Here is a 256,167-nt window from a genome sequence, read left to right on the forward strand (position 1 = left end):
TTTAAAAATGGAATTGAGTTTGAGGAAAGTGAGAGAAGGGGACTGGAAAACCATTAGCCATCTCCTGTAGTAAGTAACTCAAGAGCTATTGGAGCTTCCTTAAAGTGAATGATCCTGGGATGTTAGCCCCCGCTTAGGAAATTTCTTTTTATATCTGGACTCTATAGGATGATGAGATTGTAATGGGGCTGTTTGATAGCTGAGATACAGGTCACTCAAGAGCAGGACTAGCTGGCTTGGAACGAATGGGGGTTAAAGTGAGGCTAGAGAGCTGTCCCACATTCTCAGGTCCCTATTAGCTGTCTCAGTTGGTGGCTTGCTGCCCAGCCTGATTTACTGGACCTTTCGTGATTATTGGAAGTATTCTCTATTCCAAATACTCCTGCAGTTCCTTTATATTGCCATCGCCAAGAATGGTATCAGTGGCAAAGCACAAAGAACTTAAGTACAAGATATTGTGGAACCTCTCTAAGAAGCTTGTTTAAAACTAGACCATTTATACTGCACTGTAAGTTATTAGGTTGGTTACATATTTATTAGGATCATGAACATCCTCAGATCTGCATTACTTTTCTCACTTGCCCAAACCCTCAGTCTCCATCCTTTCCAGGAGAGTCATATCAAACTAATTGTCAGACGGGTTGCAAGGGTATTGCAGCCTATTAAAAGATAGGAGAGGTAGCCCCTTTCATGAGATATCAGTGTAGCTACTCAGGTATCTGGCATTACCTCACCTGATCTTAAAAGTATAAAGTATAGCCATATTGATCCACCCTACCTCTGTAATCACACTGGAAATCAAAATGATTCTCTATGCTCATTTTGCATGAAACTGACTTGTAGAGTGTGATCTGTCCCCCAAATTCATGGATTGAAATTCAGCAAGGCATAAGGCAGTTTCTATATTTTTGATGTTGTTAAGAAGTAATGGCTATCTTTGTGATATTCTATGTATTTTCAACATCTTGGGTTGGTAAGTTTAGATTTAAAATTGTGTTTTTAATTATAAATCAGAGCATAGATTTATATTAAACATTAGCAACCCTCATATCAAAATGACAGTCTGGATCTAAAAGGAAAGCTCTAAAAGAAAACTATACCAGATGGCCATGAAAAATTATGCCACCTCTAATATGGCATCCTAGTATGAAGCAATGAACATAAGTCCATTGCTAGAGGAAAAGGAGGAGGAGATGGAGAAAGGGAGGGGAGAAGAAAGAAGGCAGAAGGAACACAGAGAAAGCATAGACAATATTGAAGAAAAATATTTAGGAGTACCTCCAAATTTAGGAGAATCTGCAACCACAGGTAGTTCCACATCACTTTCTGGTTTAATATTTTTAAAGATGGATTATTTACTTATTTATTCACTTTACATCATGGCCTTAGCCCTTCTGAGTGAGCTTAAAAATACTATTTTGGGTCCTCCTTGTTATCTTCTTTGGGTCTGTGCATTGTAGTATGTGTATCCTGTACTACATGGTTAAAATCCATTTATAAATGAGTACATACCATCTGGTCATATTTTTATAGACACTCAGACAGTGCCAAGCGATTTCCTATGAATTTTACTAAAAACTCAACTCAAGAACTTCTACATATCCTCCTAACAAATAAAATAAGAAATCAAAGAACTAACATTAATTTTAACACTGTTGTCCAAATAATATATTAACATCATACTGGGCACAGTCTGCCAACTTAAAATATCACCAATAACTTTTGAATTTAAGACAACTATTGTGTTCCTATGCATCAGTAAGTTCATTTGAAATTTGTAGTAAAAATATCACTTAAAGGAATATATATTCATCTATAGTATATTTGTTGGTAAGATATTGTAGGAAAAAAGAGTGTTTACAAGCAGCTAATGGCATCTAAAAATATAAGTGATTTAAAAACCCAGAATAAATGAAATGAAATGAAATTAGCTCACCATGAATTAAAAAAAAACTGTCATGTTGTTGGTACAGAGAGTAAAAATTCAATTTGGAGCAAGGTTATACATTACTTACAAGTCAGCTTACAAAAATAGAATTCAAAGGTGAGGCACCAGAGTATGTGAGAAAATAATATCCCACTCTCCACTCTACTGTGGAGAGTGTTCTGTCCATTGTCTAGATCTGGGTAGAGGTTTAAGGTTTATCGCCTGTATTGTCCTTGGCTGGTGCCTTAGTTTGAGCGGGACCCCTGTGCCCAAATCTGCCTATCATAATGTTCTACTTGTAGGCTTCTAGGACCCTCTGGATCCTTCTACTTTGCCATTCTCCCATGATTCTCCTCAGAGGAAGGACAGCAGGTTACCAAGAAGAGACTTGATACCCTATGAACATATACGGGGGAGGTAATCCCCCTCAGGAACAGTCATAGGGGAGGGGAATAAGGGGAAAGTGGGAGGGAGGGAAGAATGGGAGGATACAAGGGATGGGATAACCATTGAGATGTAACAAGAATAAATTAATAAAGGAGAAAAAAAACAAAAATAGACTTCATTCTCTTATCTATGCTGAATTAATGAAATAAAACAAAGTTAAATTTAATGAGACAGGGAGTCCATGTTAATTGCATAGGCCAAATCTTTAACAATATCATAGAAGAAAATTTCCCTAAATTATGAAAAGACGTACCTATACAGATACAATAGCACAGAACTCCAAATAGACAAGATCAGAAAATAAGACAACCTAAGTCACATAAGTAGTTAAATCACTGAGTACCTCAGACAAAGAGTATTGAACGCTGCAAGAGAACAAACATAAGTCACATATTCAAGACCCATCAGAATAACTTTAAACCCCTATCTAGATCTAGGCAATGGTCAGAACATTCTCCACAGTAGAGTGGAGAGTGGGATATTACTTTCTCACATACTTTGGTGCCTCACCTTTGACCATGTCCCTTGGATGGAGATGCCTGGTGGACTCAAAGGAAGGATAATAGGTCACATGAGCATATACAGGGGGAGGTAATCCCCCTCAGTTACAGTCATAGGGGAGGGGAATAAGGGGAAAATGGGAGGGAGGGAGGAATGGGAGGATACAAGGGATGGGATAACCATTGAGATGTAACAAGAATAAATTAATAAAAAAAAGAAAAAAAGAAGAAGAAGATGCATAAAAAAAAGAATAACAATAATAAAAACTTTGAAAACAGGAAGAGCCTGGAGCAATGCCTTCTAATTTCTAAAAGACCAAGCCACTGTAACCTAATTTATACATAGTTGAAGGGGAAAGAAATATTCTAAAATAATACACACACGCACACACACACACACATTCTCATATATGTATATATATATATATATATGTATATATATATATATATATTATATTAGACCCAACAGAAAGGAAATAAAGGAAGTATCATTCATGTTAAAGAGAGAAATGAGCATAGTCAAAGACTGTAAAAATGAAATAGGAGCTACTACAATTATTAAAATGCAAAGTACCACTGAGTACCCAAAGAACAGCAAAATAACACAATGACTTCAATAAAGGTACAACTTTCAATAATAACTTTCAATATTAGTGGCCTCATTAGATCCGATAGAAAGACATAGACTAGATGAATAGATCAGAAAACAAAATCTGTCTTTTGTCTACAGGAAAGACACACTAGTTTTAAGCACAGGCATCACCTTAGGATAAAAAGATAAAAAAAAAATATTCCATTCAAACTAGGAACAGGAAGCAAGCAGACACTGCTCCTATAATACCTTACAAAATAAACACCAAACTAAAACTGATATGAAAATATAAATTACAATTTAATCTAATGAAGAGATGAAATAATCAAGAAATATTACAATTCTAAAGATATATAATTAAAAATTCAGGTGGACCTAACTTTATATGAAAATTATTTATTGGAAATAAAGACATAGATAACATCAACCCAGTACTAGTCAGAGATTATTTAAAGACCCGACCTTTTCCAATAGACACAATTGTCCTGTTCAAAACCTGGGAATCCTGAGAAATACAGTAATACTTTACACCTGGAAGTGGGCCTCTCAGGGCTGCTTTTAAAAGGCAGGCTAAAATTAGTTTTCAGTAGAATCTAACCAGTTGTATAAGCTGCATTTAATGGCAAGTTTCATGACCATGGCAGATGGCCAACAAAAAATGAAAGCAATTGTATTTTGTGGAGGATGTATGTCACACAATTTTTTTTCTTTTTTCTTTCTTTTCTTTTTTCCTGTTATTTCTCTTTGTTCTTTTTAAAAATCTTACAAATCTTTTACTTATATATGATGGTTTCTGACATTGGTTTTACTGATTATCTCTGTGTAAATATGTATGTTTGTGTCTGTGTGTGTGTCTGCAGGTTGTTTATGCTTTAGGTGGTCTTTTTCTTTGACACTTTATTTTTTCCTGTTTGATTTGTCCTATCCTGATTTGTTTGTGTTCCTTTATTTCATAATTTTCAGATGCTTGTTTGTACTCTAATTTGAAAGAGAGTAGATTATGTAGGTGGGGAACATCAGTAGATTCTTGGTGGCATTTGGAGGATGGCAAAGCATAATCAATATATTGTATGAAAAACATTTTTTCAATAACAAAAAGTTAACCAGACGACAGCTAACAGCCCAAGAGGTTATTTGGTGTCTAGCCTGTCCTTCAGTGACCTGGAGACCCCACACAAGAGAGTTTCTGTCTAGGTCCTCACTACTTGTCCTACAGTTTACACCTGACATTTAAATTGTACTCTCAATTTTTTTCTTTTACCTTTTGTGGAAACTTAAATAGTTATGTCCCCCATTGACTCATGTTTGAGAATGCTTGAACTATAGGGAGTAGCACTATTAGGAAGTGAGGTCTTCTTGGAGTAGAAGTGGGCATTTTGGAAGAGGTGTGTGACTGTGTAGCCATGTTTTGAGGTTTTCTATGCTCAAGCTAAGCCCAGTGTGGGCACACAGTCCCCTTCTGCTACCTGAGGATGAAGATGTTGAACTCTCAGCTCATCCAGCACCATGTCTGCCTGCCTGCTGTCATGCTTTCTGCTATAATGACAGTCTATTAAACCTCTGAAACTGTATTGCAGCCCCAAATAAAATGTTTTCCATTACAAGAGTTGCCCTGGTTAAAATGCTTCTTCACAGCAATGGAACTCCTAATTAAGATAGTTTACAAGTGTGCTTGTGTTTGGAAGTTTTGATCATCTGACAAATGTGAATTCGCTTTAGTCCAAGTACTCTTACATTGGTTAGAATTAACCACAACCTGCACAGGTTGGTCCTGGAGACCTGACTCGGACAACAAGGAAGGGAATGGAAATGGAAAAAGAACAGATAAAAAGAAACATGTATAGAAGGGTACAGAATGGGTTGGCTGTGCTCAGTCCAGTACATTTATTATACACAGAGAAGCAAGAAGACTTGGCCAGTTTCAGTAGGTCTCTGTAGGCCAGCAGTCAAACATTCTATTTATTTGGGAGTAGGAAATTGAAACTGCTAGTTGTTTTTAAGACTGGTGAATCATTCATAAACATTAGACCAGAAGAAGGCTTTTACATCCCTCTGAACCTCACCAGAAGAAAGCTTTGCCACTCACATTGAGGCATTGAATTCCTGACATGGCCATACTCATGTAAACAAAACACATCAGCCACTCCGGAGCCAATGTAAAGAAAATATTTTATGTATCTAAGCAGAGAGTTCTCAAAAAAAGAGGTATAAAGGGTTAAGAAACACCTCTAAAAGTGTTCATCATTCTTAACGATTAGAGAAATTCAAGTTAAAACAATACAAATTTCATCCCATCCCCTTCAGAATGGCTTACAACCATAAAACAATTGACAAAAAATAATGAAGAAAATGTGGGAAAAAGTACCATTACAAACTGGTCCAGCAATTCTTCAAATCATTCTGGAGAACCTCCATAAATCAAAAAAATATATAATCTCTAGGCACATTCTAAATATTAATCCTCCTACCCATAGACAAGCAGAATTTTCAACCCTTATCAAAGAAATGTCTCTTCAGAGTAAAAGGAGTACATTACAGGAAACCAGAGCAAATAACCTAGCAAGAACAGGAAACATAGTGCCTCGTCCCAGCTGATATATCCACAACAGGATCGTTCATCTAAGGCTCAGAGGTCACTATCAAAGAACTAGAAGCACAGAAAGTTAGCTGTGAAATTGTGTCTCCTTGAAATTTCAGAGAAATTACACCATGAAATCTCATCACTATGCTACAGCAATCAGTTGTGGACAATGACAGCTATTCAACTGCTAACTTGGAAGAGGGAAAGCTGAGGAGACCTCCACTCCAGACAAACTAGAGGTATTTAAGGAATTTGGAGACCAAGATAAAAAAGGTCTTCCTCAGTCAGTACTCTGCATGGCTTCAAGGGTTGACCTATCTGGCTTAGAAGTGGATGAAGAAAGGACAGACATACAGAATAACTTGGGTGGTTGGGTCATGTGCATGAAGACACTCCAACCATAGCAACAAGAACCCCAAAGACTCCTTGTGCTGACTATATATATCTGAATCAAGGAGGTAGGCTTATTGTATGCTGAAAATTGAGGAGATAGCTTAATGCTTTACAGCAGAACAATAAGACTGGTAGGAGGTCTCTGAAAGGAAGTAATCTCAGGCTGCAGTTGTCTTCAATGAAGAAGCTGTGATTGATAGTTTCGGCAGGTACAGTCATGAATAAACACCAGTACTTAGAGGCAAATGAAGGCTTTGCCATGACTCTTAACTCACTAAGTCATAGGTTTGCTACTCCCATTGTTCTGAGATACTGGGGTCCTTAACATGGCTGTGCTCATATGAAAATAAATGTATCTTCACACTGGACATCACCCATTCCTTACACATTCACTTAAGGCTTCTGCTCCCCACAGATCCTAAATTGATTATTCGGTCCTAAAATTATAAATACTTATGTAGTATTATATGGACGGAGCAGGTTTTGCATGGGTATATTTGTTTATGTTTATGTGTAGTGATAAAAAATGAGACTATGAATTTTAGAGTAAGTAGGATGGGGATAAATAGGAGAGGATAGTGAGAGGAAGGGAAAGCAAGGGTAATGTAATTATTTTATAATTTTAAAAATTGCATTTTAAACAAATTTTGTAGAGCATATTCTTATGAATATACACAGTCAGGGAGATCACAGAGACGGAAAGATAATCTAAGAATATCTTTATCATTTTAACTTCAAATTAATAGACATTAAAACTTTCCTAAAATTACTTTTGTAGTCCATAACCATTTATGCAATGTTGTTCTTAGAATATGTATCATGACAGTATTTTGCTTTAGCATATTTATTATTATTGTAGCCTATAAACGTCCACATACATCTTCTTAACATGGCAATCACCACTACAGAAATTCTCTGCATGTCTTATTAATATTGCAATAACCATTAAAGCAATGCAACATATATCTGAGTAATATGGCAATAAACATTAACTTCTTTTAATGGTGATAAAATATATAAACATGTCAGGATAATATATATGGCTGTTCATGTACATTCATTGGTTGATGAGCTTAATTCTGTAGTGGACGAGATAACTTGCATAGCAAAAAGCTATGGCCTTTGCAGTCAAGCAGGCCTTAGCTTAATTCCTTGTTGTTCGTTTTCTAATTAGAAACCTCAGTAAGTTGTTTTTCTTGTTTAGTATTTAGTTTTCATGTCTTTGTAAGTACTGATAGCACTGCCAATCAAGAGAATGTGTTTGGCTGGTTAAAACTAGTGGTTTGTTTGATATTCTTAACTCGTTCTTAACATACTTCTCGTCCCAAGTAATGCAAGATAACATTTTGGTTCTCTTGCTAAGCTAAAACATAGTAAGAGGGTGAAATGTATGTCAAAATGCCTTTTCTCCTGTGTATTGGCTGAAGGGTAAGTTCTGCAGTCTGAGTAATGAAAAATATTAAAATGAGAACTGAAAAATCAATTATTTATGCCCAATATGTTCAAATAATTGAAAGAGCATCAATGATTGACTAAAGGTTTTAGCAGTTATTATAAATCATCTGTAATATCATATGAAATTCCTAAATATTAAATTCAAATGAAATCTCTAAAAATAAAACATTAGAAATTGCATATTGAAAAAATATAATATTGTATACAAATATTGTGTAATAATTTGTAATTTTAAAAGAATAAATCCAGCTTTACATTGTATTTTAATGGCAAATATAATATTTGTATTTAAGATTGTTACCATTTTCCCTCAATGTTATTATACAGGCATATGTGTCTATTGACTCTTAAAAGTGTGTGTTTTGAGTTTATGTTAGCATAGATTTCTATCCATGATGCATAAAATGAATTGGCCAAGAGGTGTGTATGTGTGTGTGCATGTTTGTTTTCCTTTTTAAAAATTAAAGAAAATGAAGAATGCAGTTAGAAGATAAAACTATCAGTTGACAAAATATGACAATAGCATGTAGCAGACATAGTTACAATAATTGTAGCTAACTTAAAGTGAGAGTGATCTAGCAGAGGACTTCTGGGAGAGGACTCATAGAAAACTAAAATGCCATGTCCTTTTTCACCAAGCTCAATCCATCCTACAGTATCTGTGTCAGCATAGAGCAGTTTCAGTTCCCACAGACAAAATACTTGCTTGCTGCATATTGTAGTGATGTTCCTACAACTGCATGCCAGGAATTATTTTAAGAGACCCTACTCAGTTTCACAAAACAGGTACAAGTCATGGCATATTAGTTAGTGTTCATGGAGAATACTCCACAGGGGGACGTCACATGCATGGGATTTGTTGTAGGGTGGACAGAGAAATACAGATAACCATCAAGGAAGACATCAGAGATGACTTAGCATTCCCCTATATGTCAAATGAGTGTAACAAATTTCCACCCTTATATGGACACTTCCAGCCATGACAGAATTCTCATGGCCTAACCACAATAGTCTCTCTCTTGCTTTGCTACAGAGCATTTATTTCAGAAAACACAATCAGTAATTGTCATTTCTTCTTCTGTCCCTTTGAGATCCAAGCCTGCTGATTAGATTTTTTAGCAATGCTGCAATTATAGGTTTTCTAAAGGGATCTGAACCCATCCCCTTAAAATGTAATTATGAAAGAAGAAACCATTCCTGTCCACATGTCTCTGTGGCACAGTAGAAAGGTAACTTCTGGGTTCAAGTTATCAAGTGGTAATAAGTAGATTGTGCTGTAGGCATAGGAGAAATTTTATTTTCTATTGGATCACATCAATTTCTAAACATAGACAGCCTATAATCCTCTGGCAAAGGTGTTTAGAGGACAAATACTACTTAGTACTCTTGTAATTCTTTATCACAGACAGCATAGAAGAGTATAGCTGTGGATACAGCAGCAGTCGTCAAGAACTCTAGAAAGGAACATTTAAACAGAAGAGTTCTTTGATTGCTTGAGACCATCCTACTTATTCCTCTATTCAAGTTCAAGGAACCACTGCTTCCTGGTGCTTGTCGACCTTTAATTTGGGGAGGAAATCTGGGACATGGTTCTAATTATATAGAACCTTTACTCTTTCTACATTTGATCTTAGCTATAACATCCATATAGTCCTTTTCTCTGTCCACTATTCATTGAAGTGCTCCCAACATGCTGCTTTTGGTCTCCTAGTCTTGAGAATGTAGCTCAAGACTTTACTTCTGAGTGATATGATCCTGAGCTGTGACACATGCCTGAGACCAGGATAAATGAATACATCTGTTAACCATTACAATGACATGTACATGTTCTGATTAAGTGAGGGAAGAAAACAATGTCTGTTCCTGCTACTCATACATAATTCATTTCTCATTGTTCTCTATTATCCCTTCTCTCTTCTCACTGGTAGCTTCTTCTTCACAGAGAGTTCCTGTTCTACTTTCATGTGTCTCTTCAAATAGAGAAAACATGATACTTGACTGTCTGTGTTGGGTTTTTAATTAACAGGATAATCTCCTAGTAATTTCTCTACAAATTATATAATTTCTTTGCTTATGGGTGAACAAAATTACACACACACACACACACACACACACACACACACACACACACACACACGGTATGTATTTTTCTTTTATTTATTTATTTATTTTTTTGGAGTTCAATATCACCACTTTTATTGATCTCAAATTACAGACCCACTCTCACCCCCTTCTCTCCCAGATGCTCTGTCACTGTAGGCAGTGGCTGAGCAGGAAGGGGCAGCTGGGTGAAGCTCTGCAGGATGTATTTACTAGGGGCAGATGTCTCCTGTCCACTAACTTCATGCCTCCAAACTTGCCCAGCTTTTGAAAATTTTTATTAATTTATTCATATTACATCTCAGTTGTTAGCCCATCCCTTGTATCCTCCCATTTCTCCCTTCCTCCCGCTTCCTCCCTACTCCCCACCCCTATGTCTGTGACTGAGGGGGACCTCCTCCCCCTGTATATGTTCATAGGGTATCAAGTCTCTTCTTGGTGACCTATTATCCTTCCTCTGAGTGCCACCAGGCATCTCCATCCAAGGGACATGATCAAATATGGGGCACCAGAGTTTGTGTGAAAGTCAGATCTCCCTCTCCACTTAACGGTGGAGAATGTCCTGTCCATCGGCTAGTCTGGGTAGGGGTTCGAAGTTTACCGCCTATATTTTCCTTGGCTGGTGCCATAGTTTGCGGAGGATCCCAGGGCCCAGACCCACCTGTAGTTTTCCAGGACCCACTGGATCCTTCTATTTCCTCATTCTCCCAGGCTTCTCACACCTAAAGTCTCAATAGGGTGTCCTCCCCTCACACGGTATATATTTCTTAGACAGAATTGTCTATTCTTACCATAATGATGACTACTTTTATGACATATGGCTCATAATCAATCCATAACATACTTTCATTGTGTGCATTTTAATTTGTCATGGTGTCAAAGGCTTCTATTTATTGTTTCTTAGCTCCACTGTTTTTTGCTGTAATAAGCAAGCATCATTGTATATGTTGGTCACATGACAGAATCTAGGAAGCAAGGAGTAAAACCAAAGACATAAAATAAAGGTAGGGATAAGATATGCCCTTGAAAAACTTTCCATTTGTAATCTGTCTTCTAATAATGCCAAATTGATTAGTTTCTGTCATCTCACAAGGATATCTATCAATTTGTTTATTAATCTGCTGATAGGGGCAGATACTTTAGATCACATAAAGGTCTAATTATCTTTCTAAAAAGAACCAACATTTGGAAGTCAAGCCTTGAACATGGCTTAGTTCTTTTAACAAAACAACACATATCCCAACTACATCCACTCTTATATAACAAGCTATATTTGCTATTTACAGAGTACTGGTGCTCTTTCTCTGTTCTTGGCTAACATTAGGTTACCTGGGGAGAATCTCCAGTAGTGTAGGTGCCACAACTGCAGATAAATAAAATGGAAAATGAACTATTCACATTCATGGTAAATAGACCTACACTGAGTTCTGTATTGGCCATGTTTTCCTCTTTAACTTGCATCAGAACTCTATTAATTTCAATCTTACTTTGATGACTTTTACTAATCTTTAAGGATAATGTTGCATCTTTACACAGTGTGGCACTTCAAATGTGACTGTGGAAGGTATCACCAAGACAGGATTCTGACAGTGCAATGAAGACTGAGCCCTGTCAAAACAGGTTCATGGCCAGCACTGATCAGAAGTAGGATGTCATCAACTTTTCATCTCATGCCTGGGGATACTTAACAGCACTATGACAAGGTCTCACTGTGTGTTATGCTGGCTTTGTAGACAGATCACATTCATATTTGTAGAGTTTATTTATTTCTTCCTGCTAACATGAGCATCCTAAAATTACTATTTCACTCAGTTAAGATTTTATCATGCTCATTTCCAATCTGCTACAAAGTATCATAAACTGTTGAGGTAGGTTCTCAAATTAACAATGCCAGATTAGTAAAACCCTCCAAATGAGGATTTTAACTCTGTGTAGTCATCATTTTGTCTTTCACTCACTGTTTGATCTAAAACACACTCTATCTACTACACATGTTTTACTCCATGGAGATTTCACAAATGGTTGTCTAATGAAGAACTGAATTCTACCTATGTGATAATGGTAGTAATTTTGTAATCATGTCCGTTAAGTATTCTCTATCATTTGATTCTAAAGTCAATATATCTAATTCACGAACATACACAGGCATGTTTACACATTGTTGCATAGCAAATTTCTACATTCCTTAATGTTATATGATCCACAGTATGATACATACAAAAATGTGTTTTAGTAAGGAAAACAAAAGTGCTTGTGATTATCTGTTCCCTGTTTAAGGAACATATTAATTAATACAACATTACACAGCAGTACCTGTCATATTATTTTAGCTTTTCAAAAAGGAATAGGCTACTGAAACCAGCATTCAGACCAGGAGGCAACCTCACCAGATTCTCAAATAGTAACCCCAAGACTGCCTACAGTTACATGTCTTCGTCAAATAGTGCAAAGATCATCATTATTCTGCTTCTGACAAGATAAATTAGTTTGGCATGTTTTTTGGACTTCACAAAATAGGATAGTTTACTAGGTGTGGCTTAGTTGCTCAATACTCATCCTAAAGAGTAGTCCAAGTTCTTTTTAAACTTGTACGTTATTATTCCATTTTATAAGACATTGTCAATGCCACAAGCCTATAACTGATTTAGATTATAGTCAACGGATGATTATTATTCATTCTAGCAGAGAGAATGAGAATCTGCTGAAAGCATTTCCTCTAAAGCCTGCTTACAGGTGAAAATATGTTCATTTTAGGCAGAAGGCATAGAAAAATGTAGAATGGAAAATTTTGAATTGTCATGTTCATCATCAAAAATGTTTTTCAAACCTATTTATTCAGCATATTTATATTTCAGAAAATTATTTTTAGTGTTGATGTCTTTCTTCTGTGTATATGTTTTCTATTATTAAGCAATAACACATAATCTTCAATTTTGTATTCAGAGTTTGAGGTTATATTTTCTTTACATATTTTAATGGAAAATATCATGAGTTCCTTGGTTTTAATCCAGTTTTATTTGTAAAAGATATTCATTAATAATTTAGAATCTTGGAGATACTGAGATCCACCAGGACTTAGGAGTCCTTACTGCTCTTGTAGAGAATCAGGATTCAGTTCCCAGCCCCTCCATGGTTCACAGCCTCCTGTAAGTCCAGCCATGGGCATGATGTACAGGCTTATAAACATCTAAGAATGAAGGCTTTATTTAAACAGTTTTTATTAAATCCAGTTTCTTTCTTTTTTTCCCTTTTTCTTAAACACAGATTATTTTCTTATTTAACATAATCTGAATACAGTTTACCTTCCCTCCACTTCTTCCAGTTTCTGTACACCTCTTGTCCTATCTGGATCCACCCTCTTTCTGTTTCTCATTGTAAAAGAACAGCTTTCTAAAAGACAACAAAACACAACAAGTTAAAATAGGATAAGGCAAAACGAAAACCATCCTATCAAACCTGGACAAGACAAGCCAACGGAAAAATAAAAGATCCAAAAGAGCAGGCACAAGAATCCCTACCCATCGTGTACATGCTGAGGACTTCTGTAAAGGTTCTAAACTGAAAGCTATAATGTTTGTGCAGAAGACCCATGTTCTGTTGTTGTGTGACTTCACGTTTAGACGCAATACGTGTCTTTGATTGACCTACTTAGCATTGTTCTGCAGTAAAAATGATTTATTTTATTCAAATATAATAAAATGTTAATAATGTGTTCTTTCTTAAATAAGATGATAGTTTTTTTCTGTTTTTCATTTTTTAATTTTTATTAATTTATTCTTGTTACATCTTAATGGTTATCCCATCCCTTGTCTCCTCCCATTATTCCCTCCCTCCCATTTCTCCCTTACTCCCCTCCCCTATGACTGTTCCTGAGGGGGATTACCTCCCCCTGTATATGTTCATAGGGTATCAAGTCTCTTCTTGGTAGCCTGCTGTCCTTCCTCTGAGTGCCACCAGGTCTCCCCCTCCAGGGGACATGGTCAAAGGTGAGGCACCAGAGTACGTGTGAAAGTCATACCCCACTCTCCACTCTACTGTGGAGAATGTTCTGCCAATTGGCTAGATCTGGGAAGGATAGTACTTTTGTAAAAAAAAATTTAAAATATCTAGTCTTACTGCAATTTGATATGCCATGTTTGATTGATATACCTTGGAGTCCTGCCCTTTTCTATAGGAAATGGAGGAGGATAAATAGATAAGAAGGTGAGAAATTTAGTGAAGGAGCCTTGGAGGAGAGGAGGAAGGGAAAATTGCAGTAGATATATAGTATATGAGAGAATAAATTAATAAAAACATATACAATAATAATTATTGTTGTGTAAATGATATCTGAATCAGTATATTGCTAGGGCATTTAATAGCATAAAATTTTGGGGGATACTTTGCTTGAAATGTATGAGGCCCTCCTTGGCTTCACATAAAAGTAAAAAATCATTCACTAGGACATATTTATAATTTTAGAAAAATAAATTACAAAACAAATATACTAGATACTGTATATCCAGTATATATATATATATATATATATATATATATATATATTTATATATCCAAATATACTGGATACCTGAAAAATACTGTGTATTGTCAATACACAGCTAACAAAAACACTAATTACTATTCCACTGAGAAAATGAAATGTGTTCTGACTATATGTGATATCTCATTTTCATAACTGTTCACTTGGATTTATATAAACACATATCAGAATCTTAGGTACAGTTCTATGGAATTGTTGTACAGCATAAAAGTTGAATTATGTCTTATATCAATAGAAATATTGGCATATATAGGCAATATACAACATATGGTCTGAAAATACTTTGGTAATTGATCATGTTTTTGCAATGGCTCAACATGTAACACAGCAGTAAATGACACTTTGCTTGGATAGGTTTCCAGAAAGATATGGTGTTGTATATTTATACTGAATACAGTGTTGTGAAAATAACTTAAGGAAAGGATTTGTGAGAGTAAATTTGGCAAATATTAAAATTAATTAATATTTGGCAACTTTAATATATGTGACGATAGTAACATTTTATAATCATAACAACATTTTGTGTATTTTAAAAGTTGAGCCAACATATTATGCATAGTATTTAATGAAGAAAAAACTTGATGAATTTTGAGCCTTGAAGAACATCATGCTGAACCATGAGGCACTGATTTTCATAGTATGTTCACTGGCTAACGGCATCAGTACTCCTTGAAATGTATTAAACATGCAAATTCTAGTCCACATACACTGGTTCAGAAACTGTGATTCAAGCAGCCTTACAACTACTTGCAGAGTTACTTAACTTAGAAATTACTGTGTTCTATTACAAGAACTGGGATTAACTGACTAGAACTGATGGATCCGGGAACCTATAGGTGGTGTGACCTGTGTCCTTTACATATATATTATGTCAGAGTAGCTTGGTGTTATTAAGGTAATCCTAACAGTGAGAGCGGAGGCTGTCTCTGACTCTTTTGCCTACTTGTGGAGCCCTTTTCCCCCTATTAGGTTGCCTTGTCCAGCCTTGATGTGATTGATGGATGTGCCTGGTCTTATTATGTGCCTGGCTTATTATGCCTTGTATGTTTGATGTCTCTAAGAGGCCTGCTCTTTTCTGAGAAGAGTGTGGATGGATCTGGGGCAGGGGGTTCTGAGGGGAGGGGAAGCTAGGGGAGGGGAGTGATGGGAAACTGCATTTGGGATATAATATATGAGCGAAGAATAAAATAATAAAAATAATTAATAAAGATGAACAGACAAGTAAGTTCAAATATTATCAATTTCTTTTATTTCTTTTCTGAATAGGAACTGGAATTCTTTTAATGAGATTCTGATTTAATGTCCCTGCATAGTAAAAACTAAAGGTTTGCTTAAATAGGATTACCTTGAATAGAAGCACTTCTAGAAATCTTGGAAAATATTAATTCCTAGTAGTGTTTAAGTGAATTTTTTTATATCCATAGCAATATTTCATGTATTAAAATGCTGGTTTTGATAATATTTATTATTGTGCATTTGTTTTCTCTATCCTATATTTTAATGTAAAATATTAAATACATATTGTTTTCAACCCTCTGTACAATATAGGAGTGATAATTAATAGACAAAAGAAAATATTTGAATGTCAGCAAAAACAAACTCTTCTAATACTTTTTCTTCTTGAGTGAACATTGTTTTTCTTTTAACAAAATGAACTCATTAGTTCCTTACTTCAACAGAAGTCTTAAATTTTTGACCATACGCCATAATTTTTGATCCAATCTTGAGGGGCAAAGACAGCAAGGTTAGGCTAATAAATTGATCCAAGACTAATGCCAAGTACATGTCTTATGAGACTTATATTTTGCATTGAGGAAATTTAAAAGCACGGAGCATGGTGATATACACAACTGTGGCACTGAAGACCTACAGATGGATGTAGATATATTGACCTATGTACTTAAAGCAATTGCCTCCAGTCAGGTCTGAGGTAAGAAGCATATATGTGCACTTTAAATGAAAGAGCTTCCTGTAAATTCAAATCAAATCTAACATCTGACATTTAACTCATGTTGGTGGGGCAAAAAGGATATATTAAGATTGAGCAACAAATTTAAATATTCATGAAAAACTTTAAAAGCTTTAGCAGTTCTCATGCTGGCATGAAATAGTGGTGGAGACTATAAGGGACATTAGAATGAGGTGAGCTAGAGTGGATTTAATATATTATTTTTGTATAAATATCACAAAAATAACTTTTGTAAGACTTGGGAATTCTGTAACAATTCCTGTTGGTTTCAATGTAAAAAAAAAAACGAGTCAATAATTTTATGCATTAGGATTTAATTATTTACTTATAAATGCTTAACATTATGATAGGCAGATTTGGGCACAGGGGTCCCGCTCAAACTAAGGCACCAGCCAAGGACAAAACAGGCGGTAAACTTTAAACCCCTACCCAGATCTAGCCAATGGACAGAACATTCTCCACAGTAGAGTGGAGAGTGGGATATTACTTTCTCACATACTCTGGTGCCTCACCTTTGACCATGTCGCCTGGAGGGGGAGACCTGGTGGCACTCAGAGGAAGGACAGCAAGTTACCAAGAAGAGACGTGATACCCTATGAGCAGATACAGGGGGAGGAAATCCCCCTCAGGAACAGTCATAGGGGAGGAGAATAAGGGGAAAAGAGGAGGGAGGGAAGAATGGGAGGATACAAGGGATGGGATAACCATTGAGATGTAACAAGAATAAATTTAAAAAGGAAAAAATCAAATTAAAAAATACATCCGATTAAAAAAATCTATAATGGAAACCTTTAAAAAATAAATAAATAAATAAATGCTTAACCCAAACTAGCCTTGAGCTCATGATACTGACACTACTTCTGCATCTCCTGCTAGCATGAGCCAACACAACTAGTGGCAGAGACTTGATACCCTATGAACATATACAGGGGGAGGTAATCCCCCTCAGGAACAGTCATAGGGGAGGGGAATAAGGGGAAAAGAGGAGGGATGGAAGAATGGGAGGATACAAGGGATGGGATAACCATTGAGATGTAACAAGAATAAATTAATAAAGGAGAAAAAAAAGAAATAAGAGATCCTATTCAGCATAAAATTACACCAAAGATAAATTAGAGGTCAATCAGTTGTTTCTTTAATTATGAAATCAAGAAACTAGATAATGATAATTACAAAATGCACTTCTAAAATAATTGTGCCCATTGTGCATCAAAATACAGAGCCAAAGGCACAGAAATGACAGAAAAGGGTGACACTCTGGAAATAAAAATCCCTCAGGCCCACTGAGTATAAAGTGCAAGTTGTAAACTACTTGCTTTCTTCTTTCTAGGGCTCCATCCTTTGTATGGAGAGCTATTGCCTTTAAGTTTTAAAATATACCCAGTATTTTAGAACAGGGAAATCAGAATGAAGATTGGAAATGAGACAAACAATATAAATTGTGATGAGTTGTTAAGGTGGCCTCTGGCTACTTCTGAGCCTTTGAAAATGCTGACTGGTAAGTGGTGACAGAAAAATGGAATCCCAGCACCCAGCGGGGGCGCTGATGCAAAGATTGTGAGATTATGAATCCAAAGCAATTGTGAGCTAGGAATTAAAACAGCTCAAAAAACTAAGCAAGACGGATGCTTCTGAATGTCAGAATACTTTGCTAGCATGTAAGCTAGAAGAGATATATTTCTGATGCCTTTATCTATCAAATACAATGTCATATGTGTAGTCTGTTTATATTTTCATCTTGTGATGAATGATCAGAAAGTCACTATCACATAGGGGGATCATGAAAAGCTAATATCAACAGTTTCAGAGATTGTGGAAGATAGCTGAGATTGTAGGCCTGAGATAGAGACTTATTACTCAGAGAAAAACAGGTAGCCCATGGGAGCAACTGGAAAATCATGCTTAAACTTACACATAATGTTTACCTCTACATTAATGGAGCTCCAAACCTGGGATAAACATTGCCAGATATCTGTAAGAATTTGTCCATACTTTGGGCCAGAATGAGACATTAATTATATCACTAGGTAGGTGATTCATTAGGTAGCATGTGTGATTTCCCCCAAACCCCAAGACACTAATCCCATCTTCCAAAATTCTTTGCTTTACAACACTATCACAAAGTAATAAAAAAAAGTTGGTGTTATAAATTGAAATATAGTGTCATTTGCAAGTCAAACTTGGAAAGAGTGTTGTTAAAGCATTTCTGACATGTTATTATAATTGTGTGTGATGAAAGCAGGAAAAGCTCTGTTTAGGAAGAGGAACAGGCTTAGGAAAGATAAGGGAGGTGAAAAAAATTAATAGGAATGTAAATATGCTGGAAACACAGAGCATACATATATGAAACTCATGATTTTACATATTAAATATGCAATTAGAAAATGGAAAATAAAATTATAGAATCATGGAAAAGCACTTTCTGACAGCAAGCATAACAGAATATGTTTGAAAAACAACATAAATGCAAAAGAAAAGGTCATATACTGAACAAATAAGTGACATTAAATAGAATAAGAAAGTCGTCCCAGTTTTACTAACAATTCAACGAGCAAAGTGGTAATTAACAGTTTCTGCCTAGCATGACTCTACCTCATCTCTCCTTTCCTTAACCGTGGTCTTGCCCTCTGCATTAGTAGGAAATCTTAAAGATTTACTTGTACTGTGGCCTTTTATTCAACTCATTAATCACAGCTTCTACAAACAACTGTTACCATCATTTGAAATATTTTGTTATAACTTGATGCAGATTAGTGGCACACCTAGGATATTATAAAATTATATAAATTGCCTCTCAGAACGTTTTTGTTTTCTTTGAAGAAGCATAATTCAGTTTATAGGTAAACACAAATATTGAAGAATATGCACAGAAAAGAAGATGAGATAAAATTAAAGCTACAGAAAAAAGTTTTCATTCATCCCAAGTATCGTCACTGTGCAAAATCACTTTACCCCTGCAAACTCCAAACAGCCTTCTGTTTGTTTTACAATCGCAGACATTACCCACTTTTGCTACTATAGATTTGTAGCTTTGCCCCAAATACATGTTATTTAACCTTCTGCAATTTACAGCTATTCTGCTCTTGGTTTTTTGGAAGTGTACAATATCTCAAGTAGTAATTCCTATCAACTAACAGTAAAGATATAAGGTAAAGAAAATCCATTGTTGTGATCAAGCAAGAGTTTTCAGACACCTCATGAACAACCAAATATTCTTCTTAATGCTTCTACCATCATTGCCAATATTTTATAAAAACGAGTTTGCTTGCTTTTTAAACTGAGGTTAAAATCAGGAAAAAGTAAAATATTTCCTTGTATTAGTTATTTGATTCTAATGGAAGAGTGAGTTTAACATTTAACCCAAATATTTTTGACCTCTAATAAAAGTTTATCATGTTAATACATTTTACTGGATATTTGTGTTCATTAGCATCTGTGACTGGTAAATTGATACTTACTCTGCCTTGTTATATTGCTCTGTTGACTCACTTGGAAAGTTGAAGACATATTTTGTTTTCCAATTTCTCAAAATAACTAACAACATAATTAACTTTAGGTTGCATGACTTATTTATTAGTGAAATAACCAATTATGGCATCTACTTGGTATGAGTGTATGTGATATTAATTGTTCAAATTTATGCTCCATCAAGTTGATTATCAGTATTTTTATTAAATATATTTGAGAAGTTGTGATAGACCTTTACATACCCACAGCTACATAGAGAAATAAAGCAAAGACTTTTTAAACAAAACAAAGGTAAAATAGGAATTGTAATAGCTCTACTCTTTAATTTAGAAATCCTGTTCTAAAATCATTCCACCAATACTGCTTTTGTTCTTTATCTTCTCCCTCAGACATTTTTTCTTGAGTGATTATTTCTTGCTCAATAATTAGTTAAAACTGTCTCATGAATTTTTCCAATATGCCAGACATTGCACAACATAATGAGTATACGATCTTCTCCAGTGAGACAAGATTGTTGCCTGTTTTAGCTAAAGCCCAGTATAATTTTGTGAATTTGTATAGTTCTCCTGGAAACCATATTTCTTTGATAAAGCTTCCTCCCCAGCTAATCCACCTGAAAAGTGTGTCATCTTTGCTCTACCAGCATTACACATGCCCACAGCTACTACAGCATGAATTATACTCTGTACTGGGAACTTTTTTCTTTCTTTTTATATTTTTTATTATTTTTTTCGGATTACATCTCAGTTTTTATCCACTACTTGTGTCTACCCGTTCTTCCCTCCTCACTCTTACACCCTGTTACCATCTTGCTCTGAAGCCTTGTTTCCTATGCTACCTACAGGGGACACGTTCCTTCAAAAAAATTTTTTTTTTTACTTTTACTTTGTTTACTTTACATCCCGATTGTAGTTTCCTTGCTCGCTAGTCACCTCACAATCCCACCTTCCCTCCCTCATGCCATCTTCTTCCCTCCCATAGTCCTCAGAAATGGGAGCACAGCTCAATTACTTTATTATTCAATTATTTTTTACTTAATTACTCTATAGTTAGTATGAAATTAATTGATAGCCAGGACACATCATATTTGACTTTTACTCAAGTACTTACCTGAATGTATGATACATAAATGAGTATTTTATTGAAGAATGCAGGAAACAATTAATGGGCAGCAAATGCTATAAATGAGTTATTTTGATGCTTGCAAAAATTGTGATTAAAATATAATTTTAGTGTATTATTTTTAATGATATAGTTTAAGAATACGTATAATAAGAACTAGGTTAAGAAAAATGACATTTATTGTAATATCTTAATTTTATTGATTATAGTACCTAAGGGCTTTATATTTTCTAAATGAGAATAAAAGCCTGTTGCATATAATAAATTCAATGGATAATTTAGAGCCTTTGAAATCCAGTGCATAATTATCCAAATTTCTACTTAGCTTTATAGCTTTGACCCAAGAATCATAAAAGAAGAAAAATAAAAAATTCTAACTCCAAGCAAAAAATGTATCCTACTAATTACCATGAGTCAATTATATTCTATAAGCACAAAATCTTATACTAATAAAGAATATTGCAGTCTAATTATTCAAAAACAAGGAATATAGATCTGTGAAAAAATAAGTACTCTATAGCAGTCATTAAAAAATAAAATACTGGTTGTTCGCAAGCAAAATATCAACATGTAGAATTTCATAATTTTTAAAAGATGGATTATTTTTATTTTTTTTATGTGCGTGTCTGCATGTGGCTACGTAGGACAACCATAACTGTAAATGTAGCTACATGCATTTAGGATACTTCAAATAAATCTGCATATCATTATCATCATTAAAAACAAAGCAAAACAAAACTTCTAGAAAAAATCTTAAATTATTTCTATTACTATTTTTAAACCAAATATTTTGATGAGAATTTCAGAACTGCACTATTTAAGTTGGATATACATTTACATCTGAAATCAAATATCACGCTAAACTCTTGATTAGAGAGCACAGCCATTTTCTTGCTCATGTTTTGTTGGCATTTGCGAGTACTTTATAATGGGATATTATGCCATGCAACCATCACGATAAATGTAGAAAAATATTAGTAAGAACAGAAATTTTAGTTCGCTCAAAATATTTAGTGTGTCTCACCATGGCAAAAACTATATGGGATTTATTTTCTTTTTATAACTCAGTTTTCCTGTATGATATTCCTTCCTTTCCTTCTCCTTTTTATCTGTATCCTTCCTTTCAAAGGAAGACATCCAGGCACCTTCATTGTTTTGAAAGGTGAACCAAAGAATTAACCATGGTAAGGCTTTCAAGTTGACAAATAAAATTAACTCCTGTGGCAGGGTGATTGGGACCAAGCTATTTTGTGAATTGGGTAAAACCATGTGCAATGGTCCTGACTCAGTAGGAAGATGAGCAGCTATTGAAGCACCTAACTCCATGCTGTGAACTTGGTCCCACATGTGCTTCCAGTAGATAAGGAAACCAAAGGTCTCCTGAGAGGAGTACCCATGCATTAAAAAATTCTGAAATCAGAAGGAATATATATTTTATGTTACCGTTAATTTTGAAGACATAGTATCTGGTAGAAGGATTCTGAAGAGGGTGGTGTCAAAGTACAAAGTATATTTTGAGTAGATTTGGCTTTAATCCTACAAGACTTTAAGCAAAGACCAACATGCACACTCTTTAAGTAAAACTCTTTGATGGAAAAAAAAAATCAGTTTCTAGCTTCCTTCCTTTTCAAGTGTCATCTCTGCTACTTAAAATATCTTTCCTCATATATCTATTCATAACACTCAACTTTTCTTTCAAGTTTTAGACATAGTGTATCTTCTTTGTGAAGCAGGATTCTGTGTTTTCCACATAATACGTCCTTGATTGTATAATATGAACTATGTTAATATTGTCACATCCCTCAGTGAGCCACATATGACATAGGCTTGTGCACTTAATAGCAATAAAGTTTCTGGTTATAAAAGCTGAAAATGAATGTATTATTCTAAATGAAGTGTAGATATCTCATTTTATTAATGTATAGAAAAGCATTCAGTCAGGATCATAAAAAGGCAGGTGCATGATCTCTTTAAATATTAGATTGATAATGAAATAATGAGATAGCCTTCTTTCAGGGATTTCCCTATTAAATATAATGCTGTTATTAGACTCAATCATATTCCTTTCTGTTCAATGTATTTCAATATTGACTTTAAAATGGGTATAATTTTTATATCTTTTTCTGATTAGTTTTTTCTGAAAAACATCAATACATGTCAATATTGATTATGAGCTATATGAAAGCAAATTTAAAATAAATAATTGAAGGAGAGTAGAAGTGTTATTTATTACAATAGCCAAACAATCTTTTTCTTAAAAATCCAATTTCTCTTTTTACAAAAGATAGACAGTATAATTTCATTTTTCTTGGCATGTAATCCATGTGTTCCTTCCATCTGTTTCTTTTATACAAGAAAATCAAGTGGCTATCTAATTTTATTTTTATATGATGATCTGACATTTTGCAAAAATTTAAACATTGTAACTGTGAAAGTGGTATGAATTCTAATCATTAAAATTTAATGATGTTAACTCTGGAAGCAGATACTTTTACTAAACCATAAAGCACAAGAAATTTGTATCTTAATGTCGGGAGTAATCAATTCTCCATAAAGTCTGATTTATATGTTTATTTGTAACACTCTACAATTTCATCGGACTGACATGGAATAACATATCAGGAAGTTCATCAAAAGCACACAAACACATACTCCACTCATATTAGAGTCCTATTATTACTTGTGTTTGCATCTGAGTATGTTTTCAGGTCTATGAAGAATGAATGGCCAGTTATATTTATTGATCCATCTTCTACTGAGTACTGTAGTTTGAATAATGTTGACACAGAAAATTAAAGAAAGAAATTGAATGCCCGATAAATATTATTAAAAAGCCAGTCTGTGCTTGGACCAAATCAGACATTACAAACACAAACCCCAAAAGTCTGGTGAACACTGATAAAGAAGAAACGAAAAGGTTCTAAGAGCCAGAGGTTCAGGAAGAGTACTGCAAAACTACCTTCGGAATATGGCTTATCTGCTCCACTCATGAACTCCACTTCTTCCTCAAGACATTCAAAAGTCTCAGATACAGAAAACGATGGATGAAAATAGCTCAGGAGCCCCCACCCCTCGCTAAGGAGTTTCTGGCAGTTCTGGCTGCTAGGTAAAAGAGTTTTCTTTAGCAGTGTGTCTCCCAATAGATTGTCCATGCTTCAGTAAAAGCCTTTGCACTGTGCATATAAAGGCAAGATTAATTGTACTCACTGAGTAATTATAGGAAAAGGAGAGGGAATGCATAGGTAGGATGGAGATAGGGTTAGTGAGTTCAAGAAAAATTACAGGCAGAGCTGAGGAGGATATGTTCATAATACAATATATGCATGTAGGAAATTCTGAAGATTACTGTAAATAGCAGTACATTAAAAGCAAGATGGAGACAGGTTTGGTGGTGCATGCTATATTCCCAGCACTCTGGGAGGCAGAGGCAAATGGATTTCTGTGAGTTCGAGTCCAGCCTTGTCTACAAAGTGAGCCTAGGACAGAGAAACACTATCTCGTACCAACACCCCTCCAAAATATCCAAAAACAAAAATAGAAAACCTCAAACAAAAAAGAAAAAATGAAGATGGTCTAGAAAACCTTCAGAAGCAGGACTTATCCAGTGGTATAATTAACTTTTATGTGAAATTACATAGCTAGATATCAATTATTGTGACAGCATGACTTTTAAGGCTCCTCCAGCGAGATAGCAGAGACTGTTTTTAATTTTCTTTAATGTACTGTAAACAGTAAAAATTAACAAATTCATTGACAAGGATAATGTTCTAATAGGTTTTGAAGTGAAGTGCACGTCAATTGTAAACTATTTACATTTAAAACAACATGCAGCATATTCTAAAGTTAAAACTTGTATTGATCTCGTTACACTCTAAGCTGTTCTTGGTGAATCATCCATTTTTTATATGTATCTCCCCTGGAATTGCCTATCCAGAGGATAGTCCTTTTAATTTTCCCTCCTTAAAAAAGTAAGGATATTTTTAACATCTCTTAGATATAAAAATAACTTCCACTTATATCAAAACCTCCAATTTTATGATTCCTATTGTCACTAGGTTGTGTGCAATTAATTTGCTTGTTTGTTAAGTCATAACTCCTAGTATCATTTATTAAATAACCTCATTCTTAAAATACTTGTACATGTTTGTAATAAAATATTTTCTGTCTGAACACTCTTCTGGATTAATCTCTACAGACGTGTTTCCTGTGTTTTCCTTGTAAGCTACTAAATATCAGCCTGTTCCTTCCACCTAAGAGACAGCTTAAGATGTTTGCATATGCATGGAAGTTGCTTACTTCTTCCCTTTCTCCCTATTCTCTAGTAGCATAACTTAGGAAGTGTTTAGTGAGTGCCCACTAGATGTCAGACAATCTCTAAATAATATTCAAAGAGCAGTCTCCTGAAATCTGCATAGGCTGGGAAGCAACTGACAAGAAAGACTACATACAGGATGTGAAAGAGATAATTTTCTACTCTGTCTTCCAAAAATGTTGAAGGAGCTAATTTCTACACACTCTCTAATTTGAGTTAGTTTATGATTGCTTTGACTATAATGTCCCATTTTTTTTTAATATTTTCACACAATAAATTAGTTCAGTGAGGCACTGCTGGACCCATAGCCTCTTTATGCCTTAAAATTACTCTTCCACTGAGTGACCTCCCAGGCTCAAGTATTTGATATTTTAAAATTCCATGTCTAAGATATTGTATTACTCACACAAAACAACGTATTTTACACAAGTCTTAAAGCATGGAGTGTCTGTCATGTAAGCGGTCCTGTTAGCTATTATGTAGGTAAAAATGGTGCTTATTCCAAGAATGTTACACTTGGGACTAGAAATTTAGTGTCAGAAATGAGCACTGAAAAGTGAAGGCTATATATGCAATCAGCACAGTCAAAACTTAAACTTTAACATAAATATTAGCTACCTTGCTATGTAGTTGGAAAGCTTCACATAAAAATGACCTCTAAGACTGTGCTTGTTTTAAGTTTGTTCTCTGGTGGGTATGTTTATATGGCTATGATTACAAAGAATAATGTAAGTTTTAAAAATAAGTAGCTACTTTTCCTCCCACTGAGATAAATGCTCATTTATTGGAAAGGTTTTTCTGTTGGTTAGACCATGTACTGCTTTTGCAGAGACACATGTTGAGATCTTAACCCCCACATTAGGTGACTCATAGATCTGTAAATCCAGCTCCCAGGAATCCAAAAGGAAACTAAAGATGCATTCAGTGGTGGAAGAAAGAGTGTGTGGTTAACTAGGTAGCATCCTTAGAACTTAAGGCCAGAAAAGAGGCTGAAGATAAGATTAGGAGGCGAAAGAGAAGGAACAGAAGAAGGAAGAACACAAGAATGACGAAGAGGTTGAAGACAATCACAAAAAGGATATATCACGCTTTCTCCGCTAAAACAGAGGCAATTATTTCAAAGTTATGGAACATATAAATGTAATAAAATATATACAAATCTTAAAATTATTGGATTTTCAAAATATGGCTTTAGTTTTTAAGTTCCATATGAGTATTTTATTTTTGATATGAAAGATTATTTTGGGAAATTTTGTTGTATTTGAAATTCCTGTGTTTTCTATGTACATTCTATTTAATTTTGTTAGTTTGTTGGCATTGCTTTCACACACACACACACACACACACACACACACACATAATTGTTGTTGTTGTTAGTCGTGGTGGCGGTGGTGTTGACCAGTCACATTTCAGATTGCTGTGGTCACTCCCTTGATCATATTTGAAAAAGACAATCTGTGGTGCTGAAATTTATTTGCCAGGGTCTTTTGTTAGAATGTAAGATATCCCTAGCCTCCTGAGAATAATTACTTACCAAGAACAATCTCTTCTGTCTTTGTTCCCAGCTCTGACACTCACTACTCAAGCTAAGATCAAGTGCCACTGTATGTGGCTCTGAGCAGGAAGGAAAAAGCACTAATGGCCTTGCTGTTCCAGTTTATTTCCTCTATTAGTCACCTTGACAACAAATATTTCCAACTTATTGCGGTGTCTTTTATCCCTTGATTCTCTCAGTGTAGAGCGCTGGTGATCGTCATATTTCGTAATAAAGATCCTTCATGTGCTCTCTGAACAAAGTTTCCTTGTGTAGTGATTTTGAGAACCATTCTCTCTGAGCTCTAGGGTTACCCTTAATGTTTCTGAATATTTCCATTCAGGGATCTGGTTTTATTCACTTGTCAGGCTATCTGTGTATTTATTCTCACTTTTCCAATATTTTTGCCACAGTCAGAGATTGTTTTCAGAAGTAGAATGTATGTACTTCTCAATTAATTAGGTTATTCTAATAGTTTCTTTATCAGTGCCATCCAAATGATTGATATTGACTCACATTAATCTGAACACTCTGTATATTGCATTTCAATTTCTTTAGCTCAGTAAAGATAGCTTTTATAATTTACATGTCTGTTTCTCTCCTTGAGTATGATTGTATTCCTCAAATAGTAGTATCAGGATTCCCTCACCCTCTATGTAAAGCTGTAATATTCTTTTTCCTTTTCTGTCTTACCTTCTTTCATTTTAATTGCCATTTTTAAAAAATCCTGTTTAACATTCTCCACAGTTATGTGGAGAGTGGGGACTGACTCTGACATGTACTCTGGTGCTCCATATTTGACCACCTCCCTTTGGTGGGATGGCCTGGTGGCACTCAATGAAAGAATAAGCAGGCTACCAAGATGAGACTTGACAACCTATGACCATGTAGTGAGTGAGGAGGTCCCCCTTGTTCATAGACCTAGGGGAGGAGACTAGAGTGAAAGTGGGAGGGAGGGTGGAATGGGAGGATACAACTGATGGGATAACAATTGAGTTGTAATCTGAATACATTAATAAACTTTTTTTAAAAATGTAAAAGATCCAGTTTAACAATTTGGTGTATTTTGCCTATGTATTTTACTAAATCTCTCCAGTAAGGATTCTAATGCCTATTAATTTTTTGGTTTATCAACTCATGACTTTTCTTTGAAATTCACTTCACTGGTCCTTCCCTTCTTTAAAATGTCCACCTAATAAAATTACACATAGAACAAGGTTACTTGTAAAGTACAAATTACTCTTCATTTTCCATGAACATTTAATGATTCTTGAGAATATTTATTTTGTCTAGATGATATATAAGGCTTTATGTTTTCAGTTTATCTGTTTCTGAGTCTTGGGAATTACCGAATTTACAGATCTTCCATCTAGTTTTTCCTACTCTGCAAAAGTGACTGTAACCTCAGTGGAACATAAAAGCATTCTCTGGAACATTTTTCTGTAGGAATAGCTCAAAGTGGAATGATGAGCAACCAAATGTTGGGATGCAATACCAGAAACAGAAAGCCAAACCTTTTGTTTTGTAGTGGACAAACATCACTTGTTCTCTCACAGGTCTTTCTGGTGGACAAAAACTGCACTCCCTCACACAAATGTGTTTCACATCCCACACATGGTATCAAAACTAAAACATGTTTACACCCACTACACTTTCCTTTCTCATGACCAGAGATTGTGTCAAGTTGACATAAAACCAGCCAGTAAATACGTAAAGACAAAACCCAGTTCTGAGATGGAGACTTATAGTACAATATTTAATTTCTCCTTTTTTTTTTGTTTTGTTGGACATATCCTCATTTGAATCATTTTATTTACCAATGCTCAGTGAAAATTACATTTATTCTTCCCACACCCTTGTAGGAAAATGAGACTCTGAATACAAAAATTAGGTTGAGACACAACAATTTTACAGCAGTTTCTTTGTTAAGATTTGGTGTTTTGTATATGTAGCCAATGTGTAGCTTGGTCATCATGTAGCTCCCATGACAAAAGAAGTAGGTGCTATCTCTGACTCTGTTGCCTGCCTTTGGATCCCTTTCCCCTAGCTGGATTGTCTTGTCGGGCCTCAGTGGGAGAGGATGTGCTTGAGGTGCTCAGGTGGGTTGATACCTACAGTGCATGTGGAGGAATGGGATTACCTCTTTCCAGAAAAGGAGGGGGGAGAGTTAGGGGAGGGGTGTGAGATGGAAATAGGAGGAGAGGAGGGAGGGGGCTACAGTCAAAAGTAATAAATAAAATTTTAATAACTTTAAAATAATAAATTTAAAAATGGGATTAGGAAATTTTGTGCTTTTCAACCCAATATATGTAATGTAGTATTCAATTCTTAAAATATATGCCAAAAATGATTTTCTCTACTTTATAGAATTCTCATTAATCACATAACTTTTTATAGTTTGACACAGAGGCATTTGACATAATGATCCACTCTTAAATTACATTTGTTTCTGAAGTGTTCTTTTATGTAAATATTTTACTACATTTGTATAATGGAAAATAGCTCATAACAATTTTTTATGTTCACAGCAGAATTAAGGGCACAGCCCAAATAATTTGCATTTAGTCCATGCCACATGAAAAGAGGCCACCAACATTCTCAATATCCTTAAATGCCACATTTGCAAAAGTGTATGACACAATAATAATATGCAATTGCCACCATAATTTACCTTGTGTTAGGACAAAGTTTTAATGACAGATATTCACTGTTACAATAGGGAGAAGAAGCTTTCATTGATTTTAAAGATATTGATAAGTTCCACTTACCCATCTCTCTTGTCCCACATATACAATCTATATTTTTGTTTGTTCTCACTCTTTTCTTTCTAGAATTTCACATACTTGAAATAGTATAGTGTGGGGTATTTCATATAAGCCCCTTTCACATAATTATACACATTAAAAGACTGTATTTTCATAACCTTGTGGTTTATATAAGTCACTGAATCCCTCACTCCATTATTTGTTTATATTTATCCATCTACTGTAGACCAAATTGCCACAAATATCTCTGTGAAGGCTTTTGCATAGTGTGTCTTTCAACAATTTGGTTCCTATTAGTAAATGATGACTCATATGAGAGATGCTTTTATTATATGAGAAACTCCCAGATTTGTTTGAATAGAGGTTACAATGATTTGTGTTCCTATAATACCACAAATGAAGGTAAACTTGACCTTGTCCTTGGAGTAATTTTTTCCTTTGAGAGCACTAGCAATGGGTTAAGCACAGGATAGTATTTACCATATAGTATATTAAGGTTACATTGGGCTTTGACAAACATTTAATGTCTTGTCTTCTTTTATAAGGGATGCAGCTGTCAATTATGATGATAGCAAGCAGCTATGTGCCACAGTTAACCGTGGTTAACAACCATGCACACAGGCACAAGAAAAACTCCCCCAGGTTAGGCAGAGTCACATAGTCTCAGTTCAGATCAAGAGGTCATTGCTGTTACTCTCACAGGTCTCAAATCCTATCTGAACAACATTCTTCCACTTCTGGAATCCCATCAAGTGCTGCTACAAATTACATTTTTTAGTCTAGCTGCTTTTGTGGAGAATATGGATGTTGTCAATCAAACTCCTTTTTACTTTTTCAGTGCATTTCTTGATGACAGCGAAGGCTCCTTTAACTCTCACTCTTAGGATCTATTCCACTGTGAAAGCCATCATACTGTCACTTAAGCCATAGCTTCTAGCCACAACATAAGAGCAACTGGAGCTTTGAGAGACAACGCCTTATGAATAGCCATAGCAGACACCAGATGAAGGCTCTAGGAGAGTCTGGTTCAGCTAGTGGATTATCTGTCGGCCTCGCCATATGGCTATTCATATGCTTTCACTGGACCTCACCCATGTGCCCACTTAACACTGGCAATAAAATCTCTCTTACTCAGGACAGGCTGGGCAAGGAGTCTATGATGAAAGTCACTGGTTCTCCTTCTCTCTCCAAAGAGGTTGCTTCCTATTGTGAATGTAAAAAATAGTTATATATATATATATTATCAAAGGCTAATGGGGTGGTGGGATATACGTGTAATCTGCACACATGGTGAAGGTGAGATGGTAGGATTGCAAGTTCCAGATCTGCATTGTTAGGCAGTAAGATCTTGTTTGGTAAAAATAAATAAATAAATAAATGTAACAGCTAGTCAACATTTATTTATTTATTTATTTATTTGGTCAAACAACATCTCACTCTGTACTTAAGGATAGCATGAAAGCTTCTTATGTTGTCCTGACAGTCCTCACACATGGCCTCTTCATCCCGTGTCTCCTGAGCATAGGGATGAAAAGCTTGTGTAAGCATGGCCATATCCAGGTTTTTCCTATTGGTTTCTATAGCAGCTTTAGTTTGAGGCACAGCAAAGTAGACATATACTCTCATTTGATCTTATTCTTCAGAACCAGATGCCTAGAGGCATCAAGACTTGGAAGAAATCAGTTGACTTGTGTATAATATTTAAGCGTTGATTTTTTAAAAATCAGATTTCCAAGCATGGGATTCAGGAGAAGACAAAACACGACAGAGAATCAGAAGGTATGAGTCAGTGAAAAAAGACAAAAATGTGTGAAACAGATTTTATCAACTACAAAATTATTTTAGTTGATTAATCTATATATTTTTCTGTTGATATGACTATGGACTTATGTATGCCAGGAAAGTATTATTGAACATTATATTTTGATCCAATACAATGCTTGGAAACCAGTTAAAGTATATTAAAGTACATTAAAATGTTACAATAGTTAACAAAATAATTGTTTATCATTGAGATAAACATCTTCTAGCTATATTTTATAATCCATGTTGCTACATTTTAATTGAGCTTATTTAATGGCTAAGTAATCATAATATAGAAAAATTCCTCAGTAATAATTTTTATTTAGTATGCAAATTCAAATATGGTTTTAAATTCAATTTTAAATGTAAATGTAATAATATTCTATTTTTTACAGTGTTACTTGAGATAAAATACATATTCATAGATTTCTGTTGACAACTGGCCTAAAGAAAAGAAGAATTCAACAAATATAGGATAGGGGTGTAGGGTGAAAGTAGGGGGGAGAGAGGAATGGGAGAATACAAGGGATGGCATAACAATTGAGATGTAATATGAATAAATTAATAAAATAAAATAAAAAAGAACACTGGACTTTTAAATTTTCTAACTTTATACATTAGAAAACAGTACATACATATATTTAAGTGCTTGACAATTCCACAATGAGATTTTAAGCATTATGGTATTCTTCTTATAATAAAGTCAATAAAATTGTTGCAAATAAGACTCTATGCCAAGAAGTATCATCTTTCTTTTCTGTTATAGATGGTAATAGAACAATCACAACCCAGGTAGTGAAAGTTAGAAGACAGCTTGACAGATTGCCTTTATTGATTTTTTTTGTATACCTTTAGAGTTGTGAAATCTTTACACAGCTTCAAATATAAGGTAGGTTACTTTGCATTTATTTTTTTATTTTAATAATTGTATCTATGTACTAATATTCAAAGTTTATTATTAGAGTATTAGGACACAAATTTAAGTGTCAGTTTTTTTTAATTAATTAATTTATTTATTTATTTTTTCTCCTTTATTAATTTATTATTGTTACATCTCAATGATTATTCCATCCATTGTATCCTCCCATTCTTCCCTCCCTCCCATTTTCCCCTTATTTCCCTCCTCTATGACAGTTCTTGAAGGGGACTTCCTCCCCCTGTATATGTTCATAGGGTATCAAGTCTCTTCTTGGTAACCTGCTGTCCTTCCTCTGAGTGCCACCAGGTCTCCCCCTCCAGGGGACATGGTCAAAGGTGAGGCACCAGAGTATGTGAGAAAGTAATATCCCACTCTCCACTCTACTGTGGAGAGTGTTCTGTCCATTGGCTAGATCTGGGTAGTAAGTGTCAGTTTTTATTTTGATAAATTTTTATATACATTACTTCAGATAAATTGATTCCATCTCTTTCTTTGTAATATATGATAACTATGTGAGCTCACATCTGAAATTTGATTACAGTAAATCAACTTCTTTTTATATTTAATTTTATCTATCTATCTATCTATCTATCTATCTATCTATCTATCTATCTATCTAACTACCTATCTTTCTATGTATCTAATCCATCTACATATCTATTTTATGTGCATTGGCTTCTTGCCTGCACATTTGTCTGTATGAAGGTATCAGATCCCAGGAACTGGAGTTTGAGATACCTGTGAGCTGCTGTGTGGATGCTGGGACTTGAAACTAGGTCCTATGAGGAAGCAGACAATGTCTCTTACCCCTGAGTCTCCCCTCCGGCCCTAGTTAACTTTTAAAACTCAGTCAGTATAAATCATTACTTCATCAGAATATGTGATGTAGTTCATATGATAATTTTAATGAATATGGAAATATCATTCTTATATAATTTAAACCCCAGTTATGCATTAGGTATGGAAAGTAATATCACCAATACTATGAAGTGTATCCATAAAAATATTCATATCTAACATTATGGTTAGTAGATCATCCATCATCCTTAGATCACAGAATAATTATACTCAAGTATATTAATTTCTATTCTCAGAAAAAAGCATGTCCCTTTATACAAGAAGAGCAAATAAAAGAATAAAGTAGGCAGATGGAACTCTGTTTTAAAATCAGCTGATTTAAGCATACAGAATCAATGGTGATGTGTTTGGGGAAAGAATGAGGACAGAGAAGGGTTAATGGGGTGGAAATGGGTTGGTGGTTGGGAGGAACAGATGCTGGAATAGGTTAACCAAACTAAAACACATTAAAATACCAAGAAAATCTACTAAATTGTAACATAATTTAAAAAATAAAGTTTAAAAGAATAATAGGTTGGTGCTGCCACTCACAGAACTACGTCACTAAATTATAATCATAGAGGTAGTTATGGACCATCACTATATGATGTGTGGGTCACAGTGGCCTTAAAGATACCCAGAACAAAACAGGCTATTATCTCCAATCTTGTATACCCACGATAATTAGACAATAAGAACCTTTTCCTGAATATATTATGCTTTGATTACAGGACATGGAGAAAGCAAGCTGAAAGTTAATTGGAAATTTCTTTCCCACCTGCTATCTTTAATAGTTGTTGGAGGTGCTCTGCCAGTATATAGGGGAGTAAAAGTATCCATGCTGTAGCTGAGCTATTGCTGTTGTGAATTATAAACACCAACCTGCCAAAAAAGATGTACCGAACAGTATGAGAGTTGCATGAATACTGTAAGGTAACCACCTGCTATCTGATTATATTTTAGGCATACTTTACAGTGGGAATTCATAGATGGCATTGTAAACTTGATCAAAGGTCCATAATTTGGAGGGACAAAAGCCATAAGGACAATTTTTTTTTACTATAGTTTTGCTAAATACTGGTGTTTTCACGTTACTTTCTTAACATTTATGTTCATTCAAATATATAATCACTGCTTACCATGTACAGTTGTTCCTATAGAATCCTATAATTTATCCAAGTGCTTAGAATAAATTACTGATAACCATCATCAGAGAGGCTTCACCTAGAAACTTATGGAAACAAATGCAAACACAGCCAAACATCAGACAGAGTTTGGGAAATCCTGCAGAAAAGGGAGAGGATGAATTGTAGGAACCAACGGGGTCATGCATACCACAAGAAGACCTACAGACTCAAGTAACCTGGCCTCAGAGTAGCCCATAAAGCCTGAACTGCCAATCAGGGAGTGCACATGTCACTGACCTAAGACATCTGCACATAAGTAACAACTGTACAGCTTGGTCTTCATGTGAGACTCCAAACAGAGGGAGCAGAGGCTGTTTCTATATGTGTTGTATGCTTTTGTGACCCTTTCTTCCTGCTGAGTTGCCTCATCCAGCCTCAATGGCAGAAGCAGAAGCAGAAGCAGAAGCAGAAGCAGAAGCAGAAGCAGAAGCGGAAGCCGAGTCTAATTCTACCTTGATATGCCAAGGCTGGTTGATATCTATGGGAGGCTTCTCTTTTTCTAAAGAGAAAAGGAGGAGTGGATTGGAGGGAAGAGGGGAGACAGAGGTGGAAAGACTGGGAGGATAGCAGAAGGAGAAACTACAGTCTTGGTGTTAGTTAATTAACATTAATTAATAAAAAATGAATAAGTTACTGTTGAATGTTTAGCCCTAAGCATGACACATTTCTGAGTGCATGGTATAAAAGAAGGAAGAGAGATTGGCAAGTGCTTTGAGATTCTTTTTCTGAACATGGTATGACTGTTATATCCATGTAAGGTTATGCTTATCTGCCCAATATCTGCACAAGATAGAACTTACCAAAATTACATCACAGATTGGAGCGGGCCTCATTAGGCCCCAGAGTTCTGTGAGGAGCTATAAGTGCTTTTTTTTTTTTTAACTAGGTTATAGACAGTCATATTACTCAGTAGTGTAGATGCTGGATAGATTACCATTGTTGAAATAGACATTGAGCCATGCAGATACAAGGAATCCTAACTAAATGTAGTCTATAACATAAACAAAAAGACAAAGAAGGGGAGTTGTTTGGAAGAAGTTGTTGGGAAAAGAATAAGAAAAAATTATGGAGATGGATTAATTAAATTTATACTGGGGATTGTAAGATGGCAGCACCATCTTCCCCCTGGTGGGGAGGCCTGATGGCACTCTTGGAAAGGATAAGCAGGCCACCAGGATGAACCCTGATAGTCTGACCATATGGAGGAGAAGGAGGTCCCCTTCTGTCACAGACCTAGGGATGGGAATAGGGTAAAAGAGGAAGGGGGAGGAATGGTAGGATACACGCGGGGTGATAACAATGGAGATGTGATCCAGATAAATTAATTTTAAAAAGTTTATATTTTATTGACCAAAAAAGATGATCAAAAAGAACTTTGGGTGGAATAGATTTATTTCATCCCACATTTCTAGGTCAGTGTCCATCACTGTAAGGGAAAACTCAAGCAGGACCATAACATGGAGCAAGAACTGAAGCAGAGCCATGGATAACACAGTTAACTGGTTTACTCAGCAAAGCTTGCTCAGACTGCAGCCTATGAAACAGAAGGATCACATGCCTGGGGCAGTTGTAGTGCCCTGCCCCTACCCCAGTGGGATGGGCTCCCATATCAGTCATTATAAAGAAAATACCATACAGACAACCACACAGGCAATCTGATGGTAGTAATTTCTCAGCTGATGTACCTCTTCCCAAACAACTCTAGTTTTTATCAAGTTGACAGAAAATTCACTAGCACAAATGACATCTTGTAAGCATGGAATACAATTATATCACTTACTATGCCACGACTTCTTTCTTTTGTTGATCCCTTGTATTTCATATCATTGTGAACAGTCTCTTGTGTCAAAAATAGAAAAATTTTTAAAAACTCAAAATTATTTTCTATTTTAATGTTTAACAAATTATATTGTTTGAAGAATATTTGCATATTAAGACACAGAAAATTTTAGTATGTTTGGAAAAAATATGTATGGAAAATTTTCAGCAACATGATCTAAGACAAGCAATCAGATTTAGAAGTAAGAGAATAAAACCAAAGCTCAGACATGAGCTAAACACAGTATGTACTTTAGTGCAGATTCATTAAAGTAGTAAAAAGTGCATATTATGCATGGACATGTGTCTATGTGTACATATGGGAGCCACAGAGATAAGACAACAATTTAATGCAGTGATTTACTTATGCAGTTAGATAGGCAGGGAATTTTCACAGTCTATTTTCAACAAGCTGCAGATGTAGGTGTGTTCATATTATCATTTAGTTTTTATCTAAAGGCTCAGTGAACAGAGAACTAATGTCTAAGATGGGTAACCAAACTCAAACTCAAGCATATTTCCCCTTCCTCTGAACTGTGCAGGCTGTCACTGGTGTGGATGAGACCTACCCTCAGTGGGAAGGAACTTCATTGATCCTACTGACTCAAGTGCTCTTGTCCTCCAAACATTTACTCCTGGATAGATCCATAGACCATAATTTCCAGATTTTGGTACAACCTTTAAACCAGACAAACTGATACATGAACTTAATCATTATGATATGCACACATTCTTATGTACCATATAATATATATAAGATTCTGCTGACACTTGGAATTTTAGAAAGAAAGAGGAAGTGAATGACTTTTATGTTTGTAAAGGGTAACCATCAAGTGATAGGTCATAGTCTGTGAGAATAGGACCAAGTACAGATTCTCCACTTAAACAAGCTACATACCATGAATTCAATTATTATTATTATTTGAAAATGGAGATAAGCAGAAACATCTTCCTGAAAAGCAAATTCTTAACAATGGTGACAAAATATTGTCTATTTTTACTTAAGAAATTCCAAGCATTGGCCACAAGTCATTATCTTTGAAAACAGATACATCAACATTTCAAGCCAGTTACTACTAACTTATTCTATTTAATTATGTATTATGCTATTTAATTCTGAACATAAAATAACTAAAGTAAATTAGTTACATAACAATCTGTCTAAATTATAACATTCATCTGGTACTTCAAAATCAAATGTTACACAAATTTTTAAATGTATCTTTAAAACACTTTTAATATAAAAATTAAATATTTTACAAATTCCAGTGTTATCCTATAAAATTTAAATATTTAATATATTAGGGATTAACAAAATTATATCTAAAAATAGGAAGCAATTTTTCAAATTAATTCAAAAATTATAGAGCTCAGGGAAATTTTTAATTATTATATATATGATAAAATATATTTCAATCTAATTTTAAATATTTCACTCTTTCAAATCCAGTCATATTTGCTGAAGAAAGCTCCAGATGCCTTTATATGCTTAGTCCTCAATTAGATTTTCTCAAGTTCATCATGTTAGCAGGCAATACTACATTTGATCTAAAAAAATAAGCCTACATAATTTTTTCCACTTATAATACCCAAATTGTAAGATTGATAAGTATGTGGAAAATATAATCTCATTAAAATCCTATTTTCTATATGTAACTAAATATTGTGAAAATAAAATTGTCAGTAAAAATTTGATGTCAATTTATGAAATATGAGTTCAAAAATCAAACAACATCTACATTTCCCCTAACTAATCAGTAAACAGTGTAGAATTTAAAAGAAATGAAATCTACATATTGATAAGCTACACACGAAATGTACTTTTATTTTCAATTTTTCAGAATATTGTTATTGATTATTTTGAAATTTTACATCATGAACTCTGAACAGACTCATTTCCAGCACTTCCACATCCGTCTTCCCTCCTGTGACCTCATCTTAGGAAAAAGAAGAAAAAGAAAAGAAAGAAAACAAAAACTAAAAAAAAAAATCCAATTTGTGTTTTCCATATATTCATTGGAGCATAGTCAAATTCCCAGTGACCAACCTCTTAAAACTGACCTACATCACAGCCAGAAGCCAACAGTTACAGAGAGCAACACTTCATTTTTATCATAATTTTTAAGAGTTCGAAGAAAGAGGAACCCTCCTTCCCTCATATCTGACCTTAGCCTATCAAGTCTAATTTGTGCAACCTGTATCCTCTTCCTTTGTGACCTGACAAGGCTGCCCTGCAAGGGGGAAGTGATCAACACTGAGGGTCCAGAGTCCATGACAGAAGTAGTCTCTACTCTCCATATTCTGTAACCCATAAGACTTTGCTGCCTCTCTACTGCATCTGAGCAGAGGGTCTAGGTCCTCGGGATGCATGGTCTTGGTTGCCACATCTGCCGCACCCACTTCCTTCGCCCCAATGTTTTAAATGTATATTTTGTTATAGTTTATTCACATAACATCCTGATTGCTGTCCCCTCCCTCTTATCTTCCTTTTCTCTCTTCTTCCTATACAACCTAGGTTTAACAGTTAGATATGATTCTATACACAGATCAGGTAATATGGATAAGGTCTTCCAAAACCTCAGAGATATACAGAATATGGCATTTAATGATTTTTTTTTTTTTTACTATTTTAGAGAGTCATTGACAATAGGGCAGGTTAACTCCTGGAGAAACCCAGCCTACCTCCAAGATGATGAGCACCAAGGAACCTCTTCATGGAGACGGCTTCAAATATGGCAAACAAGCCACTGGGTTAAATGTCCACGTTCTGGCTACAGACAAAAAAGTCTTTCTAAAACTGGGCAAGCTTGGATGCAGGCAGAGTCAACCGCCAAACTCTGCCAAACAGGGCAAGCAAGTCTTCAATAGTTACTGTCAAATATATCGGGCCTGAAGGTTGAAGATGATGTTTCAATATTATAAAGAATTTTGGGTGACAGTTCAGGCAGCAAACTATCATTATTTTTTTCCACTTTGGAAGCTGCTAACCTGCACTTCCTGTATACTTGGATGATTCCTTCTCAAGTCTTTGATGGAATTGAAGACCAGATAATTCAGTTCTACAATTAAACTTAGTTGTTTAGGGGTTAAAAAGATTTTAGGTCTAGCCAGATGTTTTAAGTTGATAGAGATGAAAGATAATAAATACTGATTTTCATTCAGAATTTTAAACTCACCAAGACAGAGAAGTTTTTTTCTTCAAGGCTGCCATATAAATAGCCAAAAGACTATGGATAGCTCAGTGGTGAGGGGAGCTGCCCGCTCTTTCAGAGGTCCTGAGTTCAATTCCCAGCAACCACATAGTGGCTCACAACCATCTATAATGTAATCTGATACCCTCTTCTGCAGATAAAGTACTCATATGCAATAAATAAAATAATAATAAAAAAGACTATGAATGTACCATTCATATAATTCCTTATTGTTTCTTGATTCTTCATGCTGTATGTTGTTTATTTTATATATGTGTAATATAGTATATATATATATATATAAATTATATGTATATTTTATATATGTTTAATATATATAATATTAAAACAAAGTTCACATCATTGTCTTTCTCCTTAGGTTGTTACTTTCTTTGGTGGGGTGGGGTGGGGTACGTTGAGGGTAAGTATTGTCACAATGTGGTCAGAATGAAGTATATTTTTAAATGGTAAAAGTGAACTGAAATTGCTAATTCCATGTTGAATGACTCCCACATCAAGCTCACTCTTTTAATTATGCGGTTGTCTTGGGGCCTAGGAAACCATCATCTCACTAATATTAGCCTTTTAGCTCTTTTTTTAATCTAGGAAAGAATAAGGCTGAGACTCAGCCTGTTGTATTTGCATGCTCAACATATTTCTTCCATAAATAAATCTTATCGTTTCAGCAATCTCTTTTCTTCCCGGTCATGATCCTCCAATCTGGCATCAAAGCTTGGTCTTCTCCTCAATAACTATTTTCCCTAAAGAATTAATTTAAATTCTGATTTAATTTTCACAGATAAAATAGGATTAAAAGTCTAGTTTGTAGAGACAGATGGCAGGCTAATGCTGAAATCCAACTCTATTTTTTATGGCAATTATGGTACAGGAAAAGCCATTTAAGCTCTTAATATTTTAATTTCTTCATTTGTTTCTTGTTCCTGGCACTGGTATTCCATGGTGTGAGAAAGAGATGAGAGAGAGAGAGAGAGAGAGAGAGAGAGAGAGAGAGAAAGAGAGAGAGAGAGAGAGAGAGAGAGAGAGAAAAGAAGAAGAAGAAGAAGAAGAAGAAGAAGAAGAAGAAGAAGAAGAAGAGGAAGAAGAAGAAGGAGGGGGAAGTGGGGTTTGGGGGAAAATGACTCAAGCCTAGAGGAAAACGCTGCATTAAGATTTTTGTTACATGTCCATTCTAATGTACTAGAGTTTCCCCCTTCTGTTCTTTCATCCTTCCATCCTTCCTTTCTCCTTCCTTCCTTCCTTTCTTTTCTTTCTTTCTTATCTTTTCTTTCTTTGGAAACTCACTTGACAATGCAAGAGATAAAACTAAGACCTACCTAGTACTCAGACTCATTGTATTATGTAAAATTATATCTGATAAAGTGAACTTAGGAGCCAACAAAAATGTACAGTTGTGTTTGGGGAGACACAGTTCGAAGGCAAACTAATATGAATTTACATGTATGTGTTATTTCATCTGGGTAACTGAAGTTTCAAATCCCTAAGTTCAGCAGCTCATTATTTGATGACACAAGAAGTAGATGGAAATGTGTATTATTTCCTACATCCAGTTTTCAAGTTCAATAACAAAATACATGTGAAACAAACCTATGTATTCTGTAGCATTATATTATGTTCATTATAAAGATACTACGTATGTACATCATCATAGAAAACACACCTATAATACCTCTTATCCTAGACACACTTGTAAAAGGTAGCAAGAAGTATTCAGGACAGAGTTTGAGAAACATAACAGTTAAAAAATTGCTTAAGTAAATAAAACAAATGATAAAACAGATCATTACTTCCTATAACCCAAATTTTAAATTTGGTATATAGGACTACTTATATTCTTATTATGGTTATTTTTATGTTAAAAAGTAATTCTTTGTACTTGAGGTCAATCTTGTTTTATATAGCTTCATCATACTTCCTTATGTATCATATTCCTTCATTTTTCATACCAATTAAGTTAGGAGTTGCAAAAAAAATGATTTATCTTTACATCTTTTTAAATTCCTTGCTCTCCATATCAACAGACACAACAAGTGCTATTTTGAAATATTGTAGATCTAAGACACACAGCAGTACATTTATGCATACTTGAGTTGGGTGTTAACTGCTTAAAGGAAATAAAATTCATTTAATTTAGATTACTTTTGACTAGTTTTGGTGTATTTGTGGAGGACTGATATTTTTGAATATCTGTACACATATCTGCAAGCAAGTGAAAACCAGAAGACAATGGTGAATGTATTCCTAAATCCCATTCCACATTACTTTTTAAGATAAGAGGCATCACTGAAGCTGGGACTAACCAATTCACTTGACTGATTGGATAACAGTAGCCCAGGATCCTCTTGTCTTGGCCAATAATAGAATTTTTATTGTCTATATTTTTTCTTAATTGGTACTATTACTCCTAACTCATTAGCTATCAAAGGTTTGTTTGAGTCCAATATGATGTTTTAGAAATCCAAATGTGAGATAACCTAAAGATATATTTGAAAAAGAGCTTTAGTATTATAACTGAATTAGTAAATGTAAATTTACTAATATTGATTTTGATTTAGACATTAATACACTATAGAACTTGGGTGATTCCTAGGGCAATATACTACCATTTTAAATAAAAGTTCATTCTTCATTTTAACATAATAAAGAATAATCTGTTCATGGTCATTAATGCCCTGAGAGATGAAGTCTGATATATAAAAATTCTCCCAGTAGTTTGTGGGTCTAAGAGCGTCAGACTTAGAATTAAGTAAGTTTGGCTTCTGATTCCATTTAGTAGTTGCTGGACTTGCACTTAACTTTCAGCTATTACAGTTTCCTATCTATAAAATGAACATAATAATATTGCATCATTGTGACAATAAAAATTATGAATTTATAAAAGAAAATGCAAATTCTGGAACAGAAAATGTAAATCAATGCCAGCTATCACAACCACCAGCACCACAGTCATCATCGTCATCTTCATCTTCATCACCATCACCAGCTCTACCACCTACACCACCATGGTTAAATATTTTCAATTGCTTCCAGTAAAACAACACAGTTACCAATTCTATGTGCATGTTTTCTAAATACACATGTTGGTGATATTGTGTCATGTTTATCTGATCACTAACACACTGTATTATATTTTAAATCATTTGGTGTGTACCCTTTGTGTTGGTTTCATTTCTCATTCCATTTGAATATGAAGAAATATAGAATTGTATTTAATATTTTATATTATAAATAAATATATGAACATTTCTGTTAAAAACATACATTTAAGTATTTGTAGCCATTCGGTTTTTTTTTTCTTACCTTAAACAACTTAAAATTAAATTCTACCTTTCTATCCGTATATTAAAAATAAAATTTTAAAGAGTGTATGAAATTTTTGCTTCTTTCCACCCAGTCCTTACATGCTGTCTTCTCAGGCTATCACTTTTGGTAAAAGGATGTAAGGAAATTTTGATATATAGCTGGCATAATTGTGCATAGTTGCTGTCAAGAATTCCTAGGCAGAGACACTCATCTTTAAAGGTTGCTGTGACATTTCTAGAATATGCTTTTTCAAATATGAATGAAACATGTTGCCTTTTTGGTTGAGGGTGGGGAAGGTATGGGAACGTGACATTTTCCACACTGCCAAAATTAGGAAACAAAGTATTGGAATGCCAAGATTAATCAGTCACTCAACAAGTATTTATGTAGCAGCTATTTAGATGCCCAGTGTGTGATGGGGACTAGCATTTTACTGTGTTTTAGTGTTTAACGAAATGGAAAAGAAAATTCAGAGCTCCTTTTATCTAAATTATATAGGCATGTCAGCATATTGTAACGCTCATGAACTGGAATTATAAACGTACCTACAACCTTGGAGATGCTCACAGCAATCACAAATGCAGCCACATTCTGATGATAAAAATTTTTACCCATTGAAATTAAAGAAATTTGAAATGTAATCGTGTATTCAGTAAAAATTTCACGAAGTGATTTGTAAAGCTGAAGTCTTACTCTGAAAAAAATATATATATAATACCAGCAGAAATTATCACTAGATTGTCCAGCGTTTTTATACAATTCATATCTACTCATGTTAGCATAGTCTTTTAGAAGAGATCACTTGGGAAAAGGATGTAAGAAAATTTCAATATATTAGTAGTGAATGCAAAGAAAATGAAGCTTTGCTGAAATAGTTATGCGGGCTGTACACGCTGAGAAGAAAACTCAACTCCAATTTTTTTGATTGTAAAAAGAGAGGCAAAACTCATGCTAATCTCAGGCCTGCTTCTAAATATTTCACAATGTGTAGGAGGTTTGTTCAGATAAATCTGGGGATGAAGTTGCTGTGCTACCTTCCTGTGGAGTGGTAAATGTCACGTTCCCACTTCAGGATAATTCCACAGCTGGAAAAACTGCACAAATAGTCTAGCAGGTTTCCATTAAGTGTTCCGTAATCTTTAATCCTTTCCCATCGACTTAATAATGATCATCCATTTTGCTCATTTGCAATTGCTCTAAGTAAAACCATTTACAACAAGAATGAAAGCTCATATCTGGAAAAAGACTATTTCTTTTTACTTTTTTGTTTCATTAATCAGAGTTGTAAAAAATGACTTATCCCTTCTTCTTTTTCTATTAATAGCTCATTCAGCAAGGTGGTAAGCATTATATACATATTTTTGAGCAATTAATGAGATTTGAAAGCAAATTTCATGCAAATTAGAATTCCTATGTTAAATGAATTAATTGAAAATAACGCAATGTTGATATTTACATATTTATATGTGGTGTTAATGACTAAAAGGGATATTTTTTAAAATATGTTATGTATTCCTCAAAATAATTTCATTATTTTTATAATTAACAGTGTCTCTATAGCTTCAAGCATATTTATTCTCCACTGCCTATATTGTCATGTCTGGACCTCTGTTTTACTTTGGATTTATAACCCAAGATAGTCTCTAAAGTAAAATGCCTATATTTCTTTGAAGGTTTTGTTGAATGTCAATATTTCAGTAGATCTTGGAGAAATTATCAAGTAAAACTTATACAAAGTAATATTTAAAATCCAAATATATCCAGATATTATAATTTTAAGGAAATACTTAATTGTGGAAATTACTTCAAAACTAGACTTGATAGGCTGTGACCATATAATGGGGGAGGAGATCCCCTTCAGTCACAGACATAGGGGAGGGGAATAGGTTGAAAGCAGGAGGGAGGGAGGAATGAGAGGATACAAGTGATGGAATAACAATTGAAATATAATCAGAGATAATTAGTTAAATAAAAAACCCTGTTTAAAATTAAAAAAAAAAAAAACCTTGTCCTGTTGAAAAGGAGCTTTTGTTGACGTCTCTTGACCTTCAGTCCATTTTAACTTCTCTTTTCACCATTTTGTCCTTTTACTTTCCTTAACCATGCTTTCCTAGATGCAGCCTTTTTATTGTTTTAGACTAAATTCTCTCAATCAGTAACACAGACTCCAAGACACCAACACTCTATCTGAAATGATAACCATCTTCTAATGTTAGCACTTATTTTATTGGAGTTCCCACTAATATTATCTTTGTTAGTCTGCATAGAGGTTAAAGACTTTTACAATATTTATAGAAAATAATTTGACTTGTGTATCCTGTAAGATCATTGTATGCTATTTCATTTCACAGAAAATAAATTCTTAGGTTTGTGAGTTATATAACATTTTACATTCTTTTTTAACTTTAGAAAGATCAAGGATCTTGTATCAGAATAGACAAGGTAGTAGTGGATAGTATATTTTAAGAGACAGAGGGCTTTTGAGGCAACTACCTTAGTATCTGTCAGCTATGAGGAGGGTACATTCATATAAGGCAGAATATAGTGACTCCTCTGATAATGCATTCCTTGGAGATATTAAAATGTAGAGTAATTTAATGTAGTGGTTAGAGATAATCTCTTTGTGTAACAAAAAAAAAACTGATGGGGTGTTATTTAATACTGGTCAGTAGGTCAATTGGAAGAATGGCAGCAGACACTGGTAAAAAATGGTGACAGAATTAAATAAGACCCAATTCTATTTTTGACAAATGTATTTTATAATGAGATAATTCATAAAGATAAAGAAATATGTGAATAAGAACCATGAAGTAGGTAGGTGCTGTATACTGTAGGAGTACTAGACAGATTGGACTACTCTTTGATTGATGTAGTATGCCATGTTTTAATAATTGTAACCCTCTGTGCAAATATTATATACCATTTTAACATATTTAGTACATACATGTAAAATTTTTTTATATGACTACCCAGGAGAAAAACTAATACTTACTCCATCTTTTTAGGATTCGTTGAAAGTTCATGATTTTTATTTCATGTTATTCTTAAAACACACTTGAATTATAACTATTGATTCACAACTAGGAAATGACTTGTGATTGTAGAGACTCATGGTTTAAGACAGACTATGGGAAGTGCCTCAGTCCCTATGTATATTTACATGAAATTATTTAATGAATAAATTTACATAAAAATGTACACATATTAGTTTTTATCTACTCTTAAACTATAAAACATCATTCCTTGGATATTTTATTGAATCAGCCTATCACAATCATAATTAACATACATATTAATAAATACATAGTGCAGAAATATATCTAAAATTATGTAAATAAATGGATACATTAAGATATGAAAATACTAATGTTAGCATCTTCTACTTTGAAAGATCCTAGATATTAACCTGCAAGTACATGTCCACTATTTTTCAAGTAACATTTTATGTGTGTGTATATGTGTATTTCTGTGAATCTGTGAGAGAGAAAATAAATAAATTCAATTCAACACTATAGTTTGTAATTACGTGGCCTTTGATACTTTGCTACAATTTGCAAAAATATAGTGTTAGCCTTTCTAATGATGCAGAATTTGAAAGTCAATTTAAAATATGATTATATAAGTCATGGGAAAAAAGAACAGAAAGATTCTGTTCCTAGAAAAGTTAATTTTAAGAGCTAGATTATTTATTATGAACTCAATAGTTTTCATTATAACATAGCTTTTTCCTTGTTTTAACTTTATATGTAAAAGAAATACACACTTCTGAATAGAAGAATTATATATAATTTATTATATTTCTGGGTTTCAGAACATTTCTTGGATTTTTTAAAATAAATGCTTGGTAAACAATTAAAGATATATATGGGTGAAGAAATGAAAAATGCACTTGTTCAGTTACATCAATATTTTGAGAGACAGGAGCCCCATTGATACAGAACACTCATGATAGGATAAGCTATATACTTGACATTCCAATGGGCAAACACAATACCAGAAGTTAACTGAGAGAATATATTTTGAACTTATTGGCTACCAAAAAATAACTTTAACATGCCATCGACATTAATAACAGTTTTCAGTTGTCTGCTACTGACCAGTTTATCCAAAACTGATAAATAAGCCTGCCCATCCATTGTAATGAAGGACATTCTGGAGCTAGTTTGGGTTATGCTCCAGATACTTTCACAATTCCTGATTTTTAAAATAATGAATGTCTAAGTAAATGCCAGAACAATTTAATGTCACTTGACATTTCTGAAAGAAGATAATTAAAAGTCTCCATATAAGACTTACGTTATAGACATAAGAATTACATTATTGACATCTAATATTGACTCAAGGAGCTACTTGTATGAAGTAGAAATAATTCTAACAAAAATTGTATTTTAAATTATCACCAATTTGAACTGTTCAGAAGCCTCTGTTTTTCTTTTCTTTTGCCAACTTATTCTATTTTTAATGACTGATTTCTCCAGGAAATAGCATTGTCTTCATTTTGATCCAGTACAAAGGAGAAAAGTTCCATTTCTTAAACTTAGTCTCCTTTGAAAGCCAGTGCATGATATACATTAGTGGGCCCTGTCATATTAAGTGTTAATATCCAGCCTGATGTTTTCTTGGCACTACATGGCTGTGATTTTAATTGGGCCTCATGGGTTGTCTCTCTTTCATAATCAGACTGTTTTACAAACTGAAGTGTCTCTTGGAAGGGTGGTGTGCGCCCTTTCAGCCTGGAAGTTAGGAAAAAAAAAAAACACCATTCAAAAAGATTAAAATTCTGCTTGAAGGCTATATTAACATAGCACACAGACCTACTCAAATCATACAGCATTTCCATTAATGAGCACATGAATCTTTGGTATTGTTTATAATATATTCATCAGGGATTGTGACTTCTGTATATACTGATAAAGAATTCCATTTACAAATAAATCACGGTTGGAACTTGAGCAACAAGTAACAGTACTGCACTCACCTCTAGGACTGTTAGCAATGTTTTGAGGAACGACTGCTAGTGCTTTAAAGTTTGTTTTTAACCTTTTTTTTTTAAAGCTTTCTATTGTCACTCTTTTTTACACAAAAGACTTTGTTACAATAATGTGTGATGCATCTCTGAAAGCCTACATAATAGTGAAGCTGCATCTTAATGGAATATTCACTGTTATTACTGTCATTACTAGGCATTTTCAAAGTCACCCTGGGAGGTAAATATAATTTCATTCAATGCTTATTCCAGGCTGGGAACTGTCTGAACTTGTGTTGCTGATAAACTTCAGTAGCAGAAATGCCATTCAAAAGAATGAGAAAATGTTTTATCCTTCCAGATATTGTCTTAGTAAATATGAACAAGATGAAAAAGTGACACCATCAGCGTATTTGTCACAAGAACCAAGAACGGCAATGATATAAAGCTTAGTGTGGTTGATTCTGCAACTGAGGGGTTAGAGCACCATTCTTGTTTTTTTTTAATGATAAATTGTATGCAGCTTATAAATGGTTGAAGATTTCAATATGAAGAAGTTTGCACATAGTACAATGTAATCATTATTGCAGAAGAGCAGTGCTTACCTGTGATATCATTTTGGTCAAGGCTTTCAGGATTGCTCATAATGTGATTTTCTTCTCATGTGCATTAAATTTTGATTTGGTAAGAAGATAACTTGTGGAGAATTTTCTCCTAAGGAAAAGACAAGCTAGAGACAAAGTAGTTGTAAAAACTGGTTTATTTTTTTTAAAAAATAAATACAAAAATATAAATATAAAACATTAGCAGATAGAATTTGATGAAATGAAATTGCACAAATGCTTGTATACCAGGCTGCATATCACACCTACTAACACCACATGTACATTTTTAACTGAATGTACAGAACAGGATATATCTTAAATGTATTCTTCGTCTTTTCAAAGCTTCATTTGCATGGGCAAGACGTGTATCTAGGAGAAGCGGCTTGTTCGTGAGGTTGCTTAAGGGAGCACTATCCTGTTCAGGTTTTTTTTTTTTTTTAATTTACTAAGATGGACAACATTGAATTTCCATAGCTTTGGCTCTTGGAAGTGATTAAATAAAATTTCGTATATACTTCATGAGACATCCTACAGGAAAGAATTAATATAATTAATGAACAAATTAAGAAATAAGTGGGAAACTTGTGCTGAGTGGCAGGAAACAAATTCTCCTGAATATCAAATATTGTGAAGTGGAGACAATGTCCGTTAAGTTACTTTCTCTCGTTGAACATAACTCAGGTGGCAGACTAAGCGTCTTTGTCGCTCTCACCACCACCATACATTTCTGCTAGTTTATTAAACCGAGGTCCCCATTCTCGGAGGTAATCGTAGTTTTGGTCTCCTTCAGTGGTACCTGATTCTAATGAGCTCAGAGATTCAGCAATGGAGTCGTTTCCTTCATAGGCATAGGTAGCCAGGGAGTCGTAAGGAGGTGCGGTGGGGTCCAGGTCATGCTCTTTGAGCCGCTCGTTAATGAAATCCCGAACATCCGTGTTATCCGGGGCTGTAGGAGTCCTCCGTGGTATAAATAAGGTTTCAGGAATTATATCTCGGCGGAGCTTTTTCTCCTCGATAGCTGCAGGGTTCCTCAGGGTACCAATATCAAAGGCCTGCGTGTCTTCCTCTCCGCCACCTTCGTCGTTATAGCTCACAATGTTGTCTCTGATGTCTTCTTTGGATAAAATCAGAGGCTCTTTCTTCCGTTGCCTTTTCAGGGCTGCAAAGAGGACAACTATGACTTGAACAAAGACAAGAAGATGTGTTAGAACTTCATTCGCAAACTGCCAACCCAGGTCACAAGTGCTTCACAGGCGGGAAAACTTATATCTTGCATGAGAGCCCAAATTTGAGATAAATTTTGTATTTTTATTCAGATGCTAAAGAAGGGTTTAGCTGGGTTGACCAGTGTGGTGCTTTTGACATTTTGGAAACAATGTAGATTATCTCTTAACTAGAAATCACTACTCTTTAGTTCTTTTTCTAAGAACTATTTACAGTAAGTTCCTGACAGTAATAAAAATATTAATCTTTTGCAGCTTACATAAAGGGAATATATTCCAGTGTCTCTGTGGTTGAACAAGTCTAAAGCCCTAGGTTCAATCCCCAGCAGCAAAATTAACCAAATTGAATTCAGCTTTAAACTAAAAGCCTATTAAAAGCTCACACTTTCTACCACATCCTTACTTAATAATCAAAAGTGATGTTCACCACAAATGTTAGACTAATATTTTCAGCTCCATGGCTTTGATGATGGATTTACACAGCTCTCTACTTTCTTTACTGAAAGGCCTTCACGATTGGGGAAAAGGTGACTCAGTTGTTTAAAAACAGAAAAAAATGTACTTATATTTCCTTGGAAATATATACATGCTTTGTAAGAGAACGCCACACAACATTGTTAGATCAAATGAGTTCAGAACAGAAAGTAAATTCACAGCTCATTGAATTAACTCCAAAACAAAAGTGTGATCTTTAGAGAAACTCATTTCAAACACGGAAAGATATGCGAGGAGAGACACACATAACAAAAACTAACACTGGCACACCTGTAGGAGAAAGTTAATGAAAATGCCACTTATGGTGGTGAGGTTTTCTATTTACTCCCCTTAACCATTTTGTTATTTATCACTTATGATACTTGGAGAGACAGATGTGAATTCATTGGAATGGAAAAGTGGAAGGAAAAACCTTAGTTTCACAAACATCAATGTTTAGAAAATGTGTTTAATGTGTTTAATGTAAGAAGGAATCAAGGTTACACAAAATGTACTTTGTTTTCTGTTAATTTGTATTCATGTATATTAAATGCTGTGATTGTGTTTATGTTTGTAATTCAGGCTTTTGAGCTTCCTTAGCTTATGTATGCTCACATATACGTGTGTGATGAAAAAATTTTCAACCTGTAAAAAATATTGTTAGAAAAATCAATTTTCTCAGTAAAATTTCCAATACAAAAGATAATGGAAACTCTATGACTAGGTCCTTACCCAAGCTCATTTCTCTGCTTCCTGAAATACAGCTGTAGTGTCTCTTAATTATGGCCAACAGGGTAGAATTCAACAGAGAGTAATATGCTATTTTCACTTCAAGAATAGTTAGAACACACAACTCTCTGTAGAAACACTCTTGAGCACAAACAAACAAACAATAACTCTCTTCTTCCTCCCTGACTGTGAGGGTTAGAGGTATCCTAACTCTGACTCATTCTGCACCTCTATTAGATGTCACTTTCAAACATGGCTGCTTCCTTCTATAAACTAACGTTACCTTCATTGTTTGGGATTAAGGTTGTGTATTCCAGCCAGATCAAATTTTAGTTCAGAATGTGTCTGCATTCCAATCAGATCAGATAGACACAGAGGGCCTTTGGATGTGATCACTTGCCAGAACAGCCATGTTGCTAAATTAAAATAGCAAACCAAAAAACAAACAAACAAACCAAAAAACCCAAAACAAAACAAAAAACAAGAAAAAAAAAAACTCAACCCAAACCAAACCAAAACAAAACAAAGCAAAACAAAAAGCTATTAAATCATTATGAGACAAAAACTTAAAAATTTCTATTTTTTTGTATGTGTGTTGGCTCTAAATGGGCAGGGTCTTGCTCTTAAGTGATTTGTATCCCGAGGGAGACTGTTGGATAAAATATAATATTAGCTTTCCTTTGTCAGTATTTATAAAGCTCAGGAGTTAGTTATGGGAATGTGTGTTAACATTATTTCTTTTACTTCATTAATATACTGTCAGGAAAGATACATTTTAGTGTATATTTTCACTTAATTCCCACAGATAGAGTCCTGCTACTTCTATTACCATAAGTGGAGAAGGAGATCTGACTTTTACACAAACTCTGGTACCCCATATTGGACCATGTCCCTTGGATGGGGAGGCCTGGTGGCACTCAGAGGAAGGATAATAGGTCACCAAGTAGAGACTCGACACCCTATGAGCATATACAGGGGGAGGAAGTCCCCCTCAATCACAGACATAGGGGAAGGGAGTAGGAGGGAGAAGCGGGAGGGAGGGAGGAATGGGAGGATACAAGGGATGGGCTAACAATTGAGATGTAATATGAATAAATTAATAAAAACTAAAAAAAAGACTACTTCATGCAGCATATATTGTGACAAGATAAGATGTTTCTATGCTAGTAATATTTCCCATGTGCATGAATCTTTAAACTTTCACATTAGTTGAGGGGTGGTGTGTTTTGGTGGTAAGACTTCCCATACAGCAACAGACTGAAGTAGTCGTCTTTGAAAACCATCCCCCATTTTTCAACGCTTACCCAGCAGAATTATGATGCAGAGGAGAATGGCTATCAAAGCGCCGGTGCTGAGGCCAGCAGGGAGGAGCAGGGCTTCCGCACTGCAGGACTGCATGTTGCCTTGGCTGTCGCAGGCACACACACGGATGGTCAGGGTGCCAGTGCTGCTCTGAATTGGGTAGTCATTATCAGATATCACCACCGGCAGCAGGTAGGTGCTTATCTCGTGACGGTTGAAGCCATTTTTTCTGGTTAAAATTCTGGCAGTGTTATCTAAAATAAATTAGAGAGCATGGCAGATAATTGGGAGCAGTCAGTTTGTTTCAGTGTTAACTGTGGTTTTACACTTTATACAAACTAATATGCTTTCCCATTAGACATGAATGGTGAATGGAAATCAAACTCAGCAAGGTGTACTATATAATACAAAGAATCTAGAACTATGTATTGTTATTTATTTATTTATTTATTTTGTGAAATGATGTGTTGTGTAACACTGTCTGGACTCTGCTAAGATCAGTTACCTTCCTCAAGCTCCCATATACAGTATTTACAGAAATTCAGCTCCATGCTCAGATTCCACTGATGCTTAGATTTCAAGTGACTATTCCATAATGATAGATATAAAAAATTCACTTATGAAGTCTGAACAGATGATAAATATTCAAGAAGTTTTAAAAATAAGTTTTTATCAAGGAAATAATCACTTAATTTGTTTAAATTTACACATATCTAAGTATGTACTTTCACATGACAAAAATGCTTTAATCCAGTAATTATAAAGAAAATATTATTCAGTGCAGTTAAAGCACATAAATCGTGTTATCAAAATCCACAGGATTCTACTATATAATCAAAGGTTGGCAAATAGTGACTATTTCTGAACACTGCCTACATCTGTTAAAACAAATGTATATACAACTTTCCCTAATCAAACCAGTAACACAGTTCTCCTTAGTATGGGTTATGGGTGAAGGTGGAGGTCATTTTTTCTAGTCTCAATCAAACAACCTTTAAAAACCACTGAGTATGTTAGTATCTTGTTCTATTATAAGATGAATTTAATCTTGATTCTCAAAGGGCTATCTATAAGGCCAATATAGAAACAGGAGTCATGATTTGTTAAGTCTAATAATTAGGATAAAAGAAGAAAGTTACAGTTGCTTACTTGTTCAGTACTCGAATAAAAAACAAGTGCTTTCAACATTATTAGTGAGATGGTAACTACGTTAGGAAAGAAGATCTTTGAAATATTAGAAAGCAATGAGAAAATTTGAAAACATACCTCTGAAGCATTAATATCTCAGGTAAAAATCTGCATACATATGGGTACTTTTTTGTACCTTATCTAGGTGCCTTTTAACTTTTTGAATCTTTTGAATATTCATTTGTAACAACTTTGTGATATTTAAGAACAAATTAAATTTTTATTTTAAATTAATTCATGTAGGTTTTGTACATTATTCTGCCTGAATGTGAGGGAGAAAGCCAGAAGAAAGCACCAGGCATCATTATAGATGGTTATGAGCCACCATGTAGATGCTGGGAATTGAACTCAGGGACTTTGGAAGAACAGCAAATATCTTAATCTCTGAGCCATCTCTCCAGCTCCTAAATTTTTATTTTAGAATAGCTCTTATGCTTTTAATTTTTATGAAACAATTAATATATTTAAATGATGGTATCTAATATTTGACATACCAAATTAATATAAAAATGATTGGTATTTTATATCTAAAATATCTAAGATGAACATGTGGATAAACATGAGGAAATATTCCCCAAAAATTGTATCCTTTAGTTGATATCTGTATTATTACAACTCTTTTGAACCTTGACACAATAACAAAAAACAGTAACACATGTAAAATGTAGCTCACATATTCCACCAAAATAGATGGACAGCTACTCAATGAGATCTTCAGGTTGATATTTGTATAAGTTTATTGTGGCTTTGAGTAATTTATACAGAATTAAGAACTCTTTCTAACACAACAAAATGATAATCTAAGTAAAACATTAACAAAGGGAAAACTTAAGTTGTTTCTCCAGGGTCTTTGAAAGGCTATGCCATGACAGCATCAATACTAACCTACATTGGTTTTTAATATCTAGTCCTCTGGTTTACAGGGGAAAAAATCAGAATTAAATACACTCAGAGACAGGTATTGTCAGTTCAGTACTAAGGATTCAGTTGAGATACCTGTAATCTCAAAGTTATGTTTAGGTTGCAGGGCTCAGCAAATTGAAATTATACTTGATGTTGTTCATCTGAAATTTAGAAACAGTTCAGCATTGTGTATATTAACTGCCAAGCCTATGTTACTCCTTTCTAATCCAATTACTTCATATGTCTGGAGTGAGAGAAAACATGGGCATTTCAAGTCTTAAGGCTTAGTGAAAAAACATGTCTCAAATGGATAATTTCTCTTCAACTCCCTTATGTCAACACTCTACTAGATGAAATCTCTTGGTGAGGAGATAGCAAGATGTAAAATGATCCAATAGCTTAAGCTGTTTTACAGTGCCAGAAAACCATCTTGAGGAGATATAGCCAATTGGCTTTGTTAATACTTCTCAAACATTGTGAGGGATATGCTGTATATTTGCCAATGTGGTTATAAGATTTATTTGAAATACATCTGCAGCTGCAGTAAGGCAAATATGTCTTCTGCCAATGGAAGATTAGGTCATTATTTGCCACGAGCTATATTGAATATAGATGAGGGCTAATAACACACATACCCACATATCCATGTGTGTGTGGGAGGTGTATATAATGTACAGTTGCCCAGTTATCATGGCATATTTATCCACATTATAAAAATCACAGCCATTTTCACAATGCTTATCCAAAATGCTTTCTGCTTTTATGAGAACAAAAAAGAAATAATTTCAGATATATAAATTTGTATTTCACAAAGAACTATAACATGCTCGTCACTGCAACAAGGAATATTCAAATTCTTTCCCAGAGTTCTGTAGCTGTTCTTCCGACCTCAATCTTTTTTGCCTAACTGTCTCCAGTAAATCTGATACTATTATTTACCATCAAAGTTTGTACAATAGATGCACAAAATCTTTCTGCCTAGATCCACTCATGTCTTATTATACTTATAGTAATAACTAATTATTTGCAGCCTTTCTAATTGCTTCAATATTTCACCTTTCCCTGAACACTTATAGTTTTTATATTATATTTGTTATTTCCAAATTGATAAAATAAATAACTTCAAACAAGATATTATTGTAATGCATTATTAAATATGGATATGAACAGATTTTTTTTTTTGTTTTTCGATATGGGGTTTCTATGTGTATCCTTAGCTGTCCTGGACTCACTTTGTAGGCCAGGCTGGCCTTGAACTCACAGAGATCCACCTGCCTCTACCTCTGCCACCACGTCCAGCTGATATGATTTTTAAGCTTACATCAGTGAGTTGATATATAGCATAAAAATGAATTGATATGTTGTAATAATTGATACGGAGAAATTCTCACTTTTTTATATTACAGATTTAAAGAGTTCTAAATATGACCTTCATTTTCTTTTTAAAAATCTGGGCAGGAGTATTTTCTTTTTTAATGTTTTTTTTATTTTTGTTACTGTACATATGTATTATTACACATATATACAATAAATCACATACAACAAGGGGTATGAAACAATCAGGAATTATATGTATGTTACATTTATAGTGTTTTGGCTATTTGTATTTGGCAACCTTGAAGACAACATCTTTTTTATCTTGCTGAGTCTAAAATTCTGAATGTAAATAATATCTCTCATATCTCTACCTTCATTATCTTGTACTGTGAAGTTAGGATTGACAGCAGCCAAACTGAAGAAAAACTTCTGTCCACCTAAGGGGTCATCTTTGTCAACTGCACTTATGGTCTGTATTAGCTGCAAGAGGAAGAAGGAAAAAAAACCATTACAGTCATCACATGTTTACAAGTAGATAAGGGATCATTTATACCATTGTGAAAGCATACATACAAGTAACACGATATAGTCAGGACAGGTTAAATTTAAGAATACACACACACACACACACACACACACACACGTGCCCACACGTACATATATATTTTAAAATGAACAAATAGATTATTTAAAAAAGAAACTCTCTGTTTCTGAAGTTGAAAACATAATACACTATAATGGACATTTCCTGTTACCTTCATTACATGTTTTCATTACACGTGTGACAATAGATCAGGCACAGGCATGTAAATACTCCAGATAGATGTTCTCTTGATTCTTTTCCTTTTAAAAGTATTATGTTTTAAGTAATTAATTTTAGGAAACATTAAAGGCTACATTTATTAATGCTTGGATAATCATTCAAACTTACTCTTAGTTAAAAATATACTTTAAATCATTAGTTCATCATCATGTACATATTTGGTTAAAATATATTTCCTGAGTTTCTGTTGATTTAACAAGGATTTTTGAGCTTAAAAGATTATGTAAAATAATTAGGACCATGAACAAATTATTATCACATTATATTAAATTACTTTTCTTTCAAAACATGCTATAGTAGTAGTAACAGTAAAAATAGCCTACTTATTATAATTCAAATTATTTCAAAGCAATTCAAGAAACTTAATTAAACCACACAAAGCAATATACTATTTTCCAGAAATGATGAACAAGAATAATCATTTAAATGTTGAAATTATTTTAAAACAGTATTAAATCATGGTTGGCTAAATATTTGTTATAATAATAATAAAAAGAAATTATAATAGAATGAAATATACAGATACGTGAATACATTCAAAGCAAAAATGTACAAATAATGGTATTAGGAAGGCACTCTTTAAAAGTTGTTAATTTATCTGTTTCTTTTTGCCTAATCTTATTTTTTCAATCATGCTTTGAAAATTCTTTATAAATTGTGTGATTCATTAGGGTACTGAAGAAGAAATAAATGCCAAAAATGAAATAACAGAACAAAAAGACCAGTAGAAACTCTCAGTCACTAAGATTAATATTAATACATTGAGATGCTAACAAATATTTAGGAGCAATATAAAAGAAGAACTAATGATCCTTTAAAGAAAAATTCCAAGGTTTCAAAATAACATTTGTAACTGTGATTCCAAATTACAATTCTAGTCTATTGTTATACATCAAAATAATGTCTTCTTGAGGATCAATTTACACTTTTTTAAATATGTGTATAGGAAGTTCCTAAACTTACCTGACATCTGCTAATGAAATATGTATATTGATTAAAGACTGTAGCACCAAAGAATTAATGATTAGTGATTAATTGAATCTTTTTTTTTTTTTTTTTAAACTCAGTGATACAGAAAAAACAGTATGCTGGTACTGAACGGATGATCAATGAAATGGCACATGACTGAGTCTAAGACGTGCTCGTGACCAAAATAAAACTAAGATTTCCTTTGGGTCACCAAGAACTCACTGTTCTATTTTAAATTAATGCTATGAAAAGAAAGAAGCAAACAAAATCCAGTGTGCTCTTGTACATTTCTTCCAAGTATGTGAAGGAAATTTTATGGTTAATTCCTTAGCAGTAACAAAACTGATTGGTATCTTCACATTCTATAGCAGCTTCAAGGCCATTTTAATGACTCTAATACAAGGAAGCATTGGTAGAGCGTTGCATAGATTCTTAGATGCACAGAGAAAACAAGGAAGTTATAGATTTGAAATATTAAAATTTTTAATGAGAACATTAGCATTTCTGTTCAAACACACCATTCCTCTTTGTTAGAGATGGAACTGAACACCGTTCTTTGGGAAACATTAATTGGATATTTTGGGTCTGATAAACCTTGGCTGCCACTTGACTTGATTTGTAATATCAGTTGATAACTTGATTTGATTCCATCCTTAGATATTGAAGAATAAATATAAGCATCAACCACCCTGGGAGTGCCTTCAAAAATATTATTTGAGCTTTCAATGTAAGTTTATTCTTTTGGTCATGAAAATATAATCATCAGCTGAAGGAGTGGACATGAACGAGGGACATGAATGCAGAAGGAGCCAGCTTCACCTTCCCATTTCAATCCTTGTTGTTTTTTTTTTTAAAGATGGGAGTAATGATTTTAATAGATAGCCCAACTTAAGCAAATAAGAAGCCAGTTAACTTCATACCAGTTGCAAGCTACATCCTTTCTAAGTGAAGTGATCCTTCCTTAAAGTAAGGAACTGACAAGACCGAGGGAAAAGGATGCAAAGAAAAATGTGGTGGTGCAGTTTTATTTCCAGCTTATGCATTTGTCCACACGTCAAATGAGTGGGATTGTCCCTCATGCTATGGATCTAAGTCTTCCCTACAGAACACTCTCTAGGGCGACTTTTTGAATTAAAGTACTCTATAAATAAGTCGAGCACACACAGAAAACCTAACACTCAATTTTCCTAGGAGTTGGGGAGACCTAGCTAGCAAATGGAATTCACCCAGGTCTTTGAGTGGAAGTTCAGTGTATCAGTACTTTGTCTTTGCTTATTTAAAAGTCATAATCTCCAATACTGAGTCCACTCCCCTCCCAATTCCTTCATGGTTTTGCTTTTTTTTATAAATAATATGCAACCCAGTCTGTCCTTTAGCAAACTATGTAGGAAGGAAAACCTTGATGTCTCTTTCTCAGTCTCCCAACTACTGAGAATACTGACACATAACAACTATCAATTTCACATGTAAAAGCTTTGTTTAAACAAAAACATTTCTTACGGATATGTGCACATGTAGCCAGATAGAAAAGCATTTATCATATGCTTCATACTAAGGTTGTCAAGACTGGGTAAATACTTCTTAAAGCAAATCTTGGATTTTTTTTTCATTAACTATTTTTGAAATATTAAGGAAGTCTTCAAACAGTGGGTTAGCTACAATGAACTAGAGAGAAAGCACAAGGGTATATACAGCACTCTTTTCTTTGACTATTTTGAATACATCCATGTATTATTATTTATGACTCAACTGGCCTGAAAGATATCTATTTAAAAATCCAATTAAATAATCATGGAGGAAGATTGTAGCAGTAGGAACGTGGATAATTTATCACTTACAGAAAAGATTTTTAACTTAAATCATGCTTAGCCTGCAAGTACTGGAGTGAAAGTTTTAGAGTAGACATTGTTTCATTGGAAGGAAAGTTAAGAGCACCTAAGTTACTTAAATATTCAGAAATAAACATTTCAATAACATTTCAAGTAAAAAAATGCAATTGCGGAATTTTGTCCTTTCAAACAATAGACAAGCTATTGAATTCCCATTAGAAAATTTACAAGAACAACTTGAATTATTCTACAATGCAATTTGCATAAAATATAGCAATGACATTGATGTTTATAAAAGCATTAAGTGATGTCAAAACACCACACAGTTTCTCAATGCCTTCTCTATTGCTAATAGAATGCTTTTGATTCCCAATTATTATTTATAATATGCAGTTTCCTTCTGAGAAGATAGCACTCAAGCCAATTAAGAGCGTTTCTTTCAGCCATATATGCCGGAGCTTTTCAAGTAACAGAATGAGTCCATTGAGGAAATGATTTAAATAATTCCAAACAAAGCTGATATAGGAAGAATTGTTCAAAGGATTAAAATGAAGTCATTAAGCATTTTATGTGCTACCACACTGAGGAAGAACACAGTCAATCCATAACAGCATTACTTCGAAATGTGTTCACATACAGCCCAATACTGATTGAGTGTTCAGTGACCCTGTGCCTTTGTCTCTGTGTTTCCCTCAGTCTCCCTGCAGCAGGAGTTATTCATACTGCGTGTTTAGGCTATCAGACGATGAAAACAGTAGTTGTTCAGTTTGACATCTGGCTGGAACGGTCAGGGTCCATAATCTGACCATAAAAATTGTACTAACGCCATTTTCTATTTCATTAAACAGTTACTACTAAATATTGGGCCAGTGGCACAGAGCAGCTTCTGATGTTTGATATTGATTCTAAAAGTTTTAAAATTTAAAGCTATTTCCCATACTCCAACTTTTATGGGAAGACATCATCATCCTCATCTTCCTCCTCCTCATAATTATTATTATTATTATTATTATTATTATTATTATTATTACTATTATTTTTTACTATTAAGTAAGATCTCATTTTATTTTATTGCATAGAGCTTTGCAAAGGAATTGGGTAACTTCACTGTTAAAATACTTTCTACTTTAAAAATATTAGCCACTTTCTACATTTCTAATGAGAATATATAAATAAATGTTTCTAACTCTGTTCCATCCTTTCCAATAATTTGACAAAAACACACACAGCTAAAGACTCATGAATTAGAGTTGTATAGTTGCTCACCTGTCCTGGTCTGGCATTTTCACATACAAATGTGTCATAAAACACAGCGAATTGGGGAGCATTGTCATTAACATCCAAAATCCTTACAAAAACAGACACACGAGTTGTCTCTTTAGGATTATCTAGAAAGAGGAAATAAAAAACAATATTTAGGAAAATGCATTTGTGTGCAGGACTCAATCTAGATAGGCATCATATGTACATTAAGTGCTCACATACAATAAACATGATATATATTCTTCTGACATAATGACATAATGAACAAATGAGTTCCCTTATTGTTGGACAAAAGGAGTACTATTATTATTCTAAAAATTCCTTTTAAAAATGCAATACAGTGTAACTGAATTCATATTATATGTCTGTCTCTACTGTCCAATTATGTGATGGGGTTATATAATTATTTATTAAATCCTTGCTGCATTTGTCAATGCTGCTTAACTTTTTGTTTTTAACCACCTTCTAGAAGGAGAAGCACACTGAAATAGATTATGTACTTTTCCAAGATCAAAAACATTCTAATGGCTACTTTAAGCTCTCCATTTGTAACCTCGACTACGTGAATACTGATTTAATGAACTGATTAGAAAATTTAGAGTGAAATACCATTGTTCAATTATTTTATTGGCATGTTAATTATTGATACTTTTAACCACCACTTTATTTTTACTTTACTTCATTTTTATTCATGATTTTGTGTGCATATATGTTTATATGTGTGGGCACACAGGGTGTGTGGTAGACAGGACATAATCTGTATTAGTCAGTTCTTTCTTTCCACTGCATGGGACCCTGAGATTGAACCATGGCCATAGACTTGGCATTAAATGTCCCGCCCCTTTATAACTGAGCCACAACACTAGCTCCAAGAATGATTTTGCATATCTATTTATTCTATGAAAACCGGCTTCAAAACAACAGCATATTCATCATGTGTGTTTTGTTGAAGATGGTGAAGTTAAGAATATCAAATTTGTCATAAAGATTAATTTTATTTATTTTGATTGATGAGTGAAAATTTTTAAAAAGTCCATTTAGCTTAGCTTTAGTTCTATCCTTGTAGTTTTTTATAATGACATTATGTCTGTCATGTGTATTCTAGGCTGTCTTACTGAGAGACGAGTGTTTTGCATTGTGGATTTAAGTTAAAGTCACTTAGAATTCATAACATCACTTGTATGCAAGTGTGGCCGAATTCACGTGGCACAAAAAAAAAACATATAAAAGATATGTTTAAAAATATCAGTACATATAGCCACGCATGGTGGCAAATACCTCTAATGTCAACACTTAGGGAAGTGGAGGCAGATGGATCTTTGTGAGTCTGAGGTCACTCTGGTCTACAAAGTAAATCAAGGACAATCAAGGCTACACACAGAACCCTGTCTCAAAATATAAAACAACATCAACAAAATATAAAAAATGTGAGGGTGGTTTTAAAAATGTCATTACTTCATGTTGAAGACAGTACTATTCACAAGAGTCAAAAATGTAAAGTGTCCATCAAATTTTATATATCTATATCTATATCTATCTATCTATCTATCTATCTATCTATCTATATGTATATATATATATATATATGTACAGAGAGAGAGAGGGAGAGAGAGAGAGAGAGAGAGAGAGAGAGAGAGAGAGAGAGAGAGAGAGAGAATGAGGTATACGAGCAAACCAGAATGATGTACAACATAAATAGAATGAATACTAGACATTAGAAGACAATATGGGGTCTACAGTGACGGCTCAGAGGTTAGAGCACTGGCTGCTTTTCCAAAGGTTCTGAATTTAATTCCCAGAAATCACATGGCAGCTCACAACAGTCTATAATGGGATCTGATGCCCTCTTCTGGCAAGCGGGCATACACGCAGATAGAGCACTTTACATCCTGGTCATAGCCCCGTCCATTCTCTCCAGTCCCCACCCTTCCTTTCTACCCCCATGTACCCTCTCCTATTACTCAGAAAAATGGAGTCACCCTCGCATTCATCCCAGCTCATCAAGTCACATCAGTTCCGAGTGTGTCCTCCTTCCCTGTGCAATGGCAAGGCTGTCCCGCCAGGAGGAAGCAGTAAAAAAGAGTCCACATCATAGACAAACCTCTCTTCCTTTACTAGAGGACCCGCAGGAAGCCTGAGTAGATAGAGCAGAGATTGATGGAATGTCCAAGCAATGCCTGGCCCAACCTAAGACATACCCACTGAGAGAAAGCCAATCCCTGACACTATTAAAAATACTCTGCTGTGTTTGCAGAAAGGAGCCTTAGCAGAGTTGCCCTCTGAGAGGCTACACCTAGGAAAGGTTCAAAACAGATGCTGAGACTCACAGCCAAACATTGGGACATGCATAGTGAGACTTGTGGGAAAATGGGGTTTGGGGAAGGAAAGGACCTGAAGGTGATAAGAGCTCCACAAGAAGACCAACAGAGCCAACAATCAGGGGCCCCAAGGGGCTTGATGAAAGTGAATTGACTGGTCCTAGCCCTCCTACACAGATGTAGCTAAAAAAAAAGTTTTTAAAGAAGAAAACAATATAGATGGAAGTGGAAATCTTTGTAAGTAAGGCAAACATCTAGACATGTACCATATGGTTGAAGTAGCATGTTGTGTGAAAACGCTGATGTTATGGAAACTGAAAGAAGCATGGTGGGTTTCAGAGGTTTTGGAGCATAGAAGTAATTTAGGAAACTGATTGAAATATGTCACATAAAACAGTATGGAGTATATTAATATGTAAAATTCATGTTCTAATGTATTAATCAAATAGAAAATTTAAAGGAAAGTTGAGACAGATTAAAAATAAAACAAAGACATAAGGTCTAGCCCTTTGTTAAATATTTGGGCAAAGTAAGTGTGATTATTACTATCCTATAAATTTTTCTCTCTTTTTTCTACTATTTTTTGTATTTATACAAATACATATGTAAAAATGTCATTCAGTGGAAATTCAGCCTGTATTACAATTTGAGAGAGCCTACTATTGTTTCTGTACAGTTTTATTTTTCCTAAATTAATGATCCTGTACAGGTAAAACTGGTTTCTGATCAGGTTGACTCACAAGGCTAAAACCTTATAAAAGAAATGCCACATGGTTCTGAATAATTTGAAATATAATTATCTTCTCTTCTTGACACGAAAAAAGTATGACTTTAAATTCAACATCAGTTTTAGTCTTGCCTGAATCTTCTTTATGTACTCAGACAAGCAGGGCTTATTTTACAGGTGTTTAAAGTTTTACTGCGTGTGATACACCTTAGTAAATACATCATTTGGCTGAGAGTTTTTGCTCCAGAGTCAAGTTGAGCTATGTTGTCTCTCAAGTTCACCCACCACTCACGAATGTTAACTTTTTCAATATATTCCAGTTCTCCTCTGCCTCAGTTTATGAAATACATATCAAAGCAAAATTTCCTGTCTCATTCCTGGACAATTTGATAACAAAGTTTTTAATAAAGCATCAATTTCCAGATTAGGCCTCAATATATGTTAATTAGCACTGAAATCATCTTTACAACCATTAAATGCCTTCTTCATTTCCTAGGAGTTTGGGCTAATTTTCATCACAACAAACATATACGTAAAGCAAAAATGTATAAATGGTGCTAACAGTTTTCCTCCATTTACATGGATCTGATGAGTATGTGGACAGGAGGTAGGAAGAAAAGAGAAACTAAAACAAGTGAACATCAAACACACACACACACACACACACACACACACACACACACACACACACACATACACACACATAAAACTTGCTGTTCTTCTGGGTTCCTACTGCCCTTATTTTCAGATTGTTTGCTAATACTTACAGGTATCTACAGCTAAAAGTAGACCTTTCTCTCCTTCTTTCCTTGTTGCTATGGAGAAGAGTGGAAAGGTATGTTCCTAGAATGTGCTCTCTTGCCTATTGATGGTGTGAATTGTAAGCAAAATTTTGTTTTTATTATTTCTAACTTATTAAACTTAAATCATGTTGAGAACTCCACCTTCTAATTATGCTAATGGCATTGTAAGAGACAAAGTTTTATATGTAAGAAATTGCTTTGCGAGACCCTTTTCTAACACAATAGGAAGTCTCTTCAGCCTCCTTCGAAATAACTTGAAGTTCTTTGAATCCAAAGCTAAATCCACAAGGGATGGATGTGCTTCATAAAACATAAGGCCTGGAGTCATCTATTCAGAATACAGTGCTTACACTAATCTTTTTGCTGGCAGATGCTACAGCTTATGTATAAATAAAAATATAAAGCATTCCAAGGAATGCTGAATAGCAGCTGGCTTATATTTACCACCTGAATCTCCCTCAGAATCCTTCAGGGAAACTGTACTATAACAAGAAGGCATGAGCTATAAAGACTTTCAGGATGCATGTCCTCAAGTGAAGCCTGTCTTGTGCATTCATAAGCTTTTCCTATCATCCAAAACGAGATAAGCTTGAACCATTCTCTTGAAACATGGGGCTTTCAAAAAGAAAAGAAAGAACAGGAACTTTTATGCATGCATTGAACATTTTTAATATAAATTATATATATATATATGCATTATCATGTGTAATGATAGGAATGCCATGGTTTCCTATGTGTTCTAAAATCCCAGATTGATTGTGACCTTGGTTTCAGAGTTTTGTATTTTCCACCTGGAATTTTAAATAATTTTTTTTAAAGAAGGAAAAGAATTATGCCATGGAGTAATGCACTGCATAATTACCTGAGTCAGACCGTACTTGTCACATGATGTGAATTTTGCTGTGCAATATACAATTAAACTGTTAGAGGCGGGACTTGGGAACACATTGGTGAAAGGTTCATTTACACAGCCTCTGTCCTGCTCAAGGTTTGGTGTGGGACACACTTACCATCAAACCAGTGTTTAAAGTCGAGTGAAACAATTCTTGTATGTTTTTTTTTCATCCATTCTCATGGCACTGAATGCCCAGAACAGCATAATGGGACCCTGGCTACATGTGCTTGGCAGGTGGGCATTTCCAGCACTTATTCCACAGATTGATTTCACTTAAGGGCAAGAATAGGCTTAGCTCTTAAGAAGTAATTGGCTTAGCTTTTTACAGAATCATAATTACTTCAACTAGCTTTAGAAGTTAAATTTCTCAAAGTATCTGAAATAGAAAATGCAATTCCAAGCTCAGTGAGCTTGAATAAAGGATCTTGAGCTGAGCAGACAGCACAAACAATCAGGATCCAGAAGCTCCAAATTGGATCTCATTAGATATGGGGGAAGACAGAGAAATAGAAGTTTTTCTTATAGGAAAAAGTATGGTTTTAAATGTGTAGCCTTAAAAGACACTGACGTTTATAACTCCCCAAACAAAGCATGGTCTTTGATGAAGGCATGAGTGAATCTTTATTTCAGATCCTAGCTAGAATGATGAAGCTAAACTCACTAGTTTGAGGCTTTTAATGGTGATCTAACTAGAATCTACGCACAATAACTGAGTCTCTAGGTGACTCAGACCTGGTCTTGGTCTGTTATAACTGCTTCTAATAGCTCTGTCTTCATGGCTGTGTGTAGATTAAATATTACCTGTATGTAATTTATAGGCAGTTTCTCGGTATGGCTCAGGTAAAAATTGAAGCTTCTTGTTAAAAGTGTACAGAGCTGTTCTAACTTACAATTGATACAAGGAGTTGGGGACTATGAGAAAGTTTTTATGAGCTGGAGGATATGACGTTTCCACCTCCATTATGATAAAATGGACTATAAATTTAAGTTATAGCTTTGCTGCTACCATCTCAAATTTCATAATGATGTTTGTTTGACTTTTGTTTCTGTAGGGTTTGGCAATACTTTTGTAGTTTGAGGACCTCCCCAACATCACTCTCATCCTGACTCTGGCTTTCTGTGGCTATGAGTAGTCACATCTGGATCCATAATGATTTTCAGCAGTCTACTGAACAGTGACAATGACTTGCACAAACAATGGTGCGTTCCTCTCTGGGGCAAAATCTGCTGCTATTTTAGAAATGTATGCATCTCAGACTTTAACTTGCTATTTTCTTATTGGATGAACTATTGATTGTTTTTTAAAGCATGCACAGAATTAATTGTTAGATCTAGAAATCAAATAATCAATTTGATTCCCAGTTTATGGCTTCAGGCATTGTGACTGCAAAATTACAAAAATCTCCACGGACTAAGCTCTTCAATAATCAGGTTAATAAAAATATCATCAAGAGAAATTCTAATTTAAAGTCCTTAAGAGCGATCTTTGCCCCCATCCTGGCCTGCTGTGGGCATGAGAACTTGGAGCTGGCTACTTTCTACGTTTAGCTCTGCTATATCAAGGTGCATGAGTGCAAAAAATGTTGGAAGATTAATCTCGGACTTTATAGCATTAGTGAGACACACCCAGCATTGGATTTCACCTGGCAGATATAAAGTGCCCAACTTATACATATCTCAAGGCTTTACACTTGCTTTTTCCTCTACCTTGCCTTATCTTTCCATAAGTATGGTGAATCCAACACAGGACTGGTAGCTCCTTATTAAAGGGAGTTATTATAAAGAGTTAAGGAGGCCATCATATAGCAGCCAAAATGATGCGCATTTCAAGACGTGAACGATTCTTACCATAAAAAACAAGAAAAATAAACAAAGCCGCAAACAATTAAATGAATTTTTAAAAAGGCAACAGATCTGAAATAGAACTGGACAGACATCACAGAGGAAATAACATACTCTAAAAGGTCAGAATGAAAAATTAGTTGACAGCTTCAGTAAGAGATTAGATTAAGCAAAAGAAAAAAAATAGAGCCTGAAGACACATTTTTTGAATTGTTAGTGTTGGACAGAGAGAACAAAACAGTATGAAAGCATTAAGAGAAAATGTAAGAGCTGGGGGGTACTCTTAAATAAACAAAATTTTCACTTACTGGCGTATGTGAGAGATAAGGGCATAGAAAACATTTTTAGTAAAATAAAAGCAATAAACTCAGCAAATCTTGGGGAACACATGGGCATTCCAGTTCAAGAAACATTTAGAGCCTAAATTTTAGACCCCCTAACATACATGATCATAAATGCACTTCACCACAACATAGTAAATTGTCAAAAGTCAAAAACAAAGAAACAATATTACAGTCTGCAACAGAGAGCAATGTCAAGCACATTTAAAGGCAAACACACTAGCTCAGATAGAAGATAGCTCAGAAGAATTCTAAATGCAGAGATGTGTTCCCATGTGATAGAAAACAGCTTCCAACCAAGATAATTATACCCAGCAAGTTTCCTTCACCATCAAAGAAGGAAAAAAACTTCCAGAAAATGTGTAAAGGGAACTCCTGACCACTAGACCAGAATTTCAAAATGATTACAGGGACCCTATACCCAAAAGAGAAATAATGTGATAAATACTGTTAATAAAAAAATGAATAAATTTAAGATTAAAGAAGCAAGACAAAATTATAAATACAAAGAACTTTCAAGTTTACAAATGGAAGAAATCACCAAAATATATTCAAAACAACTTAAAAACATCAAAATAATATATTAAATTTATATATCCTAAATGTTTCAACACCTAACATTATTTTAAGTAAACCAAATATCTACTGGGCATAAAAGAGATATTTAGACAATTCAATACTCAAGACAGGTCAAAATTCCCAAAAAAGAAAAAATAACATTTTAATATAACTGCAATATGTTTAGCTATTCCTCAGTTCAGAAATAACGGAAATGATGAAAAATTAATATTAAAAAACTATTTAAATGCACAGTGAAATTTAGTTTGTATAAAGAGAATTATTTCAACATAAAATGAACATACAAATATGTTAAAATGCAGGAAGCAAAATATTCACAATATAAAATATTCATTTAATATAATTCCTTACTGATCTCGGCAGCTATAACAGTAAGATTGTGCCATTGAGATAGTTCACGATCAAGTGGCTTTGACGTGTAAAGTGATCCATTCCCAGAGTGAATGTTAAAGATCCTGTCAAGGTCGGTATGGCGATCCAAAGTAAATCTAAAAATATGATAAAAATAGATGATAAAGAAAATACATAGTTAGATCTGGGTAGGAGTTTAAAGTTTACCGCTTGTATTGTCCTTGGCTGGTGCCTTAGTTTGAGCGGGACCCCTGGGCCCAAATCTGCCTATCATAATGATCTACTTGTGGAGAGTGGGATATGACTTTCTCACATACTCTGGTGCCTCACATTTGACCATGTCCCCTGGAGGGGGAGACCTGGTGGCACTCAGAGGAAGGACAGCAGGTTACCAAGAAGAGACTTGATACCCTATGAACATATAAGGGGGAGGTAATCCTCCTCAGGAACAGTCACAGGGGAGAGGAATAAGGGGAAAATGGGAGGGAGGAAGAATGGGAGGATACAAGGGATGGGATAACCATTGAGTTGTAACAAGAATAAATTTTAAAAAATTATTAAAAAGAAAATACATGGAAATAATTTTATGGTTTGTAGAAGCAAATGATAAAACACAAAGATACACATTTTACTCATGGTTATAGGAAACCGCAGAGCTGATGTAGAATATAAACTATTCCAGTTTTGCCCACTGGAATAGATACACACGCATCACTCAAGGCATGAACCAGCACCTTGTTTTGCATAGACACACAAATTCTACAAATGTGCAATGCTTAAACTAATTCCTGTTGCCATATAAAGTCAACTGATTATGATGTAATTTGGGACACAGAATAGTGTGTATCACATGTAGTTTTATTATCAACTGACTACACAGTAATCAAACCTTCCAATCATAAGTTACTACAATTGTCCATTATAAATGGTCAATGATAGAAACTCAGTCTTTTTTATTAATAATAAAATTGGAGGCAACACTGTTTTCATCAAATCAGTAAGTACATTGTCAACTTGTGATTTCTAGCTTTGTGTGTGATATCAACCCAGCTTCATGCTTTTAAATTACATGTATCAGTATAAAAAATGTCTTAAAATCTTTTAAAACACTACAGTTCAGTATAAAAATGCTTGTATGTTTGTAAAGAATATAATCTTTATAAATAAATACAGACAATGCTTCTGGAAGCTGATATCAGGCATCTTGCTATATGTTGTTTGAAAGCATAATGCCAGCATATGTCACCAGGGTGGCATAATCAAGGTAAGAACCATTATCTTTATCAAACCACATATCTTGCCATAATCAAATAAAGTAAATCATTATATGCCTGCCACTGGAATAATTTGCAAATAAAAAATTAACTCACGGCTAAAAAAACGAAGTTAAATTTTTACCTCCTTCTGACAGACTTCCATGATTGTCCATGGCAGCAGAAACAGTTTGCAACCTTCTAATTTAAACTATCCTGTACTAATTCTCACCATTTGTGAGTTGTTTCAACACAAATTTGAAACAGGCAATAAGGATATTATCAATCCTACTGCTAGTGTTATCAGGACTCAGCACCAGATTCTAAATGACACTCACTGAATACTACTTAACTCTCACAGGCAAGCTTCTCTTAGTGGACAATACTTTAAAGTATGAGAAAAATATGCAAATAATTATGAAATTAGGGAAAATACTTCATTATTTGACATGTTGGAAAACCTCAAAATCCCTTACTTGTGGAGGAATAAGATGAAGTTGCAATGTGTTGATTAATACATAAAACACAATAAATATAGTGCATCAGTGGCCACTCACAATTCTTTTTTGGAGGGCAGATTTTATTATTATTATTATTATTATTATTATTATTAGTAGTAGTAGTAGTAGTAGTAGTAGTAGTAGTAGTAGTAGTATTTATTAATTTATTTATTCACATTACAACCTGATTGTAATTGCATGGCACTTATCTTCCTGGTTCCAACCTCCCTACCTCTTCTGCCCTATTCACCTCCCCTAGACCTCTGACTGGTGAGGTCCTCTTCCCCCACCTCCTGACCACAGCCTATGAGGTCTCATCAGGATAGCCTGTATCCCCTTCCTCCATGTGCCCACAGGGCTCAGCCAAGGAGCAGTGATAAAACCACTGGCATCAGAGTTCCTGTCAGAGACATCTCCCACTCCCGCCCCTCATCACGTGGAGAATGAGCTGTCCATTGGCTACATCTGAACTGGGGGTTTAGGTTCTCTGCTTGCAATGTCCTTGAATGGTGAAACAGTTTGTGCAGGCCCCCTTGGGCCCAGATGCTAACTTTAATAGCCTCCTTGTGGAGCGTCTGACAAGCCCCACAATCCTGGTCCTTCCATCCCCCAACTCCTCCTAAACAATTCACAGTTCTTCACCCAGAGTCTGGCTCCTATTGCCAGCATCTGTCCTGATCCCCCAGTAGATGGAGTCTCTCAGAGGACATCTATGTTCTTTTTATGTGTGTTCTTCCTTGTTACTGTACTTTAATTTAAACAGTAAGAGAATACTATTGAGCATTATTCGACAGTATCTATAAGGCAGACATAAGAAATCTGCATTAAACTTAATTTTTATATTGTGTGTGTGTGTGTGTGTGTGTGTGTGTGTGTGTGTATGTGTGTGTGTGTGTGTGTGTGTGTGTGTGTACACATGCCACAGTGTATACATGGAGACCAGAGAAGAAACTACTCCATGATAATTTCTTTTGATCCATCATGTGGCTCCTAAGACTTTAAAGCCAGTCATCAATCTGGCAGGAACAGTGTCTATCCTCTGAGCCATCTTGCCAGGCAGGATCTGCCTTTTGAAATGTGATTCACAGCATAATTTTATTGCTATCTGTTTATTTGCAAATAATGTGGTAATTTTCACTTTGCATCTTAAAAATTATTTCCAGAGTATGCTTAAACAAAATTCTTTGATTTATGTATAAACAAGTTACCCTAAGTAAAACACTTTTACCATATATAATGTGAACCATCCCACAAATGTATGACAATAGTAACCATATTATCTCCGAGTGTCTATAATATTTCCTTGATATAACTGGAGATTAGTTCCAGTTGAATCCAAATTTCTCAGATGCTGATGCTCAGATACAAGCTGGCATAAAATTCACACAGACATATAGAATTCCTGCCAGCCTTACATTACCTGTAGATGTTTTAAAATCTTACATGATCTAAATGTGTGATAGTAGGTTTTAAAAAAATCTTTATTTGTTCAGCCTAAGCCCAGTCTTATTTTCCAACTATTGTCTTTTTCTATCCCTTACATCACCTAGGGATTTTTTTCAACTCCTAATGTAATGCAAATATATGGTGATACATATGAAAAGCCTATGTCTGCTTAGTACAGGCAGAATTTTAAAAAATATTTTCTATTTTTGTCACAAGAATGAACGTATGGGTATATAAAGCATTATCTATAATATATAAGTGTGTGTTCAGGCCAGGTGTGGTGGCACACATCTTTAATCACAGAACTCTGGAGGCAGGTGCAGGTGATCACCATGAGTTGGAGCCCACTTTGGTCTACAAAGGGAGTCCAGGACAGCCGAGACTACATAGAGAAACCTTGTCTAGAAAAACAAAAACAAAAACAACAACAACAAAAGATACATCTAGGTTCTAAGTAAACCATAATATCTAAGACTATTTATTTTCATCTTATATATCTAAGGTAGAAGGAAGTCAAAATATATTACAATCAGCATGGAATAAACTCATTGTCATGTAGATCATAATATCTGACATATGTAAATATATTTTTTCTCTAGTACATAGATAAGCGTAGTCATTAAACATATTAATTTGTATGTAAATGCCAAAAGATAGATTTTATGTATGAAATTTACCACTCTATATTACTGTGTTGAGAAACACCTTGTTATTATAACAATACCACTTGGATGAATTCATCCCTCATGACAGTAATATATTGTTTATGCATAAGTAAAATAATTTTGTTTAAGCAGATTCTGGAAAAAATTTAAGAAATAAAGTGAAAAATACAACACACTTTTTAAACAAACAGACAGAAATAGAACAAATAGAAACAGTATGTTTTGGTCATGTGGCATGTTTGTGCAGGGTTCTTGCCCAGCATTCTGAAGCTCCGGCTTTGGCTCCTCAAAACTGCACAGCTTGGCTCTAGTGGCATAGGCCAGAAATGCTAGAACTTGGAAGGTAAAAACCGGAAGACCAGAACTTTAAGGTTACCTTTGAATACATGATAACAGCTCTGATCAGTATGAGTTACCTGAGCTGACTTAAAACCAATAGGCAAAACCAACGTATCATAATTTAAAAGCTGTTTTGGAAACAATAATCAAGAGCAGGACCTACTTTTGGTGCATCTCTGGCTTGAAATGTTATGTATTTAATGGGGAAAATCGATTGTTTATATTAGTTATTTTTTTAAAAAATTCAAAGAAAATGAGAACCTATGCAATATAGAAACTTTAATAAACATCTAGAAGAGAAGCCTTTCTGGCAATGGTCAGTTGGCAGGTAGGATAACTTTGTGATTATCACGTATACTTCTCTTTTTCTTCTGCCAGTACATAACTTGGTGTGGAATGCATGAATATAAGATGATTTGCATAACATGTGTGAATAAATTACAGAGAGAGCTATATTACTTTCTGCCTAGTACTATTTGAAGACTGTCAGAAAAAACAGAATTGTTCACTTGAGTACACTCAGAGTCCCATGAAACATGAAACTGAAGGTTCTTCACATTTTAAAGCTGAACAATTCACACAGGTTCATTCAGAAACTGCAGAACAAACATTTGAACTCATACTCAAGTGGGTCGCATCCCACTTAATTCATCTTCCTGAGAATTAGATTAAAGAAGAAAATCCAAAACCCACAAAAAAACTAACAGATAAGGGGAAATGTACAATTTTATGCTGAACAGTGAACACAGATAGTTATATTTCTCTAATGTACCAGCAAAAATGTCAATGAAAACTTTGAATCTTGTTTATTATATGTCCATCACATATCATGTCCCTTTGAAATTGCATAGGAAGGAAAGCAAACAAGTACAGAAATGATTCTGGTGCTACTGAATAATCAAACCTTAAAAAAAGCTGTAAAAGAAAAAAAGAAAAAAAACCCACAACATCAAAATCTTCCCTTTTGCAACAGATGGAGTATGCCTTTCTACCCATATATATCAACTATGTATCATTAATGTGTATCAGTGATCAAAATAGTCAAATTTTAATGATTCAAACACACGACATAAACCATTAATATAATGGAAAAGGAAAGAACCAGAATACTATAACGCTGATGTATACACTGCCCATGAAATTCATTCAAAACATCTCTTAAACTCTGTGTACAGCAACTTTATAGAGATTTACAGAGATTCTTATAAGCAGTGATAATTTCATGCTCTCTTTGAGCCTTTGAAACCTGTTTCTTTTAATCTTACAAGTCAACAAAAATACCTGATAGGACTGGAAGCAGAGTCTGGGTCTCTTGCCATTACAGTGCCAATGATTGTGCCCACTTCAATATCCTCATGAACCTCAAACAGATAGGAGGATCTACTGAAAACAGGAGGCTCGTCCACATCTTCTATGGAGATTTTCACAATTGTAGTGTCTTTGAATGGCCCTAGGTAATAAAAACGTGGATCCACATGGGTATTTTCTGCCTCAACCTTCAGAGTGTAAAGTCTTCGGCTCTCATAGTCAAGTGGCTGTATAAACACAAAAGTCTTGACATTAGTATTTGAATAATGAGATGTTTGTTCTCCTCAACTCACAGCAGGATTTTAAAATACTACAAACTGTTCATTAGTAAAACAGTAAAAAAATTAGACACCATCTTCTGTAGTGCCAACAATTTATAATTGTAGTTGTCCTATATGCAGTGTTTTGGGGACATAGAAAAATATTTTGATTTTTGTATGTAGAAATTTGGATGAACTTTATAGTTTATCTCATAAGGATGGTAATTCCATATAAATCATGGTTTGATATGTTATGCACTTCTGTATGTACATGTACTTGATGGCGTACAGGATATGATTCAACTTTATGAGAAAAAAATTATAATTTAAACATCTGAGACATTAAAAAAATCTATGTGAAAGTATTTCCATCAATGTAAGAAAAATATATACCAAGCTTATGAGTATACAAATTTGTGATGTATAATAAAATAAAAGGAACATTTGTTATTGAGATAATTTAAGTGTTACAGAATTAAACCTTAACCCATAAGTATTGTGCAAAAATGTTGCTTGCTTAATGTTTGTATATCGTCTTATTCAGAAAGCAAAGGATTCCTTTGGAATTACTGCTACTTTATGCTTGTTTATTGCTCCTTTCTAGCTATGAGAAAAAGTGGCTCTTTAGCACTGTTAGTCACTCAAAGTAACAGCTAGTTATGTGTCCTTTGCCTTCAATAGCATCTCGGGATAGCTATATTGGTTTCCAGTACCTCAATAGTTACTCTTTTCATGGCATTTCATTTGAATATAAATAAAAAATTTCCTTACTTTTTCTTATAATAATAGAGCCAACTACAATAAAACCTGGCTACCTCTAAATTCTATCATTGAGCATATGTTAGCATAAAAAATTAATTTATATGGCAGAAGGGAAAATGTGAACAATTAAATTAAGTTCCAATCCATTCTGTCTCTTTTTATTAGCAACTCTAATTATTGGCTCATACATCTGGATAGCTTGCTATTTTTATGCTTCCAACTGTGATGATATATTGCCATTATTGGTTATTAATTGCTCTTTAAGAAAACATTGTTTTTACAGTGAGTTTTTAATAACATTGTTAAGAAATATAATTACACATATATCTACTTGCGTGTTTTCTGTTCAAATCTCAGGTTTGTCAGAATGTCTAAATGGGTCTGTGGTATCAGGCCTTCTCATTTACAATCCTAAAAAACAACTGAACCAACAGTGCTTTCTTCTTTTCATAGCTAATGAAAAAGCAAATGGGACACAATGCAATCTCTACTCTTTAAACAGATACACTTGCTACGGGGACGCTGAATACCTTTTTCACAGTGATGATGCCTTCCTGTGTGTCCTTCTCAGTTATAATGTCAAACATATCTGTCCCATCTCCATCAATAATACGGTAATCTACTTCAGCATTTTTCCCCGTGTCAGCATCGGTTGCCTTTACACTTCCTACAGCTGTGCCAACTGGGGAAGATTCAAGAACTCGAAGATGAATGGTGTCTGTAAAGAACAAAGAAAATATATAAATACTAATATGTACATCCATATATATGAATATATATACATATTACTTCTTTCTTATATACATACATATATGTAATGTAAAAACAGCTATGTATATACACATACATACATACATACATATCATATACATACATATACACATATATATAAGAGAGAAGTGATTAAGGAGGTTTATCTAGAGAATATTCAAAGCAAAATGAATGTAAAGAACATTGTTTAACTTACGTTCTATGATAGATGTTGATGAATTAGTGCTTTGAGTAAATTATTAAAAACTACAAGAAAAATAAGGAACTTCAAAGTTATTTGTCTCTATATAGCACTCTGAATAGTATAACTGTTAAAAAACCAGGAATTCTGATTTTGAAATATAGTTTATTTTATTTGAATAGATAGTTTTGGCATACAAAAACAACCTGGAGGCATTTATGAAATAACAACAAAACACCTAATACAGAGTGAATATTCATACCCAATGTTTTTCCATGCTATGTGTAGTTATATAATCTCTTACTTTAGTTGCAGATCAAAACAGTTCAGAAGCACACAGAATCAGTAAAATGTATAAAAATCTCATTATTATTTGTGACAACAAAAATAATGAACTGTCTCTATTAGAAATAAAAAGATGCCAATGGGTTGTAACTTGAATAAGTTTTAAAAAAAAAAAAAGAAAAGAAATTTATGAAAAAACTCAGAGAATCAATGTGTTTCTTGGAGCACATTTGAGAAAGTAAAGCTGGAAGTGTATACTTTGTAACTTTGAAGTGAAAGAAATACAGAGAGGCTTAGGGAAAAAAGAAATAAAAAGATGCATTTTACAGAGTATAAACACTGAATTCTGAAGAAGCCTTTTTCATTGTGGAACAAAACACTGATATTTCTAAGCCCTTGCTGCACCAGTACACGCTTCCAGCAGAAGCATCCCCTACTGCTCATGAGATTTATATCTGAACACCTGGTCATAAACTATAATTTTGATAGGTTAATAGGCTGTGAGCACACTCCTGATTATAGCACTCAAGTGCCCATACAGCTTAATTCGCCTTAGTACACATAATAAGATCCAGACCTGTTGACTTGTCCTGGCATTACCTTCATATTTCGTTCTTAGCTTCTTTTATCTTAGCTGCTTCCATTCTCACTAAATTAGACCGTATTTTTTTTTTTGGATAAATATTTCTCTATGTTAATTTCTGCATTTTTCTTATGGTAATGCCTACATTATAAATTCTTTCCACATTATCCTCAGATATCATCATAGAGTTCGCCAAATACAAGAAGATGTCCTTGATATGGGCTCTTTCGGGCACCATGTAATGCTATAAAAGCAGCCTCAGCACAAGTGAGTTTCTTTCAGCATGCTGTTGGAGCTCAACATGGTGTAATCCTATGATTCTCTATGTATCCTTATTTGTGCTTCCAATATGCCAATGTTGACAGCAAGACTCCACTCTACACTAGGCTACTCTCTACTGATGCTACTTGCTCTCAGTCTTTCATTTGTATGGAACCCCTGAGCTCCAAATAGCACAATGGTTCAGTTGGTGAGGTGCCTGTCCAAATGTAAATTTATTATAAAGTCACTGCATAGTAGATGAAAACATCAAAATGAGAACTGTGCAGCACTCTTTCTATCCCATTCTAACAATTAGTGTTTATTTTCAATATAGGCATCACGAAGGTATAAAGTGAATTAGATTCTGGATACTTTTTTCAATATTGTATTCCCAGTGGGTTCTTTTTACTATTTTAAATATAAACATTTATTTGTAGTATGGAATAGTAGTTGCATATCGGATAGAAGCTTCATAATTTGTTTACTAAGTCCTATGTCTTCCTAAACCCAAGCAATAGTTAAAGGCTCACAGTCAGTCCACAATGCAACCCACTTACACAACTTGATGACAGTTTTGAGACAGCTCATTGGTTAAAGCACTTACTGTACAGTATGTAGATCAAGTTAGGAGGATACAGGATATTAAATCAGGTACATGTTCCCAAGTGCTTGTGACGACTCATTGTAACTGCACATACATGCACATCATACACAAACATGAGAAGGAAAGACAACCCCAAAGCATCCTTGAAAGTTTAAAATAATAAAAAATTTAACTTCTAGATGAAGTAAATAAAGCAACAAATTTGAGAATCAAAAACTCAGCGATCATAGTGGCCTTACACTACCTCAGAGAACTTGGAATAAGGCTTCTTCAAGACCCAGCTATTCCACTTCTTGGAATATACCCAGAAGATGCTCCAGCACACAACCAGGACATCTGCTCAACCATGTTCACAGCAGCCTTACTCATAATAGCCAGAACATGGAAACAGCCTAAGTGTCCCTCAGTAGAAGAATGGATAAAGAAACTACGGTACATTTACACTATGGAATACTACATAGCTATTAAAAACATGGAATTCCCGATATTTGTGGACAAATGGATTGAACTAGAAATGATCATAATGAATGAGTCAACCCAGAAGCAGAAAGACTCAAATGGTGCATACTCACTTATATCTGGACACTAGCCCAAGGGGCAGGTACCATGAAAGTCTTCACTTATCATGAAAATGGGATAGAGAGAACGACATCTTATTGGGACTCTCAGTGAGAGAAGCATGGGAGAATGGGCTAATAGATGGAATCAGAGGGTCCTAGAGACCTACAATAACAACATCATGATGGGTGGATTGGGGCCCAAAGGGGTCTGCTCAAACTATTGCACTAACCAAGGGCAATACAACAGTAAACATCGAACCTCTACTCTGATCTACTCAAGGGACAGGACATTCTCCACAGTTATGTGGAGAGCAAGGACTGACTTTGACATGAACTCTGGAGCTCCATATTTGACCACCTCCACTTGGTGGGGAGGCCTGGTGGCACTCAAGGAAAGAATAAGCAAGCTACCAAGATGAGACTTGATAGCCTATGACCATATAGTGGGGAGGATGTCCCCCTCAGTCATAGACCTAAGTGAGGGGAATAGGGTGAAAGCGGAAGGGAGAGAGGAATGGGAGAATACAAGTGATGGGATAACAATTGAGATGTAATATGAATAAATTAATAAAATTTTAAAAAATCATAGCAGCCTTATTCATAATACCCAGAACATGGAAACAACCTAAATGTCCCTCATTGAAGAATGGATAAAAAGAAACTGTGGTACATTTACACTATGGAATACTACTCAGCTATAGAAAACAAGGAAATCCCGAAATTTGTGGACAAATGGAGGGAACTAGAAATGGTCATACTGAGTGAGTTAACCCCGGAGCAGAAAGACACACATGATATTTACTCACTTATAATTGTATACTAGCCCAAAAGCCATGTATCGTGAATGTATTCATTTACCCGGAGATTGGGATACTTGTGCAGACATCCTATCGGGACTCTAGGTAAGAGAAGTGTGGAAGAATGCGGTAAACAGAAGGATCCAGATGGTCCTAGAAAGCTACAAGGAGAATGTAATGACACGCAGATCTGGGCCCAGGGGTTCTGCTCAAACTACTGCACCAACCAAGAACAATACTTGCAGTAAACATCGAACAACTTCTCGGATCTAGCCAATGGACAGGACATTCTCCACAGTTAAGTGAAGAGTGGGGTCTGACTCAGACAAGAACACTGGTGCCCCATATTTGACGACTTTCCCATGGTGTGGAGACCTGTTAGCACTCAGAGAAAAAAATAAGTAAGCTACCGAGATGAGACCTGATAGTCTATGACCATATAGTGAGGGAGAAGGTTCCCCTCACTCTTAGACCTAGGAGGAATGGGAGGACACAAGAGATGGAATAACAATCGAGATGTAATCTGAGTAAATTAATGAAATAAAATAAAGAAAAAAAGAAAGTTGAAATGCCAGGCCTAAAATATATCTATGCTACTAAAAATAGATTGTTAAATTCTTATTTTTAAAAAACCCTCAAAAGTTAGAAGGAAATTTCAAAAGGCTTAAACGAATGCACTAAAAGAAGCTAAACACACTGTGTCCACATAAAATAGGACTACAGAGGAAAGAAATGTATTGCTTTGCATAATTATAAGCAAAGAAGAAAGGAAATGAGTGGCTTGGGTATTAAATGTAACATGATGACATATTAAAGTAACCCAACACCCAAAGAGACAATAGTTGAAAAACAAACACAAAGTATAGTGAGGTCATAAAAAAATACACAAGAAAAACCACAAAAATACCAAACTTAATTTTAAAGACTTCCAAAATAAACAGATATTTAACAACTGTGATCTGACCTACCTTTTCTTTTTTTCTGTTACTTTTTTGTTTTGTTTTGTTTTTGAGATAGGGTTTCTCTGTGTAGCCTTGGCTGTCCTGGACTCACTTTGCAGACCAGGCTGGCCTTGAACTTACAGAGATCCCCCTGCCTCTGCCTCTCAAGTGCTGGGATTAAAGGCGTGCACCACCAAGCTTGGCCCTTCTGTTACTCTTAAAATACCATGAGCATACTTTTTAAACATAAGCAGTTTTAACGGTTTCCCTTTACATGGTGTTTAGCTGCATCGCATGATTTCAGGTTGTCTTATGACTAAGAAAGTGATTGCTGATTAATTGCTTTCTATGTCCCTGCCAGTTTTCACCAAGTTAAATTACTATGAATTTATTTATAATTCATGGAATTGATGGCTTTCTTACGGAGAATGTTTTGAGTTTATACAAATGTCTTTCTTATTTTCTCATCAAAAACCACCCTAGATTTTGCATCAATCAGTAACATAGCCAGTATAATTAATCAGAATTAACGATGGTGATCTTTTTGAGTTTCTATAGCTTCATGTTTGTTATTTGGGATTCTGTAAAAGAAAGCTTTCTTTCCCCCTATTCAGTATTAGGCATTTTATAATTATAGAGATTATTAGTGACCAGTGTGACATCAAGAAGAGTTTCTTCACTTTGTTTTATTTATTTATTTTTTTTTTGACTCAACCCTCTAATAGAATAATTTCCTCCTATGGTTCTTCTAGATTCAACATTGGTAATCTGCCCACTTGTCTTCAGTGTCTACCAACCTCCCTGCAAAATATTTTCCCATTATTACTTAAAAATTAGGATCAAGATATTCTAGATTTTTTATAAGTTTCCCTCTGAAGATATGAAATCCAGAAGGTATTCATATAGTTTTAACTCACAAGAAAAATAATTCAGAAAAAAAAATTTTTTCAGAGCTGAAGACCGAACCCAGAGCCTTGCACTTGCTAGGCAAGCGCTCTACTACTGAGCTAAATCCCCAACCCCACAGAAAAACTTTAATGATGTAAGGTGTTCTATAAACATGGAATATTGAATGCTTTAGTTATAATGTGTAAATATGTTAAAGACAGAAAGAAAATAACTACGTATACTTGAAATTAGAATCTAATACAACTTTGATAGAATAATTTCAATAGCAATAGGTTAATATCTTTATCACATCATCATTTCTTTCAAATAAACAACATGTATATCTCTGAAAAGGGATTTTCAATGCCATAAACAGTAATTTAATATTTAAGAATGTACTAAAACAGGTCATAAAACAGAGTGACAGAATAAGAGTACTGAAATCACAGTATTGCTACCCTGATGGCATACCTTGACCCTCTTTTAAAGTTCGTTTTCCCAATTATTGATTTAAAATTTTTTTCATTTATTATTTCTTCTCACATATATTACAACTCTACTGCACTTTCACTCCCTCACTTCCTCTATCTCTCCTTCTCCCTCCCCTCTCTCCCCATCCACAAATCCACCCCTTCCCCTCCCCTTAGAAAAAATAGTAAGAATTTCAGAGATGCCAACAGAATATGGCATAAAAAATTACAATAAAACTAGGAACATATTCTCATTTCGAGGCTGGACGAGGCAAGCTAGCGGAAAAACAAAGGTCCCAAAGGCACATGTCTTGACTTCTAAGCTCACATGTGAGTTACATCCTCACATTGTTTCTGAATGTTTTTGCTGAAAAGGGTGTATAAATCCATTACATTAATGTACAACTCTGGTTTACTTTGCAAATATTGTTCCCTAATGCTGGTGTTTCTCTACTCATACTATAAACGTTGTCTTGACTGAGTGCTGTATTTTTTTAAATCTGAGAAATTAAAAGAATAATAAGGCAAGAATGTCTTCATGAAACAGGATTAAATGAAATATCAGAGAGTAATTAGATTACAGAAAATCAAATTGAAAACAAAACAAAACAAAAACAAAACTGGCTGGGTGTGGTGGTGCATGACATTAATCCCAGCACTCAGTAGGCAGAGTTACGCTGATCACTATGAGTTAGAGGTCAGCCTGTTCTACAGAGTGAGGCTAAGGCAGCCAGGGTTACACAGAGAAATCCTGCCCCCAAAACCAAAACAAAACAACAAAAAACAAACAACAACAAAACCTAACCCATTTGTAGCTAGAGGCTACAGAATAGATAAATAGGAAGAAAATAAAAGCTTTATCCAATAAAGCAATTAAACTAAGCTTGTTTTCTTATAATGATAGATTAATAATTCAGTCTGATATTTTACCTGAAAATTAACTAATGTTTTTAAGTTATATAATACATATATGTATGTGTCTAAACAGAGATAATAGATAGATAGATGTATATGCACACATACATATGAAGGAAATAAAATAATATAGTACTCAAACTTCAGAGAATTGTTAACTACAAGTGGACAATTGGATTATTTTTGCCTGTGGATATTTATAGTTTTAAATAAAGTTATCCTCATTTTGATGAAGCTATAAAGATAGTGGCCCGTTCCATGAAACCTACAAGACAGTTGCTCAGCCACCATATAGACTTCATAATAAAATAGTAATAGCTAGATATCTTAGCTCATGCCTATAAATCCAACACTTGGGAGGCTAAGGTCAGAAGATTGCCATGAAATCTAGACAAATTAAGGGTAGAGTCCCATGAGAAAAGTCAAAATGCTTCCCTAAATGTAACAGTCTTATGTAGACTGGCCCCTAATGGCAGCACTTCAAATTCACAGCATGGTGTCAGGTAACCTGCCCTGTCAGATTTGTACAGAAATAGGCAGTTTTAATGATAAGGGAAGAGCAAAGTCTGAGTCATATCTACAATAGGTTTGGTGCAGGACTTTAAAGCAGTCTAAAATTACTTCAGACAGAATCTGTGCACTATCAAGAACAGAGAGGTGCTCTTGCTACCTGGGGGTCCCTTCTTGGTGGTTTCTTACACCTCTTTCTTCAAGAACTTTGTTTTTATATAAAAGTAAAAGGCATTTATAAGTTTAGAGAAGTATTTTCACTTTCTGTACATTTAGTTGGATATACTTTACTCTTATAGCCACAAAAGATAAGAATTTTAGCACACACACACACACACACACACACACACACACACACACACTAGATGTAACATCAAAGAAAAAGAGACCAAAGGCCATAAATTTGAGAGAGAGAGAGAGAGAGAGAGAGAGAGAGAGAGAGAGAGAGAGAGAAACAAGGGGGCATAGCATGGGAGGGGTTGGAAAGAGATAAGAATGGAGAAAACACTGTAAATATACTTTAATTTCAAAACATTAAAAATATTTTTAAAAACTGAAACCATCCAACAATAATAAATAAATGTTTAAAAGAAGAATAAAGAACTTTAAGATATAGAAGAACAAGTGAAATAATTTTTGGTATACACGAAAACACACACACACACACACACACACATAAACTCCTATGAGTTTAAACATAAACGTATAAAATAAATTCATATATATGTGTGTATAGATTCAAAATCACTTAGAATATTATAAGCAGATGCATGCACAATTGTAGTTAGCATACTGTGTCTGTCTCTTGTTTGCAATAATTTGGTCTGCAGCAATTCACCAAATGCATACACATGCATCTGCACAATGCTTCCAAATGTATACATTAATTTATAAGTAAATATGAGTCAAAGTTTTTTGTCAGTAATAAAAGATTTCTGATATGAGACAAGCATGTAAGATCTGATAAAATAAATGAGAATAACATGAATGAGTCGGTCCACATTAAAATTTTTCTATAAGTGAGAGATAATGCAAAGAAAATAAAACGTACTGCACATGATGAGAATATAATTTAGTGCCTGTATTAACAAACACGCGTGAAAAGCCCAAAGAACAACAAAGCCCAGATGGTCGAGCAGAAAAATTAAGCTGGATGTGTAAAACAATTTATAGAGGGATAAACCAGAAAAATGGAGACAAGCATGCCACAACAGACCCAGGAAATTACAACTTAAATGTATGATATGAAATGGTTTTTTATACCTACTAAGTCATAAATACCAAGTCTGACAAAACAATATGAACAGCATTGTACAACATAAATTTACACATGGACAAGCAGACGGTAACTACTGTACCATGATTTGGGATGCACAGGCTTCCTGAGCCCTTAAGTTAAATGGGCCCAGCTCTCTTAGCTCCGAGTATGCAAATCATCTGAACTCTGTGCACATCTGTCATAAGGCTATACGTGCTATTTGTAACAAGAGCCTGTAAATTGGGCACATAACTCTAGTGAGCCCATCGTAATGAGTGTCGGACTAGACTACATATTTCAAAGAAAATCCCAGTTTGACATACTAGTAGTAAGAGGCTTGAATTCAACTTGAAAACGGAAAAAAAAAAAAAAATGAGAAAATATATTGTGGAAATAAATACTGCACAACTAGTAAACACTGATATTTGCAAAATGCAAATGCAAAAAATGAAACATAGGATTGTTGTTTTACAAAACAAAATAAAATAAACAAACAAACAAACCCAGAAAATTCAAATACCAAGTCAACTGTGTGAACAGACTAGCATATAAGCACACATACTACTCCTCTCCTAAAAGAAAGAGTTGAGCTATCTTTATGGTGAACAAAAGTGAGTGACTAGTAAGAACTTGATACTAAATGGAAAAGTCAGGTCTCTGAAATATATAAAAAGTATAAACTTTATATACTGCTCAAGTAACTCTCTGAACCACCAATAATCAATTTACCATAAAAACCTGAGTACATGATAATTGAATGTTGTTTAGCCTATTTGATATATATTCAACATATTTCTAAAAATGTTTTATTTATTAAAATTTATTTAGATTATATCCTGATTGTTATCCCTTTGGTCTTATCTTCCATTCCCAAGTTGCCTTGCTTTTCGGCTCTATCTCCTCCCCTGTACCTCTGACAGAAGGAGATCTCCTTCCCTACCACAGACCACAGCCAATCAGGTCTCACCCTGATAGCCTGCTTTCCCTTCCTCTGTTAGCCTGCCTGTCCTCACCACCAAGAGGAAGTGATCAAATCAGGGGCACCAGAGTTCATGTCTGAGGCATTCTCAGCTCTCTGCACAACCGTTTACTTCATGCATTGATCTTGGTTGGTGCAAGTTTGTGCAGGACTCCTTGGGTCCAGATATGCCAGACTTAATGGTCCCCTTGTGTGCCTCCTGAACCCTCTGTGTCTTTCCATGCCCCCATTCTTCCATAGCACTCTCAGTGCTCCAACAGGAGTCCAGTAGCAAGTCCCCTCATCTGTCTGGATTCCCCATCTAGACTCAACGTATTTTCATAAAAACAATGATCATGGCAGTGAAGCTCATGAAGCCTCAATGTTACATAAAGAAATAGAGACTACTGAGGAAATCTTGGACTAAGAGAGATGGTCCTCTCTGGGAAAACACAGCATTGGCGTCCAGTGACAAACAGTCAACCCTAAAAAAAATATACACAGGCAGAAAAATATGGACCCAAGTTGTCATATTTAGAAACAATATATCTATACAAATACATATATACCTGCAATAACTATTATTTAAAAAGTTAAAAAGAGGTCATGAAGTTAAAGAAGAGGCAGGAGGGGGTGTATATAACAGTTTGGAGGAATGTTTTAATATAATTATAATCTTAAAAAATAACTGATGCTGAAAATAGCAGATGGATCAACATAATATTAAAAGCAGCCAAGAAGAGAGTAAGTGAGCTAGAGATTAAATAAAACTAATATATAACTTAGAGATTCACAAGAGGGAACAAACTCAACTGTCACTGGGACTTTTAAAAAGCAAGTTATAAAATTAGCCATGTCATGGAAATTTGATGATAAAATTATTTTGGCCCTTGAATGTTTACTCTAACCACCATATTAATTAAATTTGATTCCTCAAGGAAGACGTTTCATATTTAGACAACGCCTTTTGGTTCTTTTTAAGTAACCTGGTAAAGAATTTATTCCAGGAAACAAACAGCTAAATCAAGATCTAAGGGTCAAGATATTCATAATCATACTGTCTACAAAAAAGAAAGAAAGAAAGAAAGAAAAAGAAAAGAAAAGAAAAAAAGAAAAACTGAGGGAGATAGAAGGCTTTCCAAACTATAGAAATTGATAGAAATTATATATCACATGTTAGTATAGCTGTAGGACTGCTACTGTCGAACTGACCTGCTAAGTGGAAAAAATGAAACAGCAGTGCTCAGGAACTTAGTCTGAGAACAAGTTAAACTACCAGGAAATAAGCATATATGCTTCAGAGACCTATAGATTAACCCTACATTACCTTGAATGTAGAACAGTTTAAAATATTGCCTGTGAGGATTTATGCTATGAAAGATGAAAATTGGAGGGGGCATGAATGTATTTCTTCTCTATGGATTTATGCTTTCTTTTTCAGGGGTTTTGGAGGATGGCTCAGTGCATCAGAGCATTTAATGAGCAAGCTTGAGTAAGTGGATATGTACAGGGCAATAACTCCATGAAGATGAAAAGTGGAGGCATGTAGCCCACTGGGACATTTTGACTGCAATTATAGCTACAAGCTTGAGGAAAATCTATGTCATAGAAAAGGGTAAAGAGTAAGAGCAGGACATCCCAGATTTTGTGATGACCTCCTTGTGAGCATAGCAACATTTGCATCCAAAAATCTGCATGCACCCTTAACACACACACATAAAGTACACACACACACACACACACACACACACACACACACACACACACACACACAAACACACACACTTTTTCATGATGTTAAATTATAGGAACCAAAATAGGATGAGAGAAAAGGAAAGAAAGGACAAGGAGGGAAAGAATGGAAAGAGAATGTATGTTCTTAATTCCATTAATTTTAATTTCATGTGGATTTCACTGGGGTTATGTATCTAAGATTTTTCTACATTTTTATTTTCTGCATGGATTTCTTTGATTGCTTAAATGCTAGTGCTTAGAACTGAAAGTCTGTTCAAGTCTTAAGAATGATCAGTTCATTTAATATCATTCATATTCATTATGGAGTTTGATATTATTGAGGTAGTTTTATTCATGCTAATATCTATCTATCATCTATCTATCTACCTATCTATCTGTCTGTCTGTCCATAATTCTTTCTATCTATCTATCTATCTATCTATCTATCATCTATCTATCTATCTATCTATCTATCTATCTATCTATCTATCTATCTACCTATCTGTCTGTCTGTCTGTCCATAATTCTATCTATCTATCTATCTATCTATCTATCTTTCTATCTATCTATCTATCTAATCCCTTTACAGCCTGAACCTAGCCTCCTCCTTCTTCTCTTTACAGTCCCACCCTCATAATCCCCTCCCTCCATTTCACTCTCTCATCAGAGAAAAGGAGTATTGAAAGGGCTATGGACACATTGGAATCTCAATAAACAGAAGGACTGAATGCATCCTCTCCCACTAAGGCCTAACAAGGCAGCCCAGTCAGGGGGAAACGCTCCAGAGGCAGGCAAAATAGTAAAAGCCAACTCCTACCTCTATTTTTAGGGGACCCACACGAAGAACAAGCTGCACGTAGGGTACATCAGTGTAAGAGGCTTAGGTCCAGCCTATGCATGCTCATTGGTTGATGGTTCAGTCTCTGGGCTCATGGGCCCAGGCTAATTTACTCTGTAGGTCTTTCTGTGGTGTCTTTTACCACTCCAGATCCATCAATCCCTTTCCTCCTACTCTTCTAAAAGACTCCCTGAGCTAGGACTATTGTTTGCTGTGGGTCTCAGCATCTGTTTCCATCAGCTGCTCGATGAAGCCTTTCAGAAGAGAGTTACGCTAGGCTCCTGTTTATAAACATATCAGAGTATCATTCATGGTTTCAGAGGTTGGCTCTCCAATGGCGTGTCTCAAGTTGGGCAAGTCATTGCCTTGCTATTCCCTCAATCTCTATGTCCTCTTAATCCCTACACTTCTATTAGGCAAAAATAATTTTGGGTCAACAATTTTATGGGTTCCTCAATTGGAAGTCCCACCTGGCTACAGGTGGTGGTGACTTCAGCCTCCTTAACTCTCACAGCTTTGTGAAGTCTGGCCTATTAAAAACAAAAACAAAGATGTGATGCAATTTGCAGACTAATGGGTAGAACTCAAAAAGATCATCCTGAGTGAGGTAACCCAGACCCATAAAGACATGCATGGTATGCACTCACTTAAAAGTGGATATTAGCCATAAAATGGAGAATAGCCAGTCTACAATGCACAGACCCAAAAAAGCCAAGGGAGGATGCTTAAATATCACTCAGAAGACGAAATAAAGTAGACATCTGAAGTAGATGCAGAGAGGGAACTGGGTAGGAGATGAGATGCGGAGGATAACAGGGTGGGTTCAGGTGTGGGGAGAGCTGTTGGGGTGGAAGTTAGGACGGGAGAGAAGGCAGAAATCATTGGGGGCCATCTTTGGGACAGGGGAGGCTCCTGGGAGTCTATGAGGATGACCCTAGACGAGATTCGTGCTAATTTTTTGTAGCTTCTGCAACTTAAGCAGAATAGGGAAAATGTTTTATTAGTTTAAAATGAACCCATGGTTATGAATATATTGATATAATTATATTGCTTATCAGTTTCATCCTTTAGAGAATATTTACATAAATGAATATGCAGATATATTAATTTTCCTTTCATATTTAAATTGTCTGCAAACTTTTCTAGAGTTTTCTGAAAAACCGTGACTGAGTTCACTCATCATAACAATATAGGTTTAATTCTGACAAATAAATGAACTGTACAAAAAGACACATATATAGGCATACACACATCATAACTGCCTTATATACCGTATATACTATATGACTGTGTATATACTGTATAACTGTATGACACTAGTTGTTATCTCCTTGGAAGCACTGCATTCAGTGTTCACTAAACATAAATTTAGAATGCTTTCTTTGGCAATACATTTTGCCCAGAACCAATTTTAGGTAAAACTTTATTTGGTATTTCACAATTTAAAAGTTCATTTTTATGTTTTAAATGTAGGAAAAGGTGATTCATGATCATTCTGCTACTTATTCCTAGTTGCTTAGGCTGAATACAAATATCTCAGTTTGCCATGCAAACTGATTCTGCTTTAATTGAGAGCCAGTCTGGTCCCCTTCCTGGTTAATTTCCACGTGAGTCAAGAGACAGAGAACTGGAGAGAAGCAAAGGTTTTTATGTACACACTGACAAAGGCAAAGGAACACAGTCCGGGCACCAGTCTCTTTCCGTTTCTTTTTAAAGACATCTATTTGCATGCTACTTATTTTTTATCTTACAGTTGATAGAGCTTTAATTATGTGGCAAGCTTTCCTATCAATTCCAATTTATAGTTGTTTGAAATTCATTCCCAGGTGTCAGATTGAATCATCTGCTTCACTTTTAATGATTAGGGCACATAAATATTTCTTCCTGGTAAGTATGCACTTCCCCTGGCTGTTCTCTTAAGCACCTGCGCCTGGATGTGAGAAGATGTGCATTGTGCAAGTAAAAATCTAGAGGTGATGCTGCAAAGAGGTCCTCCAAAGAACCGAGCAACCCATGTGGTTCTATAAATGAAAGCACATCTAGATTGATACGGAAAACCTCATATATGACACCCCAATGTCATTATCAAAGATTTCAGACTGGTTTTTCAGTATTTTGCTTGATGAGAGAAATGCACTCCGCCATTCATTTAAGTAACAGGGTTTCTGTATTGCAGCATTATAGTTTCTGCAGATTGCTGTATCAAAATTAGAAATAATTGGCAGTTCAATTTAAGTAAGGGACTTTGGGGAAAGCATAGTCAGACTAACAGATGTGACAGGTGACATCCTTTCGAACAACAACAACAACAAAAAATGCCAGAAATGAACCTGTAGAGGGACAAGGGCAAATTCCTTTTTTCACGTTTTGAGCTTGGGACAAATAGCTGCTGTTTGGTTTTGTTGATAACAAGAACAACAACAACAAATGGTTGAAAAAGATAATTTTTCTTTATCCTTTGTTCTCTGCCCTTGTTGCTATCACATTTACATAAGAACTCTCTACTTTTCCAAGGTGGAGACTTTTCAAAATGCTCCATATATAGGAATCAACAAAATAATTTAACATTAGTTTAATTTTTTATTTGCTTTGTGTGTAATCTTATTGCAACATCTCAGTGCTGTGTAATAATCTCAAACAATACTTGCTTTAAGAAGAATGACACAATTATGCACGTTTATAAACCATTCCATTGTATAATGCTCAAAAGATGTTTTTTAATGAGCTTAACAGGAAGAAATTAAAAACAAGATAAAGCTCCTTGGAGGCAATGCGGAGTAGTTAAGGAAATTATGCAGTGCTAAATGGGCGTTTAGGAGAAAGCAGAGGAGACTTGAAAGTCACACTGGAGACTGACAAACTGCTAAGGCTTCGGAATTGAAGACTCTCACCAGAGGAGACAGAAAACTAAATCTGTGAGCACCGGAGACAGGATCACCAGCTTAGTTTGGGGCATTTAAGTTAAATTAGAGCAAAAAGCCACACTGGATATTTTAGTTTCCTCCCTATGCCCTTGAGGAAGGCATCACGACAAAGCTTTAGATAGACTATCATTGATCTCCGTAGTCTGTAGAGTATATCTTGACATTTCTTTGAAATTGTCTGCCAGTATATTGCATCAATACACAGAACTGCAACACATGGGCACATAAAAGTATGCAGGATTGGGAAGTTAGGATAAACGTTAAGATAGTCAGCCATGAACAGGATTTCATTGTATTTCCTGGGAGGTCCCTTTATGTCTCACCTGAAATTTAACTGTATTAAAACCTCCTTAAGAGCAGCCTAAACATATTTGTACAGCAAATACTTATCCATGTTCCAGTACTAAGAATATTGTGGAAGTTAATTTTGTAAAACAGCACAAAACAGACTCTCTGTTTTCCACTATGACGTGTAAATGCTAAGTAGGTTAGCCTACGGTAATTTCCATGGGAGTCACTAGGGTACTCCATAGAGACTTAGCTTCCATCAGTTCCATTTAAAGAAGTGTATTATTTCATTACAAATGAAAAATGGGATAATCCCACAGGTTCTGTCACCCTAAACATGTCATTTCTCTGACATCTTACATGGTCTTTATTTAAATGACACATATCTCACATTTATATATTTCTCCAGCTATTGTGTATTTACAATCAACAAAAACCTGCACCTTAAAAAAATTCAACTGGAAGTCCATCTCTCTCCCTTCCTCAACCTGCTCCTGCCTGGCTCCCTCCCTTTCTCCCCAAACAAGCTTTTCTGGTAGAAAGCTTCAAAAGCTTCAAAGTACCTATTTTATTGGTACCCATGCCTTTTATCCCTCAAATCTTTTCTTGACCTGGTTACTCACTCCTGTGAATCACACACTTAGAGAAGCTGTGATCTCACTGCCCTCCTCCCTTCAGCATTACCTCAGACACAACTAAAGCTGTGTCGAACCCTGGGGGTCCAACCAAGCCAAATTACATACCTTACACTGAACGCTACCTTTATTTATTCTGTCTTCCCTAACAACAACGGCAGAATCAATCTTTAATAGTCTCTTGCTTTTCTGCTTGGAAAATTTTGGTATATTTTAGAGGGAATTTTAAATAATTTCTTGCCTGATCCATGCATTTAAAATAAATTAGCACTTTGTGCTGTTGGCGTTAGTCAAAGAATGGCACTCATGATTTATTAACCTCCATTATGTACACATGCACATATGGGAGATGCACTTATATTTATCTATATTTTTAATTTAAATGTGTGTGACCCTTCCTGTAGGAGCCCATGGAGGCTCCTCTTGAACTAGCTCACACCTTCTTGAACTAGACTCACTGGCAGTTGTAAGCTACCATATAGTTTTAGGAACTTAAACCTGGGTCCTCTAAAAGACCTGTCAGCTCCTTAATCAGTGAGCTATCTGTCTAGCAAGAAAAGTAGTGAGGGGAATTATCCTAGGAGAAACTACATACTAAGAAAGTAAATAAATATGAGAAAGGGGAAAGACATGGCATCTGTAAGTTTACCAACATGCAAATAATTTAGAGCTGTCCCTGTGTCACATTCCAGGGTTTAGAATTGTTATAATTAATAACATTCTCTGTGTATATCTTGTCAGGCAGCTATGGGCTACACATAGGACTGTACGCCACTTTTAGTAAATCAAATGCTTTATTGGAATTATATCTTTCTAATTCTTGAACCACAAGTACATAGACAATGAGATAAAATAAACAAATATTTGAAAGCATTGTAGTGTGTACTATTCAAATCACATTCAGTGTAGCCAATACAGCTACAGTGCTTTTAGTATAGGTGTTTTTACACCTTCTAGATAATAAAAAAGAGACCTTTTTAACTTCATTTTCTTCAAGTTGGAACATTTTCCTAGGAAACAGCTGACAGTTGCTCTTGTTGAAAACTACTTGATAACTTTAAATATGCAGATCAGCCTGGGGCCAACATTACCTTGGGATTCCCATTAGAGGAGAGATTGACTCTGTTTACACTGTGAAAATCAGCACTTATTAAATCAAATCTCTCTTGTACCAGACAAGGATTATGGAGTTCTCACAGCTCGGTGACGTGCGTGCCTTAAATCCCTAAGCACATTATAGAAAAATTCCTTGAAAGACTTTTTGTCTCCTACACACTTGTGTACCTGCCAGCTCGAAAACTGTGGCAAACCCAGGAATGCTTCCATCCCTTTCGTTCTCTATCATCACAGAAACGCTACCAACAAAAGCATAAAGTTCCTTTTTCTACCAGAACGTATCAATGTTTGAAAAATCCTGAGTGCCATGTATGAAACTGACTATGTTTTTTAATAAATTAGACACAGAGTCAGGGATCGGATTAAAGGCAAAATGAACAAAAGAACTTAAAATATTTCTAATATGTCAATTTTGGTGAGACATTTAGAAGTCCCGAGTTTAATAACAAATTAAGTTTTTTTTCAATATAAATCTTATGATCTAAAAGTAGAGTCATAATTGATGTACAATTGAGTAACATTAGTTTACAAATTTCAGTTTTCAAATCATAAATGGGTGGGTAGTTACAATATCTATCTCATATAGATGTTGTAAAGAATAAATGAGTGCACTTGTAGGATTCAGTATACGCCATAATAATGCTCTCTATAATTATTTTACACTGTCATTCTTTATTAAACAAAATATATAACCCATATTTAAATTAGGAATCAATAATAGAATTAAAGTATACCACACAAGCATGCTTGCTATGAATCATTTTTAGGAGTTGAGTGGATTCAGTTACTACCAATTGCTATTGCTTTTTATAATTTTTAGATTTAGCTAGAATATAAATATAAACACATGGTTTTGAAATATTGGGAATTATTATGTTTTAAATTTATTTGCACTCCTGAAAAATTGTCTCAAAACTTTTCTAAATAAAAAATTCCCTCTTGGATATCTTGCGTAATACTCTTGAACTGACATTAATGAAATACGGGATTTCAAGTTACATTTTTACTATTCCCATTAACTCATAAGAATCTGTGGAGCACAGTGTAATTAATTCAGTCATTTGAATGCATTTATCATGGAACTGGAAGTTCACCTAATAAACATATCATTTCTCTTTAACCTGAGTTTTTTATGCAACAACAAATGTAACAAAGCAGTCTTGCAATTGTGTCATGAGTGGTCTTTGCTCTTCACAGTGCTACTTTCTTACCAAGTTTATCTAGTCTGTATTACATACATTTATATGTTAGTAGTCCCTGATTTATCAGGGCAAACAGCCTTATGCTGTGTTTCTATGTGAACATGAATGACCACAGGGTTTTATGAAGCCAGGGTTCCTAGAGTCTTGTACTCATTGTGAAAAATGTGAAAGCATCTGCTGCCTTTGTCTTCTGTCTGTATACCTGTGAGGAGAAACCTGTGGTCTTTTTAAATTATGTGGAGACATTTGCTGCACATCGAGTGAAGGGTAGTGTTGTCTATCCCAGCCTCTGATGCATTCTACCTAAATCTCATTACTGTCCTGGCATATCTAGTCCCTTCAAAAAACATATCCATGGCATAGATCATATACAACTACAAATCACTTAATAAAACTATAAGTCTCTACTACTGAACCCTCATTTCTGCTTTCAGCCTCCAGAAAATTGATTTGAGAAGATTAAAACACGGTGCTCATTCTCCAGCATTAGAGAAGAATGCTGGCATTGGTCTGACATCTATAGACTCAATAATTCTGCCTACTGACTCTAGGCTGCAAGAAAATCAATATTAAAAGATTTCCACAAAAATGATTTTGTGTTTGCTTGTTTGTTTGTTTGTTTGTTTGTTTAATTATGTTACAACCCACTTGGAGACAAATTCTTTTGTGTATTGCTTTTTTCTAGTTCCTACAATGAATAGATACCAGCAATTTAATCTACAATCTTGTTTCTTCTTAAAATTTTTGGAAAAGAAGAACCAGAGGGGCATTAGATCTGGGAGAGGGGAGAAGTTGAGAGGAACTGAGAGGAGTGGAGGGAGGAGAAATTCTTTTTGGATATATTGTGTGAGAGAAGAGTTTTTTTTTAATTTAAGAGAAAATAAAGGAAACAAGATGAGTAGGCTTGGCACAATCAAATATATACATTAGGTATTATATGTGTAGATATATAGAAATGAAACATAACTTAAGTCAAGGAACATTATTGAGTTTTCCACTAATGGAAGAATAGTTGCCCTTCAATCTTCACTAACAAGAGTGTTAACTGGTAATTATGAGGAAGATGTGTTTTTCTTGGTGTCCTAAAAGACATTGACATCACAGGGTTAATAGGTCTTTATGCATCATTTGGATAAAAGTGAATGACAGCTTTTAATCTGAGCAAGGACACACAAATAGGAGCATAAGGAAAAGTGAATGGGGATGAAAGCATGCGTGAGGAACCTGTGTTATGTTTTCATGACTGCTAAGGACTCTTATGAATTTTTGTCTTTTAGTTGTAAGGCTGTAAGAAGAAGTAATGCATATGGTCCAAAAGAAGGCAGATCATCAAATTCGATGCATTGTCAGATCCCGAAATTATGTGGTGATCGACAGAGAAATATTTTTAGATAAATGAATGTGTAATTTTGCTTGAACATACTTGTACTGTCTAATGTGAAATATTGAATTTGGTTCACAGAATTGAAAGTTTTAATCTCACTTCTATATTTAATTACAGCAACAAGGTATTATTTATATAAGTAAACATTCGTGAACACATGACCGTATCAACTACTACGAATCACTGCTGCATAGACAGTAAATTATTTAATCTTACATCATCACTCTATGAAGAATACACTACAACCCAGTGGTACTGGTACTGATGATATGAAAAATAGCGAGGTCAGTTTAATTTACCACAGTAGAAAGCTACTAAGTGAATTACGTCACTCACTCTCATGTAGGATTTGTACTTGAATTGTCTAGGAAACAAACCACTGCAAAAGTCAAGAACCCTCAAGAAACCATGGGCTGGAAATGCAGTTAGCTTAAGTTTGTTAAACGTAAGTGAAGCAAGGCTGATATGATACTTAGGGGAAAACAGTTTTACATATCTTAGCAAGGGTAATATTGGTTCATACTTTAAAGGGAATATGAGATTAAAGAAAATAACGTATTTAAAACAAACGTCTCAACATTTTAAACATGACAAATAGAAATTTTTGAAAAGGAAGTTGAGAGGGAGTGGATCTGGGGAAGAAGGAAGGTGAGAGAAAGCTGGGAAGAGTGGAGGGAGGGGAAGCTGTGAATGACATATTGTGTATGAGAGAAGAACCTATTTCCAATAAAAATGAACACTAATGTGTAGGTTTCTTGGTTTGCATTACAGTTCTTATTATACAGGGTTTGCTGTTTCCTTTTTCTCATTTTATACAATGGTGAGATAGTACAGTAGTAGTAAAATGTATACAAATATTATATGATATGACAGTCTTGAAGACTCAATGATGTGTTATATGTGGAAGTGTTTGGATACAGAACAGTACTTGCTGACTGGAGGATATCTACACAAATAATATTAGACACTAAAAATCAGTTTTCTACATCCTAGGTGTCCAACAATAACAAATAATATCCAATTTGCTATAATTGAGTGTCCATAATAGATACATTAAGAATATTCATAACATACAAGATAATCAAGGAAAACATAATCAATGAATTATATCTTAATCTATAACTTAAAATAACAAGGCAGGTTAGAAGGTATATTAAAAATCTTCAAAATCTGTTGGGCTTTACATGTAGAATTGGATGCTCAAGTCAACACATCTGCATTGCTACTAACAGTGCGGTGCCAATGTGTATTTAACCTCTGCTAAATTGCTGAATGGGGATTCTAATACTGAGCTACTATGATCCAATAAAGCAGATCAATAAGAAGGATGCTGTGGTGTCAAGAAAACTTTTCTTTAGAGAATTAAGTGTATGTAGCTCTTCCCCATTTTTATTAATATCATGACAATTAGTGTTGCCATTTTACTGTGTTATATTTTGTGTAATAAGCCTAACATGGCAATTGTTAATTTCAAGTGAATTAGGGCAAATAAATATTTATTGACTGAAGGACTTACAAGGACAACACAATGAAATAAATAAGGGTTCATTGATTATTATTAGCTTGAAATTATCTGGGTTTTCATTCAGCTAGAATCTATCAACTACTTTATTCAAAATTATAATTCATAATTACTGAGAACTTTAATACTACTCCAAATTGCCCTATGTTATTAATAAACACATCTTTTTCGGTTGGTTGATCATTTTAAATTATGAAAGATTTTAAAGATGGTTCATTTCCCTCAGTTGCATGTTCAATTTGTTTTGTTTTATATATGTGAGCTTTAGTTTGCTTCTATGCATGTGTAACGCTTACATACCTGGTGTTCTGAGAGGCTTGAAGAGGCCAGATGATGCCGTGAGACTGAAATCCTGAATTGCTGTGAGCCACCATGACAGTGCTACTAAACAAGCCTTTCTAAGAGCAACAAAGGCTCCTACTGGCTGACCCATCTCCTCAGGTCTGCATGCTCATTCTCTTGACAAAAGACTCAAGATAAAAGTTCAATAACACATGAGGAATGTGAAATATAAATTGTATGTTATATTAAACCGTGTGCCTATTGTTAATGTTTACAGAATGTTAAGAATTATTATAGACTTCATCTTCCTTGATGAATAACACACCTTATGGTGAAATATGACTACTTGAAAGTGTGTACATGGATGTCCTTATTCTTTCCATGTTAAGGGATAAAAAAAAACAACAACAAGAAGAAAAACACAATCCTTCCAAAAACTTCACTCTGATTGGCATATAAATAAAATACCTAAAAGTAATAATGTGTATGATATAGATATGCACATAAGCATATATGTATATAATACATATAATCATATGGCAAGCATGTTTATACACTTCTGATTTTATAATCCTTCCATACTCATAATTCTGAATAAATATAATGGTAATCATGCACTACTGACAAGATAATCTAGGTCAATAACACAGAAAGAATCACAATTCTTCTTAGAGAAGAGTAAAATACAGTACAATATAATTATTCTTTCCAAGTAATCATCTTTAATAAGGTTACAAATTGAAGCTGAAGAAAAAATGATCAACTTTGATGCTGATATCCAGGAATTGATGAAAATTAAGAACAGAGATTATTATAGATCATCTACATTATAGCATGTATAGACACTTACACATTCAGGCTATAGTGAATGGATTGAGAAGGTCATATTTTTAAATTGACTACATTTTATGTATATGTGAAAACAATGGTTAAAGATGAGGAGGTCTTGAACCTAAGGGCTGTTAGAAATGGCATGGGTTGGATATAGGAGTGAAATAGGGGGCAATGATGTAATTATATTTGCATTTTAAAAATTAACAACAGTAAGAAAGATTAGAGCTCACAGTAGAATGTGATTCTTTGTCCCTGATTCACTACAACTTTAAATTCTGTTTTGAAGTGGAGGACCAAATGAAAGAGAAACTGGTATGGTCCTGATAGTGCAGTAGCATCATTGTCTTCACATGTGCTGCACACATATAATATACCAGGTTTTTACAAGAAGAGAGAGTAAATAAATGTTCTATATAATCATTATTTAGTCATAAAATGATGGCCCTTAACTGATTCTTTTCAACAGAGCCAGAAATTTGGAAAATTAATTAAAGATGCATTTATCTGTTTGTGAACAATGAATATTAAATATTTTAGGATGTCTACCTCTTTGCACATGATGATAGAAAATGTAATTTCTACTACTTCCCCAAAGTTCTGACTGCATTGATGCTTATACTACGGTCATTATTATTTATGATTTATTAAATTGTACATTCAACTTTGGATGCTCCTTATTAATATGTAAAAAGAGAAAAATATCCATTATAAAATATTAGCTTTATAACATACGCATATTTCTTTTACTGTCTTAGAAATTTATTAGATAACTACTAACATGCTGTGTGTATGTGTGTTTATGAGAGAAAGAGAGAGAGGAGGGGGAAGAGAAGAAGAAGGGAGGGAGGCACAGAGGGAGGGAGAGGAAAGAGGGCTATTGAGATTCAGAGTCGCCATCTCTGTAATAAATATCATAAATTACTTAATTTTACCTTTTACTGGCAGATTGGTAGTTAGGCATCACTGTATTTTTATAAGCAAATTAGTTATTTGTTAAGTCTGTCTATACTCTAGATCTTATGCTCTACAGAATGACCATTAAAGGACACTTACTCTGGGGAAAGCGAGGTGGGTTGTCATTGACATCTGTCAGCGTGATGTTCACTGTGGTGGTTCCGGACAAACCCCCCATCTGGCCACCCATGTCTTTGGCTTGAATGACCACCTGGTATTGTTCCCTGTTCTCTCTGTTCATGTTTGGCAGAGCTGTCCTGATGATACCTTTCAGGAAATACAAATGCCTTGTCACTGTACTGTGTGGTAACTTTAAATTTAATAAAGTATCTCTCACACACACACACACACACACACACGCACCATTATAAAACTATTTTCATGCAAATCTTTAAAGTTTGTTTTCTTTGCTCTCTCCTAGTAGAGCACTGTAAACTATAGTGATCTAAACTCATATATGAACTCCAAACAGTTAAACTGCTATTAGTTTAATCATTTAATTAGTTTGAATTTTAAATATTCAATATCAGGTTCAATGTAATCTCAGTCAATGAAATGCTTCATATATAAACATGAAGAACTAATTTTAATCCTCAGCTCCCAAATCATGGCTGCAAGTTCCTGCCAACCAAGTTCAGGGAGCTGAGGCCACAGCCGGAGGGCTTCTGAGATCTACTGTCCAGGCTGCTTAGAAAAATTGTTGGGGGTTCAGGTTCAGTCAAATACATTATTTCGAAAAACAACATGGATATCTATTAAAAATTACGCTTTATGTTCCACTCTGGCATCTGTATATATCCACACAGATATGTACATGTGTTTTGACACACATGAGCACACATACATAAGAAAAATACAGAGTGGCACTGTCACTCTTCTGAGTGTGTTAATTCTTTTTATTTACTTTTGGTCTTGCATTTATACTTGCAAAAAAATCACAAAAAATGGTAACACCAACACATTGTTCCTGACCTGTTTCTGGCTCCACAGAGAAATAAGGCTGCCCTTGAAGTATGCTGTAAATGACTCTGGCACTGTTTCCGTATGAAGGGTCATCGGCATCTGTTGCTGTGACTTGCACCACAGAAGTACCTGAAGTATCCAAATTCAGCTTAGTTCTGCACAGTACCAGAAGGAGGAGCAAAAGCGCTTGTTTTCATTGAAGACTTGAGTGATTTTTTTTTTTACTTTAAAAATGACCACTTTAAGACACTGTTATGTATAGTTGAAGGACAGATACAGATAAAGATATGCACTGTTGCAAATCCATCCTAATTTCAATATAACAATTGCTATTTCAAGCGAAAGGTGTGTGTTTATGCTTAAAATGCTGCAGTGTTTCAGAACATAACAAACATGGTTCCCTTACAAATGTTGAAGCCTGATATTAAATGAATTAAATTCAAATAATAGACTTGTTTTGTGTAAAGGGCACATCTAAGTCTCAAATGGGAAGGTATATTCTTTCTCCCTCTGCACTAATTAATTCTAAAAATAATTAATATCTGCTATAGAACACAATTTTATGAATAGATTGAATTCTAAATTTAGAAACAATCCAAGATGACCCCATGTTCCCAGAGCTACTATGATCTGTCTAATAGGGTTCACGATACCTATAAGGGATTTATGCTTGGGGCCTACCCAAAGGCCTTGTGGTTTAGCAAAGTGCAATAAAAATTCTAGGAAAAAAATGAGAAATGTATGAGTTTGATAAGTTACTATTAAAATACCAAAAGTTTCTATTAAAATACTTTTATTAGTTTAGACTAATTCATACACATTTGAGAAGTTTGGTTCTCCCTTAAACCCAAATAAATCTTACTCTAAAAATGTTATCAGGCTTTCTTGATGTTTGGATATATTATCACTAACGATTTAATAAAAATAAAGTATTTATATTTTTCTCCTCAAAATATCACACTTATTAACATGAAAAATATATTTCATTTTCTTAAGCATTATAGTTTTACCATAAAAATATGTTTTGCAGTTCAATATTGTATTTTGTACCACTATATGAATATAAGGTTTCAGCGAGGTAATTTAAATATGAAAATTATTAAAGCAGTTTATATGTAAATACTATATAGCATAAGGGTCTTTCAATATTCAAGAAAATTAGAGCTAATCAAGACTTTTATTTGAATATTTCAGTAACTTAAATAAAGTCTTCTGATAGAATGTGACTAGCATACATAAGTGAAACCATGTCTGGCACTCTTGCTCTGCCATCCATGGTCTATATTGTTAATTAACTCTCTAATGTTCTATAGATGCAGTTTTTATATTAGAGAATTCACTGTGTTTTTAAAGTATAGTCCTATTGAACATGTACGAACTTTTTCTTGTTTTCTGTGAACAAAACAGTGTACAAACTATTGGAATAATTTGTTTCATTAAGTTTCATAGATAAGAGGGCATGTGTCAGTCATATGTACAAGTTATGTCACTTAGGGAACCAAATATACAGTATCTGTAAGGGGCCTAGGACCTGATACCTTGTGGACAGGAAAAAAGCAACTTTAATCTTAAGATGTTTGAATTCATAATCTTATGTACTTGCCATAAAAGCGCTTATGGCAAGTGTCATTTTAGTCTTTTCTACTGAAATTTAGAGGTAGTTTCTGGATTACCGTGGAAGTCTCTCAATGTGTTATAAAAATATGAAAATCCACAAGAAAGGTAAAATGCATTAATATCTGATTCATTGCTTCTCTCTCTCTCTCTCTCTCTCTCTATATATATATATATATATGCGCATTTTGGGTGAAAGGTAAAAAGTTAATTTAAATTAATTAAACACAACATTGACAGAATTATTTGAAATTACTTTTATACTTTCATCCATCACAAATATTGTAACTGCACTTACCTACTACAGACATTTCAGGAACACTAGCTGTATAAATTTCTTCTGGGAATGTTGGCTCATTGTCATTGATATCATGGATTTTGATCACAAATTCAGACTCTGGTTCTACTGGCCTCAGAGTTCTTCTGTTAATAGCTTGTGCACGTAGAGTATAAAAGGCCTTTTCTTCCCTATCAATTCTTCTTGTGGCATGAATATCACCTGTTTTTTCATCAATAATGAAAAGAGTACCAGCTCCGTCTCCAGATAAAATATATTTCAGTGATCCATCTCCTTTATCTTGGTCTGAATGGAGCTGGAAGAAATAAAAATGAACATATCCATGACGATGTCTAAAGATGCACAGAGGTAAAAGAATTCAGAGTTGGTCCTTCAAATCGCATAAAAAATAATGGGGTCAGTAATCTCAGTTCTATAAATCAGAGTTGAGTAAATCTATCTCACTCAAGTACCATCAAAAGCTTTTCATGTAGCATTGTGATTTTTTTTTATTCTTAAAAGAAAATACCCTCCAAAGTTAAAAGGAAGGCTCTTTTCCTGCTTGGTACATAACCAGTTTAGGAACAAATAGATCTTGACAGACATCAGCTATGAGAGTGTAAACATCCTACTTTTATTTTTTTTTTAAGATGCAATATTGCTCTCATATTACACTGGAAATTCAGTGCCTATCAACTTATTATTGGTTGTATTTCTCCTTTGTAATTAGTAGCATCTTAGGAATTGAGTCTTTCAAGAATATACTAGATTCCAAATGTAGGAATAATAAACATGTTTGGTTTTATATAAAAGATGCAACTACCCTAAAATATTTGTAGGTTTCAGAACAGAGTATGGATGTCTATGTAACACATGTACATACATACTAAACAATAAAACACATGTTCTAACACTGGATCTTAAACTATCTTTTTTTCTGAACATATTTTTATTATGTGTCTTTTTTAACATACACATTTATATTACACTTGAGTAAAATTAACTACATATAGCAGGAAGAATGAAGAGGCAATCTGGAATTATATAAATGTTATATTTGTAGTGATTTGGCCATTTGTATTTGGCAAACTTGAAGTAAACATTTTTCCTACCTTGTTGGGTCTAAATTTCTGAGTGGAGATTTATATCTATCATATCTCATCTCTGTTAATTTAAAACATCTATCTCAATCTAAAAATATCTTAACCCCTAACCTACTAAACTTAATTGAAAGACTAAACTATCTGGTCTTCAAGCCCATCAGAGACTTGAGAAGGGATAAAACTTAAATACCTGAGTGAACCCACAGTGCAGGTTAGCAGCTTCTAAAATGAAAAAAAAAAATGACTGAGACAGTTTACTGCCTGAACAGTCACCCAACACTCTCTTTAACACTGTCGCATCATCTTCAGCCTTCTGACCCAATATATCTGACAGGCATATTTGCGAGGCAGGGACTATTGAGAGCTTGCTTACACTGTCTTGATAGAGTTTGGCCATCAACTCGGCGTGCATCTAAATGTGCCCATTTTTAGGCAGAATTCTGTCTGTGGCAGAAATGAGGACATTCTGGGCAGTGGTTGGTCTGCCACGTTTTAAGCCAACTGCATACGGAGGTTCTTTGACTCTCGTTTTCTTTGAGGCAGGCTGGGTGCTGCCAGGAGTTAGCGTCTTTTGTTGTGAGAAAATCTTTAGAATAATAAAAACATCTTTAAATGCCATATTCTGTAGGTCTCTGAGGTTTTTGAAGACCCTATTTAGCTAATCTACCTCATATATCTATAGAATCATATCTATGTATTAGACCTAGAGTATATAATCTTGTGATAAAATTAGACTAGTTTTTGCCATGATCTTCAAAGGACATGGCTACAACTACCTTTCCTGTGCCTATAACAGAAGCATGTCAATCCTTGTAGAAATCTGTCATCACAGCTGAATTTGGGATCACGTGCACATATCAGCCTAGCTTGCACATTACTGAAGCTGAATTGTAGACTCAAAATTTCTACTTGAACTATTATTCAAAGGTATCCTTAAAATAAACCAGCCAGGCTTGGATATGCATGGATCAGTAAGTTCAGGCTTTGGGAGACACTGAGCTGGAAATCCTTCTAGGATTAACAACTAAACTAGGTTGCTGACTCCTGTGGAGTAATGAGTCCTAGGCATCTTCCAGATAATGTGGTAGTATCCAGTGGTACCACACTGATACAAGCTCCTTGTCATGGGATTTTTAATTTGTGAAAGAAATGTGTCCATATTAAGAACAGAAATTATGTGGAAATATTGATGATTGTGGGGTCCACTGTTTGGCTGCAGTGACATGCACAATAGGATGCACAGAACCGTCTCAAGTGGAGGAGAGTCATCAGTCTTGCAAAGCAGTGACTCTTGTGAACTGAAATAATGACCAGTCTGGCAAGTTTATGCCCACGGATGAAGTATTGCATGAATCACATGAGGGTAGCGGGCCATTTCTGATTGTATTTAAGACCAGCTAGCTCTCCACAAGGAAACAAATGTTGAGTATTGCAAATCAGGCCAAACACCCAATTATTGGGGTGCTCATAGTCCCAGGCCTGAACCTGTCATGTCATTTGCTTAATGGACACAGTATTAAACTGTCCTCTAAATTCCTGTCTCTCTGCACACAGATTAGTGAAGCTCTCAGACTTCACCTCAAAAAAATCTTTCACAGTGCATGGTGGTTAACATAACTCAACAAACTTCAGAGACTAAGTGATGGTGGAGGGCTCAGCCACAATTAAGATATTATATCACAATGTTTCCCCACAGATGAGTTGCCATCACAGAAGAAGGGTTAGGTTTCAAGATGTCAGGGAGAACCAGAGGAAAATGATGACTCCTGGAAGCAGGAAGTCGGCACTGCCGAACTCACAGCAGCTGTAGTTGACTTTGCAAAACCTGCACAAGGTCAAGCCCTCAAATATTTTACAGGGGAGTTAGAAGTAGTTCAAGAATCCCTGTTATTAACTGAGGAGCTATGAACAACTAAGGGTATGTAGGAAAGGGAGGTTAATTTCTTTAAGGGTGATGGCTTCTGGTAGGTTATGCTTACATTGCAACCATAGGACCAACAAGTTCATCTGCCTTGCCCCCAAGTCATTATAAGAACATAAAATATAATTATTATAAACACAAATAAATATATTATATATGTTATTGTATTGCTACTTATGGCAATATTTTTAAAAATTGTTTTGCTTTGTTGTAAAGGATTGTACACTCTATATATAGCTCTGTTCTCAATTTAGGACAGTCATTGCTGATATAAAGGACACACATATCTGAAATGTATGGTTACTTTAGAGATAGAAGAAGTTGAAGAATAAAACGATTTTTACTGAGTGGGTAGCTATTTAGAAACATTATGAGAGAAGTAAACTCAGGAAGTACGTTATTAAACAAGAAACTCTCAGAAGTCACATATGAGTGTGCAGTCCAAGAATCACTCTCACGAAGTCAAGAGATTGATAGTTATTAGTATCCAAAAATGTACCCGGTTGCTCAGAAACTCTCCAATTACATGCATTTGCAACTTTGTGGTCTTCTTCCCAGTGCAGCTCTCAGCATTACAGATTTCTCATTCAGTCTGAGAAGCATAACAACCCAATGCTGTTGCTGTCATCAATCACTGGGCCAGACAGCATTGCGGTTCACAAAAAATAATCTTAGTGTTATTGGCTATTCATTCAATTATTTTAATTTGAATTTTCAAAATAATCAGGTACTTTCAGAAGCAAATGAAGATTTCTGTCTATGCGCTATTGGAAGACCCAAAGGAGACACACAAAACAGATACACAGAGAAACTTGTAAACAGCTCGCACAAGTGAGTGCAGAAGAATTAACTACGTAATATCCAAGCTACCATACCAAAACTGTGCTGCATACAGTCTTGAAACTGAAGAAATTCTAGCTTTTACAAATTTTTACATTAGAAAAATGGCAGAAAACAGAGAGTAGAAAGGAGGCGCAGATATATTCAAGGCAAGAAGGTTATGATTCAAGGTGGTTCTGTTCAGTTAAGCACGCAAAAGAAAGGCTTTTCAGGTTATACATTTATACAGTGGGATTTGAATTTTTATAAAGCTGAGTTTAGAATAAAGATCACAGCTATATTTATACCTTCACTTAGACTACGAAGGAGAGTGAAAATTAAATCTTGTAATTTGGCCACATACTGTGGGAGTTTCTGTTGGATTAGGAAGTTGAACATGGTAGCAGCAAATCTAAAGGGGGAGGGCTGCAAGTCTGACTGTGGTCTTAAGAATCTGAAAATGAAAAGATGTCTACTTTGTGTGGGAGGAATATATAATTAAGAGAAGCAATTGACAGCTACATGTAGAACTTTACGTGTCTAGAACATACACAGAATACAGTTTTCTTTAGGCATCAGGTGTTACATTAGAGATGGATTGCATTTTTGTAAAGCCCTTTCTTACAGTGGTGAAGGATGAACACATTGACCACTAAAGTTGCAGTGAAGATAAAAATTTAGGTGACTAAGGCCTCGATACTAGCCTATGGTATAAAACATTATGCCAAAATCGACAGGGACTGACTACAGTATGTTGCTCCATCTGGATTTTTACTTCTCCTAAGATGTAGTTAATTAACCCATTTGTATGAAAATTAACGGGTTGCAAAGGCATCTTATATTTGGCCTATCAGTGGCAATGATTTCATTAGATTCAGAAAGAAAGAAACCAACGGAATTTAGTTTTTATCTAGACTTCCCATAATCAAGTCTTCTGTTATTATTTTTCACAGCAGTGATTTCATTATTTGTTTCCTTTGCCGCATTTTTATCAGTTATAATTTGGTGCTGAATAATTTTACATACCTGCATAAAGCATTTTGGCCACTTTCATTTCCCACCTACATTACATTTGAGTCATCCTTTTTCACCACAAATCCTCTGTCACTCTCATTTTCAAGTCTGTGGATTTTGTTTTATGACCAATTGGTTTTTTTTTTTATCCAGGACTGTCTGTTTGATAGTGGGTTTGTGGACATCCTCTGGAGCCAGTAGGCTCAGCATAAGGAACCCAACTTCTCATCACAGAGTCTATCGGTAGCCTGCAGTGTTTCAGCAAAGTGTGGGACCTCTGAGTCCCCTCTCCTTCCATGATTAATTGTTGATTGGGCCAGGCGTGTAAGGGTCCATTGTGAATAACTGATCTGCTGTGAGTTAGGGACTCAGTTGTACTGTGTCTAGAGGGTAGCACTAAGCAGCTGTCTTTATTAGTTTATTTTACTTCATGTGCATAACTTCTCTATATTCTCTCTAGTGTTGTTTCTTTCCCTTAATCTTATACCTGAGATAAAAATCCTGTATCTCACATCAATTTACTGAGATTGTACATGGTTTATTTCTTTTTAACAATTTTTTCATGGTTCTTCCATTTTTGCATATTAGGCATCGATATTTAAATTTATAGTAATAGAATCAAATAATTTATGATGCAAAGGTGTAGGGTCAATAATTTCAAAATTATTTTATGGGTTTGTATTTTTATATTTTATTATGTGAGACATAAAGTTTTCTTTACACACACACACACACACACACACACACACACACACACACACACACACATACACACAAATACACAAAGGAATAGAAAAGGAAAAAAGAAAGGAGATTATTGTGGCTTTAGCTCTGCAGTAACACCTGTTTTCCGGTGTGAAACATTTGGCCACAAATCTTTAAGAAGAATTTTATGTTAATACTGACCTTTCCTTTCCTTGAGGAAAACCTATTAAAAATTCACAACCTGCTGTGTTCCTTGTAAATTCACCAGTAGATAAAGGACATGGCAAGATACATGACAACTAATGAAAATAGGACAACTGCTTCTGTACTGCACATTTAAAAGTCATCTCTCAATTCCTTAACTTTTTAACTCAGAGAAGTTTAATTAAAATCTATTATTGTACTTGTTTATGCTGAACAGTTTTAATATTTTACAAGGCACCTTGAAATGTAGCATATTTCTGATATATTCATATAGTCATTAAGTTTGTATGAAATAAAGTTTGTAAGACAAAGGTGATTTGGTGACAGATCTTATTTCAAAACACCCTTTTCATGTAAGAGCCAGGGAGGTAAATGTTTATTACACAAGAGTTAAATTAAGGCTCATTTCTGGATAGGTAATGTGTTGCTGGAAATTGTTTTAGTTTGTTTGGTCTGCTGTAATCAAGTGTCTTGGATTGGGTTGCTGCTAAACAAAAGAAAGGTATGTGTTTCAGTTCTAAATTTGATGTGGTTGTTTGCACGACTTATAACATTGCTAAGTTTACTTCTTTAAGTATTTGGTCCTCAGCTGGTGGTTATGGAACCCCAAGGAGTGTCCAATTGCTGGAGGACTTACATCACTAGGTGCTGATGCTGTGATTTATAGTTTTACGACCGGTTCCATTTAGCTCCCTGAATTGTCATTATGTTTGAAGATGTGGTTTCTCAGTCTCCCATTCCAACTGCCACGCTTTCTCCCTACCGTGCCTTCCCTCCATTATTAATGCATTATGACCTCCATAAGACAAAATTATCTCATCATACCGATAAGTATTTTTCATCAATGTCTTACAGTAGCAATGGAAAAGTAGCTGATACTCTTGGGAAGCCAAGGACACCTGTGCCAGATTGCTGTCCATGAGGGTTTGTCTCCTTGAGCATATTTGTGTTCCCCCACTGCTTTTCCATGCTGTATGAAAAGAGAGAGGGTTTTCTTTGGGGGAACTGAAAGGGCCCCTTGACTTAATTCATGAGAGTTTGCGCTATCTTTTTAATCACTGCGACAAAGTACTTAAGATTCTTGACACTTCAAGCATTGCTAAAAAGTGCAAGTTTAAAGTTTTCTAACACTCAGGACAGAAATAAACTGTAAGCCTCTAAAAACATTAGAAATCTAGGTACATACCCCCAATGTGCGAATGGTGGGACATATTACACTGAAGAATGGCAAGGAGGTATTGGAACAGGGTAAAACTAAAAATCCAGCACAGACAATGAAATCCTGTGGCTTTGGTGAGATGTCCAGCGTTTGAAGGACACAGTGGCATGGTGTTGGTTAAACCAATCTAGTCACTAGTCCATTACTATTTTGGCCCAGCGTGCCTCTCTTTCGGCTATATTTACTTGTTGTCTTCCATTTTCTTTGGCAGACATTTTATGTACCTCACATTTCCAATGTGCTAGAGCTTCCATTCAGTCTTTGGGCTCATCCCAGCATAATGCATTACCTTCTCAGGGATTCTGAATGTGACATACACTCCCTAGCTTTCTTAGCCTTCCATTAAAGTGTGATTCTAAGGGGCTGCAAAACCACACTTTTTACATTTTGTGTTTTTCCAAGGTGAGCCGCACATTCATAGCTGCTGCCCAGCCCAGTGCAAGTTACACTCTCATGGAAAATAATTCAATCCTTTTCTGAGGTCCTTTAGGAAGAAATCATAGTGAATAGGTGTGTAGGTACAACTTTCTTCATAAACTTGTATTTGCAGTTCACTGTGGATCTCTTTATCTTTTAGATGGGAATATATTCTAATTGAGTATAGATTTTTTTCACACCATTGAGTTGCCATGAGTAGACTTAAGGCTTCACAACATTCTAAAATGGCGCTTTCCCACTTCCCACTGTACTGTTATAATTTACTTTGCTTCTACTAAAGAACCCAAATTTCCTCAGCAGCCCCATTGTTTGTTTGTTTGGTTTTTTTCTTTTTTTTCCAGTCTTGATTTTTCATGTGCTACATTAACTGGTAAGCTACATTTTGAAACTTTTGTGCTCTGCCTTTTCAATGCCATATGTTTTAATAAATGCAAATAATTATAACCATTCCACAGTCTCAGTGATAGATTATAATGAAAATAACTCCTTCTATAAAATCAGCTTCCCACAAAGCCTTAGGACTTGAATACAATGTGAGCAATTTCATTAGCACAGTGTAACCTGAATAGCCTTGGCTACTTTCCTGGAGAATATTTGTTCCATTTGAAACCCCAAGAGTAGTTTACTGTCTAAATTCTATGGTCTTTCCCCCCTAAATTCTATGGAATCACTCATTAAGCATTGTTTATAATTTTCTCAATTTGGTCTTAGCCTGCATTTCAAAAACTTTCCAAATTCATCCCTAATTTCAAAGGCTCTAAGCAGCACAGCCAGATAGTCAAAGGAGAAATTTCATCCAATAACAACACCCTAAATTAGTCAGACCTTGGAAATGTCATGAAAAAAATTCTGGCAGACCAAAAAAAAAAAAATAATAATAATAATAATAAAAGGAAGAATTAATTCTTTGCTCACCATTTTAGGGTTTTCAGTTAATCAAGTTGGCAAGGATATAGTAGAGGTATACTTTTCAACTCAGAGGACCCAATCAATTTATGCCTTCTATAAACTCCTGTAGTGAACAGGTCTCTAACTACTCCTTGCCCTCTGCTTTACACCTTTTCTGCATAAGCTGACCTATGTACATCAGTGGAAGAAACCATTCATCCTTTATGTCCAAACTCCCATGCTCTAAGTGTCTCAGCAAATATCCCAAAAATATATTTCATGTGAAACTCCCTAAGCTTCTAGACACCACTCTAATCAATACAACTGAAAATCATCAGTAAATATCACAGGTCTCTTTCATCTGTATAACCCAGTCACCTCCCCAAAACACTACCTCCTAACAATATCACTTTGGCATTCAGAAGTTAGAAATGTGTACCAGGAGGCAGGCACACACCTTTAGACTTGGGAGGAAAAGGCAGCAGGCAGATCTTTGATTTCAAGGCCAGCCCAGCCCACAGTGTGAGTTCCAGGACAGCCAAGGCTACACAAAGAAGTAATGGCTTGAAAAAACAAAAAACTAAAATTTGTAAAGGTGAATTTGAGAAGAAATACATTTTCAGAGCATAGAAAGTCTCAATTTCAGGTCACTTCTTATTTTCAAGTAACTCAAAACAAGAAAATTTTATATAAAATAACAAAATACTTAACTATACTATAGATAGAGTTTAGTTCAATATTTAAGAGATTAGAAGTAAAAGTTTGTCAAATACTTGTTAAAAATGAGAAGATATATTTAGCAATATTTCCAGTAAAAAGGGAATTCAGAATAACTAATTATACAATTTTTCCTAAAATCTTTACTATCCATAATAGTTGACAGGATTTTAGATGTTGATAATTGTATTTGACTGCAGTTCAAAGACTGAGGAAAGAAAATGAAGATCACAGTTAAATCTGTAACAGACTGACTGTTTTAAAGAATCTTGGTTAAAGAACCAAGAAAACTCTAGTAAATACTATATCAATTACAAATTTCTCTCTGTCTCTCTTTTAATGTGTGTGAATGTGTATGTGTGTACAAACACACACATACATGCATTAACCTAGAATATTAGAGACTCTTGAGCAGCTTCTCCAACATAAACCACTAATTTTATGCTCTATTTCTGTTCAAACAACTGAAATATTTTGTATTTGTTTTAAAAAAATAATCAGGATGGTGACAGATATGCCATGCTGTACAGGTGTCGACAATTTTGGCATAATGCTCTAATTGCTCCAGAAAGCAACATTGCAACATTTAAAAAATGAAAGTCAGAGAAAAGAGACAAATTTACATCCCATGAACAAATACAGATTACCTAACATCAGAACATAGTTAAAATGCATTGGAAAGACACCGAACACCAGCTCAGAGGTAAATACACAGTTAGGATTTTGTTGCTTGCTTGGAAGTAAAAGGAAGAAGGGTAGAAAACCCTGACATGGTTAAGTTAGCAAAATAAGAGGGAAAAATCTACTGTGTGTAGCTGCTCCTTCCCGGGGTGTTGTGGAAGTATTCATAGTACAGGGATGCATAGATCAGTTTCATAAACCTCACTGACAACAATTCTCCTTTCAAATATAGAAATGGGAAGAAGAGAAAAAAAAATCACAAAACCACTACAATGACTTTTAAATATACCATATAAATTTTATTTAGATTGATATGTACATTAATGAACCATTCTTGAGGCTGTATAAGGAATTGAATATAGGATTTAGGTGTTAGAGGGTAAAGAATTATTAATAGACTGCTTCAAAGGTGCTGAGGACCATAGAAAAGGCATAAAAATATGGTTTGTTCATCACTAAAAACATGTCCTAGAGATCTCTTCCAAAACACAAAACAAATAAACAAACAAACAAAGCAAAGCCTCCAAAATCTAGACTATGAGGTCTATGCTGTGGAACTAGGAAATCTTTGCATTTGATTTTCTAAAAATTAAGCCAATTACAATTGTGACTGTGGTACAGCATGAGATGATACAGGAGATTTGAATGCTCCTTTTGAACAACTGCAGATTATTCAAACTCTGTAGTGGTATGGATTGAAGATTGATGAACAGAGTTCAGTATCAGGAGGCCCCAGAAGAAATAGTCCTCTTTTACAGTGAGGAGGTTCTCCCTAAGGCAGGAAAAGAGTTTATCTGTTAAACAATCTAGCAAACTTTCTAACCCGATTGGCTTAATTTACTAGCTTGGCATAGCCTGGCGTCACCAAAAAAGATAATCTCAATAGAGAGACTGCATGTATCACATCAGCCTGTTGACATATGTATGGAAAATTTCCTTAATTATCAATTGATGTAGGAAGACAAAGGCCACTGTGGATGGCACCATATTAGGATGTTCCTGCCTTGTTAAAGAAAGCCAGCTAAACATAGCCTATGAGTGGTCCAGTACGCAGCATTCTTCAGTGGTTTCTAATTCAGGATACTGCTCAGAGTTTCTTCTCTGACTTCAGTGATGGACTGTCACGGGGAAGTGTGAGCTAAATACCACCTTTCCCATCTAAAAAATGAAGAAACAACTAACAAAAAAAGCAGTAACTACAAAACCCAAAAATAAATACCAAACTGGATTTTATAGCGTGGAGTTTGTAAGATTCTTTTAGAATAAAATAACTTGAGAGGCTCATACTGATACCAGATTATATCAAAGTTATTGCTTTAATTTTTTTCTGTACACATAGCTTTCTGTGTAATTAAACTATGGTGAGAGTAAAACATGAAAGGAAATGTTGGGAGCTAGGCTAGGGATCATGCATTCATTGATGAAGTTTATGTAAATATTTCTTTAATTTTATTTCTCTACATTAAATTGAAGAGAGTGCAGTGCTTCAGGGCTCTTAGGGTATTGGAGAGTGAGGTTACAGAGTTTTTATTAAAATCTCTTTGGTTTCTAAAGCTGTTAGAGACACTTTTTGTCTGAAAGCCACAGAGTAGTAATTGTATAACCTTACACCCCATGGACCCAGCCAGAGTCGGCCTTCTCCCTGGGTATTATAAGGGAGAGGAAGTAGAAATGGGATTCAGATACATGCAGACACTGTTTTGTTTTTCTTATGATATCCTACAAGAAACAACAACAAAAAAGAATATTAATGCTATCCTAGGAACAGTATGCACATAAAAACTTATGTAAAGTACTGTATAAAGGAGACCATAGATCTCCTGAAGGGGCTGAAGAGATGACTCAGCTGCTAGGAATACTACCCCCTTTTTTTAGTGGTACTGAATACAATTCAGCAACCACAATCATCTTTAATGTGATCTGATGCCCTCTTCTGGCATGCTGGTATACATGCAGATAGAGCACGGACTTAAATAAATAAGTAAATCTTATTTTTAAAAGATCTCCTGAAATATAGTCTTAAACTACTTAACTAAAATGTATTTTGGTCAATTATCTGTGCTTTCTACAATAAAAAGAATCAGGAATTGCTTCAGGATAGTGATGGCTCCACTTACCAACTGATATCTATAACTTGGAAAAGAAATGTGAAATAAGAATTTTGTTTTCTTTAAAAACCTAGTGATGTTATTAATCCCAGGTATGGGATATGGCATTGTATCAGATTGCCCACAGCCACTAACTGGGGGTGAGTGGGTGATTTTTTTTTTTTTTTTTTTTTTTTTTTTTTGCCAGCTGCAGATAGTTTACACTTGGAATCTGGAAAATCTGTAGAAGGTCTAAATGTGACAGTCACAAGATGGCCTGTAGCAGCTGATCTTGGGCCTGCTGCAGGCCCTGCTGCTCCCTGTCCCTACTACTGCTGGTTCCTGCTGCTGCTTTCACTTTTGATTGCTGGGTTGCTGGTTGCTGGTGGCTGGATTGCTGGGTTGCTGGATTGCTGGTTGTTGGTTAGAGATATTCTGATGATGAATACTGAACGTCCGTCCAAGGAACTCCTAATCAGCAGGAAGTAGTTTAAAGCTGTACACAACCCCCTTTCCCCTCTAACCTTCTTTCTCACCTACATAGCGTTGGGGGGTTGGAAGGGTGGAGAAGGGTGGTAGATGTAAGTCTTATCTCTAACTGCTCTGCTTTCTTCATCTACCTTTTTAATTCTTATTAACTTGTAAAATTAAATACATACATAAATAAAATAAAAATACATACATTCGCTTATGTATGTCTTATTACAGAAATAAGCGAAGTCTTCAATATTCATTGTGTTTCATCTCTTGTACTCTGTATCCAGGATAAAGTTTTTAATGTGTGTATGCACATATACCTATAATTGTCCCTATATTATATGCAATCGAACAAACTATTTTTCTAGGTACACAGATCTGTCTATTTGGGGGCTAATAACAGCATTTCTGGTCTTTATGACTGCTACTATTCATATTATACAGCACATTCTTATTTACTATTAGAAATAAATTGACATCAAAGTCAAATTCTGCAGAGGTGTACTAAAAGGAGGGAAATAGATACATTTTCTGAAATTTTCTGCCAAGGCATGGAAATTTTGAGTTAAATAGAGTCATCAAATTTACACGGTGAAAATCAGGCACAGTGATTATGTTGAAACTATAATTTTGCATTAAGATTACCTTCTTCTCTCCTGGCACAGAGGAGCATGGCAGGAAGATCATGCGTGTGAGGCTAATCTGGGACACATCTCAAGATGCTGTCAGAGGAACAGAGAGAAGCAGAGTGGGAGAGAGGGCGGAAGGCATGGGGAACAGCATTATTCTTCATATCTAACTTCCAACTAAAGTATAGATTGAACTAATTGGAATGTGATATATACATGGTTTGACTGGTGAACGTTGCCATGGCCATATCTAACAGGAAGGGTAAAAGTCATAAGTACGGCCAGCACAGCTGTTTGACAAAGCCCCTACAAGGCTGAGCTGAATGACACAGTCACTGTGGTATGGTCCACCACTGTTTGGCCTTGATCGTCTCTATGTGCCACATGCTTTGAGGACTTTTATTATTTGTATAGCTTGGGTGTATGGGATTGGCAAATTTTGTCTTGTGAATCATTTATGCTCTCTCCCAGAAACACTACTTCTACGCTCCCCAGGGAAATGTCCTGTCCATATTACTTTTCCATCTTTTAGGGAGATACCCTTTATCTGTCCCTACTTGAAGGTCTTCCTTATGCTCTGGAGGCGGTGACACAAATAATTATCCCAGAGACGTCCTTCTGAGGCTCTAACATCAAAGATACCCTTTGACACCTCTGCCCCTGGATGCTTTTTACTCAGGAACAAGATAATGAAAACAAAGTAAACTTATAAAGGTAAACAATATTCAGTAGGCTAGAGAAACTGGCAGCAAATCAAATTAAAAGCATCTTTCTTATACTGATGAACGCAGAGTGGTGTAGATAAATGATATTTCCTTTTTATTTTCTTTCTTTCTTTATTTATTATTAATTTATTCTTGTTACATCTCAATGGTTATCCCATCCCTTGTATCCTCCCATTCTTCCCTCCCTCCCATTTTCCTCTTACTCCCCTCCCCTATGACTGTGCCTGAGGGGGACTTCCTCCCCCTTTATATGCTCATAGGATATCAAGTCTCTTCTTGGTAGCCTGCTATCCTTCCTCTGAATGCCACCAGGTCTCCTGCTCCAGGGGACATGGTCAAATATGAGGCACCAGTGTACGTGTGAAAGTCATACCCCACTCTCCACTAAACTGTGGAGAATGTCCTGTCCATTGGCTAGATCTGGATAGGGGTTTGAAGTTTATGGCCTGTATTGTCCTTGGCTGGTGCCATAGTTTGAGTGGGACCCCTTGGCCCAAATCTGCCTATCATAATGTTCTTCTTGTAGGTTTCTAGGACCCTCTGGATCCTTCTACTTTGCTATTCTCCCATGCTTCTCTCATCTAGAGTCCCAATAGGATGTCCTCCCCTCTGTCCCAGTTTCCTGGTAAGTGAAGACTTTCATGGGACATGCCCCTTGGGCTGGTATGGAGATATAAGTGAGTATGTACCATTTGAGTCTTTCTGCTTCTGGGTTAACTCACGTATTATGATCGTTTCTAGCTCAATCCATTTGTCCACAATTTTCTGGAATTCCTGGTTTTTAATAGCTGAGTAGTATTCCATAGTGTATATGTACCACAGTTTCTTTATAAAGACCTCAACATAAAACCAGAGACACTAAATCATGTGGAAGAAAAAGTGGGGAAGAGCCTGGAACATATTGGCACAGGAGACAACTTCCTGAACAGAACACCAACAGCCCAGGTATTAATGTCAACAATTAATAAATGGGACCTCATGAGGCTGAGAAGCTTCTGTAAGGCAGGAGACACTGTCAAGAGAACAAAGCGACAGCCTACAGACTGGGAAAAGATCTTCACCAACCCTATATCTGACAAAGGTCTAATATCCAAAATATATAAAGAACTCAAGAAATTAAACACCACCAAACCAAATAAACCAATTGAGAAATGGGACTTGGAACTAAACAGAGAATTCTCAACAGAGGAATATCAAATGGCTGAGAAACACTTAAAGAAATGTTCAACCTCCTTAATCATCAGGGAAATGCAAATCAAAACAACTCTGAGATTCCTTCTTACACCTATCAGAATGGCTAAGATCAAAAATTCAAGTGACACCACATGCTGGCAAGGATGTGAGGAGAGAGGAACACTCCTTCATGGCTGGTGGGAATGCAAACTAGTACAGCCACTTTGGAAATCTATCTGGTGCTATCTCAGAAAACTGGGAATAGGGGTTCCTCAAGACCAAGCTATTCCACTCCTTGGAATATAACCAGAAGATGCTCCAGCACACAACAATAAACTTTGCTCAACCATGTTCATAGCAGTCTTATTCATAATAGAAAGAACATGGAAACAGCCTAAGTATCCCTCAGTAGAAGAATGGATAAATGATATTTAATTAATTTATTCAGATTAGAACTCAATTGTTATCCCATCATTTGTATCCTCCCGTTCCTCCGTCCCTCCCATTTTCACCCCATTCCCCTCCCCTAGGTCTATGACCAAGGGGGATCTCCTCCTCCTCTTTGTGGTTATAGGCTATAAAGTCTCAAATATGGGGCACCAGAGTTCATGTCAGAGTCAATCCCTGCTCTCCACACAAGTGTGGTGAATGTCCTGGTGGATAAATGATGAAAGAATACAATATTCAGACCTCCCTTATAAAAAATCAACTCATACAGGCCCACTGTGGTGCTGTATGACCAAGAAACAAAACATGCCAAGATTAGACTTATAAATAAATTCTACAAATATATAAAATATAAACATTGCATTATAGAAGAAATTGAATAACAGCTTCAGCAGCTTTGGCCTGAAAACTTTTCTTGAGCCTAATGACAATTATCACTCTGAATATTAGAAGTTGAAAATACACTGCTTGGGACATAGCAATCTTCCCAGGCTTGCTTGAAGATTTACTTTCTGTCTAGTGTCCTTGTAAATGCAAGAGTTTCGAGCCTGTGAACAGGTTGTCATATTTTGAAAAAATATGCCCTTAAAACTTCAATATTGTTAAAAGTTGGGTTCTGGGCTTGATCAGGAAAAAGGACAGTAAAGGATAATAATATTCTGTTACAGTTTATCAATGATTACAAAACTTATTACCAAGTGGAAGTGGGAACAAAAATGATTATGATATGTTTTGGACCAACATGCATCTATCCCTGCCTACTGAGTTCTGTATCAATAAAGAAGCACTCTGAGTCAGAGTGTAAACTCCTTCAGATCCCCATGCCTGACCCATTTCTCCCTTTTTTCCCCTTTTATCATTTGCACCTACCCCTCTTCAAGCCCTTCCCTCATTCTGGTACAGGACCATAGCAGAAAGTATAAATAATACTTTTAGAAATAGAAATTCAAATTTATATATTTCTTGGCAACAGAAAGGGGGAATGTAAACATCTGCCAGATATGTTAGAAGAAGCATTATTAAATCAATAAATGCTTGATGCCATTCACAGTAGGCACCTGTAGAATATCTAAATAGTGTCAATAAATAAAGAATAGTGTCAGTAAATATAGAAAATAGAGGAAAAGAGAAAAGAAAAATGTAAGGTTTCTGTAAAAGTAATAGGGATTGAAACATGAGGAAGAAATCATGGAAACTGTCTAATCTGTACACTTAGACATGTTTAAGAAGAGATTAAACGGATTCACCCTCTAACCACGGTATAATATCCTAACCAGATAACCACACACTAGCAAATAAAAACCCTAGTACCTGGAATTAGCTACCTCTTTTTGAGTAGTTTGCCTGTTGAACTCAATAGAACCACCAAACATTAGAGGCTATTGTCAATGCTATTGGTTAACCTCCAAAACTTTAAGACATTAAGAGCCTACTTTTAAAAGCATCCATATATATTAGTCATGGAAAATATAGCAATCCCAAGGTGGTGCTCATTTGGAACATTCACCCCTCCTGGCTAAATCCATAGTGCTAGACGGTGCTACGAACATTACTACAGTGGTGAAGGGATAACAAATCATGAGCATTACCCAGCAGCAAAACCTATGGACTATAGTGGTTGCCTTGGAAGTAGATGCTTTCTGATGTTATAGTGGCACAAACACACACACAAACAATCAGGTATAGTTGAAGAATGCAAATATCTCATAAGGCTTGGGGTTGTATTGAATTATGAATCTGCAGGGATGCTAAATGCCAGTCTTACAACTTCTGTAGCAGCATTGTAATTGTCGATTTTGCTACACTTGATGGTTCTTAAGTTCAAAACATAACATAACAAAATAAAACAAGAATGGATTTTGAAAGTTCTCCAAGGAATATTCACTTGAATTGGAGGATGTATACATTTTTTTTTATTTTGGATATTTCATAGGTATCAGAACCTAGCCTAAAAATACAGGCTTGGTCTCTTGACATATGTCCACTGCTAGAGAGAGAAAAGCGGATTTTTTATCCAAAGTTGAGCTCTGAAAGCATACAGCCACCTTTCTACAGGATAATGTTTTCAACTGTTGGAGCAAAGCAAATGGTCAGAAGATAATTAGGAGTTATATAAGTGTTACATTCATAGTGTTTTGGCTATATGTATTTAGCAACCTTGGAGAAAACATCTTTCCTATCTTGGTGAGTCTATAACTCTGAGTGTAAATCAGTATATATCTTATCTTATCTCTTAACCCTAAAAATGTCTATTTAGACCCAAAAACATCTTAACCCCTAAACAATTAAACTTTATTGTAAAACTAAACTATCTGATCTTCAACCCCATCAGCGACTATAGAAGCAATAAAATTAATTATATGAGTAAACAGGAAATATGTCTGCAGTTTTAAAGATTTTTTTATATGTTCTGATTTACCAATGTGTACTTATGTCATTACCAATAATGTAAGCTTGAGATTTTTTACTTTTAGCAATAATAAGCTCTGGTGTCATGGAGAAATATTTGATTTTAATAATCAAATTCAATTGTCATTCACTCCATATTTCTTTCTGGGTGATTACAGGAATAATCTAGCTCACTGTTATACATATAGCATTATACAGTCTCCTCAATTTAAACAGTTTAATAGCTTTATTTTTAAATTTGAGGATATTTACCACCGGCATCTGTTTTGCTACATGCATATAACACAAAAGACATCACAATGTTTTTCTTCTCAGGATTTGCACATAATAGGCATTCCTGAAGTCATTGATTTTAATTGAAATTAAATCATCCACATACTTTTTAAGTAGCCACAGTTGCGGTCTAGAGCTTTGAGTTCATCCCACCTGTCTATTAGGACAGCTATTGTTTGGCTATCTCTAGCAAAAAGCATGTGCTGGGAATTTATACCTCACTGAAACTGTGTCTGGTTGTGAAACCTTAAGAGCAGTGATTAGGCCCCAAGAGTGTGCACTTCATGGAGAGACAGACACTGTCATCACAGAGCCTTCCTCCTCATCCTGGGAATAGTGTATGAATAAAAGGAGATGTTCTGTTCTCTCTTGACCTCCGATCTTCTGGAGCCTCTACCAAGGGACTGGGAATCAAAATGGCTCTTGTCAGATGCCAACACCTTGCCACTGGGCTTCTCACTTTTCAGAAATGTGAGAATTTTTTTTCCTGATAAGTTTCTGTGTTATGTCCACACAAAATAAAGAAAGCTACCATTAACACTTACTAGCATCAGTTTCTAAAGTCTTTCAATAATTATTGAAATATATTCAAACAAGTACCTTTCCTCATTTGTATTCTTAAAAACGACTTGCTGGTTACAGCATGGATTTTCAAATAAGCATGCTACCTTCTGTTCAAAAATTAAAACGATCTATATAACGTGAAAAATTTTGGTAAATTTTTAATCAAAACTGCAATCACTTTACAAATTTAATTTAAAGCATATGATTTTGAATCTATGAGCATTTTTCCTCTTTAAATGCTATTTATATCTTCTTTTATGAATACATTTTATTGGCTTTTTATACATTATTTGGTGAAACTCTATTTACTGGGTATGACATGGTTCTTCTATTTTGAAATCAGAGTAATTAGTAATTATATTTGAGCATAGAGGATGATCCGAAGATGGACTCAAATATCTTTCCTCTTTTAAGAAGCTGAGGACTCATAAGGCTCTTGAACAGCCTTGCCCTAACTCCAGATATAAGTCAGTGACAGTTCCTGGAGGGAGGGAGCAGTTGCTTGGAGATGTAGATTTACCTAGGTCTCTGCAAATTAATCCCAGTTAAAGTATTTGGATCACTGGGCTAGTTTTAGATGGGGCCGTTTTTACGATACACAGCTGGACTCTCTGTGGGTTGAATTAGAAGTAGATTCCTCAGGAAATGCGATGCAATCTCACCTCACTGGCCCAGAGTTGTCTCAGTTTTACTGTCAGAATTTGTGAAACCTTTCGCTGTCTGTAGCTTTGTGAGGTTGCCAATGGGTTTTTGCGGTTACTTTAGCAAGGTTTTATGAAACATAATTCTCTTAGAAATCTGCTTATGACTATAAAGTACCTGATTATTCCTTCAGTAATTCGATTACAATCGATCTGTTAGATTTGACTATTACATAGTTCCTCATCCATAGGTCAAGGGTTGTCAACATGACTAAGGCTGACTATAACACAGAGTTCTGTTCCTCTCTATATACTCAAGGATTAATGTCTTTCTTCACACAACGTTTTGATCACCAATATACATTCCACCTTTTATCATAAATAAGTTAAAAAATATTTTTACATACACATGCAAATTTTTGCTTTTATGATTTAAGGAAACCAGCATTATAGCAAGCCCTAAGGATCAAATAGTCACCATCTTTGTAAGACAAATCTCCCTGAATCTGTGAAGTTTTTAAAGTAATAATTGAGATCCAAACTGTTAAAGGCTGGAATTCTGTGATTTTTCTTTATGATCCATTGTTCTCAGTTGTTCTAGATGTTTAAAAAATTGTGTGTGTGTGTGTGTGTGTGTGTGTGTGTGTGTGTGTGTGTGCGCATAAATATGCTGCTTATACAGCAAGCATGTGATGTACAGAGAAAAACTCCTGTTTCTAATCTGTTGGTTTTGTGGCTCTAGCATGGGTCCTCAGGCTTGGCAGAAAGTACTTACAGGCTTCCCCAATGCAGTGCCTCATGTTCTATTCTTTTTTACTTGTTTGTTTGCTTGGTTACCGGTTGACTTTTATATGGTATCCAAATTGAGCTATAAATACTTCTGTGCTTTCTTAATAGAAATCAATGCTGGATATTATTTTCCTTGACGTTGTGGAATTTAACATTTAATTATCTTCTTAGTTTTCCTATTACCACAAATAAATCTTTAGTCATTCTAATGATTGATTGTTGTATGTGATTTATGCATTTTTCTCTGAATGCTTATAGAAACTTTCATACTCTAGATTTTTATCCATAATTTATGGCACAGTTCTTTGTTGTGTATGCGTTTTCTATCAAAACTGCAGTATGTTTACAAGGCCATTTCACTTTGTAATCTGAGTGTTTCTGCTCAGGGTCATTATTGTAAAATTTCCAGGATATCCTTCAGTTGAATTTCCATATTTGGTTATTCTGGAACATCTATTAAAAAATTAATTTTAGGGGAATTTCCGTTTAATTTATTGTGTCTTGGATCCTGCTTTATCTTTTGCCTTTGGCTTTATTTTCTTGTTTGTTTTTCCTACTGTTAACATACAAGCAATCTTCTTGAGACTTTAACATTAGTTTCAGTTCTCAATAAAGTGTGTGTGTGTGTGTGTGTGTGTGTGTGTGTGTGTGTGTGTACATGTATGTGTGTGTGTGTTCATTCCACTGTCACTTTTATTAAGGCAGTATTCTGGGATTGATAATAGTTCACTGTTCTCTCTATATTATGCATTTAAAAATCTAGTGTTCATTTCCTCCACCTAGAATCTCTTGAGGTAGATAAAACGTCACCACGATGATCCTGTGTGATGAAGCTTCTGCTCTGGAAGCTAGATTTAAACACTGCCCCATGTTCCTATAAAAACAGTTAGTTGAGTTACTCTGATGCCACTAGACTGTTACACAAAGTGGAGCGTACTGAGTCAACATGGGAAAGCAAGACCACATAAGAACAGAATGCTGGAGCAAAAGTTAATGGAAAGAGAGACAGAGACAGGCTAACATGGCCAGCCTTCAAGTGTAGTATTCAGTAGGTATGGCTGCATTGAAAAGCATTACTAAATAATATCATATATATATGCATGTGTTTTAAGTTAGTAGAATATTCTATCTTCTCCAAATTGATTTTTTATCTTTATAAGAGTTTTGATACTTTGATAATCAGTAAGAGCTCCGTTTAGAAAATATCCTAGTTAGTAACTTAACTAATTATATAGTGTTATATTACAATTTTTACCATGTAGAAATTAAATTATGCTATTTTCATCTTATATCAACTTTTACTTTGTAAAACTGTAGCCAAATACGATTTTTATTTAATTACAACATAAATTTGAGAATATGATGACATTATTATCTTTTTGGTTTTAAGATCTGATAATAAAGTAGAAATGAAGCTCTTTAATTTTTTTAACTCCTGTTATTTGGAAAGTAGTGATCTCTTTGGAGCTTTTGAAACTCTATCAGTAATTAGTTATCTCTGCCTTTCATAGTTGTTCCTTTTCCCTCTTCTTATTTCTATACCCCACAACCTTACCTTTACCTACACCATCTGTAAAGATTTACTAGACATCAAATTTTGCTTGCCTCTTTTCATACCTCCTTTTAATAATTCCTTATATTTTCCTCCACTGTAGGAGGACGTGAATTAATCATTCTACATTCTTTGCTCTCTATTTTGTGGTCTCCTCAGATAGACATTTAATTTTCTAAGGAACAAACACCCTGAGCCTTTTGTTTTAAAGTGTCAAAGGCAGAGTCTGCCATGTGACACCGCACCAAGAACCCAGTAAGCATACAGTGGGAAAATGTCACATTAGACAAACATCGAGCCCAGGAAACACCCAGGTGAACTTCTGACATTACATGTTTTCCTAAAATATAATCCGATTCTCTCTGGGAATGGAAGAAGAGTTTTTGTATCTTTGCTGCTCAGATATCACTGGAGAGCATGTTTCATATTTGTATTACTCTGGATGTAGATTAATCTAAGTGAATTGGTTGTTAATATCTAGAAATGAAGAAATGTGAAAGATTTATGAAAACATTGTCTTCTAGCACAGTTGGCATATGTCAGCTGGGATTGGAGAACTTCAACATAAACTACACATAAGGGAAATATAAAAATGAGATTTCATACCTAACACCCGACACAATATTGGGCTCAATTCTAGACACTCCTATCCAATTGGGAAGCCAAATTCACTTCAAGGAAGATATATCCTTGGTTGTTTTCTTTATGTTAATGGTAGAATTGGGAGTTGGGGAGAAGCGAATGGGAATCCAAACAACATAGCTGAATATTGCAGAAAACAAAATGAACAAAAACTGAGTTCAAATCAAAGGTGAAAATACCAATTTCTCCATCAGCGATGTGCAGCATCAGTCTTTTCAGCATGTAGCTCTAACTTGACTTAAATTAGCAGGGCGACCACATCTATGGACTTCCTCATATTTCCCCCCATTGTATATATCATCAATATTTCTTTCTGGTTCTAATTCATACCTATCTTATTGTCTCTTCTCCTTGAGGAAAGGAAATAATCAAGGTAATTGGGTTAGCATGGCAAATGAAATAGTTTTTTGCAAGCAGAATTCAGATATATTGTAGCAAGTTGAACTTTGTCTAATTTTGAAGAAGGCAATCACTGCTTGCTTTATGTTCTTAAATGAGATTTATCAGTTAAAGATGTGTTAATGTATGTACTTCACTGTAGGAAAACCGAATTTTGAAGCTACTGAGAAGATATAAGCTACAGTTATTTTTATTATGCATTTTACCTCAGGAAGATTTCTTTATAAGATTTAATTAAAATCAGGGCTATAGTCTATACATCTCCTTTTATGGAAAAATACTTCAAACATTTCTCACTAATCACTAAACAAAATTTTTGATTGAGTGGTTCATTATAAAGTAATTACTAGGAAATCTTACAAATAATTTAGAGAGCAGAAATTATTAGTAATAAATTAAATGTTAATAAAAATTTATAAGACACTTAATATACCTATTAAGATTAAACCACCCATTTCTTATTGCCTTTAGAAAACAGAAGAATTTATTTCAGCATTAATTGTTTTTCTAATATTACGGCAACTATAATGTTATGTATTTATTTGATCTTTGGAATTGTTCACAAAACATTTTATGTATAGAAGTAATTAATTGAAAGTTTAAACAAAGTAGATTCATATTAATGTGAAACTTACTTTAACATTTTAAAATGTTTAATGAGAACACATAATTGCAAATATTCTCTTCTTCAAGAGTTTCTAGACCATCTCACTGTGTCTGTCAAAATTCTATGAATAATGTCATGTGAATATGTGGTGACAGTGTCGGGGGTGTCTAATCTCTTAGCATTATAGTCTGTAATTTTAAACAAGAGAAAAAAATGGGACTATTAAAATCAATTGCATGGGCTGAGAATGAAGCTCAGTTGGTTCAGTTGCCAGCATGACCCAGAACAACCTGGAGGATTTTGTCATCTACATAATAAATTCAAGGCCATCTTATGCGATATAAGACTAGTTTCAAAGAAATTATGCACTTCCTTTTAATTTTTTCTTATTTTTTATTTTCTTATTTCTGTATGTTTCTTCATTGTCTTGTATATTTCCTAAATTATTTTATTTTGTTGTTTTATATGTTGGATGATTTCCATAGGGAGTTTTATGCATTTCAATTTTGAGACACAATTTTATTATAATTGTTTAGGCTGGCCTTTATCTCACTATGTGGTTCAACTTGACCCCAAACTCACTGATCATCAGCATGGCTTCTTAAAGGCTAGGGCTATAGGAGGGCCCAGCCATCCCTGGCTTTCTGTGCTGCTTTTAGTGGTTAATTATCTACACATTTTTGTATTATTTAATTTACCTGTATTGTAAATTAAATTATGATTTTCCTGTATCTGGTCTTAGTGTCCTTAGTTTAATCTATAATCTTTTACAGTATATAATGTTCCATTGTCATTTGATGAGTTTAGCAAAGCACAACCAATTGCTGACTAAAAAATAAGTTCTCAAAATAATCCACATAATTTCATGCTATATTTCATTTGTGATCCCCAGCACTTTCACATACAAATAAAGACAATACACCATTAAAACTCCATGATTTAATTCTATTTTTTTTTCATATAAACTGTTTGCTTGCCTCCTTCTGTCATTAGTCAAGGGAAAAGGAAATGAGATCAAGTCTAGTGCTAATTTCTACTCAGTTTAGAAAAAAACCAAGAAGCCCGAGGTTACCAATAAGCATCTCAGAGAACAAATAACTACTTCAGCATCTGCAGCTGATTTTGTTCCAATAAATTCCTCCCTGCTGAATTTAACAATTACTTAAAAATTGGCATAGTATCTAAACAAAATAAGATGAATGGGATGGATTAAATATGCACGTAATGATGCTTATCAACCTCTCGGGCAAGAACAAACTTTAATTGTTTTAACCCTCAGAGATCTTTACTGAAATTTCTGCTGCATATAAAACTTTAAACATACTTTAGTATTCAAGTTTTTTGTTTTTTAAATGATACAAACCATGACAAATATGGTCCCTGTATTATGACTCTGTAATGTTAAAGCAAATAGATCTTTGGAAAAAAAAGTGAGGAGAAACAAATGATAGTTTTAAATCATAAGTTGCAAACACAATGTGTGCCAAAGACCACGCACTGAAGGAAATCTTGACAATTATATATATTTCAAGGTAAACTGAGAGGTTGAGTGTGCATAAGAGAATGCTTATATGATTATCATTTCTTGTTTGGTGATAAAGAGGACATTTATACATGTATGCATGTATGTATTTTGTATAGTGATTTTTTAAACACATTATGTCACTTAAATAAGGATTTTTGCTTGGGATCAAGAGGTGATGAACTGTTTATGGTGTTTAAACTTTTATTTTAAAAGTACTGCAGCCAGTGATTTTTCTAATAAATCTTCTACTCAGTATTGGATAACCAATTAGAAGGACCTTTCCTGGAGACCATTTTCTTACTCTCAGCATTTCCTAGTAGCCTTTAGTTCTTTGTAGGGATGATGCCAGGTGTCTCTCCCCTTCCATGTTAGCAAGTGGATTCCTGCCCTTATTGTTCAGGGAGAGGATGGGTGGAAGGAAGGGAAGAGGGAGTTTTGTCATTATGATTTCAAAAGAAATATTTAAAACCGTGCTATTGTTTCCAATGTTAACTTTATTAGTGCACGCAAACAAACATGCTGTTAAAAGGTTTGTGCCACAGGAAATATTTTTACATTGTATTACAGAAATAAATAAGTAAATATAATTAGATGTTAATATTTTACAATTCAAGCAAATCACCTCATATTTTATATTTATTAGGCAAATTTCAGCATATTGTTAGCATTGTTCAGGTGTGTGCTGAAATTTACTCTAGAATCTAGAGTAAGACTGATTAAGCCATGTATGTTATGGTATATACAATAGACATTTTTAGTTATTATGGATGACATGTCTACAAGAACCAAAATTGATATTTGATCAATATATAGTCAACAGCACTTCCTGCAGAAATTCTAGCCTTGTCCTCCAGAACCATGTTTGTTGATAATAACACTAAAGGCATTATTTATTTATTTTTATTTTATTTATTTATTATTTTACTAAAAGCATTTTAGTCAACTGAAGATACTTCATGAAAAAGAAAGAGAAGCATGTTTTGCATGAAAATGAAGCAGAGGAAACCAATAACTAGTGGATTTTATATAAAAGAGATGCTTAGTAAAGGATACAGTGAAAACAAAATCCAATGTTTTATAGGAAAGATATGTGACAGTATAGTTCAAAATTAACATTAAAAATTCAAAATGAATAGTTTTAATTTTTAGTTGCTTAACTAATTGAAATGTTTTCAAAAATATGTTTCTTTTAAGGCTAATTTATATTTGTTTATTTGCTTGTGCTGATGGTTGAAAAACAAATTAAATGAGTGATCACAGTTCCTGTATTTTAACATGTGACTTTTCTATGCTTGATTCTCTTTTATCTTCTCTGAAGTAGCTTGTCAGATTTCAGTATTTACTCTATTAATCTATAAATATTCAATATTCATTTCTTATTTTTAATTTACAACTCCAGATGAATTCTTCCAGTAATATGTGATGACATTTGATTGATTTACTGCAAGATATTATATATTTTCTATTGGTTAATAAAATTAACATACTGATACTTCCTTTGAAATTATTTTCTTTTCTGTGTGTTTTCAATATTCTACAGTTTCATGTTAGTTTACAGAATTCTGGAATATTAAAGAGACAGGAAAGACATGACACTAAAGAAACCATCCAGAATTACAAAATATGGTCAAAGTGTGATTACCACTTAAATTGCCACTTTTATTTCTCTGGACTCTACCTCGTACTATCTAACTCAGGTGTCAACTCCTACATACTCATTGATAAAACTGGTGTATATGTTCATTGATGTATGCCTGAAGTTTTAATAACTTGGAGTAACTAGATGAGGCTTGATAATGATTAAATAATTTTTTCATAATGTTCTACTTGTAGGCTTCTAGGACCCACTGGATCCTTCTACTTTGCCATTCTCCCATGCTTCTCTCATCTAGAGTCCCACTAGAATGTCCTCCCCTCTGTCTCAGTTTCCTGGTAAGTGAAGGCTTTCGTGGGACATGCCCCTTGGGCTAACATGCAGATATAAGTGAGTATATACCATTTGAGTCTTTCTGCTTCTGGGTTAACTCACTCATTATGATCATTTCTAGCTCAATCCATTTATCCACAAATTTTGGGAATCCCTGGTTTTTAATAGCTGAATAGTATTCCATAGTGTATATGTACCACAGTTTCTTTATCCATTCTTCTACTGAGGGACACTTAGGCTGTTTCCATGTTCTGGTTATTATGAATAAGGCTGCTATGAACATCTATTGGGACTCTAGATGAGAGAAGCATGGGAGAATGGCAAAGTAGAAGGATCCAGAGGGTCCTAGAAACCTACAAGTAGAACATTATGATAGGCAGATTTGGGCACAGGGGTCCCGCTCAAACTAAGGCACCAGCTAAGGACAATACAGGTGGTAAACCTTAAACTCCTACCCAGATCTAGACAATGGACAGAACACTCTCCACAGTAGAGTGGAGAGTGGGATATTACTTTCTCACATACTCTGGTGCCTCACATTTGACCATGTCACCTGGAGGGGGAGACCTGGTGGCACTCAGAGGAAGGACAGAAGGTTACCAAAAAGAGACTTGATACCCTATGAGCATATACAGGGGGAGGAAATCCCCCCTCAGGAACAGTCATAGGGGAGGGGAATAAGGGGAAATGGGAAGGAGGGAAAAATGGGAGGATACAAGGGATGGGATAACCATTGAGATGCAACAAGATTAAATTAATTTTAAAAATTATTAAAAAAATAATTAAATAATTTTTTAACTCATCATAATTTTGTTTCCCAAAAGTACAGTTTGCATGAATAGAGGTGATTGTTTCATTTAAAATTACTAATATTAAAACTCAAAGATTAAGAAATTTAAGATTAAGAATCTCATCTACTTATTCATGATGTGGCTAAAAACCAAAGTTTCCCTCTGTAAATGGTTTTCTGTATGCTCTTAGAATAAACAAACTTTAGGCCAAAAGGTAATATGCTAATATTATTTGTCATAAATTGGGATGTTCTCTGTGGAATCCATTTGTTAACTAGCCACATATTATAATAAATTTCCTAAAATTTAATCTCCTTTTTGTATATTTTTTCTTTCAAACCTTTAGTAGAATCAAATACATCATTTTCAAAACTAAGTAATTATTGAAATAAAGTATGCTCCAATGTGTACTAATTGGTTTAGCTTAAATATTTTGGTTTATAAAAGTACACATTTTATTTTTAAAGATAATGTGTTACATGTTGCATATGATAGAAATATAAATGTAACAATATATATATACAAATATATATATATATATATATATATATATATATATATATATATTTGGTTTTTCCAGACAAGGTTTTTCTGTAGCCTTGGTTGTCCTAGATTCACTTTGTAGACCAGGCTAGCCTCGAACTCACAGCCATCATCCTGCCTCTGCCTCCCAAGTGCTGAGATTAAAGGCGTGCTCTACCACCCGGCTCTATGTATAATTTTTAAAGCAGAAATCTTGGAGGAAATTACAATGAAGTTCATGTTTTATATTAGAAGCTAAAAATAAATGTTTGGGATAAAACTTTTTCATAAATATGAAATAATTTTTATGTAATTTTATTAAGGATTTGTGAGCCCAAGCCAATTATAATTGGTGGCTTTTCTTTTTTCCTTTTTGTAATATATTTTATTAATTTATTCATATTACATCTCAATGGTTATCCCATCCCTTTTATCCTCCCATTCCTCCCTCCCTCCCATTTTCCTCTTACTCCTCTCCCATATGACTGTGACTGAGGGGGACCTCCTCCCCGTGTATGTGCTCATAGGGTAGTAAGTCTCTTCTTGGTCGCCTGCTATCCTTCCTCTGAGTGCCACCAGGCCTCCCAATCCAGGGGACGTGGTCAAATATGGGGCACCAGAGTTCATGTGAAAGTCAGACCCCATTCTTCACTCAACCGTGGAGAATGTCATGTCCATTGGCAATATCTAAGTAGAGGTTAGAAGTTTACTGCATGTATTGTCCTTGGCTGGTGCCATAGTTTGAGCAGGACCCCTGGGCCAGATGCACCCATCAAAATGTTCTTCTTGTAGGTTTCTAGGACCCTCTTAGCAGCCTTATTCAGAATAGTCATGGAATTCTGGTCATGGAAACAGCCTAAGTGTCCCTCAGTAGAAGATTGGATAAAGAAACTGTGGTACATTTACACTATGGAATACCACTCAGCTATTAAAAACAAGGAATTCCTGAAATTTGTGGACAAATGGGTTGAACTAGAAATGATCACAATGAGTGAGTTAACAGAGAAGCAAAAAGAGTCAAATGGTACATACTCACTTATATCTGGACACTAGCCCAAGGGGCATGTCCCGTGAAAGTCTTCACTTACCAGGAAAGTGGGATAGAGGGGAAGACTTCCTATTGGGATTCTAGGTGTCACTTTTCTATAGAAATGTCAGTGTTATAAACTCACTTGGAGTTATTTAAACCTAAGTTGCCGAAGTTGAACTCAAAAAGCTTTTTATATTTATCAGTAGTTGGTTCTTCCCTATGCTTATTCTACAGTAGCCATTCTAACCTGTAGTAAACCTGTCTCTTTCAAAATGCCATGAAAGTGAACAGCCTTACAAATGTTTCTACAAACAAAGTCTCAGCCAGGCAGTAGTGGCATGTGCCTTTAATCCCTGCACTCGGAGGCAGAGGCAGGTGGATCGCTGTGAATTTGAGGCCAGCCTGATCTACAAAGCGAGTCCAAGACAGTCAAGGCTACAGAGAGAAACCCTGTCTCAAAACAAAAACAAAAACAAAAACAAACAAACAAATAAAAAACTCAAAGCCTCAATGGCATACGTGAGCAGAAGTTATAGAGTATTAAAATATCCTCATGTTGTAAAATTAACTGCAAATTTTAAGGAATAATATGAGATTAAAGCACAATAAAAATTCAACACAGAACAACAGCTAAAAAGATAAGTTCATCCACCGAACATTCTGAGGAAGCTGAGGAGTAGAGCTTCAGAAACTATAATGTGATTTTAAAAAGGGGGTAGGGAATGAGAAAGAAAGAGAGAGAGAGAGAGAGAGAGAGAGAGAGAGAGAGAGAGAGAGAGAGAGAGAGGTGGGGGGGTAATAGCCACAGTATTTTATTTGAGGCATGATTCACATTAGAGAAGGATCTCTCTCTCTCTCTCTCTCTCTCTCTCTCTCTCTCTCTCTCTCTCTCTCTCTCTCTCTCTCTCTCTCTGTGTGTGTGTGTGTGTGTGTGTGTGTGTGTGCATGTATGTGTGCATTTGTGGGGTGTGTGTGTGTGTTTGTGTGTGTGTGTGTGTGTGTTTGTGTGTGTGTGTCTTGAAAGGAAATGAAAATAAAATAGTCAAAACAACAAACCAACAAAACATCTACCTGATGATGACTAGCAGAGTTTTGTAAGTCTGTAAGATGAGCTACTGTGCAACACAGAATTGGAAGCATTAACAATCTATATGTAATCTGAATGAAAAATCTGTATCACTGGAAAAATAGAAAAAAAATAAGCAAAATACCACTCACTGATGAATTTTTAAACTACTTCCTGATTCCATGACAATTAGAGTTACCCTTTCGAAGGATAGAAAGATAAGAACAGAGGCAGCAACTGGACAGGAAGCTCAAGGCTAGAACCCCAAAAGTATCAATTCCAGAAATGCCCTTTCTCTAGCTGAAATTCCAGAATGGTATTCTGGTTTCTTAGCTCCTGGAAAGTTCACAGCCCCTTCTAGAGGTATATATTAGGGTAGGGATTAACTTCTATACAAGGCATTAATAGCCCCTTCTTGTGAACAGTTTCAAGACTGGGTCTCTACACTTTCGTGGGGGAAGCAGGTTGTATCAGCCTTTCCACTTTAGTTCATATCCTTTATAGCTTTAATATTACCTCTTCAGAGGAGGGCTTGTTAAGAAAGTAATAAAGACTCACTTAGGGGAATAAATGTCAAAGGAATATAACCACTGGCCTTGGGAGAGACTTGGGTTGGTGGGTAAATCACTTGGCGAAGAGGCTGCCACTCAGAACACAGGTTCTTAGCACATGCTATGGAAATAGGTTGAGTAAGTATTCTTTTAATGAACTACTGTAGTTTTCCCTTCTAGTACTCGCAATATTTAATGCAATCCCAGCAAGGCAAAATGAGGTTGCTATGAGTGTAACAGGGTCTCCTCACCATTGAATGGTGAAATTTTTTCTTCTTTTTCCCTTTCTTTTCGATCAGTGGTGCTCATCAGTCTTAGTTGGGGTTTCATTGCTGTGAAGAGACACTATGACTATGGCAATTCTTAAAAAGAAAAACATTTATTTGGGTCTGGCTTACTTTTCAGAGGTTTAGTCTATTACCCTCATGGTGGGAAGCATGGCAGCATGCAGGCAGACATGGTTCTAGAGAAGGAGCTCTACACCTTGATCTGCAGGCAGCACAAGGGGACGGTGTGTCACACTGGGTGTAGCTTGAGCATATATGACATCAATGCCTGCATGTACAGTGACACACTTCCTCCAACAAGGCCACATCTCATAATAGTGTCACACCCCTTGGGCCAAGCATTCAGACGCATGAGTCTATGGGGGTCATTCCTACTTCTAATTAAACCTTCTTATCCACCTTCATAATGCTGCATCCCTTTAGTTCAGTTCTGGTTATGCTGACTTCCAACTATAAAATAATTCCATTGCTAATCCATGACTGTATTTTTTCTACTGTTACAAATCTTATCCTAAATATTTGATATGCAGGATATGTGACCCCAAAGGGGTTGAGACCCATAGGGCAAGAAGCACTATTTTAGATCCTAGCCAGGACCTATCTAAGTATTCCTTGTTGGTGGTGTTGTCTGAAATTTGAGCTTTGTTACCCTTTCTCTAATCTCCACTCTCCTCCATGTGTCTGTCTGCTGTCATTTGAAAGTATTCTTCCTTCCTGAGTTTTCTTTTTCAGACCAGCTGCTGAGATTCTGTTTGCCTGTCCTGGATTGTTTTCTTTTAAATGCTAACAAAATTTTTCCTTTGGGGTAGAAAAAAAAAAACATTTGAGGGAACTAGAGAAACATCTCATTCTGTAAAAGTGCTTATTGTGGAAGCTGTAGGATCTGATTTTAAATCTCCAGTAGCCATAGAAACAGCAAGAACATGGTCACATAAGCTTATACCCTTAACTTCGGGGGAACACATGATCTCACTGGCCATTCATCTTAGCCACAGCGGTGATTTAAAGGGTCAGTGAGTGTGTTGCTAGCTTTATGTCAGTTCAACACAAGTTGGGGTCCTTTGGAAAAATGAACCTACATTGAGAAACGTTCCCAATGCAACAGGCCCATGGTTCCACTTCTAGATTGAGGATGGATATATAAGGGGCCAAATCACTATGGAAGTGTCACTCTTGAGCTATCATTAAAGGGTGAAAAAGCAAGAAAGCAAGCAGTATTCCTCCATGGCCTCTGCATTAGCTCCTGCCTCCAGGTTCCTCCCCTGTTTGAAACATTGCCCTGACTTTTCTTCGTGATGGATTATACTGTGAATCTAGAAGCGGAAATGCACCCTTTCCTCCTCCATGTTGCTTTTTGACAAGGTCTTTTATCACAGTAATAGAAATCATGACTAAAACAGCAATAGACCCTGTCTAAAGAAAATAAGGAAGGGAGCAAGGTGAAAAACATACCCATTTGTTCTCAGTACAATGGCACACACACTCGTATTCTCTCTCTCTCTCTCTCTCTCTCTCTCTCTCCATTCATTTGATCTCTCTCTTTCTCTTCTTCCCTCTCCCTCTTCTTTTTTGACTCCCTCATGCCACCATCTCCCCTCTCCCTATATCCCTCCCTCATACCATTTGACATGTGGCCTTAAGACATGGCTATCCTTGAGTTCGTTCTTCAGTATGTTCCCATGAATAAAGGATTATTTTACACTTTATCAATGTATACATCAAAGCAACTGATGTAATAAATAGAATATTTTTGTATTCCTATTCTCAGATTGCTTTTAAATTCCTAAAACTTCCCAGTAACCTTTGTAGTAAAATTAATGACTTCAAATCGTGGGTTACACATAGTTTCCTTCTCTTTTTTGCATCTTTGTGGCTGTAACTGTATTTCTTGGGCTTAGAAATTTAAGTACCATAAGCGTACCCTAACTGTATGATAGCATCTGCCTCAGTTTGGGTGTGATATTTTCCTGTATTGAAATCTTTCTGTAGACACATAGGATTATCACAGAAACTTCACAGTGTTCTCCTTATGTCATGCCAACAGGCACAAAACATTCTATTTCTATCTTTCCCCAACATAATTACTTTGCTCAGTTCAGCATTTCATACTGGTAGGATCATATTTTTCCATGTGCAGTTAAAACAAGTGACACTGAAAGCATGTACACATTAATTCTTCATGAATTCATAGCCTATTTGTTAATGAATTACAGCTTTGTGAAGAAAGGGTTGCTTGCCTTTTTTCAATGGGTTCTAAGGCATCATCAGTATTATTTATTTTCATGGTCAAATCCTATGTATTGACTTCATAGTACTTAAATTACCCTTGATCTCTAAGAGCCAATTTCTTCCCAGCACATGATGAATTTAATTTGTTTTATATACACCCTGCTTCTTTTGTGGTATTGTTTTTTCAAAAGGTCACTGAATCTCCTTAGTCAAAAAATGTATTTAGATGAAATATCAGAGACTTCAACATTATTGATTACAGCTCAGACTTTATATGTCCCAGCAATCAAAAAAAATGTGTATATGCATATATGTATTAATATTTTATATAGATTTAATAAAATTTAAAATCTCACATCAATATCTCCTGTTGTTATGCAAAATCACAGAAATGGCTTCATTTTTCCTCTTTTCCTTGTTTACTTACAAAAATAATAAATTTGATAATATTGTTTATGCATGTACTTACTTGATAAAACTTCCTATATGTAAAGTGAAGAAAACAAAACAAAACAAAACAACCTCCATATCTCTGCCACCATCTCTGCTACCAAGCGGTGCCATTTTTATGTCTGTTTCATTCTCTCATACTCAGGCCAGTGCATAACACCATCTTCACTTTGCTCCCTACAACTCTCACAGTGAGCTACTACACAGTACAGCACATATGTGATTTCTTTTCTTTACAGCTCCTCTCATTGCTTCTGTAATAGGACTTGCCACCCCATTATCAACCTCTGAAACTCTCCACAACTTTATGTTAGCCAAATTTAGGTCCAAAATCATCTTTGGTAAAAGAATCTTTTTTTTTTTCATCTTCAAAGTGAGAATCTAATTTAACTTTAACAAGTTAAGGACTGAAGTGTTTTAAAAATGCACAGACATGTTAGGAGACAGCTGGGAAAAAGCAAGCAAGGAAGAAAGCTTTTGCTTCAAACCTAACAAATATACTTTGATATGGTATTTGAAGTGCTCCTCCCTGCAAGGAAAAGAAAGAAAAGAAAAATGTTACAATTATGTGGGTGACCTGGTCTACTTTTTAGGTAAGACTAAAAAAGCAAATAGAAGGTGTTAAATAGAGGGAGGCAGCTAGCACAGAAAAAACAGCACCACATCATCATAAGGACAAAAATTGTTGTACGTACTTCAATTCAATTTGACCTCAAATACATAGATAATCAGCTTTTGCCTATCTTGTGACTGTTTGGATGGTTTCAAACCAACAGGACAACATTTTATAAATTTCTGTTCTTGAAATTTTTTTGGTTTTTTTTTTACAAGAAGAATTTTAGTTTAATGTGCTTTTTTCAACAATAAAAGTCCATAGTATTCTTTTTTTATTATTAATTTATTCTTGTTACATTTCAATGGTTATCCCATCCCTTCTATCCTCCCATTCTTCCCTCCCTCCCATTTTCCCCTTATTCCCCTCCCCTATGACTGTTCCTGAGGGGACAATTTTGGTTTTTATTTTTCATTTCATTTTAGGATCTCTCTTTTTTATTATGTTTCTTTTTTAATATATACATTTGTATTACTACACATGAGTAAAATAAACTAATACAGCAAGAAGAACCACAAAACAATCAGGAATTATATAAATGTTACATTCATAGTGATTTGGCTATTTGTATTTGGTAAACTTGAAGTAAATGTATTTCTTATCTTATTGGGTCTAAATTTCTGAATAGAGACCAATATCTATCCTATCTCATCTCTATTAACTTAAAACATCTATCTTGACCTTAAAACATCTTAACCCCTAACCCATTAAACTTAATTGAAAAACTAAACTTTTCTGGTCTTCAAACCCATCAGAGACTTGAGAAGGGATAAAAACTTAAATACCCTTAGTGCAGGTTAGCAGCTTTAAAAATGAAAAAATGGCTGAGATAGTTTACTGCCTGAACAGTTAACCAGCACTCTCTATAATGTTGGAGCATCATTTTCTGCCTTCTGGCCCAATATATCTGACAGACATATTTGCGAGGCAGGACCATTGAGGACTTGCTTACACTATCTTGGCAGAGTTTGGCCGTCAACTCTGCCTACATCTAATATGTCCATTTTTAGGCAGAATTCTGTCTGTAGCAGAAATAAGGACATTTTGCCCAGTGGCTTCTTTGCCACATTTGAAGCTAATTGCATAAGGAGGTTCTTTGATGCTGATCTTCTTTGAGGCAGGGTGGGTGTTGCCAGGAGTTAACTTATCTTGCTGTCAAAAAATCTTTAGAATAATAAAAACATCTTTAGAGCCCATATTCTGTAGGTCTCTGAGGTTTTTGAAGACCTTGTCTAACTATTTTACCTCATATATCAATAAAATCGTACGTGTCTAAAAATGTTTCACTAAAATAGTAAAAATCCACTAAAATAACAACATTTCCATAAAAAAAATAGTACACCATACACAAAAGTTAAATCAGAGTCTATGTGAAAAAGTTGAAACTGTAATTTATAGGAGCTGATTAAGGAGTAATTAGAAACAAATCACAGAAAAGAATAATCTACTGGTACTGAGGTAAGTGAAGATTTGTAGGACATGCCAGAAGGGACCAAACATGAAAGGAATATATATGTATATGCACAAAGTCATATAGCTCTTAAAATTAAAACTTTCTACTACAAAATAAACAAGAGCAACTGAGAGAAGAGCCATATATAATAATTAGACATATAATTCATAATTTAATGGCAGCTGAACCCTCCTCACTCACATAAAGCTCAGCAACCAGAAAAGGTTTCAAGGAAATCTTAGAACTAGGCTACACAGGAGATACACAGACATTGGGCAGTTGTATGGAGCTAACATGTAAAGCTGAACATTCTTACTCATTAAATAAAAGCAAATATAGAGTGTTTTAAACTCTACGATATGCATTTTAGATGAATTAAAAGTCACCGCACACACGCAATCAGGGGCACTGAAATTTTGATGTCCTAATACACAAAGAGTGATAATGTTACTTTCCATAGTCATTTCAGAAAGTGAAAAACCATTAACTTAACCAACTAACTACCTCATGACATAAAATTGGACATTTAGGCATTTAAAAAATATTGCACATTTATAAACCCCAAATGCAGATTAACAGGAGTTGAAAAATAAACAAATTGTGATAAAGCAACACAAGTGAAGAAATTCTATCAATAAACAGAAAGGAAATGCTGACATATAGGATGGCTACACTTCCCTCAAATCTGATGCTTAGAAAATAAGCCACATATAAAAGATCAAGTGCTCTGAGAGCCCATTCCTCTGGTGGAATATTGATTTCACTGGAAGAAATCAGAAAGGTTTTGCCTGGGAAAGACAGATTTCCTGGACAGCATATTTCTGTGTTGTAAGTTTGTGCCATACATAAACATGAGAATAACAGACAACATCTCTGTCAAAATGCATTGAAGCATTTGCAAGATGATTGTACTTAGATGTGTTCAACACAGAAATTGGTAGAAGTATTTCAAATAATATTTCTAGCAGACATTCAAGGCACCCCAAAAAAAAGCAGGCTCATTCTGTAATTGTGTTTTCCCTTTCTCTATGTCATCTGTTGCTGTAGAATGACAGCATGTGATGGTGTTTCGAATGGAACTGGATACCTATTTTAAGTCATAAGCAAACTAGAAATTAGACAAGTTTCTCATATTTATTTAGAGCCGGCTATAATGCAAATAGTTGAATGGGTCTCTTGGTCTACTCTTTGGAAAACTATCTTCAATAATATTTGCTGTAAATAAGTATTTTTACATTTAGCTTTTACCATGAAAATCGTGGAAATGGTTTTTTAGGTAATGTTATTATAAAATAATAAAAAATAAACTAGAAACCAGAGGAAAATGTTAATATAGCAACAATATTACCTCTATTAAGAAATATTAAGCCCAGAGAGCACAGTCTCAACTCGTTAAAAACTTAAAAGCATTCAGAATGAAAGAAATTTAAGCAACCAGCCTATTTAAAACCCCAAAATATATAAATAAATAAACCAACTACAATAGGCATTTCTTCAACATAGACGAATAGGTAACCAGTAAGCAGAAGAAAATACACAAATTAGTAAGCATTTAGAAAATGTAAGTTATATCAGAGAGAAGGCTCATTTAACTCACTTTATATTGGGCAAGGAGATCAGTAGGTTAAGACCTTGCTAGGCAAGAAGGGGCTATGAGTTCAGTCTCCCCAAACAACACAAATTCAGGAGCTGCAAGATGTGCCTATAACCCCAGTACCTTTCTGAACAGGAGATTCAGCCAATTTGGCTAGTGTAGATTCAGTGAGATGGATGGAAAGAAAACAGAATGGATAGAAACTGAGGAAGACGCCTTCAGACAACCTTTGTCCTCTGCTTGCTCATGTGAAACCCTGCAACCCTGCCACACACACATGCACACAGACATGAGTGCACAAATAGTACACACACACACACCACTAAAGTGCTTTAAATAGAAGGAAAGAAACAAAAATAAAGGAAGTGTTGTTGAGACAATGGCAAAATTGGAACCTTTGTACTTGTATACAACTGCTAGGAACACAGAGTGGGACAAACACAGAAATAATGCAATGGATATATAGAAAGCTGAATATAGAAGTTGCATATACTGTAATAATTCCACTTACAGGAATAGAGAACTGAAAGCACAGACATGAACAAATCTTCGTAAAAGTCTTAACCTCAAACTTACTGTTAGTGAAAACCAGAAAACCAAAACTTTCTGCACATATTTAATAGCCCTGCTTTTTCTTGCAGGGCTAAAAATTGCTATAGGTCTGTGGAATCCTTTTAACAATGACCTCTTTGTAACAGCCCTGCTTCACTAAGGGATCTGCGTGGAGAGAGTGATGGAAGTGAAGGTGCAGGGACCTCACCATTTCACTCTCACAGACAACAGTTCTGATGGGATGTTTAAACTGCAGGGAGACCAGGCGGTGGCTGATGCTGTGCATACTGTATTGCTTCCCAACTCCTACTACTTCTAAAATATACTTATATTTCCACAGATTGTTGTTTCAAAGAAATTCCCAAAACTAGTCTAAAAGGTTGGGTTGTGTAAAACAAATTCAACTTCATGCTGTTTTACCACTGCAAAGAATTTTAGAGTTATGAAGTTTGTACTAACCCATTCTCAAAGCAAAAATAAACCTCTAGCCAAATGTGGTCCTTCACATTATTAACTTATGCCAGGACTTAAAAGAGTAGCCATGAGTTCAAGTCTACACATGGCTACACAATAGTTTCAGCCATGTAGTGTGGCAGGTAGACTTAAGCAAGCAAACTTGTGAGGAATATGTGGACTATGCTTTTTTTTTTATTGTAGTAATTTATTCAGATTACATCTCAATTATTATCCCCTCACTTGTATCTTCCTGTTCCCCCACTCCTTCCATCTTTCACCCTTATTCCCCTCCCCTAGGCCATGTTTACAATAGTTTAAAATTTCACATTGCAAGGCAATCAGTTTCCTTTGGTACAGCATAAACCTTTCTACTCACAATTAGGTTCTTTTTGTTAATAATTTGAAATCAAAATCATTTTTTACATTATTTATAATAATTTGTAAAATTGCTCACCTTGTGATCATATGCATGTGGGTAGATTACAGGCTCCAGAAAGGAAGCCCAACACTCTCATGACCTAATGTAATAATAGTTGGATCTGATGTGTTGTTGAAACTTTAACCTTAATGGAAAAGAACACATCTATTAATTGATTCTTTCATTTATGGATATATATTATTCAAAATGGAATTCATTATCAATAGAATTCCCCTCAAAAAAGTTGACAGAGGAGAAACACCATGCCATGTCATTGTGAAAGTCAGTAGTAAGCTTGACTGAACACAGAAGGTAAAGTATTCACTGTTTAAATGTGTCACTGAATCCTCCTGGACAGGCTGATGATGAGCACCGAAGACTTTGGAAAAAAGGGAAAAGAGTGTTAAGGAGTTCAGGAAAATGAACTTCAGGACGTCAGAAATAATAAGAATGGCTTCAATTAAAAAAAGAAGAAATTGATTAATGGTAAAAGCCACAGGGGTCAACAGTAAGAAAATGCCTCAGAGTAAAGAGTAACTGAGGAGTTATGTGACAAGAAAATAAATTAATTTAACTCAGAAGCCAGGAGAGCATCATTATCTAGTATTGAGTCAAGGTCAATATAAGAATGGTGAAATAACTCAGAAGAAATTCCAATTTGGCCTGAAGATCTGCAATGAATAAAACGCTTAGAAGGGCAGAAGCAAGGAGAGAGGTGGAAGAGACTCCGGCACCTCTGAAACCTTACCACACAGTCCCCATATCTTCATGCTCAATTCTAATTTTAATTCTTTGCCAAAACAAAGTACACATTGTTTTATTACTAAAGTAAGTCTTTTCTAGAAGATCTGATTTATAGAGCTCTCCAACTTTTGTGGTATCAACGCTGTGCCACACTCAACTTGAAACTACCCCAAGGCATCTGCTGGCATAGAAAAATAATAATAGTCTCTTTATAAATAGGCATGAGTTGGCATCAGAACAGCACTATTTATATTATACAAAGGAGGCACTGAATCCACAAAGGCATATTCAAATTTATGTAAAATTTTTCTGGCTCACAATTTCATATCTGAACTGGGTGTGATATTACATGCCTGAAATCTTAGCAGTAGAGAAGTTGTCACAGGAGTTCAAGGCCAGCTGCTCTACTTAAGGAGACAGTCTACCAAAGAAGGGGTGGAAAGGAAGGACATGTTTAAAATTCAAATTCATATCCACATCTTTTAAAAAATCAGTCTTCAGAAACAAGACAACCACAATAACAGGAAAATATGTCCAATGGTATGGGAAAGCCAAGATTATGGTGGATCTCATAACTGGCCAGAACTCATAGTTGAAAGAGAAGCTGAGAAACTAATAGGGCAGAAGTAGAAAAATGGACCTAGTTATTCTCTGGGTACCCACAACAATGCTTTAGATAGTAAGAAATAAGGGTAAGAGGAATGAGAGATTTTCTTAACAACAAAAGGTAGAACTACTCTAAAATCTAAGCATCCTTTTTCCGTGTCTATAACCAAAGAAATATAGCCTGGAGATAGAAGAGACCCTTGCACACTCATAATGCTAGGTGTACCATTTAAAATAATCTAAACATTCTCAGTTGAAGAATCAATTAGAAAAGTGATAAATGCATGAAATGTTAATAATTCAGCCATGGGGAAAAAGTAAATCTTGGCATTAAGAGTGAAATGGCTAAAGGTAGTTATGCTAGGTGAATTAAAATAGACAAATAAAGACAAACATTAGATATTTTCTCCCGTATGCGAAACTGAACAAAGTCGATCCGAATGAAGAATAACGACTAATAGAGGATGCAGGGTTTACAGGTGTACATGAACAACAGACCTGTGATTACCACAGACTGCATGCGTCATGAAAGTGTACACCAAAGTTTGTTCATATGTACAGCTAAAACGTATTAATCCGAATTTAAAAAGCATTTAAAATTTTAAAAAGATGATATATGTAAGAATTCTACTTCTCTTTTTTCAAAACACCAGAATGTGATTTGAGAGATAGAGTACAAGAATTAACTCTTTGGGAAAACCAGTGATATTCAAAAGCCACACTCATTCTGTGAATATTTGATCAGGGAGGAAAAAGAAGAAAGGAGATACAGAGCTGAAAAATCATAGAAAAGGCAGGTAGAGTCCAGTTTGACAAATAAAGTTGACTTTGAACAGTATTGCTTTGAACTCTATTGGCTCATGTAAATGTGTATACGTTTTCTTTTGGAGCTAAGTAACCATGAGGGGGGGAGAGAGAGAGAGAGAGAGAGAGAGAGAGAGAGAGAGAGAGAGAGAGAGAGAGAGGGAGGGAGGGAGGGAGGGAGGAGAGAGAGAAAAGAAAAACTATATAGGCTAAAAACAATAAGAAAAAAACCTAAGTATTTCAGGTATCTGTTATCTGTGAAATATAAGCAGAATGCAGGCTAGTCTATCATTTTCTACAATAATGGTTACTCATATTATAAAAAGTTAAATTTCTGACCTGAGACATGGCTAAGTTATTAAGAATGCATATTGTTTTTGCAAAGAATCTGAGCATGGTTCTTATTACCCATGTCAGGTGGCTTACATCCATCCATAATTTCAGCTTCAGGATAGTCTGAGCAGGAATCATATTCTGGCTTTTGCGGGCATCAGTACAGATGTGCATACAATCCCACACAGGCACTGTAATATACATGTGATTCAAGTAAAGATAATTTTAAAGTAATAAAAATTGAATGGTTCTATACTGGCCTATTGAAAATGTCAATTATCCCTTTGTTTTTAAAGGTTATTTATGACCACCTGCCTTGTTATGATGACTATTTTGCAACTGTGTCTTTGTCTCAGGAGGTTGTTATGATCAGCTTTTGTGTTTATGTTCTTTTCTAACCCCGCTTATTTGCCTGCCAAATACCCCATTTGGAAAACTCCTACTCCTGAACCATAAAAATCCTCTTTTCACCCATGTTTAATTTTTACCCTTGTCTAATGTTGACCTTTTGAAACCCACCTTTGGGGAGAGACACTCTGTGTGTATGTATATACGTGTGTGTGTGTGTGTGTGTGTGTGTGTGTGTGTGTGTGTGTAGCTTGCTTTAATTAACTGTTTTCTTCAATTAATTTGGCCATGATTTGGGTGTAATAAAAGTAGTGCTTAGCGTAATCCTTGAGAAACAAACATTTAATCATAAACAGAAAGAACCTTAAGTTGTCTTTACTATAAGATATCTTTTCAGCTTAAGATGGAGGCAGGCTGGTTTATCATTATTCTCTAAATAGCTTTTTTTTTTTTTGTTTTTGTTATTCGAGACAGGGTTTCTCTGTGTAGCCCTGGCTGTCCTGGACTCACTTTGTAGACCAGGCTGACCTCGAACTCACAGCAATTCACCTGCCTCTGCCTCTAATTGTTTTTTTAGGAGAAACAAATAAAGGGTGTGGATTCAGATGGGAGGAGAGGTGGAGAGTATCTTGCAGGAGTTGGGCAAGGGGAAACTATCATCAGATTGTATTTTATGAAGCAAACATTTATTTTAAATCAAAGGAAAGTAGAAAAAGAAAGAAAAATATTTTAAAAAAAGTGTCAAAAAATTATATAAAACCACAAACTTACATGGGTCTGTCAGTAATAGAGAATCTAAAAGTGTATGAGGCCCTGTATTAAATCGTTATCGCATAGCAGTAACTGCAGTTCCAAGGGCATTGATAAAATTACTGTAGAGACACCTGTGCTGCAGTAGTGTGCTCCTGATGCAGGCAGTGCAGGGCATGCCTCCCCTCTATGTTGTATCACAGGAAAAAAAACTTGACTTATTCTTGCCCCTTACATTGAGTTTACTGTACACGAAGCATATAAGTTGCATTACAGTATCAATGAAACTTCCCATCAACAACAAGCTAAATTTGGGGAGAATCAAAGTCTATAATTGAATGTCTGACCGAGTAGATAGCTGCATTTAATTCACAAATTGCATAAGTGTCCAGCATAATTAATATTTTGTTGGAAGAAACAAAAATCAACACCAAAATTAATATTTTCATTGCTCAGAAATAGCAGAGTTTCACTCAAACCATAGAATAAAATGAACCAAAAAGAAAACTGCGTTTTCAGGAAATGATGTAGAAGCTGACAACAGTACAGTAATCCTACAAATAGAGCAGTCCGAGGGAAGCACCCATTATTTTATTTGGCCACAAAGACATAAAAGCCAATATGAACAAATGTAGATCTCAGCGAAAACTCATTTAGAAATGCAGAAAACTGCCAAACCCTGTTTCACATGTTTCCTACCAATTAATAATGAAAGTGAATGAACTTGTTTGACTCAATTATGGGAAAATATATTTGCTCAAAATCTGAAAAACTTACTGAAAGATGTAAGTCAAAGAATATATAATAAAGCAAACCATGCAACTATATACATACATAATATATTTATACATTATAAATATAATATAAATAAACTATGAAATCTATCAGATCATTATGTCTTTCTATGGCTCATCTTTAGAGGCCAATACAAGGCACTATGGAACCCAATTCAAAATTTTGGAAAAATAGAGCCAAGATATTTTATATATTTTTAATATATTATATTAAATATATAGAGAGAGGGAGGCTGGAGAGAGAAAGCAAAAGTGATGGAAAGCCTATTAAAAGAAAGAGAGTTATAAAACTAAGCCATAAGAATTAGAAAAGAAAAGACACACTAGTTGGAAGACCAGCTCTTTTTTCCAGGCAAGGCCTGCAGGGCTAGTGAGACCAGCTATATGAGTGAATTTGAATTCTCGGTTTAAGTTGGAGCTCTTATTGGGGGGCGGGGGCGGAGGGGGAAGACAGAAAGACAAAGACAGAGACTGAGAGGCTGGAAATGGGATGTGTATGATTACTAATACAGAGGTCAGGTTTTCATGCTCATATGTGCATGTACCCAGAACAACATACATTCAAATTAAAAAAAATAAAAGGAAGCAAAAAAGCTATATAACTGGAGTGAAAGAAAAAAAATCATCCTCTTAGTGATGTTTAAGAGGTAAAAGAATGAATAACTGGGTTTTACAAATACCATAAAGATAAGCAACTGATGCAGGACTCCATGACTGCATTCTGGCTGACTGTCCCCAGTTTTGAATAAACCTAAATCTGTGAATAAACCATAAACCATAACACTCAACTTAAAAGCATAAAAGAAATAAAGCAGCTGTTGCAAAAAAAAAAAAAGATATAATCTTCAGTGGAAGGGGAAATCACTAGCTAATTTCTCAAACCTAATAATCCATTGAAAGTATAGAAAAGAGAGGAGAGTGATCATTGAAGTGTAGTGGGGTAAAAACTCAGTAGAGAGACGTAACTATATGTGAGTATGAGAGAACAGGGATCACACAGGGTGCTGGAACTCTTTTCAGATGGGGAGAGAGGAACTAATACTCTCTGTTGCTTCCAGTAGACAATATTACACATGACAACTTCATTTTGATCAATGGTGTGATTCATAATGTGATTTTTAGGATAAACCATAAAAAATAAGCAGGTAGCAAGTAAAACTGTAATAGCTAAATTGAATTCATAAACATTTAGAGCATAAAACTCTGTGATAAAAGCTTCAAACTAAGAGATAATTAAAGCATTTTCAGTGTGTTTCATTATGAATAATTTCCATTGCCTTTTAAAGTTGTTTGTTTCTGAAACATCCAATCAATCATCGATTACATCTTCTCTACCTTTCATTATACACATTGTAGCTTTCAAATGGAAATGTTGGCTAAGTACTTTTCAAGCATTTTCTTTGTCTAGTGAAATGAAACTGCTCTATTTTCACATCTTTGGCTAATTTTTCCATGTTTTGAATGCATTTCCACAGGTTGATTCATATTTTTATTATGAGATCCTTTAGCTCCTCTGCATGACTCATATATTTTTTGGTATTAGATAAATATTATGAATATTTTTGGTCTCTGAGTATTTTTAAATCACCATTGATAACAGTAGGTTTTATTCTATTACTATTACACTTTACATATTTTTAAAATATTAATTCTTCATGGACATTCAGAGTAGTATCTGTTGAGTAACTTCTCTACTGCACAGACTCATGGTATTCTCTTGAAACCAATGACCCAAAAGTCTGCTATTTATTTTTCTGGAAGACATGACTACCACTGTTCCTTTGTGTACATTTGAACCCAGGAAAAGACTTTCCTTCCAGCCTCCTATGCTTTTTACATATGATGATCACAAAAGCCATATTGTTTTTCACACACACACACACACACACACACACACACACACACACACACACAGAGAGAGAGAGAGAGAGAGAGAGAGAGAGAGAGAGAGAGAGAGAGAGAGAGAGAGAGACACTTCTCATTGTGGAATATTCCAGTCTTTGGTAGCTGAGGTTTTTTATTGGGATATTAGAACACAGAATTTCAATTTTATAAAATTTATTTATGTATGTTTTAATTTTACATCCTAATTATAGACGTGTCCCTCCTCTCTTCCTGTTCCTACCCTTCCTCACTCTTCCCCATGTGCCCCTCCAAAAAAGGGAAGGCTCCTCTACCAACCCACCACAGGACATGAAGTCACATCAGGACTGAGCTATCCTCTTCCTTGGAGGCCTGGCAAGGCAGCCCTGCTAAGAGGAAGTTATCTAAAAAGAAGGCAACAGAGTCCATATCTGAGAAAGCCACTGGTCTTCTTACAAGGGGACCCACATGAACACACTGATGTCCAAAAGGTATGTATGTCTAGGGGGCCTAGATCTATTCCCCGCATTGTCCTTAATTTGTGCTTCAGTCTCTGCAAGCCCTCCCACCCCAGCCATTCAGGCTATGGTTAGTAGGCTCTGTTGGTCTTTTTGTGGAGTTCCTGTCCCCTATAGGTCCTTCTATCATTACCCCTGCCCCATTCTTCCACAGTAATTAGCACCAATGTCTCAAGGAAGAACATGGAAAAAACAAAGATTTATTTTCAGTTGTTTGTTTCTTGGAAACACTGACTTTATTCCCAAAATGAAAGAAAGAGAAAATACTTGGCTTTTACTTGTTATACGTGATAAAAGGCAGTGAAAAAAATCAAAATATAAATCTTTAGGTTAAAGATATGGAAGCAAAGTCCTTATTTTGTACACCCTTTTATGAATAGATTTTCATTGCTACAGTTAATTTAAATAACATGCATTGAAGTACATTTAAAATTTTGATTATCACTGCACACAAGCTAGAATGACTGTATGAAACATATCTGTGTTTTTCTCAATACAATACACAAACACTCTATTAAAAAGGTAAACTTTCTTAGTAGTAAATTACTGTACTTAAAAAAAATCTGTTCATGACTAATTAGCATGTGCACACATACAACTCACCACATATGCAGACATTTAAAGTGGATGATAGTTTTCACAGTTCTTTCATAGATACATGACCTACTCTATAATAAATAAGGTGATTGGAAGAGGGTGTCACACAGTAGTGATTAAAATGTACTCAGCAAAAACAAAGACCATGACATCATTAAAAGTAAGCTATGCATCAAAGGAAAGTTCATCTGTATGAGGACTTAGTAACCATGGGAAGAATTGTAGCCCTTCTACCACAGAAGAAACAGTGCAGGAGACTTACTGTCTTGGTGAGGAAGGTGGCTGGGGAGGAAAAAATGAAATGTCACAGAGGAAATGACAGCAGTACAACACACACTGTTAATGGAGGACTTGGAGACATTTCACATTAATGCACTCAGCCAGGAGTGTGATAATTAACACTGGCATGACATAGAGACTCTCACTCTGTGTCATGGTCTACAAGGAGAATGCTATTTGTCTATTTATTATTTGGTAAGAAATAAAGCATTCCAATTTCCGGCTGTTTTCAATGACTGCATGTTTTATAATATTAATTTTCCATTCTTTCCATTTTCATACTTTTCCTTCTACCAAAGACCAATGTTAATCTTTAGCAATAGCAACTTAATGTGGAGGAAATATTGAACACTAAGTTCTTTGCAGGATTTAATTTTGCACAGATATTTTTAGCGGTCTCACAAAATCAGATGAGAAGAATACTTGTAATCCTAGACAACTAGTAAAGTCACCATCACATGAATCCATGTGTACATGTTTTAGTATGAGGGACAGAAAAGAACATTTGCCCTGCGGTTCACCTTGATGTCAGACACAAACCAAAATCTAAAAAAGAAAATGAAGCTACATACACACACACACACACACACACACACACACACACACACACACACACACATATATATATATATATATATATATATATATATATATATAGAGAGAGAGAGAGAGAGAGAGAGAGAGAGAGACAGAGACAGAGACAGAGACAGAGACAGAGACAGAGACAGAGACAGAGAGAAACAGAGAAAAACAGAGACAGAGAGACAGAGACAGATACACACACACACATTCCACACACCAATGGTAACAGAAGGGATTTCTAAACCTGGACGGTATCTAAGTAATCAAAAGAAGAAGTTTGGGAAATTGCTATGTCCCAATGGAACCTAAGAATGTATATTAGCTAAATATAATATGACATATAATTTAATGTGATCATAGAACATATAAATTAAAGGGAAAAAAATGCAAACACACAAAAAACAGGATTTAGTTGATACATAAATACCCATTAATGTATGACTAGTGATAAATGCACTAAGTAATTAAAGCTTAAGGGGAGAAAAAAGTGTGGAATGCAGAGGACTGTTAGATACTATGATTACATTACACAAAAATGACCATACCATTATCAATTTCTCACTGTTTAAATATCTTTGGGATTCTGTCCTGTGTTGTTTCTTTAAAACTGAAATCTCATAATTGTTTTAAAATGTACTGCAATAAACCTACAAGTGAAGAAGGAGTTTAAGAATTCCTCTCTCTGTACAGAGGAGTTAAGTCAAGATCTAAAATATCCATACCACAACATTGGGCTGTGGTGGAGTGTCTTAGTGAATTCTGTCCAACACTCATTAAATCAGTAATTCTTTTTCAGGTACACTTTTTAACACAATAAAGAGGTGTTTATAGACACAAGTAATTCTATGTAACTACCATAAACTGGTATCTAAGATTAAGATAGTTAAGAAGTTAAGAAAGTATATTATGGTAGGTGAAACCTTGTACAAAATGAATGATGGAAACAGATGCAGATCCCCACAGGCAATAGGGCGAGCTCCGAGAATTTTGTGGGAGAGTGGAAGAATAGAGTGAGCTGGAGGTGTCAAGGGTACCACAAGCAAAACTACAGAGTGGACTAACCTGGGCACATGGAGGTTCACAGACACTGAACCACCAACCAAACAGCATACATGGGTTGGATCTAGACCTACTACACATGTGGTAGCAGATGTCGAGCCTGGTCAACACATGGGTCCGCCGACAATGGGAGTAGGGGCTGTCTCTGACTCTGTTGCCTGCCTTTGGATCCCTTTCCACTAGCTGGCTGCCCTGTCAATGGGAGAAGGATATGCTTAGTCCTGCTGTAACTTGCAGTACTAGGGAGGGTTGATACTCCTTGGGGGCTTCCTCTTCTCTGAGAAGGAGGAGAGAGGGAAATAGGGGCAGAAGGGTGTGATTGAGGGAAGAGGAAGAAAGAGCTGGTTTCATGGTCTAATGTGAATAAATAAAAAAAATCACAACTGGAAACATTAAATAATAAAAAATTAAAGCTATATCATTTACTATACAGATATTTTAATGAGGTATCAAATAAACATTATTTAATGAAATTTCAAACTAATTTAATAAAGAAAATAGATACACCACAAGAGATACATCAAAAATACTAGAAACTATATCATACTTCTTTATGATCAAATCATCACAACACACTAAAATTAAGGGTAATTTATTATTCTGAAAAAAAAATCTTAATCTTCTAGCAATGATTGAATTTTTACAATTATCGGACATGTTACTTCATGCCTCCATTGTCTTTGACAGCACTTGGGAGTGTAGTTGGAGGACCTCTACATAGTGAGTTTCCAGGACAGTCAGCATTATATATGGTCTCAGAGTTTAAAATAAAACTTCATAATTAGTGGGAGCATGGTAAATGTTTTCTTTAAGGTGAAGAAAAGTGAGAATTATACCTATCATCTATTCTATTCTTTATTGCACCTCAATCCTCTCAGAAGAAAAGGAAAAAAACCAAAAACCAAAAACCAAAAACACTGTCTCCTTTGTTTGTCCCAGCCAAACTCCTTGGAAAAGGTGCTCTACTGCCTGAGTTTATGGAGTAAAACAAAATAAAATGAACAACAACAAAACAACAACAACAACAACAACAAAAACCTCTTAAGTTAATCCATTCACTTTCCTCTTTTTATGTTCCCTTTCAAGTTTACTGCATTTAGAATTGTAAACACACCATGCCCTTGATATTAGCACCACCAAGGCAGTGTTTGTTGGACTTCTTCAGTCAGCATCAGTGTTTGCCAATGGTGACTCTCTTTATTCCACAATGTGTCCACATTTGTCTTCTAAAACTCCCTAGAGCTTGTGTGGTAGCACAGACCTGTAATGCCAGTACTCAGGAGGCAGGAGGGATGGAAGTTCAAGGCCATCTTTGGGCTACCTACCTGGCTTAACATCAGTGTCACAAAGCAAACAAAAACAAAATCACTGACTTTTGTTGTTCCTGTAGCTAAATGAATAGATATTCTTATTTTCATCCTCTGACACATGCTCTACTACTACTACTATACACTTCCTCTTTTCTTGTTACACTCATTTTATTGTTATCTTATCCCGTGTTTATGACACACTAGCTAAATGGGGTCCAACAAACTCAGCAGAACTCATAGGATACACATGCATACAGATGCTGCCTAATGTAATAGGACAAAATAACAATGGTGGGCTAGAAATGGCAATAATAAAACTCCCTAATGAAAATTCCCACATACAAAATTGCCTTTGCATTTATCTTTAAACTATAAGCCAGGGTTAAATTTTTTTAATGTTAATATTTTCTAGCCTTTCTATTTTTAATTCTATAGTATTTTACCATTTAACATAGAGGGAAAATAAGTCATAATTCACAGAAAAACATAGATATTATTGACCCATTATGAAAGATAATGATTACAATCAGGAGTTGAGATAATACTAATTAAGTTTATTTCTGTATATAAGATATGTAAAATTAAACATTGGCAAGAAGTATCATAGGAAACCATTTACTGGAATTTACCATGATTTATATCACTTGAATTGTGGAAGCTTTGTCAAATTTCAGAGTGTGCCATTCCAACCTCTGGCTCCATAATGATGTCTCTTTTTTCCTGAGGTTGACACCCTAGAGTGCCTCCTATAAAGATCTAGGTAATTATACCAGACTTTACTATGTAATCCAGGATAATCACTTCACATGAAGAGTTTTAATTTAATCACATTTCCGTGATCTCTTTAAGACGTTTAAGCAGTATACTCACAATTTGGGATATAGGACATGGTGTCTTTGAAAGCATTTACTATGCCACTGACCGGTATCAGCAACTGTCCAAAAGCATCTGGACTCACCTTCCATCGCATCTTTGCTTTATTTCTGCTATCTGCACTGCTTCTTTCCAGTACTTTGATCTGGATACACTCCCAGCCTTGCTTTTCTCCAGTGCTTACCAGACACTCTCAGTGTTACCCTTGTCCAGTGAGTGTTTCTGCTTCATGCAAATAATTTCACATTGAAAATGGCACGATAACTCCATTTCTTCCTCCAAGTGCTAAACTCAAACATCAACTTATTTAAGATAGTATTAGCCACTTCCCAATGTTCTGCCCTCATTTGTCATAATATTTTTACCTTACTATGTCTATTATTTTCTAATATCATTTATTATCTATCATAAGAATAATCTTGTGTACATTATAAATTCATAACTATTTCCACTGAAAATGTGAGTTACAGGATGGGTATGGTTTTCCATCTAATGACAATCCTGAAAAAGTTTGTGAAAAGGATATATTCATCATACCTACTATGGATGAAGAATGAATTGGTCCGAAAAAAAGGACTAGATATTCTAAAGATGCAAGTGGTAAAATGGCAAATTTCTTCAGGAAAATGAATATTAATATAAAGAGACATGAATAAAATATAATGGATTAAAAATTCTCTAAAAGTAAGAAGATTGATTGTAGATGTGGGTAAAGAAGGTGTAAACTCATGATTGGAAAATGTATTGGTTAAGATCTAGAAAAGAGGCTAGTGATATGTAGAGAGATTAAAGATGAGTATAGTAGTGGTACTTCAGACTACACACTTTAAAGATACTTGATGTCAGGAGATCCAAGATGCCGGCAAGCAGCGTGGACCATGTTTAGAAGCTCCAGTAAATGACTCAGGGAATTTCACAGAATTCTTAACCAGGAAAACCAAGCTCCCCATCCAACTACACCAGGAGTATGCCACAGTCCTAAAGGATCAAAATACAGAAAACCTGCATACCCCTGCACATGGGAGGACGACGAATGTCTTCAGACCAGGGCAGCAGTGGCAGCAGCTGAGGTTTATAGCTGGGAACCCTCTGACAGAGGCAATTGGCGTGAGGACTGGTGGGAAATGCTGCAGGAGAAGGGACTCAGTGCAAGATTTGAGCTCAGTGACCGTAGTTGAACTCAGCACAAAGTTTGGGTCCAGAATCCCTAGCTGAGCCTGGCGTGTGGTCCCAGCCCTGAGACTCTGGCTGGACTTGATGTGCAGTCCAGACACTGAGTTCCTGGCTGGACTCAGTGTGCGGATTGGGCCCAAAGTCCCTAGCTGAATTTGGTGCGGTTGGGGCCCAGATTCCCTGGCTGAGCTTGTTGTGCAGTTCAGCATCTTAGACTCTAGCTGAGCTGGGTATATGGTTCAGTTCCAGAGTGTCTACTTGAACTTGGCAGTAAATATGGGCCAGGAGTCCCTAGCTGAAGGCGACAAGCGGTTCAGGGCCTTAGACCCTAGCTAAGCTTGATGCGTGGTTTGGGCCCAGAGTCCCTGGCTGAACTTGGCGGTCAGTTTGGACCCAGAGACTCTAGCTGAGCTTGTCGTATGGTCCCAGCCCTGAGATAGACAAATCATTAGCCAAACTAACTAAAAGGCAGAGAGACAGTATCCAAATCAACATAATCAGAAATGAAAAGGGAGATATTACACTAAAGAAATACAAAGAATCATAAGATTCTACTTCAAAGGCATATATGCCACATTTGAAAATATAAGGGAAAATGAACGTTTTCTTGGCCAATTCCACTTGCCAAAATTAAGTGAAGGACATTAAACAAGCTAAATAGTCCCATTTCCCCTATAGAAACAGAAGCAATCATTGATAGTCTCTCAACCAAAAAAAGCCCAGGGCCAGATGGTTTCAGTACAGAATTCTACCAGACCTTCAAGGATGTGATAATAACAACACTCTACAAGCTACTCTGAAAATAGAAATGGAGGATGGAACATTACCAAATTTATTCTATGAGGCCATAGTCACATTGATACCTAAACCGCACAAAGACACAAAAAATAAAGAGAATTTCAGACCAATTTCTCTTACAAACATTGATGCAAAAATATTCAGTAAAATACTCATAAAACGAGTACAAGAACACATCAAAGGTATAATTCACCATGACCAGGCAGGCTTCATTCCAGGCAAGTAAGGATGGTTTAATATAAAGATATCCATCAATATAATCAACCACATAAACAAACTGAAAATAAAAAAAACACATGATCATCTCTTTAGATTCAGAGAAAGCATTTCACAAAATCTAACACCCATTCATGTTTAAAGTTTTTGGAAATCAGGGATCAAAGGCACAAAAAAAATGTACATAATAAAGGCTATATACAGCAAGCCAATAGCCAAATTCAAATTGAACGGTGAGATACTCAAGGTCCTTAATTCCTCTAAAACCGGGAATAAGGCAAGGCTGCCCACTCTCTCCATATCTCTTCAATATAGTACTGGAAGATCTAGCCAGAGCAATAAGACAACAAAAGGAGATCAAGGTGATCCAAATGGGAAAGGAGGAAGTCAAATTATCCCTATTTGCAGATGATATAATAGTGTACATAAATGACCCCCAAAATTCCACCAGAGAATTATGACAACTGAAAACACGTTCAGCAATTTGGCTGAATACAAAGTTAACTCAAAAAAGTCAGTAGCCTTCCTATATACAAATGACAGTCATGTAGAGGAAGAAATTAGGAACTACACCCTTCACGTTAGCCACAAGTAATATAAAATATTTAGGAGTCACTAAGCAAATGAGGACTTTTTTGAAAAAAAATTCAAAACTCTTAAGAAAGAGATTGAAGATGACATGAAAAGGTAGAGTGAACTTCCTTGCTCATAGATCGGGAGAATTAACATAATAAAAATGGCCATCTTACCAAAAGCAATTTACAAATTCAGTGCAATCCATATCCAGGTACCTACACAAATTTTTAAAGACATTGAAAGTTCAATTCTCAATTTTCATATGGAAAAAGAAAAAACTCAGAATAGCTAAAACAAACTTGTACAATAAAAGATCCTCTGAAGGAATCTCCATACCTGATTCCAAGTTGTACTATACAGCAATAGTAATTAAAACAGCATGGTACTGGCAGAGCAATAGGCTGGTTGATCAGTGGAATCAAACTGAAGACCTAGATATGAATCCAAACACATATGGTCACTTGATTTTTGACAAAGAAGACAAATCCATTCAATGGAAAAATGATAGCATCTTCAACAAATGGTGCTGGTCTAACTGGATGTCTATGTGTAAAAAAATTCAATTGGACCCATATTTGTCACCATGCACAAAACTCAAGTCCAAGTGGATCAAAGACCACAACATAAAACCACAGACAATAAATCTGTTAGAAGAAAAAGTGGGGAAGAGCCTGGAACATATTGTCACAGGAGACAATTTCCTGAACAGAACACCCACATCCCAGGCCTTAAGGTCAACAATTAATAAATGGGACCTCATGAGGCTGAGAAGCTTCTGTAAGGCAGGAGACACTGTCAAGGGAACAAAGCGACAGCCTACAGAGAATTCTCAACAGAGGACTATCAAGCTGAGAAACACTTAAAGAAATGCTCAACCTGCTCAGTCATCAGGGAAATGCAAATCAAAACAACTCTGAGATTCCATCTTACACCCATCAGAATGGCTAAGATCAAAAATTCAAGTAACAGTACATGCTGGCAAAGATGTGGAGAGAGGGAAACACTCCTTCATTGCTGATGGGAATATAAATTAAAACAGCCACTTTGAAAATCTATCTGGCACTATCTCAGAAAACTGGGAATAAATCTTCCTCAAGACCCACTATTCCATTCCACTTCTTGGAATATACCCAGAAGATGCTCTAACACACAACAAGAACATTTGCTCAACCATGTTCATAGCAGCCTTTTTCACAAGAACCAGAACATGGAAATAGCCTAAGTGTCCCACAGTAGAAGAATGGATAAAGAAATTGTGGTACATTTACACTATGGAATATTATTCAGCTATTAAAAACAAAGAATTCCTGAAATTTGTGGACAAATGGACTGAACTAGAAATGATCATACTGAGTGAGTTTACCCAGAAGCAGAAAGAGTCAAATGATATATATACTCACTTATATGTGGACACTAGTCCAAGGGGCGTGTCCCATTAAAGTCTTCACTTACAAGGAAAGTGGGACAGAGGGGAGGACATCCTATTGGGACTCTAGATGAGAGAAGCATAAGAGAATGGTGAAATAGAAAGATCCAGAGGATCTTAGAAACCTACAAGAAGAACATTATAATGGGAGGATCTGCTCCCTAGGGTCTTGCTCAAAATATGGCACCAGCCAAGGAAAATACGTGCAGTAAACCTGGAATCCTACCCAAATCTAGCCAATGGACAGGATATTCTCCACAGTTGAGTGGAGAGTGGGGGCTGACTTTCACAAGAACTCTGTTGCCCCATATTTGACCATGTCCTCTGGATGGGGAGGCCCGGTGGCACTCAGAGGAAAGATAGCAGACTACCAAGAAGAGACTTGTTACCCTATGAGCATATACAGGGGGAGGAAATCCCCTTCAGGAACAGTCATAGGGTAGGGGAATAAGGGGAAAATTGGAGGGAGGGAAGAATGGGAGGATACAAGGAATGGGAGAGTCATTGAGATGTAACAAGAATAAATTAATAAAACATATTTTTAAAAGATACTTGATGTACAATTGTATTAGAAAATATTTACAAAACCACTTTTAGTAACAAATCTAGAAGGAGGTATATGACATACACTTAAATGAAAGGATGCATATGTGTATACAAATATGTATGAAGAAATACTATATAAAAAGGTATTAGATGAGAAAAATAGCTGAACTATGGTCACACTAAATATACATGAGAAAAGATACCATTCTACCATTTTATTTAAGAATTGAAACATGTGCCTTTAAGCCCAGCACTCAGGGAGGCAGAGGCAGGTGGGATTTCTGTGTGTTTGAGGCCAGCCTGGTCTACAAAGCAAGTCCAGGGCAGCCAAGGCTACACTTGGAAGCCGTGTCTTAAACAAACAAACAAACAAACAAATATAAATAAATAAATAAAATAAAATAAAGAATTACACACAGTAACCAGAAAATGAACCTGTTAATATCTAGGAAAGAAAAATGCTGTATGATGACAAAATAAATTAACAGTTTAGCATCATTCTGTTTTCAAGATCACTAAGTGAGTACAACTCCATTCCATAATCTCTTCTCTAATAATATAGGCAAGCATGGTGCACTTGCCTGTAATTTCTGTAGGAACCAGGCCCGACTGGGCTGCCTGCCTGTCTTGCTGTTTCATGTCCTGTTTCTAGCATCTTCCATGTCTGTGTTTATCTTGGTTAGCTAGTCATGTTTACTGCTCTGAGAACGCACCCCTCCCTTCCTCCAGACTTTTCCTCCTGTGTGTAATTACGTCTTGAGGGATTTCACCTGGGAGGAGGATTCCTGTTTGGCTGCCTATAAGAAAGCACTTTGGAACTCAGAAGAATAATAAACCGCTGCCTTGGCTGCTGCTGCAGCTGCTGCTCTCTTAGCACGAAGGACCCGCTGTGTTAGTGTGTGTGTGTGTGTGTGTGTGTGTGTGTGTGTGTGTGTGTGTGTGTGCATGTATGTGTGCATGAGTTAAATCTGCAGTCCCTCGCCTTCGACTCGGTACTGCGGTGGTGCGGGCGCCACAATCTCAGTATTATGGAACGTAAAAGCAGGAAGATTCCCATGAGTTCAATATAGACTCAGTTGTATGATGAATCCAAGGTACACTTAACAAGAGGAGCAGGCAGTGGCGCCCAGCTCAGTGATGCTGCGTTAGAGCCCCCTCCTTTGTCACCTCTACGGATTTTCTTCTGGATACAGACTGCATGCACGGTCTTAAACCACAAATTTGTGTGATATTACAACTTTGTTATATGTTCGTTGTTTTGAAATTTTCTATAACAAAATTACATTTGAGAATAAACACAAAATAATTTTTTAAAAAAACCTAAATTAACAAGGTGAATGTGTAAAGCAAAAGGAAAATAAAAACCACCCTACCAATAAAAAAATTAGCAAGGAATAAATACATGCCTAAAAAATCAAAATGGTTGTACAGAAAGTTATTTGATAATACTTACATATAAAATAAAACAGCCACAAACATATCCACTTGTGAAACTGTGGGGAGCCATGCTATCTTCTGCCATGTTAGAAATCCTGTGCTTAGGCTGCAGGCTGTGACCTTCCAGTTGCTTACCCTTGCTGAAGGAGGTCTTGTGTTTTAGGTTATCTTTGGGATATTTACCTTTGAAAGAAATAGGGAAGACCTAACAGCTATTCAGGCTATTGTATTCTTGCCTGGGGGATAGGGACAGTGGGATTATAGTAGATCCTATTGACCTTGCTGTATAAAGTCTTACTCCTATGCATTAAGGAAAGTCTTGATCATAAATTTCAAAACTTGACTCATTATTTCTCACATCTCTGTACCCCACTTTCAATCACCACTCCCTCTTTCAGGTGAACCCTGGTTCGATTTGTCCTGTAGGCAGGGACATTGACAGTAAGCAGTTTTCAAAAAAATTATTTAGAATTAAATCTCTTTTGCTTTTATTATTATTATTTAATTAATGTATTCAGATTACAACTCAATTGTTATCCCATCATTTGTATCCTCCCATTCCTCCCTCCCTCCCACTTTCACCGTATTCCCATTCCCTAGGTCAAAGACCGAGGGGGCCCTCTCCCCCACTATATGGTCATAGGCTATCAAGTCTTATTTTGGTAGCCTGCTTATTATTTCTTTGAGTGCCACCAGGCCTCCCCACCAAGGGAAGGTGGTCAAAGGGGAGTTCATGTCAGTGTCAGTTAATGACCACTTTTGTAATAGCTATGGAGAAATAATATCACTGAACAGTTGCTCATGGCCTCGTTCAGAGATTGTATTCACACTTTGTATACAATCTTAGATGATATATTTAACCTAATATCACAGTGACAACTTACTAGATTTGAGCCAATTATTAAAGGTGCTTGATAAATGAAAATATTCTTTATTATAAGGGTAATAGCTAAAATAATCTCATAATAATATTGAAAGAGTAGGTAAACCCATGAATAGAGTAAAATTTAAACATATATTTTGGGGGACAATTAAAATATTTAAAAACTACTCTTATTTATATAACATTTAAGTGAAAACATTTATTTCATGATTTTGCTTCCAGAAGAAAAGTCAGGTTTAAAAGATTTTATGTTATTGATCATTTATTTTTAAAGGTGCTTATTTTTTAAGGTGTGAAAATATTTCTTTTTTATTATATTTCTTTTTTACATATACATTTATATTGTTACACATATATTCAATAAACTGCCTACAGCAAGAAAAACCATGAGACAATCAAGAATTATAGAAATGTTACATGTATACTGTTTTGTCTATTTGTATTTGGCAATCTTGAAGAAAACATCTTTCCTATCTTGGTGAATTTAAAATTATGAATGTAAATCCTCTCTATAATATTTCATCTTTATCAACTTAAAACATCTACCTAGACCCTAAAACAACTTAACCTGTGAAAAACTAAGCTTAATTGTAAGACTAAACTCTCTGGTCTTCAACCCTATCAGAGACTTGAGAAGGAATAAAATTTAATTACCTGAGTAGACAGGAAATGCAGCTTAGCAGCTTCCAAAATGAGAACATGACAGAGGCACTTTGCTGCCTGAATAGTCACCCAAAATGCTTTATAACATTGGAGCATCATCTTCAGCCAATATATCTGACAGACATATTTGTGAGAGAGGAACTACTGAAGATTTGCTTACATTGTCTTGGCAGAGTTCAGCCACCAACTCTGCCTGCATCCAAGCTTGCACATTTTAAGCAGAATTCTGTCTGTGGCAGAAAGGAGGATATTTTTGCCAGTGTCTGGTTTGCCAGATTTGGAGCCATCACCATAAGGAGGTTCTTTGATGCTCATCATTTTCTTTGAGGTAGGCTGAGTGCTGCTAAAAGCTGACCTATTTTATTGTCAAAGAATCTTTAAAATAATAAAAACATCTTTAAATGCCATATTCTGTAGCTTTCTGAGATTGTTGAAGACTTTATATAACTACTTTACCTTATACAACTCAACTATAATTTTATTGCAGGCTGCTTAGGATAATTAAGTAATGCAAGTTAATTGTTAGTCGATCAAACAGTCATGGTTATGTCAATTACTAGTCCATTTTTATCACAAGAATATACATCCTTGGTTTAACAAATAGATATGATTCTATAGATCGAAAAGGTACTTATTTTTTTAATCAGTCCACATGATTCTCCATGTCCACTAAATGAAGGTATTACTAATGTCTAATGAGAGGAGGCTCCTTTGTTTTTCATTTACATTTTCTCTATCTATTCATATCAAATTGTCATATTTTATAAGTCCTCTCATCATCTTAAAAATCTTCATTTCTTCTCTTATTTACTTTGTCAAGAAGGTGCCTGTGTAAAAAGCAGATGATGCCCTTAGGACGAATCAGCATCCACTCCTACTGGGTGCTCTGTTTTCACAGAATCTACATTTATATGTCTTCCACAATTTGTTTAATCATTGATATTTCAGATTACAGATCTTGCTTTCCTGTTCTCAAAATTACTAATAAGTACATTATTCTTTGTATGTTTTTGTGAATGAAATACATTTTAGTTGGTTTCTTTAATTTAAAAAATGTCTTTTTTGATTTTGTTGTTTTTATTAATATTTCACATATATATTTATATTATTATACATATATAAAATAAACTACATAGAGCAAGAAGAACCATGAAACAATCAGGAATTATATTAATGTTACATTCGCAGTGTTTTGGGTATTTGTATTTGGCAACCTCGAAGAAAACATTTTCCTATCTTGGAGAGTCTAAAGTTCTGATTGTAAATCAATCCTTATCATATCTCATCTCTATCAACCTAAAACATCTGTATAAACCTAAAAACATCTTAACCCCTAAACAACTAATCTTAATTGTGAAACTAACCTACTTGATCTTCAACCCCCTTAACTTCCTATTTGCTCAGGTTTAAAAAAAAAAATGTCCTTTTATATGTATGTTTTGTGTGTGGGAGAGGTATAAATGCCTGAATCTAGGTGACTGTGGAGGCCAAAAGTGAATCACTAATGTATTAGAGCTAGTGTACAGGCAGTTGAGAGCTGCAGGCATAAGTGTTTGATTTTCAAACTCCAGTCCTTTGTCAGAACAGCACTCCTTAATTTCATTTTCAGATACACTACAGCTAACGTAAAGATACTGACTAGTTACTGTCTGAAATTTCGAATGCTACAAATTTATTGCAGTGGTCATCTTTAGAAGTTTTGTTGCTTCTTGTTAGAACTGTTCAGTTCTGCAAGATACTATCATCAGAAAAGAGAGAACAACATTAGTTCTGTATTTCCTATCTACATATCTTTTAGGTTTATTTCTAAATTTATCTACCTACACACATACCTACATTCTCATCTATCATCTATCTATCTATCTATCTATCTATCTATCTATCTATCTATCTACCCATCATCTTTCATCACCTTCCCCTGGCTAATATCCCAGGCTAATTACAGAATTTTCTTACATACTCTTTTGTTTACTAAGACTGCGGCTTCTTTTACTATTTTATTCATTTTTACCACAAAATATACTGATTTTTGTCAAATACATCTCTTTTTTTTTGCACTCACGTGCCTTTTATTGTCTTAATTAATATGCAACATCCCATGTATTGTGTGTGTTGAATCCTTCTTGCATCCCCAGGTATAAATCTCATTTCGTCAAGGTTAAGGAATGGATTTTGAAACTGGAGTTACAGATGGTTATGAGATGCTATCTGAATTCTAGGACGTGAACCTGGGTTCTCTACAGGAGCAACATGTGCTGAGCCATCTCTCATGCCTCCAGAGTCATCTTTTAAAACACAAAGCTTCTGCCTTGCCATTCTCCTTCTGTAAACCTATTCGCTATTAGTCAGGGTCCAGTCAACGAGGCTTACAGGTGTTTCACAAAGGGACTGTTAATGTAACAATCTGATTGCCTACTGTCAATAGAAGATTACAGGAGATTACCCCACAGAAGATATAGACTTTCCCGAGCAAGCAGCCAGCATTGTCTCTATGATGCCATCTTCTGGCCTCCAGAGGCACTGCACTCATGTGGTAGACATTTATGCATGTGATGAAAACACCCAAATACTCACATACAACAAAATACTTAAAAATATATATATTGAGCTACCTCTGAGCTACTACAAAAATACTGATAGGAGAAGAACTAAATACAAGCTTAAATCACCTAGGAGGCTCTTTTAACAAGCCGTAGCCATATACTGCAATAAGGATTTAAAAAGACAGAACTAATTTCTGCTTTAGAGATAGAAGTTAAGCAAAAAAGAAAAGAAGAAAGAATTTTGGCATTCAGCTTGCTAGGATTACTTGAATTTTTACATGTGCATTCATGGGAATGACATTCTGCAGCTTTGTTTTAGCATCTGTCTAGGTTGACTATCAAAATAGAAGTAAAATTTTAAAGTCATTTTAGAACACTTTGAAAATAACTATTAACTTTTCTCTGAATGTTTTTATAAATCCAGTGTGGCATGAATATAGGTCTTTCCATTGAGATTTTAAATGCAATCTTAGCTCATTGTGGTTTTGGTCAGGTTTATTAATGATTCAGGGCAGCAGGCTATACATTTCTGGGAGGGCATGCAGCTTGTGCACTTTGCCCTGGGATAAATCTACACTGTGACTTATATTGATCTTTATTTATTTATGTTTCATTTGTTGTAATAATTATTTTAAAATTTCTCATTTTATTGGAGCAATTCCATCTCCTTTTCTGTTTCCAAGTAAAAGGTTGTTAATTATGTTCTTTTCTTATTGTGTATTCCACTCCTTTCATACGTGGTTTCATTTATTTCTTTATTGATCTTTATAAATTTTTCCACTAGGCTTAGTTTATTTTTCTCTTTTTAGTTTCATGATATGGACACCCTTTGAGGTTGATACTTTTGATATGCAAATTTATATTATGAGCTTAGTCTTTTGACCTACATATGCTTTAATGGTGCTTTAGCATGCAGTGTCTGCATTTTCATGATCACAATATACATTTTCACTTCCTTAATATTTCTTTGCTGGTTCATAAGCTGTTGAATAACATGGATTTGTGGGTTTTCTAAATTTTCCCTTGCATTAATTTCTCATTTTATTATATTATAATAAGAGTTTTTGATGAATGTACCTATGCAACTTTACATTTTCTGAGACTTGTTCTATACCCTGAAGAATGCTTCATGGATGTTGTGAAAAAATGGGTGCTCTGATACTGACTGACATAATGTTTTATTTAAACAATTTGGTTCATTCATGTAAAGTATAGTACAAGCCCACTATTTTCCTAATCATTTTATGTTTGAATTTTTTGGGGGTATTTCTTCTATTAGCACTTTTAACCTGGTATTTTGCTTAAAAATAACGACAACCTATTTTTGTGTTATGTGTGGACATGTAAAATGCTATCACTATTTTAAAATTAAAAACTACTTTCAAAAATATCATTAAATTATAGCTAAAACTAATTAGTTAGACCTCTAATGTCATAATTTTTACATATGAAATAGTTAACTAGTATGAGATCTCTAAAATTATAAGAAAATTCACATAACTTGACTAGCTGGAAATTTGGTATGTATATTCATTTGATGGTTTTTGTTATTTTCTAATTATGTATAGAATTTTTGAAAATATTTGGGACTCTTAGATCTTCTTAGAGTCTTCACCCAAAATATTCTGTTCGAATGCAGAGCAATATTTCAGATGTAAGCATATTTTCCACATTTAACTCTTGTGACACCCAGCATCCTATTGAGAACTCTAGGTATTGTATGTAGTTAGGGAAGATTACTTCACTCTGTTCTTTGCTTGGAAAAGATTATCAAATTTCAGTAGTACATGCTTCCATTTTATTTAATTTTATTTATTAAGAATGAAGCTTTAGTAACTATAGTGCCTTTAGATGAACTTTTTCTCGTAATTTTTTTCCAATTCTTTCTCTTATTTTTTTAGATTTTAATATAATTCCAATATGTCTCTCTTCCCTTTTCTTCCTACAAATGCTCCCATATACCCTTTCTTTGCTCTGTTTCAAATTCATGGCTTCTTGTTATTAATTACTGTTACCTACATAGGTGTGTGAGTGTGTTAGTTTTTAGCATTTTTTTTGATGTGTGTATATTTCATAGATGAGTACCACATCAGAGTAGAGCTCTTCATTCCTTTCCAACTCCTCCTGTGTTCTACCCCTCCAAGTTCACCATCTCTTCCTTAATTATTATTATAACATACATCAGGCATATGTACAATGTTCAATGTCTACAGTTTTAAAGGCTTTTATTATCACTTGCCTGGCAATTAATATAATAGTCACTGTAACTGCTATCTTAGCTCACTTTTTTTGTGTGATAATAACATATCAAGGATTTTAATCTAAATACCCACTGATCTGGGAGATACTAGGAATCACTTAACCTAAGAGTTTCTTTCAATACCTGCTGAATTGCTCTGATTTATTTTTTTCCAAGAATATTTTTTTCATTCAAACTAAAAGTGCCTACTGAATTTGCCATGTTGTTTTTTTTTTTTTCTTATCCCACCAATGTGGGATTATGTAGCTAATAGTTCATAGGATCAAATAAAAGTGACTATATTCTTATGTGCCCCATCTTTCCCTCTCTAATCGTTATGGTAAGGTCCATATATCATACACAGCATTATGGGTTTTTAATAGATATTTCTAGTTACACATAATAAACATTTCTGGGTGATTTTTTTTTTACTAGTAAAAAGGAGTATTTCAATAATCATTTTCTACTTTCTGAGCTCCTAAAATCTAAAGGTTTTACAGTACAATTTTCAGACCTGCTTTCTGGGAAAAAAATGTAGTTGCTTGTCACCATCTTAACTCTAAGCCGCTCTTTTTGGAGCTGTTGCCAGCTATCTGTCTCTATCTAATTAATCTTCCATGCAGGCAAAAGTAATAGGAGCATGGTATTATGAGGATTTATTGTATTTACATTGGTGTTAGTCTCTCTCAGATCAACTTAAAGAACTTCAAAGAGACTCTTCCTCCTGAAATTTCCATGCTCATTTGCTCTGAAGTATTTTCTCATTGAAATAGTATCCAAAACTAAAAAAGAGAATATAAAATAAAGCAGAGTCTTTTGTGGTACTTTCAGTATTTAGTGGCATTTTTTTCACAGATTGAAAAACTCTTTTATTGTTTCTTCCAAATAATGAAGAAGATGAACATAGATACATTTGGTACCTATTGTTCTGTACTTGCCTTTTGTAATATATATTTTATCTGAAGCAAAACTAGCTTCATATCTTATTACACACACACACACACACACACACACACACACACACACACACACACACACATAGTATTCTGCTTTATCTCCCAAAGAACCTTGTGAACAGGAAATTTATATTTTTACCAATGTACATTTAGTGTCAAAGTATAGCTAAAAGTTGTTCTATATAGTTATTAAAATAATTAATATTTGTTTCATTTACCATGGTGTGTAGAGCAGACAAACTGCATGCTTAACATGAAGCAAGCCTGAATTTGATAGCATCTAAATTGAATGAAACATACAATAATGGCTTATTTAAAGTAAATTAGATGATGATAATTAGGAATGTTGTTAGATGTAAGAAGTCATAAAAATGTAAATTAACTTGATCTAGATTCTACAAATAACTTTGATAAACTAATGTCTAGGAAATCTTTATCAATGTTCACAAAAGTGACAATGGCACCAAAGAAATTTGAAAGATACCTGTGCCATGCATTAAAGAATGCTAAGCTTGATCACTGCCTAATAATGCTGAGGAAAAGAAGACCATGGTTCTACTAAAATTCCTTTAGGCATAGAGAATTTCCTGATGGTGGAAAAGTAACTTCTAGCTAGAGTCAACAATATAGAGTATGATGAGTCATCCCATTCAATCTGAGGACATAGGGAACTGAGAAAGTGGTCTTCAGTACAGCAATGACTGAAAAATGAATGACTTCTTCCAACATCTTCAATCATGTGACAGTTCAACCTCATCCACTGTTAATTAAACCCACCCACAAAACCTTCTACTCAAAATTCACCTAGCCTGCAAGATATACAGGGAAAAAGACAGAACAAATAGAGCAGGGATTGAAGAAATGTCCAATCAATGCTTGACCCAACCTAACATATGCCACATGGCAGAGAACCAACCTCTGATACTAAGGATACTCTGCAATGATTACAGACAGAGCCTATCAGAGTTGCCTCTGAGAGGCTCAAACTAGCAGAGCCTTGAAACTGATGCTGAGATTCACACCAAAACATTGAGCAAAGCATAGAGAACCTAATGGAACATCCAGGAAGGGAGGAAAAACGGGCTGGAGGTGATAGGAGCTTCACAAGAAGACCAGCAGAGCCAACTGACCAGGGCTCAGAGGGGCTTGCTGAGATAGAGGCACCAACCAAGGACCATGCATGGATGCATGGACTGGATCTAGGCCCCTAGAAAGATATAGGGGTGGGTTGTTCAGACTTCATGGCAGTCCTCTACTGAGGGAAGCAAGGGATTCCTTTCTGACATGTACTTTCTTGTCAGCTTTTCTATTACTTCCCTCTGGCAGGTCAGCCTTGCCAGGCCACAGGGGAAGAGGACGTGTTCAGTCCTGATGTGGTTTGGTGAGCTGGGGTGGGTGGGCAGGGTCTCTCCTTTTCTGAGGAATAGAGGATTGGAGAGAAGAAAGGAGCATGGGGCTGGGAGGTAAGGAGGGATGGGGATATCATGAGGATATAATGTGAATTATTAAAAAGACAACAAATAAATAACAACAAAAACAAAAACTTACTCCCCCCCCGCAATAAAAGCCCCAAAAACATTAGCTTGCATTCCTCAAGTTGGCCATGAAGTTCTATTCCCTGATTTGGCTACTTCCTCCTCCTCAGAATGTCTACCAAGCTGCAGCTATCACAGTATTGAAGTCCAGAAATCAAAAAGACCCAATTTGGGTCACCTAATTAACATGCCCAATTAAACTTAAATACTTCATCCTAACATGGGTTTTTCCCATTTTACCTTTTTGTTGTTGGTGGTGGTATTGTTGTTTAGTTTAGTTTTGTTTTGTTTCATTTAGTTTACTTTTTTTTGTTTTTTGGTTTTTTTTTGTTTGTTTGTTTGTTTTTTGTTTTTTTTTTTGTTTTTTTAAGACAGGGTTTCTCTGTGTAGCCTTGGCTATTCTGTACTCACTTTGTAGACCAGGCTGGCCTTGAACTCATAGAGATCTACCTGCCTCTGCCTCCCATGTGCTGGAATTAAAGGCCTGTGCCACCACACACAGCCCCCTTTTACCTTTGTAAACTGTCATCTACCTATTGGCCACATCTGTCTCCTCTCCATCCATATGACGTCTGTTGTGACTCTGGAACAAATATCTGTTTCTCCTCTCTTTTGTTCCTTTCCCCCTTATCCCTCCTCCCCTATCTCTTCTTTGTCTCTTATTTTCTGCCCATTGTCCCTACAGGGCAAAGAAATCTCCTTTGTCCTGAGAACATGGTCTGGGAGTGTCTTGTGCTGATACCAATCCCACTTCATGCATGATATTAATTGTTCTATACTTGGAGATTATTTGCAGGAACTGGTTTGATTAAAAGCTATTTAAGGATCTTTATATGACCTGAGAGGGATTATTGCATAAATGCATACTCTGTGTAATAAATGGAAGCAGCAGTTTTCTTGGAACTGTATATGTGTTAGAAATCAAAGTAAATGGAAGAGCAGTTGATTTAAGTTGGATAAGGTAGTACAGGCTAAGAATCCCAGCATTCTAGAAAATGAGGCAGTAGATGCTGAACAACAGTTTTCTCGGAGATTAAAACTTTCCATTCTGCAGGGAAACTCCTTAAGCAGGCAATAAAAATCACAAAACAGCTTCAAAATGTTCCAGAAACTGACCAGATTCACCAAACTCCTCCTTGCTAAAAATATGTAAGCATGTTGAGAGTCATAATAATGCTCAGACAAACTACACTGGCAAGACTGAGGTGAGACCTGATGACTAGATGAAACAAAAACCTGCCAAAGAAGAGTTGTAGACCAAGATACCAGAAAAGAACATTCTCCAACCCAAAGATCTGTCAGCAGGCTATGGACTATGCTCTAGATTTCCAGCCTTGTATGGTCCCCCCTATGTTAGGGGTGCACATAGGGGGTGGGGTAGGGTCTTAGGTAATGTACTTGTCTTTGAGTCATTTCTGCTTCTGTAAGCAACTCCTCACCCATACCCCTGTAACTGACTCCAAAAAATTCATTGGTTCATCAACTTGGATTTTGGTGATATCTAATCAGCTTTTCCCTCTCTCAGAAATGCAGATGTAGCCCAAATTAGACAAGATTCAATGCAAATAAAGGCTTTGCCCCCAGGGTAGGATAACCAGTTCCAAAGAATGGCTTAGAATGGGGAAGTTTTATGCACTGTTGGTGAAAAGTATGGCCAAAAGCTGAGCACTTAGGTGGGGATTTGAGTGGCTGACAGCATCAGTGAAGAAAGTTGTGACATCTTTCCAGAATGCGGAAAGGGCTCTTGGTACCTTTCGTTTGCCTAGAGGTTTCCCAGTGCAGTAGTGCTGGGGGAAGGAAGACAGAAGGAGGGTTTCTCAGCATGGTCTGGGGTAAGCAGATGCTCTAGACAAATAAAATCCACACTTGGACCAGTCATGGGATCCATACCTGAGGTGAATTGACATATGTGTTGTGTCTCATCTGGGAAAGCTTTGTCACATAATTAGAGGATCATGTGTTTGAAGCCAGGGCTACATTGTGATGTCCTATCTAAGAAAAATATATGGGTGTGTGTGTGTGTGTGTGTGTGTGTGTGTGTGTGTGTGTTAATTTAATTGTTGATTTTAGTCTCGAAGATATGGAAGCTTAGAAATGTGAAATTATCAGTTAAGGAACAGTGTTTTGACAATATGGTATGGCCATAGAAAACATGTGTAAACAGATATTCAATGAGTAAAGCATCAGAGTTGATAATCATAGTTTTTTTAAACCTTAAGTAAATAGAAAAAGATATCAAGTGTTTAAATAGCATTCAGTCAGTTATTGAACATTTTCCATGAAAAGGTGATGGCAGGCAGCAACTGTGTAGACAAATGGATATTCATTGTTATAAATTCCAGAATTCAAGGAATGTCTTAAATTTCAGTGTTAGGAATAATAACTCAAGATTTATCAAAAAAATATTATGTTGGGTATATTTTAACTAAGAACTACTCACCCGATTGTGTGATTTAGGGCAAATTCATTGACTCCTGGAATTATGCAAACAGATGCTTTGACTTCACGTTTGACTTCTTGTGAAGAGTCATGGTAATGACAGTTTGGCCTCTGGCCTATCTGTCCTTTTTATTTCTCCTTTATAAATAGGTTTAAAATACCCTTTACATTAATAATATATCTTTATTTGTAAAAGTACATTTATGATCTGTTCATTGGCATAATCATAAATATCCTCTCTTTACACAGACAGAAAAATGAAGGCTAAATAAATTCAGTTACCAGGGTGAAAGGGAAATAGTTGAAAGTGAGATGTTACTTTGAGGTGTTTTTTTTTGTTGTTGTTGTTGTTGTTGTTGTTTTCTAACTTTTTCTTTTCTAAATAGCATTCAACTACAAAACTATACATAATAAAGAGTTATTATTTGGGAAAATGTAACTGCCTTTAAAAAAAAAACAATTTCTATATATGGTCTCCATACTTGTGTCCTCATGCAACCACAGTCATTCTCCTTTTGCTTCCTATTCTCAGCCTCAAGACATTCCTCCTACAGTGGGATGTCTGTCACCATTCCCCCACATGCCTGCAATTAGAACACATATTACATCTACAGCAAATCAACCTAGAGAGATGGAAACCACCAGCATATTTAGCAATGCCTATCTCTACAGAAGTAAAAATCAAAAAGTAAAAAAATACTGTGTAATAACTTTTCATGATTAACAGCAGAAATTTTGATGGATTCTATATTTTATGAAGAAAATATGTATTACAATCAAAGCGCATTCATTAAAGCACACACACACACTCACAAACAAACACAATTTTAACAGTCTTTTGGCATATATACCTAATAAGTTATGTAATTCATAAGTAACTGATAAAATATCAGCAATTTACATAGTATTAACCTATAAGCAATAACTAAAACACTTTAAACACCTCTTTTCTAGGCTATGAAATAAACAAATCACAGATACTATAAAACAAACTTGAAACATTGTGGTCTGAATGAGAATCACCTCTGTAGTCTCACATGTTTGAATACTTTGTCCCAAGTTCATGGAACTCTTTGGGAAGGACTGTGGGGCTTACTTTGGTAGGAGGTCATGTGTCACTGTTGCTGGTTTTGATATTTTAACAGAATCTAGTCATACCCAGTATTTCTTTCTTCACCTCTTCATTTGTAGCAAGATGTGACCTCTCGACTGTTTCTCCTGCCACACTTCTGCTCCTCCATCTTGTACTCTAACACTTTGAAACTGTCAGCACAATTAAACACTTTCTTTCATAAGTTGCCTTAGTTATAGTGGTTTTTGTCACAGTAATGTACAAGAATATAAGACAAAACTTAACTTTAAAATAGATGCCAAAGAAATAAGAAACTCTTGAGAGTTGGAATATCTACTAACCTTCAATTGGAATGATAGATCTTCACACACACTTAAGCTAGGAATTGTCTTACATGTTCTATAAAATCCCAAAGATTCCACAAGATCTTATGTTTTCATATAGCAGAGTAGGAATATCAAAGTTGTTTTAGTTGGGTTCTAAATATCATATGAATATGCTGTCAGTAGATTTTAATTTTAATTGGCTAGACTAATATTAAATTCTAGGCTAGAGTTCTACTCCAAATGGCCAAGTGGCACCAGATGGCTGAGGAAGTGTTATTCAATATGACTAGCAATCATTAAATTAGCTAAATAGTTATTAAGCACCAGGCAAACAAAGGCATGAAGTACAGTTCTTGATTTCAAGATATTGATATGAGGAGTAATTTGAGTATTATGAGAAAGCAGACGCTATAATAATAACTCCATTTAGTAACATTTATTAAATTCCTATTAAAGACTAGATAAAGAGAAATTGGTGGAAACTGAGTAACTGCCATGACCACAAAGCAAATAAATCTGTTTATCGTTTCCATAGCTTGAATTTTTGTGCATTTGCTTTAGTTGGTTGTAATCACAACCTAAAAGGATCCTATTCTAATATACATGACATTTCCTTTTATGTTGTTGTCAATCATTCAGTCTCACCTGGAAAGTCGGCTACATCTTGACTTCTCCTAAGGTTCCTACATTTGCTGTTTGCTTTCCTGGTTCTTGTAATCAATACATATTTCACATTTTGTGCTACCTTCCCCTTTTTTTATCACCTACTTATCAGGACTAAAATTATTAGAATATATCAAAATATATCAATGTTATAAAAGCAATTGAAAGTTATTATCTCCAAAAAGTTCTTTTCTTTTTTAAGGTTGGATGAAATTTAACACAGTTTCACAAAACATCTGCCGTTGTCCATTTCATACTGTAGTAAGTAGATTATTTATATTTGCCTGCTTTACAAGTTTTAAAAATTATGCTCACATATGTTTTAAGAAAAATATAGGACAAAAATTATAGAAACATGTTTTACTATAAATAAGCAATATATGCCCATGGGACATATTTTTATTTACTTGCTTCTCATTTGTAAAATATTAAACTTTGCTTTTTATATGCCTTTGCTGAAGTAAACATTCATGTTAAATCAAAAACATATGATCATTTAATGGACTTCACTAACAAAGTTTCCATGAAACTTCAGTTTCAGTAGCTTCTTCATTTGTGAGTTGGGTGAAATAGAACCTTGTGAAGAATTCAGACATTTAATATGTTAATTCATCCTATAGATTCTCAAAGTACAATTTGTGTTACATAAATAAAAAGAATTTGGAACATTTACAGAATCAAGTTTATAGTCACTGAGATCTTGAATATCTGCAATATTCCTTGGTTAGACATACAAATTAAGAATAAAGCTATTTACCTTTTCAATTCAAACTTACCTTGCCCACATACTGATAATCAGAACCTGTATACTCTTCCAGTAAGAAGAACTGGTTCCACATCCAGCCACGTTTTTGACGGTGCAGGATTTTACCATCATTCCTTCTGATACGGGATTCTGCAGTCATTTTCTGAAGCCCAGGAGTCCTTCTGAACGTTAACTCTGGAGAGCAGGAGGGGGGCAGGCATGCCCAGAGAATGAACAGTCTCAAGAACTGATAGACTGTCATAGTTCACTTCTTGAAAAATTCCACTGTAGATGATGAAAATGTCGTCCTGTTTATGGTATCAGATCTCAACTGGCTTCCAACATTTCATTAATGCTGTGCACATGTCCAAGAGCTTCAAAAAACAAGCAAAAAAATAAAAATAGTTAATGGAAATCATTTTTATTTTTTTATTAGAAATTTGAAATGAAAACAACTAGGTAAAAACACTAAAGAAAAACACTATCTTTTTCTAATTCATAAAATAATGATCAGTTTTACGAAGCGCTCTTGGTCTAGAAGAGTATCTACAATTCAAGAAAAGACATGATGAGTACTTTCTTTCAAATAAATTGTTAAAACACCGTTATGATTCTTTCTCTTTCAGCACAGTGTCAAAGGCTTGTAATTCCTAAGAAGATAGATGCCACTGTGAACATCAAACTTTCTATGATTTAGCATAAAATTAAACTTTGAAAATAAAATTTGATTCAAATGAACTGTATGAATTATGAGGAATTATGAAATGCAATTATTTAAGTAGTTTCTAAGTGGTTCCCATTGCTTGTTCTAATTTAATCAGAGAATACAGAAAGTTAAAAAGAAAGAAACCCATGGACAATAGGCTACCACTTCCTACTAAGTTAGTTTATGTACCACCAAGCTTTTTGTCACTAGAAGAGGCACAACTACAGCAAACGGATTTGTGATGAAGTTAACACTAGTAAGTAGGAGAATCTATCAATCTGCTAGCTCTGTGCAAGTGTATTCACTTGCAGATCTGAACCCTCCTCACCACAGCTCTGCCGTCACCTGGTCTAGAAGCCTAGCATATATAATATCTACTATCGTAATACCCTACCCACTCTTCTGCAATCTCCTACCTGCCACTCTTTTCCATACAGCATCTCCAAACATACACACATCTCCACAGCGTTCATATGCATCTCAGCTGTGAGGTTGAGTTTAAAAATTTCTTATTTCTGTGTGGATGCTCATTGCATTGAGAGCACAAAGTAGTATCTGCCCACCAAATATGTGGTAGTGGATTTCACAATGACCTGTTACTTCGTACAGTTATTTCACTTTAGCCCTTTACTTCAATCCATTAAAATGACTCCTCTAAAGCTAAAGTTCTCTTTCTGTAGATCTCTGCTTAGATCTTAGCCTTCAGTTCTTGTTTGGAAATCCACTCTGACCTTTCATGTACTACAATGCACTACATATGTCTTACTTGTTTATCAAGTATATATTCCATTAACCCAAAAAAATCTTAGTGAAAGAGATGTTTGTGTTTATTCTTTACTGTGTCCAGAATGGAGCCTTACATGTCAAGAGACATTCATTAGCCACTTTCAGTAAGAAATAATATAAATATAATCATGATAACATCTATCATTTCCTCTTCTGTGAGCTTCTATCAAATTTTTATGTATAAAAACACACTTTACAATAACAGTTGCTTGTGTTTCATTGTAATTTAGAGACATTTTTATTTTATAAATTTGCTTATATTATTAAAACTTTACAGTAGCTCATTTTAATTCTATAGATCATAGTTATTCTAAATTACTTGGTGTGTGTCCTAAGAAGCACTCCAAGTATTATGGAATTCACATTTATGCTTTTACTCACTGATATCTGTTAACAATTTGTTTTGTTTTCTTTTCCTTTATTTTTAAAATGATTGAAAGGTTAATGCAAATGTTATCTAGAAATAAGATTAATGATGAATCAGTGTCTCCCTTGAGTGTATTAAATAAAAGCAAGCACATGAAGTCATACAATGTGATCGATATGAACTTTATTATAAAATGCCATGTAATACTCTACCAGAGTTTAGCAATGAGCTGGTTCATAAAGTGATTTTACATCCCAGAGCCATGACTTTCAGACACTCATATTGATTACATTCTAGGTAATAAGAACATTCACTAAAATGCTGTTTGTATTTCTGTGAATTAGGATATGTTGCATTGTGCAGAATACTAAACTGTTTCTATGGGTAAAGAAGTGTATGAGTTAGTGTTTCTTCTAAAACATTAAGATTTATTGAGGCAACAATACTCAACTCATCTGCTTTTATCATTAACAAAATTGACAGCAACTATATTGAATATTGCTTCTCATTCTATGTACAGCTATAAACTACTAATAATTATAAAAGAGAAATAACATTTTGGAAATTAGGACCTACTATATATTTAAACACTTAACATATAATCAAAGCTCTACATAATAAATAAAATCACATTTTCATTATTACCATATATTCTATTGTTTAATGATTAAATACTGTAGGAATCCTCAAAAGATGCATACTTTAATAATGGTGTAAATATAAGTACATTTGAATATAGTTTACATCCAAAATGTTTGACATAATCAGTTCAAACAATGAATGGCTGAGATCAAAACCTGAAGTTACAGCACATGCCGGTGAGGATGTGGTGAAAGAGAAACACTCCTCCATTGCTATTGGGAGTGGAAACTTGCACAATGACTGTGGAAATCAATCTTGTGTTTTCTTGGATAATTGGGAAGAGAACTACCTCAAAACCCAGTTATATCACTCCTGGGCATATACTTGAAAGATGTTCCACCATACAACAAGGACATTAGGTCAATTATGTTTATAACAGCGTTATTAGTAATAGCCAGAATCTAGAAACAACCTGGATGTCCCTCAACTGAAGAATAGATAAAGAAACTCTGGTACATTTATGCAATGGATTAATACTCTAAAGCTATCAAAAACAAGGAAAGTTTGAAATTTGCAGGCAAATGGATGGAACTAGAAAAGATCATCCCAAGACAGGTAACACAGATCATAAGATACTCATGGTATATACTCAATTATAAATGGATATTAGCCAAATAAAACAGGATAACCACACTACAATACACAGACCTAAAGAAACTAAATAACAAGGATGACCCTAAGGAAGAATGCTCTATTCTCATATAACAGGGGAAAGAGAATAGATACCACAAGCAGTTGAAGAGAAGGAATAGGAAGTGAGTCTAACATAGAGGTTTTTTGAAAGACGGCATCCAGCAGGGGCTCCAAGCATATGCTGAGACACACAGCGAAACTTTGGGGTGAAACACAAGGAGTATTATGTAAGATTTGGGGAACAGACACCTGGAGGGTTCAGGAGCTTGATAAGGAGACCAAGAGAGCCAAGAAATTCAGGTGGAGCAGAAGTTGCCACAGAGATTGATGTACCAACCAAGGACCATGCATGGTGAGGACCTAGACTCTCTGCTCAGATGTAGTTGATAAGCAGCACAGTCTCCTTGTAGTTCTCATAATATGGGGAGTAGGGACTACTTCTGAAATGGACTCTGGCCCACACACGTTGCTCATTTCCCCCTGGTGGGGCAGCCTTGCCAGGACACAGAGGAAGAGGATACAGGCAGTCCAGATTGAGACTTGATAGGCTCAGGTCAGATGTGATGGGAGGAGGGCTCCCCTTTCTGAGGACTAGGGGGATAGAGGGAGAGTAAGATCAGGTGGTGATGAAGGAGGGGGCTACAGTCTGAATTTAAAGTGAACAAATTAAAAATTAATAAAAAATAAAATTTACCTCAAAATAGAAAGTTGTATCCACTCTTCATTATTTTCTCCCAAAGTTAATTACTGTTACACATATTTTTAAAGTTGGGAGGCAGTATGTAGAAACTTTAGTGTATTGCTTAAAGTACTAACTGGCTAAAGAATCGCAAGGATCCCTCTTTCTTCATCTTCCCTCCTGATGGAATTACAGGTTCATAGGAACACTCCTAGCTTTGCCTAAGTATGCTAGAGACCCAAACTCATGTCCTCATGTCTACACAGAAATCATTTTATGCACCTATTCATCTTTGCAGTATGCCACACAACAGTATCTCTTTTCTTGGACAAAGTACTGAATGAATCTCTTTGCAAGTACATAGGAATGAGATTGTCATACTGTTCTCATTTTAGTTTCATAATCAAAAAATTTTCATTCTTCTCAGGAAATGGTTATCAAAATATTTCTTCCTCCCAAACAAGCTAATTTCAGTATGTAAGCGTGCAACATCACAGATTATAATGTAATACGCATGTCAGTGAATGTCAATTATTCGTTGTCTCTACATATCATTGCTGATCACTACCATCTATCATTGATTAAAAAAAAAAAACTTAGTCATTTCTCAGTTAATTGACAATATTCATTAGGATCTTATTATAATAGACTTTACTCATTCACCATCTATAACAATAATATAAAGTGCTAAGGAATATTCAGAACAAATTTATATCAATGTGAGTGGTCACTCTTAATACTTTTAGAAATTCATAGAAAAATACAGTCTAATGAGATTTCAATATTGAGAAACAAAAGGACATTTTTCAGGTGTATTTTTACAATTCAAATGACTCAGAGCACATTAAATACTTCCTTTTATCTAACTAATGCCAATTTATGCATCTTGAATAAAGAATTATGAGAAAATTGAATCAAAGCATTACACTAAGGACTCAAATAAAATGAGGCCATATGCTTGATCATATTTTCCAAGAGTTCATTACACACTACCTACTGTGCTATAATGTCAGAAAAGTGTGTAATTCTACATTGAATATTTGTCACTCTATTTTAAGTGTTCTTCCATACATGTCTGTTTAGATATAACTTAAAGCAAGGTACATAAATTATTACTAATACATGAATTCACAGAGTGCTAAAAAATTTTGAAAATGACAAAATGTAAATACCACTTAAAACATCTTTCAGTGTGAAAGAATATAGGTTCTTTAACCTAAAGACAAAATAAGATTATAGTACTATACTTGTAAACCTTATTTGTATATTTAATGCAGCAGAGTATAGACAAGCTGATCAAATAGGCACATGGTAGCTTTTCAATAGAGGAATAGGTACAAATGAAGCCTTACTAATCTCATTGCTAGTACAGTTAGCAATGCAGAATAAAGTACAAAAAGCTCTGAACTTTGCTATACCTCTTCAAAAAATGGTTGTTATTACTTGTAATTTCAGGTCAAGAATGTGACCTGCGTCCAGACCCTTCATGAACTTCTCCAGCTATAAAACATACCAACATCCTCACAGAACAATTTCAAAACCAAATACAATTCACATGAATTTGAAAAGATGGAGGGGTAAATCATATATTAGTTGGAAACAAAGGATTCAGTGAATGAGATACCACCCTCTCTAACATTCTGCTAACAGGTAAAAGAATAGCATTCAAGAGTCTTTCCTGCTGTTTCCACAACTTTTTGACCCAGCTGCAAATGAGAGAGTCCCAGATGAACCTTGATCCATGACCAACTTAGCATTGCCAGTACAGCTGTAGCATTATACCTGCTGCTTCCTGGAAATCTTGTATTACTGCGGCTGGAGTTTATTTCATTATATGGAGTGAATAGCAAGAATGCTCTCAGGGTAGCTTAAAGATGTTCAGATAAAAGCCATCTGCTACCCAATTTTCTTGGATTCAGGACTTAAATGGGTTCTGTAAAACAATGTGACACACACACACACACACACACACACATTTTCTCAGAATGCACATACACAATGCATATTATTAATCTTTGCATGCATATTCTATGGAGAATCCAGAAAAAGGAAGAGCTAAAGAAAAAATTTGTTAGCAATCATAATCTGTTACATCAATTCCAACAAGACCTGTTGTACACGAACTAATAAATAGTGTATAAACTTACTTGCTGCCCATTTTGTGTTTTCAACTGTGTAGATTGTGTGCTGTGTACAAACTACACTGGAACGTTTTATGTGTTTAGGCTATTGTACCTGAAAGTGGAAAATTCCATAACACAATCCGTGAAAATTAATAAAATGAACAATCACATGGTGATATGACATTGTATTCCTTTGCATTCTACATCATTTTTAAGGCATATGGACAGTTATTTCTATGAGGAAAAGCACATGAATAAGAAAGGTCTGTGTGAGATGCATCTAAGAGGCAGCTGGGGTCAGGCAAAATAAACAGGAATACATTGTTAGTACTGAGATATCACTTACGTTTACAATTCTGAAAGGCCCATTGGTAGACAGTATATCACATTTATATGGAAAACTACTCTATAAAAATTTCCTAAATTATTCATTTGTAGCCAGCAAGTACTACTCAAACAACCCCACAGAAGTTTGATTTCATTTTCTTGAGGACAGGGTCCAATTTGTAGGGTATTTTTTATTTATTGTAATGCTTGGTTCAACACTAAGCTATATTTTCCAATCATCATTTGAAAAAGTTTCAAATAAAAGCAAGGCTCATTTGTTTGTATTTAAATATTTATTTAATTTAATTCTTTTTAAATTTATTTTATTAATTTATTCATATTACATCTCAATGGTTATCCCATCCTTTGTATTCTCCCATTCCTCCCTCCCTCTCATTTTCCCCTAACTCCCCTCCCCTATGACTGTGACTGAGGAGGACTTCCTCCCCCTGTATATGTTCATAGGGTATCAAGTCTCTTCTTGGTAACCTGCTGTCCTTCCTCTGAGTGCCACCAGGTCTCCCCATTCAGGGGACGTGGTCAAATATGAGGCACCAAAGCACGTGTGAAAGTCAGTCTCCACTCTCCATTCAACTGTGGAGAATGTCCTGTCCATTGGCTAGACCTGGGTAGGGGTTTGAAGTTTACCGCCTGTATTGTCCTTGGCTGGTGCCTTAGTTTGAGCGGGACCCCTGGGCCCAAATCTGCCTATCATAATTTTCTTGTTGTAGGTTTCTAGGATCCTCTGGATCCTTCAGCTTTGCTATTCTCCCATGCTTCTCTCATCTAGAGTCTCAATAGGATGTCCTCCCTTCTATCCCAGTTTCCTGGTTAGTGAAGACTTTCATGGGACATGCCCCTTGGGCTAGTATGCAGATATAAGTGAGTATATACCATTTGACTCTTTCTGCTTCTGGGTTAACTCGCTCGTTATGATCAGTTAATTCTTAAAGCCATCCCGCTCTTGACTGCAATAGTAGACTCCAGTATAGCTTGTTATATTAACTTAAAATAATGATCTACAGCCTGGGATGCCTCTCATTAAAAACATTATTGAACAACATCTTAAGGTTTGTTTTAGTTATTCTGTTTCTGAGTGAACTGTATTTAGAATTCTGTATTCTACAGATAGGGCACTGAAACTAAATTACTGAGTGATGCCTGTAGTTCAGTGTGTCTGCTCCTACTCAGCTGGCTACACAAACACTCTCAAAAACTTCTCATCGTCTAAGAGTTAATGGTGAGAATGTTTTTAAACAAGAGCATAATTTAATAAGGATGTTTTAAGGAATTATTTTTTTGTGAAAATTACAGTTATCCTGATGCAAAAGAAACGGTTGTGTGACAGTATTCACATGCCGTATGCCCTGGAATATGGTCTTTGGCATACAGTTCAGGACAGGAGTTAAAACTAAATTGTGGCAATAACACGGAGTGGGATTCCATTGTATGCCTTGGGAATATAGGTCACAAATATACATAGGGTAGGGAAAAGAATGTGCTAATGTATTAAATGTATGCATTAAAGAAACAAGAAAAATGTTTCTTTAAGATGAAAGCTTGAATGTAAACTCATGTTCAAGTCTGTTTTAGCATGGTTTTATCGACTAAATCCAGAATAGTGTTATGCTTCCTTAGAACACAATCATTTGTCTTCTTTTTTAAATTTTTATTTTATTAATTTATTCATATTACATCTCAATGGTTATCCCCTCCCTTGTATCCTCCCATTCCTCCCTCCCTCCCATTTTCTCCTTACTCCTCTCCCCTACGATGTGACTGAGGGGGACTTCCTACTCCTGTATATGTTCATGGACCATTTATCTTCTTAAGATTTGTTTTTGACTTTTAAGAAATGTGACAAATTTTTCTCAACTGAATATATAAATACAAATATATTAATCATACATATAAAGGCTTTTATTTAATTTATGTATTTATTATTTTATTTATTATTCAGTTTTTTCTCTTACTTAAAAATAAATCAATTCCATTGGCCGCTACATGTATTCTGAGTTTTCTGAGCTACACCTACCATAACTAATGGTAAGGTTGTCCCTCATTTTAGTGTCAAATATATCAGAAAGGATTAGCCTCAAAAACAGACAGGAGAATTTTTATCTACAGGTTAATCTGTCAGTTCTGGAAAAGTATGACAATAATGCTATGTAACACAGTCATAGCATTATAAGGAAAAACCTAAGGCTACCAAGTGCCTCTTGCAGTGTTCTAAAATGCCTTGAATAATTTAGAAATGAACAGTCTGTATTGTGGATAAACTTATACTTTCTAGCTGGGAAGATTGCTCAGTGCGTGAAGAACTTATTGCCCAAGCACCCATAAGTACACTCACAAATGAAGTCGGACACAGAACCTACCTGCATCTATAACTTCAGCTATTGATGAGTGAAGAAAAGAGGATCCACAGGAGTTGAAAGCTAGTCAATTTAGCCAAACAACGAGCTTCGTATTCATTTAATATCTATGTCTCACAAAACAAGGTATGGAGTGATTAAGGAAGTCACCAGTGTCAACCTCTGGCCTCCAAGTGCATGTACACACACACATTTGCAAGCAAACATGTACCCAGGCATCCAACATTAAGTACTAATAAAATAAGTTAGTTTGATTCCACTAGTCTGAAAGCAAATAGGAAGAACTGTTTGAGAATTGGAGATATTTATGGGTAGCAGTTTAACAAAAAGCTAGGTTAGATCACACAGTGAATTCTGAGTCAATGAAATCTCCTTAACATATAAAAATGGATACTCTTCCATATATAAATTCGACATGTTAAATTTATGTTGTAAATATATCATTAGCATGACCGGTTTGCAATAAAATATTGTTATTCAAGAATAAAAATTCAACTATTTTTAAGGTTTAATTTTTAAAGTATTTTGCCAGTGGAAAGAAAGGTTGAATGAATTCAAACTGTAATTTACTTAATCAAAACTGATTTTTAAATTTTTCTTTAAATGTATGAGTATGTACATGTTTTCATTTTTTATCTCTGTTCTCATTAATTTCAAACTCTAATCCCCACTCCAAAATTATCAATTTCTGAAGCACATTCTTTGAATTCCAAATGAAATACAACTTGTAGTCTTTCTTTGATAAATTTTATGAGTAAGTAACCTATTCAACAATCTTTGTTTTCTGTTTATGAATGCCTAGATTTTGTTGTTGTTGTTGTTGTTGTTGTTGTTGTTGTTTTTGTTGTTTTTCCAGTACTGCAAACACGACTTGGGGAGACCCTTCATTATAATTTCTTTTCACCAACTGAAAGCATTGGAGCTCATAATTCTGATTCAGTGAATAATTTAGTGCCTGAACCCAGTGTAATATTTACCATATTTATGGCTAAAATATATATTTACTCCTGTAAAAAGAAGCAAAAATGCCTGTGCACTTTCAGACTCAAAGAGAAATTACAAGTTGGCTCTTATACTAATCAGATACTTGACCTACTTACAGCCAAAAGTACACTGGACACCAAATGGGAGTCATCTGTTGGTAAAAAGTTGAATAGGTAAAGATAGGTGTCAGAAACAAAACAGTACATCTAGGTTATGGATCATCAAGGCCTTATCGACAAAGTGTCATTCACTCAGTTAGTTGAAAATTACTCCTATAAGGAGAATGCTGCTCAGCATTTCTTCTCTTATAATGGTAAATTCTTTCTGCATGGTTATGTTAGTACTTGCTTTTTGTCCCCTCTGGTCAGATGGCTGAACAACCTTATCTTGGAAAAGGAAGGAATAACTTAAGTGTGTGTGTGAGTCCTTAACGGACTAAGTTAAGCAAACAAAGTATTTCCTTTTGAGGATACTTTGATGCATTATACTGAATTTTATCAGAACTGGGCGGATGTAGTAGAAATACATGGAGGCAGTGAGGTGGAGGAAGAGCATGCTGCACAATCTCTAGAATTTCTGTAGACCATGTTTTCTTATTTTTGTCATCCCATAACATATCAAGAAATAAAGTTAGTCAAAAAACGAATAATGTATCTCAAGGCATAATTTCCTATAATTCAGGTCTTTTATAGAAACTTAGTAGTTCTTTTGGTATCTTCTATTATTACTTTTCATTTCTTTCTGGCTCTGTAATTTCATCCTCTATTATTTGTATGGTTATCAAAGATTGACTCTGCAAACTACCTCTTCACTCAGTTACTTCCTTTGCAAAGAGGAGCTTTAGATTTTCCTATGATTCCACTTGTCAGTTCTCGGTGTCATTCCTTAAGCTTTCAGATTTCTATTAAGAATGATTTCACCTATATCCCAACTACAGGTTATAAATGGAAGGAAATGTATTTACAAAACCCACCAGAATTACCATTGCAATAAATATATCTTTTCTTTTATAAACACATGCATTACCTTTTAAAGTTATTTTTTATTATTATTTGAGAACAGTTTTCAGGCTTTATCTTAAGTGACAGCAATTTTTTTCTGATAATAAAATACTGAAATAGAGACTTCTATTTAGAATGTTTAAATTTTAATGTAATTGAAATATAATAAAATCATCCCCTCTTTCCTACCTCCCATGCTCCTTGTTCTTTTTTAAATTCATTACCTTTTATTCTTTAATAAATTTTGTTAAATGTATATGCAAATCAATTCATAAAGTATACTTGATGTATCTGTTTAGTGCTGTTTATAAGCACATTTTTGGGACTATCTGCTTGGGATTGGATAGCCATTTACAGTCCTCATCTCTAGAAAAGGTAAATTCTACTTCCCTCATCATCTTTTAACTTCTTGTAGCTCTTCATGTATGTGTGAGGCCCTGTGTGAGTTATCCCATCCACACTGACATGTCAAATGATACAGCGATTGTTTTGGTCTGGGTTAAGCAGTTTCACTGGTGAGACCTCATGAGTATAGCTTCCCTGCCATATATCTAAAAGACAAATCTCCCAGTGGGCTTCCTGATAGACCTTGGTGTCTTGAAAGAATAGAAAAGAAGTAAGGAAAATAAAAGTAGAGAAATGAGACAATGTGCTTTATGAGAAGGAACAACAACAAAATCACTGAAATCTAAACTTTAATTCTTCTAGAAAACGTATCTCTGGAAGACTATTTCCTGATTTTAATTGGCAAAAACTTTTAGGAGATAATCCTAAATGAGGACCCATGGAAGAAAAAGTGGAAAATGGGATTTTGTCAAAATACATATAAAACTTCTTCCTCACAGATGAATAAGGTGAAAAAATAGTCTATAAAATAGGAGCAGAGCTGCAAAAACTTTTATCTCAGAAGAATCTTCACATTCAATCTTAAGAAATTGCATGCCTATTCTAATGTACATACACACACACACACACACACACTACAAAGCAAAACAAATTTTCTACCAGGTATCTGCAAGAATTTTTAAAAAACACCACACATAGATTTAAAAAGCATCTAAAAAGTTGCTCAATCTCATTTATCTTTGGAGACAAAATGTGAAAATTTTGTCCTAATTAAACCAAATATGCATACTCAGTCACAAAATTAAAATATCCTATTCTTTTTAAGTGTATCTTAAGAAATGCACAAGAATAGAAACCTGGAACAAGTACAGCTATGAGGTTGGATAGTGTCAGCTACTTCAAGAAACATGTTTTCTTTTTCTTAGACATCTACATTTGGATTTATTTGATTAACTTGATACAATAGTCTCATCATAGACTTTTTAAAATTACAATTATCCAGATGTAGCTCTATAGTAATGTATATTCATTATCATCAAAAAACAAGGGGAAACACCTAAAAACACCTCAAAAGAATGAGTGGACAAATTGTGGTGTATAGACTACACAAATAACGTAATTAACTGTTGATAATGATGCAGCAATAAGCATCATCGCATGTTGAATACATTGTGTTAAGAGAAACAAACCATGCAAAACTCTTATCAGATGTTTGATTGTACTTAATATGATATTTGGAAAACAGCAACGATGTAGGTATATGAGACAGATTGTAAATAATAGAATTCTAGTCACAACATAATAACATAAGGAACCTTTAGAGAGACATGAAAATGTATTCTGTCCTGGCTGCCATAGTCATCACTGAAGGAACTTGATAAAACTCACAGAACGTTGCACAAAACACATTTTACTCTATGTTAACTTAGCCCCCTATGAATGACCTAAGAAATAGCATGATGCTAATTATCAATGTGAGGTAAACTTAAACAAAAACTACAATGTAAGAGTACCCCCCAAATGAAAATTAAAAAAAATATTTACCTTCCTTGAATTTCATGCATCAAATATTTAATTTTTAAAGTACTATCTTATACATATTTTTTTGTAAAGTTCACAAATTTATACAATGTACTTTGAGCATATTCATCCATCACTACCTCCTCGCAGATCCACAGAATTCCCCAATCTTGTCTTCTGGCCAACAGTATGCCTCTACTGTATCATTATTAGAAAATGCATAAGTAATTAAAAACCTTAAAGAATGTAAAATTATATAAATTAAATAAAATATTAAATTGTTACATATTAATGATATATCTATTGAGAATCCAAGTATGAGTCATTGTTTTAGATATTTGTCTCAATTGTTTCTTTATTCTACTCAGACACCACAAAATATTAAATAAATAAACATTCCATTGGACACATAGCTTCCTATCTTTGCTTGATGTTTTTTGGATTGTAGTAATGTATGTCTTGAAAAAACAACAGCTTAAATTTAATAGCCCTAACAGCATGAGAAATATTTTGTTTTATGGAACACACAGACAGACAGACAGACGCACACACACACACACCAACAACAAGAACAAGATCTTTATAAACTTATCAGAACTTTATATTATTCTCAGTTTGGCCTGGACACCTTCAGCTTCAGCAAACAGGGGTGAGTGCAAGAGTGCATAAAATATGAAGGCTGTGAAAGCTCATGCCTGCTTATGGGAGTGTGTAATTTAATAAAGTGTTCATTGATGTCAGCATTCCGGCGCATCAGACCTGTGAGGAAGTCAATGCGGGAAGCAGAGAGACTCTTACTCCTAATTAGATGACTCAAGGCCGATTACATTTTCCCTTGGAGAAAGACACAAGGGTGGGAGAGTTAGTCTCAAAGGGATTTAGATTCACAAGTAGCTGATGGAACAGAAACCAAATAGGAAAAGGCACACATTAAGTATAGCCAACTAGGAAAATGAACTTGGAGGGACTGCATTATTTATAAGAAATTTATGAAAGTGTACACTAGGCTTCTGTTGTTCTTACTTTATTCACATACAAATTCAAGACATAAATTTTTAATAGGGAACAATATTTTTGTCGCTTGCTTGCTAAGTTTTATAACATTCTGTAACTCTTAAAGAAATTTGTGCGTTATGACTTAGAATTCCTTATCGTATATTTCACATATTTTTGGCTATTGAAGTCTACTCCATAGTGCCATGAAAAATTACAAATGCAGACATAAAATTAAAGAACTTAAATTGTGTATCATTTAAAATACTAAGATTTCTGATTTAAGATCTTATATATAAAATTTTTTTCATTAATAAAAGCATGTTTCTGTAAGTGTTGAATTAATCTTTATTTTCCCTAGTAAATTGATGTGTACATAAATGATTATCTGATGAACAAATATTGTTGCTCAATATTGTTTCAAAGATAATTTCATATTTGGAATATATCCTCTATTTTTCTATTGATATTATCAGCCTGTACACTTTTAACTACTGGAAAACCTTTGAATCCTCAAATGTTGAAACTGCAACATCTTTTACAAAAACAACCAAACAAAAAATAAAAACAAAGAGAAAGGAAAGAAAATGTTCAACTAAGTAAGAATTATAAAATCTAGACCTACACATAAGAAAGACTGCAGACTGCTAATATAATTATCAAAGTTTTACTCAGTAATGAAACTGACATGGGTTTCTGGAAGGATGGCTTAGGTAGTGGTTCTCAACCTTCCTAACACTGTGGCTGATCATATAGTTTCTCATGTTGTGGTGATTCCCTACCATAAAATTGTTTCCTTGATATATCATAACTGTAATTTTGCTATTGTTACGACTCATGGTGTAAATAAGTACTTGATATGCAGGATATCTGAATATGTGACCTCACCAAAGGGATCATGACCCACAAATGGGATCCACTGGCTTAGAGTGTCTGCCTTGGAACTCATGATCATGAGTTCCAGATTATTTGTTACTCCAGGGCCGGCAAGGTAGGATTAACAGGATACGTGGGACTTGCTGAGCAGCTAGCCTGCCTAATCAGGTGAGAGTCTGCCTAAAAAGCAAGGTGAACAACTTCTAAGGAACAACAGTAGAGGTTGATATCAGGTCTCTACATGCATGTGCACAACTGTGTGTGAACCCATGCACACACAAAAACCTTCACACACACAGAAAAATCTAGGTGGGCATTTCTAAGCTCTGATATCAGATGCTGGAACTGGCCCCTGCAAATGTTTACAGTTTGTTTGCATCTCCTCAGACACATGCATATGTGTACATGCTTGTGCATACACACACATACACACATACTTATCCCACACACCACACACTTGTACAAACCCATACACACACCAGCACAGGGAGAGAGAGAGAGAGAGAGAGAGAAAGAGAGAGATCAACCAAAGAAAAAGAATCTGCTAAGAAAAGGAGCTGAGTCTGTGCTTAAATATTGAGCGACTGCCTAGCAACTAACTGTGTGAGCCCTGCAAAACAAACAGATAATCAAGCTATAAAATAGTACATAAAATATAAAATAAAATTGCATTGTCTCAAACAATGATAAAAACATGTTTAAAAGGAAACTATGATCCCTGTGCCTAATTAATTCCTTCAATGAGCACTTAATATTTTATATGAAATTATTATTATGCAATGTAATGAAGAAACATTGCAAAGCAGTAAAATTGTAAACAGGCCTAAAATTCAGCATAGTAAAAACAGATGTGTTAGTAATATCAATTGAAAAGAAAAATACAGCATTTTACTCCTATTTTATTATTCATCACATATATAGCATGTCTAAACTTTACATACTGGTGAAAATCACTGTGGAATACTTAGAAATCCATAAATGACGCTGCCTTTATGCTGGCTTCCCTCGCCTCACCTATTCATTACAAACATACACCTAGTGCCCTGCACAATCCCAGCCATCACAATTCTCCATTAAAATCAAGCTGGTTTTTATACACACATGTGCACCTTTTTGGTTGTGTGTGCATTTGGTGGTATGCATGTTCACCTGGGTATAACCTCATGTGTGTATTTTCATGTAGAGACTAAAGTACATGCCCAGATGTACTCAGGAGCTAGCCATCATGGATGGGAGACAAGTTCTCCGTTGTGACCTGGGACTCTGCAATTATATCAGGCAGGCCAAAAAGCCTGATGGAGCCCTTTCTACCACACACTAAGATTACTGTGAGACCAAAACAAGAATAATATACCTTATGGATTAGGAGTTTATTTTCAGTTAAGGCAATTAAGAGTAAATTCTCCTTTGCCCTGTGTTAAGTCTTCGCATGTTAAGGTTTCTATTTAGAATTAAGAGTATGTTTCCCACCAACTAAGGACCAATTATAGACTGGACCTAGGCCCCTTACACATATGTACCATAGGGACAGCTTGGTCTTCATGTGGGTCTTCTAGTAAAGGAAGTCTCTGCCACAGACTTTCTTGCATACTTTTTGATCACTTCCTTCTGAGGGGCTCCCTTGTCAGGCTGCTGTGGTAGAGGATGTGCTCTGTTCTGATGAGACTTGACATGTTGGGATGGATGGGTAGGAGGGCTTCCATTTCCTGAGGTGCAGATGAAGGAGAACATGGAATGAAGAAAGTGAGACCAGGAGGAGAGGAGGGAGGGGGCTACGATTGGGACGTAAAGTGAATTAATTAATTAATTAATTTTATTTTAATTTTTAAAAAGAATTTGCTTCTGTTTCTTGGGTCTCATATAAACTCCTTGGGACCCTATTCATTTATATCCTTTCCCGTGCTCCTTTCCTTTCATTACATAACAATGTCTACCAGCCAACTCTCTTTAGCCTGTGAATACCTTATCTCTCCTATAAAAAGGAACTTCTAGAGAACAGCAGTGGCTGCTGTCTTTCAAATTAAAGTGAGACAACCTGCAGGTCAGTCCCAAGTGCATCCAGAATACAGTTTGCTTTAATTGGACAATCAAGGATTTGGTCTTCTCTCCTGGCAATAGTCAGGTGTAACAAGTACAATGTTGCACCCCACCTAGCTTTCTATGTAAGTTCTCAGGGTCATTTTCTGGTCTTCAATCGCCATATTTGTGTAGCAGGAACTTAACCAAATGGGTTGTTTCCCAAGACCCCTGTTGATTTTTAGTTCCAGCTCTCACTGTGAGACAGAACATAGGATATTTGTTTTCAGTTCTGGCTTATTTCACTTAACTTGATATCTTTCAGGTCCATCTATTTTCTTGTAGAAGGCAGGATTGTTGTTGTTGTTTTCTATCTATGACTGAGCATCTCAATTGTGTACACATTCTTATTTTCTTTACTTCTTCACCAGTTATCAGGCATCTATTGATACATCTTGTCTTAGGAATTGTGAATACTATAATAACCAAAATGGCAAGCAGCTATTTCAGTTCTATGCCAAATTCATTTTGCTCTCAGACGTATAGCCACGAAGGCATAACTGAGTCCTATTAAACTTTATTTTCACTTTTGTGAGGATTTTTCATTGTATTATCCATATTTCCGTATTATTTTATATTCATAGTATCATTGTTATAACGGATCTCTTTTCCTGAGGCCTCTACATTCTGTTTTGTTAAAAAACAAGCCACTCTAAATGAGGTGAAATAACAACTCTATTTTAGCTTCCATTTATGTTTCCCTGATCGTTAAAGATAGTGAGCATGGTTTAATCTATTTATTGACCATTTATGCTTTCTTTTCTGAAAATATCTATTCAAACAATCTGCTCACTTTCACTTGGTACAGATTATACTCCATTAATTTATATCAGTTCTTCATATAATTTGAGTACTGTCAGAATAGCTGCTAAATATTTTCTCTGTGCTATAGTCCCCCATCATTGGCTGATTGCCTCTATTAATACAAAGCTTCTGATTGTGACATAACGTAATTTGCCAGTTGATCTGGGAGAATTCAGAAAATCATTGGCTATACCAGTATCTTCAAGTGTTCCCCCATCTTTGGCTGTAGTAACATACATATAACAGCAAAGTTTCTTATGCGTTTGAGTTGACTTTGTCCACGGTGAGATATAGAGGTCAAATTTCAATTCGTAAGATGTAAATTCCGGGTTTCCTAGGAAACTTTATTGCAGAAAACATCCCTTCTTCAATGTTTGCCCGTTTAAACATTTAACAAGAAAGATGGGGAGATGTGGCTTTGTTGACAAGTTTTTGCTTTTGTTCATGCTTGCCCTTGTTCTGTGTTTATGTGAACATTGTGATCATTGCAATTTCTTTTTCTTGTCATTGCTGAGAGGGGTTTGTACTATGTAGTCATACTGTGCTTAGAACTCTCTAGGTAGACTGGGACATACAGATGTGCAATGTTTTCTGCACACTTCTACCACCTAATGATGGAAAAAGTGTGCACCAGTATAGTCAAACCATGACATTGCTATTTTAGTAGAACTTACATTGAATCTGTGTGACAAACTTGATTAGTACGAATATTTTAATTGTATTAATTATTCCAGTTAATAGGCTATCTTTCTACCTCTTCATGTCACCTTCTTTGATTTTATTCTTCTTTATTCTCTTTTTTTTTAATGGTTTATTATTTTCTCTGTAGAAGTCTTTCACTTCCTTAGGTATGTTAATACATTGGGTTTTTCTGTCTTTTTCTTTGCTTATTTGTTTAGTGTTGCAGCTACAATGAATTGTTCAGTGTTCATATTCCTTTCTGAAGAATTTGATTAGAAGTATATAGAAAATATATTCATTTATCTTGATTTTTAATCCTGCTACTTTAGTGAATTTATTTTTAAGTTGTAGTAATCTTTTGCTATAATCTCTGGACTTTTCTATAATAGCATCACAGTATATACAATAGCATCACAGTATATACAGTCTTGTGGTAATTTCACTTTTTCCTTTAGTATTTGAATGCCTTTTCTTTCATCTAATTGTTCTTTCTAAAATTTTTCTGGTACTATTAAAGAGGAGCAGTAGGATCAAGCACATTCATTTTGTTCATGCTCATAAAGAAAAAGCTTTTGGACTTTTCTTAACTAGGATGATGTTTGCTACCACCCAGTCATAAAGGATTTTTTATCCTAGGTTATGAAATTTTTATAGCTGCTCTTTAGAGCTTTTAAATTAAAGAATTTTTAATACACATACATTTTTCTGTACCTATTGAGGTGCTCACTGAATGGGTATCCTTTTCTTTTTATGATGTGTTAGTATTAACTGATTTTTATGTGTCAAACCATAATTGTATTTGTTATCTTAGGGTTTTCTAGTACTCTGATGAAATACTGTGTTCAAAAGAAACTTGGGAGGAAAAGGGTTAATTTCGCTCACAATTCCCTATAACAGTTCACCATCAAAAGTAGTGAGGGCAGCAACTCAAGCAGGTCAGGAAGCTGGACCAGGAGCTGATGAGGCTGCAGAGGCTGCAGAGGCTGCTTGAGTGGCTTGCTCAGCCTGCCTTCCTATAGAACCCAGGATAACCTGTTAAGGAATGCCCCTCCCCACTCACAATGGACTGGGCCCTCCCCTATATCACTAATTAAGAGAATGCCCTATAAACTTGCTTACAGCCAGATCCTCTGGAATCATATTCTTAATTTGAGACTCCCTCCTTTCTGATAACTCTAGCTTGTGTCAGGTTTCCATAAAACTACCCAGTACACTTGGAATGAAACAAACTTGACATGTAAATAATTATTTTACTGTGCAAATATTTGAAAACTTTTCTTTTTTAATTTGGGACTCTTAACTTCCATAACACACAATTTGCTTCTCAGTTATCCTAATACTATACTTTGGGCATGAAGCTTTGGGTATCAAACCTCAAGTGTGTTGACAGAATATAGGAGTGTTAAGGTAGCTATATGTTTCAAAATGTACTTTCATCACTGTGTCTGAAGAATAAAGTATTTGGTTCTTAGTAACTGTTGAATTCTTAAAACTTGACTCAGCATTTCACAATGAACAGAGTGTACAATAAATATAGCAGGCAAGGAACGTGCCCTCTCTACCAAGAAAGAAAACCATTAAAGCTGTTGAACACTGACTCTCAAGAAAGAGAAAAGAACAAAGAAGATCCAAGAGTGTCAGGCCCTGGAGCATGAATACTTCCTACCCTACACTGCATCTTGGGCCTATAGTCTTTGCCTTCTTCCTTTTGTTTTTCTACTGATTCTTCCGTTGGTTGCTTAATTCCTGAGCATATTCTGTACTGGATGGGGCTCCCGAGACCACCCTCCCATCTATGCACTTCCATCAACTGTTTCGTGTCTAGCAGACAGTCAAAAGTTCTAACTCTTCCTTCACAGCTCTCAGCCATGCCCCAGAAAAGTTGACTAAACAATAGATGGTGTACACACACACACACACATACACACACAAATTAAAATGTATCTGATAAAATGATCACTCTTGAAATTAGTGCAGGTGTGAAAGGAAAGTGTCACTCTGCAGTAGGAAACAGCAGGCACTCATGAGACCATTGCCACCATTATAAAGTTATGTCAGTTCTCTATCAGCACTTTGACGTCACCTTTTCCTCATGAGCTCTTCCATGACTTTCAAGCCTGGTTACACCTTTCTCCAACTGGTTGGCACTCTTCTACCTCTACTGCTGGCTGGCTTCGCCTCCACGGACAGATGCTCATCAGAATTACTGACCATAGTAGCTATGGCATGTGCAGTGCTCATATAGTTATTTTCCTGTGATGCCCAGAATTCAGACTACAACATCTAAGGAAGAATAAAAGAAGGCGAAGAGAGTGGGAGGAGGGAGCTTGTAGAACCATTCTGCAGTGCATTGTAAAGAGCCCAGCTACAGAAGTACCTCATGTTGTCACTATACACAGACTGAAGACCTCACTAATGGATCCCTGCTTAAAGGAGTTAATTTTATATTGAAACAGTTCTGAAATATAAACTGTCACATATGAGAAATTATTACAGGGAAGTCAATGAGGTGGCACTTTTACAAAGGATGAGTTAGTTTTTACAATATTGTGAAGTAGATTCTCACTTCTATAGATGTGAAAAAGAAATGCTACGACTGCTGAAGATACATGCATTGGACTATATATTATTAAAAAGATCATATTAAATAGCTTTTTAAATACAAATTGAACTTTAAAATCTTGATTCCAATAAACAGTAGTTGGTAAGTCCATAAGACGGTATTGACTAGGATCATATATTTTTGCTTCCATTATGCTAATTGTATTTGATTAAATTTAGAGATAGATATTTAAATATTAATGTGGAACATTTTCCATATTATAAATATGAATGTTTGGCCTCTATTCCAAAAAAACACATGAATAAAACATTAGGTTTTCTCTGAATGGCAAAGTTAAACAGCTCTACAAAAACGGAATTACGATCCTTGAATATAGCGATTATATATTGATTTATTTCTAGTGAAATCTTCTTAACAACATCAATAAATATTTCCCAGTAATATTCCCATGCTAGGTTTTATTTTCTTCAGTCAAAACTGTCAAAGGAGTTTAAGTGTCAGCACTTAGAAGTACTTGAAAGGCAGAGAAAATTATGTAGAAATGTGCAAGCAGCTGGAGAGAAGGAAGAAGTTACAGGTACCAGTGTGGGACAAAAAGGATGGATTACACCCTCCGTGGCTGTTTTGTAAGGGCCCTAGCTTTTGGCTACCAGTCCCTAATGGTCCAAAATACAAAGTACTATGAGTGTCAAAGGATAATTTTTAGAAAATGTTACCAGAAATGTAAGAAAACAAAAGAAGGAAAACCTCCTTCACTGTGGAATACATATTTTTTTTTCTACATTATTGGACCAGTTTCTCGTCTAGGTTAATTAGGGATGTGGGAAAGGGCAACTGCTTTTTTGTCCTATTATTGAACATAGATTCTTTAGATAGATACTTGTTTGCCCAGTAAACTCCAGGAAAGTGATATATTTCACTACTTCTCTTTAAAGAAAGTCCAAGGTTTGGTTGTATTAAGTTAAAATATTATTTAATCAATAAATCTCAGAGCGTTGAGGCACTAAGTAACATGGTTAATGTAATATAGCTGGCAAGTGGCTACCATGGGGTTTAAGGAGGCTTCTTTCTCCTTTATTATTCTGTCTTCCTACCAGAGAATTCATAACTTAAAATGCCAAGGACACAGATACAGAGGAAAACGAAACAGCATCACTAGAAAAACTGCTAAAGGAACCTTATCTCCTATGCTTTATGGTAGGTTTTTTTAAAGACTTATTTAGTCAGTTTTCATTAAATGTAGATGTGTGTGCGTATGAATATGTATACATGTATACAGATTCTCTTGGAAGCCAGAGATGTCAAATCCCCTGAATGTGGAGTTAACAAAGAACTGTGAGCCTCTTGACATAGGTACTGAGAACTGAATATAGACTCCTTGAGAGCAGCAAGTGCTGTAACAACCGCACTGTCTTCCCAGCCTCCAAAAGTAATTTTTGTTTGTTTGTTTGTTTTGTATTTCTTATTAAAACCCAGCTTTCCAGCTAGTCTACAGTGACCTTTGCCTTTAGTCTATATGCTTTATTTACTAACATGGGAGTCACTGTAGACTAACCCAGTGCTTCTAATTTTAGAATATAATATAGGTGGCAGGATAGTATTGCAATGATCACAATTACCATCTATCTCTTGCTAAAGTCCAACTGCTATTTCATTCCTGGCTTACAGAATAGGGTGAGCAAAGCCGCCACACTGTAGCAGTTTTCAGGCAAAGATTGCACAGAGGCCATAGCCCAATAGCCAGCAGGGAACTGAGATCCTCAGTCCAATAGTCAGCTAGGAACTGAAACTCAGAAATACCCAGTGGCTCAGCACCCCTCAGATAACACCTTGATTGTGACGTGTGAAAAGGTACTGCAGAGTATCCACTAACCCGCCTCTACACAGATACCTCCTCTACAGAAACTGAAGTGATCCTTGTTTCCTGAGCAGTTCAATTTTGAAATACTGTGTTAGAAATTAGTAAAAACCTACTGTAATAACCAACATACACTTAATATTGTTATAAATCATATCTTCTACAAAGAATGTAAGATATTAACAATTACATGTAGGAACCATATAAACTACTCTAGTGGTCATCAATAAGTATTAAATTTTAAATTATACTAAAGAAGTAATGCTATACCAATTGGAATAAAAAACATGAACAAAGGAAATTTCAAAGAGGTTTTTAATCTCTTCGTTATGATCTTATTTTACCACTACCTGAACTACATAATATAATAGTTTTCCATATTTTAGATCTCTTGCGAAAAGAAAACACTTCTGAAATTATTTTTTTCACCCTTATGAAAGGTCTCAGATTCATAAAATGAAAAAGGATAAGTACAAATCAACATTTAAGACTGTCTATAGAACAACTTAGAATCAGAGCTGGATGGCAACATTCTCATATTGTCTAATTATAGCTACATGCTATGGAGGAAAGAAAAAGAATAGTGAGCTTGTACTCCATGTTGCTAATATATCTGTGAGTAAATAGAAAAAGCGTGGTTGGGTACCACATATCTTTACAGAAGAGCAATTCATGTTTAAAGGCATCTTAGCAAAAATATTAAAATTACTTTCTAAGCTTTTTCTTTTGTCTCTGTTGCAGCTTTCAAAACTATTTTCAGTATAGTCTTCACTGAATTGTTAGGCTTGCAGTTACAATCTTCATAAAGAAAAAAAGAGGTGGAGTAAGAAATGGCAGTTTGTCACTTATTCCTCCTTTTTTCTTTTCTCTTTCTTTCTTTCTTTCTTTCTTTCTTTCTTTTTTTTTTTTACATAAGGATCAAGAATGTCATCAACAGTTGCTGATATCACCCAAGACATTCTTTTTTTTTTTACACATTTTTATTGAAAATTAAAAATAATTCCTATTACATCTCATTTTCTATCCCATCCCATGCATCCTCCCATTCCTCCCTCCCTCCCACTTTCACCCCAATCCCCCTTCCCTATGACGGTGGCTGTGGGGGACCTCCTCCCCCTGAATATGGTGCTAGGGTATCAAGTCTTTTCTTGGTAGACCCAAGACATTCTTGATCCCTATGTTAAAAAAAAAAAAAGGTGCAATGATACTACGTAGGATATGGTGGCAACTGTTTCAAGATGTAATAAACAAATTTGGAAAGCATCACTTAATACAGAGGCAGTCTGCAATGATCATGTGTCACAAGACATAGACTAAACAATATACTGTTTAGTAGATTACTCTAGCAGAACTTGCCTTTCGGGAACTGTTCATCGTCTGTACCCAGGTAAAATAAACCATCCTGGATGACATTTTTTCTCAAAAAAATTGTTTGCTAAATTAAATATGTGCTTAAGATTAGAAAAATATAGTACAAACAGTAAGACCTAAATGGGGGAAGACAACTACCATGCCCAATGCTTTGTTCCAACCTCCACGCCCTGGTTACATCCCTGGAGTCAGCGATGACAAGAGAAAACCAGCTAATGTAAGTTGGCCTCTCATCTCCATAGAAGCACTGTGGCACATGCACACCCACACAGACATGTGCACACGTTTTTTTAAAACAACATTTAAAAAATGTAAAAGCACAACTTTAGAATATGAAGAACTATCTGTGCCTAGAGGTACACGGACTTTAAAACCATGATTTGCGAGTAGAAGACCGCAAGAATGTACCTAAATTGTAACAGAAAACTAGGGAACACACTTTGATAATTGTGCCCATAAGTGTTTATTTTGGACCCACGGTGTGGTCAGTATTGTTAGAGAGCTCTAACATAAACACCTTTGATTCAGACTAAGTCAGAGTTCTGTTCCAATCATCGCCAAAGTTTGAAAAGTCTAGAGAAAGGCTCTGTCCTCGCACTGTATATTAACAAAAACCTGACAAAACACTGCAAGTGAAACATTAGCCTTATTATTTCTAAAACTAAAGATAAATAGGAACATGTCTCACTGCCATGGTTCATTCAAGCAATTGCAATCTTTAATTAATTGGTGAATTTCCTAATGAGTCACTTATACTGATTTAAACAACAGTATGATTTTTTTTACAAAAGAATCAATAACTTACTAGCTTATCTGACATAGTTGTGAATCTATCAAATTTTTAAACTATAAATAGTAACAAGCTAATAAATTAAACATTTGATGAAATGACTGGCATATCTTTGAAGAACCAAAGGAAATAGTGAGTGTTTAATTGTTCCACAATTTCCTTTAGCTGATTTTCATAGCTTTCTATATACTGTAAAATTTAGTTTATGTGTATATCACATAGGGAACTAGGCATAAACAGTAGGCTAGTGTATTCTACACCATTTCTCTGAAAACTTCACTAAAATTCAATATTTGATTTTTTAATTTAAATTGTGTATATGTACATATGTATTTATACACTGGAATATGTATATTATAGGTAAATATTTAATAGTATGATAGCATATGACTTTTATAAACATCCTTACTGTTATTTTGATCTCCTTTTCTTGTTCTTTTACTCTCTAGTTTCTGTAATGATCTCATTCCAGCTTCCCCAGTTAGTGCCCTCCCTTGTTTCTCTCATTTCCAAGTTTAGGTCACTTGTACCTTGGTACCCACTTTTCTATTGCCTCCTCATCTTGCTAGCCTTACAATGGTCACTTTGTAGTAGGCTGCTTTCACCATTAACTCAGGCTATGCACTCAAATCTGAAGATTGGAAACTAAGAACCTGATAAAAGTTTCTTATCATGAAATATAGCATGTGCTTAACGCTCCTCTCAAGACCCTTAGACCATTTATTTTCATTGCATCTTCATAACTGTAGTATTTCTGCTGTTATAAATTGTAATGTAAATATCCAAATACACATTGTCATAGGCCAGCCCTGTAAAAGAGTTGTTCAACTCACAAAGGGGTCACAGCTCACAGGCTGAGAACCACTGATCTAAGAATTATTCCAACTTCAGGCATGTGACATCCTCTTTTGAGTTGTTGATAGTGCTCTCCAAGAGATTCCCAAAACGTTACAGTGTAGTGATTTTACCTTTGGATACTCTCCAGAGGTTGAAGGTAAGTCTTTATTTCTGAAAACATCATGCACCATAGACACAGGATCCAGAAACTCTGAGATGGAAATTACCTGAAAGCCTTCGTCTGTGGAAACTAGCTTTAATGGTACTAGAAGGTGATAAGCAATCTTCCAAGGGAGGGAGGAAAACAATAATGATACCCAGCTACGTTGCCTATAAATCATAACGTTGGCAAGCATGGCACAATAGCCATATGGCTCATAGACCTTGGAGGTAACAAGTAGACCTTTAATTGGACTTAAGACTCACTCAATAATAGGACATTATGCTTGGTATTGGAATACTAGCCACCTACTCAGAATAACTTAAGTCATGGATCTTAAAAGAGAACCTACAAGTACTTCTTTACTAAACCAGGATAATATGTAATAACCTTCAAAACCTTTATCCTTATTTCCATAAATAAGTATGAAAATACTTATCTCTCATTAAGGAAACTTTCCTTTGCAGCACATGGAAATCACAACCAATAAAATGCAGATTTGCAGAGCCCAGTCCCAACTCCTTCATCTATACCCCCACTCCTGTACCTAAGGCGGAGAGATCATTGCCAAAGTGTGGGTAGAAAGATTGGAAGAGCTCTAGGATGAGAAAAAATTCTTTGAGATTATACTTCCTCAGAATTCCAGAAGCTACACACATAAAATCTGGCCAACATGCCTGTTAAACATGACCTGCATAAGAATGACCCCAATAAATATGTTAAAGGGTGGGTGGGTGGGAAAACTCAAAGACTTAAACCCTAAGAAACGGTCCCTTCTAGAGAAGAGTTCAAAATTGGTTATACAATACCAAATGGTCAGGCCAGAAAAATATACAAATACGAGTAAAAATATACTCATTGTATTCATGTATTTAGGAACACATACACAAAACAACAATCAGGAGGCAGAAGAGCAGATCCTTTAAAAAAAAGAGCGAGAAAGAATGTGTGAGAGTTTGGAGATAAAGGAAAAGGGGCAGGGGGAATAAAGAAATTATTATAACCTCAAAAACTAAAGATTTGATATTTGGGTGGTAATTTTGAAGAACTATAGGGATACCCAAGCTTTAAACTTATTTGAAATAGAGGATGTTAAACTTGGTTTTTGTTCTTTTTTTATTTTTTCTTGTTGTGAGATAAACAAAGAGAAGAGCAAACATCTTTACATTTTTGCATACCTATTCCCTAGGCAAGTAGGTGATGGTGTCCTGTAGGGTACAGCCATAGCCAGTGTGCTATCTCCAGTTGCTGAGACAAGCACCTGCATCTCTCCCCTCGAAGACTGTCGGTGCTGCTCTCTCACACATGCTGAAATACACCCTTAGTATTCTATCTAGTTGATTAAATGACTTACGATACATGCAAATATTGATTTGGCATTCCCTAAACCCTTGCTCATTTTCTCCTGATTGACACTCTGATACAATCCCCTTTGTTTGTATCCACCATTGTACTACCCAGTCCGTTTCTGCACCAAGATCTTTTCAACTGCTAGTCTGCGTCTGTGGAATCTCTCCTCTCTATATTTCACGTACTTAAGTTAGTTCATATTTCAGCAATATCAACTGGGATATCTGTGGAGAGCCACAGAGCCCTTTGTGGATCTCGCTCCAAGATGGCATCTGGCATGCAGCCAGAGCTGCCTCGGTGGAGGTAAACAAGTCCTTATTTGGAAGACGCTCGCTGCTTGCATTAGCTCTGCCTCTACGAGCCTATCAGTGTGTGAGATGTGGCTTAGTGTGATTGGCTGTTTGGATGGTATAAATGAGCGTGACGGGAGTGGCTCGGGGGATTCTCCTGGAAACAAAGCCTGAGTAAAACCGCTTGAGAGAGGAACTGGTGGTCGCGTCTTTCTTGCTGGTCGAGCGAGGCGCGACAGATATCTTCGCAACTTATGACTACCCAACTTATAATTATCCCTCAGTACATCCTCATTCATTTCATTCTATTGTGATTATTTCTTTATAGATTCATCACCATGAGTCATTCTGAATTTTTCAAAGAGAACATTTATTGGCTTATCTTTGTCATTAAGAAACATTGGATAAGTATATATGAAACATGTTTTTTGTGATGTAATTTTGTATGTGTGTTGCATTCACATAACTAAACAGGTACATGCATATGCTCCTGTGTACATATTCAGAAGCCACATTATGTAGATGACATCAACTGCTACCACCTTACTGACTTGAGAAAAAAAAAAACCTTCACTGAACTGGAATCAAATTGTTTTGGCTATATAAGTTGACCACGGAGCTCCTATGATGCAATGGTCTCTGATCCACAATGATAAGCCACCACAGACATGCTTTGGTTTTTATTCTTATTATTTGAATGCATTGAACTCAGGTCCTCATATGGTCACAGCAGGCAATCATATCAATTAAGTCTTGTCCCCAGTCAGGAGCACGTTATCTCTATTCTCATGTGAAGTTATCCTGCTACAGTGCAAATGTATTTCCTTGGATGAGTATAGTTAGGCCATATATAGAAGAAAGCTGATAAAAATAATAACTTGCATTTAAGACTGAGAATCATTTTAAAACTTATGTATCTCAAGAGGGAGAATTCTTTATAGACGTCTGGCTTCTGGTGAGTATAATGTATTTTTAATGAAATAATTTTTAAAAAGAGCTTTCTGACTATCATTGGGTCACCAGATCCCTATGAGTTCTCACTGGTAAGATCACCCATTAGGCTTTTTTTCCTGTATAAGTTCTTTTAAAAAGAATAATTCACCAAATTATTAGAAAAGTCCATGTCTAGTATGCCATGTATTTTTTAAAAATTATATCTTGAAGCATTATACTGTCTTTATTTTGTTTAACTTTCTAGGGTATATGTTACACAAATCTCCAAACAATTATAGCAATGGCTCTCAATTTTCCTAACCCTACATGTCAATACAGTTTCTGATGTTGGGGTGACATCTACCATAAAATTAGTTTTGTTACAACTTCATAACTGTAACTTTGATACTATTATGACTTGTTATGTAAATATCTGATATGCAGGTTATGTGATATGCAACCCCTGTGAAAGGGCCATTAAACCCCTAATGAGTCACAGCTTCACAGGTCGCAACTCACAGGTAGAGAACCCAAGAATTTGAGGTTAAACATTTGATAATAGTTTTGTTTTAGTATTAGTTAGTATACCTTCTTAGTTAGGGTTTCCATTACTGTGAGGAAACACCAGGACCAAAGCAATTCTTGTAAAGGAAAACACTTAAATGGGGCTTGCTTACAGTTTCAGAGGTTCAGTTCTTTATCCTCATGGCAGGAAGCATGGGGGTGTACAGGCTTACACTGTGCCTGAGGAGCCAAGAGTTCTGCATCTTGATCCACAGGCAGGAAGGAGGAGGTTTCTTCCACAAGCGGCCAGAAGGAGGCAACTTCCACACCAGCTGGAACTTGAACACATATGACTCCAAAGGCCTGCCTCCACAGTGATGCACTTCCTCTAAGAAGGCAACACCTCTTCCAGTAAGGCCACACTTCCTAATAGTGCTCCTCCCTATGGCCAACCATTGAAACAAGTAAATCTATAGGGACTATACCTATATCATCCATCACATTCTCTGCTTCACAAAGGCTTGTAGCTATAACATAATGCAAAATGCATTTAGTTCAATTTCAAATGACCACATAGTGTATCACTATCCCAACAACGTTTAAAAGTCCAAAAATCAAAGCATTGCTGAGGGTCATGCAAACTCTTAACTGTAATCCCCTATAAAATAAAAATTAAAAAGAAAAAAAGCAGATCACATACTTCCAACATATCATAGTACAGAATGTACATTACTCTTCCAAAATGTAAGGAAGGGAACATAGTGAGGAAAGAAAAATACTGGACCAATGCTATCAAACACTGCCACCTCCATGTCTGATGTCAAAATGCTCTTCAGATCTCCACCTTCCTTCATCTTTGTTGACTACAACACACTTCCCTCTCTTGGGCTGTTTGTACTCCATGACATCAGCTTTCCTTGAAGAGTATCCCACAACTCTGCCGTTTCCAGCATCTTGGAATGTCCCAGGCAACTTCAACTTCACAGCTTCACACAGTGGTCTCTCTGGGCCTCCATGCAGGGACACCCTTGCTGCATAGCTGGGCATCAGTGACCTCCACTAATCATAGAGGAAGATTCCACACCTTCTTTATTCATGACTCTAACGACAGTGTCAATTGGCCAAAGCTGCCAGTTCTGCTGCTTGCTCTGGATGGAATATGGCTCTCTTGTCCAATTACATTTTCACAAGACTTCTGGTTTTGTTGATTTTCTTCAGTGCCTAAGTTGGCTGTCCTAGAACTAGCTCTGTAGGCTGACCTTTAGCTGAGAGGTTTACATGCCTCTGCCTCCTAGGTGCTGGGATTAAAGGCATCAACCACCACACCTGGACCTAAGCTTTTCTTTAGTTCCTTTTCACAGGATGGAAACTAGCTGGGTGGAATCTTGCCAAGGTCACCACTCACTTAATTCCATTTAATACATTGAAAGCAAGATTTACCTCCTTTCCACTTCATGATGACCCTTTAATCCTTAAATCATACACTTTATATTTTTTCTTGTGCACATTGCTTAGGTAGCTAAATGTTATCTTCCTAAGAGAGTATGACAGTTCATAGTCTATACTAGGCTGTTTTGTGATTTCCTTTGCCAGTGCAATTAATTTAAATCTCTTCACCTGAGCCTCAGTCAGACTCTGCAGGCAAGGGCAAAAAGCAGCTGGAGAAGACTTGATCTGCAGGCAGTCTTGACTGTTTTCTACAGGCAACCAGTGATACACTACTTCCTCACTGGGCAGAGCCCCACCTCTGCAGTGACACACTTCCACTAAAAATGACTCACCATCTCCAATAAGTCCACACTTCCTAATAATGACATTTTTCATGGCCAATGACTCAAACATATAAATCGATGAGGCCCATACCTATTTTTATCACCACATATGCATTATGGGTAATTATTGAAAATTAAGTCAATTTTCTTATATAACAATAGTAGTAATTATTTTCTGTGTCAAGTACTTTTGAAGCATACACATTCATACACACACATGCACATACACGCACAAACACACACACACACACAGAGCGAGAGCAAGAGAGAGAGAGAGAGAGAGAGAGAGAGAGAGAGGGAGAGAGAGAGAGAGAGAGAGAGAGAGAGAGAGAGAGAGAGAGAGAGAGAGAGAGAGAACATTCTTTAGAGGACATGGATTTAGTTTTGTTCTTAGCAAAAATTATTTTTTAAAAAGAAGAAAATAAGGAGCATTTATGTTCATTCATGTTTAGCAAACAACATAGACATTAGTTATCTCATTTTTCAGATGTATATACCAGGTAACATGTAAATGTTCACTATTTAAATCTCTCATGAAGAATATTTTTGTGTTTCCCAAGGGGAAGATAGCCAGCAATTTCTTTATTTAAGCAATAAATCAGGGGTTGGTTGAATCCTGACTTTTTTAGTCTATTTTTGTTTTAGGTAAAAATGGTAAATATAGTTTGTATATTTGAAGTTGTTTTTACAATTCAAAGGCAAACAAAGAATTAAACATAGAAATTCAGTGGCTGGGTCAAGAAATGTTAAAGGGCTAATATTGCACTTTCTTTGCGTTACTATTGGTTGCAGCAGATGCAATGACCCAACTTGAAATCCCAGGGTCACCAAAAGTAATATTAAGTAAAATATTGAAAATCATCCTAAGAACACTAGATGTAGGAAAAAATGAACCTTATTTCCAGAATGTCCAAATAAATACTCATATGCTTCATTACTTCCAGATGAAAAGGAGGAAAATTCATATTTCTCTTAATCCTCTGGACTGTGGCCAAATTATGTGCTTATTAAGCTGTATGAAAGCTAAGTCGCTTGTGTGGTGTGGCTGTAAATCACATAGGTTCTCTTAGACCTCCAATATTGTTTTCCGAGCAGCAATCTCCCAAGTATATTTCATTTGAAATGTGAATTGAGAAAAGCTCAAATGCCTCATTATTTTTATTTCATTAAATTTAACATTTCACCTATCTGAACATTACAGCCCTTTAGTGAAAACTCAGCATCAGTTATTGCTGAAACAGTAATGATCAACCCAACCTTTGTAAGTGCATGAAGTTGTATCCAGTGGATTTATATTAGTTTTTCAACTGCTGCACTCCTGATATTCTGGACAAGATAATTGCTATTCTTTTGCTGAAGATGTTGGCCATGCTGTGCATCTTAAGAAGTTCATCAGTGTCCCTGTCTTCTGCTCCCTAATTTCCAGTCTCACTGCCTCCCATAGATCATCATGAACAAAAATGTCTCAAGCCAATTGCCAAATATTACCTGAGAAAAAAGGAATAAAATTGCCATTGAGTGCAACACAATTTGGATACCACCAAGAATATCTCAACACATGCAAATAATTTAACAGAGCATTGAAAGAAAACTCTGAACAAAACGCTCAATTTTAAGGAAGAAAATACGACCGAAACTAAGATCTGACTTAAAAATAATGGGCATTGAGTATGTATTTGCCAATTAATTTTTAAGCAAACTTAATATGTGAGCCAAGTTCTTAACAGAATGTTCTGTTTCATCGCTTCTATGCTTTCTCATAAAAAAGCAAATAAGAAACAACAAAGAAAAACCTGAAAGTTCAGATTGACCTCACAGTCAGTCTAGTCTAACATGTATAATTTCATACACACAAAAAGTGGTTGCTATTATTTCCTCAAGGATTTTTACTAAAATAACTTATACTAAAACTCAAAACTACAAACCACAATCTCACATTAAATTCCCTAAACCCCTGCTTGTTCTCCAGTGTAAGTGTTGTAGTCTCTTCTACACGGCAATTAACTAGAACCCAGAAGAAGAAGAAAAGACCCCCCACATTAACAGGTATAATTGATTCAGAAAGCCCAGCTAATTTTAATCAGAAACAATTAGCAAAGAGGGTAGCTGTAATTACCTGTGTTTAAGATAGACATAGAAAGTAGATTAAAATTTTTTTTCTCAGTTCAGAGGAACTGGAAGACGTGCTTTCCAAAAAAGCATGCATTTCCAATAGGTACAATTATGGTTGCTAGGGACAGACTGCCCATCAGTTGCAACTTCTTCTACTCACTTTTCCCAAGAACAGCAATATTAAAATGGCATTTATCCTTTTAACAACAGTCTTTGGTTCCATGACTTTTATTATTTCCAATATTCCAATAACAACTTGCCATGTAGAAATTCAATTCCCATTTTTTTAATAAATTGTGAAATATAGTCAAATATTCACCACATAAGAAATGTAATCCACATTTTAAAAATTACTAATGTATGAACACAAAGATAAAATTATCTTCATGATGCTATGAATTTAATATTTATCATAATTTATAAAGAAAACATAAGACAAGAATATAGAAATCTCTTGCTACATATAGATGATAGAATAAACAAGCTAATAATTCGACAATTGTTTCTAACTCTCCATTTATTACTTTTGTTAGGAATACAACTGTATTTTATTTACAATGAGTGAGTTTCCCACTCAGTCACATCCCACCTTAAGCCAACTCTCACTTGAACAGCTGATTTATCTTAGTAAAATACTAAGATAAATACTAAACTTTATTGTTTTTTGTTGTATTTTTTGACTGATTTTCATTTTTATTTGTGTGTCTGTTTATGCTACATGCATGGGAATGCCTGTGAGCCCATCAGTGCATGTTGGCGAATGTGTCCACAGCCGCCTTCCCCTTATTCAGATCTAGCCAATGGACACTGCATTCTCCACAGTTATGTGGAGAGCGGGGACTGACTCTGACATGAACTCTGGTGCCCCCTGTTTGACCACTTCCCCTTGATGGGGAGGCCTGGTGGCACTGAGGAAGGTTAAACAGGTTACCAGGATGAGACCTGATAGGTTGTGATCATGTGGTGGGGGAGGAGGCTCCCTTCTGGCACAGACCTGGGGGAGAGGAAGAAAATGAAAGAGGGAGGGAGGGGGGAATGGGAAGATACAAGTGAGGGGGTAACAATCTGAATAAATTATTTAAATTTAAAGAAGGAGTATGTTGGATCCCCTGGAGCTGGAGAAATACAGACAGCTGTAAGCCTTCTGACAGGAGTGCTGGGAGCTGAATTCAGATTCTCTGAAAAAGCAGCATGGCTCCTACCAAAGGCACTCTCTTTTTCCAGCACCTCAATATTTTATTCTTACTCTTATCAAAGGGGTTGCTCAAGTACAAATATTGATAACTTACTTTTAAATATAAATTATTTCACAACAGGGCAAAAATCTAACTGTGGTGATTTGGGAAAGAAACTTTCAGAAACACAAAACAGTACTGAAGAACTCAAGAGAGTCTAAAGGAAAAGAAGCAGAGGGCAATTTGAAATATAATACCTACAATAAAAACATGACAATTTAAAAATCTATCAAAAAATTTAAAACATGTTATAAGAAGATGATAAATACAAGAAAACTATATATTTTAAAAATATTAATGCTATGAGAAGATTAAAATGTGGTATGTTTGATAAAAGATTATATATTTCAAGACAAGGTTTCTCTGTGTAGCCTTGGTTGTCTTGGACTTGATTTGTAGATGAGACTTGCCTCAAACTCACAGCAATCCCCCTACCTTTGCTCCCCGAGTGCTGGGATTAAAGGTGTGCACTACCACTCCCAGCTCAAGATTTAATATTTCTAAGGAAAAAGTTTCTTGAAATATTAAGAAAATAATAAGGAACCACAATGAAAAATAGATAGTATTAAACAGGAACAAAAATGTTTCATAGCTTACAGTTTGGACCAATTTATTTTAGCATGTAGTGAACATATGTATTTCAATTATATTTCAAATGTAACTGAATAGTTTGTACTATGTTTTAAATGCCAAAGAAATTATTACAGGTAATAGCTTCTGTAGCCTTCTTCCAGTAATGAAATCCACACATAAACTTTATTCCACAGAATTGGCATACTAAAACTCCAAATTAGGGGCTCAGGAGAGGCTTTGTGGTTGGTTAGCTGTTCTTGCTGCTCCCTCATGGAGACCAGTGTTTAATCCTGAGAACTGAGATTCAATTCCCAGTACACATCTGCCAATAGTGTGTCCCTCCCTTCGAACATCTATAATTCCAAATGCAAGCGATCTAACCCACTTTTCTGCCCTACATATGTAAAGATGCACACACCCTGCCATATGCACACACACATGGGAGGATGTTCATTAAATTTATACAACTTAGTAGAAGATGACACTGCTAGCAATAGTTTCACAGAAAATAAAAGAATGTTGGCTTATTATCAGCACTGAAAGACACTGTGCTATGCCTTTCTACTAAATATTTCAGTAGATCTTTAAAAATGAGGTGATTTCATGGTAAAGAGTAAAATACCTAATCAGGTTATGGCCTAGAGTAACTGAGAAGCTAATATTCACTGAGCACAGGGCCCTGAAGGCCAGTTGGCTTTTCCAAGATACGTGGCAAAGGAAACCATTAAAATAAATGGTCTGAGCTGGGCAGTGGTGGCACATGCCTTTAATCCCAGCGGTGGATCACAGTGAGTTCGATGCCAGCTTGATCTACAAACTGAGCCCAGAATAGGCAGGGCTACATAGGGAAACCCTGCCTCGAAAAACGAGACAAAACAAAACAAACAAACAAAATAAATAAATAAATAAAATGGTCTGCTTTGGAAGGCTAGAAGGGAAGGGGTTATTACATAATTATATTATAATCTTAAAAAATAAAGAAAATGAATATTATAAAGACCTAAAGTTCTTTATAGAAAAACACAGATAGAAACCATGAGAATTTCATACATTGGCTTAAGCAATCTTGTTTCACTTGCAGCTGTAGATGGAAAGGGAAGTGGTAACCCTCGGAATACAGCCTAATTTGCTACAAGAACACCAATGTTGTTTTCATACACAACCTCACGTCAATGGTTGAAGAAACATAGACTTTGGATAACTTCTTTGCATCTGAAGCGCTTGATCAGGAAAGTGTTATTATACAGATGGTTCAGTGTACACTAGTCTCTCAGATATCTGATTTTTTTCCCTTGCTGGCAATAGAAACCAGCAACCCTTCTGCATATTTTCTCCATGCCTCTTACTTTAAATTTGCTAACAACATCTCTGATAGATTTACCTTACAAGGAAAAAAAAAACATCATTTCTAATTATCTGTAGATCTAAATTAGAAATGAAATTCAACATGCCCTAAGGAGAAAATTGCAAACTCAAACTTCAGAAGACATGAAGCATGAAAATATCACTAAAATTTTAAGGATTGTATCAATAAAGATCTAGAAACTGTGTATAGGAAAAAAGTGGGATGTACTGAACAGAGGTTGCAGAACACAATCTTTTAATATATCTATTGTTGTTGTCCTTCCCAGAATTTATAATTACTAGGTTAACCTGAGCACAGGGTTTCTCTGTGTAGCCTTGGCTGTCCTGGACTAGCTTTGTAGACCAGGATGGCCTTGAACTCACAGCGATCAACCTGCCTCTGCCTCCTGAGTGCTGGGATTAAAGGCGTGCGCCACCACACCCGGCTCAAGATTTAATATTTCTAAGGAAAAAGATTCTTGAAATATTAAGAAAATAATAAAGAACCACAATGAAAAATAGGTAGTATTAAACAGGAATTAAAATGTTTTATATCTTATAGTTTGGACCAAGAGGCTGTTTTTGAGCATTACCTACAGGAAGAATCAATTAATTAATAACAATAGTAGAGATGTTTTATTATGATTAATCAACACACTTTATAAACACTTAAAGTGATAGTGAAATAAGATTTCAGGTTTTGAAGACTATGCAGATGGTGATTCATCTAAATATTTGAAAAGTGTCTCAGGGGCTGTTCTTCCTTAGCTGAGAAATTCTGCAACCAAAATAGACTGCATGATGCCCCTGGGAATGATGGCATCCCTTAGTGCTGAGAATGAACAATACTGATGAACCGTAATGAGCAAGATATATTTTCTGTAATTAGCAGTGCTACTTCAAGGCATATCTCTCATCGGCTAAGTGATCATACAGTCTGTACAGGGGGACCTACGGCATTCTATGTCCTGTAAGAAATGGGACTAGTGAATAGTCTATTTGTCAAAGGGAGACAGAGAGCTCATCAGCCAATTTTTCAGTCCTGAATCGGTTCAAGATCTGGAGTCCACAGAACAACAATAATAATAACAACAACAACAACCACAACAACAAATGCCTGAAGATGCCTGAGGAATGACCCTGATACTAGCACAAATATACTTTGCCTAAAAATTTCTGAACATTGGCGGAGAATGACATCACACTGATGAGAGAAGAAACAAAGAAATAGATACTTTGAAATCTTTTTAAAAGACTCAGGATAACAGCATAACATAGGGATTGTATTAGTTTGTTTTCTATAGCTGTGATAATACACCATCAAACGCACTTTGGAGAGATAAAGGTTTTCTTTAGGCTACAGCTCACAGCAAGTCATATAGGGAAGTCAGGCCAGGGATCTGGAGGCAGAAACTAATGCCAAGGCCGTGGAGAACTGCAGCTTCCATCCATGGTTTGCTCAGCCTGGTTTACTGTACTGTCTGAGTCCATCTGCTCAGGCCTTGTCTTTCTCACAATGAGCCATGGCCCCTCTCAATCACCCCTTAAGGCAACTGCCCCCAGACTTGTACACAGGCCAGCCTGATGAATGGAATTTCTCGGTTGAGGGTTCCTTACAACCACATTCCTCTTGCTTGCTCAGGTTGACAAAAAACAAACAAACCTCCATAAGACAAGTATAATAAATCAGGATCTATTACCCATCTTGGGAGAAAAGTGGTGTTACAGTCAACTTCTATGTAATTTTATCTCATGATCGAGTCAGTGAAGCAAATTTTTTTTCCAGTACCAATTTAGAGGTTGTAAGTGTATTCATGGTATGTGTGAATCTGGAAACTGGAGGAAGAGTCCTATTTGCTAACTAGGATGCATTCTTGCCTGTGTAGCTCTTTATTTCTTCCCTCCTAGATAATTTCATTTTATATTTTGATAAAGAAGAACACTGAACTATATCTACATTTGCACTCCAGCAATTTCGTTCCCTTTTTACCCTATTTTTGCAGAATGGCATTTCTCTCAGTTCTCAGCAATACCTAGGTTGTATTCTCCCTCCCCCAGTTGCTAGTAACCAACATGAAAGGTGATAACCTAAGTTTCTATTGGCTGTTTTTTTTTTGTTTTGTTTTGTTTTGTTTTTTTACAACAGTGATGGATATTGTAATTGGAAAAGGCAGAATTGTGACCTGGGAGAAGAAAACTTGATTTGGGCCATCAGACAATTGTAAATGGCATTTGGCCTTCTACTTGACAAAGGCAATGAATTTTCCTATTGTTTTACTTATATTCACTAAGTCACAAAAATTCCTAGGCAAATTATCTTAATTCCTTTGTTCAGGCAACTGATACACAGTGGCAAGTAATTTCTAGTTGCTGATGAGTTCCAAATACCTAATGGTGTATTTTGTCTGTGACTTTTTCTTATCATATTTTAATATTTTATTAGACACCTTTGAAGCCGTTTGGTGGACCTATCAGTGAGACCTTTCTGGGAATTTATCCCTTGAATATAACACATAGTTTCAATCAGTTATTATCTTGTTTATTAGTCCCAGGAATTTTTGAGAGAGAGAGAGAGAGAGAGAGAGAGAGAGAGAGAGAGAGAGAGAGAGAGAGAGAGAGTTTTAAATAACCAATGTGAATATTTAATAATACTATGTCACAGCATGTGTTTAACTTTTTCTCCATAGTAATTATGACAGAAGACAAAAGGCATGTAAAAGTAATTATCATAGAATATTCAAATTTAAAATCAGAAAACTTTATTTCAGTGAGAAGAAAAATGTTACCTAAATGTCTCAGTATAATTCTATGTTACAGAATTTTATCATGCAAGGTACATGTATCTTATAAGCATGATAAAACCAACATGACTTTATTTCCAAAGAAGGTTTCTCTATGCTTTAACACAGTTAATTTTTCTAGTAAATGATTTGGGAGATTGGGGATAAAAGACAAAGACAATACCTTTCTAAAATGATACATTCACTGGCAGTATATCACTTCCAGTCTTAATTTCTTTGCTCATGGAAGGAAGCAGTCAGAGCTGCTGGGAGGACTTGTTAGAACTGCCCCAAGCCACTATGCTATTGAGCTTCTGCATGTCATGATGGAAATTATAGTGTTCAGTGCAATGAGGCTGTGGACTCATGATTACTTATTAAGCTTATAATCTATTTCAGGTATGTAGGGAGTGTGAAAGTAGATAACAAGATAATTAAGACACTGCAATGTGGTTATAATAGGGACACGTGTCTTCATAAAGCACATGCAGACCCATACATACTTGTTCTGATGCCCAGTCCAGTTCAGAAAGCATATGTCATACACGTATATTTTAATAAATACATATGTCAAGGTTGGCAGTTAGAAGAGTATTAGCCTGGGGTTCCTGAAACTTTAATTCCATCCCTAGTACCAGATAAAATTGGGGGAAGGGGGTTGGTACAGCTTTGTAATCATAGCTCTCTACAGGTAGAGACAAAAAGATAAGAAATTCAGGTCATTTTCAGCTACACTGTGGGTTTCTGGCAGTGTTGAATAAATGAGATACTATCAAAAGCAAAAGAAATAGGGAATGGTAGAGGGAAGGAAGAAGCATATATGAGTCCTGAATGAAGTACTGAAGTCAAAGAGAATTTAGAAATGCTCCATTAGGACATTTATTATGTCGTTAATTATGCCTAGAAAAGCAGTTGGGCATCGTGTAGAGAAGTTGGTGATTAAGAACTATATATTTTCATATTCCAAGACTACTAAACAATAGACTACCAGTTTCATTTTATATAGCAGTAAAAAGAAGAGTGTGATTTGGTTGTGCATTGTACATTGGTCAAACAATAAATGACATTCATCGACTCACTAGCTCACAAAGATTTGGGTCCCTCCATTTTTAACAGAATATATGCTACTATATTCCCCACTCACTAGGGTCCATCTCAGAGAAATGGATGCAATTGTATCACAATTATGGATAAAGTTACATATAAATAACCTAGGATGCATATAAAGGCATACTTTTCAGGTCTCTAGAAACATGATTAATATGAGTGAAGGATGATATGTTTTGAAGACAGAGTTGCAACATGCTTCCAAGACAGCTGATCCTGACCAGCAAATAACAAAAAAGGGCGTACTATGTGCTTTTTAAAAAGCAAAAAAGGGCGTACTAGGTGCTTTTTAAAAAGCACCTTTTAAAAAATGTTTTCAAGTCACAAGGTATATGCTTACTGATGTAAATATCCCTGACATTTTATATTCTACTTTTTATCAGCCTTATAAGAAAAAATAGAAAGGTCTTTGTTATAGTTCATATTTTGTTATGTTTCTAAATTTGTATTGATTATATAATTTTAAAACTAACGTCCTCAGTTTTCATTTTCAAATAATAAAATATAACTTATTATATTTACAAGGTTATTTCAAACAATTACTGGTTTCATTCAACTTATAATTCTCTTTCAGAACCAATATGTGTTTATTAACTAGATTTGGTCATTTTATAGAAGCATAGAGAAGGAAAACGTTTTATTTTATAATTACCCAAATAAGCCATAATCTCTTTAAACAACTGTTTATTCATGATTATGAAATTCAATATATGCACACATAGTTTCCTGTCTTTCATTTGGTCTTATTTTCTTTCACACAGATTATTTTAGAATGAATCACTGTCAATTATTTCTACATAATACTATGAAAAATAAGGTTTTTGTCCTTTCCTTTTCAAATCTAGAATTTGAACAAAAGATAACTTGATAAAAAAAATAAGATATGCATTAATACTGGATATGGTTAAAAATCTTATAAGTACAATCACTGTTCCAGACACATATGAAGGACAGGGCATACACTTGGTATACATGTACTTTCTGACCTTTATGCATTGTTTAGAATGATTTGGGGCAATCACATCTGAAAATGTCAGTGACATATTACCATTTATGAGACACTGTAAGGTTTTCTTTTCACTTTTCTATTGTCAACATTTGTAAGTGATGTCTGTAACAGTTGGTATTCATATTAGCCATAAAAAATGTTGACAGAAGAGTCAAAGGCAAAATATACAAATCCTATAGAGCAGCAATCAATCCTGATGACTGATTGCCTCTGGACAGTTTGTTTCAACTTTTGAAGGTTTATAGAAAACTCTTTTGAGTTCAATCTTATCATCAAGGTCTCACTGCCAGAATAATATACAAGACACTTGGAACTATTGGCATTTGACTTAATATTTTGAGATTGAAACGAGGATATATCTGCCAGCCCACAGGAAATATCAGTAAGTCTTATTCAGTTTAATTTGAGAGCCTCTATTAGCTGTCTCAAGGACAGCAAGACCTGCCAGTCATGTGAACCTTTGCAGAATCTACAGATGCTCTTGCCCTCACACTCACCCACAACACTGATGTGTCACAAGCAGCAGGAGAGAAAAGATTTTAAAAAAGAAATCTAATCTCCTTGCAGGTTTTGTAATCAGATGCCATCTAGAAATTCAAAATATGCTCATTCTCCATGATTGAGAAATGCATTTTATAAATATATACTTATTGATTTATTTTAATATAGCAGTAGGTAAGTAGAAAAGACCCCCTTCTTAGCCAGTATCAAATTTTAATAATTATATAATAGATTTATATAATGAACATAATAGATAACACAGGTGGAACAATCTAACCATAACTGTCTCATGAGGAGCTTGAATTTACTGGCAGGATATCATCAACAGCGGAGAAATCCACACAATAAGAAGATGCATGTGTTATGTACTAGAAAATTACATAGGGCATGTAGATAAAATTTAATTTTAAACAGAAAAAAAGATCAATGGACAACTTAATGAAGATGTTAATCTGTTTAAATACCTGAAAGAGAGGAGTGTAAGTGTACCATGCTTCAAGTGTGTATATACACACACATGTACAAATGTTTCCATGTATTAGACACAGGAAAATGTGCCTAATTGCATATAATCAGATAAACTCAAGAAGGCTGAATGCTGTGAGACATGGGACAACCGGTGGAGCTAAGGTGAGAGAGAAAATGTAGACCCCCTAGTTCAGAGAACTTGCTAGATCCTGGCTTTTATTAAAAAAAAAAAAGTCTGCACAGAAATTAGCACTATTTCAGTAACATGGTTGAGACAGCTTGAATTGAAGCAACTACAGAAACAAAGGGACTTACTCAGAAACAACCTAAATCAGGATTAAGACAGCAGAAAATACCAGGTCAAACTCAACTCACTACTTAAATCTGGATTTTTCAAACATGTTAGCTTGATATGATGGCAGATTATACTGATTATAGTTTTTTACTTGGAAAAGTTGTGGTAAATTTTACACAAGATATGTTTTTAACAAAGGAGAAGGTAAACAAATCAATAAACAGACAAGTGTTTTAGAAACACACTTAACAAAAATTTCATCGGTTAGTAAATATATATATAATATTACTCACATTATTAATCAGAAAAATATCGTTGTATCTCCTACCAGTTGCACCTGCGCTTTTACAAAAAGCTGTCCAGGCAGAAGGAAGCTTACAACTCCAAGCTATACTGCTTTCACTGTGTTTTGCACCCAAAACATACAGTGTCTTCAGCAATATCATCTTAACAACTAATTCTGGTGGAAAACCAAGAGCAAAAGCCAGTATTGTTATGGCTGTCCCTGCAGCCTCCCTGCCAGTCACTGCATAAGGTACACTATACCTGATTGCAAATGGTACAGCCACTATGGAAGTCAGTACAGGGAATCCTCAAAAACCTAAATATAAATCCACTATATGACTCAGCGTTACCATTCCTTAGTGTGTTCCCATAGGACTCAACATTGTGCTCCATAGATACTTGCTAATGAATATTCAGAGCTACAATAGCCAGAAATGAAAACAACCTAAATGTCCTTCAACAGATGCATAATAAATATGCGATAGACACACACCACAGAATCAGTAAGAAAAAGTAAAATCATAAAATTTACAGGTAAACAAATGAACCTAAAATATATCCTATTGAGTGAAACAACCTCAAAGAGATAACACATTTTCATCCTCATCTGTAGATCTTACCTGCAAATCCTCAGATGTGAGTATACAACACAGAGCAACTAGAGAAAGCATAACAAAGAGACCATAAATGGTGGGAAAGTTAATATTTGAAAGGGGAAAGCAGGGATATGAATAAGAAAATGGAATAATATGTCAGGGCTCCAACTTGGTGGAGGAAAAGAGGACAATACAGGGAGAAATGGATATAAGAAATAAACAGTTTGATAAAGATGGAAGAAATCTCTTGTTTTACAGTTACCTAAAGTTAAACATAAGTCTTTGTATGTGTGTGTGTGTGTGTGTGTGTGTGTGTGTGTATGTGTGTGCTCGTGCACATGCGCTTGTGTTTACCTATCATAAAGAAGATGAGCCACTTGACAAACATTGCTTCTCATAAGAATCACAGACTAATATAAAAAAAAAATACCGTAGCAGTCATATTTTCAAAGGGTTGCCCAAGGTCATTCAAGTGACTGTTAAAACAATATAGATTATCAATACCTTGATGGCTTTCAGGGGTTGAGGGTAAGCCTCTAGTGCTGAAGCCATGACACACATAGGAAACAACACTGATGCCCTCAGCTGGGTCTGACATGAAAGCCCATCTTTCCTCAGGTCTAACTTTCATGGTTCCAACAAATACCATGCAAGTTGCCAAAAAAGGAAAGCAATTGACCAATACTGCCCAGGTGCAAACCTATGTGCCAAATAGTACTTCTCAACCTACTCCCTCATCATCCTCATTACCTTACCTCCTTGCTCATTGAACCCTTGCCATTTCCAATATGCTTTCCCTCTTCTACTTTCATGCCTCAGGTAGTTTCCAAGTTGAGGAAGTCATAGGATGCAGAGCTGAACTTTCTACTGTTTCTTTAGTTAATAGACATGTTGGCAAAAATACTTGTAAATATTTACGTCTATACTTATAGGTTGAAGACACTCTTGGCCTAATCTAAAGAAGATTCTGGTCACCATGGTCAGTGGTTAATGCAGTCATAATGCATCTAAGTGTTGAGAATTAGTCTTGTTTTGTGCTTGGCCCTAAAAAGGATATCTATATCTAAGGCTTATGGGACATTGCTGAAGACAATTGGACGTTGCTAAAGAGGAGCCGTAGGAACATAGTGAGGAGTGTTGTGAAGTGCTATCCTATGAATGTGACATGAACATTGCACCCACAAACTCATGGCTACTTGCACAAGACCTGCACAGAACCTGGCCTTGTGGGTCTTTTTAGTTTACTTCAGAAACTTTCTAGACATAGCATGAACTGCAGAATTAGTACTGTGTTAAGACAGATGATTGCTTCCAGAGGCCCTTATGTGTTTCAATGGAATCATTCTATTTCTGATTTGAGAAATGGTTTGTCATTTGACCCTGTCCATTTTGACAGTGATAATAATATGTAAATAAAGATCCTTTCAACTCAGATTGTGTCAAATTCTCCTCCTTTGCATGGGACTTATTGAAGTTTGAGTACAAAAACAAAACAAAACAAAACAAAACCCAAAAACTTTGAGTGGTCGTAGTAATGTGTGGCTCTCAATGTTTACAAAACGAAAACCATTGCTTCTTGTATTTTAACTGCAAATTAACTGAAATAGAAATAATTGAAATATGGGGGGGGGGGAACACCAAAACTCTAATATCAGGTTTACATTTGACCTAGCTATTTTTAAAAGAAAATCTTTACTTATAATCTATCCATTTTGTAAAGCTTGCAAAAAAATATATAAGTGTTACCTAGTGCAACCCTCCATTTTCCAAAGGGTTCTGAGAAAATCTTCATGTGAGTGTCATATAACATTAGTGTTGCCCTGGCCTGGGACATATAAAAATGTTAAGTAGTTTCAAAAAGCAGTATGTTTAACAGGAAATGTGTGGAAAGGGTAGAGATGTAATACTTGAGCTAGGAAATTGGTATTCTCATTTTTACTTTCCCTTTCTGGTTCAGAGAAAGATAAGGAAATGAGAGACATAGCTACTGTATCTAGGAATTTTCCACTGTTCATTCTGCAGCCAGTTCCGTGCCACTGGCACTGCAGAGACAGGTAGGCACTCTGTCCGACACATTCCTTGTAGGGATGGTGGTTTTATTTAACAGTCTTGAACAGCTGGAGAGCACACAGCTAACGACCACTTGAGCATGAAAGTGTCTGATGACTGCAAATAAAATATGGCATGCGATGAGGCACAGCGGTAATAACAATATACAATAGGTGGAAGGTGCAAAGACAGGCTGGACCCTGTGAACTGGAACAAATGCCAAAGGATCCCTGCCGCTGATGTGGGCTTCCTAGCCAGAAACCATGTAAATCATTAGAGAAGTCTGTGTGCAGTCACCTCAGTCTATGTGACTTAAAAATGACACAAAGTCAGGTGTTGAAACGAAAACAAAGAGAACTCCAAACAGAGAGATTGTCAGCTCTAACAACAGTTTTCAACAGCATTTAAGTATCATGTCAGTAAAAATATTTATGAGTTGAAATCATCCTCTGGTCAGAGAATTTCTTAGCTTGCAGAAGAAGAACAATCCGGGAATCAAAGCTAGTAGAAAGCAACACTGAATTCTAAATGTAACTCCAGGCTGAGCTGTGATTTTAAATAACTGCATGTGTTTAAGGGATCACTTGCTTGCTCTCTCTTGACATGTTTTTCCCCCTACAGGTGACTGTCAAGTGTATTCTGTGATGAAAATAAAACCTGCATCACTTGAAGGCATTTTTACATCTTCTGAACTGCATCTCATCATCAAGTGTGAAATGAGTTTCTCTCTTTTTTAATGTAAGAAATACATTTCTATACCATCCCTACACTATCAAAGCATAACACATAGTTGAAGAGGAAGACAACCAACTCAAACATACACACAAGCAGTTTTGTTTTGTTTTGTTTTGTTTTGTTTTAATTTCAGTAGATGATCTGAAGGCCTTGCTATCAGGAGAGTGTCCTGTGGTTAGGAAGGAGCAGCCTATAAGTCCTAAAACCTCTTGGCTTTGTTTAGTTTATTAGAATGAGACACAGTAGGTATTTTTATCCTTAGTAAGTAAGGATATATATCCTTAATAGACTCACCATCTAAATCCTAAATCAGAAATGTAGTTTGGTCTATTTTATATATGCATTTCACTCACTGACTTAAAATTTCCATTTACTTTTATTAAAAACTTCCTGGGTTTTGCAAAAAATCCTACAATCAATTTATGAGTGAATGGCATAGACTATGGACAAAGCAAATGACCTCTTCAGGTGGTTGGAGGAGGAGGTAAAACACAGCACTGCTGGATAAAGCCCCAACATTTCAATGCAGGGCAGAGGTCTGCACTGCTCTTTCCCTATTAGGCACACTCAGCAGTAGTAAAGTGTAATCATTAATGAATTTTATTTAACTTTTTAATTGTTTAAATCTTAAATACATAATTCTGTAATAAAGGAGCATTATTAAAGTAAGAAATGTATCATATTGTCTTTTAGCTAAAGTATGCACAATAGGAGTCCAGTCCCAATACACATAAAACTCATGGATCATTTGGGAGGAGGGGAGAGAAAGATTATAAGGGTCACAGAACAGGGTATTTGCTGGGAGATTGTGTCTCACAAATGTCCGAAGCTATGCTCATGAAATCTAATCAGCAATAATGGCTAAAGGTGAGTCAACGAGGACAACACCAATAGACATGTGAATGTTAGCAGAGGAAAGCTCAGAGGCCTCAACTCAGGGACGGGTATGTGAGAGGGTGCTGGGAGGAGAGGGGGTCTTTGATCGGGATGTAAAGTGAATAAATAGATTAGCTTAGAAAAACGTAAAAACAAAAACAAAGCAGCTAAGGAATTATGAACGCAGGAGAAATAGTCTTCTATGGGGAAAAGCACACCAATTGGTTAAACAATTCTAAGTGGCCAGCCCTGAAAACATGTAAGTAATTTGTAAACAAACATGTGATAACAATTAAAGAGGCCATCAATTTGAAAAAGAGTAAACAGATACATGGTAGATTTTACTTGGAGGACAGAGACAAAGGAATAGATGTAACTATATTACTTTAAAATAAAAAAAAAACCTCACACTTTTTAAGTCACTCTTAAAGTAGTGCCATCTTCCACTTTAAAAGCAACAATGCTGCCATTTCAATTATGATATTGTGGTTTTAGGATGCAGTATAGGAGTAAATTTTCTTTCCAAATGCTTCTTTTAATGAGAACAAACTAAAAGTTCAAAGCTTTCAGGCACCTGTTAAAGGTCCCTTTAGTCAGAAGTGGGACATATATGCAGAGAGCACTCCCTTTCTGTTACTACTTTTTATAAGCCATGAACCACAATGCTCTTAAACAGCTGAAAACATTCTTTCAAAGAAACTTACTACATCGAGCAAGTACACAGAGAGACACTCTATCCTTAAAGAAGCCAAGTGGCTTTGTAAAGGAAGACATAGAGATTAGAATCTTCAATCTAGAAACTCTGACGTCTATTAAATCATGAAGAAGGCAGAATGTGTGAAAGCCAAGCTACATACAAACTCAATTATCCAGGGTCTATAAGAGTGCCTTTTGAAGCTTAAGAGAGATACATTTAGGACAAATAATGGGAAGTGTCACACTATGTTATTTATTAGATAGAGTGTTCATGGAAGCAGTAGGGCTAAAAATATAATAGGTTCAGAAAAGATTTGGATAAAACAACCTACAATAAATCAATTCTAGACTATTAAGGGGGATGGTCCAGTATACCATTAATACTGCTTTTATCTTTGTCAAACAAAGTACCAGCACTTGTTGCTTTTTAGTTAGAATCCGAGACCAAACTTGAACATTACTCCCTTCATATCAGAGAACTAAAAGAACAAGTTTTTGAGAAAAAGTGACAAAACAGCAGTAGTTGGTGTGGTGAGGTATTCAACAGTTAGCCATGGATGGAATCCACTTCCTCCAGTAAAGATGTTATTAGAATATGACTAGATATGCATGCTTCTCTCTGAAGGTTCCTTCTCATGTATATTAATTGACTGTGTATGTAGATGTAAGAGCCATCTGACTGGAATATGCACCTAAACACTCAAATTTACAAAGGTAAAAATGAGCCAAAATCTATTTCCTTATTAAATGAACTTCAGTTTCTGGTACACAGATAACTGTATTTTGAAGCATTTCATGTTCCTTTTATTGGGAATCTAAAAACCTCACCTTAAGCATGAGATTTATCACATTTTAAAATAGTCTTCTTGGCAGTAGAATAAAATATTTATTGCACTATTTCCATTAATCTCTGTTAAAGATAATTTTAGGTATATCTCGTGATTTTCTGTTGAGTTATTTTTTTCTTATGGTGGTTTTTTTTATGCCAACATTGATACTGGAAATGTTTTCTAAAAGTCTATGTGTTGCAGGCAGTTTTTGAGTGAAAAGACACGTTCATACCATGAAACATGGAGAACACACAAAAGTTAAAGTTGAAGGATAAATAACCAAACCAAATATTCATCCAAGCTTTTTGGAAAGAATTCTTCTTGTTCAGGAAAAGGAAGCAGGAATGTTAAAAAGCAAATTATTTAGTGATCAAAAAATATGGAAATATTAAAATCTTGATGGACTTTTCTTTGTGTGAAAACATGATCATATTACTCATATAATTCACCATAATGTCTGTGGCTTCTTAGTTGGGATAAAATTCTAGAGTATCCACCTGTCTTCTAACCTTATCTAGAATGCTACAAACCTGCACTCCCGGTGTACTCAGGTAATCAAGTTTATTTCTTCTCAAGTCTCTGATGGAGTTGAGGACCCAGTAGCTTAGTTTTACAACGAAGCTTAGTTGTTTAGGGGTTAAGATGCTTTCACATCTAGCAAGATGTTTTAAGTTGTTAACTACCAGATGTGATGGAGATTGACCTACATTCAGAATTTTAGGTATACCAAGATAGGAAAGATGTTTTTGTCAAGGCTATCAAATACAAATAGCCAAAACACTAAGAGTGTAACATTTATATAATTCCTGATTGTGACAATGTTCTTTTTTCTATAGGTAGTTTATTGTCTATATGTGTAATAATATAAATGTATATGTAAAGAAATGTTTAAATAATAAAAAAGAAAAGAAAAGAAAAAGAAAAATATCAGAGACATAAAGAGACAATGATTCAAGGAAAAAGAATGACATGTGAAGCATTTTCAACAACATAGTCATGATTCTTAAATACATGGATATATTAAGTGTATTCATATTATCACAAGAAAGCTAGTGGTTTTTCAATTTTTTTTTTACCTAAAACAGATTTCCAAAGCTAGTTTACATTGCAATTTTAATGTAATTTTTCTCAAAATGAACCATTGTAAAAGCACTATATTTGTATTATACTCACAGTAATTTGTGGAACAACTATTACTAATTTTCCTTGCCATAATTATTACATTTTCTAAAACTAAGTGAAGAGATTTCATTTGTGTTGCATCTTGATAGGGAGACACCAGGTGGCTCATTTTTTCTAATGAAGATTGGCATAGAATTTGAGATCTTTGTTTTCTTTTTCCATGTCCATTGGTCTTCCTTATGACTGGAAAACCTTTTAAAATTTGTTTTATAGAAGGTTCATCATTGTTCATGAAAAAAAGTCCTCAAAAAATTGTACAGATGAGTAGTTCTTAAACTGTAGACACATGTATTCCTTGACCCTTCTATTCTCATGTGAGCACTGTGACCAGTTTTTCCTCTATAAAAGTAAGAAGATATGTTTAAACATTCCAGTATATGCATTATTGGCTTAGTTGAGAGCACTTAAAGAAACTAGGTCACAATGCAAGGAGGACAAGACAGATATGCTTTGAGTTGGTGGTTTCGTAATACTTCTTTCACTTAAGAGTTTGATTTCTTAGTCTTTAGTCTTTAGTCTTTATTGTTCATAGATCCTGACAACCCTATTGATACATCCTGACAAAATAAAACAGTGTTTAAAATTGTGCACTTCTTGCACTTTTAAATATATCCATGTAATTTTTAATTACTTATCATTGCAAAAGATGTGATCTACATCAGGTTTTGGTTAATTAAAATTTTATAAAAAGAAAACAAAATAAGAAACAATTAACCTCACATTTTCTCCTTTATGTCATACAATCTTTCAGAAATGAAAGAGGGATTATGGGCAAAGAAGCAAGGATGTGTTAACAGATTCATCCCAGCTCTTCACATAACAGCTCTTGATTTGTAAACACTGAGTGAGGTGTCTGATCCTCAGTTCACTAATATCACTGGTTTCCAGAAACATGCAATGAAAGAAACACCAGAAACAGATCACTCTACATAGTGTCTAGAGAGGCAAAAGTGCTCCATAATTGATGGCTATGATTATTACACGATTATCTAGCCACTTGCTTTAATTTTTTCTGTGAAAACTAATATTCATATATCATCTCCATAAATGAACACTTGATACCATTAATTATAACCAATATGTAAAGTCTAGGACATTATTCCAGTTATATATGTGTATAGACAAATATACATACATATATGTAAATGTGTATTATATGTGTATACAATCTTAATAAATTATAAAGATAAATTTGAAATCTTGATGTTGATTTATACTAATTTGTTAGGCTTGGGGGCCCTAGGAAGGAAAAAAGAAGGCATAAAGAATGTTCATAGTGGCACTATTCCTAACAGTCAGAGATGGAAAACAGCTCAGATGTCCCTCAACCAGAGAATAGCCAAAGAAACTGTGGACCATCTACACAATGGAATACTATTCAGCTATTTTAAAAAGGGCAGGGCATCATGAAATTTGCAGGCAAGTAAATGAATCTGGAAAAGATCATCCTGAGTGAGGTAACCCAGACTCAGAAGGACATCCATGGTATATGCTCATTTAAAAGTAGATATTAACCATATAATTCAGGAGAATCATATTATAATCCACACACCTAAAGAATCCTAGGTAACAAGGAGAACCCTAGGGAGAATGTTTAATTCTCATCAAGGAGGACAAATAGAGTAGACACTGGCAAAGGTTGAAGAAAGGGAAAAAGATGAGAGTGTAATATAGTTGTCTTCTGAAAGGCTCCACCCAGCAGAGGATCAAAGCAGATGCTGAGACTCACAGTCAACCTTTAGGCAAAGCACACAGACAGGGATTCTTAAGGAGATAGAAGGACCCAGAAGAGACAGGAGCTCCACAAGAAGACCAACAAAGTCAAAAAAATCTGGGTCCAGAAGTTCCTGTGGAAACTCATGGACCAATCAAAGACCATGCATTAAGAGGACTTTGGTCCCCTGCTAAGATGTAGTCCATAGGCAGCTCAGTCTCTGTGGAGGTCAGCTAGTAAGGATGCAGGGGCTGTCTCTGCCATGAACTCTGTTGCCTGCTCTTTCATCACTTACCCCTGGTCAGGTGGCCTTGCTAAGAAACAGATGAAAAGGATGCAGGCTGTAAACTCACAGCAGCTGTTCACACTTGCACTGGGTCCACAGAAACTGGACTTTCCTAACTGTCATTTACAAAAGGAGAAGAGAGTCCATATCACATCCGGCTTACCTGTTTCCAACTGACAGATTTGGGGAGGGGGATCATGGTAACCAGTCTCACAGGGCTAGTTTTAAACTTGGTGTCTTCTTGTGGTGTCCTTTATCCCTCCAATTCTCCCAATCCTTCCTCCCACTTTTCCACAAAGTTCCCCGAGTTCTGTCAATTGTTTAGCTGTGGGTCTCAGCATCTGTTTCCATCAGCTGCTGAGTGAAGCCTCTCAGAAGACAGTTATGCTAGGCTTCTATCCACAAGCCATGCATCGGGGGTTGGCTCTCTCCCATGGGTTGGACACCTCAAGAAAACCTACAGGGTAAACTAACCTAAGACCATAGGAATTCACAGAGACTTAACCACCAATCAATGTGCATGCATAGGCTAGACCTAGATCCCTAACACATGTGTAGCACATGTGCAGCTTGGTCAACATATTGGTCCCCTAACAATGGGAGTAGGGGCTATCTCCAGGTCTGTTTCCTACTTTTGGATCCTTTTCCCTTAGCTGGGCTGCCTTTTATGGACTGAGTAGGAGAGGATGCCCTCTATTCCTGCTGCAGCTTGAGATGCCAAGGTCACTTGCTACCTCCTGGTGGCCATTCCTTCTCTGAGAAGGAGAGGAGATAATGGACAGAGGGTACATGAAGGTATGACTCGGTGGAGAGGAACTGGGCTGAGATTAGGCTGTAAAGTGATTAAATAATTAAGTAAATTAAAGAAAAAACTTAAGTTCACACAGATAACCCTAATTAAACTGCATGGGGCAGAATAATGGCACAGATTTTTAGTGAACGTTACTGCTTGCAGTTGAGGGGTAATGGGGGCTAGGAGGATGGAAATGCAAAAAAAATGATATTATCTATGTTTCCAATTCATAATGAGGTAAATTTTGACTATGCTTGGAGCACAGTGATATAAAAAAGGAAAGGGAAGATAAGTGACCAAGCATTTATTCACATCCCCCCCCCCACGAAAAGAAACACAACATCTGAGTCCTTTGAATCTTGAGCCATTTTCACAAATGTAGTTTTCTCAATGTGAATTCACATAGATTCTCTGGAAAATGGCTGCATGTCTCTGTCTTTTCTCTTTTGCTGGCACAGTACAAATTCTTAAATACTTGTATCTTGCCAACTTTTTTTTTTTTTGCCAACTTTATCTATTTTCAACCCAAACACAATTAAATGTCACATGTCTCCTATTACATCATGTTTTAACTCATAATAATGATTCCAGTTTCTACTGTGTAATAAGTCCTTAGAAATGGCTTTTGCTAAAGTGTACTGATTCCTTGCTTGGGTCTATAAGATAAGAAAACAAGATAATAAAAGCCTGGTGTTATTGCCTTCTTTTTGTGACTCACTTTTTAAAAAACTGATTCAAAATTCTGCTCAAATCTGCACATTGGCATGGACTGTTGGTTTTAAAACATGATATTTAACAGTAACCTTGAATTCCAGGGCCAGCGAAGACTCTCCAACAGATTCCTCCATGTTGTGATCAAACCTAAGCTGCTGACTTCATTTCAAATAAACCAGCTTGCCTCTTCAAGCAAAAGGGGCTTCTTTAAACAAATTTACCAAACTTATACAACAACCAACCATACTAAACTTCGACCGTGGACCATTTTCTATATATCTAGCCACCAGCTCCAATCTTTGCCCTATTCAAACATAAAGTCTGTGTTAGCAGCTGGAATATGGACAAATACATTTAATGTAGTTTGTCTCTCCAAAATAGATATTGCTTAAAATCCCTTTCTGACATTTCACCATTTCCTCACATCACTTACTTAGGTATATGAGGGCAGACCTGATGTGTTTAGACTCCCAGTATTGTATCTCTGGCGCAACACAAATTATATCTGCATCATTCTTGTTGTTTTAGCCATACACCAGGAGTAAAAGTAAGAGGTATTTCTCCAAGACATACCTTATACTTTTTACTGACTATTCAGTGTATAACCCAAAGCTTTATACAGAGCATTTGCTTTGAATAACAGTATGAGAGCAAAAGACTCTCAGAACAACAAAAATGAGCCATGTCCCTAGCAATGGATCTACTTTAAGGAATAAGTAATTGCCATTTTAGATGTACTTAGCAAACACCATTTTAAATTATTTTAGAGTCAATAAGCTTACATATAAAAAAAACCTCTGTATTCTCTAGCTATTACTGTTAATCTGATGTTCATAGCCAAAACTTTCAGCAAGAAATTTTAAATATAGGTAGCCAGACCACACAACAAAAGTTATGATAAGATGCAGACAATTTTTTCGAAGAGCAAAGTCCAGAGTTTAAGAAAATATATTTTAAATGTCTTTAGTTAAAAATAGTTTCAGGTTAAAACAAACAGGGAAGTTGTCCAATTGTGCAGCAATAAGAAAAAAAATACGCCTTCATGCCTCCCATGAGTCCTTTAAACTTTCAATATATATTTACTGTGATATGCAAAAATGATAAAGAGAGTAAGATCAGTTGTCCAAGAACTAAATACTAATGTATCTGCTTATATTCTGAGGCAAGCTAATTACAACACAGCTAAAGAACATATAATGACTCAAAAGGCAGAAGACACATTCTCCAAGCAAGCAGCAATAATGTCAGTAATATGCAGTCGACACATACAATCACAAAAAAAAAATCACATTCTCAGGGATTTCAGTACTGTATGAATACAATCCCGGCAGCATCCTTACAGTGTGACAGCATCACCTCCTATGTTGCAGATGATAAAACTGAGATCTACCTAAAATGAACACCTCTGCCAAGATTTCAAAGCCCACACTTAGTGGCGATGGTGAAGATCTGAGTGGATATGCCCCTACAGGAGTACAGTTGATCTGAGAAGTCATTTGAGATGCAGCTTGGAAGATTTGTGGAACTAGTCACTGACAGAAGCATACAAGCAGCTTTGAAGCCTTATCCTACCCTATCCCTGAAGGATGTGGCCCTTCCTGAGTCTCTTATGCTGGCACAGTCATGGACTTTTTCTAGGGTGGGGACCTGGAATAAAAAAGAAAACACCATCCCTGCTAACAGACATGATATTAAAATGATATGGCAAATAATTATACTCAAGAGAGAAAGGAAGTAAGAGTCCATGCATTTTTAGCTACAGGTCTCTGAAAATGGTAGGTAACCAAGAATGCTCTCAAAGACAACAAAGTAGGTAAACTCCCTTATACATGAAAACAGTTAAATAACAAACACACTTAAACTAAGCTTAAAAGAAAAAGTTTAGAGCTGAAATTTTTATTTAGCATTTTGAGGTTTTTGTTGTTGGTGCTGTTGCTGTTCTTTTCCTGACTCTAGAAGGTGTTGATTTTTATATTTTTTCTGTTTATATTTTCTATTTCCTTAAAATTGTGCTATATGAACTTGATCAGGAATTTTAGGTGGGACTACAACCTCATAAATGTATGCACTTGTATTAGAATATTTCCAAACTCTAAATAAAGTATTTTATTCAAGTAAATGTATATTTGTTGAAATAATACCATGTTTGGGCATTTAGGGAAAAAAAGCTAGTAGACTTTTGATAATAAAAGCAAATCAATAGTAATATCTTAAGAATAGAAGCAGTTTTGTTGATAGAAAGTGTGTGGTTTAATGGGAATGAAGTAATCAGTGTTTCAGTCTGTCATTTGGCCTGAGCATGTGAAATCATACGTTCAGACTCCTGTTTATAACACAAGGCTGTCTGGAAAGCTTAATCAGAAAGAGAAAATAACTTTCCAACAGCAGTGAGACATGCATGGTTTTTAACACATTCCAGGGAGATGATGTTCACAAGATGTCTTGGGACTTTTAAATAGACACTCTGGCTCCTTTGGAGCTCCATTCTGTTAATGAAGACAAATGACCCCCACACTGCTGCAGAGAGAGACAATTCCCAGGGGTTCCCTTGCACCCTGTTAGTTTGCCTAAGTTATCCAGGGTCCAATCTTGGAATGAAAGTTTTATGATCATTAAGATAATTAATAATTAAGGCATCTGGCAAATATACAGAGACTGCTAAAACTCTAGGTGTAGCTTCATCCATGAATACGTGGAGACATAGGGATGGTTTGATATTCCTGTACTGCTATGGGATGTGGATTAAAAAATATATTTTGAGGAGTTTTGATATTTGTATTCAGATAACAAAGTAAATAATGAAAGGCTCATAGAAGTAATCACTCTTGCAAATTTAAATTGTTAGAACAGATACGCAGCTCTTAGGAAATAGCTGTACTATTTTTAAGACCATGTTCTCATAAAAATCAGGAGAGAACTTACAAGAATTACATCCGATGACAAAAAGAAGTAAAAAAATATATTTAGTATATATGTACAATCCTCCAATTAAATAAAAATTGGTATAGTATTTGCTGAAAAATGAACCATATAGATATTCCTCTCTGTAATGATAGTGAGCCCAGTGAGAATTATATTCACTGTTTTTCCTTCTCTCAATCCCCATGACTAACAACCATTTCTCTGATCTGATGTCTTGCAAACTAGATGAATATTTGCACTGAAAAATTTTAAGTGCTTAAATATTTTCAGCTTAGTTATCGCTGCAAAATTAAATTCTTTTAATTTAAAATTTCTTCTGTGTCAAAAATGTTATAATCACGAGTGATTCATATCTAATCCCTATTTATAGCCCTTAAAGCGAATCCAGACCTATTTCAGAACTGGGAAGAACAAGTGTTAATCTGGAAAACAATTCTAAACCAAGGACTTTTCTCTAATTAGCTCATAGTGACCACTAGGTGGCCCCAAACACCAGTGTGTGTCACTCTGGATATGGATGGAAATTTGCCAAAAGTATTAGCTCCAATTTACCTCGTAAATGGGTCAAGCCTTCAAACGTGAACTCATCTCAATGCTCATCTCAATGCTATGATCGTTTTCATTTCTAATTTATGCGCTTTTAAACTGAACACATTCAAAACAACACATAAAATATGTTTACACCTTTACAAGGTTTGAAGGACTTTGCAAAGAATTCTTTGAGTCATTTGCATGCACAGCTAACAATTCAATGATATTAGTTTTCTCAAAGTTTTGTAATTTTTCCACCAGTATTTCCCAATTTTCTTCTCATTTTCTTTTCAACTAAATGAAAGGAAAGTATATGCAAGCTAATGAACTTTATTGCTCGTATGATTAAAGAATTCTGTAACTAATGAGAAAGCATGTCTAATTCCTAGCCTTGAGAGGCCTATTAGTCAAGTATACTTAGGTGGCCAAGCACACTAGCATTAAAATGTATATGGTATTTTAGATTAGTCTTCTAAATTAATCAGCTGTAGGGCTGACTCAGTAAAAAAAATGAGATTGAAGTTGTGGATGGGAATGCTACTGAATATTAGGGATGGTGAAACAGAATGGCTTTGATTAAACAATTAATATGGGATTAGACGCCACATAAAAATATAGAACTGTGACAAAAGCTGAAAATCAACTTTACCGTGTTCACTAAAGTACCTCTGTCATGTATGTTGGTAATGTTTGCTGTGGCTTTCTTCATTTTTACCAACTGGTGAAGGGAAGAATGTCCTTTCATTCTATGGGTTCTAATGAAGCTGGGGCTCGCTTTCTGAATCGAAAGATAAGAACTGATATTTTGATGTTAAGAATCAAATTTCAAAAGTAAAGCCTGTATTTAATTTACCTTTCCAAAATAAAAAAATAAGAAATAAAACAACAACAAAAACAAACAAACACATCACCGTGAATGTGAAGAGTGAACTGAACTGTTATCCAAACAAAACTTGTTAAATTTTTTACATTATTTCAGCAGGTTCTATTAGACGATTTCATAAACCTAATCTGGGAAATGAGTAACAGGCTGACCTTTCAGCTTGTAATTCTGGCTGCACAATTATTCTTGAGATTTATAGGTATCAAAACTTTAATAGAATTATTCCTCTAATGCACTGCCTCTGTTCATCACGCTTTCTCATTCTCATTATTCTGACCTCAAAAAGGAGACTCAATAAAAGGAATTATTATGGAACAAAGAGAGTTCATGTTTCACCTGAGTGAGTTGGTGTGGCCTATGTGACTCACGAATGGCCATGGCCTTCTTTCTAATGCTTTCGTCTCCTCTATGCCTGCTTCAAGCTCTTCATGTCCTTTTCAAAATTCATATCCATTAATCCCCTAGTTTGCGCAATGGCCATTGGAGAATCCAATTTAGGTTTTCATGTTTCATTCTATCTTTATGTGCTGACATATTCTCAATCATTGGGGAATGGATATATTTGTAACTGTTAAGTATAGAGCTCTTCCTAGTTACAATAATAGATTGAATGAGACATTTCCAATTAAAATAGGTAAACAGAGTATGTCCTTGGAAATTTAGTATTTCAAAGTTCCATTGTACAGAAAATAGTTAGAGTAGAGAGTGGTGTTTATTCATGAAATTCCAGTACTAGAATCAAAACAGCAAGATTATTTCAATTCAACTCAAGTACAAAATTACTATTGCATGATATAATATAAATTATTTTTAAATTTAAAAATTAAAACACATGAAGATGAACTGCTAAGGTAAACATTAAAGATACTCAATGCTGATAAGGAAAACATAGGTTACATGAACTTACACCAAGTAATTGTATTAATAACATAATATTTAACAAAAAAAGATTAGAGTCAATGCTAGAACATGGATTTTGTGTTAGCTAATGTTTGGTACATTTTAGGCTTATGGTAATTGCTTCTATTAATCATGAAAATTGTCATATTACAAAAGTACACCTATTAACCCCATTTAACAGATGAAAAAGCTTCCAGTGATATTAAATATTAAATATATGATAAGTGATACAGCTACAATTTTAATTCAGACAGACTGGTGCCATGCTCCATTCTTTTATCCATTAAAGGTCAATAGAAGAATACTTCGGGCAAGGTCATTACATCTTCTAACATAGAGAATCTCAATGGTTCTGATTTCCAGCTTCCTCACGGCCTAGCCTCTTTATTAATATTACCCTCTACAGTCACAGTAAGGCAGACTCTTTTCACAGTGACTACGTGTGCAGCTTCTCAGTGTTCGCGGGTGTGTGAACTCTTATTAACAATTTTTAGTGATGGCACTTTGGAGTATAGTTTGCCCTCATGTCCATTCATTTTCCGTACACCTCTCTGGTATGGGCCATTAGTCTCAGCATTAAACCTTCATTTTATTCCACAGAGTGTCCTGCATCTGCAAGGTGAAAATTAGCTGCTGCAAATATAAGTGCCACATAGATCATCCACCAAGGGGCTGCTGCTACAGAAGTACAAGCTCATGGTCCCCTCTTGACATGACATCAAAAGAAACTGAGGACAAATAGAAATGTAATTTGAACTAAACAGATCATTTACTCTGATATTTTCTTAAAACATGTGATGTAGCTCTCAGTACAATGAAAAGGTTAGTAGAGGTGAAGTTAGAGTCACATTGTATGCAATTTAAAATTGCCTATTGTTTATCAATTATCAAACCCTGAATAAGGGAGTAAATCATGTGACAACTCATCACGTATCCCGCCATAGCATACATATGACAGTCATCAACCACACATCCCCTCCTTGATACTTATCCTACTGCTCAAAAGGAGCTGGCATTTATTAGGAACCTAAGGAATACCTGACAAATGAATGAGTGAGTGAAATTAATTGCTAAGCAATTCCTTTAGAATATCTGTAATTGACAGTCAAGATGAGAGACTAGTTTGGATATGGTGGTATGTGCCTGTAACCTCAGCCGTAAAGAATGTTGAGACAGGAGGATCATAAATTCTGTCTAGCGCAGGATCTATAGAGAGATCTTTCTTGGGGATGGGAGGCTTGGACCACAACAAGGATGACTGCGTTAGATAAAAGACTTCGCGACTGCTGTTTAATTTTAAGTAGATTTTATGAGTAGCTCAAGGAAAGCGGACATTTCAAAGAACAATACAGATATATCTATTATAGGTCATAAAAATACTAGTATTTCTCATACGTTAGAAAACCTGTCTCTCTGGGTATGACACAATGGTCATTGCTCATTGTCCTTCCCCCAAACGCATAAAATCCTACTGAAGGCTGCAAGGAAAAACTTACAGCCATTGCACATGCTCCAAGAAAACATTAAAATTAGTAAGAGAAAAACAAACAAATAAATACTAAAACATGCACAGTACATGAAAACCCAAATTTTAAAAAGCAGTTAAACTGGTAACATGATATTATGCTACTTGACACTATTAAACATAAAAATAAAGAATAAAGGAATACTGTTTATATGTAGAGTTGTAATTAATGTACTTAGTGTGGAAGGGTCTTTTCATTCACATAATTTTCTTCCTTGGCCTTCTAGTAACAAGCTAGATGTAACCTCTCCCCCTAAAGGTAGAAGTTTTGTTTATGTTCGAACTCACTATGGCTCCCATTAGTAAAGCTTCACTTTTCCTGTGGGCTGGACTTCATATTTCAACCCCATCATGGATAATCTAAGAAAATGTAATTTTAAATTCATAAATTATCTATATTAAATAATCTATACATGTATGTACACATAAGTGATTAATGATATGAATATATGTGTGTGTATATATATATATATATATATATATATATATATATATATATGTGTGTGTGTGTGTGTGTGTGTGTGTGTGTGTGTGTGTGTGTGTGTGCATATGTCTATCTCCAAGCATTTCTGAGCACCATTTCATGCCTTTGGAAGAGTGACATAGGTATATGTATGCACTTTTAGCACTATGTACGTCTGGACAACATGTATTGATGTTATGTCTGTTTCCAAATATTTGTGTCTGTTCCCAAGTTGATGAAGGCTTAAGAATGAGTAAACATCATTAATATTATTTACTTATAGTTAAGGTCAAACATATGTCTTAGAGAACACAATAGGTAAGGAGAAAAGTATTTTGTCTCTGACTATACACCAAATAATTAAAGTCAATAAAGTTAAAATAGTATATTCAGTGTAACACTTTTACAAAAACTCAACTCTCCTCACAAAAGAGTAAAATTAACAGAAATATAATGTTCAGAGTGTGTGCCTGTAAACCCAACATTCAGGAGGAATAGGAGAGGTTGAAGAAACTACACACAATTCAAAGTCAAAATTATGTACATTGTGAATTCCAGGAAATCAACAGCTGCATATTGAGACCTGCCTCATATACAACATCCCCAAGAAGAAGAAGAAGAAGAAGAAGAAGGAGGAGGAGGAGGAGGAGGAGGAGGAGGAAAGAAAGAAAGAAAGAAAGACAGGGAAAGAACTTGAACTTAATACTCAATGTGCAAATTTTGTTTAAAATTATAACCAAAAACACAGTTCAGGTGAAGAAATAAAATGTCCTTACCAATGTTTTCTGGACATAACACATATGAATACCCAATGACTGGGCAGCATCCACAAAATCTGTGCCAGCTCAAGCTAGGTAGTCACTAAGTGCCCCGAGTAGCTATAGACCTATTTGACAACTGATAGCTGCTTAGAAAGGAAAGTCAGGTTTTACACTTCCTGGAAGTCCCACAATGCTGCAGCATATGACACCAAACTATTTTGGATATCATAAACTAGACCTCCTGTATTTAAAAAAACAATAATACAGAAAATTGGGTGAGGAGAAGTTGATACTAGAGAAAAGAAGTGAAGGGGGATGAATATAACCAAAACACATTGGATGTCTTTTTGAGCCAACTTTCTTGGGTAAGTGTCATTTCTGCCCAATATCAAAGAAATCTCTCTTTCAAGCAAATAGAGACCATAACAGAAAACCACAATCAGATCCAATGCGTAAACCAACAGATCATGACAGCCACACCCTGCAAAGGATACATCTAGATCGCAGCCTCTGCATTTACACAAGGCTCAGGCAACACTATGGAAAAGGGGTCTGAAAAATGGTAAGATCCAGAATACTGGGAAGTCATCTGGAAAACTGTCTGTCCTAGAAATTACTGCATAAATAAGATTAAAAAAAAAAACAATAACAATATCAATGGCTATCAATGGGAATTTTAAAGGATCCCACCTCTAGACAGAGAACTAGAGGCAAATACTGATAGCTGAGAAGAGGAGAATTAGATTCTCCTAGCACTCTTATTGGTTGTCCAATATAGAGTAGTCAGCTCTGAAACTACACACACGGAAGAAACAAGAATGGACTCAGTAGGTTCTGTTTGCTGAGAGGAGGTGTCAAAGGGAGAAAATGGGCGGGAGAAAGTGATTTAATTCTATTTCTATTTTTTTCAACACATTGTATAAAAATCTAAAAGAATTAGTAAAAATATATTATTTTTACTTAAAGGAAGCAATTTTTTTTTCTGTTCTGATACAGAAATTTAGATTGTGGGTACAAGTGATTTCAGGAAGTACAAACTCTGTTAGTGTCCCAGAAACCACATGTATTTTGAAAGGCTAACTCACTCTTACAAATTGTCCTTTGACCTCCACATGCATGCATGCCATGCATGGTACACACAGATTCACATGCATATTAGTACACAGTAAACAGTAACTAGATGAATGTGTAAAACAAGAGACTTTTTTAAAGTCCTTCTGATTAGGAAGATTAGAAGTTTAAAGTCATCCCTGGCTACACCCTCAGAGTTAGATGGCATCATTGGCTGTGTGCCTAATGATAAATAGTAAATCCTTTCCATTAAATTCTAGTGATGCAAAAAAAAAAATTTCATTTACATTGAGAAAACTAAATGCAGAAAAATCAGATCTACATGACGGTGGTTTCCTCCATAAATATCATTCATACTAGACACTTACTAGATAGGGTTCAACACTATAAGACTGGAATAGTGTCCAACTTACATTTTAGAAGTAAGTCAAAAATAAAGGTGGGGAAAAGTTATACTTGACTACAGTAATGGTTAAACAATGTGTCCTGAATTGTTTTAGTTGATGAAAATATTCTAAGTTCACCTCAGTAATTTCTTTCATGTAAGTCATTACTAAGCAAATAATGTCACTGCTAAAAACTTTTAAGTTCATGTTTTTAATTTTATTTGAGAATTAGTTTAAACCAATTAAGTAGCAAAATTGCAATGTTTTTGTTTGTTGAAGAAAATATGTTAGTGAAATAATTGATAAATGTAACTGATAGTTTGTAGATTTGTGTGGAAATACAAAATCCTTAAAATTTATCAGAGTTCCAGTGTATGGGGATGTTAAAGATTATCTTCAGAAGGCAATTATTTTCTAATATCATGGTGCATCATCTGACTTTGAAAGTTAAGAATTTTAGAAACAGTTATTACTTTAAAAATCACAGAAATTAAAGTTTATTTCCCTTGATTTTTTATAGTTAATGAAATAACAAGAAAAAATTCTGTTTGATTTTTTAAATATTTGCATATTTATTTTTATTATATGTTTGTGAGTATTTTGCACGTGTGTGTCTGTGTAACAGTTGAGCACCTGCTGTCTTCAGAGGAGGGTAGGAACTGGATCTCCTGGGACTCCTGTCATTGGAACTACTTATGGTTGTATCCATTGTGCCATGTGCATGCTGGGAATGAGCCTGGGTCTTCTGGAAGAGCACGCAGTGCTCCTAACCATTGGGCCATCTTTCCATCTTATGTTGCAGCTATGTGTGGTAGTTTATTCCTCTGACCCCAGCAAAAGGGGAAATAAAGTGATATGACTGTCTCAGTAATCCAGAAATTAATTAATTAATTAAACAAAATAATCCATTTACAGAGCTTTCATTGGGAATACACACAAAAACAGGCTAAGAACTTTGCACGGCCTAAGAAGACACCCTGACTGCTTTCGATCTATTCAGACAGCTATATCAAATTTTTTGTATTTATACATACTGGGTTAACATTTTAGAGAATTACCAGAACAGCTCAAGGTAAAATCTTTATACTTAATTAGCATGTTCATTAATTTAGTTTGTAACACCTTCTGTTTAACCTGATACTTGATGTATTTCCTTACCCACATTTTCACCAGGAGCTCTGAGGAACAATGGTAGTTCTTTACCTAACAGTAGTTTCCTTTCTTAGGTTAGTAGCTCCCATATTCGTTTCTCACAGCAGAGAAGAATCAACATGTCTAATGGAGTACTGCTTTCTGGAAGCATGCAATTTCTGTTTGATTCATTTTTAAAATTAGAGCTCTGTCAAGCCATTTCAATATTCTCTCTTACATTAAATCAACACAGCCTCATAATCAATAACTGATGGACTGAGGATCATAAATCATTACTGTGCAGTCTCCATTCTGATCATTTGAAGAAGCCATTCTCTTAACGAAAGCTGAGTTCTCTGCAAACTGCCCTGGTGCCTGTTTCAACTCCACAGGAGCTTCCATGTCACACGGATTTCCGTTTCCAGGATAGGGTCTGGGTAATACAAGTGTCACACACATTGCAGTGAACATAACGGTGCAGTAGACGTGAGAATGCTGTCCATAAAACTCACAGGAGCTGAAGAAACACCAGTGGGTATAATACAAAATGAAAATGGACATTTGTCATTTTCAGGAATGAAAGAAGGAGGGAGAGCAGAGAGGTGGAGAGAGAGAAAGATAGAAGAAAAAGGAGAGAAGGAGAGAAAATGTTCTGCTAAATTTATTAGGATCAGCAATGAGCTGAAGTGTTTAGACATGTCATTTAATGCTGGATTTCCTGTTGAGAGACAATGTTGCATTACATCTACAAGCCAACTGCTGCATCCTGTCTGAAGCCTGAAATGTCATTTAACATTAATTTATAAAGCTGCGGTATATAGAAGCTGCTTGCTAAAATAAATAAATAAATAAATAAATAAATAAATAAATAAATAAATACTGAACACTGAAATCACATGATTTGGTAAAGTGCTTTAGAGTGCTGCTGACAAACTCTTTAAGAATATGAATCTCTTAGCTGCAAGAGATTGCTACAGGAAAGCATTCCACCTCCCACAAGCAGGCATTATTTCTAAGGAATGTAGCCTGTGGAATGATGTAGGCTGTGATTTGATTTTACTCATTCATATTGAATGCACAGTTTCCTTTTTTAAAAGTCTACTTCCAGAATAGTTAAAGCTTAACAAAACGTCTTGGTAATAGAGAGGCTAATACATCACTCATCCAGCAACAAAGAAACAGAACAAAAATATAAAGGGATCTGTGAGAATAAGTAAGTTTCCAAAAAAAATAATAATAATTACACAGAAACCCATCTTTTTCTGGGAAGTTACATTGATAATAAACAATGAAGCAATAGTTGTATTAAGAAGGCATGTTTAAGAGCTGTCAGATTAATGTGAATATCTCACTGTAATACTTGCACAGGAATCTGTCACTTTACAGTGGCAGATCAGATTTATTGCCCTGTGTGTGGGTGAGGGTTAGTTGGACTGAATGGTGGCAAGGAAGGCTTGGCAACACAGCGTGGCCTTCTGCCTTAGGCACCCACCCAGGGACGAAAGACGGCAACTGATTTGGAACGGCTCACGTGCTCAGAGCAAAATGTCAAGTAAAGAGTGAGTGGACTCTGTCACTGACTCAGAATGGAGATCACAGAGACCCCCTGAGCGGCCATTATAGAAACAGGCATTGCTTGTTGACTGAAAACCAATAGTAAAAACCCTGAACTTATTAATTTAAAAGCAATAGAATGCTAGAAGTTCTGTCTGTGAACATGAGCCAAGTGCTGTAAAGACACAAGACACACACAAAACAGATATTTTTGCTCTGTATTTTCCAGGTGATTGTCTAGGTGAACTCACAGACTTGACTGTCACATACATCAATATAAAGTATCCTACATTAATTTTGTGTTTTAATAATTTTTCTGGTTAGTAGTTGAAGCAGTGTTTGAACCAGCTTCGTCACTGCTGAGAACAGATAGGTGATCTTTCTTGCGACTTGTTTTTTTGTTTTTTTTTTTAAACTTTAGTCCATTTAATTAAAATCAGATACCAAGTAAGCCGGCTGTTTCTTGAGAAACATATTCTTGACAATATTTTAGATTAATCAAACAATTATTAAAAATAGGATGAAAATGAGAAATTAAATGCGTGAATTAAATCACCTATAGTTGACAGATATAATATTTCTATTTCTCCAATCGTACTTTCTTCCATTCTACAGCCACTTGTAATATGACATCAGCAGAACGTGACTTACAGAGTAGAAATAAGAACACATAATCAGTTATACTCTTGAAGCCAAAGGTCTAGACTAAGGTAGCTGAGTTTACACCCTTATTCTGCATTATCTGCTTCCTGTACGTTCTGAAGACTCCGAAGAACATTTAACAAATACATGCTTCACAGCTGCTGAATCAGCATGCTCTGTCAAATGCTGTGCCTCTGCTGTCGCCTAGTGGAGCGATGTGGTATAAAATGACTTACTCCTGGAGGATGTAGGCTGTACTTCTTACTGCAAAGTAGGTTAAGAGACACAGGAAACAGCAATGTGACAAGAAATTTGCCAGATCTATATACTTTGCCTTCGCTATTTGTTTATATGGGAAAGCAAGTAAAAGGCAAGTAAGTCACCTTGTAGTCCGATCAGGATTCACGGCTTTTTCAATTAACCTTTCCGCTTTCACACATTCCAGTCCTAACAAGGGGATATTTATATTTATACCTTTTTCCTATTCCATAAACTTTCCTATTATTGTGCCAGAGACGTATATCTTTCTAGACAGAAAATCTATTTTTCCACCAAGAATGTCCCAGTGTAGCTTAAAAGAAAAATCTGACAATGCAGCTCTGCATTCCAAGTGTGCACAGTGCTGGGCTTCTAGTGAACACTGGTTTTTATAAAGATCAAGGAGCCCCCACCTGGGACATTAATCAGTCACCTGGTAATTTCTGATCTCACGTAGGTACAGGGAGATGGCTTCACCCAGTTTCCATTTGGTTTCCCCCGATCCCTGTGGCCCCCACTCCCCGAACATCACAGCGTATGTCACTCCATTCCTTCCTTGGAGTCAGAAAAAGCACGAGCATTCACCACTGAACTCAATTTGTTAACAGCGAGTATTTGAAACCAAAAGAGTGTCTAGTTTAAGGCAAGCAGACAGTGAGTCAGACTTTAAAAACATAGGGAAGAAAAAAAAGTAAAAGCCAAAAGGAGCAATTCTTTACCTTCTTACCCTTGGGGTGTTTTTGCGATTGATGTGCCCCCTCGGCCACATACACAGGCTGTTTATATTTGTTCACGTTTCAATCCCTCCACTACTCTCTGGCCAAATAAACCAGTATTTCCTCTAGCTCTGCACACTGAATACATATGTGCCCCATTACCACCCCGGGGTGCAGATTTCCCATGCACCTTATCATCTCCCCACTTCTCCAGAACACAGACTCTTCCTTTTCCTTCCTCACTGTAACTAAAAATGAACATGCAGCCCTGTCAATGGCATAATGTTTTCATGAAAGTTCCACTAATTAAAAATCCTCACCATACCAGACCTAAAAAATGAGCACGCTCTTGCCAAGTGTTATTCACCACAGTGAAGCTCTTGTAACTACGTTTTAAAGGAAGAGAGAGAGAGAGGGGGGGGGGATGGTGTGAAAGGAGAGAGTCTCCTAACATATGCATTGAAGTATAACAGTTGTCAGCATCACAGGGACAGATTATTTTTAAAATAGATCTTTCAAGAGGAAAAAAGAAATGAGATGAAAAAAAACCTGCATCTCCAAAGAGCTGAGAACGAATGCATGTGCAGCTTTGGAGAATATAGAAGCTCTTACTGGAATGAAGGACCACAATTGTAGGAAATAGATCTGCTTTTTGAAAGCAAGAAATGATAGGTCAGTTTTAAAATGATGTTTGCTTTGTACCTATAGCCTCTCCCCCTTTAATGGTACAGAGATAGTTGGTTTTATTGTGGTGGCATGAAAACACTTGCAGACTACTGCTTTGGCCCATGCTTACAGTCTATAATAGTTACTTGTTGGGGGACAATCATTTAGACTTGCAACATGCTGCATTAATTTAGCACCACATAAAATATGGATTTTATTGCAGCAAAGACAATAAATGCTGCAACTGCTGACTGAGTGCATTTAATCCCCCCTTCTTTCATTGTACCTCCTCATTTTCTGACTCATATAAAATGTGAACATAGGAATTGTACCCATCTTATTTCTGATGAATGTCAATCTTCTGTCTCTATGTGGATGCTAGTGACCACTGACAGCTTCAAGGCACCTGTCCTCTGACTGTCATTTTTCTTTATACTGAAGATATAATGAACTATGACTATGGATAAGTGAGGAGTGAATCCGTTCATACGGAATGCAAAGTAATGTTGGCTGCTGTTAGAGTTCACAGCAAACAGTGTTATCTGCTAAACTGATATTTTAAACAGAGGCAAACAAGAATAAACATGATTAATTACACGCCGTAAATATTTTCTGCAATTGCTTAGAATGAGTGGATTCGTTAACTCCAATATCAAGACCCACACTGTTGAACATAATATATTATTTATCCAGCTTCGCATTATTTACATTGAAAGCAGTTGTTCCTGGAAACTCATAAAAAAGAGTTGCATGCTCATTTGTTTATCAAAAGGTTATGATTTTGGAATAATTACGCATATAACTTAAAGAAAAAACCAAAAACATAGCTTCCCCCATATCTCCCCCCCACCACAGCAGGGGAAGAAAAGACAAGACCTTAAAGGAGTAAAAAGACAAGAGGTGAATTCTTCCTACCTTGTTTCATCAGCTTCTGGGAAACGGAAGTTGGTTCCAGCCAAATAACCCTGAAGAGATTGTCACCCTGTCCCCTTTTTGTTTGTTTTCTGCTGTTATTTTCTCTCACTGATTCTACTTCGGTCTAACTCAAGCTTTCTCTCAGCGTCACTTTTAACTCTGGACGGCAGGGAACCAAAGAAAACGGGGGCGAACTCTCTCCCTCTGATTGGCTTTCATTCAGTGATTCTGATTAAGGAAGAGGGGGGAAAAAAGGAAAGAGGGGGGAAAGCCCTTCCTCACACGGAGAGAAAGGTTCTGCTGATGGAGCTGCAGCACTCGCCATGGGAAGGTTAGAGACTGGAAGTGCCGGCTCCTGCCAGCACACAGCGATTTGCAAGTGAATGCGAGGGAGGGCGCATCCGAGAGGAGGGCTGCGCATGAAAGGCGTCCCCTCCCCCGCATGGTAGAAAGACTCTCTGTTTCCAGCCGAAGGTAATCAGCCCATCTAATCCACCAGCGTCCGCTAACACAATCCCAGAAAAGCGGATTCTGCAATTGCTTCTTACAATTAAAAAACATATTTATACCTCTTCGCTTTTCTCTGGCATGAAAATGACTGCATCACCCATACACCAGACCGTCCAAACACAAGTATTAGCGAAGCGCCAAGCAAATGGCAATCAGATCAGGTATATTAACAACAGAGGATATTTGAGGGGTGTTTGCGGGGGGCGGGGGCGGTATTAAATATTTATTTTGAGGGCAAGTGAACTTTCCTGGGTCTTCAAATACCTTTTATTCGTTGTTTGTTGCCATAAGGAGAACACACCTTACTCTTCATTTGGGAATGTCTCTGAGCAGTTCTGCCTGTTTAATCATACAAGCTTGCATCTCAGTGTTTCATTAACAAATTACATACGTAATTAGTATTAAAATATTTAGATTTGGTAGTTGACGCGATCTCATTTTTTTTTTTTTGCCTTTTAAACTTATTTTTTCTTATAAAGATATTTATATCCAAAAACATCGTGCAGGCTGATATCAGTGTTTCTGGCTGGTCCCATATGCTTCTCAGCCTTTGAATTGTCCATCTCTCCATTTATCTATCTGTATATTAAATTTTAATCAACCAGAACCTAACCAAAGATGTCAGTATAGCTCCACAAGATACTTAACACCTTTACCTTTTTCTGGCTACATGTAGATGTCACCTAGAAACAAATTTTGTTTGTGTAAATTATGAAAATATAAACTAGAGGGGAAATTATGAAGATCGTCTCAGATAACTAAAGCAAAATATCGTTGCTCAGATGTTAAAGACTTTTACAGTCACTAAGCAACAATAAGTCTGTATATAGGGCTTACAGTTCCCTTCCCAGGCTAGTGCTATCTTAAGAGGCCACAAGATACCAAGAACCCACGGAGGACACCTTTGATAATTTATCAAGGAAGAGACACTTTACACACTCAAAATAACAAAATAAGAAAGCACTGGTGGGGAGTACAATAGTGTACCACGGGTTGTTGTATCACTAATTGTTATCCTGTAGCTCACAGCGCAAAACAGAAAACATTTTCATGCATAAACAGTATTTACAGTAGGAAAGAATTAATTTTCAGCAAGTATTACAGATGAAGGTACTAAGATGGGACAAATATAATATCTATGTCAAAGTTCAGCAATGGGATTCTGACAGGAGTAGCTACAATATTTGCCCACAATATTTTCCATAGTCTTTTGCCTTCATCATCAATTAAAAATAAATATCTCATATTTCCCAGGAATGGGTGCATTTATGTCACTCCATATAATATTGCCATTGACATATTAAATTGGCTTTTAAGAGAAGTTTCAAAGTTGCATCTTTTACTGGTCAATTATACAGTGTTAAATAGATTCCATGTCTGGTGTCTATTCGTGCAAGGTTAAAGACTCTTTTACTGGATTTGCATATTTATTTTTCTTTAGGTCAAAATAAATGGCTGCGTACTGTGAAGAACATTCAGACCACCTTTGAATGGGTGTAATTAAGAACATTCTCAAAGGCTTACATGTAAAGTAAAAATCTCATTTGAATAATTATAATATATGCTGCAATGACTTATGATCAAGTAAGTTCCCTAACAAAACTTTCACCTGCTCTCACATGAAGTTGAGGATTGGTAGGATTGTTTCTGCTTCATGTAGGTATCAGAAACTTTAGTTCTGGATTATCAACTTATTTAAGGAGCTGACCTCATTTACACAAAGGAAACTCCACATTTACCTTCTGAAAGAGGAATCCAGTACAGAGAAGTGGAGAGCCAGGTCTTGGTATAATTTGTATATTATTATTAGCTGCAAGAGAAATACTGAGTCACATGTTACTGGGGTGGCTTGGAGAAGTAGTAATGAAGGAGGAGGAGGAGGAGGAGGAGGAGGAGGAGGAGGAGGAGGAGAACAACAATAACATTTAACCACAGAAAGCACTGACATTGCTAATAAAATAAGTGACAGACTTGAATTGGACACAACAGATACACTACTTGTTATATCCTGTGTCACATGATACTATATATCATCTAGCTTTTTAGAACAAATATAATTGTATTACATTTCAAATTTAGGATATCCTCCTAATTATACTCTGTTTCATGGCCTGATACAATATTTAGTAAAAAGATAACTAGAATATTAATGAATTATTAAGTTTAGATAAGAGATGGGGCAGGAAGGGAGAGATTAAGAGAGGAAGGGAGGGAGGTAAGGTATACATAAGAACTCATCACATTTTATTAATATCCTCCTTTAAAATCCTAACTCCTTTATTCCTTATGCCTAAAATCATAGCCCTAGCTGCTGAGTACCTTAGTAATCAAAATTATAGAGAAATATATCTACTGGCTAAAAAAGTAAAACCTTTGATAATATGATTTGTTTTATTAAACAATACTATTCTACATTTTTAAAAACTTTATGCTACAAATAATGTCACCAAAAATTCTTTAATATGCTCTATTTGTTTTGAGTTTTCCTGGTGAACTTTAATGGAGTCAGTTCCAGATATATGAAGTAAGTTAATGAAAATGCAGAGGCATAGCCAGCTCTTTCAGAGGGGATGTTTGAGTACGTACTTCCTGTACATGTCTCTCTATATGAGAAATTATGTCTACAAAGAGCCAATATAACTTGATGGAAATGTAACAGCTATATTCTGTAATACAGATTTAAAATAAAGTGTAAAATACTGAGAAAATACCTTATCATAATCATAAAGTACTGAAAGATAAAAAGCATCTTCATTGTTATGGCAATAACTAACTATATTTTGATATGGTTTTTATAATAAAATAATGAAGGCTGACACCAAATTAGAACGAGTCAATATAAACCAAATAAATGTAGCAAACTTCCAAATAAAATGTCTACAACGTTCCCTAGTTGTTATAACAGTAATCTTTTTTCTTTGAGTTGCGCTTACCTAACTCTGAAAGAATAAATAAATAATAAAGAACATCAAAGCTTGCTTCCCAGGCAGTCTCTGTTTCTTTGAGTGTTTTGCGAGACAATGCCAATTTCTACTTCCAGTTTTTCTTGGTGGTTATGAGGCAAGAATCATGAAGGTCCACACTACTTCTTTCTAAAGAAATATTTTGGCACAAAATATAATTTGTCTGAGATGGGTTGACACCAATTCCTTTCTACTTGGCCTTTCAGAATAGTAGAGTTTGGAAAAACTTGCACCTGTGTTTTCATTATAGGTAATAATCAGAGCAGGAGTCGGGAGGATTCTCTAATGGGTTTTCGTATCACCTTTTTATCTTCAAGTAGACACTGGTGTCAATGAAGAGCAAGACAAGTGTAAGATATTCAACTTACTCTAAGACACTCAATACAGGAAGCATAATTTTACGCACACTATTTCTGAGCCATTGATACAAGCCTTGGGCCCGAGCTGAGAAACTAGAAGGGAATTTGTTCTTAGTGTTTGTGTAAATTTTCCCCATGCAAAATTAATTTATGAATGTAATTAAGTCACATGAACTCACCAGAGCAATGTCTGCCATGTACCAAGGAGCTGGTCCTGTTATTTTCACATTTACCCACATAACTACACAGCTCCACTCTCAGAAATTGGAAGCATAGAGGAGGACCCTGAGGCTAAGTGAAAACAAACCCCCATTCTGATCTAGTCAATGGACAGAGCATCTTCCATGGTTGTGTGGAGAGCAGGGACTGACTCTGACATAACTATGGTGCTCTCTATTTGATGACCTCCCCTTAGTGGGGAGGCCTAGTGGCACTCAGGGGAAGGGGAAGTAGACTATCCAAATGAAACCTGATATGCTGGGATCATATAGTGGGGGAGGTGGTCCCCTTCTGTCACAGGCCTGTGGGAGGAGAATAGGGCAAAAGAGGGAGAGAAGGGGGAACAGGAAAATACAAGTGAGGGGATAACAATCAGAATGTAATCTGAATAAGTTATTTAAATAAGAAAAAAAAAAAGAAGTCAGTGGTGTCCATCCTTTACATCTGAACAGGGCGGATCTAGGTTTTCTGCTTGCATTGTCTTTGGTTGGTGCATCAGTTTGAGCAGGGCCTCCTGTGTCCAGATCCTCTGGCATCGATGGTCTCCCTGTGGAATTCATGTCCCCTCTGGGTCCTTCCATCACCCTCACTCTTCCTTATAATTCTCAGAGCTCAGACCAGAGTCTGGCTGTGAGTCCCAGTATCTGCCCCATCCCCAACTGGGTGGAGTCTTTAGAGAACATCTATGTTGGGCTAATATCCACTTTTAAGTGAGTATATACCAGGCATGTCTTTCTGGGTCTGGGTTACTTCACTCAGGATGATTTTTTCAAGTTCCATTCATTTGCCTGCAAATTTCAAGATTCCGTTGTTTTTAATAGCTGAGTAGTATTCTACTGCTTAGGGGGTGGTGTGAAGCAGCGAGGACTGCCTCTGACCTTAAGTCTTGTGGCTGTGATTTGATCACTTCCTCTTGGCAGGGATGCACACAGAAAAAGGGAAGGCAGGCTATCTTGATGAGACCTGACAGGCTGTAGTCAGACGGTCGGGGAGGACCCCGTCAGAAATCTAAGGGGAGAATGGGAGGAGGAAGAAGTGAGAGTGGAAACAGGAAGATACAAGTGAGGGGATAGCAATTGGGATATAACATGAATACATTAAAAGAATAAAAAGGTGTTATCAGTCCTAAACACACGCACACATGAGAACAGAAAATGAACTCAGTAAGTTGGGAGTAAAGAGACAAGAAAGGAGCCAGAGGGGGTGAACAAGGCATGGTACTGATGTAAACAGTAGTCTTGAAAAATTCTAAAGTAGTAAATTAATTTACAGATTGGTATTTAAAATGTGCAATGATTTTGTAGAAAATATCATATTTAATGAAAAACACGATTACAAATTGATTTTCCCAATGATTTGTAAAGTGGTAAGGTGGTGGACTCCTACACTCTGTGTGCTTCTCATAGAACTTCAGGTAGACACTTCTTAATTTGCTGCTTCTTTTTTTTTGGGGGGGGTGGTTAAAAAGATGCTAGCTGAGACAGGCAGAGGAAGGACCCAGCTGACATTCCTATTCAGCTCACTTCCTAGGTCAAGGCCCAAAAGGCTCACTAGCTTATCTGATAGTCTAGGAGGAAAAGGTCAAAATACACAAAGCCAAAGGCTTGCTAGCTCAAAGACCAAAAAGCCAAAGGCCAAGGAGCTGAGGAGCTCATGAGTTAAAGAGTTAAAAGCCAAAGACCTAAAAGCCAAGAGCCAAAGAGAGCTCCCTCTATTTCAACAAATTGCCTTAAATACCCATTGAATCAAAGCCCCTCCAACTCTTTAAACATTGTCAGCTTGTTGCTTGACCTGCTTCTTGACTTAGGGTTAACTTTCTTAAATCCTGTGTCCAGAAAGCTCTAGTATTAAAGGTGTATGCTAGGGCTCAACCACAGTTTAGTCACCTGTTTACAATAAACAGAAAATTCTTGGATTAAAGGTGTGTGTTAGGGCCCAACCATGCCAAACAAGAGAAGAGTTTTCACAGTTCACAATCTCAGAAATCACAATGGGATCAAGAGAAAACCTGAATGACATGCACAGCTTGATACTGTTGTTAACTGTTTTTAAGATGAAAAATATTGGTTGTATATAAAGAGATTTACAAATTAATTTAGTGGCCCCTAGTCTAAAATTGTGAAACAATGGGTTTTCTGTTTTTTAGTTGTGATTAAAGTTTCACATGAGGAAATAATTAAAAAAGACATTTTTGGACAAAAAAATAGCAGAAAATAGCAATTTCAAATTCCCCTTTCCTTGTTGTTTATCAAGAATGGTCAATTACTACATATTCTGCCCTAAGTCTAATCTATCAAATTAGCCTGGCAGGTCATGAATTCTGTCTAAAAACTTGGGACTTCCAAATCATAGACTCAGCGCACAGAAGGCAAAAAGACCTTAATATTTATGTCAATTTTCTTTGTTCCCCCACATCCCAGGAGAAAAATGTCTGAAATTAGTTAAGCAGTTATTATATATACTTGAAATTTGCCCCTTAGCTAAACACCATAACTTAGAAAGATCACTGTTTTATTCAAATTTTCTGTATGGAAAATTGCTGAAATTTTGGTTCAGATGGAGATGTTTCATAATCCTCTTCTCTACTCTGGTAGAAACAATATCAAGATTGATCTTGGGCAAATGTTCTAAAACAATATTAAAGAGAAAGTAGAGTCTAGTATAGAACCATGAGATAAACCCGAAGTATCATTTCTCAGGTTGTTATTGAGAAATTAAATGTTTAGCATGTTAAATAAATGTCAAATGTAACAATGTTGACTTTTTGATGATTTATATCATCTACCTTAGTGCTTCACAAGGAAAGACAATATTTTTAAAGAAATAAACTGAGATTTTTGTTATTAGTGCCTGCCCTCAATCCACAGCCTCTTTTTAAAGAAAAAACATAGCTTTTATATGCCTTATTCACATTATGAATTATACTACCTTCTGTCTTAATTACTGCTCCCTGCATATAATCATCCCTAGGTGACATACTCCTTAGACCATAAAACTGTGTATTTGCTTCTTTCACTTGCCAAGTGTTGACTACCACATGGGCCAACCATAACGAAAGACAGCACTACGTAAGACTGATTTCTATTACCGTACTACATTCTGCCATCTTTTTGCTTCTGTGGATATACAATTTAATCATTTAAAGGGCTAAATGATATTCGCTTGCTCATTTTATCTATTTTTTCCTCCACTGATGACAGCATAAGTTGCTATCAAATCTTGGTTATTATGAAGAATGCCGATATGACTGTTGGAGTCCACGTCTCTCTACAATACATTGATTTCAACATTTCAGTGTGCATGCCTAGTAGTAGGATTGACAGATTATATAGTAATCATAGTTTTTGGTTTTTAGGAATACATTTCGTATTTTCAGAAATGACTTTACATGTCACATATAATTGCCCTTGTATGTAGAATTGAAAAAGTCCACTTGAAGAAAATAAGGGGTAGAATGATATGAGAGCTTAAACAAGAATTGACGGTGGGAGCCGTGACTGGACAGAGAAAGGAATGACATCAATCACAAGCTGCAAAGTGTCCAAAAAGAATAAACAGTTTTAAGTATCTACAGGATGAAAAAGAAGACAGTTCATATTGCTATGCTTTATAGTATAGAGTGCCATACAAAGAGTAAATAAAAAGTAGATAATGTTGTAGAACTGTTACTTACTATGCTTAAGTCCTTCAACAACTGTATACCTAGACCAAAGTACAGCTAATACTTTGTAAATGTTTTTTTTTAAAGATTATGTGTCAATTACATGGTAAATCGTTACATTCTTATGGTACTTGCTGTATGATAATCTTTTCCTGTGGAACCATGAACAGATATATGAAACTCCAAACAGGGAACACACGGCAAGCCTAAGTGCAGATAATACTAAAGTTCAAATTGTTGAGCCAGTAAATTTGATTGGAGTGACATACTAAGATACAGACAAGTGCCTACTAACAGAAGTATAAATAACTCAAAGACAGATGCATCACAAAAGCCCATAACAGCACAGGTGACAGCTCAAAAAGCTGGAAACCTGAGACACACTGTACATACAGCCTCCAGGCAGCTCCACAGGTCAAAGATTGTCCCTTCTAGGTGGCTCAGCTGATCCAGCTCTCTTTCATATACTTCAGCCAGTCTGTTTCTTCTAGGTTCGTCAGCCTGTCTGTGCCTATGTCCTGTGCCCCAATTTGTCCAAGAGTCTTTTTTTTTTTTTTTTGAAGCTTTGCTTTTCTGAGAGTAATTCTCAGACATTTTTACTGTTTATGTATTATTGGAGAGAGTGAATCTGTTCATTTTCAGGGACTTCCTGAAGAAATTTGGAGTGTCCTTCCAAAATATATTAACTTCCCTGCAGTACTTCACTTCTCTTTAAAACATCCTGTTGTTTGACCCCCTGAACATATACTCTTAGGTGTTTCCCTCAAAAATAGGAGATTTTAATCCTGGAGAAAACAATGAACACTCTGATGCTTACAGAACACTGAAAAAAGCAGATATTTTTCCTCAAAGAAATTTAAAAATATAGACAGTAACTCTCCAAATGTATTTCAGGGGTTAACAATATTAGCTCTATCTGACAATTTATACATGAAAATGATCAGGACTTTTCTCAAGCCTACTGATTCAGAAACCATAGGATGAGGTCACTATTCTGTTTTAAAACATATCACCATGATTCTGAGAGCTTACATTTGAAAACCATATCTCCTACCCACAAAAACAAATCGCTTTAATGCAATCTAGAAAAGAAAAACTGAATTAAAGCTCAGGGTTTATAAACAAGAGCTGTGTTTATGCATCACTTATTATTTTAGCACCTATGCATAATATTCAGAATCATTTCAAAACACCATGCTATTTATAAGATTGTGGGGGAGAGCTGTAATCACAGCACTGGCTAAATAAGGGTTTAACCATCTAATGAGAGAGACAGAAATTAAGACAAATGATACCCAAAAGTAAACGAAGGGGAAGAGAGAAAGGAATTTTGCCAAGTGGGTGATGAAAGCAGGAGTTAGTCTTGAGAATTTTACATATATTATCAGAATTCTGATGAATGTCAGCTTTGGTTTACATTTCAGCATTTGCAAGAAAGAAAAGCAATGGCAGCAAAAACACCACAGCCGAGACGGCCCACCCTCACAGAAAGTTGGTATCACAATGTCCTTCCAGCCTTGCCAAGAGAACTGACCTGGGGGGTGGGACTCTTAACCTCTTTCCCATAGACTCCATTGACTAGGGAAGTCTGCTATGCATACAAATGTGCTTAGTCTGGTTCCTCTAATTATAATACTTTTTTTTTTTTTTGTCTAAATAGTGGTGCGTGACCTAATGGAAAAGAAGGGAAAGTAATGAAACCCATGAGAGAAAACCGAAAGAGTTGAAGGATTATATATATATCTGATCCAGAAAGAAACAAACAGACAAAGAAACAAACAAAAATACCACTCAAGACTTTGTTTGCTGAGTAAAAGAACGGGCTGTATGTGTGAGCATTCTATGCAGATCCACAGGAATATCTCTTGGTTTAAATGAACTGCTGTCATATTTGATATTTCTTAATGCTTTTGAAAAAAATACTTTACATTTTTGTTTTGTTTTGTTTTGCAACCATGGTTCTGTAGTCCTTCACTTTATTGACTACATGGCAGTGCAGCTGCAGTGGTAAGGTACCCATGGATTGAAAGGGTCCCCTCACAGGTGAATGTTTAACAGTAATCAATGTTGACATTTCACAGACAAACACATTGATAAGGCTGCTAGTCATCAGTAAACAAAGACAATAAAGTGTACTTGACTCCGATTATGTTGGACTTAGGTCTTAGCAGCAGTTTTTAGTGTCAAGAGGCTGCATAAGGCCTATGTGAAATTTGTAGGTAAACTTCCATTTTGCAGCATATTGGTCTTTCATTTTCTAACTATATATTGAACAGTTACAATGAGACAAAGATATTGCTCAGCACCAGGTAAGGTAGTGATAATCAATAGATCACCTAATCCCTAATTTCACATAACTCAGGCTTTAGTGAGATAAAGCATACTTAATTATGCAAAGTGTTATAATGTAACCCACTGAGATATTTACGCTGTGAAAGCTGGAACTTGATTCTACTGCAATTTATTTATTTACTTATTTTAAAGATTTATTTAGTATTATGTATACAGTGCTCTGCCTTCATATACACCTGCAGGCCAGAAGAGGGCATCAGATCACATTATAGATGGTTGTGAGCCACTATGTGGTTGCTGGGAATTGAACCCAGGACCTCTGGAAAAGCAATCAGTGCTCCTAACCACTGAGCCATCTCATCAGCCCCCTCTACTGCAGTTTATAAAGGAGGATCTAAGCCAGGCCTGGTGGTACAACCTGTAATCCCAGCGTTCAACAGAAAAGTAGAAGCGAGCTGATCTCTATGAGTTCGAGGTCAACCTGGAACAGCCAAGACTGTACAGAAAAAAACTATCTTTAAAATCCAAAACAAACAAACGTACACACAAACAAAAAAGAATGTAAGTATGTTGATCTCACATGAACAAATACGAAGGGAAAAGCCACAGAGACTTTTCCTGGATGAAACTGGCCTTGGAGAGATATTATCATCAAAAGAAATGATATTTCCTTCAGAAATTTATGAAAAAAATAAACAACAACGAAAACAAAACAAAACAAAAAACCCAAAATGTTTACAGCATAGCAACACTTGACTAATTACCATCTAATGACTAATTGATTAAGATGGTGGTACATCAGAGGAGTCATACTAACCACTGCAAGACAGAAAATCAGCTTATCAGACATCCTTGATGTATATAAACAAACACTTTCATTGCTCTAAGAATAGCTTGTTCATACTGTATGCCACTAGAATAAAGAAAAATGGTCTTCGCTATTACAGTAAACCAAATATTACATCTTTGCTTTTTTTACAAAAGTATACCATGGATTCCAGATTTGCAATTACTATTCAGCACCAGCAAAAGGAATAAAAACAAAATCTAAATAACCATTTATCCATTTAGTACTTCTTTAATAACAGATCATATTTTTGGAGACCCACAGAAAGAAGTGTGTTAAAAAATTCACTTGCATAGTAAAATATGCTAGTTTTATTTAATGTTAATATAGACACTTATCTGAACCCTTATACTGAAAATTTGACAAAATTCAACAAGTACTTTAGTGGAAAAAATTAAAACAGTACAAATCCACATACAATAAACATAATAAAAAATTGCTCTCTAAATTACAAGAGACATATTTTTAGATACAAATTTTACTTTATAGTTTTTTTCAATGAATTGATACAATAACTATGCAGTATACTCAAGATCTCAATCTAAATATAGATATTTAATATTCAACATTTCTCATTCTGACTTAATTAAAGCAAATGGATTAAGGACTTTAAAATAAAAGAGAAAAGAAACGCACAATCAAATGCAAAATGTAGATGATTTGTAGCTATCATTATTGGTTTAATTACTGCCTAGTTAAAGTATTAAATTAAAATAGAAAACAAAATAAATCAAACCAAAAAAGTAATTGCTTATGAAAACACTGTGTTATTTTATAGATACCCCTTCCGTAGTGGGATTGTATTCAGTCTTCTTATTCAGTTATGTCAGTTTTATAATTTGTCATTATTTTCATAAAGTAAACTTTTCATCCTTCAAAGTAAAAAGCACATGACCAGGCAAGCCAGAAAGAAGAGCTATTGCTGATCTCACAAGGGACACAATTTCTCAATATCCATATGAGGTGACTCCTAACCACTTGTAACTCAAGCTCCAGGAGATTCAACTATCTCTCCAGCCCTCTATGTGCACCTGCACTCATTTCATGTGCACATATCTGCACACAGACAAAAATGCATTCACATCCATAACTAAATCACTGTTTCTTAATTAAATAATACAATATGTGCAGTGTTAAAGACAAATAATGGTATATTTTTAACAGAAAGAGTAGGGACAAAGAAATATAATGAATAAGATTTCTCATTGTCATTTCAACTTCAGTGACATATTGTTAGCATTTAAGTTAGGTGAACAGATAAAATATTTGGGTAATTGTACACACTAGGGCCATTCCAACTTCCCTTCTCAATCTGCTCTCTGAACTTTGTTCATACCCATTCCTACCCTCTTTCTACCTTCTGGTATCTGCTAGCCATTTCTGAGGGGTTTGTGCTTGTTTTTATTAGTTCATTACAATGTTCTTATTATTAGTTCCTTATTTTTTCACTTGGGATATGAGGACAGGGGGAAGGAAAAGATAGTTTGAATTCTGTAGGAGTAACAGGGAGACTTGAAGACCATCAGAAAAGACTTCAACTTGAATGGAGCTCCAGTGAGTCTTTAAATGTCTACTTCTAGGTTGAAGCTTCTGGTCCTGGCTTGGTACAGCAAATGTAACTAAAATGGCTGTTGCTTTCTTTCAGAAGACATTGTGACTCTACTAATATAGAATTTCATGTTTCACCTTCATACCACTTGTTCATAATATACATCTTCTTATATGGCGTTGCTTCCTTTTACCAGCAAGGATAGATATCACCACAGGCAAAGGATGGAAAATGATATTTAAAATAATTGGATCTAATGAACAAACTGGTGTATCTATTTTAATATCTAACAAAATACACTGCAAATCAAAACTAGTTAGAAGAGACAAAGAAGGACACTAGATATTGAACAAAGAAAAAATACACTGAGAGGACAATGGAATTTTTAATATCTATGCATGAAACACAGAGTACCCAAGTTTGAAAAAGAAACATCACTTCAGCTTAAATCACATGTTGAGTTGATTTCACATCACAGACTGATAGAGGAATAGTTCAATACATATGCAAATCTTGCCAATAGACAGGTCATCCATACAAAAACTACATAGGGAAATGTTGGGGCTAACTAATGTTATAAACCAAATGCACCTAACAAATATTTCCAGAACATGTCACCCAAACGTAAGAAAATATACCTTCTTCTCAGCACCTCATGGAGCTGTCTCCAAAACTGACCACACAATTGGACACAAAAAATATTTCAACCAGTTCCACCTTCCATCCTTTCTGTCCTCAGATTCTCAATACATGCTAAGATCAAATAAACACTTTTATTTGAAATAATAGCAATCATTGAAAGTCTACCAACCAGAAATGCCTCAGGCTATGTGGTTTTGGTATAGAATTCTGCCCAACTTTCAAAGTGTAACTACTAAAAATCTTCAGATTAACCTACAAAATATAAATGGATTGAATGGAATATCGCCCATTTGGTTTTTCAAGGCCACAAATATCCTGATACTCAAACCTCATAAAGACCCACCAAGGAGAGTCATAGACTTATTTCCCTCATGAACACAGATGTAAATTTTCTCAATAAAGTACTTGCAAACTGAATCTGAGAATACATTAAAAAAAAAAAAAAGACCATTCTCCATGATTAAGTAAGGTTCAATCCAGAGATGCAAGGAGAGATCAACATATATAAATCACCAAATGTGATCCACCATATAAACAAACTGAAATACAAATCAATCACATTATCAACTCATTAAATGCAGAAAAGGCTTTTGACAAAATCCAATGTTCTTTCATGATAAAAGTCATAGAGATTCTTTTTTTTTAACTATATTACAAGTTTATTTATAATTTAAGAACGCATCCCCTAAAGATACAATTATACTGTAGCAAATTACTTAATATAAAAATATTTCATATCTAATGAGCACCTCCTATACTCACGGCTCTATTGTGAGCTTTCTTTATCTATCATTCTACTGACAGACACTTGGCTATACCCGGTTCTAGCTATTATGAATAAGGCTGCTATGAACATGGTTGAGCAAATGTTCTTGTTGTGTGCTGGAGCATCTTCTGGGTATATTCCGAGGAGTGGAATAGCTGGGTCTTGGGGAAGCCCTATTCCCAGTTTTCTGATGTACTGCCAGATAGATTTCGAAAGTAGCTGTACTAGTTTGCATTCCCACCAGGAAAGTGGGACAGAAAGGAGGACATCCTATTGGGACTCTAGGTGAGAGAAGCATGGGAAAATGGGGAAATAGAAGGATCCAGAGGGTCCTAGAAACCTACACAAAGAACATTATGATGGGCAGATCTGGGCCCCGGAGTCTTGCTCAAACTATGGCACCAGCCAAGGACAATACATGCAGCAAACTTCAAACCCCTACACAGATCTAACCAATGGACAGGACATTCTCCACAATTGAGTGGAGAGTGGGGCCTGACTTTCACATGAATCTGGTGCCCCATATTTGACCATGTCCCCTGGATGGGGATGCCTGGTGGCACTCAGAGGAAGGATAGCAGGCTACTAAGAAGAGACTTGATACTCTAGGAGCATATACAGGAGGAGGTAATCCCCCTCAGGAACAGTCATAGGGGAGGGGAATAAGGGGAAAATGGGAGGGAGGGAGGAATGGGAGGATATAAGGGATGGGGTAACAAATGAGATGTAATATGAGTAAATTAATAAAATATATTTTTAAAAATTCATAGAGATATTAGGGATACAAGTTGCATATATAAACATGTTAAGACAGTTTACAGAAAATCCTATAGTCAATATCAAACTAAATGAAGAAAAATCAAAGCAATTCCACTAGAAGCAGATTGTCCATACTCTCCACACCTGTTGAATATGGTACTTGAAGTCTTATCTAGGGCAATAAGAAAGACATGGAGAGAATATAAATTTGCACTTGATATGATAGTATGTGTAAGTGACCCTAAAAATTCTACCAGGGAATGCCTCCAGGTGATAAGCACTTTCAACAAAATATCTGTATACAAAATTAACTCACAATAATCAGTAGCTCTTTTATATACAAACTAATAAACTGGGCAAGAAATTAGGAAAATACTACCTTTCACAATAGCTTCAAATAATATGAAATTTCAGAGGAATTTTTCATATCCTGGAATACCTTTCTTTATTTCTTATGTGTGTCACTCATACTGCAGGCCAGTACTAGTGTGCCACATCTTTGTCTTAAAAATCACTATGCTCAGCTAAGTTGTTTAGAGGTTATGATGTTTTTAGTTCTAGATAGATGTTTTAAGTTGATAATGACAAGATGAGATGGATATTGGTTTACATTTAGAATTTTAGACGCACCGAGATAGGCAAGATGTTTCAAGGCTGTCAAATAAAAATAAGCAAAACACTAAGAATGCAGCATTTATATAATTTGTGATTATATCATGGCTCTTCTTGATATAGGTAGTTTATTGCATATATGTGTAATAACAGATGTATATGTAAAAAATAAAAATGTTTAAAAATAATTAAAAATATGAAGCACATAGTTTAAAAAAGCACTATGCTGTCATCCACAGAAGCTTTCCTCTTTTGAATGGCTTAATTGTTTTAATTAATTAATGTAAGTACAAATGATCATTATAATCATAAGTATCCACAAACACAGGAATTAACAAACCACTGTGGAGACTGAAATTCTAAGTTTTCCATAGGATTTAGCAGAGGGAATCTGTATCTTGAAACATATACAGTTTAAAGGCCCACAGAGGGGTGATCTCGGGAAAACCTATGGTATTTAAGTCCTAAGTCAGTCTGCTGAAATAATCTCCTTTGCTTGAAAGATATTTTGTTTCTGCCAAGTTTCTTTTTTAATTGTGTGGAGAAGCCTCACACTAATTGTGGAAGATAATATGTTTACCAAAGCTAAATAATTTAATTTCATCCTTAACCCCCCAAATTCTCCAACTTGAAACATATAATGAAGCACACTTATGAACTTTGATTGGCTAGGTCTTTTACAGCGTCACACAGTGCTGTGATATGCCAAACCTGGAAATCAGAACAGGCAAACTTAATTAACCACTTCCCTAGTGACAATTTCTCTATTGGTTTTTATATCTATGACTGAATGTTGAACATAAAGGAAGAATGACTCATTTGGGCTTGGAGTTCATGTTTAAGGAGACAATCTGGTTCCTCTAGGTTCACAGTAGGGGAACCACATGACAAAAGCCCATCTAGGAAATACAATCTTTGGCAAGAAACACAAGTGGGTGTTACCTTCAAAACCCCTTAACCAGTAATCCACTTCTATATTTTTCCAAAAGTGCTTGAGATGGAGACCAAATACCTAAGACAGGGAGGACATTTCAGATTGAAACCTTAGCACGCTAAAATAAAGCTGTTATAAATCCCAACTATAAGAAAAATGTGGATGTATATGTTTATGTTTTTATTCATTCTTATATGTGTAAAACATGGAACAAAGAATAATGTATTGTCAAAGTTTATTTTGAAATTTGGGGACAAAAATTATACTAACTGTTATTGATTATGCTACCTAAATATTGACTAGCATGTTCAGTAAAATGTTAACAGGTAATCTAGTTTTGATGATAGTAATGTAGTCCAATATTACAAAAAATCAGGGAAAAAAAGTTTTTTAAAAGGAAATTGTGACCTTGTATAAAATATGATCTCAAGGACATGAAATATCAATTAAACTTATATATTCAAAGCTAGACATTAAAACCATTGTAAGGATAACAGTTTAAGAAAAAGAATATTAACTATAAATTTGAATTAATATAACCTTAGGGGAGGGAAGGAAGAACTTTAGGTGAAATTCATTCATATAATGCTTTAATCTGATTGAAATCTCC

General features: G+C 35.4%; 1 protein-coding gene across 2 annotated transcripts; it reads right to left on the minus strand.

The window, feature by feature from the left end:
• Positions 1-48,489: 48,489 nt before the first annotated feature.
• LOC311597241 (cadherin-10) lies at positions 48,490-239,788 on the minus strand. 2 transcript variants are annotated; one of them, XM_084781445.1, is made up of 12 exons: positions 239,445-239,788; positions 171,625-171,967; positions 101,332-101,626; positions 99,429-99,548; positions 98,556-98,723; positions 75,292-75,479; positions 73,713-73,966; positions 68,229-68,365; positions 60,376-60,497; positions 55,860-55,968; positions 52,083-52,334; positions 48,490-49,532 (listed from the first exon to the last, which is right to left on the minus strand). In XM_084781445.1, exons 2-12 carry the CDS (start codon positions 171,853-171,855, stop codon positions 49,042-49,044), a joined length of 2,367 nt encoding a protein of 788 aa, XP_084637571.1. In that variant the 5' UTR covers positions 171,856-171,967; positions 239,445-239,788; the 3' UTR covers positions 48,490-49,041. The 2 variants fall into 2 exon arrangements, with proteins under 2 accessions (XP_084637571.1, XP_084637572.1); XM_084781446.1 differs by lacking the exon at positions 239,445-239,788 and adding an exon at positions 187,472-187,494.
• Positions 239,789-256,167: the final 16,379 nt, after the last annotated feature.

This window comes from Acomys minous (assembly GCF_964271855.1).
Source record: "Acomys minous genome assembly, chromosome: 5".
In the NCBI taxonomy this organism is placed as follows: Eukaryota; Metazoa; Chordata; class Mammalia; order Rodentia; family Muridae; genus Acomys; species Acomys minous.

Coding starts and splice junctions, on each gene's coding strand:
- LOC311597241 (XM_084781445.1), bottom strand. CDS start 171,855: ATGACAGTCTATCAGTTCTTGAGACTGTTCATTCTCTGGGCATGCCTG. Junction 75,480..98,555: donor CCCACCTCGCTTTCCCCAGA/GTAAGTGTCCTT, acceptor TGTTCTTTACAG/ACACCATTCATCTTCGAGTT. Junction 68,366..73,712: donor TCTGCTTCCAGTCCTATCAG/GTATTTTTGTTG, acceptor TCATATTTTTAG/ATTTACTTTGGATCGCCATA.